General features: G+C 32.1%; 7 protein-coding genes, 3 long non-coding RNA genes and 1 other non-coding gene across 27 annotated transcripts; 6 read left to right on the top strand and 5 right to left on the bottom strand.

The window, feature by feature from the left end:
• Positions 1 to 39,765: 39,765 nt before the first annotated feature.
• On the bottom strand, positions 39,766 to 42,876 carry LOC132750989 (uncharacterized). The gene is made up of 4 exons (XR_009628623.1): positions 42,662 to 42,876; positions 40,482 to 40,529; positions 40,133 to 40,178; positions 39,766 to 39,872 (listed from the first exon to the last, which is right to left on the bottom strand). It is a non-coding gene; the product is annotated as an uncharacterized LOC132750989 (long non-coding RNA).
• Positions 42,877 to 57,954: 15,078 nt separating this feature from the next.
• LOC132750985 (EF-hand calcium-binding domain-containing protein 6-like) lies at positions 57,955 to 96,927 on the top strand. 13 transcript variants are annotated; one of them, XM_060741075.1, is made up of 26 exons: positions 57,955 to 58,521; positions 63,625 to 63,657; positions 67,645 to 67,818; positions 68,991 to 69,064; positions 69,819 to 69,916; positions 70,322 to 70,396; positions 73,185 to 73,251; positions 73,717 to 73,877; positions 75,629 to 75,766; positions 76,838 to 77,228; positions 77,565 to 77,713; positions 78,101 to 78,214; positions 78,701 to 78,811; positions 79,056 to 79,232; positions 79,702 to 79,879; positions 80,806 to 80,829; positions 83,926 to 83,979; positions 84,197 to 84,267; positions 85,246 to 85,394; positions 85,675 to 85,725; positions 88,073 to 88,335; positions 89,206 to 89,292; positions 89,542 to 89,627; positions 89,958 to 90,063; positions 92,166 to 92,231; positions 94,140 to 96,927. In XM_060741075.1, exons 1-26 carry the CDS (start codon positions 58,248 to 58,250, stop codon positions 94,353 to 94,355), a joined length of 3,387 nt encoding a protein of 1,128 aa, XP_060597058.1. In that variant the 5' UTR covers positions 57,955 to 58,247; the 3' UTR covers positions 94,356 to 96,927. The 13 variants fall into 13 exon arrangements, with proteins under 13 accessions (XP_060597058.1, XP_060597060.1, XP_060597069.1 ...); XM_060741077.1 differs by lacking the exon at positions 92,166 to 92,231 and adding an exon at positions 91,204 to 91,248; XM_060741086.1 differs by lacking the exon at positions 92,166 to 92,231 and adding an exon at positions 90,798 to 90,826 and having other exon boundaries at positions 57,956 to 58,521; positions 94,140 to 94,279.
• A 3,159-nt stretch (positions 96,928 to 100,086) lies between these two features.
• Positions 100,087 to 106,265, bottom strand: LOC132750983 (protein DGCR6-like). Of its 2 annotated transcripts, none has more exons than XM_060741073.1 (5): positions 106,041 to 106,265; positions 104,424 to 104,574; positions 103,851 to 104,011; positions 102,377 to 102,483; positions 100,087 to 100,765 (listed from the first exon to the last, which is right to left on the bottom strand). In XM_060741073.1, exons 2-5 carry the CDS (start codon positions 104,558 to 104,560, stop codon positions 100,556 to 100,558), a joined length of 615 nt encoding a protein of 204 aa, XP_060597056.1. In that variant the 5' UTR covers positions 104,561 to 104,574; positions 106,041 to 106,265; the 3' UTR covers positions 100,087 to 100,555. The 2 variants fall into 2 exon arrangements, with proteins under 2 accessions (XP_060597056.1, XP_060597055.1); XM_060741072.1 differs by having other exon boundaries at positions 100,088 to 100,765; positions 104,424 to 104,578.
• A 208-nt stretch (positions 106,266 to 106,473) lies between these two features.
• LOC132750984 (protein unc-80-like) lies at positions 106,474 to 182,619 on the top strand. The gene is given in 52 exon segments (XM_060741074.1): positions 106,474 to 106,633; positions 113,454 to 113,502; positions 114,142 to 114,237; positions 115,109 to 116,998; positions 118,183 to 118,403; positions 119,360 to 119,601; positions 122,040 to 122,096; positions 123,985 to 124,166; positions 125,170 to 125,333; positions 126,471 to 126,606; positions 127,021 to 127,177; positions 127,828 to 128,052; positions 128,870 to 129,054; positions 129,674 to 129,889; positions 130,178 to 130,313; positions 130,874 to 131,119; positions 131,505 to 131,645; positions 131,963 to 132,082; positions 132,439 to 132,641; positions 133,158 to 133,370; positions 134,002 to 134,175; positions 135,838 to 135,928; positions 135,931 to 135,987; positions 136,479 to 136,590; positions 137,179 to 137,251; positions 137,538 to 137,672; positions 138,315 to 138,501; positions 142,119 to 142,250; positions 144,660 to 144,794; positions 145,481 to 145,581; positions 145,829 to 145,915; positions 147,445 to 147,528; positions 147,924 to 147,992; positions 149,003 to 149,101; positions 149,604 to 149,700; positions 150,179 to 150,378; positions 151,653 to 151,760; positions 154,675 to 154,719; positions 155,420 to 155,604; positions 156,284 to 156,413; positions 156,858 to 156,926; positions 157,399 to 157,506; positions 158,092 to 158,202; positions 158,829 to 158,986; positions 159,217 to 159,339; positions 162,606 to 162,822; positions 175,764 to 175,843; positions 176,349 to 176,475; positions 177,738 to 177,777; positions 178,254 to 178,309; positions 178,899 to 179,069; positions 180,893 to 182,619. Coding segments are annotated over 52 exon segments (8,661 nt in total). The 5' UTR covers positions 106,474 to 106,541; the 3' UTR covers positions 181,022 to 182,619.
• Positions 106,809 to 108,251, top strand: LOC132750981 (uncharacterized). The gene is made up of 2 exons (XR_009628622.1): positions 106,809 to 107,001; positions 107,789 to 108,251. It is a non-coding gene; the product is annotated as an uncharacterized LOC132750981 (long non-coding RNA).
• Positions 125,995 to 126,157, top strand: LOC132750990 (U1 spliceosomal RNA). The gene has a single exon (XR_009628625.1). It is a non-coding gene; the product is annotated as a U1 spliceosomal RNA (small nuclear RNA).
• Positions 163,598 to 172,371, bottom strand: LOC132750980 (uncharacterized). 4 transcript variants are annotated; one of them, XR_009628620.1, is made up of 4 exons: positions 172,300 to 172,366; positions 170,234 to 170,271; positions 169,637 to 169,733; positions 163,598 to 164,271 (listed from the first exon to the last, which is right to left on the bottom strand). It is a non-coding gene; the product is annotated as an uncharacterized LOC132750980 (long non-coding RNA). The 4 variants fall into 4 exon arrangements; XR_009628621.1 differs by lacking the exon at positions 172,300 to 172,366 and adding an exon at positions 171,757 to 172,282; XR_009628618.1 differs by lacking the exon at positions 170,234 to 170,271 and having other exon boundaries at positions 172,300 to 172,371.
• A 34,585-nt stretch (positions 182,620 to 217,204) lies between the features above and the next one.
• On the bottom strand, positions 217,205 to 223,883 carry LOC132750979 (zinc finger protein 675-like). The gene is made up of 2 exons (XM_060741071.1): positions 223,324 to 223,883; positions 217,205 to 217,341 (listed from the first exon to the last, which is right to left on the bottom strand). Exons 1-2 carry the CDS (start codon positions 223,860 to 223,862, stop codon positions 217,272 to 217,274), a joined length of 609 nt encoding a protein of 202 aa, XP_060597054.1. The 5' UTR covers positions 223,863 to 223,883; the 3' UTR covers positions 217,205 to 217,271.
• A 271-nt stretch (positions 223,884 to 224,154) lies between these two features.
• Positions 224,155 to 228,296, bottom strand: LOC132750988 (uncharacterized). Its single transcript, XM_060741089.1, has 3 exons — positions 228,187 to 228,296; positions 225,680 to 225,789; positions 224,155 to 224,966 (listed from the first exon to the last, which is right to left on the bottom strand). The coding sequence occupies exons 2-3, from the start codon at positions 225,777 to 225,779 to the stop codon at positions 224,155 to 224,157; spliced, it is 912 nt and encodes a 303-aa protein (XP_060597072.1). The 5' UTR covers positions 225,780 to 225,789; positions 228,187 to 228,296.
• A 165-nt stretch (positions 228,297 to 228,461) lies between these two features.
• Positions 228,462 to 252,806, top strand: LOC132750977 (BLOC-3 complex member HPS1-like). Its single transcript, XM_060741069.1, has 17 exons — positions 228,462 to 228,617; positions 229,802 to 229,954; positions 230,804 to 230,925; positions 233,917 to 234,025; positions 234,508 to 234,659; positions 234,981 to 235,115; positions 236,758 to 236,866; positions 237,350 to 237,440; positions 239,212 to 239,490; positions 245,305 to 245,513; positions 246,879 to 247,043; positions 247,483 to 247,595; positions 248,085 to 248,280; positions 248,785 to 248,919; positions 249,518 to 249,631; positions 250,128 to 250,210; positions 251,207 to 252,806. Exons 1-17 carry the CDS (start codon positions 228,507 to 228,509, stop codon positions 251,388 to 251,390), a joined length of 2,460 nt encoding a protein of 819 aa, XP_060597052.1. The 5' UTR covers positions 228,462 to 228,506; the 3' UTR covers positions 251,391 to 252,806.
• Positions 252,807 to 257,064: 4,258 nt separating this feature from the next.
• LOC132750978 (mini-chromosome maintenance complex-binding protein-like) lies at positions 257,065 to 288,317 on the top strand (the record flags this gene model as incomplete). The annotated part of the gene is given in 13 exon segments (XM_060741070.1): positions 257,065 to 257,221; positions 261,220 to 261,299; positions 262,933 to 263,115; positions 266,181 to 266,282; positions 266,944 to 267,151; positions 267,875 to 267,948; positions 268,188 to 268,282; positions 276,303 to 276,466; positions 280,321 to 280,444; positions 281,293 to 281,410; positions 283,061 to 283,226; positions 284,633 to 284,766; positions 288,282 to 288,317. Coding segments are annotated over 13 exon segments (1,542 nt in total), but the record flags the coding sequence as incomplete, so codon positions are not given.
• Between the last annotated feature and the right edge of the window lie 41 nt (positions 288,318 to 288,358).

Genomic DNA, 288,358 nt, shown 5'->3' with positions numbered 1-288,358 from the left:
AGGTCAATGTGACCTTGATCTTTAACCCCTTGACCTTAAAATCAATAGGGGTCATCTGCTGGTCATGACCAATCACCATACCATGTTTGAAATTCCTAGACCTAAGCATCCTTTAGTTATTGATAGGAAACCGTTTTTACTTACAAGGTCAATGTGACCTTGATCTTTGACCCTTTGACCCCAAAATCATTAGGGGTCATCTGCTGGTCATGACCAATTACCATACTAAGTTTGAAGTTCAAAGGCCTAAGTGTTCTTAAGTTATTGATCGGAAACCGGTTTTACTTATAAGGTCAATGTGACCTTGGCCTTTGACCCCTTGACCCCAAAATCAATAGGGGTCATTTGCTGGTCATGTCCAATCACCATACCAAGTTTGAAGTTCCTAGGCCAATGCGTTCTTTAGTTATTGATCGGAAACCATTTGGTGTATGGACCGACAGACCAACAGACCGACAGACAGATTTATGCGAGCAATATCCCCCTCTTCTTTGAAGTTGGGGAAAAATAATCAATTGTGATATAAATATGTTAAATTTTCTGTATAATTATCAAGAAAACACTCAAATGGTCAATATTTTTGCATCATATTATATGAATGTGGCCATGTCGTTAGAACTTATGATGACTTGAGTGTTCACTGCACTTCTCATGTTAATCTTTTTCACTGTATGAAATAGATAAATACAAAATCCCTAAAGAAAGCCCAACACGGCAAAATTGAAAGTGTTGCAGGCTCGGTTTGATTGAGCCTGTTCATGGACGGTACTGTAAAGTGCAAGTTACCGGCTTTAGCAGAATTCAACATTTACTATGAACTGGTACAATTTTGAATTTTGAAACATCCGCAGATGTATTCATAAGGCGGTTATCATGGAACCTTCAATGTGGCACGTAAGTGCCATTCCATGACAAGTGGCATATGGTCCGAAATTAAAAAACTGTGTGTGCCCTAAACGAGAAAACAATGGGCGGAACTAAATTCAATCAAATTCCTTCAATATTGTAATCCTCTCTCTGAACATTCAAAAACTAAGTAATGTAGAATTTTGGTTATTTGACACAGCACTTCTGCTCACTAGTCTCTACAACTGTATTTAGTTTGAGTGAGATATCATTGAAAAGATTTACTCCAGACAACCAATATTTTAAATGTAGATAAAAGAGATGATTATTGTAAAATTAAGCTAGGAAAAAGTATGGTTCTTTGAAAATGCACTTCCTTTCACTTGAATGTTTTCGCTGTGTAAAATTTTAATCAAATTCCATCAACTCTTTTCCAGTATTTCTCTTGGCAAGCATAATTAAGTAATGTATTTTAAAGGGAGATAATTAAAAAAACTAAGGAATGCAGTTATAGTTCTTTGACACCTTGGCAAAATTCGAGTCTGTACAACTGGGTGTAATTTCAGTGATAGTTGAACTTAAGGGAGATAATTAAACATGAAGCAAGGTAGAGTTATGTTTCTTGAACACTGAATTTCCTCTCAAAAGTCTCTATCACTTCGTGAAGTTTACATAAAATTCCTTCAATACGTATCTAGTTATATTCATATTCATATTCAGAACAAGAGTGTGAAGGACGGATGTCTATCTAAGTTCACAATGTGTTTTTTTCTTTAATCATCTACAATCTCAAAAACACCATAAGAAACATATTTTTTCCTCCCATGACTTCCCACATAGGTACAAGTTCCCCACAAGTACAAGTATATTATAGAATACACACGGCTATTTATCCATAATATCAATTGAGTCCATGCAGACAGATGGTTAAGACCGCAACTGTATTCTCTCCCTTTTGAAGAGCATAAACTTTAATAACATGCTAAATCACTGTATGGTTCTATATCAGATACCAGTACGATGAACCTTGCTTTTGTACCTTTTGAGTAAAAGCAGAATTCAGATTTCAATGACATACAGAAAGCGGTCAGCCTTAGGTCCCCTCTTGGTGATAACAGAAGGGGACTAATAAAAACAATTTATTCTAGTTTCAATTCTCAGGTTTATTACTTTTCATTAAACCAGGCAAGCTAAGATACATGTTATACTAGCTCTGAATGTATTTACACAACATTGCTAAACATTACACAATATATTAATAAATTTTGGAATGTCCAGTCATATGTTACACAAGTCCCAGGAGCTTCAATTCATGGAAACTTTTGGGGAAACAATCAAAATATCACAATTGGTTTAATTTATCACTGCTGGGTAAGTGTCATGGTTTTGTTTGAAGCAAAACAACTAGATTTAACATTTTCCTTCTTCAACACAATGTTCTTGACAGGGGATTCAACTGAAGTGGTAACTCAGACTACCCCTCTAAAATAGTCCAACTATATGTAGTCCCAAGTGTTCATATTGGTGCACTATTTAATTTTTAACTATATTTGAAATACAATTTCTTTAATTAATACTCATATTGATACTGACTTCCTGTTTGTGATATTGTTTCCGTCACATATGTTCAGACAGTATACAATTTATTTGTTTAGACGGCATACAATTAAAGGTATAATTATTTATTGGCTACAAATAAATGTAAATTATGGTTAGTTTAATAACCAATATGAATGTTTCAAAGATTATCCCTTCAAACTGTCAATTAAGCAGATCTTAGCAATATTAAAGGCACACTCATTTCGTTTGTTTCAATCTTGAATAATCAAAATGTAAACAATGTTCATAAGGATGAACTGTATTGTTAATTTTGCATAAATATTGAGGTCTTGTTCAAGGCAACAGTATTGTAATTTTTTCAGTTCCTTGTAATGCCTTGTAGGATTGATTTGTACAACCTTAAAATACCATACTGAGTGATCATTTTCAGCATAGGAAAAAGACTGTCATAGGCAGAATCTTAATGCCAATTGACAGAAAATTTTGAAGTATGTTCTTAACTAACACTATAATAAACTGTGAGCATGCACTGACACTCTTTTATTTTAGGCGGTACTATATATGAACAAGTCTTGGACTATTTCAGTTTGTAGATTAGAAATGCAAACTAAACAATTTCAGTTTCAAGCCTTTTCCTAGACATATTTTAGGAAAAATTTCCTAGCACAGGTTAGGAAATTTTGCATCTTAATTGGGAAAAATATTCAGTACCATGTACAAAGTTGTTAATCCAACAAATTGTATATCATTTAAAGCATAAAAAATACATAAAAAAATGACAATAAAATGTGTTTTTGAACATCCTATGTCTGGTACCATATTGGAAATGGAATGAAGAAAAATTGTCAGCTTTGATAACGGGAGTTTTGCCTCAATTATGATTTTTTCTAAACATGGAAAAAAATAAGCATATTTGGAATTATTTGTCACTGGGAATGGGTCTGGTAATCTGGCCTGTGGTGACACTGGTAAAAAGGCATATGTTTTCATGAATAATTTTTGGAAAACAGTTTGATTTGTGAAATTTACATCAAATATCAATTACAAGTACCTGTTGTTTGTGATCATCTTCTTGCTACATGTACCAGCCTTTCCAAGTGAATATTGGAGTAAATGATCATTTATTTCCCTGAAAATATCAATTTAGAGATTTCATCTTCAAAATTATCTAATACTACTCTCTTAGTGTGTGTATATACAATGTATATTTATATGTATATACAACGTATATATATATATGTGTGTGTGTACACTATAATATGATTGTGTACAGCATGTAATGACATAAAATTTGAAAATTTATGATAATAATATTTCTTCATCCCAATATTACCACTAAAATAGAAAATGTTCTTATCATTTTATTATGATATTTATTTATTACATGTAGATATGTCAATAAATGTGAATATCAGTATTATCAAAAATTGTTAAATGTCTAATTAACACTGATTACATTACTTCAACCATGTAGTGAGAACAGGTATAGATCATTTCCAACAGCCTTGCTGTTGTGTTGACATTTTCGCAACATGGTGGTGTCTGCCTTGTAATCAAGAGGTCTGGGGTTCAAATCCCTTTCAGTGCCTGAAGATTTTTCAGGTTAACAATTATCATGGTGGCAGTGATTTTTTTTTCAATTTTCAAAACAACCTGTGGCCTTCTGAAGGGGAAAATATAGCTTGATAAATCAGAAAAGGGGAAAATCAAATTCCAACCACTGAGAATGGAATTTACCCATACATTTAAAAAGATTCAATTCTAATTCAAATTAAAGGGATTCCACTGAGGTATTTTGACATGATGGCACTGAAAATATTTTTTTCCAGATAAATATACCATTTTATGTAAGTTTAGACCACTAATCTTTGTGTAAACTTTCAAATCATTCATGCACTTCGTTTTTCCAGAACAATTATTCAAATTGTAAAAAAACTATGCAAAATGAAAAGCTTTTAAACGCTTTTCACTCAAATCCGGCTGAAAAAGCATAAAAATATGTTCAATTTATTTCAAAGTATATTTCTTAACTATCTTTGCATAAATTTCTGTTTAAAGTGCCCCAGCTCATTTATGTTTTTAGGCTTTTATAAAGCTCAGTGGAGTTCCTTTAACATGCATGGTAATAGCAGAGGCTATCTTTAGGGACAGCTTTCTGTCTTCTAGCTGATGTTAAGTTATCCTCCTGTAAAGAGTGTGCACAGGGGTTTTAGGGGAAAATATTAGCATCTACCCATTTGGTAGCGACGTTACGGCCGTGACAAGACCAACAAATTGTATGCGTATATGCCAGTTTTCCCTCTAAAGGCAGACATCTGTGTAAAATCAATTTGTAAATTCTGCCGGTTATGCAGTCTAAAAATTTAGACTAGACTACAGTAGGGTCGAAATGTCTTGGGGACGAAAGATTTGAAATCTCCAAAATTACTTCGAAATTATTAACGAAAGTTTTAGTCCTCGGAACGAACTGACATCAATAAATAAACTTACTATTAGTATAAATCAAATTTATAACATATTTTGCTTTAAAACTTACCTTATGAGCTAAACAGGTCGATATGCTTGTCAAGAGGTCATAAAGTAAACCGGAAGTTGTCGAATTTCTGAGCCGTGTCACGACAAAACCAACATAGTGCGTGTGCGACCAGCATGGATCCAGACCAGCCTGCGCGTCCGCGCAGTCTGACCAGGATCCATGCTGTTCGCTATCAGTTTCTCTACTTGAAATAGATTTGGTAAGCGAACAGCCTGGATCCTGATCAGACTGCGCGGAAGCGCAGGCTGGTTTGGATTCATGCTTTATGTTGGTTTTGTCGTGACACGGCTCATATTATGTACCAATTACCATTCCATTCATAGAATTAATCGACCTTTCAAATTATATCTGTTTCAATTCTAATACTGTTATTCAAGCTCAATTGCACATGATTTCAAAAAAAAATAATTTTCTTATCTTTCTCTATTCGCAATAAATCAAAGTTTTCAGAAATACAGAGCACTATTTTTCACTTGCGGCGGTTATGCGTCAGTCATGGTCGGATGAACACTATGAATTCAACTTACCTTGAAAACGTTAGAATACAATATAGCATATAGAATGGTGATGAAACGTCACTGCAGTGGGCGTTACCCTGTATGGTTGGAAATTTCGGGTTTGTAAGTACACTAGTTGGGACTACGTCCCAACTAAAAAGCGACGATGATTTTACAACTTGAATCTTTGAACAGTGTCCGATCTGTGGCAAGGAAAAATAAGAAGGAGGGCGTAAGCTGTAAGTACTTTTGCTGCTTAGTTTATTTACTGCTTTTTATACAGTATAATTATTTTAATTTCATAACACGTTCAATAGGACGTTTCGTCCCAAAACTAAATCGGCCCAAAGATATTTCAGCCTTTTAGCAATACGTGAATTGCCGACCAATTACAATGTTTCGTTTGTATAATATTCGTGTGATTCAATTTGCCTTGTAAGATAAAATATGATCTGTTGGTACACGGATTTATTAAATCCGTGGTTGGTATCATGTTTTGCTTATGTCTTTCAGAGCTCTGGACTGATGAGGCTATAGGAAAAAATGGAAGGAAATATCTAGCCGTACAGCGAGCCAAAAGTTCCAGCTATATGTGAGTCACTTACATGTATCTACTGTATATACCTACACTGGTGACCCTCTATTACATACCATCTAGCCTCGAAATATCTAATTTAAATACCTACCTACACTTCTTGACCACAATTACCTTCTATCTAGTCTTGCAATATATTATTAGTTTTAAAGATTGTTGACAGGTAATATGGCTCTATATAAACGGCTATTTGTAAATATAACCCAACCTGCTAGGCAAAGGTTATATTGCAAACAGCCATTTATATACGGCCATATAACCTTTCAGCAATCTTGATCACAAATTTATAATACTGCAAGCATCATTTTTTAGAGAAAAATGTAAGATTTCTTTATGAATGATTCAATCAACAACAGCCGTGTATATAAAACTATATAAACGTCACAATTATTCAATGAAAAGCGACGTTACAAACATGCAGTATTATAAAATTAAAAATACCTACCTACACTGCTAGCCTACTATATTTAGCCTTAGCATATTTCATTATAGTACCTACCTGCCCTTGTGGGCCACCATTACATGCTATCTAGTCTTGAAATATTTTATCATTAATACCTACCTAGGCTACACTGGTGACTGACCCACTGTTAAAACCTATTTAGCCTTAAAATATCTCATTGACTCATTATAATACCTACCTACACTGGTGTCCCACTATTATAAACCATCTATAGTCCTCAAAAATCTAATCATTAAAAACTATCTACACTGGTAGGCCATTATAACAAACCATTTAGACTTGAAATATTCAATAATTAATACTTACCTACACTGGTGGCCCACTTTTAAATCCTATATATCCTTAACATATCTTATTTTAACACCTACATACACAGGTGGGCAACTTTTATATACCATCTAGTCTTGAAATATCTAATCATTAATACCTACCTACATTGGTGGCACACTATTAAATCTTATTCAACCTTACTATACCTCATTATGAATACCTACCTACACTGGTGGGTCACTATTACAAACTATCAAATCTTAAAATATCTAATCAATAATACCTACCTACAATAGTGGCCCACTATTAAATCCTATATATCCTTAACATATCTTATTATAATACCTACCTAAACTGTTGGGCCACTTTTAAAAATTATCTAGTCTTGAAATATCTAATTAATAATACCTACCTACACTGGTGGCCCACTATTACATCTTATTCAACCTTACTATACCTCATTATAAATACCTAACTACACTGGGTGGCCACTATTACAAACTATCTAGTCTTGAAATATATTATTGTTAATACCTACCTACACTGGTTGGCCACTATTACAAACTATTTAGTCTTGAAATATCTTATCATTAATACCTACTTACACTGGCGGCCCACTATTAAAATCTTATTCAACCTTACTATACATCATTATAAATACCTACCTACACTGGTGGGCCACTATTACAAACAATCTAGTCTTGAAATATGTTAGTATTAATACCTACCTACACTGGTGGGCTTCTATTACAAACTATTTAGTCTTGAAATATCTTATTATAAATACCTACCTTCACTGGTGGGCCTCTATTACAAACTATTTAGTCTTGAAATATCTTATTATTAATACCTACCTACACTGGTGGGCCACTATTAAATCTTATTCAACCTTACTATACCTCATTATAAATACCTACCTACACTGGTGGGCCACTATTACAAACTTTCTAGTCTTGAAATATGTTAGCATTAATACCTACCTACACTGGTGGCCCACTATTAAATCTTATTCAACCTTACTATACATCATTTTAAATACCTACCTACACTGCACTGGTGGGCCACTATTTCAAACTATTTAATCTTTAAATAACTTATTATAAATACCTACCTACACTGGTGGGCCACTATTACAAACTATCTAGTCTTGAAATATCTTATTATTAATACCTACCTACACTGGTGGGCAACTATTACAAACTATTTAATCTTGAAATATCTTATTATTAATACCTACCTACACTGGTGGGCCACTATTACAAACTATCTAGTCTTGAAATATCTTATTATTAAAACCTACCTACACTGGTGGGCCACTATTAAATCTTATTCAACCTTACTATACCTCATTATAAATACCTACCTACACTGGTGGGCCACTATTACAAACTATCTAGTCTTGAAATATGTTAGCATTAATACCTACCTACACTGGTGGCCCACTATTAAATCTTATTGAACCTTACAATTGTTATGTATGCAACATATTACATGTACATAATTTATATCTGACCAGTTGGTATTTCCAATATTATCATTGTTCTATTTTTAGAACATAAACTACATGTATGTACTAGAACTTTCTTGACTGTTGTAGAAAACTCATGCATTATATTTAGATAGAAATTTCCGGAATGATCTTTATTGTTGAAGTTGCTAGATTATGATTACTGTAGTAAATGGAAGACTATTCTAGAAACTTCTTAGTTAATATATATAAGGAGACATTTTTCATTACTCGTATCTTTAAGTCATCAGTTACCTTTTAAGTCATCAGCGATCTTTTAAGTCATCAATATATTTGGAGTATTATTCAACTTGGAAATTAAGTGATTTATTGGAGCTTGGATTATTTTAAAATAGTTAAAATTATTCTAGTGGATTTTATTGTGGGAATTTATTCTAAAGTGTTCTTGGATTTTACTTGGATTTAAGTGTGCTATTAAAAAAAGGATCATTCCAGGATCAGACTAGACATTTAAGATTTCATTTTTATTTGGACTTCAGGTATTTGTAAACATAATTTGTTATTTTATTTTTCTTTAATAATTTTTCTGTAATAAATGTGTTATTGTTACAAGTTTGTTGCTGGCTTTTCTTTCTCGTTACGCCTGGCTCGTAACACAATACATCATTATAAATACCTACCTACACTGGTGAGCCACTATTTCAAACTTTTTAATCTTTAAATAACTTATTATAAATACCTACCTTCACTGGTGGGCCACTATTACAGACTATCTAGTCTTGAAATATCTTATTATTAATACCTACCTACACTGGTGGGTAACTTTTACAAATTATTTAATCTTGAAATATCTTATTATTAATACCTACCTACACTGGTGGGCCACTATTACAAACTATCTATTCTTGAAATATCTTATTATTAATACCTACCTACACTGGTGGGCAACTATTAGAAACTTTCTAGTCTTTAAATATCTTATCATTAAAATCTACCTACACTGGTGGCCCACTATTAAATCTTATTCAACCTTACTATACCTCATTATAAAAACCTACCTACACTGGTGGGCACCTATTACAAACTATTTTATCTTTAAATAACTTATTATAAATACCTACATTCACTGGTGGGCCACTATTACAAAGTATCTAGTCTTGAAATATCTTATTATTAATACCTACCTACACTGGTGGCCCACTATTAAATCTTATTCAACCTTACTATACATCATTATAAATACCTACCTACACTGGTGGGCCACTATTTCAAACTATTTAATCTTTAAATAACTTATTATAAATACCTACCTTCACTGGTGGGCCACTATTACAAACTATCTAGTCTTGAAATATCTTATTATTAATACCTACCTACACTGGTGGCCCACTATTAAATCTTATTCAACCTTACTATACCTCATTATAAATACCTACCTACACTGGTGGGCCACTATTACAAACTATTTAATCTTGAACTATCTTATTATTAATACCTACCTACACTGGTGGGCCACTATTACAAACTATCCAGTACCGTCCATGAACAGGCTCAATTAAACCGAGCCTTTATTTAGTTGTTTTTTTTAGTTTTTATTTAGTTCCGCCCATTGTTTTCTCGTTTAGGGCACACGCTTTTTATTACTTGGGGACCATACGCCGCTTTTCATGGAATGGCACGGAAGTGTCACATTGAAGGTTCCATGATAACCGCCGTATGAACACATTTGCGGATGTTTCTTAATTCAAAATTTTACTATTTCACGTTTAAATGTTGAATTCTGCTTAAGCCGGTGCTAGGGGGCCTGAACGGTAACTTGCACTTTCCAGTACCGTCCATGAACAGGCTCAATCAAACCGAGCCTGCAACATTTTCAGTTTTGCCGTGTTCTTTAGGGATTCTGTATTTATCTATTACTTATTTTACCTTTTTTAACCATGACAACTGTTAGAATTTCACATGGAGGGGATTCATTTTATTTACATTGTCTCGTTTATAGGAACATGGTGAGGCTAAGAGTGAGGTTTGGTGCACCAATAACCGGTTTTAACTCCCCAGCAGTATTTATGCTGCTGACCGTTCCAAGGCGGCGCCCCTCTGTGTTCCTCAGATATTTGTCTATGTTGTTTTATACTGTTTCGGTGACACTTTTGTGTCTCTTGTTGTTTTCTCGTCTTCGGTAAGTATCTTCCCCTTTGCCCCTAGTTTTTATTAATTCCCCCCCTCCCCGGGTCTCATGTCTACTTCCCCTGTGCCTTTTGACTTTATGGGCCTAATATTCATTTATTTATTTGTTACTTTTAGTTCCTTATCAGTTTCTAACTATTTATTCTTAGGTACTGGTTTGCCTGCCCGTACTCTGCCTCATGCCCTTCCCTGCTTTTGTTTGGGGTCCTTCTGGGCTCCTTGCCACTGGCTCTTGTTACTGGGTCGGGTCGGGGCTGCGTTCATTGAACGCCGCCTTTCCTTGATAATCTTGTTTATCATATTTTACAGGAATGATGAGTAACAAGTCTAGTTGTGAATATCGTCAGCATTTTTCGGTTTAATGATTTTTGTCAGATTATGGCCCTTTAATAAGTTTGTCCGGACTACTCTTATTCCACTTATAAAATTTCAATGAATCTCTACAATACTGATCTGTAGCTAAAGTGTTGCGCAAATTGCAAGCTTTTATCCGGTTAAATGATTTTTGGCCGATTTATGGCCCTTTAAAAAAAGGTGTTTTTGTGTGTTGCCACATAGACGTACGCTTGTCCGAGCTACTCATAGATTTCTGGTGCTATATCATCCAACCTTTACAGGAGTGATCAGTACCAAGTTTAGTTGTGCACGTCATCAACATTTTGTTTTTCTTTGTCGGTGTTATGGCCCTTTAATTATTTTCATTTTAAAAGTTGGTCCGGACTTCTCCTCTTATACCATTGCAATTTCAATGAAACGTTTAAGAATTGACAAGTAGGTTAAGAATCAGGAAACAAAGTGATCCCTCGGAAGCAATAATCACAACAAAATTACTAGAGAATTGCAGACTCGGTTTGATTGAGTCTGTAAGAAGTTGCGCATATCACAAAGGTTGTCTGCTTGACGCTTGAATGATTTGCCGAGTTATGGTCCTTAAATGAAAAAGGTGTTAATAAAGAAACAAGAATAAAGTTCAACAAGGCAAAGTCAACGTCACAGGACGCGGCCCTCGACACACTCAAAAAAACCTAGAGCGGACATAAGGGTGAAAGGAGTGAGACATGTAATTTTGAAATTATATCAACTAAACGGGACCATAAAGGAAATTTGTCTCGACTTCTCTTATACCACTTATGCAATTTCATGAAACTTAACAGGATTTATAAGTAGGTCAAGTACTTGTGCATTGTACACAAATTTTGTTTTTCTTTTTTGCTTGAATGATTTTTGACCGAATTATAACCCTTGTATAAAAATGCGCTTTTTGTGTTGCCAGCTACACAGAAGTTTGTCTGACATACTCCTCGGGAACTACTAGGGCAATTTCATCAAAACTTCAGGGGTGAATGATTAATACCATATGTAGTTGTGCATTTCATTCATTGATTTTGGTCAGAGTATTTTCCCTTTAATGATTTTAGTTTAAAAATTTATCAGACACTTACGCAATTTAAATGAAAACATACAGAATTGATAGGTAGCTCAAGTTGTTCTTGTGCATATTACACAGGTTTTATGTTAATGGTTTTTTTTTATCATGAGGCGACACATGTGATCACTGATCGCTCTTGTTTAACAAAAAGTTGGGGAATGTAGTGTTTACTTATTAACCATATAAAAACGGTGCAGGATTTATCGCTTTTTCAGAGGGAAAGAATTGCTTTCTGGGCAGTTGGATTTTAATTATGGTGTCGGTTATCTCTAGGGGTTTCAACCAAAGAATATGTACGTGTATAAAGTTGTTTCGGCCGAATGGATTTTGTCAAACATTTATTGGCCGTTCAAAGTTCACAATAAGATCAATATCATTAATCTACCCTCGTTAAAGCAGTGGTTTAGTTACGGATTATCAATTAATTTCTATGGGAGCGTAGGATAGATAGAGATGGTGATTTATCGAGACAAGGGTTGATATCACGAAGTTAAATACAGTTTTGTCAAAGCTTGATTTATATTCAGATGAAATATTTTTGCTTATTTGTTTAAAATCACTATTTAGTAACTATAGATCTACTGGTTGAGAAATTTTAGTTTATTTTACCAAAGTATATGCTTATTCATTTCTTCGAACTCCTACTTGGCTTATAGTCAAATATAGTTTTGAGTTAGTTTTCAAAATATCATGACATGTTTAAGGAGTTTCTTAATCCTAATGTTATCGAATTTTGATTTTAATTGTTTTTAACACGGAAAGTGAATCTGAAATTACAAACCGCCTCCGTGGTCGAGGGGTTAGAGTCGATGACTTCTAACCCAGTTACCTCTCTGGCGTGGGTTCGATCCCCGGGAGATGCTTTGGTAGTTTAGCGCGGAGGAAGGTAGTCTAGTACTGGTGTAACTCTCCAGGAACGATGGTTAGGAAACTACCCGCCTATGACTGAAATACTGTTGAGAAAAGGCGTAAACTAAAGCAAACAAACAAACAAATTTATTACCATAACGCGGTGAAAAGCATGACAAAGATCAATCCCTTAAACTTCTGCTATATTTGTGGATTCATTATGAGGTAGCCTACTAGACGTCAAGTGACTTTCAAATACGGCTGCAACTTACTGGCAACGATCCTTTGAGCAGTCTGTGTAAAGTTTGATAAAATCTTCATATACTTCTGAAAAATGTTTTTTCAAAGTTTCAGGAGAATTATATGGCTTTGTTAAGAGTAGACAGCACAAAATTAGGTTGTGACCAGACACTAATATACTATAATAAATACAGACCAATTTATGTTCTGTTCTGGGCCTGTTGAAGCTTTATTTCTTTTTAAAGTATGATTGAACGTGACAACAATGTTTGACACGAAGTGATGCAAATATAATCAATCGATAAATACGTTTGTACAAGCTAATTATTTTTATCTTTACAGCATTAACTGTATAAAAAATTCTTTCATTAATTAATAACATTACTTCAATCTTAAAATTATAGCATTACTTCAATCTTAAAATTATAGAGATAATTACAACAACATCTATATTTGCAGAAAGTAAAGCAATGGTATATACAGATCTTAAACACCTTATTTACATCGCGGCTATCTTAATGAAATCGTATCCATCAAAGAAAATATGAAAAATTGAATGAAAAAAAACATTCATAAGCTATCATTTGATAGGATAATTAACTATCTTCGGTGCAACATTTCAATTTGCAATTAACTTAGTGAAAACTAAAAACACTTTACCCAATGGTATAGAATTCCAAATAATCATATTTTTTGATTTTCTGGGGCTTTTTCGATTTTTGTGGGGTATTTTCTTATTCTCTATTGGAGCCTTGTCTGTGAGGCTTTTAAACCTCAGATCCCCTTTCTAAACTCAATTTTATTTAGTTTTGCACATTGTTTTCTCATTCAGGGCAAGCGCATTCTTGTAGTATTGGGGACCATGCGACACTGTAGATGGAATGGCTTTTAATGTCACATTGAAAGTTCCATTTGAATCTATTTTATCAAAAGTGTATTTAACTTCAAATGCAGAAATGTTTTTAACTTTGACTTGTTTTCCATTTGAGTTTATAATCCATCTTATCCTCCAATATTCCAAGTTTGTCGTTTGATAACAAAACTTATTTGACAGTACATTAAATATTTACAAATGTCGGTTCAATTCATTTATAACATACTAAGCATGATCATCAAATGTGGGTCTCGAACAGTGAGCCTTTCTCAGTAAGTTACATAATTCAATGTTGCAATCTTTGATTTCCTTGAAATAAAGTGATTTATTGTATGCCCCCGAAAGAGGTAGCTTTGATGTTTACCAGGCGTGACAGATGACGAAATGATTACGTCACAAGATATCAAAACACCAGGATAATGATGCGCCAAAATGGTCGCAAAAAACCGAAGTAAGTCAAAATTTATTATTATCTCTTTATTAACAATATCTAAAACACATCTAGAGAGTAGAAATTGGGGAATTTTAAACATCAAAGGTAATTGTTTTTATATAGATCTATATGACATTTTAAACATGACAGTATATAATAGGTGTAACATTTGTTCTTGAATTAATAAAATTACTGACAAAAATATATCGCGAATAGATCGTTTAATCTGAAAACAATGCCCTGAAATTCAATTTAGAATGATAACATAAGAAATATAAGCAACATTTTAACAGTAAAGACTGAATTGTATTATTTATTATATTGATAAAAATATCTACGTTCACGACACACTTATCTCGCACATAAAATTGGCTAGGGGAACGGTAGAACAACAATAACTGTTATTCTCACTATCGAAATACACCCATTACATCATAGTTATTTATGCGAACAAAACATAAACATTCAACACAGTTAAACACTATAATTAACATTTTTGTCGTTATACAACTGTAACAACAGTAAAATTGTCTTTTGAAAAGAATTCATTTATAGAACTATGAACAGACCATTTTCTGTAGAATATGACCAGGTTATATGAAGTATCACCAAATTTCAATTTAAGATTTGACAGTAACAGTGAAACTCCAGTTAATAAACCCTGATTAAAGACCATTACGTCAAATAGAACAAGTGCGAACATACCTACTCTGACACCCAAGTAAGACATTTCTTAGAGATTTCTTCTATCATTTAGAAAGCCATCGACTAACAGCGGGGCATATAACGGTTCAAAATGAATTTGTCATTTTTCCAATTCTTTTGGAGCATTGTGGCATCGTTAACCGGAATTAGACCGTAACATGTCCAACGATTATTTGTTTGTTTGGTTGGTTGGTTTTAAGGTATAGATATTCAGTCATACATGTAACATATTGACATCAGTTCATTTCAATCGATATTGATTAAAGTCAGTTAAGAATTTGAAAGCAACATACCCTCATACTTGCTTCAACTGAAATTTTATTTCAAACCCAAAGTTGTTTTGAAAATTATCAAAAGTAAATGAGATACTAGCTTCCCACAGACATAACTATGATTTGTCAAAATATACAAAAAACTAAAATAAAATGAAGACTTAGTATTCATTTTACAGTTAAAGTTCAAATATGCATACTACAATTAAAGTTCATTTAAAAGTAAAGTAAAAAATAACTTCTTTCAACAATTAATATATGATTGTAGTATTTGATGCTATAAGTTGCTGGTCCTTCGGGAGCATTGATTCTATTACTGTTTGTTAGTGTTGAAATTTCCCCATCGCTGTTACTAGTACTTAAAGGTGTGAGGGGTGTGAAATTTTTCATTATTCCTCATGTACAGACTCAATCATACAGAGTCATGTTATTTTTCAAAAAAATTTGAGGCCCCATCTGGGTAACCCCGTTTATTTACCCCGTTATAGTATGAGGGGGTCGGGGTCATCCTCCATCATATCTTACATTGTTAATATTCAATATATATATTGCAAAATAATTATATTAATGTAAATATTGTCAAATACATCTACAGTATATACTCTGTATATAAATATAAACATACATACAATAAACCTACATACATACAATAAACCTAAATCTATTTTCCAAAAATATTTTACCAATAAAAAATACTACTATTATTGAACAATTAAATAATCTGTTACGAGGTAAATTTTTTTTTCACATATTAAGATCAGTTCAAACAATTAAGGATCTTATAATTGACCATCGATTATTTTCATCATCTGTCAAATTTGTATTTTTATAGATATTCCATGCTAATTTCAAACTATTTTTAAAACCAATACATGTAGGTAAAAAGTTTTTTCTCGTAGACAAATAAATATATCTTTTCAATTCTAGAAATAATATGTCATATTTAAAATCTTTAGTTTCTGTACCTAATATGAATGATTTACAACACAAAACATCATCAAAATTATGTAAGTTTTCTCTAAGGTATTGAAATAGGCTTTGAATTTTCTGACATTCCCAAAATAAATGTAGAAGTGTTTCTTCACAGCATTTACAAAAAGTACACATTTTATTGTCAACAATTTTCATTTTAAACAGAAGTGAGTTTGTAGCTAAAGTTCTATGAATAATTCTTGTTTGGAACCACTGAATATATGAATCTTTAGAGCATTTGAAAACATAACTATATATTAACTGCCAATTAATGTTATTGTCTTTAAAACATGTGTTCCACCTTTCTTGACTTTGTAGGTGTGTCTGAATTTTTAGCTATAATTTCATAAACATATTTCTTATTGTTATTCATAGTTAAAATAGGTTTAACATAACAATTTATTATAGGATATTGAACATTAAGCAAATTGTTACTAATAAAAAAATTAAACTTTGCATGTACAATTTTATTGCCTGTTTTAACTATGATACTGTAAAAAGTTCACAGGTTTGCCTGTGACCTGTTCTAAATATATCAAATCTACAAAGTTACCCTGTTCATTTATAATATCTTTTAAAAATCTGATTCCTTTCTTATATAATGTCTGAATGTAAATATATCTATTTCCTGCTAGGGAAAATAGGTTGTGATTGTAAAAAAGTGGCATATGTAATACTTGTTCTATATTATCTAAACAAAGTTTATCTACAAACACAGTATAAGCTTTTAAAACATCAATCCAGAAAGAATTTGTTATTTTACTAATAATCAAATTACAAAACATCTTTCCAGTGTTAAACATTTTATCAATATTAAACAATGTGTTTACTAGCTTAAAACATTTACTTTTGCTATTACTAACATATCTTTTAAACCATTTTATCTTTAAACTATGTATATAACTATAAATATCAACTATGTTTAAACCACCTTCTTTGTATGTTTTAATAAATACTGATTGTTTTATTTTTGCCTTGCTTTCCCAAATAAAATCATAAAATAAGTCATTAAGTGTTTTCAAAAATAAAGTATTTGGTGTAGGTAGGCTTGTGAAACACTGAGTAAATAAAGGAAGCAATATTGACTTAATAACAGCAATTTTTCCTATTGGAGTTAATATTCTCTTTTTCCAGTGAATGATATTTTTTTACTTTTTGAAGTTTTTCATTAAAATTTAAGTCAATCATTTTTTTCTAAATCAACATCAAATATTAAACCTAACAATTGAACTGTGTATCACCCCAAGTTAATTTCCATCTTGTCTTAATTGACCTAGTACTATATTTAAGAGAGCCTATCCAAATAACCTTAGTTTTGTCAAAATTTATCTTTAATCCAGAAATTTCTGTAAACTTACTTAATAACTTTAAAGCAGTATTTAGAGATTTTTCTGAACCATCTAATAGAAGTGATGTATCATCTGCAAATTGATTAATTTTATATTCTTCCCCATCTATAATTATACCTTTCACATCCTTACATTGTCTTATTTTTACTGCTAATATCTCTGCAAATAAAATGAAAATATACGGTGAAATTAAATCGCCTTGCCTACAACCTCGTCTAACTTTAAAAAAATGGATAAAAAACCATTTAATATGACACAAGTTTCAGGATTGTATAAAAACAGAGATATCCATTTCCTAAACATAGGACCAAAACAAAATAACGAGAGACATTTCTCAATAAATGTAAAAGACAGAGTATCAAATTCTTTTTCAAAATCTATCATCATTAATAAACCTGGCATATTATTATCTTCAGTAAATTTCATTATATCATATAATAATCTAGTAATCTCACCAATATATCTATTCTTAACAAATCCAGTTTGATCTTTTGACACTGAAATATCTAAAACAGTTTTTAATCTATTTGCTATACTACCTGAGGCTAATTTATATACTACATTTAATAAGGTAATTGGTCTCCAATTTTTTAAAAATTGTCTTGGCCTGTTTTCTTTTGGGATACATGTTATGGTTCCTAATTTCTGATTTCTAGAAAATGAATTAGCATTATATGCATAATTAATAGCTTTCACAACAAAATGTCCAATTCTATTCCAAAAGGTTTTTAAAAAGTTAACTGTAAATCCATCACATCCAGGATTTTTATCATTTTTCATATTTTTTAATATAAAAGAGACTTCATCGTACGAAAGGAGACCTTCTAGTTTTGCTGATTGATCCTGAGACAACTTAGTAATATCACAATTCTCTTATTCTTTATCAATATCAGAGTCTTCAGTCAAAACAACATTTTTATACAAATTTTCATAATAAGTTTCTGTAAGTATATCTTTTTGATCATATATAAAAGTTCCGTCATCAAGTTCTAGGAAAGGAATTGTTTTAGCTAAACAATGTGATTTTTCTAAATTTAAAAAATAGTTAGTAGGTTTTTCTCCTAATTCAATCCACTGTGACCTAGACCTGATCATAGCACCTTTAATTTTACTGCATCTAAGTTCATTCAATTCATATTGTTAATGTAAAAGTTTGTCTTTATTTTCAATTGTTAAATTTTGTTCAATATGAATAATTTCTTTCATTAATTGTTTTTCATTTGTCATAACATTTCTTTCCTTTACCTTAAATGAGCTATAAGAAATAGTTTTACCTCTAATTTCCATTAAAAGTGTCTCCAAAAAAAGTTCAGCCTTAATAACAAAATCTATTTCCGTATTTTCTATATTTAAAACATAATCTATGTTATAAATTTGTAAACAATATTGTAATTTTATTTCATCTATTTTCTTATTTATTATATCCAGAAACTCAATGTCATCCAGAAACTCAATGTCATGTAAAAGAGCATTATTAAATTTCCATAAACCTTTTCCATGACTAACAGGAACAAAACAAAAATCTAAATATATAATTGAATGATCAGATCTATAACTAACATCTATGTCACATTTACGTACAAACTGATACAGTTTACTTGTTACAAGAAAAAAATCTAATCTACCTTGTTGTATAGGGTTAGTTCGTCTCCATGTATATTTTCTGACATCACCATGTAATTCTCTAAAAAGGGTCTATTAGGTCTTTATCTTCAATAGCTTCTAATAAAAAATTTCTAGCCTTAATATTATGAACCTTTGATTTATAATTATGGTAATCTAAGTCTGGATTCTGAACAAGATTAAAGTCACCACAAAAAATTAATGAATCATTATCACTAAAAGAATCTAAAACATCAAAAAGATTTTTTAAAGAAATTAGAACTATCAATGTTTGGAGCATATACATTAACAAGTATAAATTTTATTGAATCAACTGATACTTGTAAAATTATAAAATTTCCAGAGTCATCAGTTTTTACTGAATTAATTTTAATACCTAAATTTTTCCTACATAAAATGGCTACACCCTTAGCATTAGACCTTCCATGACTAAAAAAACATAATCCATTTCAATCAGAGTAAACTTTTTTTTCAATTTCTTTAATAAAATGTGTTTCTTGTAGACAGAGTATATCAGCTTTTTTGGTATGGAATAAGTTAAAAATATCACGTCTCTTATTGTTATCATTTAAACCTCGGCAATTATAAGAGAAAATTTTAAGATTACTCATTGACAATTGTTATTTTGAAACATTCTTCATTATATAACCATTGTACAAAATAACTACACTTGACTGAAATTAATACATAGTCCCAGTGAAACAACTCTAAATAATCTGGCCTCAATAAAGTAAAATTATATTTTAGCATGAATAAACTAAGAAAAATTAAAGAAAGAAAAAAGGAACTTGCAACAACATCCATTATGCAAGAAATTACATATGGAAAAAAGAATAGAAGACAAGTTCTCATACAAAAAAGGGGAAAAAATAAAGAAAAAATCTTCACATGCAAGAAAATGAAATAAGCTTTATGAAAGTCAATGATAATTTATTTCATGTGTTAATGTTAGTATATATAAGTTGGTTTTTATTTATTTATTTATGACACCTTTAAATTTTTGAACCAAAATTGATATGAACATGACTTTAATTACTAATTAAAAGAAAATTTTAAGATGTCTTTAAAACAATGAATTTAAAACTAAAGAGAAAAAAAAGAAAAAGAAATGTTATATAGTTAATGATGTTGCAACTAGAATTGCGCAGAATTGTCTTCTACAGTATGATATTATGTGAAACATCAAGACGTCTTTTCAATAAATATTATCATATTTTAATTTTGTAGATGAACCATAATATAAGTGTCATAGGCAGATGACTGGTTATAATATACTTGTATACTTTTATCCTGAACCAAGCATTTTTTTGTATACTTAAAAAAAATCACATTTTTTTTATTTGAGATTGTGTGAAAAAAAGTTACTGATTTTATATCACATACATTAATGATTTTATAGTACACATATAAATGATTATAAAACATAAACATAAAATATTATACAGTTCAAAATATACATACATGTTATTTTGTAGTTATGCTTGCGAGGATCACTTTTTGAAGAGTTTTTATTTTTGAGTTTTAAAGCTTGGAATAAATCTGTTTATAATATTATCGTTAGCACGCCTTATGCCTTCTCTCACAAAGTGGGCAAAAAGAATGTGTGATTATCATAATAAGCCCAGTGTTGCTGCAAATCCTAAGACAGAGTGAAAATTACTCCGAGAATATTTTGATATTGCCCCAAGAATGTTTGATCTTAACCCATTTCTGCTCACAAAGGAGTAAGAGACGAAATGTCTGAAATAAAACCCGTACAATTGAACTACAATGACGAGTGGATGTGAGAGGTTGAAAACATGTTTGTATTACAAAGAAAGCTTAAGTTCGAAAATAATTTTCTAACTTGTGGAGGACAAATTATTTAAGTGCTTCAGAAAATTTATATGATTATTGCTACACAGTCTTTTTGCAAACATGGAATGAACATTTGGTGGTAGGTTTTATTTTTAATATTTTTAAACACTATAGGTGGTCACAATATGAATATATACTGTCATTTAAAACAGCTGGCAGTTTTGTTTTAGAAAAGACGAAAAGACCAACTTACTTGATTTGTAAAAGGGACCAAATCTTTCCATATATACTTTTTTCATTCTTATATTGAAATTAGACGGACATATTCGGTTAGAGTTTCAAAGATTTAAATTAATTTCTGTGATTAAAATATTTCACTCAAGTATGAGCATAGTACATCTTTGAACATCTTGCTATATATTTACTTGATGATTCTACAACGGCAGTATGCAGAATATTAAGTGTTTAATCAAGCATATATAACTAAGAGCCAGTTTTATACACGACAACGCCTCCTCATACAACCGAGACATTATAAGGTTTTTCAAGCCTCCAAAAGTTGCCCATCTTATCCGAGTCACTGATTTGTTTTATTTCCAAAGCTTAAAAAGTCTTTATCGACATTAATATATGTTGGCAATATAACGTGTCAGTAGGCAAATGTTTTAAAGTCTGAACAAATGCAGCCTTATCAAATCAAAGCACAATGACATAACCTTTAAGATAACAGGCATCGGTAATAATTGATACGGTTTATTCTCTCATGTATACGCAAACAAACATATACATTGTAAGCATACTGAAAGAAAAACTGCTGTTAGAAATTAGTAGAACGAGTAGCATTCGATTGCACTTCTTTTTGTCCTTTTGTAGACATGCAGTTTTTACATAACAATTTCTTAAATGTTGACCGAAACTTACCACCTGATATGCAATATAGAAAGAAATTAACAGTATTTTGAAATTCAGTAATGAGATAACCACACGATGAATAGAAAATAAACTTAGCAAAAAACTTTGGATCTTCTGAAACAAAATCATTGATGTTTGGGTATATATAGAGAAATGCCATGATTATAGCATAAGGTATATGTAAGACAAGGAAAGATCCGGATATCGACAACAATAACATTGTCATTTTCCTGTTTTCCATTGCCTTTTTCTCAATGGTCTCTTTATTGCTAGACAAATTTATCCGTGCTTTAGTCATAGCAGTGAGTCGACAAAGAATTGCTAGGTTGCAGGAACATACGCAAATCACTGGTACATAAATATAGTATATAGACTCCATGTGAGTCCATAATGAAGTCATAAATTTAGTTGCAAAGCACACATATACTGTTGCTATGCCATTTGAGTAGCTGTAAACATCAAATTCTGTAAGGTATGGTGTCCCCAACAACAAACAAAGTAACGCGAGCAAAACTAAAATTATTTTTGTGTTTTTGGTAGAACACCATGTTGCTAACTTTATTGGAAATATGACAGCAATAAATCTCTCTATTGTCCAAGACATTAAAATCATGTTTGAATATATCAGTGCTATGTGTATGACATATTGAGGAATTTTACAACTAATTGAATTTAGTGTAATAGTTTTCGCCGATATCTGATATATACATCGTGTTAAAACAGTTACTAAATCAGCGCTTCCCAATGCAATCATGTACATTTCAGATGCATGGCGCGGTTTTATGTTTGCTGCTATTATTATTGTGAGGGAATTTGTTATCATCCCCGGAATATTTGCTACATAAGGTGCGACTTTTATAATATTTCTGTAATAGATATATTCTTTAAAATCCCGATAGGAAACGATTTTACTTGTCGCATTGTCTATTGATACTAAATTTGATGATGTTGACATATCAAACGAGCAATTTTTATTTGGCGATACGATGTAGCTTGAGACAGTGCAATTACTTTTGTTTAACAATGTGATATTATCTTCCTTATACACACTAGGTTCCGTATGATTTTCTATCACAATACGTTTATCTGTTACTAGAGGGTAAGCTTCAGTTGTGATTACTTTCATCAACGAAAGTTTCGAGATTGCCTTTGGTTCCGTGATTTGACTGGTTGTTGATGAGATATCTGACCCTACTTTCTTGTTTGCAATTATAGATGCCAGTATAACAACTATAAGGTTACCAACAGATAAAAGTGTACTTCCCATCTTCACCTGTGGATGAAAAAAAAATACATTTGTTTTAATTCTATGAAACGAAAATACAAATATGCAAACAATATCTTATCATTTAATTCCAACATTTTTTCAAGAGAACAAATGTTTCCGTATATACCGGCGTATTCGTCATTTAACAATTTTTAATTTGCGCAGATATCTGACCTGATATGGTTGGCAATTATATTTTTCTTTTGGCTTGTAATGGAACAAATCACTTGAATTATATCAGCCGAATAACAAATATATCAGCCTAACAATTATTCTTAAATTATACTGAACAAAAAGAAATTCTCCTATTATTTTTAGAATTCTCTCTAAATGTTAGCACATATCTATAGTGTATCCCTAAAGGTTTACTTTGCGACATTGGTCAGATAATCTTTAAATAAAAGTCTCGTCGGTTCATTTACCACACAAAACTCGAGTTTCACGGGTAGTAGGGAATCGTCATATTCAGTAATCGTGGATAAAGGTGAATATGTATTAATACGGCGTTTGTCGCGAAACCTTTTATGTGACGTGATGCAGGTTTCATCACCTCTGACCCCCTTTTAAAGTTTTGTTATAGTTTTCCCTTTGTTTCTCACACGCTTTTTACATTTGGACCATACGCCTCCTTTGATGGTATGTCATTAACGTGTCACATTGAAAAACACATGATAACCACAATAAGAACAACTTTGGATTGTTCAAAACTTAAAGAATTAAATTATATATAAAGCGAACTGTCATTAATTGAACATGAATGTCATGGTCAATTAAGAGTAAATGTCATTCCGAATAATGTAACAAGTCGGTCTTGACATATGTGTCGTTTCGTAGTAGAAATTAAATCTATAAATACATTACAATTATGATAATTAAAGCATTTTTGAATAATTTGACATCACGGTCAAGGTCAATTCAAGGTCAAAGTCATATCAGAAAAATTCACCATGTCGGTTTTGTCACATGTTTGTTTGTCTTAATATGATATCAAACCAATAAATAACTTAAATTTATAACAATGTAAGCAAACTTCAATTGTTTGACCTATAAGGACAAAGACACTTGAAAGTCAAAGTATTATCGGAATAATTCAGCATGTCGATTTTGTCATTTGTGATATATTTTAAATGTATTAAACAAATCCCTGATTAAATAACAAAATAAATAATGGTAATTTAAACATTGTTTTGAAAATTTGACCTGGAAGGCAAAGATCAAGGCAAAGATCAATTTAAGGTCATATTTGCAATAGCTGTTACTGATTCATTTCTTTTATATTTCAAAAGCTCAGAGATTCCAATTATTTACCATGAATATAAGAAACCTGTAAGAAATATCATATTTAATTGAAAAATAGACATTTCTTATATACTGATGACTCTGGAATACTTCTTCCTTGAAAAAGTTTATTGGAGGAAGAAATTTCTGTATCTAAAGATTTGTCTTCAGTAAGTCAATGGTTAATTGACAATAAGTTATCGTTGCGCTTACGTAAAACTGAGTCCATTGTGCTTGGGTCTAAACAAAACTCAGGTCACATTCCAAATTTAATATTACTTGTGGCGGCATTGCAATAGAAGCGTCCACATCTATCAAGTACCTTGGGGTAACCATTGATCAGTACCTGTTTTTTGGTTCCATGGCAGACTCTGTTATTCAGAAGACTTACGCCAGGTTAAAGTTCCTTTACCGTAAGAAAGATTTCCTTACACAGCATACCAAAAAACTGCTTGTCAGTTCTTTAATTCAGTGTCACTTTGACTATGCCTGCTGTGTCTGGTATAAGGGTTTACTTAGGTCTTGAAAAATAAATTACAAACATCACAAAATAAAATGTTGAGATTTGTTCTAAACTTTTAAATCCCTTAATTTGTTACCAGTTTGTAAGAGAGTTGAACAAATCATGTTATGTCATGTTTTTAAGGTTAAAAACAAAATGGTCCCAGAGTACTTAAGTAACTGTTTTGTTTCTCATGAATCTATGCATTCTTATTGCACCAGACTGAGTAAAAAGGAGGGTATTGTCTTCCTAACGTTAAAGTTCTGGATCAAAGTCTTTGAGTTTTATTGGTGCCAATCTCTGGAACAGTCTTCAGACTTGTGTGACCAGAATTGACAAATTTCATCATTTTAAGGTAGCCATCAAAAGTTTCTTTTTAAGTAGCATTTAGGTGTTTTTATGCTCCCCGAAAAGTTTCGGGGGAGCATATAGTCGCGGGTTGTCCGTCAATACGTACGTCCCGAATTCGTGTCCGGCCATAACTTCGTTATTTGAAGTATGATTTTACAACTATTTCACGGAAATTATCACCATATTGAGACGACATGTTGCACGCAACATTTGGGTCGCTACCTTGAAGGTCAAGGTTACAGCATGACCTTGCAGTAAAATCATGCCCGGCTCATGACTTCGTTATTTGAAGTCCGATTTTACAACTATTTCACAGAAATGATCACTATATTGAGACGACGTGTCGCGCGCAACATTTGGGTTGTTTTTACACTTTGAACTTTGTCTGTGACATAACTCCGACACATCAAAAAGTATAACTTCCTGTGTCCAAAACCTATTCGGGGAGCATCACCCGGTTCAACCGGCTCTTGTTCTTAAAATTTCTTGTAAGAAAATTGTATATGTTTTCATTGTTTTTATTAAATAATTTTTCGGCTTAGGTTTACTGTTTTTTGTAATTTGTTTCGATTTTTTATTAAGATTTTAGAAACCTTTCTCTTTTTTGAATACATGTAGTGTTCCTTCTCTACATACTCATAACTGTATGATCATATTTTAGTTACTCATAATACACCATGGTCCCTGTGATAATAAATCGCAATAATCCTTTAAACTGTGATAATTTTTTAATGTAATACTTTCTTAATATGCACGTGGTTATTTCTTAATGTGATGCTGACTTTTTAATAAATTACATAACATTGAAATTTTGATAATTTTAAATGATATCCTTCATTAAAGTGATTTTTTAGTGATATTTTTTTTAAGAAATATGCCACCAAATGCTAAAGACCACAATAGAAATAAGCTTGCTCTTTTTTATGTTATCCTTGGTTTTGGGAACATGCTATAATTTACATAATATAATATTTATTTATTTATTTTCTATTTTTTTTTTTTATTTGTTTATTCATTCATTTATTGATTCATTTGTAATTGCTTAAATCTAAATTGTGTTTGTTTATGATGTAACATGTTTCACTTTTGCCAAAATAATTCTATCTATCTATCTAATTACAATTAAGTGGTTTCTGACTTAGATATTCAGTCCAATACACCAACTACTTTAGACTACAATACTTCTGAATTTTGTAATTCATATTTTGGCCATATCATTACTGCTTATTTGATATAATTGCAGACAAAAAAAAATGTTACCTTTTTTAAAAGGGCCATTCTACAGAATTCCGTATGAAATCTATTTTAATGCATGTCGTAGTCAGATTGCTATGTTTTAATTAAATGGTGTCACCGTAAAAAAATGCGGGCAGTAATGTTCTAGCTGCATGGAAACGAAACGTCTTAAAAATTCTTAATTCTATCTACCCAAATGAGCCTCAACTGAATAAACCGAATTCTTGAAATTAAGTGCATCATTTTTGGATTTTTATATAATTATCAACAACACTTTTCACACAAAAATATATTATAATTGAGATGACTTTGATTTTGGTATAGTTAATAACCCACTTTTAGATGGAGAAGTACTCCATGCAACATCTTTGTGGGGTATATGTATCCAGTTAATTAGATTCGCTATAGCTTGTAGCAACGGAAAGGATTTTGATGATTGGAATATTTTCCTTACTAGTAACCTCCTAAACATGGCTACCGCTAACAGAAATTATGGAAATATTAACTAATTTTTTAATCGTAATTTTGATTTGATTTCAAAATTCAATACTGATTTGAAAATACTTCTGCGACTAGGGATTACCAAACCTGATTTTATGGGGATGTGATGTACAAACTTCGTTAGAACTTGGGTCATTGTAATTTTTCTACTGTCCTTACGAAAATCATTAAACGTTTTGTAAAAAAGGTTATGAACCTACTATTTAAAGACATACCGAATGCCTAGTTTTCAACCCTTTTACAGTTTGAAAATAACTTTCCTCTTTTGATTACATCTAACGGACCAAGTGGGAGACTCTATGATAGACAGTTCTTAAAACCCATCAGGCCTGAATTGTCCTAATTTTGTCGTCCTCGTCTTATTCTTTATATTCCTTGTCGGTTACTATAACTTCCTATTTTGAATTATTAAAGTGATGTTCTGTCCTTGCATTGGCTTGTGCCCTGTCCTGTTTTGTTAAATGTCATGCTGGGCTCATTGCCGCTGGTTCTGTGTTGCAAGGTCGTGTGGGGGTTTCTTTGATTGAACACCGCTCTTCCTTGTTGATTTTCTTATTCATATTTGTTTGCCATGTGTACATTTTGAAAATCGATGACCCTCGGGGAGGGACCAATTTTGACCCAGGGCTATGAATTTAACAGTCTTAGTGTAGGTCTCCTACACAATTTTTCATGCCAAAAATTTTACCTCTAGCCTTTCTTACTCTTGAGAAAATGATCTTTTAAGCTATAACTATATAACACAATGCTTCATGCCAAATATCTAACCTTAAGCCTTTATCAATTCAGAGAAGAAGATTTTTAAATTTTTATTATTTAAATGTAAGGAAAATAAGCATTCCCCTGGGGCGAGGCCAATTTGATTCCAGGGCTTTAATTTGAAACACATTTTGTAGAGTTTCATTAGATGATGCTTCATACAAAATATCTACTCTCTAGGCTTTGTACTTTCAAAGAAGAAACTTTCTTAAGTTTATACTATATGTACATAACAAAAATCAATGACTCCCGGGGCTTTAAACCCTGAACTATAATTTGAACAATCTTGGTAGACGTCTTCTTCACAATGTTTCATGCCAAATATCTAACCTCTAGCCTTTGTCAGTTCAGAGAAGATGACTTTTTTAGTTTTTTATATACATTCAAGGAAAATCAATGACACCCTGCGGCGAGGCAAATTTTTACCACAGGGCTATAATTGAACAACTATTGTAGGATTGTAATAGATGATGCTACACGAAAACTATCTAGGCACTAGGCCTTGCTCTTTCAGAGAAGATATATTTTTAAAAAGAACTATTTTAGCCTTCCTTACCCAAAAATATAATGGAGCAGAACCATTTGAACATTTTTTGTAGAGATTGTGCCAGAAACATCCCAGGAAAAATCATCAAATTTGACCCAGTAGTTTACTAGAAAAAGTTGACGACTGAAGCACGGACCTTGGACGCCGGACAGATTGCGATCACAAAAGCTAAACCTGGGCACCTTTTTAAGCAGGTTCAGAAAATGTTTCGTACAAAATATCTAAGATATAGCCCTTGTAGCTTTTAAGAAGAAGAATTTTGAGCTATTTACAATGAATCTGACATTATTTCTATTTAAAAGAAAGATGAATGCATTACAAACTCCGTTATGATAAAGTTGTACTTCTTAGATGTCGACTCGAAACAAATTATTAAAACATTCTCATCCCACCAAAGGATTATTTATATCTTAAAATGAATTATTCACTGTCAAACGTTTGCTTCTTAAATGCTATAGAAAGATAGATTTCTTTATGTATGGAATACATATACATGGACAATTTAAACAACATGTACAGTACATTTTTTTAACATACGTGAGAATAAATTAGCCATGACATGCACACCAACACCAAGGATACACAACATAGAGAGACCCTTATTTTCATTATGGTCCCATTATGGCCCCTTGTGTTGGTTGAATGACATAGAAAACCTGTATCTACGGAGCCCTTAAAGTGACATTTTCTACACTTATTCCAGAGAAATAATTTGTTTATATGAAATATTAATTCGTAATACATAATATTAATTCATTTTTACGAAATAGTAATTCGTTTTTACAAAAAAAATAATTAATTTTTACAATATATTAATTCGTTATTTATCAATATAAATTCGCTCTTACAAAATAATTATTCGTAATTACCAAAGATTCATTCGTTTTTACGAAATATTTTTCGTAATTATAAAATATTTATTCGTTTTTACGAAATATTTATTTGTTTTTATGAAATATTAATTCGTTTTTACGAAATATTAATTCGTAATAGCGAAAAATTAATTCGTAAAAACGCAATATTAATTCTTTAAGACGAAATATTAATTCGTTATCACAAAATAATAATTTGTTTCTACGAAATGATAATTCGTTTCTACGAAATGATAATTCGTTTTTGCGAAATATTAATTCGTTTTTATGAAATTTTAATTCGTTTTTACGAAATATTAATTCGTAAAAACACCATCTTAATTCTTTAAGACGAAATATTTATTCGTGTTACAAAATATTAATTCGTTTTTACGAAATAATAATTTGTTAATACGTAATGATAATTCGTTTTAACGAAACTTTAATTTTTTATTAGGAAATATCAATTCATTTTTTAAGAAATAGTAAATCATTTTAATGAAATAATTCATTCGTTTTTACGAAATAATTATTCGTTTTTACGAAATAATTATTCGTTTTTATGAGAAAAAAATCGTTTTTACGAAATATTAATTCGTTATTACGAAATATTAATTTGTTTTTACAAAATAATAATTCGTTTTCTAGTAAGCAGTCACGATACATTCATTCAGTAATGATGACAACAAGCAAAATCATATACTTAAGTTATTGACCTGACATAGAGTTTGAATTGAAGGTCATTGTGAGTTTGACATACAACCTTGTAACCTCACAATCAAAAGTGGTCATTTGCAAGTCTGAACATTGCTACCAAATATATCAAATTATAAGTCCAATTGCTCTCAAGTTATTATATTTCAGTGAGCAGTGTTTTTGAATGAGAAGTCATTTTCAATCCAAAACATCCTCTTTTACCCTTTTCCTAAAACATATTACAAACAGCTGGTAAAAAAAATCAAAATGTTTAAATTTCTGAGACAATCAATTTTTTCTGACATGTTCCTTTAAAAACAAATGACTATAGAATTACTTTCTATTAATACACATTAGTAAAACTTAAATTTATGAATTGACGCCATGCGATCATAAAACAAATGATATAAATATAGTAAATGTCATTGGTATCAGGTCATTGAGCCGAAAAGAAAGAGGCTATTGTGAATATTTTGATTCCGTTTAAGCACAGGATTTATTTCGTTTATTCGAAATATTAATTCGAAATTATGAAATATTAATTCGTTTGTATGAAATATTATTTCGTAATTACGAAATAATAATTCATTTTTCTGAATTAATATTTCGTAATTACAAAATTAAATTACGTTTTTACGAATTAATATTTCGTAAAAACGAATTATATTTCGTTTTTACGAATGAATATTTCGTAATTACAAAATAATACTTCGTAAAAACGAATTAATATTTAGTAATTACGAATTAATATTTCGTAAAAACTAATTAATATTTGGTACAAACGAATTAATATTTCGTAATAGCGAATTAAAATTTTGTTATTATGAAATACTATTGCGTAAAAATAAATTAATATTTCGCAATAACGAATTAATATTTCGAAAAAAACAATTGACGTATCGTAAAAACGAATTAAGTCTCGGAGAAAAAAGTGTTGAAAATGTCTTCTTAGGGGATCCGTATTTATCAAGTGCAAATAAAAACTTTCAGTTAAATATTATCACAGTTAGATTTCAATTATGTTAACACAGTTTGACCAGAATTACAGCATTGTATCATATTATTTAAGTTAAAAAAATAATAAATTTACTATGATTCAAATGATAAAAGTGATAAGATTTAGATATTTTTCTTAAAATCAACATACAATAAAAGCCAATGATTATTATTTCACAGTCACACAATTAAACTGCTACTTAAACATTTGGCAAAAAAACAAATGCGCAACTTTTAAATGTAGGAATAAGAAATTTTAAAATGAGTATTATTTTAACATCTTTGCATTAAATATGTTAAAATAATGACGAAAAAGTTTATCCAATTCCTTAACGAAAACAATCTGATGTATATTTAAAAATAAAAAAAAAACATTGCAAGCTGTCCATCAGGTTCTTTTTAACAGATATTGTTAAAGAAAGTAACCTACCAAAGCTAGATAATCCAGCTTGCAAACTATTCCACTAACAAACAACCCACAAAGCACTTAATAATTAGACGTTAAACGAGTTGAACAAAATAAATGAGTGAATTAATCAAATCCTGGAACACAAGCTTACCTCTTTTAAGTAATTGATCAAGGTTTTGAATTGAACCTGTAAGTTAATAAATCGATGAAGTCTATCACGAACATTTGCACGATTATGGCAAAACATAGTCAATCTTACATGGGTTTAAACATTTATCAATGTCGCCGTTAAACCAAAACAAACTTAATATATTTGTATTGCATAATTCAGTTACGAATAAGTATTTTATGCTAAAAGAAGTCAACAAATGCCTTTTTTCAAGTTAACTTAAAGATGAATATATTAATCTACAGCTTTCGTTAGTTAGTACGATTAGTATTAAATTGTTTTATGTATTACAGAGAAAATCCCAGTTTCTTAACACGGCGAATGCTTCGAATGTATGGGAAAATATGAAAACAAGGAAAAGTGGATTTCAATGAATGCATTTTTCGACATAAACCAGCAACACATGACCTCAACAAAAGGAGGAGATGGCAAAAGGTCAAAGCACGGACATGTCCAAACAATATAATAAGTCCAGAATCAAGTTACTAAAAATTTATCTAGTCATATAATTTATCGTACTAACTTAACTCATTTTCAGTCACCAGATAATGTTAAATGCGTATTTCTGGGGTTCCCAATCATAATCTTATATGTGAATCATTATTATAATATAACTCAGTATGATCAGTAAGTAAGATAAACTAAACAGATAGTTTTATACCACTTAAAATTCTGGACAGATAAAAGTGTTTACAGTGACATTATTTCCATCTAATAGAAAATTGTAAATGTTCAGGTACAATTGTAATGAAAAATTTACATATTTGGTTTCCATGTAATAGAAAGAGCACCGAAACACGTGGCTATCTGATTTGTACGAGGGGGCGTAGCCCCCGAGTGTAAATTAGATTGCCGAGTGTTTTGGTATTCTTTCTCTTTTGTATCATAGTCAAACATGACAGCACGTTCCCTGTTGTCATAATACGAAACCCCAGAAAAAATGAACCAATGAACGAGCATTTGAATATGACATTTCTGCCCCTTTCCCTTTCTCTGCCGTCACAATATGTAAACCCCAGCAAAAATGAACCAATCAACTGGCATTATCTGGAGTGCGGGTAACTGATACCTGCACTCCAGTTACCGCACTGTGCATGTATATGTATACGATTTAACTCTGACACTTTTTCAACAGAAAGGTCCCCAAACTATGATACAAGGTATGATAAACGTCTTCTAAGTAATAACTAACCCCTGTTACCCGCATAAGAATTGGGCAATTACTTTTTATATTTTAGTCATTTTTTTTATATTTTACCTTAGAATATTTGTAATCATCAATTCCTGATTAATCGAATTGAATTCCAAAGTCGATAATCAGTTTTATATTTATATTTAAATAAAACATATTTAATTGAGAAATACTTACGAAATATTCGCAAACAAAAAAGCGTAACTTTTGTTTCACTTGTAAAAATAAACATCCGATCACGATTATAATATGAGTACAATCGAGTTAAATTTATTTATTTCAGAATGATGATGGTTTAATTTGAACCAACAGAAAGTAAGTTCAGACTCGCAACGTTGTCGGAACCTTTTATATAGAGTGTTTACAGGCTTTAGCGTTTCAAACAAACATAAGCTTTTTTATTGCTACAATTACTACGGCATTTAATAAATCATGTTTCGTGTTTTGGTTATTGATCCTACTTAATGGCCAAGAAAATTTCTAATTGCCAGTAAATTTGCTGATCGCTGATAGAACATTTTGATGGGAAAACATTAACGACAATTCATAGGGAAAACAATAAAATGGAGGAAAACTAAATGAATAACCCTTAGCTTTAACGTCAGCTCTTCTTTAATACATGTACATACAACAATTGAATTATTTAAACATTTAAACGAATTTGATCGGTTATGATTATAATGCATAGTATAAATGTTCATATAAGTTTTCAATTTGTTTTGTTATCAATATCAATACTATTTTATAAAAAAAAAAACACATGAATAAGAATTAATTGAATGTACGCGTGTGGTTGGTCTTATTGGAATCATATAAAAAAACACAAGAATAACAATAAAAAACATAAACCATTTTTAATTATAAAAAAGATCAACAAGACAAATGCAACGTTCACCAGACACAAGTTAAGTCACGTTATGTTTTTCCTTCTTTACTTACCCAATTAAACATTTTACTTAGGTTTTACTTTTTGACAGTTTGATGTTCTTAACTCTCAACATCCATATATCACAATCACAGAGACTGGATTCTGTTAGTTTAAGCCACCCCAAATTAATCTCTCGTTCGGTGGATGCAGCGAACCTGTTTTGTGGCATATTTTGAGGTGTTAGCCGTTTTTAATAAATTTCATGATATAAACCCATCTCTTGATGTGTCACTATCTCTATCTCTGTCAAACTGCCATGATCAAACAGTTCTTCTTTGATGCCGAATTGGACACTCTAAAATTACCCACTCTTATCTCCTCACGAATGACAATGCCCCTTTTTGTGTAGCTTGTAATGAAAATATTACTGTCAAGCATTTTCTTCTCGAATGTCTTGATTTTTCACAGGCCCGTGAAATAGATTTTATCGGGTAAATTCACTCGAAGAACTCTTTAATACAATTCCATCAAAAAAAACATCATTGATTATTTGAAAAAGATAAACTTGTATTCTAAGATCTAATTGACTCATTTTTATTGTCATTTACAAAGTTTTACATAACATTTAAAACTTATTATAGCATTCGGCACGATATGACCAGGTATGTGTTGACGTGCCATAAAAATCCAAACAAACATGGGATTTTATTGGCCCGGTGTGTGGCGAAACCATATATGATAATTATGGAATAATATAACAGAGGAAATTCAAAATTTAAAATGATATCAATATTCATTAATCGGAAAATACAAACATCATCACAATGAAAGTGGATTAATTCGATTAATACGGCATATCACTTCACTATTTTAATCGTTAAATATACTGTGCAACATAGTTTACAAGTTTATGGCATCAATTGGAATTTTCACTGGACAAACATAAATAATAAAATTTCTAAATAGGGGTTGAAATTATACTAAAATGTAGTGTCTGAATTCAAATATACCAGTTGCTTTTCTCAACCTATATTAAAGTATTTTGGAGTTTAAAACTTTTGATATCATCATCATTGTGAGGAATACACATAAACATACAGTATGATATAAACAGTCTCTGATACAAAGGACAAGACGGGTAATTTCTTTTTATGTAAAGCTAGCACATATAATTCCCAATAAACTGCCGTAAGTGTCAAATTAACTCGATACCAGTAGCTACAAATATTGTTTAGGGTAATTGTAGTCACTCCTCGATTCAGTGACTAATGGCTAATCGCTAATGGCAAATCTAAAGACGAATGGAAATAAAATACAAATACACTATATTTTCCATGCGGCGGCATTAGAAGATAAAAGACATTGTTCCATCTGAAAATTGTCAGTCATGTGTCTTGTGTTATTAATTATTTTACAACGCTCATGCAAAAGATAAGTGTAATCATGAGCTAAAAGGAACAGAATAACACATTACGCCGATATCATTTCAATTTCAACGTAAAGAAGAGGGTCATGATGTCCCTTTTATCGCTCCCTGATTATGAAGGCTCAGTCGCAATTTTCAGGATATTTGTTCTGGAACAGTATCCCCAAGTGTGTTAAGGTTTTTTTCATATTGGGTCTGTGTAACCTTGTTTTTGATCCCTGGAAACTCATATTCGAACTTGACTTTGAAATCATAATAACAATCTTTCAGCTTAATTACCAAAAAACCGGACTGAAATATTGCCCCTTAGTGCGTCAACAACCTTTGCCCTTATCTGGTTTGTGTGTCCTTGTATTTGACAACAGATGACACATATTCGAGCTTGACATAGAAAACATCAAAACAACTGTTTCTGACCATCTCCAATATATTTGGATCAAACTAGTAGCCTTATGAGTGTAAACAGGATTATTCTATAAGTGGTCTGTGTGACCTAGTTTTTGACCTAATGTGGCCCATTTTCAACTTGAACTTGAAACTATCATAACAATCTTATGGCCAATGTCCAGAAAATTTGGATCAAGACAGTTGCCACTAGAGTTTTAACAAGGTTTTCTTTTACATTTTTCGGCTGTGTGATCTAGTATCGACCCGAAGTAACCCATATTTGAACTTGATTTAGAAATCAAGTAAAAAAACCTTTCTAACCAATTTCGAGGACTTTTTAACAAAATATATAAAGTGAACAAGGTTTTACAAAATTTTGCCTGTGTGAGCTAGTTTTTGAGCCAATGTGACCAATATTAAAACAAAACGTTGAAATCAGCATTACAGTCTTTCTGACCAATTTTCAGGGAATTTGGTTTGAAACAGTGGCCCTTAATGTGCTTACAAGGTTTTTCTGTTTTTGGGATATGTGACCTAGTTTCTGACCCCAGGTTACCCATATTCAAATTTTACATTAGAAATTCTTAAAGCAACCATTCTGACCAATTTCAAAAATATTTGGAACAAAACAGTAGCCTCTAGAGTGTGAACAAGGGGTTTTCATAGTTTGGTTATGTGACCTATTTTTTGACCCAAAGTAACTCATAATTAAACTTAACTTAAAAATCATCAACTTAGGTGATCCATATTTAACTTGACCTGAAAATCACAAAAAAAAAACCCTTTCTGGACGATTTCAAGAATATTTGAATCAAGACTGCAGCCTATAGAGTATAAACAAGGTTTTTACCATAGTTGGGCTATGTGATCTAGTTTTTGACCCCAGGTGATCTAGATTTTAACTTGACCTATAAATCATCAAAAAATATTTCTGACCCATTTCAAGAATATATGGATCAAAACAGTAGCCTTTAGAGTTTTAACAATGTTTCTCAATATGTAGTTTTTGACTCCAAGTGACCCATATTCAAACTTGACCTTACCAAATTTCTGTGGCAAGTAGAAGATACGTTTTTAATGAAATTAATTGTTTACCATTCAATGTTTCTGTCAGCAAAAAATATAATGTATTTCAAAACATCAAAGTTAAGTTTTCGAAATTAAGAGTTGAAATTTAAAATTTAGCATGTTATAGGACTTTACGACAATTTTTATATAAATAGTTTAGGAGGTTTCCCGTCGCGAATTTGTAGCACAACACACAGGGTCATTGTAAATCTAAACGGTTGAGATTTTCATAACTTCCTAACATTTGAGAGAGAGCCGTCTCTCTGATAGTTGGCGCGGTTTAGACTTTTCAATTTAACGATCCGTATTACGATATTGCATTCTAAGTCTGTTCAGGAGCAGGCTGTTATCTCAGGACTCGGGTTTGAGGATAAGTGATGTAGGCATAACTGGGCATTAATAGAGATATTGTGTAAGTGTAAGTTCAGTACTGAATTTATTGAACGAGTTGACTAGAATTATAATGTTCGAACTTTTGGCAAGCATATAGTATTAATTCATTCAATGAGTTCAAGAAATTCAATATTGAACTTACACGAAAATAATATTCTATTTATCACATACCAAAGGTAAAGACTGTTTGAAGTGTAAAAGTAATAAATGCATGGTTGTGTAATACCATTTTTACGCTTAAAACTAATGTTATAATGTAACTGGTTGAGAAAGATTTCATTTTTTGTCCTAATGGGTGAGTCTGCTAGCACTACCACAACACACATGATGCGCGAGAGTACTATATATTATCCTAAATGTTGAGAAAGAAGTCGTTATTTTGCATAATATGGGTGAGAGTAAAGCACTATAAAACACATAATGAATGAGAGAATTGTTATAAATTATCCTAATGATTGAGAGAGATGTCATTATTTATCGTAAAAGGTGAGAGAAATGACTCATATATAATTTAATGACCGAGAAAACTATTTTATATTATCTTAAGGATTGAAAGAGGTCATTTTTTCCTAATGGGCGAGAGCAAAGCACTAAAAACATGTAACCACACAAACTTTCAGAAACAGGTTGCATGATGCTGGGTTGAGGTCACGGAGGCCAGCAAACGCATTCCTTTAACAAAACGCCATATTCAAGAGCATTTGCAATTGGCGCAGTCACATGGACAGTTAATGATTTTACACCGGTCCTCTTCATATGATGAGTAAAGGTTTTGTGTGGACTTCACGGACAGACGGGCAAGGGTTTGGAGAAGTCCAAATGAACGCTCAACTCCAGCATGCATTGCAGAACACGACAGTTTTTGCGGGGATTCAGTCATTGTGTGGGCGGGAATAGGCGCTCAGGGAAAAACGGACCTATACATCATTAAAAACGGTACACTGACGTCAGTAAGGTACGTCAATGAAATCTTAGACGTGCATGTTCGCACGTACGCTGGCACAGTCGGCCCTGATTTCATTCTTATGGACGTGCACACAGAGCCAACATCACAAACCAATATCTCGAGGAGGTATCTATAGTCCGCATGGGTTGACCAGCGCGGTCACCGGATTTAAATACAATTGGGCATGCTTGGGATATGCTGCAGAACGCCATTTCTTCACGCAACGTCCAACCATCAACAGTTTAGGAGCTAAGACATGCAAAATAGATGAATTGGTCCAGATTCCTCATCACAAGGTCCGCAGGCGATCAGCAGCATGCGGCAGCAATGCAAGGCCATAAATAATGCCCCCGGACATTATACTCGGTAAAAGACACCCTCCTACGCCAACCATTTACTGATTTGCAAGATTGTTTTATTCCACTTTGTGATCTCGAAAATATTGATATTCCGCACACTCTTTCCGCAACAGGCACACGTCAAAGAACACTTCCATTGTCATAATTTCATAAAATTCAATTCCTAACTTGTTATATTTAATTCCTTTTAATTAAGTTTTACAATAATTACAAATACACAAAAGTAACGCACTGTAGAAAAAGTGATCCTTAGCAAATTTTTAGTAGTATAATAGAAATTAGGGAACAGAATATTAGAATATAAATTTGCCATAGCATCCATGTAATGTACATGCAAGAATAAGTCATTTACATGAATGGATTGCAATTTACAATGTAATAAAAAGTCATTCACATAAATGGATTTTAATTTACAAGCGAGAATAAGTAAAGTTCCATAATGGCGGATATCCCCCTCCATACTCTTTCATAAAGGCGGATATCCCTTTCCATACTGTTTCGCATTACTTGGTGCATTATAGCTTATTACGTATTTTGCATTTCGGCAAAACCTCCATTGTTGGAAAATCATTTATTCTGACTTTTTCATTTAATATAAAGCATTTAAACAGTATTTAGCACAAAAATCTATTCTAAGTCGTTGAATAGTCTATTGCACTATGGTAAAGAGAAGGTTTATTATTTGTAACATCTGTAAAGGCTAAAGATCAATCCATGTTCACTCTCAGTACTTTCTTGCTAATTGATTCATTTTGGCGATAATAACTTTTCACATAATCATATGGGGATCTTTTGCTCATGGTAACCGATTGTTTCCAAGTTTGCAGTGATTGCATACATCAATTGAACAAGCCGTTTCGCTGATTTTTGTGAAACAATATCATTTTTGAAACCACGTTATAGTAGCTGACACACACAAGAAAAGGTCTTTTAGACACCGACCATATATCACAATTTGTGATTAGGGTTCATATGGTAGGTTATACTTTCTCCATATTAATATTCGATATTTTCAATAAATATTTATGTGTGTAGCCTCTGTGCTTAAAAATGTTAACAAATAAAACTTTTATCAAACTTTTACTTTAAGAACCAATGTGTCAACAAGTACGGTTAGAAGTGTCCATATTAATTGTATGCAATATAAGTGCGTGTGTGCGGGTTGGTGCGCGCACCCGCGCGCGTTGGCTTTAATGTGTTTTTGTTGCGTTTATTTTATTTTTGTAGTTGTTGCATGTCTTATTGTTGTTGTTTTTTGGGGGTTTATTTGTTGAGAAAGTCTTTGAAATATCAATTACCCTTTTATGTCGTTCATTGTCTTAAAACAGAGTGTTACCATTAGGAACATAATCAGTTTGGATATTTTAGTACATGTATATTTTAGTTCAAATTTTGAACAGTGTAGATATTTTATCTCAACGATAAACTCGTTCTGATTAAAGCTAATGATCGAGCACCCCGCAAATGTAGCTTAACTATGGTAAGACTGGATTCAAAATGTTTAAATGTCATAAGTCACAAACTGTCAGATATTTGATGTAAGATAGTCGCGGTAGCAATTTTGTATCCATTTATATAGAAGTGTTTGATAGAACACCGCTAAGTTTCGAACGTTATCAATCTTTAAAGGTTGCTTCCTGTACTTAATGTTCTTTCAAACAGTGTTAACAAAAGTGACCAAGTCAAGTTATGAGTTGCATTGTTTATTTTCTTAGCTAAATTTTGTTAACATAAAAGTGGCAGAAAAGGTCAGTGTAAGACTTTCATATTCTTCAGCCGTTTCAACATTCTGTTCTGAAAATCAAACAACTTTTTATTAATTCTTTGACGCCGTTGTTTTTACATGTATAGCATTTTCAACAGACTGAATAAAATTAAATAAAAAATTTCTTACTACAATTTATGAAAAAATTGATAACTTTATTTATTATTTTATGTTCAGATCGGACATCGTTTATGTTTTAGGTTACATTGCATTGTTGTCACTTCTTTTAAAAAACGAGTGAAAATGTTTTTTCAAGATACCATGGTGTTGTTTTGAAATAAATATTTACCTTAAATCTTTGTATCACCAATTGGAAGAAAGTGTCCATTGAGATTCTAAACAAAAAACAACAAAATTAATTATATTTCAAAAAGTGTATCTAATGTAAATTTTGAAAATACATAACAGTAGAAATGAGACTGGGTACTATTTGAACCCGATATCACCACTGTCAAACGTTCATCACAGTCATGTATATTGATTTTTTTTTCCAGTCATATATTTTTTCAGAATTAAATGAAATATTCTCATCAATATCAGAGTGATTTTCAAAATAAATAATACAATAAAGTAGATAATTACGCGTAAGCTTCACGTGTAATAATTTCATGTTAGTTTTATATTTAATTCATACTTACTGGCGTCATTCTGCTTGGAATTCTTTTCACCGTTCTTATTTCCTGTGTCTGAAAGCAAATTGTAAAACATATATATATTTCATTGCTATATATTCATAGCTGATGTTTAAAATGTACAAGACATTTCAAAATGAAACAATCAAATGCCAATGCACTTAACTTATAATGTATAGATTTTTTTTTAATTTCCTTTATAAATACAAATATTCAGTTTAATTTAGTTCACGACTTTAAACCACTAGCCCCTTACGACAGGATATTAGGATGCGATCCAGCCAGCTTACGGAACTTCGGTGGTTCTACTCGGGTGCCCGTTCGCGCTTTAAATAATGCACGGAAGGGCACTCGAGGTCTTCCTCCATCAGTAAAGCTGTATATGACTTTTACTTTGTTGGTGCCAAAAAAGGTTCATGAATATTTAATTTAAAGATATTGGTTAGACGTAAGAAAGCAAGGTAGAAATAATATGTGTATTAAGGTTTATTCGAGGGTGAGTCAATATGTAACGCAATATGAACAATATTTCTAATTAAGCTCTATAGTAAACTGCACTATGCTTCGAAACGATGCTTTCAAATGATACCAAAATAGTGAGTGTAGTCAACCGATTGAATATTTTTTTCACATTTAAAAAACACCTTACACAAGTAACTTCATGTAAAAATGGCTTTTAAGCGCTCACATAAAAGAAATACGAACTTAAATAAAAACTAAGAAAATTTGCTATCAATGTTTATAATAATATTTGTAAAATTTATGATAACAATAAAGTTTCCTATCCAGCTGTTTCAAGGTGGATGCATTAATTAGAAATAGGTACGAGTCAATTAAAGGTGCCTTTAAGGTTGTAAGAAAACGTTCCATAGTTACTTACAAAAAAAAGTCAAGCTTATAATTGAAAAAGATTCCAGAATTTCTCTAACCCAGATTGTAGATATCACAGGGATAGCAAAAGAGTCAACTCACACGATTCTGTAGAATCAAAAGAATGTACCCCGTTTGCTAACATCTGACCAGAAGATGGATGGAGTTAAATGCGCTTGAAAATTACTGAAAGGGTTGCCTTAATATGACAGTCACCGTGTTTCTTATATTGTAACTGGTGATTCATGATGGTTTCACTGTTTTTACCAGTAAGCAAGTGGTAAAGTAAGACTTTGGCTGCCAAAAATATTCTTCGACAATGCATTACCAAGGGATTGACTTTTTTAAGTTATGCACGCTATTTATTTCAATATCCTTGAAACTGTTGTCCAAATTCCTGTTTTTAGAGACCGTTCTGTCACATGTTAGTATTATATGGATGTCGTGTTAGGAAAAATTGGATAAAAAATAATAAAATGCTCCAATGAAGTTTGACCTTCGACTAGTATGAAGGGCTAAACTTTTCTGCATGCCAACACTCCTGCACACAACGCAAAGGAGCTAATTGAGTTGGGGGGTTTTTTCGAGGAAATTGAGTGGCTGTCTAGAAACATCCACCTTTTTCTCCCGACTTGGCTATTTATGACCTTTTCCTCTTTCCTATACTTGCAGGTAATTGCTACAAGAGTAGTCGGTCATTTCTCAGTTATTGAAAGGTATACCTAAAGCGGGCTATGTTGAAGCATTTAAAACATTAAATAAAACGTTTGGAACTTTGTAATCATTCGCTTGGGTTGAAATTTAAAACAAAATTAAATATGTGCTCTTTTATTAAAGGGACTCAACTAAAGTTTTTTGACATGACTGTACTGGAAATAATTTTCCTAGATCAATGTTTCATTTTATGCAGGTCTAAACAATGAACTTGTGTGCACAATTTCAGCTCATTTGCTCGCTCCATTTTTTCCAAAACACTTATTCTAATTGTAAAAAAAGAAATGACAAAAAATGAAAAGCACTGCGAAGTTTTTATTTCTTAACTATCTTTAGCATATCTATCTTTTTAGGGGCCTTCAGATGTTCTATATAAGTAATTCCAATTTTACGTTTATTGACACACCCTCGTATAAGACATATATTGTTATCATTTATTTATTAAATTATTTTGGAAAACACTAATTACAGAGAGAGGTTTTTTCACCTTCCCAATAAATTTGCATTTTGTATGTAATTGATTATGCATATGATTTTGGTGATAAACTTATATTTATTACCTTAATATTAGTCTAACTCTTAATCTGATGAATATTTCTTACCTTTTGGTTTGCCTTCATCAGCATCATTGGCCGCAGCTTTAGCACTGACAACCTCTGGTGCAGTAATCACCATAGCAAAAACCAGCATGACCACGAGAAGAGCGCTGACCTTCATAGCTGTGATAGTTCCTTCAACAACAAAATCACTGACTGATATATCCAAGTATAAAACCTCGAGTGTTTATATCTAGAAATTGAAAGGCGTTATAAAATCTCCGGTAGAAAGATACCCTTATATACTTTACGAATCCTTGTTTGAAACCATAAAGATCCTTAACGTTTGTTAAATTCTGTAATAAAATTTGAGTATTTCTTTACTACAATTTTATGGAGGGTAGCAAGTGCTTCCAAAAGCATTTAACATTTTTAGGATTTTAAAAATAAATAAGGATAATATTTCATTGCTCATATCAACTTCACATTATTGACATCTGGTGAATTGAAAATACCGAAAGTACTTTGATTAAACCTTGCACATGTTTCTGCTATTACAATAATAACAAAAAATAACTTGGTGAGACTTTGAAGTTGATTAATTAAATCAAACTAATATTTTATGTTTTAATGATATACAGAAAAAAACAACAACTTGTGTACAAAACAAAATTATATTTGTTATTAACATTCTGGTTGGAGATTAATTTTGTACATCATGAATATGAACTGTATAAACCGGTGTAAGGAATTATCGAATGAGTCCCGTTATCTTTACAGAACGTCCTCTGTTATTATAAATAATCGTAGTATACCATTGATTTTTCCATTGATATGAAAACATAGATTTATCATTTTTGGATATCTGAATTGTTAAAAAAAACTGCATTCATAAAAACGGTTTGTGATACATCAAATCTATAGGACCTTTCCGGTTTTTCGTAGCGGAACATTTAGCCACACATTTTCCATTCATTGCTAGGTCAACTGCTCACAAACAGTATCACAAACATAAGCACGTGTTCTTTTGTGCAAACCAGGTCAACCAGTGACTATGTATTATCTCAGTGTAGCGATTGGATAACAAGTTAGCCAATTAACATTAAACTGTAAACACCGGAAAGGTCCAAGCCTGGGCGCATCAAATATTCATAAAAAATTATATTTTAAATATTTTGTCTTAGTTTTGCTAGGAAATGTCAATGTTATTAGGGTCGAATGACAACGTGTTTTCTTTAATTTGAAATGTGAAGCAGCCCTCTTTGGTATAAGTAATAGCAAACATTTCAGAGGAAAACCGTAAAACTTTCTCACATTTATGGAGGAAAAAGTCATAACAAGTGAGCGACGTTTACTCCTCGAACAAGAAAACTTTAGAACACAGTTCTGATTATTTGACATTGGTATGATATTATTACTTTTTAACGTAAATTATACAGTCGTGTCGGATTCTGCTTGCTGATCATGTTGTTGCTATGTATTCTTAGCAACTGGATACATAGATTAATAAAGGTGAATAAACTAATCTAAAAACTGCCCAATTCCACCTAAAACTGAGTCTTTGTTGTCGTGCAGTAGTTCAGAAGAACCATATTTGTAAAGAGTTATATGTTGTATAGTTTATATCTACGATGGCTACACTACAAAGAGTGGTGTTCTAATTCTAATATGAATGCATCTAAGCACGTACGTGGCCTTTTAAAAATATGTGTACAATGTACCTTCGTAACATTACTATGATCATTTGGATTGAATTCCATAAATTATCTATATCCGTTAAAAAATATATATAGATATGTAAAAGAAAACAAACATGTTTTGCAAGTACCACATTGACAACATTGTTAGTGTATACTCTTTAAATTAAAACTGCTTATTACAAGATATCATCTCTAAAAGGTTGCTATGTCCCTATGTAAATAATCATGTAACGTTTAGTTTTAAAAAAGAAAAACATAAAACGAAAACAAAACGCAAAAGCTATATCTGCCTTCTATCTTTTGATACTTAAATATACTTTGCAATAGAAAAGTGTGTTAAATATAAAGAAAAGTTGATAAAAAACATGTTCTTTTAAAAGAGAAAACCCATATGTAAAGTATATACCATATCATATTTAAACAGTGAACTTACATAATTGTATTGCATGTAAAGAAAGACGCTGAAATAAATCTTTATGAAATACATTATTCCTGCAGTGATATTGTGGACACGATACCCTGCCAGTGGTTGAGATAATGCCTAAACTATAGAAATATGACACAAATTTAGAGACTTATTTTTTTATCCATCTAAATTAAAAAAAATGTTTAATTTTCAAAAACAGCAATACAAGTTATTTCTTTTAAGAGAACAAAAAGATAAGTTATGTATCTATGTGAAAATACTAAAGAAATCTTCAAAACCAAGTACCTCGGTATCAAGTTTAAAAACAAACTTAATTTTATGAAAGTATTTGATTTGAAAAAAAATTACTGCCTAAACTTTCAACAATGTTATTTATTTGGCTTTGTTGAAACGCTTTCTAGATATGTGAACAGGCTTAGTATGGTCTTTTTGTTCACTTTAATACTATTCACATGTTGTTTCTTCCCTCATTTGTTTTCCTATCAGCAAAGAACCTAAAGATTTATTATCTTAATAAATCTTAAAACAACAAGCACTTAAACAAGTTGAGTTGATAATAAATATACCTGATAACCTTAAAGCAGCATGTAAACGCCATTTTCAATCCACGTAAATTACCAAGTAAAGGTCAAAATGTGCAAAATACAGTCTTAAGACACGGAGTAGAAATATGGCTATAAATACTGCAATATAAGTCATAAATTTCAAATAACATGTAACTCATTTCTTGAATTGTAAATACTTTTTTTTATAGAATCTTAGTACCTTTTTTCAAAGTTGATTTTCATCTGGAGCATGAAGCTATAAAGGGACTCCTCTAATGTCTTTTGTAATTCGTCAAGACTAATAACATGTATGCAATATTTCAGGTAATTCGCTCGATCTGTTGTCCAGAATAATCATTTTAATTGCGCAAAATGACCCCAAAATGAAAAGCGTCTAACGCTTTGAACTTTAACGGGCTGTGAATCACACAATAAATCAATTTTAATCTGAGTATATTTCTTTATTTTATTTCATTTATAATTATTTTCATCAAAAGTAGAACAATTAGAATCAAGAAGTAAACAGTTGGCTGATGATTTAACCTATGTGCAATCTCAATCAATGAGAAATAACTTGGTGTTTGGAAATATTGAGGAGGCGCGCCAAGGGGAAAGTGAAGATACAGAGTTAGTATTGCGGGGATTTCTTGTGGAAAAGATGAAAATTGCTAGTGATTTAGTAGCTCAATTGAAATTTGAAAGAGTGCATAGGATGGGCGAAAGGCAAAGAGGAAGGGACAGAAAAATAGTGGCAAAATTCAATTTGTTTAAAGAGAGAGAACTGGTTCGTAAAAGTTGGAAATCAGTAGACAATTCCAAGTATTTTGTTCACAAGCAGTTCCCAAAGGAGGTGATTGATAAGAGAAGAGCGTTAATCCCGAAAATGAAGAAGGCTAGGACAAAGGGACAACGGGCTTGGTTATCTTACGATACATTGTATATTGATGGTAAAGCACAGCGAGACGACCGAAGGTAGGGATTCGATGAGGATAACCTTGGAATTCTCTCCTGGAATGTTAATGGTCTGACTGCTGAGAAAATAGAAGACGATGACTTTATTAACATCTTAAAACAATTTGGTATTATCTTTTTATATGAAACCTGGGCAAATGTGAATTCAAATATTAATCTAAGTGATCATGTATCATATAATTATTTTAGAAACTTTCAACACCGGAACTCTAGAAGGTGTAGTTGTGGGATCGCTTTACTGTATAGAGAATCGTTAAAAAGTGGCATAGAAATAGTGCGTAACCATTTTGATACAATCTTATGGATTAAACTTGATAAACATTTTTTTAGTTTAGAAAGAGATATATACATATGCGGAATTTATTTATGGTGTGAAGATTCACCAGCGTACAATGTATGTGATGTCGATTTGTTTAACGTCATTCAAAACGATGTGTATGAATTTGAAACGGAAGGAGAACTGCATTTTATTGGAGAATGGAATAGTAGAGTTGGTACGAAAAAAGATTACATTGTTTGTGATGCATTAAATATTGATATTGATTATGATATGTATGACCCAGATGTACCCCTGTTTCGGGCCTAACTTGACAATACGTGTAACACTTTTGGTCATCGTTTACTTGAATTTTGTAAAAGTACAGGTTTACGTATTATTAACGGTCGAATAGATCACGATCGTAACGGTAATTTTACGTTTATTTCGAGACAGGGGGCATCTGTTATTGACTATTTACTCACTTTGAATTGTAATTTTTTCAGAATTAGTAATTTTACAGTTCATGATTATACGGTATGGAGTGACCACTGCCCTATTTCTTTTAATTTATTTTGTAATAAATCACAAAATATTGAAATAAACCAATGCAAGGAAAATCTTTGCAAATATGTTTGGTCAAATAACCTAAGGGAGGAATTCAGAGCAAAGTTAATAACTGAACTACCGGTTTTTAATACGTTGTTAAATAATGTAGATATGTGTAGTAAATTATCTATTAATGCGCTAGTTTCTGATTTTACCTGTCTGATACAAGATGTAGCTATGGTCCAGGGGTTAGAGTCGATGACTTCTAATCTAGTTACCTCTCTGGCGTGGGTTCGATCCCCGGGAGATGCTTTGGTAGTTTAGCGCGGAGGAAGGTAGTCTAGTACTGGTGTAACTCTCCAGGAACGATGGTTAGGAAACTACCCGCCTATATGACTGAAATACTGTTGGGAAAAGGCGTAAATGAAACAAACAAACAAACAAAAACAAGATGTAGCTAGCCCTTTGTTTTGTAAATCTTATTGTGTAAATAATAGTGTTGATTTTTGTAATACATTTAATGATAAAAATAAGGTTTGGTTTGACCAAGAATGTGTGCAGGCAAAACATGCATATTTAAATGCTTTACGTAACTTTAACAGAGTAAAATGTTATGAAAATAGGGATGAGCTTTGTCTTTTAAAAAGCAATTATAAACATATTGTTAGATTAAAGCGTCGACGTCATATTGCTTTAAAGGAGCGTGAAATCGAAAAGTTACGTTTTTCCAATCCTAGAGAATTTTGGAAATATTTTAAACATAACACTAGTTCGAAGAATAATATTTCAGTGGATGAATTTTTTGAATACTTTAAACGACATTTTTCAGTCAACAAATGATGAATCTGACAATTTTGAAACAATGTATGATTTTAATAATACTGACAATGGTGATGAAATTTTAGATAGGCATTTTACTATTGAAGAAATTACAGCGGCTGTTAAAACATTGAAAATGAATAAATCTCCTGGGAATGATTTTCTTTTAAATGAGTACTTCATTGAATCTATTGATATATTAGGTTGTCATATTTGCGATATTTTTAATTGTATATTAGATAGTGGTTTTTTCCCCGAATCTTGGACTGAGGGTGTTATTATCCCACTGCATAGAAAGGGAGACGTAAATAATGTTAATAACTATAGAGGTATTACACTAGTAAGTTGCTTGTCTAAATTATTTACAACGATTTTAAATAAAAGGATTATGGATTATTGTGAACAAAATAACTTGTTGTCTGATGCACAGTTTGGTTTTCGGAAAGGGAATTCAACTGTAGATACCCTGTATATTTTATTGTCTGTTATTCAAAAATACCTAAATGAGAAAAAGCGTCTATACTGTGTATTTGTGGATTTCAAAAAGGCCTTTGATAGTATTTACAGAAATGCCCTATGGCTCAAGTTATATAATATTGGTATTAGAGGTAAATTGCTACGTATTGTTAGAGATATGTACGATAAGGTTAAATCTTAAATAAAACATTGTAATTGTTATTCTGATTTTTAGCTCACCTGAGCATGCTCAGGGTGAGCTTTTAGGATCGACGATTGTCCGTCGTCCGTCGTCCGTCCGTCGTCCGTCCGTTCACATTTAGTTGTTAACACTCTAGCGGTCGCATTTTTGCCTCAATCATCATCAAACTTGGTCAGGATGCTTATCTAAATGATAGCTCGGATGAGTTCGAACATGGGTCATCTCGGATGAGAAACTAGGTCACAAAAGCTAAAAATAGAAAAACCTTGTTAACACTCTAGCGGTCACATTTTTGCATCAATCATCATCAAACTTTGTCAGGATGCTTGTCTAGGTGATAGCTCGGATGAGTTCGAACATGGGTCATCTCGAATGAAAAAGTAGGTCACCGGAGCTAAAAATAGAAAAACCTTGTTAACACTCTAGCGGTCACATTTTTGCATCAGTCATCATCAAACTTGGTCAAGATGCTTGTCTAGGTGAAAGCTCGGATGAGTTCGAACATGGGTCATCTCGGATGAAAAACTAGGTCACCGGAGCTAAAAATAGAAAAACCATGTTAACACTCTAGAGGTCACAATTTTGCCTCAATCATCATCAAACTTGATCAGGATGTTTGTCTAGGTGATAGCTCGGATGAGTTCGAACATGGATCATCTCGGATGAAAAAGTAGGTCACAGGAGCTAAAAATAGAAAAACCATGTTAACACTCTAGCGGTCACATTTTTGCATCAATCATCATCAAACTCGGTCAAGATGCTTGTCTAGGTGATAGCTCGGATGAGTTTGAACATGGGTCATCTCGGATGAAGAAGTAGGTCACTGGAGCAAAGAATAGAAAAACCTTGTTAACACTCTAGCGATCACATGTTTGCATTAATCATCATCAAACTTTGTCAGGATGCTTTTCTAGGTGATAGCTCGGATGAGTTCGAACATGGGTCATCTCGAATGAAAAACTAGGTCACCGGAGCTAAAAATAGAAAAACCTTGTTAACACTCTATCGGTCACATTTTTGCATCAGTCATCATCAAACTTGGTCAAGATGCTTGTCTAGGTGAAAGCTCGGATGAGATCGAACATGGGTCATCTCGGATGAAAAACTAGGTCACAGGAGCTAAAAATAGAAAAACCTTGTTAACACTCTAGTGGTCACAATTTTGACTCAATTGTCATCGAACTTGGTCAGGAAACTTGTCTAGGTCATTGCTGGGAATAAATCGAACATGGGTTATCTCGGATTAAAAACTAGGTCACAGGAGCTAAAAATAGAAAATTCTTGTTAACACACTAGTGGCTACTGTTGTGATCCAAATATTCTGTTAATTGGTCTGAAAGTTTGTTTTGATGATTTCTAAGTCAAGTTCGAACATGGGTCATCTCGAAAGAAAAACAAGGTCACACCGCCCAAATATGGAAAAACCTTGTTAACATTCTAGTGGTCACATTTTCGACTCAATTATCATCAAACTTGGTCAGGATGCTTGTCTAGGTAATTGCTTGGATGAGTTCGAAATCGCATGTGAAACTAGGTCACCGGAGCTGAAAATAGAAAAATCTTGTTAACACTCTAGTTGCTACTGTTTTGATCCAAGTATCCTGGAAATTGGTCTGAAAGTTTGTTTTGATGATTTCTAGGTCAAGTTTGAATATGTGTCACCTGGGTAAAAAACTAGGTCGCACTGCTCAAATATGGATAATCCTTGTTAACACTGTAGTGGTCACATTTTTGACTCACCTGTCATGAGACTTGGTCAGAATGCTTGTCTAGGTAATTGTTTGGATGAGTTTGATAAGTCAGGTGAGCGATCTAGGGCCATCATGGCCCTCTTGTTTTGAATATGCTGTAGGCCTCCGTCAAGGGGAGGTAATTTCACCGATAATGTTTTCTCTGTTTATTGATGACGTCGAGTTATTCTTAGAGCAGGATATAAACAGTGGACTTCAATTAAATGATATTATACTTATGCTTCTACTTTTTGCTGATGACATGGTAATTTTGGGTGATTCACCAGAACAGATTAACAAAAGTTTAAATCTTCTCTATTCATATTGTGAAAAATGGAGTCTGAATGTTAATATTGATAAAACTAAAGCAATGGTTTTTAGAAAACGTGGTGGGTTGTTATCTAATGAGGATTTTTTGTATAATGGTGAAAAACTCGAAATTGTTAGTAATTTTAATTACCTTGGAGTTGCTTTTAATTACACGGGTACGTTTGTTTTAAATCAGGAACAAATAATAGGAAAAGCCTTAAAAGCATTAAATGTTCTACTTATAAATTGTAAAAAGCATAAACTTAATCCCAAAATATTATGTCAGTTATTTGATGCGTTTGTCGGATCCATTCTTTGTTAGGCCTCGGAAATTTGGGGAAATAGTAAGTCAAAAGAAATTGAAAGAATTCATCTTAAGTTTTGTAAAAGAATACCTAATGTTAAAATGAATACATGTAATGCAGCAGTTTATGGTGAGCTGGCTCGTTATCCTTTATACATTACAAGATATTTACGGATAGTAAAGTTTTGGCTTAAATTATTACAAACAGACAATATCATTCTTAAAGAAATTTATAATATATCTTATGAAGACTGTGTAAATGGTAAGAAAAATTGGCTTTCAAGTGTTAAAGATTTATTATCGTCGTATGGTTTTATGTATGTATGGCATAATCAAAGGTTTTTATGTAGTAAATTTTTTTTATTGGAATTCAAGCAGCGTTTAATTGATTCCTTTGTACAAAGCTGGCATGCTGATATTGTAAATAGTCCTGTTTTATTGTTATACAAGGATATAAAAAATGTGTTCCAGTATGAAAAATATCTGGATTTATTACCTAGTAGCCTTAGGCATTATATTAGTAGAATAAGATTATCAGCACATCCGTTACTTATACAGTCTGGTCGTTATGGTTCAAATAGGATACCAAGAAATGAACGTTTTTGTATACACTGTAGCTTACATGATATTGAAGATGAGTACCACTTTGTTTTGGTTTGCACTTGTTACAATGACCTTAGAAAGAAATATATTAAGAAAATTTACTACGTTAGACCTAGTATGTATAAATTTTTAGAATTATTAAATAGTGATAATAGATTATTTTACGTAACCTTGCTTGTTATATACGAGAAGCATTGGCTATGAGAATATCAGTTACACATCGTTGAATTCACGGTTAATCCTCTGTGTAACATAGCGTAGATAAATAAGTATTGATTGCATAATGTCTAACTTTAAATATAGATTACATTTTGCTTTGCTAATATTTTGATATGTTTTGTGTTAACGGAATTATAAATTAAGCAATAAAAACATATGCTTTGCTAACATTTGACTATGATATTATTATGTAATGTGACTTATACTTAAATATATTTAATTGATTGTATTGTGTAAGACGATGTATTTTGTACAAGTCTGAAAATAAAGTTTCTGTTCTGTTCTGTTCTATATTTTCTGTTTCAAGCATCCGAGTCGATCTATGTAAGAATTTTAAATTAAAATTGAGTTCCTTAAGGTGTGTATCGGTTGTAATTCTTTTTAAACATATATATTGGCTAGGTTAACTATAGCCCTGTGCCGATGAAAAAAAATAGTTTCTTTGAAAAAAGTTTATTTGTAACCTTATTTTAAATTTAGTTAAATGAGTAATTTATTAAATTAATCTCTTTATCAAACATCACCAATTGTGCCATTATTGAAGATCATAAGGGGTTTTCGTATCGTTAGATAACAGTATTACTTTTATTATAGCTACACTAACCTCGTCTTTTCGATGACTACATCAAGTTTTCCAATTTACTTTAAGTTTCGTCTGCTTTTAGAATCATTTGTTGTGTTCGGCTATGTTAATTTGTCTCGACCTTCTTTAATTAATATTAAAGACATTCCAATGAAAGTGAAAAATGTTTTCTTATATATGACATGTGTTACATGTTGATTATAAAACTCGTGTTTTTTCGAAATGTTCTGTCAGAAAATTGGCGTTAAATAATTCAATTGTATATTAAAAGTAATAGACCTTTATCATTGAATTTAGAGTTTATTATACCTAGTTCGTAGATTTATTCTTTTTAAAAATCTTTTTTTACTACAACTTCTTTATTTCTAAAGGTATCTACTTCAAACTTAAAATATATATTCTTTATCATCAACCTCAAGATGTATAATAAGATTCATAACTTAAGTACACAATCATTTCAGAAATATTCTTCCATGAACTTAGAATTTATGTTAAAAATGTTTTTTTACTAAATCTTCTTCAATTCTTGTGGTATCAAACTTCAAATATTTGTTACTTATTATCACCCACATTATGTTTGAGAAGATTCGTTACTCTACCATGAATATTTTCAGAATTATTCCCCCTTGGACTTGGAATTTCTTTTATAAAAATTGTTATTTTTACTCTAATTTCTTTATTTTTTGAAAGGATTTACTTGAAATTCAAGTTTCATATCAATTCCAATATGATATTAAATAATAATATGACAAGGTTTATAACTAAAATGACAAGGTTCATAACTCTTGTGTCAATAATTTTCGGATTATCTTCTCGTTAAACTTGAAATATTCCTTATTTTTACTATTACTTCTTTATTTCTTCAGGGATTTAAAAATATGTTTGTTATCAACACTTTTGTCATATGTAATGAGATCTATATCTCTTGCTCTAGTTTTTCCAGAATTATCTCCAAACTTGGAATTTATTTGAAATTGTTATATTTTTATTATAAATGGTATCTTATATAGACATAAGATAATTGGTCGTTGTTATTTCTAACAACATGCATAACAAGGATAATGACTCTACCATCTTTATTTCAAAAGAGTTATTTCCTCTTTGAACTTATATTTTAACTTTAAAAACGTTATGTACTTTTTGCTCTTATAATTATCGTTACTGAAGAGATTGACGTCAAATTTCACATTTTTGTCTTTTCTTTTGGAGCATAGAAATGTATTTTTAACTTTTATTGACAATGTTACATGCATATTATGTGGTGCAAAGAAATTGAACATTTTAGTCCTTTCTTGATACTGATACATAAATATATTTTTGTCATAATTGATTTTTTGTTCATAGTTTTGTCTTCCTTTGCTGCGTCCAGTATTTAATTAGTCGAGCGTCGCTGTCTCTTCTGACACCTCTTGTTTAAATATTTATGAAAAAAATATCAAAAAAAATATCAATGCATCATTATTGTCCATATGTCCTTATGTGTCATTGCTGCAAATGTAAGTTAATATTCCTCTCAAATAGATTTATCAGTCAATTTCCAAACTTTTGCTTTCGTTAGATCCATAACAGTAACTAAATACCTATTTATACATTTGTGCATCCATTCACCACTAAACCCTGCGTCTTTGAAAGTCTAAGTGGACAGAACAGAACAGAGTCATTTTTACATTTAAAACCCATTTTAAAAACTTCCTATGAACCCTTTCTATTTGGTCAGACATTGTAAATCCCCATATTTCACAAGAATAATTTAGTGGTAGTCTAGCACTGGTGTAACTCTCCAGAAACGATGGTTAGGAAACTACCCGCCTATATGACTGAAATGTTGGGAAAAGGCGTAAAATGAAACAAACAAACAATAATTAAGTATGGATGCAACATAACTGTCAAAATGATTAGACATAATTTTTGCTGGTATTTCTAATGGTCTAGTTACTGAAAGTAAAGAGCTGATGGCTTTAAGTGCTTTTCCTGATAGGGTCTTTATAGTATTTGTAAATGAGCCACCGCTAGATAATACAAAATAGATAAATACAGAATCCCTAAAGAAAGCCCAACACGGCAAAATTGAAAATGTTGCAGGCTCGGTTTGATTGAGCCTGTTCATGGACGGTACTGGAAAGTGCAAGTTACCGTCCACGCCCCCTAGCACCGACTTAAGCAGAATTCAACATTTAAACATGAAATAGTAAAATTTTGAATTTAGAAACATCCGCAGATGTGTTCATACGGCGGTTATCATGGAACCTTCAATGTGACACTTCCGTGCCATTCCATGAAAAGCGGCGTATGGTCCCCAAGTAATAAAAAGCGTGTGCCCTAAACGAGAAAACAATGGGCGGACCTAAATAAAATGGAATTTTGAAAGGGGATCAGAGGTTATGAAGCCTGCGTATCACAGATAAGACGTCAAAAGACAAATTTAAAAAGCAGGCAACATATCCTAAGGGTGATTCAACATAATTCAAGTAGTAATATTGGAACCACCCAACTAGAAAATGCCGAAAAGTTGAAACTAAAAATAACACAAGCACAACAACAATGTCGTGCTGAACGATCTTCAAGGATCGAAAATATAACATCATTGATTAAATGTACGGGGAGACTTTTTACAGCCGCCACACGGCACAAATAACACGGATGTGATTATAAAATAGATAAATACAGAATCCCTAAAGAAAGCCCAACACGGCAAAATTGAAAATGTTGCAGGCTCGGTTTGATTGAACCTGTACATCGAAAGTCCAAGATAGTTTAAAGAATTAACAATTTAAATAGTTTCTCCATCATTCTTAAATCAATAGTTAGTGTTTCTGCTGTTACTACCTTTCTTGAAAATCATAATTTTTGTTTTAGCAATATTAACTTTTAGTTTCCATTTATCACAATATGTCTTAAAATTATCCAAAGATGTTTGTAAGCCCTTTTCAGTTTCTGGAAAAAAAATCATTGCATCATCTGCAAAAAGTAATAAATAAATTGAAAGTTGATCTAGAGACATACAGGCATTTGGGTCTTGTTGTAAGTGTAGTTCTACATCGTTTATAAACAAAGAAAAGAGCAGAGGAGACATTATCTTCCCTTGTAATAATCTTATATCACAATCGTACACATCGGATAACTGATTCAAATGTTTAACACACAATTTAACATCATTATAAAGTGACCGTACAACATTAAATAATCTACCACTAATCCCCATTTTAATAAGTTTAACCCAAAGGCCATTCCTGTATATTGAATCAAAACACTTTAAATTTGAAGATCAATAAAGCAACAGTACAGTTTTCAATTGTTTTTCGATAAAGGAATTCAATAATATATTGCATCTTCAGTACTATATTTAGCTTTTAAACCAAACTGTGCGTCAGTAACAATATCATTTGCAATAGACCATTTCTTTAATCTTTCATTTATAACAATGGTGAATAATTTAACAAAACAACTAATCAGCGTAATACCTCTATAATTATTTACATCAGCGTTATCTCCCTTTTTAAATACAGGTATAATGACACCTTTAGACCATGCCTTTTGGAAACATTGTATATCAAGATCATATTTAAATAAGATTTCTAACGGTTTATCAAAAATATCAATACCTTCTAAAAAATACTCATATAAAGTAAAATCTAACGAACATGCTTTATCTCTAACAATTTAATAGCACGCATTATTTCATCTAATGTAAACGCTTCATTTTATTCTTCAAACTAACATGAGAATCAAAATTATTTTTAAAAAATCTATACAATCTACATCCTCATCAATTTTTAGTCATCTTTGTATCAAGTTCAGTCATCTACAAGAACCATCAAATCGATTTTTAATGAGATTTTTTTTCAAATTACAGGTTATCTATACGAGGGATGATCAAAAATTAACCGGACTTTGTAAATGATTCTTAACCTGTTAAATGAATTTACATAACAATTCACGGAAAATAAATCGGAATCTATCCCCTAAATGATACAAAAAATACCAACAAGAAATATTAACAAAGAAAAAAGTTTTGCCGTTATTGGCATGCACATGTAAAGCAATGCGGCGCACGGTATAACTTTAAGATTGACGTTAACGACGTCACAAGCATATTGTCCTTAACGGAGCAGATTTTACTCATTCACAGAGTAGGCCAATATGTGTTACAGTCATGTTATTGATGCGGCGGATCCCCTGCCTATATTTATTTCTGTACAAGTGTGTATCATATTGTATTGTAATAGAATGAATGGTGATACAGAGCTCCTGTAATGACGCAAACTTCCGTTATTTCCTTCTGTAACTTGATTGTTGAAAAAATCGCACATGCAATTAACTATATTATGTATTACAAATAATGTAAAATAATGTTGCTGAATGATAATGTATCATACATACATACGAAAAAATAACAGAATAATACAACGTACTATGATCAAAATTGTCATTATTTTAAAATAAATAAAAGGCAAAGCCAATTTGAACAGTGGCTGTTAAATTGTTGACACAATTTCTCCATAAGACTACTGCGTAAACTAATAGAATAATTGATACAATTGTAAACCAAGAATACAATACATGTAATTAATGCATTAAATATTATCATTTTAAAATCCTCAGAGTTGACTGCACCGTCCCGTAGTTACTATCGAACATGGTTGACAATGTCCGCAGTCAATCGACTGTCATTTTTCAACGTCTTGGCGATTGACGTCACCAACGTCCTTGAAAATGTATTTTTTCTGTCCCTCCCTTTCTTGTTTCTATTTCTCAATTATCCTTTCTTAATCTTTTAAGCTAATCAAAAAATATGATGTGGCTTTCTGGAACTTTTCCCTTGATAGCCATAATCTTTTTCTACGTTTTAAACAGTTTCTCATCTTACATTTGACAAATTGTTCCTATTGATCGATTTTCGAGACATTCCGACGACATAGTTTTAACGCGAGTATTTCATTAACATGTGACGTTTGAATTGTGACTGTAAATATAAATATGGTTTAAATGAAGTCATTTTTACTGACAACGTCAAAGATATGGTACATGACGTTTTGGCGTATTTTGAAATCTAAATGTGCCATATTGTAAAATACACGCAGCATAAAGCGCCTCATGTCAAGGCTAATTTACGCACTGCGCCGGGTGTGCGTTACCATGGTTTTTGAATTCGCTGCTACGGACAAGTTATTTGCGTTATCAGATTAGATATAGTATCAGTTTACAGGTATTGTTTTCCGATTAAGTGTGATATATAACAATAAGTGATAGGATGAAAATTCTTCAATTGCCAGTCACAGTCCGGTTTATTTTTGATCATCCCTCGTATTCGCCATATGTATTGTTACATATAGTAACCCACTTTTAAAACATGCTCTTATTTTTCAGTTATGAGAAGCAAGAAAATCTTTCCCCAAAACACAAATATAAGCTATATTTCATTTGTTTTTAAGTACCGGTGCTAACATTCAAAATGAGATATTGAGATTGGGGTATTATAGATCGTGAATGTGTATTTGTTCTATATTTGCTTAAAAATAAATAGATTATCAGACCGGGTACAAACATTTAAGATATGTTCAAGTGGCAATCTTTTACGTACAATAACTAAAATAAATAATATTTCACAAAGCTTTAAATCGTCTGAAAGATAATTGAAGAACTTAAATACACGCCATATTATTTTGAATAGCTACCACGTGATCGATCCGATGGTAGCTAGGCGATTATGTACACTATACATGGTTGTTCCGGTCTTTATGTTTAAGTTCTCTTTAAACAGGTGTCAATTTCCCTATAATTAGCATATTTGTAAGTGGATTAGCATTTAAGACATTTAAAAAACAAAAGGTTTACTTTATACACTCGGATATAATATCAGTAAGGTACAATTTGTATATAAATGAAAAACAAACGAATTGAATAAATGGATGAAAAGCTGCAGTATTCTTGTTTGTGTTTTTATTCTTATTCCAAAAGAGGATTTAACTAAATAGATAATGACAACTGTGCAAATGCAACGGGCCGTTTCGGCCGTCAGCCCTGTTGGAACACCGGGAAGGCTTCCAAACCTCCCGGTGATCGAACATCCAATGTCCCGGCTTGGTGACAGAAATGACTTGGCGGTTCGAGGGTCTTCAACATACGGTGGTCGGAATGGTGAACTCACCCCTCGAGGGCTACAAAGAAGCAACACAGACGTTGGGACTAGAAAACGAGAATTAAATGAAGCAGGCAAAAAATCACCAGATAGAATTCTTAATTGGCCCCCAGGTACATTATTTATATTTCAATTTTCTTTACGTATCTTCACGTACAGTTATTCTCATTATTTAAGAATGATTGATCGAACTATTATGATGACTTCAAAGTAGTCATACATATAATAAGGATTGATAAGTTTTAATAAACGTGAAAATAAACCATATATTCTTAGTATAACAAATCAGATTGATAAATATTACATCTACATTAAGAGTCATAACTTGTTATTATAGTGACAATCCAGTTTCTTTAACAATTAATGGTACACTTTATCTAAACTAATCAATATGTTGTATTTTTACTGTTTAAGTTAACAGTAGCTATTTAGACATTGTCAATATACTATATTATCTTATACAAAAGCATTTAAATCTAAATATAAAAAGTATTTGTGAAAAATTAAATGTATTTCAAATATTTCCTTTACATAAAAACAGGCCTCGGTGTAATTCTACATTATTAAAAAAAAAAAAAAAACGCATGTTAGATTCACAAGCTATCGCCGATCACTAGGATATCTAAGTAGTCGATCAATGAAACACGAGAGCTGTGTAAATATAAAATAGCTACCATATTGTCAATGATTAATCCTTATAGGTGATAAATCGAAAAAAACGGTACATATTTGAAAGATTAATTCCAAACTATATTTACAATCTGCATTGGTAAACCATGTCTTAGATAACAATGTTTATAGTTGTAGTCAGCATTTAATCCTTCGTCTATATGAACAATGGCTATTGATCTTAAAAGAATACAGTAGTATTATTTCGGGATTTTTCTTCATATGTTTTACTTTAATTCTTTAGCAATGTGTCTCCTTTTTTGTGTCTCCTTCTTTGTTTGATACTTTCATTTCATATGTCTTGACATAATATTCCTATTTTTTTATTACTTCAAAATCTTAAAACAGTATCTCATAGATGCTCTAACATAACATACGGAATTTCGGGTTATGCTTTAGAGTGAATTTCATGTTTTTCATGTTTATTATATATTTTTATAAACACTCGGTTTTAGTGGGGATTCCGTGGCCGACCCTCACCGCTTTTGGTTCGAATGCCTCCAGGGAAGATGGATTCTTTCATGATTTCAATCTGGGTTCGAATCTCACAAGGGAATTTTGATGTTTTCATGCAATGAAACTTTCTAGCTGGCTTACGGAACCTCTAGTCTATATATATGCTCATCTGCCTATACAGTTGAGAAACACCTAACCAAAACACACGATGGTTTACGACATGTGTACATGTCATTATTTTTTTCAGTTTATATATTATTTATTATACATGAAGATAATGATAATTAATATTATATATAGTTATATTTTTTTCATATTACTTAATTCTTAATTATATTGTACTTGTATAAGAAATATTTGCTTAGTATATTACGTCGATCATCTCGCATAGCCACTAATTATTTCCACTGTATTTCATTTCATAATTTTAATGACATGATTTTGTTCAATTGAATTGATATGCTCTATGATTTATTTGCAATGTCTTTATCCGTCAATACATCGCCTATTGAACCTATTTGATTATGTTAGAAATATCATAGTGTGTGTTTAGCTATTAACATAATTGTGGCTATGAACCTGAGAGAACGATACTATATCTCTATTGAAGGGCCATTCAGACTTTGTTGTAGATAAATAGTGACATACATCGACTGTATACTGGTTAACATAATCATTGAAAAGACCTTCGATTTTTCCATGATAATATTATTATCCAGCATTGAATGGATTTTTATGTTTTGTGTTGTACTTATTTAAATGGCTGTAAATAAGTAGCCTGTGAGATAATATTGTAAAATACAAGGCTTTATAGCCTTCATACATGTAATAAATAACCGTACGCTTATTTAAAAGATTTTATAAAGACGTTTAAACCCAACTATAGATATTTCTTTTTTGGGACGTTTTAGGTCCTTATTGTCGGAATATTGATTTTCTTTCAAACGAAATTGAATAATCAAATTTGATACCATTCGTTTATAGATAGATGTATCTACACTTTTTAATAAATTATATGTATTAGCGTTATAAAACAAATTTAAAAGATTTATTCAGCCTATGAGTTTCAATCATATATGACATTATTTATACCATTTACCAAATGATGATGAATAATACAATAATACATCGTTTATTTATTTTATTTAATTAATATATCTCTTTATTTGTAAAGTGAATAAAAAGACATATGTTTATTTGTTTAAAGGAAAGTATCAAAAATACCGTTTAAAATATGTGCCATTAAATAAATATTCAATTTTGAAAATGATTTACAGACTTATTCGAAAAATACACGCATTGAACACATGTTCATAAATTAGTACAGGCGCACTGATGTACAAGCGAAACATGTGTGTGGTTTAAATAAATAAATACATGTATTTATAATCATATGTGAAGTCACATTCTCATATTTTATATATATAATATTACATATCTACAAATGACATGTATTAATCTGTTTAAGTGTATTCTAAAAAAATAATATTTATTTTAGACGACACTTTTTTATTAGAAAGTGTTATTTTTTAAGTAGAAAAGCATACAAAACTGAATTTGATATTAAAACCGAACATATTATAAAAGAATTGAAGTTGTCATACAACCAAGTTCAAAGACTTTGTCAGGTGATTGAACTAAATTATACTTATGATATCATAAGGGTTACTTCGTGACGTGACAATCATATGGCTCCATGACCACAAACTTGTTGGAAGTCGCGACCCAGCGTCCAGGCGTTTCAATGAAAAGATCAATTTTTCCAGTAGGGGTAATTTTCCCACGATTAAAACGGATGGGGACGTTCTTGTGTTATTTGTTGTGACTAGCATGTTTCCACTGGTTATTGTCTTTTACATACCAGGTTGCTTTTAAAATGGCAGTATTTCAAAAATTATATAATGCACATAAATTTTGTAGCATATGCTTTATGACTCTATTTGTGATATTTATTACAGGTGTCCTACTGCACATTTACATTTTAACTAGATTAACTCTTTATTTATTTTTATGGTTGATGATATCGAAACTGCCCAATGGTATTTCCATTTACGAACATTGTATGGCGTGGTCATAAAGATTCGGTTAGTAAGAGCATTAAATAAACTAGATACAGTGTGTAACCTAATCTTAATCAAGACAAAAGTGCTTAAAAGTGTGTAAAATACAGCGCCTTTATTATTCAAAAGGATGTTATCTTTTTATAGATAGGAAAAAATGACAAGCAATGCTATCCAGCGATTTTGAATCTTGGTAACAACGTAAAAAGTATTCATTTAATTTCACCACAACCTTCGAGATGAATTATTTTCACACCCGTCAATGCCAGTATTATGTTCTGTTCTTTCATAAGTCAAACATTTTGTTTGGAACAATATCATTTGCTACTCTGTCCGTTTGCATAATAAGACTACCCTGCATTTATGCCAAAATGAGATACAAAATATGTACATAGAGTTACATAGAATAAGGCAAAATTATTCACTGAAAATGCACACTGTCATTACAAGTATGTAAACATTTTATTTATAAATAAATATAAAAGGTAGGTAGGTTTTGCTTGTTAAAAATGTTTAAGTTTTAAGTTTATATTTACCTATCTTGCCTGTTCCAATATTCAAAATCAATTTTAGTAAGGTGTTTAAAAGGAATGAAAACTTGACCTTAACTTTATCAAATATGACTGTTTGTATGAAAGATATACTAAAATAACATTGATACAAATACTTTGAAAAGTCGATTAGCTCCTTATGCTTAAAAAGTGTCAATTCTGAATTGCAAATAACAGCACGTATCGTATATCAAATGTTGACCTTGTTCATGGAAAGGTTGTTTAACGTCGGTAGCACTTTTGATTATACTGTAAATTTGACATGTGTATATATTGCATAAATGGCTACGAATAGTTAATTAGATTGTATCTCTATAATGGTATGTCATTTGAAAAGAAAATGTTACAATTCAAGAAACAAAATTAACAAAGAGCAATTGGTACACAAATTTACTTTCACTTATCTATATGTCATCTTAAAATGTCTGTCAGAAGCGTCAGAAGTCCTTAATTCATGTCAATTCAAATGAAAATTTGTGACGCTTTAAATAAATAAGTTATGTACATCTGAACAATTCATTCTTAAATCATTAGGCGAATCCCAATTGATATGAATATAGAATAAAGTATGGAAGAAGAATGTATAGTTTTCAACATAAAAGTGTTAGATGTTTAAGTTTTAGAATGGAATGAAGAACAACAGGATATCTTGATTATAGTGGAATGATAATTAAAAGTTTAATGGGAAAAATACGAAATATAATACATAATATATCAACTGTTTTTGTTTTGTTTTTACCTTTTTGTATCACTTTATCTGTAGTTATACTTCATTCTGAACCATTCTTAAAATTTATTGTGATATTTAAAACAACACAATTTGATAGGTTATTTTCTATTGTTGATTCGATTTTATCAGAACATCAGACGAAGAATAACAACTCAATAGATCAAACAACACATGGTCTAATAACTTAATTCATTTGGGCTTTATAATATGTAGAATTATGCAGTGTAGAAATCGAATTATCGACTTTAAAGCGAATTAACTTTTGGAAAAATATTTGGTACTACATAAGTATAGATTGACACACTTTCTTTAACCAAATTGTCGACCTAGCTTTTAGATACAAAACTACATGCTAAACCCTCGGTAATATTATCCCTTGTTTTGACAGTTTAGGAGATAATAAATCATTCTTAATACGAAAACACGTTTGTTTTTAGTATTTGTCAACAACAGTAATCTAAAGTTTGTAGAATACACTCAAATGAATGGCTAGGCAGAATGACTTAATCAAACATTTAAATAATGATTTTTATGATGCTATTTATTAATATTAATCATTTCTTCTGCTGAATTATTAGATTAACTTGCTTTGTTTTCAGATAATCTGAATACTATTGCATGTGCTCAATGTGTTTGCACACGTTTAATAGTTTTATGTTAGTATTTGCTTGACCTTGTATCACACATAACATATAATCACATCATATACATGTATTTGTTATTTTGTAATATTGTTAGTTAACTTTTCAGACAAAAAGACATTTAGAACTAGACCCAATCCAGGTTCGTCTACATGTTTCGTTTTAATGTTTCTAACTTAACATTATGAAATAAGCTTTTATCCAGGTGATTTTTCTTATTCTTATCGTTCTATTATTTGAATATTTTTGTACTCATAATGAAAAACTAAGCTCATTGATATTATATGTAAGATAAACATTATTTTGTAAAACTTTGAAGTACATGTCAATATACATTTTATGCTACAACGTACATGAAGTTGAATATCCCTTTGCATTTTTCAGTCCAAAAAATCACATTTTACAAATGATAATGGAAAAGTACGTTCTTGAAATGACGTCTTGCAACTATTTTCGATATGATAAAAGGCATTGATCTGTATTTTAATATGACCTGACATGACTTTGCTTGTTGTCCAAAGTCAGTGCAAATTTGTAGTTTACTTAATGTATTTTTTAAAGATATTGCTTATTACAAAATGTTAAAGCCTGAATACCCAAAGTTTTGCCAGTGTATTATGTAATATAAATGTACTGCACAGTTTTCCCCCATTTTCATGGAAATAGAACAATAATATAATCATTTTTAGTTCTTTTCAGTCGTTTATAATTTTAATATTAATAAATGTATTGTATAAAAGTTGTACATAAGAAAAACTAAATGTTTATTAATATATATTTTGTGTAGTACACATATATTACAAACGTTTAAGGTAAAACATTCATCAATAGATCGTGAATATTCGGCATAAACGTAATAAATGGTCGAAATGGGTATGAAATAAATGTCTGTATGACTAGAAGCAATTAACGACTGATTTTAATATACAATTTCTGTTAGTTCAACCCTATTTTTGTCGTTTAGGTTACTTAAACTTTTTCTGATTTGGTATCTACACTGTTTTTCACGGAATGCATTTTCTTTTTTACAACAAATCAAAATCTAGAAATGTTAATTTTTCTTATTAAAGGTGGTGCCAGGGTAGCGGAATTTAACTATTTCATTCAAATCAAGCCCACACCATTTTTAATGTTAATGTCCAATTGTGTTGGATTGCCTTTTATTGCGTCTCTAGAGCTATTTTAAATATATCTAATTTATTTCACGGAATAAAGCCGCCAGGTTAGCTCAATAAATAACGCGTTGGACTGTGAATCGGGCGACCTTGGTCCGATTCCCAGAGTGTGCAGGTCACTCATTGTGATTGATCATGAAATCCTTTCTATGGTCATTCACACTGTACCTGTGCTCAGTACAGATGTTGTCAGTTCTTTGCGAAAGTGAAGGCAACTAGTACTGGTAAACGGCTTGACAGCCTGCCCAGGAACGATGCGGTGACTGATTTGTGCTCTGGTTAATTCATTGTAGATTACTGCTGTGATCCGGAGAGTAAACCACCACGACAACTCAATGTTATATTAGATATGGTGTTTCACAAAGCTAATAAATATACACGATCTATATGGTCAATGAATTACCTTAATGTCGCAGTTCATTGTAATAAAAAATAACTTGATATGTTTCCATAATATCTGTGTTACCATATATTTTCATCCTATTTAATAATACAGTAGATCTATGTGCCTGTGTATATGTTTGTATAGGTGTAGTTTATAGCATAGATCTATGATCATTGTTTATTTCAGATTACATCATCATTTTATCATTGTCATTGTAATGATTTCAAATCTTAACCTTTTCTAAAGCATTTCATATACTCGTATATTAGCATTCAGTAAATCAATTTAGTATACATTAAACATGCAGAAAAACATATTTGGTATCAATTATGCCCGCGTAAATTGAATAGTAATATTATTGTCGTGCGATTTACTAATGTCATGATGACACTTTGATAGACAGTGACGTCATTTCAGCGCAAGTTTTATTTAATTTGAAGTTGTTCATTATTTACTCCCATTGTGTGTGCTTTTTTAATAACTATCGTAAAAGAATAGAATAGTAAATACCCAAAGTAATTTTTGCAATTATATTGGCTGTGTCATTATGAATAAGAAAATTGACTTGTCGTGTTTTTTTTCTCATTTCAATTCCGTTTATGCTTTTTACTTTTTTACAGTTATTTTCATGCGTAGTTGCCATTTTCATTTATATTCTAGCGGTTACCGCGTAATCGAATAATAATTTTGTTAACAAATATATCTGCGTCTCAAATATTTACTGTAAGGTAAACATTTAATTCATAACATCTAAACTGTAGTTTGAAACCTCGAAAGAAATGTCTCTATAACATTTTACTGTTTGCTTCTCAGATTTAAGTACATTTTCCTCCAATATTGCTTTGTCATGGGAACAAACTTTTACCATGAGATAAAAGTTTGACTTGTTGAACGCAGGCAAATTTTATGGCAGCCAAAAGAATACCCATTGTCAATTAATTGTATGATGATGGTATCTTAATTGGAAATAAAATTGTTCAAAAGTTTAATTGCCAGAGACCAGATATTAACTGTGCGTTATAACGTCCATTAAATCCATAGTGTTACTTAACGTCGCAATTATCGGACAATAAATTCAGTCTCACATGATGTAAATATCCGTTGCGCATGCTCAATTAGGGATTTTATTATAAACATAGTTATAACATGCTTTCTTCACGCACGCGCGTGCTGCCGACCTTATTTAAGATTGGTCGTTGATAAAACGGTGATTTATGTGATTTTGATTATGACTGAGCCAATTAAGACCAATTTAGAAAGATTGTTTTCAGAGTTGGGTCCTGATGGTCTTTGCGTGATGTTCTATATCCAAAATGTCCCTGATCTTTAATGAGTAGAGAAAGTAAACAAGTACTTTTCATTTTGGTTAAAAACAATACTGATTTGCTCTACCATTATATTTATATATAAATGCTTATCTCCAAATTTCATTAGAACTATATGCCTTCAAACTTTATACAAATGACCAAATATAGAGCTTATAGGGATGTGCTTGAACAAATGATTTTAGAACAAATAAAGTAATAGGGCACTTTATGGATAAACTATAACGCAGTATCACACTGACATCCATGCATTGAACTAAATGGAATTAAATAGCCTCGAATGAAATAAAATCAATTGCTGGGCTGATAAAAAAACAACCCTAAATTAAGATGTGGAAAGGTTTTTTTGTACTCTTTACCTTTCCTTCAGATTGTGCTTTAGCTGTTATAGGAACACGTCAATGTCCTCATTAGCCCTATTCCTGATCACATTTAAAGCAAACATCACACATAGATTAGCGTGTTTGTTTACTGTAAATCACGGTTTCATAACCCGATGAAAGTCTCTATATTTATGTTAATATCGTAAACATTTCCTTAAATTACTCCAAGGCAAACCCATTATTCAATATTAAGACTAGATATCGGTTAATTTGAAAGAAATGCTTAATTAAGATGCCTTAATTCGTCACGCGACAACGTAACGCGACGACGTCACGCGAAACTAATAAGAAATCCGTTGTTCCGTTTCCGTCGTTAATGCTAATCGTCGCGTGATTAATAAGTTTTATAACGTTTAATTTCACAAACTATTCTATACATCAAAAGTTGCTAAACGTAAATCCAAATTAGAAGGATATTGGAATCGTGTAGCTAATTTTAGTTTTCTGATATACACTCTAGTTGCACGGGACTATTCTTCGATTTTTGTTGACAAAATATTGTCTCTAAACACAGTAATTGGTTGCGGAAAAATCATTTTGAGCTTTTTGTGATTTCAAAAGCGTGATTGGTTACCCTTAGTACAATGTAGAAAATTACCTAACATTTTAAGAATCTTATGCTGTAACCGTAGTCTTTATGATTAATTCAAATGTTTTACAGATTTTCTTTTTAACTGTAAACGTAGGTTATATTTAACTCTATATATCATAGATCATGCATATTTCATCTTTCAAATAGTAATATACATGTAATACTTAATATGTAAAATAATCTAATGCGTTTTTTAGAATTATCTGTAGTTAAATTTAAGTGAAATACGTATGTAGCAGTTTACAAACAGGTATTTTCTCTATATAAAGCTGTTGAGCTGACCCCTCCTTTCAAATACAAGGAAAAGCCGTATGAAGGTATCTTACCGGACATTAACGAGGCAGCAGCAGACTTCGGAGAAGTCCCGGACAAAGTCGACAAGTTCCCAAGAGTTGGACAAATTCCAAAATTACCGCCTTTACCAAGCATTGTAGAACAAGAAGGTGGAACTTGTGATTGATTGGTTATTCGTGCTTTGTATCACGTGACTTTTGATTGAAGTGTCTAACGACACGTGATTAATACGGCTGCTAAAATATCTAACTACATTATTCGTTTGTTGCTATATATGTTCTTTATTCAGACAGTAATCAATTAAACTGTGTTCACAATACCACGTGATTAATGTTAAGCCGGTCGCTGCAATATACTTGTCAATGTAAGTTGTGTTATGTCTTTAAGACGACGTATATCAACATTGATCAAATTTCAGAAGAATCTTGGTCTTTTTCTTATTATTTCATAATTACAAAACCCATGATATATGATAGGAATTTCTAGACATTTGCTTAGACAAGTCCCCAACAATCAATCTACTATAGATATTGATATTGTATGTTCAAATGTTTTTAATAATTATGTGCTCAAAGTATCAACAGTAGTGATTGGTGATAACCTGGCTTTGTCAGTTATATTCTTTGTACATGTATATATAGTGTGATAAATATTTATATGAAGATGTAGATTGCAAATCGAATGCTTCTTTTCAAGTATTGTTATTGTTTGTACTATTTTGTACTGCTAACCGAAATTTAATCAGTCTACCTATACATTGACATATGTTTGTTTCCATTTTAATACTTCAAATTTGATATGCCATTGTTTTTATAAACAGAACAATATCTATATGTTGATTTTTCATTATCAGACTTCATCAATTGTAGTACAGATTAACCATTTCTGGACCATTTCTGAACTTAGGTCATTTCATGATTTAAATGGAAACAAACGTAGTCGCTAAAAGTGTTTGGTACTTTGGCCCATTGTCGTTACTACAGTTTTCAGTAAGTCCACTTCTCAAATGTCACGTTTGCTTGTTTAGTTTGTTTTGACTTGGTTACGGTTCACAGTGATCACGCTCTATATATCTCACGTTATACTAACATTTTCTTTAAACAAAAACGAAAACGATTAAAGATTAGTTTAGACACCTTTAGATAAGTACGATTCTTAAGCTTATTTAGTTTAGATGATTTCTTTGCATGCTTAATTAGCTTTTCATTTTTTTCTGTTTTAGATTTATTAAATTCCGATTAATACAATAACAACAATAAGACGATCGTGTTCTGTTTTTATACACTTATATATGGTATAGTCAATTGTTAATTTGTTGCAGAGTTTTTGAAGGGGCCTGGAAAACCGTTCATAAAAAGTAAAGAGTATAATTACCAGCCACGAACTACACAAGAGGTATATTTCAACTCATTTACATTTATTTCCTCTGTTTGTATATGTAAATATTAACTAAATATCATTGACCAAAAGGCAATTAAAAGTGTCAGTTACAGTTAACCTAAATATTGAAATAGCATTACTCAATATGTATTGATAAGTATCCAAGGACCTAAATAAGTAAACGCTATTGTACACGTACAATGTGCGCAGACAAGTATTCATGACTTGAAAATGCAAATATCTTTGAACAAAGAGGACAACAATGTATCCTTGGTCATAGCTATGGCCTTTACGATTACATGAAATAAAGTATTTAGTATCATACACTCTAAATGTAAGTGTATACAATGTTCAAACGGGTTTTTGATTTAGTAACTGTAATATATAAGAAATGGAACCAAGAAGGAATTTGTTCTAATGAACTACACCTATAATACAAATGGGCAATTACTTCTAACAAAATTTATAAAGTAACACATAAACGGTGAACCCACATGCCCAAAATTGTTCTATTTTTTTAAGCTGGATTTAACGTTTAATATTCGGAAGTCTCTCTATCCCTTAAAAAGAAAACATTGTCCAGCTAACTAAAAATCTGTATGATATACGAGAACTGCTGTTTAACAGTTTTAGCATATCGATTGCTAATTGCACATCACTGCTTATGAAGTTATGCAAATTGAATAAAATAACAAAGGAGCGGGTGTTTATATCAATAATCTTTAGCAAAGATAATAAAGTTGTTTTTTGTTGTTGTTTTTTTGTGCAGTTAATCGACCTGATACGAGATAAGTTTGGTACCGGATATTATGGAATTCGACACCTGTTTAGAGCCAATGATCCTACAGGGAAAGGAGCCGTATCTAGGTAAATAATGAAAACACGACAATGCTTTCCCATTTCCAGCGTTAGGCTTTTGTTGTTCTTGTCATGGCAAGTACAATAAATGTAAATTTAAAAAGCAATGAGTGAGACTAATGCACGCACAAGATCTTACTGTTTAAAGTAAAATAAAAAACAACTATATGTATAGATTTAGATGTCTCTATGCAGAGTGATAAATGAATAAATGCAACTAAGCGAAAACTGAAGACTCAACTGACGTCCCATAAATCTACTCGTATTATGTAGCTTAGTAATATTTTCTTTATGCTTTCCCATATAAAGAGTGGCTGCGTTTTTTTTTTCCTAGGCTCTAATTTTAGAATTGTTTTAAAATGATATGACGTAATATATTCACGATATTTATTTGTTATATTGCTCCATTTTCAGAGAGGCTTTACAGAAAATATTGTATACGTTGTGTGGTTACATAACACCTGACCAGTATACAAAACTCCTCAGAACGTACGTATTGTATAATATATGAGCCGCGTCACGACAAAACCAACGTTATACGTTTGCGACCAGCATGGATCCACACCAGCCTGCGCATCCGCGCAGTCTGATCAGGATCCATGCTGTTCGCTATCAGTTTCTCTACTTGTAATAGGGTTTGTAATAACATTAGTTTTGTCGTGACGTGGCTCATATTTTGGAACATTTAATTTAAAGAAAAAAGTAGATTATGTATTGAACCTTATATAACAAGTAACAAATATCAAGTACACAATGAAAGATTATTTATATTCTTGCATGTCAGTTTCCTGTTATATATGCTTATATCTATTTAACACATAACACTACAATTGAGTCATGGAATCTTTATAAGAAAATGCATCTTATATAAAGTTGGCTTATATTTCATCAAACTATACTTCATTCAATATAACAGGAAATATTTATGAAGATATCCATAAACAAAGCATTTGTTTTTAGATATACATGTATTACTACCAGCAGGCAGTGCCTCTTGTCAGTTTGTAAAATAAAAGTAAGATAGTGTGTTAGTTCGAATTGTCGAGCACAGCCGTTCTTATTCTGAAAATTAAATTACAATAAGGTATAACTACTTTTATTTAAAAGATGTTTTACTTTAAGTTGCTATTTACATTTTAAATTATGAAAATAGATATTATTAGCATTGTACTTAAAAATGAATACATTTAGTACAGAAGCAAGAACATTCTAGTTCACTTAGATATCCGTGATCATAAACTTGCGCCTATCCCATGTGATGCCTTAAAATGTGATATAGCTAGATATGAGACTGTTTAACATCATAATTATAGTCATATAAGAATATACAATAAATCATGCAGGCATATTTCTTCTTTTTATGTCACAAAAAGCATAATAAAACTATAAAAGTTGCAATGGTCCTGTAGACAAAGCATCATATGTCTGTTTTTAATACCTGCCGTAGGAATTGCAATGTCATTTGAATTACATTGAAATTTTCTTGTGCCGTTAATTTATTCACTTGTACAATCTTGAGCATTTTGTAGCTTCTGATATTATAATATCATATTTTGTAATCTTTTATAAGTGATATGAATTGCAAAATAGAATTTTATTGTCGTCTATGAAGTATGAAAAGGGATACTAAAAATTGTAATTAAATTACATAACAGCTGTTTTCATGTCTATATTCAGAAAAAGTGAAATAAATTGTTGTTTAATTAAAATGTTATATCATTTGATAAAATTTTAATGTTTCCGGATTTTCATGAAAAAGATTATGTTAGTGTGTACTTAAATTTGTATTGATTTCTTCTTGGTGTGAACTCGGTCACTTCTCGTCTACAAAATGAAATTTTGAAGTATTCTTTATGTATGTTACACCAGCTTTTTATAAGGGTTAACTGCGTAGTAATTGTTCGAAAGTACTTATTAGGATTTATTCTACAATTTTTGCGGACATAGTACGATGAAGTGCCGTCATTTGCTTTGATCTAAAAAAGTAAAATTTACGTCAAACACGTGCTTGAAAAAGATTTTAAAATATCTAGAAAGAGTAAAAAAATGTAGGTCGATCGATGAAAGTTACTTTTGTTACATTTATTGAAGGAATGGTCTTAAGCCTTTGCTTTCGCCACAACAATGATTTAAATTTATTATAAAGTGATAATGTTTCGTTGTAAACGTCTTTGGTCCTTTTTGATAACCACTGTTACATATCAAACGAATAAAAAAAAACAAAAACAAAAAACACGTTACGTAACATTCACGTTGTTTCCTATTATTGTTTTTTTTATATATTTTATATAGGAAATACTTGTATTTAATAATCCGTGAATGTTTATATATATTTATTTCATGCTTTCCAGTGTTTTATTGTAATATATCAGATGATTATATTCTGATAAACCACTAGTGAAATTTATAAAATATAATTTTTACTGTAGCCGGACTATATCTGAATGCGGATGAACAGAAAATCATAAATAAATGGAATAACAGGCAACAATAAATGCCGTCATACGTAAATTTTGCTTCTTTAGAAAAAGAAAGTCAATGGCATCATACATCATGTTAGAAATTTAACAAAATTAGAGAAATTTAACGGAACTAGATTTCAAAACTGATGATGTGACGTCATGATATAATAACGTCACAAAGGAGAATGCGCGACGTTACGCGGCAAAATCAGTAAAAAATTACTTAAAATCACTTAAAAAGCATAAAATAAAAAGAAAATTTATTTGTTTTACATATAAGATTGAAATATATTTCATTTGTGAACACCAGCTATTATATTTTCACTCGTGGCTACGCCACTCGTGAAAATATTGCATCTGGTGTTCACTCAGTGAAATTATATTTCAATCTTACATGCAAAACAAACAAATATCCTCTATATATATCGAAATCTTTATTACCTTTATTAATTTTTTAATGAAATTTAATATAACATAACGTAACAATGTATGTTTCCCGCCATCTCGGACGTTGACGTCATGTGACGTCTCTTCCTGTTTATTCACTTCCTGTTTATTCACTGACGAAGAACATATTTGTTCGAAATCGATTTGAATATTAAAAAAATAACTGAATGTACGCGTGTGGTTGTTCTTTTTGGATTCATATATATCAAACGAATGAAACATTTAATCACGTACCCTGGAAGGATGATGTAAGTGAAAACACGGCGAATACATGATTTCTTTGTACCACAATAAGTCGTACTTATCTTATCTTCTATCTATTTTTCAATGATTACAAAATTACAATGTTTTAAATATTTTGATTTCAGAATGCACCTGGAGGGTAAAAGCCTGATACCATTTGAAACATTTGTCCAATACTTTAAAGACACAGAGGTTTGTATACATGATCTAATATGCTATCAGTAATGATCAGAATTAACTAGTAATGATGTAACGCTACATAATAAAATCAAATACAAATGAATGAACATTGCCTAGAACACACATATATACAAGCATTGGTACGCAGTGTTTATCGCGTTTTTCATCAATCGTAGTATCGTACTGTCGCGATTTCATTATCGTACTATTCGTGTTTTCACTATCGTGCTTTCGCGTTTTCACACCATCGTAGTTTCGTGATTTCGCGTTTTCACCATCGTACTATCGACCATCGCGTTTTAGATCAACACATTCATAGGCGATGGCCCTAACGGCATTCCGTAGATTTTAGGGGATACTTATTTTTATCACTCTAATGTAATAAGAAATATAATATCATTTCTGATTCAAATAAGATAATTAGCTACCTCTTAAAGAGAAAGCGTTCTAATCTTTCTTCTTGTTTTTTCCCTAAAGGACAAGAAGAACTGGGTGAGTGCCCTACAGGCAGCTAGTATGCACTCATCAGAGACTAATGTACCCGAGGGTTACCTGAGGCGGACAGATATGAGAGTCCATGATCCTTATACCTCCATGCCATTTTCTGATGCTATATTTAAGGAAAAGTGTAAATCGAGGTAAAGACAAATTATTACTTCTTGATCTACTGATATTGTTAAGTTACTTTTATAATGTTGAGTTGCTTTTGTCTCAATTACTCCTTAAAGTGCTTGAACCGAAAGCATTTTAAGCCTTTGCCGCCAGTACAGTGCCAGGCCAGCCTACAGTCTACCAGGTTCTATACTGTTGGCTGACTTAACTTTAAATATTCAAATTGATATACCCAAAATTGATAATGGACAGTCCCAAAATGGAAGTGGGACAAGTCCATTTAAAATATTCAGCATGTTCATGGTTAATATTCACTATTTTGTCCTCTTGCTGCACTGCATTGATATATATTTTTCCTCGGTACAATGAATCGTGAGCTTTGAAATTTAGTAGTCTTTGGCTAAAATTGACTAAACCTACACCGAGATGTGAATTACCCATACAGTACAGTAAAAGTTTGACTATTCAGAATCATTTGTTATCAAAAACTACAGCTATGAACAAACTACGAAATAAACAAATTATAAGATATAAATTGTAACATCAATTATAAAATAATTGTTAACATCATTTTCAACAAATAAAATCAATAAAATCATTGCAATAGACACGTCTATCAACATTTTGTCATATGTAATTTTTCAATTTCTATCAGATGCGGTGAGAAACTAGTAATAAGATATTTACAAATGAACCTAGACATTCAAGCATTTAACATCCCATGCAAATTATTTAATGGTATTTAGGCAATTTAATCGAAATTTAGACACGAGTATAAATCTCCTATTGACAAATATTTTAAATTTTGCAAGCTTTGTAATCTTCGACGGCTTAATCCTAGATTATTGAAATATAAAACTCGTGAAATCGTGCCGGATCATTATTAGATTTAAAGCGGTAACGTTTAAATGCGTTTATATTGATTTAAATTGCTTGTGTTTTATTAAAATACAACAGAAGACTGTCAAACAATATTACCAAAATAACCCCGATTGTATATTAGCTTTCAGAAGGGGTAAAGTATATTGCCGTTTTACACTGATTATATTTTTTTGCCATCCTCAGTTCTAGCTTATAACTATTTGAACACATTTCTTCTAATAAAAGATATTAAAACACGAACCACATCATTATTTTATCTTTACTTCAAGTTTATTTGCCTTTTCATTTCATTTTCAGTCATGTTTTGTTCCCTTTAGTGAATCGCTTGTTAGGAAATATGCCTGTTTTTACATGCCCTTCTGACACGGACCAAGTCATGATTTGCTTAACCATGAAATTATATATGAACAAACATTGTATGCGGATAGTTTAAATACTGCCCTGAAACCTATTTGTTATTTATTGGGATCTTCATTGTAGATACTTTGATTACTTTTACTGTGCTGAAGACAATATTTTTACAATTTCATGTTAAATAAGGTAAATTGGATTCCTGAAATGTAGTATCGGTAGATAAATATCATTCATCGATAAAATTATCAAATTTGAGACAGTCATTAACAAAAATATGTTGTTTTTTACTTTCTTGCAATTGTACAAATTTAAACATTGACATCATTTATTGCGCATAAAGTCCTAAGACATAATTATTTTGGCTTCTTTTAAAAGTTAAAAAAAAAACTAAACTAAAATAAAGCTAGGTCATGATCAATACATGTTTATGAGGTCTAGATACCGTATGACAAGTTAATTATTTGTGTTTTAAGGTGACACATTTTTTCTTAATTCACTTATTAATTATTTGAATAATTCTATTTTTTATTTTCATTTCTAGAAATTTTGATGCACACAAGGTGTTTCCTGACTCAGTATTTGAGACAAATGGCCTGATACTACCACCTCAGCTAAGAGAAGCTTATGCTACCTTAGGCATTTATATGACAGACGAAGATTTTAACAAACTATGGCAACGGTAAGTGAAAAAAAATAATGTATTGCTTACTTTTATTAAAGGTAAATTAATCGGACAACTTAAATTAACTATTGAATTGACAGGGCGTATTTTCAGACGATTCCCGTCATCTGTTCATAACTTCAGACATAAAGGCCGAGTATCTTTGTAGAAACATCGCTATGATTATGATATCAGATCCTGAAAGCGTCATTGCATGACACTGATAGCCCTTCTGTTTATATTTACACTAGGCCATGTATGAAAGATTATCTTTTTTAAACTCCTGACTCCTAAAAATATACAAAGTATAAAATATAAAAAATATATTTTGACGACACAATGTTAACCGTTTAGGTCAAAGTCACTTTATTTATAACTATATATAAAAAGAAATTGGAGCAATGTGAGGAATATTTTTCGAGTTTTAATTACAACTTTATTGAGACCTATGTTTGGCGCATATTTATCGCCTTTTTACAAAGTATATTTTTCTGAAATAGTTAAGATGCTTGATAGGTCATACTTTTTTTGAATAAACATATGATAATGTTATACATAAAACTGTTTCAGTAGATCATAAAAATATATCTTTACATTATATCAGATATAATAGAAATTGACCGTCTTTCCACTCCCCACAATAACATAACTTAATCATATTAACACAAGTCTAAAACGTTGTTCTGAAAGCATAAAAAACATTTGCCCAAGCCTCTCCCATACATTTGCATATAACGTTATTGTCCTAACAATGTACCTAGAAATTAAAAAAACTTACATGCAGTCATGGTTAGAAATAACGTATCCATTACCATAAGAAACTAGCAAATGCGATACATTTCAACTGAATCTACAAATGCGACCACTGTGCACAGGCTAATATCAGCCGGCACATCAAGCAGTACTTACTTTGAACTTTGCAGTAAAAATGAAGAATCTTTCTTCATCAGACGTCAATTTTAAGATATTTAGCGTGGTAAAAGCAGATACTTGTACAACTTTAGAAATGTTGTAGTAGAAGAATCAGTGCCATTAATGTATTATATGCCTGCTGTGTCTGATGCTAATAGTTTTGTATGAATTATTCAGGTATGATAAAGAAGGCACAGGAGCGCTACATACTGAACAGTTCTTCCGTTCTGTCGGCTTAGATCCTCAAGGGCGACCAAGACAAGCAGCGCCATACACGCCACGTGGTGCCGCTTATCCGAAATCGAGGCAACGGCCTCATTCTGAAATTGGTCACACGGATGGAATTGATACCTCAGCTGAACTGCAGAAAATTTTGAAAAAAGAAGGCGTTGAGGAATTACCAAAGACTGCGAGGGATAAGATTGAAGTGCCAACAGCAAATGAGGAACCTACCACTACCTCGAAAGAAGCAAAGCCTGGAGAAGACCCTGGGCGAAAGATAGAAATCAAAAAGACGCCAAAAGTGGCTCCTAAACTGGACAGTATTATTGATTGCTTACACTATAAGGTAAATATAAATCGAGTTTATTCCCAAGTCATCTCTTAATTGATATACAAATGTATACCGGTACAATAGTTTCATTAATGATGCTTTATCTGTTCTATTGTCGTTGAATTTGTCCGGCAAATAAAAGTAAAATTCTGAAAATTTAAGTATTCGGTCTAAAAATCTGCCTTTTTTGTTTCATGTTATTCAAAGATATAAGCTTTGTAATCATTTAATATTCTAAATACTCAAGAAAAACGGCTGAAAATGGGTCGATGGAAGTATATTATTTCCTGTTGTTAAGATACGACATACAATTATATATAATATGAAGTAAACATATTCCTCTATTTTCAGTTTGAAGAGTCCTATCAGGCCATGTTAACAGCATTCCAACTGTTTGACTTTCTAAATGATAGTTATGTATCAAAGATTGACTTCAGACGAGTTCTTTTAGAATTTGGATTTTTTATTTCACCATCAGAACTTGATCACTTCCTTAAAAAGTAAGCTTGTTTTTATTGTATACTTTCTTATGTTGAATTTGAAAACGACCATCATGGTCATAGAATTTCTCTTAACTGATGTTAGTTATTTGTGAACTGTTAATACAAATGCGACCCTGACTGCATCCGGTATATTCATAATCCTGTTAAATAGGTTCCAAAGGTACATTCTATGCTCTAGGTGATAACTTGCATGTATATCAAAATTCAGTAACGAAAGATAAATTTCTTACATAAGAATCATCAGACTTCACGTTTGAAATTCGAAGTTTTTGACAACCAAAAAGGTAACTAACCATTTGCTGAAAAAGTCACATATGAATGATTAAACTTATTACATTTTCAACAAATGGTAATGAGATAGTAAATGTTATGTTTTTTTTTTAGAAATGGGATGCGGGCCATTAAAGGACAACTTAATTACCGTGATTTCTTGAATAAGTTCCAAAGCAAATCATTAAACAGCATTATGGCACGAGCGGCAGTTGATACAACACATCCGTAAGTTTTCTTTTATTTCATCAAAAAAGATTTTCAGAAATTCAAGGTTTCATGCTTTCACTCTATATTTACTTATCTTTACAATCATAATTGGGATTACACGTTATACCGTGAGCTTATGTTCATTTTTTATTTTGGAATTTAGGATTGATCGACAATTTCTAAAATGTTTCACATAGTTGTTCTCATTTCAAAAATATCAAATATCAAAGATGGATATATCACCGGCCCATATTTAATCTTTTTTTTGTTCATTTATTCAAACTATTGGTTTATTAGATCTAATTCCACACATTTTTAATGTACCTTATTACGACCTCTTTTTTGTATTGTTTGTTATAAACGTCAGTACATACAGCTTTTAATTCACTTGTACATTGTATTTAAATCAAGCATCATGTTGAATGTGCAAATAACCGGATATATGTATATACTAGTGTGAATATTTTTACAACTAAGATTATAAAGAAATATATTTGTTTACAGGTTCCATGGTGAAGGTTCAAAAGATGACCCGACGATGACGGCCGATGCACTTGAGGCCCGCTTGCTCGACCATTTCCATCAAGATTTTATTAAAATACTCGCTCACTTTAGGTATGATAATGAGCAGATATTTGAGATATAATAAATTTAATGCCAAAATATAATCATGGATTAATACATTTGCAATGGTGTTAGTTATTAAGTCAATAAAATGAAATATACGGTACTAATAATATAACAGATATTTTGAAGTATAAGCTGATCGCAAAAACCTTAAAAGTGGTATATTTTGAATATTTTTAACATAACATAAGAGTTTGTACCTGATTCGATAAGTATGTTGAATATATTTCAGACAATGTGATAAATACAACATAGGAGTGGTAACAAAGCACGAGTTCCGATCTGCAATTGAGAAAAGACTGGGTTATGCCATGACAGAAACGCAATGGGAAAACTTGAAAAGCATAGTGGGTGAGGACAAAGACGGTCTGATTCCTTACACCAAGTTTCTCGAGTTCTTTGATATCACGTAAGTTTATGAGTTATCCAGACCCTTAAAACACATAATTATTTATCTACATTTCATCACGTCGCTTATTTGCAGTGCAACATTACTATTACTTATTTCTATATAATGTTACAATTATTAATACTGGTTCAATATAAGCCGTACGGTCCTATTTATATAATGACAACATTTATATTTTTATGCATCTGTGTAAGGTATTGTGGAAACTGAAACATATGTTTGAGCTGCAGACATTTAATATATCTGTTGATTTAATATGATTCTAACAAATTAATTAGTAAATGATTGATTGTGCAAATTATGACCAGGTCTAATAAAATAAAAGCAAACTATTGCAGTTATTTTACAGTCGTATTATTCATAATTGCATAATCACTTTCTAATTAACTTGTTGGAGTTGCATAAAATCAACAGAAAGGTGCACTTAAGAAGACAATTAACTGTAATAAATTTGCTTTTATTTCATTAGACCTGGATCCTGGAATATGAAACAAGAAGGCGGAATACAGGTGGCACAGATTCCCACATGTGACATGCCGGTACCAGCACAAGTAGAAATGTTAAAAGAAAGAGCCAAAACTGAAATGGTTCCTCCTCCACCACCCCCACCAGATAGTGCTGAAAATAAGATACGATCTATAGAAGAGGTAAGTCGTAAAGGTCAAGGATAATGCATGTCCTTGAACCTTCTGAATGTATGTACTTGCTCTGCTTTCAATTGATAACAGTCCTTTCAAAGATTAGGTATTTCAATATCATAATGCAAATATTTTGCAACCAACATTAAAGAGCCAGGGCAGACTGCAAGGATGTCCTCCATGCTGGCGGCCGATAATAACTTTCGGTTCTAGCGGGTAATGGGTTAAAGAGTTCGAGTAAATGTGTAGCTTTATATTCATTAAAGTTCTGCTGGTCATTTTAAAAAACAATATTGAATAAAAACGGCTTTTAATAACATTAAAATAGTCTTTCAACAACATTTAAATGATTTTGTTTTTGCTCTTGTTTTAAGTTAGTAGTTAGCAATTGTACTGTTTTTCAGAAATTTGGCAATTTTCTGCAAAGTAAAGTCAAATTATATGAATCTAAGTACCTCCTTAGTGTTTGTTAAAAAAATGTATTTGTAAAGAAAGAATGCAATTTTGATTGCAAGATGTCTTTATTAGAGAACTGTATTGCCAATATCTTAACTGACAAGTTTATGAAGCAGTGACACGATTGCTTTATACAAAAGTGAATTAGTTCTATTCTTTAAATGACCAAATAAAAGATGAAATGTTTACTATATCGAACTTATGAATAATTTTCTTATTCGTTAACTTCGTTTCATTAAAGAATATAATGCTATACAACATACTATCAAAGTGTTTTGTACTTTTTAGTGTAGATATACATTTACTAATAATACCGGAGGATTATACCATTTAAAAAAAAACCTTACATTAAAAAACAATTTTACAAATAAATAATTTATTAATTTGTCATATATTATCTGCTGATACGAATCCTTGTGACTGGTTTTATTATTAGGATCGTATAAAGCCTTAATGCATAAATAATGTATATATCTTAGGATAACAGACGAAAAGCAAAAGTGGTAAGTTTGTTCAAGTGGTGATTTTCCTCCAACCTATACCGATTCATTAATCTATCCGTATTGTTGAGATAAAACCATTTGATCCTCGTGTGTAAACACTTTGTATTGTGTTCCCCCCCACATTGAAATGGAATTGAATGAAATGTATTTTACATTTTACCTGAAGCATTCAGTGGCCTAATTCATTCAGATATTCACTGCAAGCCTGTTTTTATATGGATTTGATATTATTTACTTTGTATTTCAGAATTGATCAAAATGCATTTTAGAAAGTGCTGTTGCTTCTGTTTATTAATGTAAATATAATAAATGAGCCGCGTCACGACAAAACCAACATAATTGGTTTGCGACCAGCATGGATCCAGACAGGCCTGCGCATCCGCGCAGTCTGATCAGGATCCATGCTGTTCGCTGTCAGTTTCTTTACTTGTAATAGGGTCTGTAAGCGAACAGCATGGATCCTGATCAGACTGCGCGGATGCGCAGGCTGGTCTGGATCCATGCTGGTCGCAAACCAATTATGTTGGTTTTGTCATGACGCGGCTCATATATATTAAATTATTTTGAACATCAAAGAGTAAACCCATGTTCGGCATGAAAACCTGAACAAAAGATATCTTTCGCAGTTTTTTCGACTTAATTTTAATATTTGGTTAAACATACACAATATTTTAGATCATATTGGTATGTAGTCAATAACTATAGAAAATTTTGATATTGGTAGTGAACTTTATCACAAATACAGTCATTTATAGTAAATTTTTTGACTTAGGTTTTTTCGACTTTTCGGCACTTAAAGAAGAAAATGGGACATCAGATTCAACAATTTAGAGTAGATACAATATCTAGAAATACTTTTTCACTAAATACATATGACATGTATTACAGGAAATAATTTTCTTACGATTTCAACTTTAGAGTTAAAAATTATTGAATAGATAAATTGATGTTCCCTATAGGTTAACGTGCCTCATTTTCTATCCAATACGAAAACAAGAAAATGGGGTAGCAATCCTTATCATCTAGATAAGATTGGACATTTGTGAGAACTTTTTCATTAAATAGTTATACCAGACATTACAGAATCTCCTTTTCACCTAAGAAATAGGTCTTTATAGTCAAAATAAATGCGTTTATAAAAAGGTGTACACGCAGTTAAATTTTTCTGAGTTTCATATATGACTGCGCACACCTGTTGGTTAGTAACCAATCAAAACAAAGTATTCAATAAATTGTATAAATGGGACAAAATGATTGGTCACAGTATATTAAAATGATTTTTACGAGTTTAGTTAATGATATTTAGAACTTTTTTCGTTTCTCTAAAATAATAAATGACCTCTCATGTCGTTGTTGGTGCGCTGGTCCGGTTCTGATTTCGGCTTGCCATATAATTAAACAAAAGATCCAGGTCGTTTATCCGGGGGTGGCAGGAGGAATGTAACTTATTTATGTAATTAATTAACCAAAATTGGTACAGGTTGTATTGGATGCACGTATTTGTTTCCAAACTTAACTAAATATTTATATAAGTTGTATTTCGAATTCTCATTTCGTGGACGAACGCGGGCGGTGTTGCAAATCTATACTTAACTTTTTTAGTTTTAAATGTTGTCTAGGCATGTAGACTTATACTTTTAATTGTAAATATGTATATTACATAGTCTTAATATTTATATATTTTTACTTGTGGCCCTAGGAAGTGGCCGTGAAACGGAAGTTCATTGTGATATTATAAATTTAAATCAAATTATCTTAATTGGGTCTACATGCCAGATATTGTTTTAAAATGTAAATCAATTGGTCGAACAAAATTGGGAAGGAAGGCTACTGTTACCCTTAATGTCAAAAAGACTCCATATTGTAAATATCCTTACTCCCCCGCCCTGTGTTTATTTTTACTTCTTCTTTTTGTCCTGTATATAAAGCATAAAAGTGTATGTGTCCCCCCATATGGAGCATAAGCTATACGCATACACTCAAGAATGAAGTGGCCTTATATTTGTTAAAAAAGGTCACTTCATCACATTATGGGTAACAAAGATATTTCTTATAGCCGTATTTTGGGAAATTTCTAATCTAGATTAGACCATTGATTTAAAATAATTGTTATTTTACAAGTTTTTTGTTGTTTTATCTTTATTTGTTAATAGTTGTACAGATACTATACAATGGAGTGTTAAGGGCACCTGCTAAATCTCTATCCCGTTCGCGCGACAAACTTGTCGATATAGGTCAATCCAAAAATTAAGAAAATTTGCAAAATATCACAAAATCGGATTGACCTCCTTATTTTGTAAATAGAGAATTTTCGGCCAATGAGAACAAAGGAGGCAATCACTTTTAGACCAATAAGAACATCTTTAACTAAGCAGGTGTTCGGGTGAAATATACTAAAAATTTAATAAAATCTATCATTTCCATACTAAAACAAACTTGTTTTTAAAATTTTGACACTCCTTTGTGTATGTATCTGATCAAATTAGACTTTTAATGACTAGCCACATTGAATTGGGGAAATGCGTTCCCGACATTGCTTTAAAAAGACTTTCTTTCTCTCATTTTAATCATAGTATATTATAATAGTTGACCTGTTATAAGAGACGGTGCTTTTTATAAACGTCTCGGCCCTTTTAACCTTAAGTAATTTGAATATGCTGTTCATTTCTTAAATACACGTCATTTTAACTTAGTATGGGAGCAATCCCATCTTATTCCTATCATGGGTTACGTACTTTTATACGAACTTGTGGTAGGAATTATGGCACACACGTAAACACATGTACCGATAAAACTATAGATTAATTAAATTAGTTCCCATATAAATAAAGCAAGTTTTAAATGAAGTATGTGCTCGCCCATATGGTTCATTCCGGTGGCGAGGGTAAACAAACCAAACACACACACACATCAAAGAGTAAGTATGCAAATACTGCTAAATGAAATGTGCCGAAGGTATTTCGATTGAATATGTATTAATAAGACCCCCAAATTATATACAATATGACAAGATCCTCATTCCTTCCAATCTATGTGATGATTGTATCAATATACAAACATATGATATGAATTGTTTTTGCTTTTGGTGTATTTCAGATTAAAAAGAGACTTGATGAACTATTTAAAACCAGGTTCCATACATTTGATAAGGTATGTGTAATATTGCGCCATAAAAAGTAAACCCGCGTCGTACTTTAGTCAAGTCATTCTGTCCGCCCGTCGAAACTTGTTAAGTCATTAAAGCTTTGAAAACTGATGAAATGGCGTACCGAAAACAGTCGTTTAATTGTAAGAAAAAAAATGAAAATTAATGAAGATTTTCCCATAGAATCATATCATCCTAACCTGCACAACAATTTTTTTTCAGCACTTCAAAGCAATGGATAGACGAATGACTGGCCGGATGAGCAAGTGGCAATTTGGCGCTCTTTTGAAAATGTAAGATTTAATGGTTGTTTATTAATAAGACGTCCTTTTTCACTCATTTTATTTCATTATCTTCAAATATTTGGTTTTCTTTATGACAACATAGTGTAAGATTTATGAAATAATTGTAAAATTAGGAATGCCTTATATAAAAAGTAATAAATACTGTCATAAAAGGATGAAATTAAATTAAGTTAAATTACCATTTTCGCTTCAATTTGATAGTTATTTGATGACAATACTGAGCAGAAAACATAAAAGAGCGGTTAAAAATATTGAGCAATAAATGTTTTATATCGGAACCATGTAAATAGATATATAGTTAAAGTTTTATTGGTAATGAATACGGAAAATTGAATTCATAGGTCGACTTGACCGATTTATACCACCTGTTGATATAAACATAGACTTGATAAATTAGTAAAGGAGTAACATCTCTGATATAAAATGTAAAATTTATTTGAAAGCAGTATCTTCTTTAAAAAATTAAATATTTAAACGGCATTTAAACATCAAAAGGACGTGCAGCGTATAATTGCGATGTAGCCAACGAACTCTTTTGTAGGTACACTTCAAAGTTGGGTCAAGATAAACAAATTCATACAAAAACTTTTCTGAAAATGAAAAGAAAGCTTTTCATCAAAAAATGTTTAGATATCCCTTGCACTTGCCTTCATGTTTCCTTTTTAGTATGTGTCAATGAATACAATATATTTGATGCTTATTCATAATGTATAATGTATAAATCTTTGAATATGAAAAATTCATTTCACTTATCGTATTAGTTTGCGTTCACCAACATAACGTGCGCTTCATATTAAAAAATTCTATAGGGCTTAAGATATTTTGTTTGAACTAAAATATACCAAGTAATTGAAGTTTGAATAATTGAACTAAAATGTCCTCTCGATTAGTCTGAAAATCTAACTGATAACTAAGGAAATTATTGATAAATACAAGTATTTCCCATACCATTATGTTTAATTTTAGGTGTGGTTTAGCGTTACATCCTTTGGAACTTGACAGAGTCTGGGCAACACTGAATGTATCTACAGATGGCATGTACAGTTATAGCACACTTATACAGCATTTTATCAACTACAAAGTTCCATATGAGCAAAAGGAAACAGTTATATATGGTAATATATTCCATATAGTTTGTATATTGTTTGATTAAAATCACATCAACCGTATTATTTTCGTTGAATATAGCATTCCTATCGGACATTTTTGTTGAAACGCTGAAGAATATTAATCGCTTTTGACAATAAATCCCCTTTCAGAATTCGAACCAACGGCTGTTATAGGCAGTTGATCTGGAAAGCAAAGCGTTCCTATTTTCTGCCTACTGCGCCTGAATACTATGCATGGAACAAGACTTTTTATATTTAATATTTAAGTGAAATAGTCTTATTTCAGAAAATATGTTTAATTTGGACGAGGCTGAGGAGATTTGGTGTGATTCTAAAGGTAACCTTGGCAGCGTGATTGTTTTTCTTGTCACGTGGTTTTGTTGATATGAGTGTGTCTGAGGTTACAGTGCGAGCTTCTTTTATGTTGTTACTGCTTGGTGAAGGACACTTGTGACTTTATGTACAATGATTTCTCTTTTTGTGAATTGTGCAGCTTTGTGTAATTTTCGTTGATTCCGAGTACGCATCTGTTATTCACGACACATGGCATATATAGTATATTTTAACAATACTACAAGCCAACTTAAAATGATATATATGTAAGTCTTAAAATTGAAACCTGCACCAATATTATAATAACCTGCAAAATGTGTTTTCGTTTCAACACAAATAACGCAAAATTAACTTAAGAGAAAACAAAGATTACCGAATACATTTCGTTACATTACTCAAAATCTTAAAATGGTTTCACCATATATTTTCATGCAAGCCATCTTGATGTTGATATTCTTATCGTAGAACAGTCGCTTTGTCGTTTTTAAAAGGTACAATGGCGCAATAAGTTAAAAATTGTATACTGTATGTAGCATATATTTGTCTAGCAACTAATATATTTTTAAGTGTTTCCATATATTAGTTGTTTATAATACATCCTTTATATAAAATTACCAAATTTCAACAAAGAAAAAAAAACAATAAAATGTTTATTTTTAACTTTATTCACAAAACATCTGTCACTTTTATGCTAAGTTTATAAGTTTCGTCCCAAATCTTTTTCAAATCTCTCCTTCAAATATTTCCGGCCTATTCATGCTACGCATTTATGATTCTTTTTTCCCACAACGTAATAACAAAGGCATATTTGGGGTCAAGGAACTTTAGATACCAGAATTTAGAAAACTAGCCATAAAGATTTTGAGTACGATTAGTTTTAAGAGCGAAACATATTATATTTCTATTGTAAGATTATGACATGAGGTATCATTAAATGTCAAAAGATATATCATAATAAACGATAGGGTATCACCATGTTTATGTGGCCGGAAAAGGAATGCAAATCCTTTTCATCTCAATAGCCGGTTATAAGTTCAAAAAGTCCGGTCTTGGATGAACAAATATTTCATCATAAATCTTCTAATAACTGATTTAAGTTGTTCTTATATTATTTCCTTTCTTCAAATTTTGTACTTGAAAGAAAAGGATAACGATAATATAAACGATTATTCTATTGAAATATATTTGAGATTTTTTAATTGAAAAGGTCCTCTCTTCAAACTACCCTGCCCCCCTGTGGCTCTATCATGATAACTGTAGAGAAACAGTAATTAAACATTCATTCTATATTGAGAATTAGATTAATTTTGGCGCACGTCTTATATTTTATAAACAGGAAAGCAGGAGACAGAACATTTGATTTCAGATTGCATGTATAACATGCATTGCACGTAACAGTTACACCAAAAACGTCATGTCATCTCCGCAGTTTAGAGTACGCATTTATAACTGCGCAGTTGTGTCCTGTGAAAATAATCTGAATAGTAAAATTTTCTTATAGTCTTTTAATATCTCATAAAAAGCTTATCTGATACAAGAATTTTAATTGTGTCGGCAAGAAAATAACAAAAATTTAATAATTTCTTATCTAAATAGCATTTTCATCTTTAGTATCATAATATAATAATGTGTTTGGTGAGTAAAATGTGATGTTTATGTGTATTTAAAGCCTAATTCTGAAAGAAAACGATGAATAAAACGCGATATTTAGATAAACACCTTTTATTTTGGACATTTCTCATGGTTGTCTGGCGATAAAATTTATTGCCTTTTATACTTTTTTTACTTTGTTAGGAAAGACATCTAGACCTGTAGTATCTCAGTTTTATCAGTGGTTTGTTTCAAATGAGGTGAACTTTATGAAATAAAATCATTATTTTGTATTACAGAAGAAAATAATTTGATGCCTTCGGCATCATTCAACTGTTGTCTCTTGCAAATCTACGGACATTTTTAACCAGTATATATGAGCTATAAGTAGCATAACAAAACTATCAAATTGTGTTTATGAAATTGCAGCAATATTTAGAGTGATGACGTAATGGCAGTCTAGAACTAAAAAAAAAAGTCATGATGTGTTTCCTTTACAGAACATTGGCAACGCTCATGTAAAAATTTAGCAGGGGTGTATCTATAGAGATCACTTATTGAATTCGTCTTTATGTATTTAAAGAACGATAAAAAGACGAAAAACACTTGCATGACATTACATGTAAAATTAAAGCATAAATGATATAAAACAAACATATACGGTGTGCCTGCATGCTTTTTATCTTATTCTTCAAATGACGTAAAGGTACATAAACATTTTATCATTGAATCTTTAAAGTAGAAAAACTATTTGGTTGCAGAAGACACGAAGGAACTTGTAGAAACTGCCCGCCGTATTCAGAGAGAAAGACGTGAAGAACAGATGAAGCGCGATTACATAGCAAGACAAAAAGCCAGAGAAAACAATGAAGAATGGACGCCGGAAATGCAGACTCCGCGTATTGGTACAGCGTCTACAACAATTTCACGCGCTTCCGTTCCAAGCATACCGGCGTCACGTGCATCATTTGCAAGTGTACAAAGTACCCGGACTAAGTCTCTTCTAGTCAAAATACGTACAGATGTAAGATTTATAAGTACACATTTTACATAAAGACATATGCAGTAGCTTTTTTAAGAATCACGGTCTATTTTGTTATTCAACAATTACTGTTGACAGCTTACATTTTCTAGCGCAAATATTGTCTTTCAATTTACAAATAAAACATGGTCTTGAGGGCAATATGCAAGTTAACGGACTGATTGGTCAGACTGAGGAAGGTATATGGCCCGAAGCGCAGCTGAGGGACATATACCTTCCGAGGTCTGACCAACCAGTCCGTAAACTTGCATTTTGCCCGAAAGGCCATGTTTTATTTGTTATATTATACCGAATCTAAATCCGTTCATCCCTTTTGTTGCTGTCATTTTTACTATATTTTGCTTTCAAATAATAATTTATTTGCTCAGTGTGTGAAATATCTCAAACCCTAGTCGGATTTTTCATTATTATTTTCAAGCGATATATACAGCAAAAAAAAATCATGCTCTCTTTTTGTCATTCAATTTTTGTTAATCAAATTAAACAGTAAAAAACCCGAACTTTAAGATTTTCACAAACTGTATAAATAAAATTAATAATCAATTTAAAGACAAATCATGACTTTTGATCAACATGTAATAAATTTATGTCAACCAAAACAATAAATTCAGTAAAAGAAACATTTAACAACAAAATAAAATATTATACCTCATTTGCATACGCCCTTCTATATTTAATATAACGTCATCCGGTCCATATAAGAATTATGGACCGCCCCCGGTCTGTATGCGGTTTATGGACCGGATGACGTCATATTAAATATAGAAGGGCGTATGCTAAAGAGGTATAATATTTGCTTTTACATATATTGTAATTCAACACTCTTAATTAGAACATGCGCTTATATCTTAGGTTGTCAACAACTGGGAAGGATTGAAGTCCGTGTTCAAATACATTGACAGAAATGGTAGTGCCTCGATTCCAATGAATGAAATGCGGGTAAGAAGACTCGTGCATGCTTAGTAGAAATACATGTAACATACTTAATTTAGCTTGAAAAAAAAAGTTTAATATCATTCGAAAACCCAGTAAATATTTCATCACTTCTCCATTTCTAATATAGAATCTACATTGTAACAGATTTTATCAAAATGAATGTCCACGACTTTGAATTAATTCTCTTATAACATAAATCTTTATTGTTATATATGTGCTTATACCTATGACCTCTGTTTGCATTTGTTACAGGAGATCATGTCAAGTATGCAGTTCAGTTTGGACGAAGAGGAGAAGGCGGAGTTATGTAAAAGATTTGATTCGCAGAAAAACGGAAGGTAACTCTACTTTTTTTACTTAAGTTACCTCCCTTGGAGCTTTTTAGATAAGTAACATCGAATGCAAGACTTCAATGATATATCATCTAATACTATTATATTTGTAATAACTGTCACAAAAGCAAGACAATTAACTATCTGTATAGGTTTAAAAAGACAAATATAAATAATTAACAAATGTTTCATACAAGGCGATAACTGTTTTTCTTTACTTCATTTAACCACTGTTTTCCTCTATAATTATAAATATTTGGTCATGAGTATACTCGGAATCTATTTTCAATTATCCATAAAATATATGTCAATTGATCATACTTTTCTCGTTTTCAGATTTAACTACCTTCAGTTTATGAAATGTTATGCACAACGCCCTAAAAAGGATAATCAGCCAAAAGCACAGGCCTACAGCAAATTTAATCATCAACTTCAAGCACAGGTTAGTCCCCTGATTGTTTATATTATAAATTAGCATTAAACACGGCTTTGGATGCAATTAAAGTCGTGCATTAAAACAGATTCCTTTTCTTACTAGATTAACAAAAATTATATCATGTAAACTAGTCTCAACAGCATTTATTTAATTGGCTGATAACAATTTGAAAATATATGAAATTGACCAATCACAGAGCTTACTTTGAGACTGGTTTCCTATGTTTAATGAGTACCACTCCCAAATTACCAAACATGATATAACACTACTTTTTTAACATTTTTTCAATTGACTAATTTTAATGAGGATTTGACAATTGCATCGTACATTAAACTATTTTCTATTAATTGTTTAATAAATAAAAAACTTTTACACTGAAACACAATTACAATTATAACAACCTGATATGTGTTTTTCCTCATTATTATTCAAAAGCTTGTACATGTATTTTGAAAACAGTTCCCAATTTATGCCATTGTGATTTTGGTCTTTATGAAATTAATGTTATTAACTGACTTATTTAATGAATATTTTACTATTGCATTGTATATTAACCTTTTTCACTATTGTTCAATATAAAAAGGTTTTACTATGAAACAAAACTTTATAATAACCATATTTGTGTTTTTCATAATTATTCAAAAACTTCTGCATGTATTTCAAACGTTTTGTGCCATTAAGATTACCTGCGCCAGCTTAGAGTGTTTTATCATGAAATAATATACATACATATATAACAGGAAGAATAAATGTTCACAAGTAAAAGAGAGTAAGTTTTTATCTGCACAATGATGTTTATGTGTATTGGCATTTGCAAAATAACTATTACTTGTTTTTTCTTGTTGCTATAGTATATTTTAACCGTTGATATGTGTGTGTTTGGTTTTCTGGCTAGTTTGACTGGTATTGGATATATAAAAAAAGTCTGAGAACCTTTCCTGAAGTATGCAATCTGACTGGTTATTTATTAAATCAAATGTTAAAATCAACCATTTGAAATTGGTCTATACGGCTTTTGTAAGGAAAGAAACTTTGTATCCTGGCTATTGTTTGTTATTATACATAATAAGTTTGCACATAAAAATATATCGTATATAGTTTGTTGAGTGATTGGTTTGATTATGTACTCTTCTATATATATTTAAGAAAATTTCAATACGCAACATTTTGACTAGACCACCACAGTTACAGGTATACGTATATGATAAAATTTGGTGAAAGATATTACGTTTTCAGTCCTTCTTTTGGAAGATGGTATAGATGTAATAATTTTAGTATGGTGTGTGATACTCTTATGGCAACGACATAGGAAACAGAATATTATAAAATAAAAACGAATACTGTTTTGTTCTAGCCAATATGTGAGGTGTCGTTACAGGTTAGACTGAATAAAATAAAACAAAAAATAACTATGAGTAAGCCTGCTCCACTTTCAGTTTTATATATTGACATTCGTTCAATGAAACATGCTGTTATTTTTTTTATTTTGGCATACAATTGGTTTTTGAAGTCTTTGAAAATGCGTACAAATTTCAATCGGCCTTTAAATTTTCAGTCCAGTACCTTTAACCATTCTTATCTACACAATTATTCCGCTAAATATCTTAAATGGTCTTGTATATATTTCAATGTGGGCATATTCATGATTCATTTTAGGGAAATTTTCAAAATACGCACTGATTGGATAGCAATGGTACGGCAACGGCCGGCTGATCTTAGATTGAACTGGTCGCAGTCCCCGCTTGAAATAGACATGGGAAATTAAGCGTCAGTAAATCATTGCAATTAACAATTTTAAACACATTCATCTGCTATCAAACTGGTAACATATAGGAACATAAACTTTGAAAACCACCTAACTGAAATCTTATGTTACAATCATACGTAATGATCGATGGAGAAAAGCGGATTGGTTAACTAAAACACAAACTCCGCCCCGTAGATACTGCTGTTGTTCATGAAAGTACATTAGATGCGGAATAAATATTACGCGAATTCTGATTGGCCAATACAATCTACGTTGATAGTTGGATTGACTGCTAATTTGTCACATTGTAAATGCATCTGCTAGCTCTAACATTATTATTTTAACTCTACAATTAACACAGACATTAATCAAAGGGAAGCAAAGGAGACCTACAATTCAAGAAGTTATTGAAATTGTTTGTGAGAAGGTGATTTGTATGTCGTGATCTGTTCTAGATTTATAGATATGGTACATTCAAGCGTACACGCTTTCACAAATTATAAACACATCTTTGCGTTGTTTACTGCCTGAAACGTTTAATTATCTCAACGATGAAACACGCTTCATTTTCTTATCAAGAAGTTAAACACGCAATGCCTTTGAAATTGAATTCATACACGCACAGTAAATAATGATTTACGTTATAATAATTTTGTATCTAGTAATTTTAGAATGTATATTTTCCTGACATTTGTTTTAATACACACGATAAACATAGTTTGCTGTTTATGTATTTTCATAACAATATGAATGTCCAAATTTATTTTCTATTTCTCCGTTTCTAAGGATAATTATTATAAAAATCATATTAATCAGTCTGTAGCACTTATCATTGTTTAAAGCGTAACAGTAACTGCCATCAACATACTGTCACAGAAAGTTAATTAAACAATCTAGTAAGATGGATTATTGTTGTTTTTCTATTTATTTACCCATGCCTTTCAAATAGAATTTCTATTTGAAATACCCTGTTGTTACTGTGTTAATCTTAATTAGCGGGGCATGTGTTTATGTTTACATTAATATACAACATTTGAGCGTTTAAAATGCGGACGCAGACTGAATGTACCATATTTTAGTAAGACTTTTATATTTCATATCTTATAATTATATTATTTTCTACACAGATTTATTGCATGTTGATTCTTGTTTTCACCTGTTGTTTTTTATCTGTTTGTACATCGTTTGACAAAAAAACTTGTTTCTATTCTTCTTTTAATGACTTCGTGAAATTTGAATTTCTTACACTGATTTTCTGCGTCATTTTTGTGTGTTCTTGAAAAATAAGATTTATAAATAAATGTATGAATAAATAACATAATATAAATTAAATTATAAGTTGACAAAATAATACTAGTATATGTAGAGTATAATAGGTTTTATTGTAAGTGGTTGATATTTTGCATGTTGTTTGTTGTTGTTTTTTCTCACAATGATTTATGTTATAATCTTGTTCTCTTACGTTTCAACAATATGCATGTTCATTATAGAATAGATAGAAACCATTTATAATTAGGTAGTCTATATAGATCTATATAAATTATTTTATAGAAAAAAAAGCATGATATTTGTGTTGGTGATTTTCTACTGGTTTGGTATTTTGTGTTTGTTTTATCCCCCTTCTAAACATATATATATATAACTAGTTATATAGCTGTTTGACAGGTTATATGGCCCGGAGTATATGAACGGTTTACAGGTTATATATAATAAACGACCTTTAATATACGACCATATAACATGCCAAAGGTATTTATATAGAATCCAAAATACTGCAAAATTGTTTTTCTTTGTTTCAAATAAAAATAAATACTGAAATTTACAGCTGACGTGTACATTGTATAATAAAAGTCATATATACGTTACGGTAGCCGTAATAATTATTTTATAGTTAATATATATTGACCAATCAAAATCAGCGTAACTACCGTGCAGTATTATCATATTATATTTTATAGTGGTATAATCCTTCTTAACATTATTTAGAAATTGACTGTAAAAATCGATAACATGAAAAGTTAAATTCAAGGTATGATGCTATTTTAAACAAAACAGTTTTAAGAGTTTTAAATGTACGTTTAAAGAAATGCATGAACGGCCTGCCTGGACTATAGTTTATCCAGTTAACTTCATTAAAAGGAAATTGTTACCGTAATAAATAAAATGTATCAAAATAAGTCACAATGTGACCGACAACCAATGTATTCAAATATCTAATAGATGTTTACAGTAAATAGATTAAATATTGATATTTTTTTCATTTTTCAACGACGATAAAAAAATCGCCCGAAGCGTTGGTCTTTTACTTATTATTTTTTTAATATGACTATTTCAGTTGTTCAAGGAACATCGCACATTACGACGAGCGTTCAAGAAATTAGATCAAGGTCATAAAGGTTATCTTAACATGAAGGACTTCCGGAAGGCCCTCAAAGAATGTAATATCAACTTTACCAATGAAGACTTCTACCATTTCCTTACTGAATTCGATCACAACATGGACGGGAAAATACCATACGAGATGTTCTTAAAGACAATGCTTTCAGTTTAGATACAGATTTATCTACAGTCAATCCTTTGTCAAAGGTCATCTGTGATAAGCGACCAGTTATCTTATAAGACTTTACATATATTATATATTTAAAAAAAATGTTGTATATTCTTATTTAGAATTTGCCTGTTATCACATAAAGATTTTTAAACAGGGTTGTAATTACTGACAGGGTTTGACTGTATTTAGAGGCATGTCTTAAGAATGAGACTTGACTGGTTTACTGCCAAATCACCATTATGTATAAAAGAGTAGATGTTCACATACACGTATAGTGTATTACAGTACATGTGATTAAGAGGCGTGTATACGTTTTTTCATTAAGACTTAAAGCAGCATGCCTCCAGATTCATGCTAATTTTCATTTAAAAAATTGAAAATGCATTAAAAGGTAAAATATTGTGAAGTGAACAAAGAAATAGTTTACATATTGCAAACGGCACTTACAACACATGTAAATTACAAAAGAAGAGGTCAAAATTTGCAAAAATAATTAGCCCATACTGCGTAAGTAATGTAAAATATGGTGAAAAATACTGCAGAAAATGTCATTTGGAAAATTCTTACGTTTATCCTGAATCTTTTTTACTTTTTGTAAAATCTCAGTACATTTTTCTCAAGTTTGAATTTCTTCACTAATTGTGGCTCATCTGGAGGCATGCAACTTAAGGAAAGTATGTTAGTTAGTTCTTGTGAATGAGATATGATGTGTGTTTACATGTCACTTTTCTTGTCTCCACAGAAAACATGATCAAATGGAAATATCATTAACAAAGTGGGCACATAGTTTTAAAAACTGTTTATGAATGTTATCCAGTTATTCTAACCGTTTCTAACCGAAGATTTAAATTTGAATATCTGTCAAATGGGTCTTTTTTCCATTACACCTGTTCACGTTTTAAGTATTAATTACTACACATTTAGTAAAAATCAAAATAAGTATGAAAGTCAAATAAAATTACGCAAAACCTTTCAAAAATGGCATTTAATTATTTGTTTGAAATTGAAATGTTCACAAATTGCATTTATTTTGCTGTTAAGTTTGAAAGATACTGTTTCATTGTTTTGTTTCTTTTTGTATAGTAGAGTATGTACATGTATCTGAAAATATGACAGAAAGATGAGCTTCATTTTTATGTTAACTTTTACCACTAAATATCATAAATAGGACTTGTCCATTTTTCAATCTGGGCAAAACCATTTATCATTTCAGGAGAGATTATTAGTAAGAATGAGAAGTGGATTTTTAGCTTTTTATTGTAACAAGTGTAACAGCTAAGAATGTGCCCATAACATTTTCTTTACAATACAGACGATGGGACAATTGCTCACCCTAATACTTTAAGATTATTTCATAACATTTTGTCACATTTTAACTGTTTCAAATGTTAACTTCTTTCTTTTCAACATTAAAAGTGTTAGTTGCAACAAAATTGTTAACTTGCAGTGTATTTAGGTGATTATTTTAAGACTGTGAGAATAAGGAAAATTGATTAGACACATACAGTGACCTTGGACACATACCGTGACCTTGGACACACATATACAGTGACCTTGAAAAACAAATGAGGACAACTCTTATTGTTATGATTTCATAATTATTTATTTTTATTGTTAAACTGTAAATGAGTAGTTTAAGTAGAGAACTTTTTATTACTGTAAAAGATTAAGAATAGATATTTATTTTTATTTGTTTTATTTATTATTTTTTTCATATATTTTGCATAATGTATTAATAATCAGTATTGTTAAAAGTTACCTGGCATATTTGGCCATAATATCTCGTTATTTTTTTTATTTTAACTCTTCATGTGTATTTTAATGACATATAAAGAAACCATGTAATGCTTACTACTGACCATAAATACATGTAGATTAAACCTAATTCTTCCGGATTTTGTAAAAAAAATAATGGACTCGTCTTTTTTTTAGATGAAGAGTTCACTAATAGATTAAAGGATTCCTAATTCTACAAATGAGTAGCCAATATAAGAGTTAATGTGAGTAAACCGACCAATCACAATTCTTATAATTACCGTTGTTGCTTAGCGCTGGGAGGGTTTAGTATGTGGAGAGTTAGAGATTTATTTTATTACATTCAGTATAATAGAATTGCCATTTCAATAAGTATATGTGGGATGCATTTAACTGACCCATATAAGACTTTGTCTTATGAAAACAATCTAAAACAAGAACTGTACAAATTCCTCCATTTTCACTTATTAGCTGCACACATTAAAGCGGAGGAGTTTTATATTTATTTAGCCAAAACGTTTAAGTGTCATCATCACTTTATCAAATTGACCAGCATTACCATATGTTTAGCAGAGAACTCAGCTTTACTCACTTAAAATCAAAATATAGAACATATTGTTCTGTTTATAATTTATTATATATTTATCAATGTACATGAATTTGTTTCTGCAAAAATGCATGTTTATTATTCAAATGTTATTTTTCCTATAAATGATTATATGAGGACATTATACTTTGGTTATACATGAAGCACTTTCATAAATACTGTGATAATATTGTTTTATGTAACAGAATTAAATTATCTCTTACAACTGGAGTAGTTTCCACTGTGTTTTGTTTGTATTCCCAAACAGCTTTTCATGTATTCTGTTTACAAAGCAGAATATGAAGAAGAGTGTCATTATGGTCCTGGATTGCTCACTTAAAGATCCTGTATGTTTTGTGATTGATATTGTTACTGTGTGTAAATTCTTCTTCTTCAATTAAGTTTATTTTAGCTCGGCGCCGGAAATTCCATATGCCCGAGATCTCAGCGTCCATGCCGGTCTACTCTAGAAGTCTCATCGGGGACGTCTTTTTCATGCCGATCTTTCTATGTCCTGTACTTCGTTCGATGGAGGAAAGACAATACTTGAAAAAGCATCAAGTTCCGTGACGGCTGCAAACAGGTGGTTGACATGAAACGGCTCTTGTTAGCGCCACCCTCCAGAGTTAGCCACGACAGGTCAACCAATCACCTCTGGTACTTGAGATGATTTGACCTTAATCTGCCGTGTGCCTTCTCGCGACGTGCACGCCTCTGGAGGGATTTGGAGAAGTTGTGTGTATACCACTCTTGCAAAAAATTATATGCAAATAAAACAATTTTCAAGCATCCAAGAATATGTAAAATGTGTACTGCAAATATGTGCACATTATATTTAATCAATAAATTACATGCATTCATTTCTTATTGGAAAATTTGACTTGGAATTTATAGAAAATGAATTTCTTATTACCTCCCTTTATTCACATGAAATGTTAAATTGGGTAATATCTTTATAAATAATGCTTATAGGAACTTACAATATTGACAAATCTTATTTTGAGCATCATATTTATGAAATAAAACCATGAAAAAATTGTGTTACAGGATCTCATGCTAGGGAAGGGTATAACCAGTAATAAAGTCACATTGAGTTTGTCATTTATTTCTTTGGGCTGCATAATTTTTAAAATATTTGTTTATAATATGTCTGCTACAAAATGCTTCATAACAAATATCTAGGCTCTTGGCATTGTAATTTCACACTGACACAAGAAGAATTTGTTTTCTATATAAGTCTATATAAACCAGGGTGAGCAAGTTTTGACCCCATGGGCATGGTTTATATAACTTTTGTAGAGGACCACAAGATCATGCTTTGTGCAAAATATCTACGCTCTGAGCATCAAACCTTTAGAAAGGAAGATTTTTTAAGGATTTTTTCTTTACAAATCTATTAACTAAGTAACCATAATTAAGGACACAGACAAAGTTCAAAGTGTAAAAACAACCCAAATATTGTGCATGACACATTGTCTTAATATGGTGATCATTTTTGTGAAATAGTTGTAAAATCCGACTTCAAATAACGAAGTTATGCGCCAAACATGATTTTGCTGCAAGGTCATGCTGTGTCATGACCTTCAAGGAAGCGACCCACATTTTGCTCACGACACATCGTCTCAATATGGTGATCATTTCTGTGAAAAAGTTTTAAAATCCGACTTCAAACAACAAAGTTATGGGCAGGACACGAATTTGGGACGTACGTACGTACGGACGGACAACCCGACGACTATATGCTCCCCCGAAATATTTCGGGGAGCATAAAAAAACATGATGGCCCGGAAGTCGCTCACCTGTATATAGGCCCCTGAAGCGGGGCCAGTTTAAACCCCCAGGACTTTTATTTGAACAAACTTGGTAGACACCCATTAGAAGATGTTTCATGCTAAACATCTAAGGTCTAGCTGGTCAAGTTATTTCTTTACACATTTAGTTAAAAACAGTGACACACCTGGGGCGGGGCCAATTTTGACCCCAGGGCTTTTATTTGAACAATCTTTGTAGACACTTACTAGAAAATGTTTCCTGCTTAATATCTAAACTCTAGCTATTCGGGTTTTTTCAAAGAATTTTTAAGTTTTTGCTATACACATATAAGGAAAATCAATTTACCCCGGGGCGGGCCCAATTTTGACCCCCAGGGCTTTTATTTGAACAAACTTTGTAGACACTCACTAGAAGATGCTTCGTGCTTAATATCTAAACTCTAGCTATTTGAGTTTCTTCAAAGAAGATTTTTTAAGTTTTTGTTATACACAAATAAGGAAAATGAATGTCCCCCGGGGCGGGGCCAATTTTGACCCCAGGGCTTTTTTTTTAACAAACTTGGTAGAGACTCACTAGAAGATGTTTCATGCTTAGTATCTAAACTCTAGCTATTTGTTTTTTTTCAAAGAAGATTTTTTAAGTTTTTGCTATACACATATAAGAGAAATCAATGACCCCCGGGGCGGGGCCAATTTTGACCCCAGGGCTTTTATTTGAACAAACTTGGTAGACACCCATCAGAAGATGTTTCATGCTAAATATCTAAGCTCTAGCTCTATGGGTTCTTTAAAAGAAGATTTTATTAAGTTTTTACTATATGCATATAGGGAAAATCAATGACCCCCTGGGGCGGGGCCTATTTTGACCCCAGGGCTTTTATTTGAACAAACTTGATAGACACTCATTAGAAGATGTTTCATGCTAAATATCTTAGCTCTAACTCTTTGGGTTCTTTAAAAGAAGATTTTATAAGTTTTTACTATATGCATATAGGGAAAATCAATGACCCCCTAGGGCGGGGCCAATTTTGACCCCAGGGCTTTTATTTGAACAAACTTGGTAGACACCCATTAGAAGATGTTTCATGCTAAATATCTTAGCTCTAGCTCTTTGGGTTCTTTAAAAGAAGATTTTATAAGTTTTTACTATATGCATATAGGGAAAATCAATGCCCCCCCTAGGGCGGGGCCAATTTTGACTCCAGGGCTTTTATTTGAACAAACTTGATAGACACTCACTAGAAGATGTTTCATGCTGAATATCTAAGCTCTACCTCTTTGGGTTTTTTAAAAGAAGATATTTTAAGTTTTTTCTATCGGTTGCCATGGCAACCAGAGTTCTACATGGAATTAAATTCTTTGAACAATTTTTAAAGGTGACCACCAAAGGAACATTCCTGTGAAGTTTGGATGAAATTGGCTCAGCGGTTTATGAGGAGATGTCATTTAAAGAAAAAGTTTACGGACGACGGACGGACAGACGGACGGATGGACGCCGGACGAAAAGCGATCACAAAAGCTCACCCTGTCACTTTGTGACAGGTGAGCTAAAAACAAAAAACAAAAAAAAAATTAACAAAAAACAAACAAACTTTTCTTCCTTAACATTTTCTTTTAATCTGACTCCACAAACGTTGACAAGTATTATTGCACCAGTCCATTAATAATTCTAGATATTTATCAAATTCATGCAATTCAAATATATCTCAGATTAAAAAAAATTGATTCAAATGCAAGAATTACAGTGTAAATTTATAACATTTGCACATATTGTAATCTATCTGGTAACACATTAAAATTATTTAGGAATAAAAGAATATGATTCATGGTATACATACACAAGTCTCAAATTTGCACCTTAGCATTGCTAAGAAAAGCACTGGTACATTAATAAATAAATATCAGACTTTTAAAATATATATTTCCCCTATCAACTTGGCATTTCTGGCTGAGAGAGTCTGACATTTGATCCATATATTCCCCCAATCAACTTGGATTGTGAAAGTTTGTTTAAACTATACATTTCCCTTATCAACTTGGCATTTTCAGTTGAGAAAAAACGTCTTTCAAACTATATATTCCCCGTATCAACTTGGCATTTCAAGCTGAGAGAGTCTGACTATAAACTCTAATAAATACATCTGTAATCTGATATCCTGTGGTTTGTTGGTGACATAGAAACCTTGAACTCCCGCCTTCTCTAGTGTAGATTGTTGATCCATCACTTTCTGGTCTAACTGCATAATAATCTTCTGATCTTTCTTTCGTATTTCCTCATCACATCTTTTCTTTGTTGTCTGAAGAAATATTGAGATTTTACCAATAGGAATTATGCCTAATACATGTATGTATAGATGTTTGAAATTAAATATTTTAATCTAGCAACATTCTATCTAACAAATTTAAGACTTAATGAAGTTAGTGTTGAAGTTAGTGTTGTCATGAGAATGCCTAGTTTGTTGGATTTTTGTTCGGTTTTACTTGTTAATCAAACCCCCCACGGTTATGGTCATATTTTACTGGTGGAGGAAAACCTCAAATGCCCCTCCAAGCTTTGCTGAAGGCATGTGCATACACCCCAAGTAGTATTGGCCTTCTGTAAGCTTTCTTGATAGCTTCCTCACATAAAGAAGTTACTTATGGAATACAAACCCAAAGCGCTAAAAGGTAAGTGATTTGAAGTCAACAACCTTAACAAATAAGCCACTGAGGAGAATAGGAAGGCCTAACATAAAACAAAACTTCATTGGAACATGCTAATAAATACTACTATTCAAAAAAATGTTAGCATTCCCCAAAAGAATTTAAAGAAAAAATCAAAAGTCTTAAAATCAATCATTACAGTTTTGATCATACAAAATTATTTACCATAAATTGACCTCATTTATGATAAGAGTTACAAGGGCACCTCCCAGTACTAAATACAAAGATTATACAAATATATTTCCACGTACAGGGTTTACAATGCTTTTTATCCTAAAAATAAATGTGATCTGACATGGTGTCATCCAAAAAAAACTTTTCCCATTGGGCTGTTCTATAACTGGGCGTGCCTGTTATTAAGAAGGGATCATCTCCACACTGTTAATCTATGATTGTATATCAAACTATCAAATATAACTTAAATTGTTGAATATAATTGCCAATCTGACAATATAATGAAGGAAGGGAAGCTACTCAATCATAAACATGTGACTTTATTTTCAGATTTACTGATGTAAAGTGAACTTTTAGAAATAGTTTTTTGTTCCTTAAAGAAATATGAAACAACTTAGCTATGTGGTTGCCATTGTCATGCAAAAACTTTAATGTTTCAAAAAGATTTTAAAATCTTTATATAATAGGCTAAATTAAAGATTTTGAATGACCATGACAACGACACAGCGATCACAATAGCTCAACTTTTTCTTTAAAACATTACAAACTAAAAATTGAGCTACCAACAGTTGAGAGCCTGGTCAGACTGCATGGTTATGCTGGCTCACCTCACTCTATACTAGTGACAAATGCTAATCAATTTCAGTTCCAGTAGGTCAAAGGTTAATTCCTACACGACTCGCATTTTTCCCAATTAAATTAGAAGAACCAGAAGTGTGTGTTATTATGCAATAAAGTCACTGTTTGACATTTATATTTAGACATGTGACGTAATCATTATACACGCGACGTAACCACTAAAAATGTGATGCAATGAAAATGAGTAGGGAAACAAATCAGGCACAATTTAGCTTATTATCAGGTACGGCAGCATTTATTTATTTATTTATGTTGTGTTAGATTCAAAATAATATGTCCAAATTGGTGATTTAATCGCTTGATAAAATCACTGTTTGTCGTTCGGATGCACATCATTATGTCAACAGTGACTTTATGAGGGTTTATTGAACATTTATGATAGAGCAGATTACCTCCATTTCTCTGTCTATCTGAGCCTTCACTAACGGTAGATTGTGAGGTTTACTCTGACAGTCCTGTAACAATGCTTTATGTTTCTTCTGAAGCTCATGTTTTTGTGCTGAAAAAAAAAACAACAAAAAAAAACACATAATATTTTCAATAAATAAAGCAAGAGTGTGAACTGATAACTTAGTGTTTAGAGAAGCTCCAATGAGGTAAAAAAACAACCCTAAAATCATATCATTTTAAATTCCTACATGAATTAATTGGTGCATTTTAAATAGAAATTTACCAAAGATAATAAATATACTTGGAATTGAATTTAAATTATTTTTGTGTGTATTTCTTATCCCGGTATGAGTTTTTGGGTTGTTTATTTTGCACAATTTATATGGTTATTCTGAAAAACAGAGTGAACTGAAATCTAACACACAAGTTATTGGACCAGAGCTTTGAGAAACTGGCCCCAGACCTACGCAAAATAGTATAAAAATCTCAACAAATTATCTTAAATTTCTAATCCCTTTAAATCAAGAACCCTCTGTCGAAACCGTTTAATGTGTTTGTCTCTCAACCAAGGGAACATAAGTAAAGGTCACTCGATCCAATCCTTAAGTAACACCAGTACTGGTGAGTATCAGGAAACAAATTTGATAATGTTTCATTAATAAGCTTCAAGCCTTCATCACAATCAAGCTGACATGAAGGTTTACCCTAAATTCTTTAAAATACATAATATCAGTAAGACAGATCTCAGTCCCATTCAAATACAGACTTCAATATTATTTCATCTGTTCATTGCATCTTATCCATAAGAATAATAAAATGTATTACCACGAAACCAAATTAATACAAATCTAGAACTAAGCAAAATTGAAAATATTCACAATATTAAGCTGTCAATATTAAAAATTTTCATCAACTGATGATAACCTTTTTAATTTTATCATGTAAACTGGGTTACTAAGTTTATAAAGACAAAAACTGGTTAATGAACATGCATTTCATTTATATCAAAGTTTTATCATATTGAGCATTGGAAATTCTGTAACTTTATGATGACATAAATTTATCAAAATAAAACATTATATATTTATCTCTTTCCAAGATTCTACATTTATAACCATAACTAAAGCTATATTTATTATTATTATTAATTTTAGGCTGGAACCAGAAGAGATTAGCTTTAGCAATCAGCATAGAGCAAGGACAGCCTACATATCTGTGCAGTCTGATCAGGCTCTAAACTGTTGGCTGACCAACTTGAAATTTTGATCTTAAATATCCTCAAAATTGCAAATGAATAGTTCCAAAAAATGTTGGAAAAGTCTACTTTTAAAGCAAAATGTTCTCTTATTTGTGATTTAGCTTAATTCAAGCTGACGCCAGAGTGGGTAGAATACCTCTGCTATCCTTTCATATTTTGAGCTAAACAAAAAGGTATTTAAGTCTTTAAATAAATATCTCCCTCATTAATATTAATACCTTTATGATCAGATATAAGTTTACTTCTCTGTTGAAACATTGCTTTCTCTTCCCATTCTTGAACTTCCTTCAAACCTAGAACAATCTGGAACACTGTGCCATCTATCAAAGCATTGGCTAGGCTAGACAAGAGGTCATAGGGCAACCGTTGCTGGTATTTTCTAAAAGACAATAATTATGTTTAGAAGTGAAAATCTGAAATGAAATGAATCTCTACATAAATCAAGCTTTTAACAATTAATTTCATAACCAAATGTAATTTATTTCAATCAGAAGTGTGTGTTTCAATTGCTCAAAAGATATTTGAATGTGGTTAAATTTGTTTCTGCTTTAAAACCAGTTTGGTAAAATATTTCTTTGTCTTTGCAAATTAAGGCAACATAATACTACATTTTCTGCTTTAGTTGAAGGTGAGACAGAAATTTTACTGATCATTTTACTTTGCTCTTTGAGCAGATTTTATCCAAAATAGCTTTAGTAAAGCCTTAAGTAATAAAGTATTTCATTCAAGCTTTAGCTTTAAATTTAACATTTGATGTTTGGTAAAGTAAGATGGTAAATACCCTTACATACCCTGGCAGTTCTCTCGCCATATTTTGAAGTTGTGAAAACAAGAAATAATGTCGCCGTTGTTGTAGTTCTCTACGCTCATACTCTTCTTTCATTGATGACCCACCACCTATCTCTGTTGGTATATATTCAGCTGTCATCCTTCTGTCTACCTCTACCTTTCAAAAGTATTAATGTTTAAAGATATATTTTAATCAGGCTAGTCTTAAAAAATATCTTTGTTTCCCCCTCCAATGATTCCATGAAGGAAAACAAAGTGACTTTGATTTTATTGTAGGCCTCACATCTTGTCAATCAGTGTGAACAATACAGTTACATTATGACAGAAAGACTTAATTAGTATGCAATGTACTTGTAAACAATTTGAAATTTGTCTTACTTAACACTCAAATCATAATGAGATTGGTTATCAAACTTGCCTAGTGTGATTGCTTATCAGTTAAACTGTGTTGGCATTGCCAATTGGTTAACACGTCAGGCTAGTTATCTAAGGATTGCTGACCATGTGGGTTCAAACCAAGTCAAGAGCAAGCCATTGTTTCCTTAAGCAAGAAACTTAACACTCATTGCTATAAAGTACTGGTTAGTTCAAGGAACAAATTCAAGAGTGTTTCAATAAGATAATAGCTTCCAACACAGTCAAACTAAAATAAATTTACATGTATACAGTATATAAACTAATCAGTTAAATATTTCATCAACATCTTTTAATCTTAAATTAACATAAACACAGAAATAACTGGGAAAAAGTCATTTTCTATATACCTGTGAAAAACTTTTTTGACAAAAATTATTCTGCCTAAAGACTAAAGTATCCATTACTGCATGAGCATTTTGTGAAAAATGGCTGTTTTCATTGAAAAGTGTCCCGTTACAAGTTCAAATTGCTATAAAACTATAAAAACTGCTTCAATACTAATCAAACTTGGCACAAATGTTGACAGGACCAATACATTTGTAACAACATGCTCAGTCTTATATTTCCTGTTACCACGGCAACAAGGGGACATCTCAAAATTGCCAGAAATCACTATCTTGTGTTAATTTTTTTCATCAAAATTGATTTCAAAGTGCTGCAAGTTCTCAATCAGTCAATGGATTGAGATAGTCAAAGGCTTTTCTGCATTGGTTACACACTACCTTATGATCGACCTGGGGTCATTTTTAGCCTCTCACAAGTCCAAAATTTTCTTTGAGATGAGGAGGGCTACTGCCCCCTTCAACCCCCGCCCCCCCAAATGGAAGGGGGCACAGCCCCCTTCTCAGGCTTCTGGCAACCCCCTGACAACGCTAGATTTTAAGTGCAAGATTTATACACAACCTTAAACAAAGCTTTGTTTCCAGTTTTGATTCTTCAAATGTAAAGAAACTGATTATGAGAACTTTTGTGGTCTAAGTTTATCTTGAAAAAGCACTCACAATTTAAAGTAGCAATACATGACAAGTAGCATCACATGCATGACTAGAAAATTGCAGCACGAATGGCCCCTGGATATTTTTTTTGATCCAGGTCTTATGTATATATTGGTACGTAAGCTGCGTGATTCATAATCTTCTGTTTCTATATCTTTTGCTAAAGTGGTTGTTTAACTAACAATATATTTATTAAACAGTAAATACCTGTCACTTTTGACGAATCACGCCATGAAATATATTAGGAATAATTCAACTTCCGGGTGTAAAAACGGTCTAGAAAATTCAGCAGTAAGTTTTTCTTCGTATGTATACAAAATAACTATTCAGTTTAGTAAAGTAATGACAATCAGAAGACTAAATGAAAGAAAATTATGAGCGACGAGAATCTATGTTACAAATGGTGGTTTCTGTAAAAGGGGCAATAACTTTGTTAAGAGCACAACCAATCGGAATATCCTCGGTTATTATCTACAATCCGGAGACTGACGGAAAGGGCCGAAAAGTTGCGATTGGTACTAAACGTACTTTTTAGAAACAGGCTATAGCAAAATGATTGTCACGTGGTTTTCTTACTGACCAATCAGAAAATGGGATTCAGATACAGATGCTGAGAAAAAATGGCTGCTCATGAGAATCAAAACATTATAGTTAGCGTTTTTTCATCACAATCATGATAAAAATAATGTAAATTAATAAAAATCAAACATGCCGAAGAGGAAGTCCCAGTCTAGTGATGATCTGGACAGCGATTTATCCGTACCACTGCCTATGCAGACATTTTTCTGGAGGCAAACGAGGTAAAACCGTATCTGAATTTAAAGAAAAATAAATGAATAATAATGTGTTGAGCCAGAAGTTGAACACAAATATTTTTTTAGGTATCTTTCATGATTGTTAAATAGAAGGAGTTGAATGATTTTAAGTTTTTATTTAAATGAAAACACAAGAAAACCTAACTATTGAAAGAATATTAGATCAACCTGGAACATACGATACGGGGACGGGAAACACAGAGATTATCGCTCCTTATGTTTTCGTTCAATCAGGAATCAGCGCCGCCATTTTACAATTTTAGTTCAAAGCGGAGGAAATGTTCGGTCAGAAAATCGATCGGTATGTTTACTTAATGGGGTTGAAGTCCCCAGAAAGTAAATGAAATAATTCTGTAAGTATCATGACATTGATCCGATGTATTTTTAACATGGTGTATAAAGTATCTAACGTGAAAAACTGTGTCTGTTGAAAGAATAAAAATTTCAATCGAACTGATGTTTTGTGTTGATCGCCGTAAAAGGGTAATTTTTGTCTGCAAAACTTCGTTTAAATAAGTAAATTACAAGAAAACTGACAGAATATTTTGATAGATCCTTTAAATATCTTTGGTTTAACGTTAAGATTATGGAATTGTAGTGAGATAAAATGAAATTTTACGGGTTCCAATTTTATGAACTGTGACAAAAATCCGAAAAATAAAATGGCGGAATGCAAACGTGATGTACATTTTTTGTCCCGTAAATGAACGTTATATGTTAATTAAATTTGTCCCATGTTAGTATTTTTTAGTAAAACATAAACATATCTATAGCAAGAAAATAAAATTGGATCAATTATCTTGTAGGATTTTTCATTACGCTGTGTCAAATTTCAACAATTTTTTGGTGAAATCTGAGACCAAACCATAAATTGACGAATTTGCAGTTAAGTCGTTTGATATTTAAAAAGTAGAAAAATAATGTTTTAGAAATAGGTAGGGTTTCTTTTAATTTTTGAAAACCATAATTTGTTATCTGAATGAAAAAAAAAACAACATCTTTATTAAAAATGATAGATTCCTTAGCTGTGTCATTGGATATCATGAATGATATCCTGCCATGGTGTCAATTGTTATTTGCACTTTTAAAGTCTTTTATTTCCTTATTTTTTGTATAATATTATTTCAATCTCAATTGCAGGTTTATCGAAGATTGAAAACTTTCCATCAGATGCTTTCTTCACAAATTTCTTTTTGCTTGAGAATACCAGTAATGATGAACAAGATCCTGAGTGTAAGGTCACAAAAGATACCATGAATTTGTCGATTCAGATTGAAGGATTAAAATATGTATTCGTGTCACAGAGAAAATGAAGTTGGACCTACTTGTGCATTCATATATCTGATGAAACATTTTTTCAAAGCCGCATGCCTCCAGATAACCCAAAATATTTCAAAGAAATTACACTTGGAAAAAAACATACTAAAACTTAAAGAAAAAGTAAACAGATCAAAGATTCAAGTGATAATTTATATCTTATGTGCAATTAATGACTGTATATTGCAGTATTTATCACCATATTTATACTGCGTTACTAACGCAGTAGGGGCCATTCATGCACATTTTGACTTCTTTTTGGTAATTTATGTAGATTATAAGTGCCGATTTCAATGTGTCAAGTATTTCTTTGTTCATTTCACAATATTTTTTGTATTTGTATTCCAATTATGTTTACATTTGTACAGCTAATATTCATAAGATGAAATAAATATTTAAAAAAAAATTGTAATGTGTAATATATTGATAAAGTGTTTTTTTATCAACTAGGTAGTCCTTCATGCTGCCTAGCCTTTTAATAAACGAGTAAAAGAATTTTAATAAGTCAGTGGTTCAGTATAAAAAATCACAGATATATTGTCCACTGGTCTGATGCATATATATACATACAGAAATGTCACATGACAAATGGGTCGAAGCTGGAACTCTAACAATGGGTATGCAGGTTGATGACCAGTATGACGTGGCCATTGCAAATATGAATCTTAGTTGTTATACTATTTACAATTGAAAAAGACCACAGTAAGAAACATTGCATAAAAAAAGTTTTTCTAACCATTAACATTCTTAACTCCATGTTTATTCCTTAAATGTCCTCTTATACCCGATACAGAATTGTATGACTTATCACACTGATCACATACATAAGTTTTTCTTTTATCCTCTTTAGATTTTACACTTATCTTATCCTCATCCTCAGAATTTTCATATTCACTAGCTGTAAATTCACCAAGAAAAAAAATCTAAATCAATATCCTCAAAGAGAACAAAATCCGATTTTCCATATGCCATATTGCAGTGTATCAGTATGTATAAATTTCATTTTTTTTTTTTAATGCGTTTATTTAAGGTCGCCGCCGGAAAGCCCATATGGGCGACCGTACACTCAAGTCGGGCCATCCTAGAGCGTCCCGCCGAGATTTTTTCGTCGATTTTGTCCAGCTTTATTGGTGGAGGAAGACCCCAGGTGCCCCTTCAGGCATTATTTCTGGCACGAGCGGGCACCTGGGTAGAACCACCGACCTTCCGTAAGCCAGCTGGATGGCTTCCTCACATGAAAGATTTCGACCCGAGTGAGGATCGAACCTACAGCGGTGAGGGACTTGTGATCTTAAGTCAGCGACCTTAACCACTCGGCCACGGAGGCCCCATATATTTCATATATGAACATTGCATCTTAAATATTATCTTTTTATGAAAAATTTGAGTTATAATTTATAATTAAAACTGTCATTCAATAGCATATTTTAAAAGGGCATTATTGTGTGAAGTAAGAAAACAATCTATTCAAAAATGAAGATTAAAGCTAAATAAGAACATAATTACAAATATATGTGAAAAATATGTTTAAACATCAAAGATTATCAAAGGCCATGTTGAAAACAAACATGAATAAAACAAAAGTCAGACATTTTATTAGACCAAAAATTATTACATGTTATAAACATGTTTATAGCAGCTGTACACTTTAATTACATAAATAATAAGTCCCAATACAAAATAATTTCTATGTTTATTGACACATTTGACATAATTATATTCTATAATTAATATAAACCATGTAATTAAAGCTATAATTGAAATTTAATGATTAAGTTATTTCTGAACGTATTTTAATTACAAAACGTAAATTTTCTATCATAATTAAATATGGTAAATTACTTTTCTGTATCTGTTTCATATTAATTAATATTAATATTTTTAAAATTGATCCAATGAAAAAAGTATTTAAGAAACCAACAATCTTTTTTTCCTACTATTTTGATTGCCCACCTCCCAAAATCACCGGAAAATTTATGCACGAAATATATCCGATCAACCGGCATGTACCGTGATTACGGCGTTTAAACACGGCGCTTATCGATCGATCGATTCCAATTGGACACCAACATTGGCACTGATAAGAAAGCGCGAGTGACATATCCCGTTATAGTACATCCCAGGATCAACTTAATAATTCAATTGTAGGCTAGATCTACCTATAAAAGAAACTTGAAGCACAGGGGTTTTGGATGGTATATACTGCTTAATGGTGACCTTAAAATGAGATTTTAGTCATAACCTTATAATATGTATATAAATATAGACAAGGCATTACTCGGTAAATACAAAATTTTCGATCACCCACAAATTCATGCGAGATTTTCCACTATTAAATAAAAAATTTCCACACACTATACTGTGTTGCATAGCCCACTTTAAGAAATTTATTCAAAATCCTTCACTTCTGTCACAAAATTGCTTAGTCGTACGAGATGTCGCAACACCAAATTCTACGGGTAAAATATCATTTTTAAAAGGGGGAGGATAGGCTAAAATAAATGCATGCCAACAATAACACAACATAGTTTCTATAACCTACCTGCACAAATAGTCGTGAAGCGCTCTACATGTACATTCGTCTGTTTCAAACAAATTCTGGTCACGGTGTACCAAGACCTTTCATCGGCTCTCGTTATAGACAACCGAACCAATGAAAGGTCTCGATAAACCGTGATCAGAGTTTCCCAAATATCTTCGCCGAAGCAGATTTCTGCACTGATTTGAAGAATTCGTTCAAAACAGACAAATGTAGAGCACTTCACGACTATTTGCGCAGGTAGGTAATAAAAACTATGTTCTGTTATTGTTTGTATGCATTTATTTGTACCTCCCCTTTTTAAAATTGATATTTTACCTGTAGAATTTGGTGTTGCAACATCTCGTACGACTAAGCAATTTTGTGACAGAAGTGAATGGTTTTGAATAAATTTCTTAAAGTGGGCTAAGGGAATCAGAATAGAGTTAGTGTTTATCAATTGTGGATTGAATAAGCTATGCAACGCAGTACAGTTAGTAAAATTTTTTATTTAATTAGTGAAAAATCTCGCATGAGTTTGTGGGTAATCGAAAATTCTCTATTTACCGAGTAATGCCCCTTGTATATATTTATATACATATTATAAGGTTATGACTAAAATCTCATTTTAAGGTCACCATCAAGCAGTATATACCATCCAAACACTGTGTGGGCCCCCTGTGACTTGAAGCAGAATTATCCTGAAACATCTTGATAAATTCGATCACATTGTTATTTCTGTGGCGCTGATGTTGTGCCAGACTAAATTGCATAAAGTCACATGTTGTCTTAACATCAACACCTGCAGAAATGCCAGATTTGATTAAATGTCAACGGCATATATTGAAATAGTTATGAAATTTTTTCCAAGCAAGTCCAATTTTTTAAAAAAGCATTGGTGTACAGAGTTTTACCATTAACCTCAGTCTAATTAACTCTTAGGTATATTTAGAATAACTATATTTATATGGTGTATGTAGAAAAGATATTTTGTAAGTTACACCAAGTGACAGATCTAGACAAGATTCCATATTTGGTAAATATTATATTTTATTTCATGCTTTCCAGTGTTTTATTGTAAAATATCAGATAATGATATTCTGATAAACCACTAGTGAAATTTATAAAATATAATTTTCACTGTATCCGAACTATATCTGAATGCGAATGAAAAGAAAATCATAACTAAATGGAATATCAGGCAGAAATAAATGCCTTCATACGTAAATTTTGTCTCTTTAGGAAAAGAAAGACGATGTCACCATACATCATGTTATAAATGTAACAAAATTAGAGAAATTTAACAGAACTATATTTCAAAATTGATGATGTGACGTCATGATGTGATGACGTCACAAAGGAGAATGCGTGACGTTACACGGCAAAATCAGTAAAAAAAATACTTAAAAAGCATGAAATAATAACAAAATTTATTTGTTTTGCATAATAAAATAATTATAAGATTGAAATATATTTCATTCGTGAACACCAGCTATTATATTTTCACTCGTGGCTACGCCACTCGTGAAAATATTGCATCTGGTGTTCACTCAGTGAAATAATATTTCAATCTTACATGCAAAACAAACAAATATCTTCTATATATGCGGACTGGGCAGGTAAAATGGCTGTCATTGTTGGATGCATTTATCATTTTGCACCCCAATTAGAGTACAAAGAAACTTGTGACACCTTCAACTATTCTTTGTGTACACATTAACAGTAGCTATACCAATGCATTGTACAACATATGAATATATTGTCACTTTAGTGCAGTAACTGGTTAACTCATTAATATTAGATTTAAAAGGACATAACCCATTACTGTACTAAGGTGACAATATGTAGTAATCACTATAACATTCAGTGAGTTCTTTTAAAATTTTGAAAAAACAAAACAAAAACTGTTGTAAATCGTTGAATAGTGGATTATAGCCTGTTGTGAAATTTTCTACAATTTATAGTAGCCCTGACTATCTTGAACAAATTCTTCAGTGGTGTTTACCTTACTGTTTAAATTTAGTTAAAAATATTCCTGGGAATGACCTGAGTGTGTCATATCATTTTTATTGTTTTTCTGAGAAAGATCAAGACTTGTTGAAATTGTACCAACCTTAAAATGAACAAATACTGATAGATACATTAATAGCTAAAAATAAATTTAAAGCATCATTTCCCCTTCCATCTATTATTAGCTAAAAACAGCTTAACTGATTGATTACTGGTTGCGCGGGATACTATTTTAGGCAACTTTGAATGTTTAAGATATGCATTTTTATTTAATTTTACCCATGAAATATGGTGCTATATCAGTCAAATATATTTCATATTAATTTTAAAAGTAAATATGAAAGTGGGCAGAGTCAAATCTCATATTAATTTTAAGGGACTTCTTTCGCCATTTTGTTTGAAAAATCTGACAAATACAAAACAACTTTTTGTTGAGTTCTGAATACTATCTAGAATGATAGAAAATGGTCTAACTAAGAAAATAAATCGGAACACCAATATCTTAAATTCAGTCATTAAAGCTGTAGAGACGTTTAAAGAGTTGTTTACTTGACGTCACAATGTAGCGCCAAATATCGCGTGCAATACAAGACACATCTATAAATAATATATTACTGCCTGCTGTACAATTGCAGTTGCGTAGCATGCTAGGGGTTTGTAACCATTTTTTCTTGATAATGAAATTAAATGAAAAGGTTATTTTTTCGTTTTTCGTTAAATATGGTACATGTATAATTATTTTCACTCAACATGATAAAATGCCAGAAATTTTCACTCGCCTTCCCGGCATGTGACAATATGCGGCATTTTATCATGTTTTATGAAAATATATTCCATATTTCACTCAAACAAAATATCCTCTTAATATAATTACATAATGATAAATTTTAGGTTTGATAAGTTGTTAGCTATTATATGATATTGTAATAAATAAATTAATTTGTATGAACTTTTTTTCAGTCCATTTATCCGTCCTAAGCTGGGAAAGCTTTGTGATGCATCATGCATTGTAAGTATTTTCATTTTCTCCAGAAGTGTATTTTTATGCCCCTGCCATAAAATGCCAGGGGCATATAGTGTTACCCTGTTTCATCATTCGGTCATCACAGTTTCCATTCATTATCTTGGCAACAGTTGCGAAAATGATCTAAAAATCTGTTAGAAGTATAACAGTGTAATGAAATGAAATTTGTTTGGTTAATCAACATACAGCTTTTATTATAAAGCTATAAGCCCGCTGTTGGCAACTGATTCCATGTAACCAGTGCAGGCCAGGATCAACTAGCACATGTGTGTTGTCTGATCATTATCTGTACTATAGGCTATTCAGTCAGTACTTGTATTGATTTTTTTTTCTAAAATAGATGAACGATTTTGTCCAGATTGAAAGATGGACAATTGCAATTTAAATTATAGATATTTATCACTGTAAGGGTTAAGATGGTCAGCCAAAGAATGAATTATTAAGATTTAAATAATTTATCATTCTATTTTTGTTTTATTACTGTTTTTGGCATGTAGAAAAGTTGTAGACATGTCTTTATCTTCGGCCTAATTTTCATTAAGACAGAGCATTAAACAACACAAACTGCATTAGACTTCTAAAAAAACCTCACTAGTACTGTGCAGTATGTTAACTTTATTCCAGTCATTTGAAAGAGTTGTTGTGCAGAACATTCTTCATGGACAATCCCTGAACTTATGTGAGGCTATACAGAGTGTGTCAAGATGGAAAGTTATACAGGTTAGTATAGGAATATTCAGATATATTGAATCATGTACTGTTTCCTCTTTGTCATATTATTTCAGTAATTTCCAAATCTGTAATTGAAGTATAGACTTTAAATATCATATTAAGTATGTCATTTTAAATGTTCTTAATGGAAACAGTGGTCTAGTGGTTAAAGTGTCTATCTCTCAACCCATGGATCCTGGGTTTGAGCTCTACCTGCATTGCAGCAGTGTTTTGGCATATGTAGAAACACATACGGCACAACCACTTATAAGTTTCAGAAAGCGGAATGAAGCTTAGAAAGATAATGTTTAAACACACAGGGCCTCCAGTAATTGAAGTTCGGGAGTCATTAAATTACTCCTTGATTTTGGCTTGTGACTTCCATTTTGAAATGTAATGCTTCTCCTTTTTCACCTATATAATGTGATTTCCAATGTAAGACATTTTTCAGTCTCTGACTTTCAAATTTTGGAATTGAGTGGAAGTCTTATACTAAATGTTTTTAAACTTCTTTGGGATTTGTGTGTTTGAAGTCATCATTTCTTTTTGGGCATAGTAGAGACAAGCATTAAAACTTTATTTTCTGTAACTGAAATTCTTTGTAACATTGTACAGTATAACATTCAACAAGAGTGTTAAAATAATAAAGCAAGTTGTTTAATTTTTCATTTATTTTAAGTATTATTCCTGTCATATATATATATATATATATATATATATATATATATAGCAGCAAAAATGGGATTGTTGTATAACCTAAAACAAAACTCTCATGATAAAGTTTATATTAAAAATGAAAATGCTTTATTTGAAAAAAAAATAACACCAAAAACAACAACAACTGAACAATCTGTGCCAGATATATATATACTTCTTTCAGATTGCCTTCCCTCATGTGATGCATGCATGTGCGGCGCTGCTGGAAAACCGTAAACAGATGCACCCTGGGGCCAAATTTTCCAACAGTGAGACCAAGTTACTATACACCCTACACTGGATAATCCTAGATGCTGCTTCTGAATGTGAAGACAACGCAACTATCTCCGATACCAAGCCCTTGATCCCAGCTGTGTTGTTACATCCATTGAAGACCATTCAGTTATTTGTGTATTTGTTTGCCCCATTGGTTAGCACCCTAGAAGACTCGGATTTTCAATCGCTGAAGTTAGAGAATGGATTAAGGCTATGGCAGCCACTATGGGATTACCATCAGCCTGATGTCCCATGCTTTTCTACTCCAGTCAAACCACAGAGAAATGTTTTAAAGGCACAGAGGAATTTATTGAAAGTGAACACAAATGCTGCAAATATTTACATAGGAAAAGGAACGTCGACGGAGAATTTGCGATTCGTATCCCCATTTGATACAGAAAGTGTACAGTCTACTGAAAGTGAAGTATCACCAACTAGACTGGCACCTCTTGCCAGAATGAGTGATAGTGACTTCTGTTTTATGTCACAGTCTGAATGCCAGTCTATATTTTCAGTGTGCGAGTTCTGTAGTAATGTGAAGACAAGCCGGGCCAATGAAGGTCCAAGTACATGCAGATGTGGCAGGAAGAACAGTTATGTTGATGTCGGGCCAGAGAACAGGCAGAGCATTTTAGAGAAGCTAGGATCTTTAGACAGGGATTTTCAGAAGAATAGACTGGCAAGTGCTGCAATGAGTGGTATTAAAGGTGTAACTGATGTCGACATTCTTAGTGCGAGCTATTTTGATGTCGCTGTTTTACAGTGTTTGTTTTGCCTTCAATGGTCGGTTGATGGTGTTCACTGGGCATTAAAGTACATTCATCAGCGTCTACTGGAAATATCAGATGAACTTTTGCATAGGGATATACAAGACCGGGAAAGAAGTCGATCATTGCCTTTTGCAGAACCAATATTACTTCGCTGTAACAGTATCCCCTCACAATCTTCCAGATCAAAAGAATCGTATGTCATGGGAATACCAAAGTCTGCTAGTAGTGCTTCACAGAAATTTGCCTCCATGTCCCCAGATTTATCAACCATACATTCTGACTCAGAACCAGCCTCTCCGGCTATAAAACCATTTTTAACAGAACTACGCAGGGAACCACCATTCAAGAAAGTGTGTATGGTGGAACTTAGACAATATCCGGACAGCTCAAAAGCTTATGTAACACGTAAATCATCCCCTTCAAGATCTGAAACCTCTCCAACCAGGATTGCTTTTAAGACCAAATTAGATCAGTACCCTCTCCCTAGGACACATAGAGAATATTCTAGTATGTACAACTGGAATACAAACAGGGGTAGAGCATCTGTAGATATTTCTGCTAAACAGTCTACCGGCAAGGACAAACCTGTGAAAACCAGTCAAAGTTGGGACACTGACTTGGTAGCTTCTAACAACAAATTTGCTGCTACACCTTCCCCGGATCAGGACTCCGAGGCCAGCAGTCAGCACAGTAGCAATGATTCATCCAGTTTGTCTCATGCAGGAGACACTGCTTTTGGGGGAACGACAAGTACAAGATTTGGGCCTGCAGGGAAACCAATTATAACTATAACTGCTGATACACCACAGAGAACAAAACCAACATGGCCGCAAGTGTTTGATTTCTCCAAACAAGACATTGCTGAAGTAGAGGGAGCCGAGGGTGGAGAGGAACAAGGGGCAGGACTTTCTCGAAGTATGACAGATTCTAACATTTGTTACCAGCAAGAGGAAGAAGTCCATGAAGTACCAGGCTCTGTTCACTATATTCAAAAAAATGGTCACCTGAACTATAAAGTTATTCTACAGGTGTGTATGAAAAAACATTTTTTTGGATACTTAATATTCTCAACACATTTAAATTTATTTTTAGAACATTTTGAAAATTATTGAGAATTTTCACGCAATTTTGACTGTATCTCACAAAGGCCAGTTTTGAGTTAGCAAGATATTGTTCCACAAAAGTATGAAACTAGCTGACATTGGCAAAAATTTGTTTGAAATGACTACCAGTAGTTAAGAATTTAAAGTTATTACAGTCGACTCTCGTTACCTCAAAGTCATTGGGACCGTCCAAAAAATATCCAGATAACGAAATGCCGTTATAAACATATTAGGGTTTGAATAAGGCAGAAACTGATTTTTACAAAAGACATGTGCATACTTTAAGTCAAATAAACTATGATATCCCCATGTCTTGTTTTCATAGGCCTAGTCGATATTTAACAAAGTAACATTAGCGGATGTTTACCAGCAGAAATACGGGTGTCTGTGATCAAAACACATAGTGAGGTTTACTCAGTAATACACCAATATAGTGAAAACATTGTTTTCAGGGTGGTTGATCCCAGGTTATTTATCGGGTCTTTCTCGAGATTGTTCAACCTCTGATTGATTTGGTGGTGATGTTGTGAAACAATATTGCAACGATAGCGTTTCTATACCACTATTTCATTTACATTTAAACTCATAATGAATTGATACAGTGGTCGAATATTTATAAAGAACGTAAAATTCACTCATTTTGGACATAAGTCAATCAACATTCTCAATAGATTAACTTTTATAAAAACAGCTAAACTTGTTACAAACATAATCATCATTATAAAACACGCTATTAAGCAATCATCGTCTAGTTTGTGTTTTTCACATGTCTGAAGGGAACAGACGAAAGAAAACTATTAGTCGAGACAAAACAAAGGATAATAGTGTGAAAATAACTGTTGGGGCTGAAATTTTACATCGAGATACTGAAAATATCGAAATAAAAATATCGAGATAAACAAATATTTCCAATATAGATAAAGAAGGAGGAAAATTGGGACTTTCAAAATTTCATCGAGATAACGAAATATCGAGAAAAGCGATGTCGAGATAACGATAGTTGACTGTATTTATAGTACATATGAAAATTTTCATTTTCTTTTAACTTTACTAAAGTAAACAGGCCTGTACATATATTGTTATCATTAAAAAAGCATTTTATCTTTCAGGCAATACATTTTGTCTCGAAAAACCAGAATGGAGAAAGAATCTGTGAAGTGTCCCTTAATTTATTGAGCTGTCTGTTTGACTTGGATATAATAGAAAGGAAACGTGACATGGACAAGCTCTCTGAAATGGAGAAGAAATCAGAAGATGAGCAATCAACGACTACTGACAGTGGGAAACCTGAGATAACAGCCTTTGATCTAGCCATGGACAGTGTTATCAGGTCAGTTTTGTCTTATATTGTTTAAACTTTTAACCTGGCTCCAATGTTATTTAGGAATTATCTATGTTCAAACTCAGATCTCTGGTATTTGATTGGTCAAAACCCAACAAAAAATGTGCACTGACCTATGAAAATCATGAGATCCAAGACTGATCTCAGAAAAAGTTAACTCAGATCCTAGGTATTTGATTGGTCAGAACTCAACAAAAAATGTACACTGACCAATGAAAATCATGAGATCAGAGACTGATATCAGAAAAAGTTTTATAACCCTGATGCTTGTTAAATTTGTGCAATGGATTTTCCCTGGTTTGAATTTCGAGCAGTCCATTTTAAAATTAATGGATTTCAAGATTAAAATACAAAAAATGAGCTACTAACAGTATAAAGCTTTATAATACATGCAGTCTGACCAGGCACCATACTAGTGGGAAAAGGCTAAAAAAAATAGAATATTAAGGGTTAAAGGTACCAGACTCGCTATAAATATATAGAAAACACATAATACACACTATTTTAAAAAGATACATTGGAGAGATTGTGTAAAAGACTGAAGAAAAACAATAACTTTATGATTTTTAAATTTTCTCATACATTATGAATACACATATTGATATCTCTAAAAAAATAAAGATAAGTTTCAAATTGTCCTGTTAAAATCTACTTACTAATTCAGTTCATATTAGATCGCATACATCTTTAACAATGATTATTTACACTTTTAAGAACAAACTTAAGATAAGACAATATAAATTGACATTAAATTTTAGTCTTACTGAAATCAATCAGCTTATAATGATTATTTATTTTTTTTTCTTTTTCATCATAAGTAATCATATTTTATAAATGTCTGAATTTACTGAATGTGCAGCAATACATCATATGACCATATTGTCTTGGATAACTTATAAAAAAAAGCACACTTCATCCACTCAGAACACTTGTAACTATTTCAGTATATATAAGTCACTTGGATGCCCTCACGGTTGTGGTGATGGATTAAGAGGTCGCCATGGAGATCTACTCCGACAGAAAGGTCACAACTGCTTACAGCGACTACAGAAGTTAAATCCTCCATTATTTAGTAGTTATATGAAGGAAACCGTGAAATCCAGGCCAATACAAGAGGTGGTGGATTTCTTCCATGCTTTCCTTGGATTTTGTGTTGATCCAGCATACCTTTTACAACCTCAACAAAGTAAGTTTTACATGTCTGATATGTTACCAGTCTTACCTGAATGATTACAAAAAGATCTGAAAGAATTTTTTAGATAAGTTCAAATCATATGTAATCAAAGAAGTTCAAATTATATGTAATCAAAGAAGTTCAAATTGTATGTAATTAAAGAAGTTCAAATTATATGTAATCAAAGAAGTTCAAATTGTATGTAATCAAAGAAGTTCAAATTATATGTAATCAAAGAAGTTCAAATTGTATGTAATCAAAGAAGTTCAAATTATATGTAATCAAAGAAGTTCAAATTGTATGTAATCAAAGAAGTTCAAATTATATGTAATCAAAGAAGTTCAAATTATATGTAATCAAAGAAGTTCAAATTATATGTAATCAAAGAAGATCAAATTGTATGTAATCAAAGTTCAAATTATATGTAATCAAAGAAGTTCAAATTGTATGTAATCAAAGAAGTTCAAATTGTATGTAATCAAAGAAGTTCAAATTGTATGTAATCAAAGAAGTTCAAATTATATGTAATCAAAGAAGTTCAAATTGTATGTAATCAAAGAAGTTCATATTATACTGTAACAGTGCATCAAATTGGTATTTCAAAAAGTTCTAAAAATTATAAGATAAGTTCAAATTATATGCAATAAAAAAGTTAAAATTTTGCTTTATACGTAGTCCAAAGTAAGACATCTGTTTGAAATTTTCCCTGTAGGATTTATATTTATAAACATTTGCTTTGGTTTTGTTGAGAACAAGTGAAGATATGTGGTGAAAATAATCATACTTAATAAAATAAAGGTTCATTTAAGGAAATCAGTAGTTAAGTATTGCCCAGGCAAATGACTTAGACATTTTTCTCAGGTCTCACAAGTTAAGTCATCAATGCAGTATGTCTTTTCAGGGAAATTACAAACTGATGTGACTAGTTTTGTCAAAATTTTCTTTTGATCATTTGCCTTAATTTTCTTCTACTTTTAAAAATGGCAAGTCTTGAATGTGTGCTTGATTGGGAAGTGTTAAAAGGACTTAATTCCATGTGACACTGTGCCATTATTGAAAATAACTTTTATTTGTTGGTATCAGTCTGATCAAGTATGATCAAGTGCATAAAACATAGCTATCTATAACAAATAAGACAGAAATTGTAAAATCTTGGCAGCATAATTATACATGTATGTAGACAGTAAATTGTAGAAACTTGAGACTCTCAAACATCAGCATCTTGTTATACCGGCAGTAAACCTTCAGAGAAAATCAATATCAAGAAAACCATTTCCAATATCTGTGACTTTATGTACAAGTTGTACAACTTCTCTAGATATTCAGGAATTACTGCTGTGACAGTGGTGTTTTACATGAAGTCAACAAAATTATAGGGTTAAATGTTCAATCAATGAATAAAGTTGAAAGTGTGGTGATTTTATTTAAGAGAATTATCTGGCCATATGTTACATCTAGTGTGAGCTGTTTACAGTGTTATCTCATAAAATATACCTTTAAAGCAGCATGCCTCATGTTAATTTTCATAAAAATTTTGAAAATGTATTTAAAAGTAAAATAATGTGAGGTGAACAAATAAAGTAATTTACACATTGCAATCGGCACTTACAGTCCATGAAAATTACAAAAAAAAAGGTCAACACATGTAAAAACAGCCCTTACTGCATTAGTAACAAAGTAGAAATATGTTGAAAGCAGTCTTTAACCACATATAACAGTCATGTAAAATATCACTTGGATCTTGAATGTTTTTACCTTTCTTAAAAATTTTTTAATGCATTTTTCACTATATTGATTTTCTTGAAATATTTTGGCTCATCTGGAGGCGTGCAGCTTTAACATTTATACAATTTGACTAGACCCTTTACTGTTGCCTGCCTTATTTAATATAAGTATCCATTAGTTTACCTTGGGATGGATGGTTCAAAATTCAAAGTAGGACATTTCACTTATGCAAATTCAGTGATAAAAGGTTTAGAACTTGCATTTAAGAAATACCAGTATTTACTTCCCTTTGGTTGCTTGCTAAAGTTAAAAATCAGTGTTGTAAAAAATGGCAAACTAACGTCAATCGAAAAAAATATAAAAACATAGATGTTAAAATGCCCTGTGTTTTAAGACATGAAAATGCTTTTTTAAGACAGATATACTTTATTTCCTTCAATGTACATGAAAAGCTGAGATATTATTACTTAAAGATGCTTTATAAAGACTTGTAGATGCTATTTTAAGACAATTATGGTGAAGCTATTTTAAGACATGAAGATGCTATTTTAAGGCATTAAGATGCTATTTTAAAACATGAAGAATTTATTTTAAGACAGTCATGGTGATGCTATTTTAAGACTTGAAGATACTTTTTTAAGACATAAAGATGCTATTTTAAGACATGAAGATGCTATGTTAAGACATGAAGATGCTATTTTAAGACATGAAGATGCTATTTTCAGCTTCAAAGAAAACTAGCACAGTATCTGGAACAGCTAGCCCCACTTCACAAGCTTCAGGTTACTGGAATTTCAAGCTTTTCTAAAATATTCAACCATTTTCAGTTTATTCTTGTTATAGCATGTAAACTGTATATTCATCATTTGTTACAGATTTGGTTTCATTTGTTACATAAATGTTACCTCTGTTATTAATTATTCTCAACCATAATACCAGAAAAAAATGTTTCCCTTGTTATCCCCCACCCCAATGTTACAGAAACCATTTATCACTAAAATTGCCCATCCCTGAAATCACAAGGACAGTTTTAAATTCCACAAAGCATCCTGGAAATTTTAGTGTACGTCAAAACATCAGATCAAATTTCATACAAATGAAATATTGCTATCCATTAGTCAAAATCTATAGATCCTGAATATTTCATTTTGAATTTGAAGTAACAGTAATTACAAGTACCGTTTCAGTAATGAACATTAGTTTCAACAAAAATGTTGAAAATATAAATCTGTACCTTCTTGTTTGGTTGATATCTGTTTTTTACTTATATCTTTCCTTTAAGATTGTGCTCACTTTATTTAAATGATATATGTGTAAGGATATAGTATAAAGTGCAAACGACTTTCCCAGCTATTGTTACCTTATGAAAGATATGTTGAAGGTCTCTCCTTTGTTTATGGGTTAAAAATTATTATGTCTTTTTTCCCCCAATCTTTCTTCAGCATGCAGCTAGTGATTTAATTCTGTCTCACTTCTTTTTTCTCCTATCACCCACAATGGTTTTATTTGTGTTAATTTTTACATTTATTGAAGGGAAACTGCTCATTAATTGGAGTTGTATAAAAAGTTATCATTGATGTTAACAAATATGAAATAGAGAAAAACAGAATCCCTAAAATATGTCAAAAATGACAAAATTGAAAATGTTGCTGGCTCGGTTTGATTGAGCCTAAAATTTAACCTAGAATTAAAGATAGGAGTGGCCCAGTGGACAACGTGTCTGGCTCTTAACCAAGGTGTATTAGGTTTGAGCCCTTCAGAGGTTACAAACATATTTCCTCATAGGTCATCTGTAATGGTTCCAGGAGACTACCCTTAAAGTTGTTCAAGGAAGCTTTTAGTTTTCACTATAAGCAAGCTATGATTGTTTCATGGCCACCTTTGTGATGCAGCAACGACTTTAAAATTTTTTAATAGTGGCAATGACCCTTGTGACTGGCTGCCCAACGCAGTACTGTCTGTAATTTGTTTGTTTCTGTTATATTAATTTCATTAGCATGGAATTAATTTATTCATTTGCAAAATAAGAATACAAAATAATGTAGCTATTAAGTATGAATGGCTGTTCTATGTTTACATGTTGAACTAATCAAGTGTTAGCTGTGTTGCACGATACAAAATAGCTCTCTGTTCTATAGAGTTCCATATTTATATTTCATATTTATGTGTTGTTCTTATTTGTAGGAAATTTCTAAACGGGTTATGGCTGGTGATAGTATTATAACTTACATTAGTTTCTTAAATTGTTTTAAATCAATTTTGGATTTTGTAAATTTATGATTAAATTTATGATTAAATAACTTGATGGCAATTCGGCACTTGCATTTCTAGAATTTTTTTTACTGAAAATCATTTACTCTAAACTTAATTATGATAAAAATGATAGATAAATGACAAAAATAACAGATATATGACAATTGTGTATTTTTGAGTATATCAGGATTGATTTATATGGTAGAATTTTCTTTCAACAATTCCTTCTTCTTATTTAGCTTAATATCTAAATGAAAAATTGAAACCAATGAAATAGCATTGCTTAATGTATGAACATTGTATGCTTCAAATGAGTTATAGGTCTCTTGTTTTCTTTAAGTAGGTGACAGACAAGTATTTTTTCTACATGGCTACAAATGAACTTAGTTCATGTATCTAGCATTTTCTGATATTTAGGTCACAGAAAGTCGGCATCACAAGAAGCTCTGGTCAACAGTGGTTTTGCCAACAACTTTGGTCACAGTATTGGAGGGGTGGGGTATAGGGGCGTGGAGGGTGTGCTCATGTCTAACAGTATGAAGACTTTCATCTCTAGATGTGTAGAAAGTACTAAGGAATTATACAACAGTGATAATATTGTAAGTATACATCATTGTATAACTCTTCTTGTGCTGGCAACAACTAATATTACCATTGTGACAAATGTAGACCAAGACAAACCAGCACATCCATGCCATCTGATCATGGTCTGCACTGTTTACTGTTTGCTATTAATTAATACGGTTCAGAACTGTTCACTATTTATTGGAGAAGATATTTAAGCAGCTGGATAGCTCAGTCAGTAGAGCCGCGTTACGGTATTTCGAGGGTCCCGAGTTCGAGTCCTGTTTAGGCTGCACATTTTTCTCCCCCTGTGACACTTATTAAAACATTTCTCTGTTTTTAAATTTCTGTAAAAGTGATGAATGGTTTAGTCCAGATTGAAAACTGGACAAGCCCATTTAAGGTATTTAATGTGGTAAGGATAAAATAAAGATAATAAGTACTTTGCCTTTTGTATGCCTATCATCAGTTTGCAGTTTTCTTGTTATAATACTGTATCTGCCTGGGGACAACTTTAATCTGCCTTAACAATATTAAACACCTTTATTTAAGCTAGAGTTGGAACATGCATTTCAATTTAAATAATATTTTCAACTTTAATATCAAATATTTGTTACTAAAGAAGATTTTTAGTGTCATCTTTAAAAAGGTGGGAAAATTACTAGATTCCAGATTTCATGTTTCACTTATTTGAATGTATTACTGGAATGCATTCCTAAATAAAAGATTCCTTCAAACCTTTCCTTAGATGTAGATGTTTGGAAATTATTATATTTATTGCTTCTGTATGTCATATTTTGTCTTTGCTCTGCACTCTGATATTATATTGGTGAGCTGTGGCCTTGGTGTCTAACTTAAAACCAAGAGATCAAGGGTTTGACCTCTACTGAGGTCATATTATAGCACTTCAGGAAGCAGACTAGAGAGTGGTTAAAATAAATCCTGCAGTTTTCATTACAATTGGGCTGATATAGATATATCTAATCTATACTAGTATGGGAATTGTATGTAAAACATTATTATACTGTCTATTTATAGAGTATGTTCTGCGATGTCCGCCAGTTGATTACATATTTCAAAGAGATCCATGGTGGGACATTCAGAAGAGTTGCACTCAGTGGCCTTCTAGACTCGTACTTTGATGTGAAAAATAGAGCAGAACAGGTGAAGGAGGTGGCCACTCCCATGTCTCATCCTATAAGGTGAGTTTTTATAGGTGCTCCAGCTAAAAATTTCAGGCATTTTCTTTGCTTGTAGTGTTATACTGTCATCAATTGAAATTCTTGCTATCAAAGTATAAAGTTTTAATGTTTTCCTGAAATATTTATATTGTTTTCATAATTTTTCTTAATTAACAAGGCCTATACTTATCTTAATTTAAGATTACTGCATACTTTTTTTAAATGGATCATTGGTTACAGGGCAAAAGGCATTATAAACAAGTTAATTGGTCTGCTAAACCATCTGTTTTCAATTTGATCAATATCTCCTTTGTTGATAAAGGTAAATTGTGGTTAACAGTGAAAGGATTTATCAGATTTTCTTTTATTGTTGAACTGCTGTAAGTTTCATCAAGAGTTGCTGGCCTTTGCTTCAATCTATTTTTAGACTTTTACACCTTTTATCCATTTTAGTGTAATTTCTTTAAATGTATGTTTTCATGGTTTATTTATAGTTAACAGTTTAATTTCTTATATTGATAATTTTTTTCTTAATTCGTTTTATAAATTATTATGAAGACTTCAGTTAGTGTTTAATTATCCTTTATGAAGAAAGGAACAACTTAAAGTTATTGTAATATTTGAGCAAATGAAAAGCTATTTTGATTTTGATATAAAACCCAGAATTTAGGCTGTAATAAGCATACTTACCTGGTACAGGGAAAACCATGATCACCAAGGTGGTTTCCCCAGAAAGAGGCCCTTCCATTGCACTTCGGTTGGGCTGACGTCTGCGATAGCCCCAAATGTGGGTTACTCGGGTACGCAATTTATTTGTGTGGGGACTGCGTTCGCGCTATCCCTGAACTGTAAACTCATCTCTTAATTAATTTTGAATGCCTTTATGAAGTTGCATTGCAAGCATTAATCTTTACAGATTTAGAAATTCATCATTGACTAATCATGCTTTGACTCTGAAACTCCTGGTAAATGACATTGAATTTAAGTATATCAAAATAGTTAATACTTAAACTGAGCAGCCAGACTTGCAGAGTCTGGTCAAACTGTGTGGATGGACAAGTTGGCCCTGCTCTAACTAGTGACATAGGCCTGTCGTAATTTTTGATATTAGCCAACAAATTATTCAAAGTGTGTGTGTTTTTTTTATACATTTTATAGTCGGACAACATCCGTGACATCAGAAAGTGGGGATGAAAGAGATGCTCAGAAAGCAGCCACTCTCAGTAGCATAGCAACAGAACTGAAGGATCATGGGAAATCTAGAAAATCTATATTCAGAAAGAAACTGAAAAAGGTATGCCGGCAAAAGTTTAAAATGAATTAAATAGTAGAAAAAGGTTACAACTTGAAGTTTAAAAAACTAATTACCAGAAGATAATATTTTCTGTTATGAATTTATAGGTAAGGTTTTTCTAGGTTTTGTTGGGGTTTTTTGTTGCTTTTTTTTTACAATATTTTATGAATAAATTACAAAGTGTATTAATTTCTTTATGTCATATTGTTTGGAAAAAACAAGAGTATTTGTTCATAAAATATCTTAATATTCATTTTAAAAGAAATTGAGCATTCTTACACTGATTAAATATTATTTTAGTTACAAAAAAATAATAACATTTTTGACCAGTTCTGTATCAAAAACAGAGTTTTAAGTAATTTTATTTTTATGTTCTACTTTCGTTAAAAAATAATGGTTAAAATATTGTTCCAGCAACTGATGTTACAACAGCAGTACGCTGCCAGTGACTCGGAGATCATAGATGACCTTGTATTTAAAGGGAGCCCAAGGGCTAGTTTGTCAGCTACAGAGGATGAGACTCCCTCTGGCACTGTCACACCTCGAAGAAAATTCAGCAAATTTCATATTGGTATGTAGCTATTATATGTCAGTTTGTTTTTATCTCCTATCATTGATACATTATCATTTATTATCAGCATTTGAGAAAGAAAAATCCTTATTTAATTTAGAAACATAAATATATAATTCTGATTTTGTTCTTCAATTTGTGGCTGAGTGGTTAAAGGATTGCTGACTGTGTGGGTTCAAACCCTGTCAGGGTCAGGTTGTTGTGTCCATGAGCAAGAAACTTTACATTCATTGCTTAGTACTGGCTGGTTCCAGCAACAGATTAGAGAGTGTTTCAATCATCTCATAGCTTCCAACACAATCAAAATAGAATAGATTTGTATAAACTAACTAATTTTCTATAAAGGTCGTTTCAAGCAAGTCCTTTGTATTTGATCTAGATTTGTGAAATATGTGTAGAACTTTAATTCCAGAAATCAACTTGATTGCATTTTGAATTGATATGAATTTAGTATGATAATAAAGTTGTGACTTTTGTCACTCACCAAAATATTTTAAAGACATCCCTTTTCAAACTTCATGTTTTCAGTCAGTCTATTTGATTAGTAGTAGAATTTTTCAGTATCTTATAAATAAAGTAATATGATTTAATAAACATTGATATGCAGATGAAGAAGAGTTTGAATGTTTGGTATATATATTCACATGAAGGTTGGAGGAAACCAAAATCTGACCATGAAGAGGACAGCCCTAGTGACCAGAGTCCTGCAGATGTCAGTAAAAGTGACAGTAGTTTCCAGCGACATGCTAGGCGAGGAAAGATGTCATTTAAAACAGCTAGCCAGGCAACTCTCACCTTCCTCAGTGCCAGGAGAAGAATTGAAGGTGGACTGAAGAGCCTTGGGAAGAAAGCTCACAAAGCAGATCAAGCTAAAGGTAATAGTTACACATACTGAAGTATTTAACATTTTACAATTTATTCACTTCTCAATTTGTATATTTAGTATAATAATTAACTTGGGTTGGGTTTGATGATGAAAATGTTAATTATGATAAATTTAGATAATGTTTTCACCTAATAAGACAACTTCATTGATTATACTTGTTATGAAGGACTTGCATGTTTCTTAGACTTTAAACTGACTAGTTAGATAATTTCAAGTAAGAACCAGAGCTATGCTTGCATTTTTGTTTACAGTTATCCTGTACCTTACTAACTTACCTGTATATTTTGGAAATATAATTGCCATACTGATTAAGGCTGTTTGTCAAGTATTGTTTATGCTTTGTATAAGTCACTGGCCAGAGTATTTAGATATACTTTAGGTAAAAAATGTGATCTTTTGCTAATTGTAATCTTACATATATTAGAAGATTTTGATTATTTCAAATAAATCACAAAGCCATACTTCAGGTAAAATAACATGATCTGTTTGCTGATAGTATTCTTGCATCTATATCTGACCATCATGATTATTTCAGAAATAAGAAATATTTCCATACTATAAGTGAAACAACATGATTTGTCAGGGCTGGCAAAATCTGATTTTGACTTGTCTGTTTTTATCTGAAACTTGTCCATATAAAATTTATATAGTAAATTATTGAAGATTTCCACTTGTCTGTACAAACTGTCGGACAACCTGGGCAATATGGACAATTGATTTTGCCATCCATGATTGTAATCTTGTGTATGTCAGACCAGCGTGATGATTTTATTTCTGTGTATGTCTGACCAGTGTGATTATTTCAGATATAAAACAGAGTCACACTGATCTTACTGAAGATACAGATGATGTTGGTCTAGTTATGAGAGAAAAGAGATTGGTAGATAGATTTATCATCAAATCTGGAATGTTACGCTTCAATTTTCTCCTAGAATGTTGTCATCCTGGCACTGTGCCAGATCCCCAGCTAGTTGCTGCCATGATACAACTTGTAAGTAATATAATTATGGTCTATTTTCCACTAATTGATTATTTGTGAGGTATGACCGTGGTCATGTGTTTACATAATGTAAGGTTTATAAATCTGCAATGCTATAATATAATATACTTTGGGAGCAGTAGTCCAGTGGTAGGACGCGCGCTTAGGGTTCAAGAGGTCCCGGGTTCGAACCCCACCAGGGGCACTGCTAATTTCCTTGAGCAAGAAATTTACCTGTGATTGCTTCACTTCACCCAGGTGTAAATGGGTACCTGCGAGGGTGGTATAATTCCGTTGCGCCAATGTGTCGGCTGCACTAAGCGGAGTTAAAAGACTCCCCAGGGAGATTGATAGATAGATACCAGTAGCCCGATGACCAGGGGTAATAGCTGTTAAGTCGGTGAACGTGCGTAAGCATGAAACTTAGACTATAAAATGCAATTACTTTTATAAGAAATTTTAACTGTATGTCCCATTTTATTGGAACACTATTCTTGTGTAGTCTTATTTCTAATTGATACTTAATAAAGTTTGAGAAATGGCAGAAATAATTTTAAAAAATGTAGAGCATGAAAATAATTTGATAAATATGTATATTTATTTAAACTTGTTCCTGACAATTTCAATATAGGATGCCCCAGTGTCTGCTCGAGCTACACTATTGTTAGAATGTGCCCACTTTGTACATCGGTGTAACCATGGTGACTGGCCTAACTGGATGCGTCTTAACCTACCAAGTTTCCGACACTCCTCATCTGCCCTCCATTCCCGAGGCCAACCCTCGGGATACAGGAGGACACTGAATCTACAGAAGGCTGCAGGAAGACTCTTCTATGCTTGGGCAGAGGTAAAAATCATACATAATAATTTTGTTTCTGTGGTTAATTTTTCCTGACAGTGTAACACATACATGCTGCAAACTCAATATCTATATCAGATTTAGATTAAGTCTTTTTTGCAGAGTATTTATTGTCCACAACCATTTTGTGTAGTTCAAATAAAGAACTTGGCAAGAGCTTTTCTAAGATTTCATTTTAACAGGTACAATATTTAGGTACTCTTTGTCATGAATAGGGCAACATCACCTATGAAATTGTATGAATGACTACGTGATAATATGATTTGTGTATTCCAGAACTTGGGTTATCAGTTAGAGTATATAATGGCGAAGGAACAGCAGTCTCAGCTTAGTCATGTAGAGGTAGTCCATGATGAAAAAAAGAGAAGACAACTCCGTATTGAAGATGATATTGAAGATTTTCTGGATGAAAGTATGTTTTGTTTTGATAATTTTCATACTGATTGAAACTGCTTTCTGGTGACATATTTTAAACTATAGTTGCTAAGAAGATCTGGAGCTATTACAAGAAAATGTAATAAATTATGTAGTTTATGTATACTTTGACTTTCTAATGGAAAAAAAAATGTTTGTTTTCCATGATTTGTGTAAAAATTTATACATAATGGAGAGATTGCCAAGTGGTTAATATGTTTGCCCCTCAACCATGGGGATCATGGGTTTGAGACCTACTGAGGTCACATCATGATTCTTTATAAATTATCATATGGTACCATTACTGGTTAGTTCCAGGAAGTGGACTTAAGAGTGATTTCACCTAAGATCTGTAAGCTTTCGAAACATTCTAACGTATATAAATGTTTTTTCCAACTAAATTATACTATTATCAGAGATAATTACTTGCCGGAAAAGAAAAATTGAAAGAAAAGTTTGTTTGAATATTAATCAAGCAAAGTTTCACTGTAAATCAATTCTAGCAAATGTGAAATGATAGATAAGAGACATTACCCTACATTATTTATGTTTTTACAGATACAGTTAATGCCAATGGTAACAATTGCCCATACGCTTTGAAGATGTTAGCCTGCCTTGTACTTGAAGAGATCACAACATTCTTGCGTGAGACATTTCAGTACCTACCACGTAAGAAGCACAAGCTGGAGCCTGGCTGGGACAAACATCTGACATCTCGTAGATACAGCAGTATTATCTCTAGTCCAGGTCACTCTGATAAAAGTTCAGAGTCTAATGTTGGTGATGTTCCTCAACCTTCTCCTGGTAAGTGCAACTGGATTTTATTTTTGTATAATATTTTTAGGAGGAAAGGCATCATGGGATAAGCAGGAAACCGCTGTTACATAATTCATTAAATGAACAAGTAACCGATGCTGTGATGAAACAAGGATTATGTTACCAATATAAATAAATTATAATTTATGTCATATTTTATAGAAAAAGAATGATTCTGTAGAAAGAACAGTGATGAGATATTTCTGATCTAGGAGCCTTAATGCCTTACTATGTTATATTATTCCATATGAGACAGTAATTAATCTTCCTTACCAACGGTTAGTAGTTTTACCAAAGTACCCATTTCAGCCCAATAAACAAGGCCTAGTGTGCCCGCATTAAACAAATTTTATTTGAAAAAATCCACTTCCAGGTGGAGCTATGGGTAGCCCTGGGGACAGAAAAATCAGTTTTGCAGTACAGATGGAGAGGTCTGACTCCCTGAATAGCAGTCAAACATCACTGTCCATAGATCCTATGGCATCTCCACATACACCAGTGGAGGAAAGAAAAGGTATTTACGAGTTATAGAGTAAGATTTAATACTTAATTAGCATAGAACTTGCAAAGTTGAGAGGCGGGATTGATTCAGAAATCATGTAGGATTAAAGAAGTTAGCCACTTGCAGAGAAATTGGTAATTACTGGTTTGTTATCCAGGAAAACTTATATGTATAAACCTACAAGATATGACCAAAAGTGTTTAAATTTGCATAAAAACCTGAAAAAATTCATTTGACATAAATTTGAATAGATTTAGAACATGCTCCACTGTTATATTTTATATTGTGTAGACTTAATCTAAAGCAAATAATTTTTGTATTTTTTGTAGGTCGAAGGCTTGCACAAGGCCGCCAAAAATTGTTGAAGCATATACGGCGTGGGTCAACACATAACACTAGTTTCAGCAACAAAAACAGAAGTTTTCGTCTCCGCAGACAGGAAGGTGGAAGTAAGTTTATGTTCAACTTTAATTTTCAGTTATAAAATAGAATACTTAAAATCAGTATATAATATTAGTAAATCAAATCAACTAAAATTAAAGCTGTAACATTAAGTGAGACAATGTCATGTTTAGTTGGGTTCAAGCTTTATTTGATTTTTGCTACTAAACTTATATGGAACTAAAGATTTTCGAATAGTTTTATGTACATACCTTGGAGTAAATCATTTCAAAGGGTTGAAGGTAAGTAATATCAATTTTAAGATAAATAGGTAAGGATCAGGAAAGGATGTATCTGATTGTATGAAGTTGAAAGATTTAATAGTTGCTGTGCTTTCATAGGACTGATTTTGCAATATTTTCAGGTATTAAACTCTATGGTAGTATAAAGTCACGTAAAGTAAGTAGTCAGTCAATACACTCTGACAGTAAGTTTATGGATGGTGAGCCGAGTTGTGAGGATCTGGAATCAATGACAATATTTAATGAGGAGGCACAAGAGGCCGCCACTGAAGACCAGCAAGAGATCGAGGATGAACGCATGTTTCAAAATATGCCCTGGATCAAGGTAAGATATCATTTTTATAAAAACCAGCACTTTTAAGTTCTTGTGCCCCTAAATATTGCACAAATGCATATGAGGCCGGCAAGTATCACCACCAATAAATATAACCTTCTCAGTATTAAATATAAATTGATGTGTTGATATGAAAGGATATACTTTTGTTTATTATCACTGGTGGTTTATAACTAAACAATTTGATTAGACTCCTCAATTGCTTCAACTTTGTATTGGAAATGAAAATTTTTGAATCAATCGTAAATTTTCAAAATCTTCATAGATGTAATTTCAGAAACTATTTTTTGGCAATTAGAAACTTCATGGACTTCAATACATTTATTGTTATTCTTAGTTCATTGAGGTACACTTTTCACTGAGTTCAGCATTTTTGCTTTGAACTCTTAAAGCAGATTTCTTATCAAATGATCCGAGGCTGAAAGTATTAACTAAATTTCATTAAAAATAAAATCATTATATCAATGTTTTCTCAAATATCACTGTTATGTATTCATTTCCCTTCAGGTTGTGATACAGTTGTCAAATATGTCCAACTTTATATGTCCCCACCAAGGATATTGTCACCCAGACTGCTATGAAAGACAGAGAAGAAGTTGTTCCCGGCTTGTGACAGCTGTGAAGAAAATATATGAGTCAACAGAAGAGGAACCGGTCAAAGAATCTGAGAAGAAACTTGACCAGAGGAGAGATATGATGAAAGAAAAATTTAAAAGAAGGGTAACAGTTTGTTTTAATAGCAGAATTCATCTCTCATAAGGGACAAGGGATGATGGATCTCGTTGAGAAGAAGTGCAGTGCAAAAGAATTTGTACTCTGCACTTCATGATTTTTGAGTTATTGCCCTTTGTAAATTTTCATACTTAATAGGCTTGTCCAGAACATAACTTGGTCACTGTAAGTTTGATTGACTCTAAATTTGGTATGCAAGCTTTTTTCATTGACCTGAAGTGCAGTGCACAGGAATACATCATAGAGTCCTCCATTTGATCTGTCGGTGTAAAACTTCCATGGTATTTTTATATTTGATAATATAACAGTTTTATTAATCCTGATGTAACATTGTTACAATCAGTTGAAATGCCAGTAAAGTAAAGGTAAATGTACATAGAGCAGTGCTTATAAATAACCTATATTTTAGAAGAAAATGCCTAACCTACAGCTATACTGTTGACAAGGCGACACATCCGACTTGCGGAGTTCTAGTTTTAACATGTGTCTTATAATTAATGATTTTACTGATTAGAATAAAAATCAAATGGTAAATGATGTGTTTGCATTTGTTGACAGTAATATCTAGTAATATGTATATTTACAAATGTTCATTAGCCAAGTTTTCTTCTTTTTTCAGGAGTCAATATTCCAGCAAGCATCACCAATCAAAAGAAGGGAGAGCACTCCACTGCTTGAGAAGATAAAGACAGATGTTTCCATAGTGAAACAGAAATTGACTAACTGGAAGAAACCAGAAAAGCCCAAGGAGAAGAAAGAAGACTCGCCCATGGTTAAATATATCATATCACAGGTAACACAATATTTCTATTTTTAAATGTCATTGTTATTTCTATGGTTACAATTTGTATCTGGGGGAAATTTCAGAAGTTCATCCTTATTTTTAGCTCACCTGTCACAAAGTGACAGGGTGAGCTTTTGTGGTCGCTTTTCGTCCGGCGTCCGGCCGTCTGTCCGTAAACTTTTACTTTAAATGACATCTCCTCATAAACCACTAAGCCAATTTCATCCAAACTTCACAGGAATGTTCCTTTGGTGGTCACCTTTAAAAATTGTTCAAAGAATTTAATTCCATGCAGAACTCTGGTTGCCATGGCAACCGAAAGAAAAAACTTTAAATATCTTCTTTTAAAAAACCCTAAGAGCTAGAGCTTAGATATTTGGCATGAAACATCTTCTAGTGAGTGTCTACAAAGATGGTCAAATAAAATCCCTTGGGTCAAAATTGGCCCCGCTCCAGGGGGTCATTGATTTTCCTATATGCATATAGTAAAAACTTAAAAAATCTTCTTTTAAAGAACCCAAAGAGCTAGAGCTAAGATATTTAGCATGAAACATCTTCTAATGAGTGTCTACCAAGTTTGTTCAAATAAAAGCCCTGGGGTCAAAATTGCCCCCCCCCCCCAGGGGGTCATTGATTTTCCCTATATGCATATAGTAAAAAATTTAAAAAATCTTCTTTTGTAAAAGAACTCCAAAAGACGTAGAGCTAAGATTTTAGCATGAAACATTTTAATGGGTGCTTACCAAGTTTGTTCAATAAAACCCCGGGGTCAAAATTGACCCCGCCCCAGGGGGTCATTGATTTTCCCCTATATGCATATAGTAAAACCTTAAAAAATCTTCTTTTAAAGAAGTTCAAAGCAGCTAGAGCTAAGATTTTCAGCATTGAAACATCTTCTAATTTGGTGTTTACAAGTTTACGTTCAATGAAAAAAGCCCTAGGGTCAAAATATAGGCCCCGCCCCAGGGGGTCATTGATTTTATAACTTATATGTGTTTTGCAAAAACTTAAAAAATCTTCTTTGAAAAAAACCAAATGCTAGATTTTTAGTTTTAAGCATAAACATTTTCTAGGAGGTCTACAAAGTTTGTTCAAATAAAAGCCCGGGGGTCAAAACTGGCCCCCCCCAGGGGTGTCTTTTTTTTTAACTATATGTTATAGTAAAAACTTTAAAAAATCTTTTTTAAAAAAACCCCAATGAGTAGATTAGAGTTTACATGAAACATCTTCTTAGGGGTATTTTTTCCCAAAAGTTTTTTTTCAAAAAAAACCCCTTTGGGGGTTAAAAATTTGGGCCCCCTGGCGGGGGGGGGGAAAGAAGGGGGTGGGGGCGGGGGCCTTATAAAGGAGCGCCCTCGGGGCCCCACATGGCCCTTTTTAATTTTTTTAAAGGGTTTTTAAAATACAATTTGGGTTTTTTTCATGCAAAAAATGTTGTCAACATTTGATTATGATAAATTTGTCTATTTCAAATGTTTCAAAAAAGAGTGTGCATGTGCATAATATTTAAACTAGTTTCTCACAATAATAATACTAAAGTTTCTTTAATGTATTTGTGAGACTGAGTCAACGTTTTGATACAAAGTATAATTTGAAGATAAGATGTCTTATAATTATAAACTGGTTATGGTATGTATCTTTCTGTTTTAAAAAGTCCGCTTTTTGTAAAAGTTTTTATATTTTCTAGGCAAAAATTGACAATGTCCATTGATTTTTCTAACTAAAGCTGCCCCAAATATTAGCTGGGGATAATTTTCCCTTGACATATCCCTTTTGCCTGGGAACTGATATGGGAGATGACCAGGAAGGTCTCTGCTGCGGGAAAAGACATTTTATTGTTACTAATGAATTAAATTTGTTACTAAAAGGAAAAGATGTTTAATTTGAAAAGTTAAAATTTTATTTTGGATTAATAGTTTGTAAAACCAGCAAATGAACATATTAGATAATAATTCCTTCAGATGTAATTATGGGTAAGAAATGGAATTAGTAATTAATTGATTTTTTTTCTTGAATCATATTACGCACAGACAAGCCCTTAAGACTTCATTTTAAAATTCCTATCTTGATTGGGTATTATATTTGTTTTAATACCTATCTTGTCGCTTGATTGGGTATTATATTTGTCTAAATAGGTTACTATACTATGGATTTTGTAAAAATATTTGCTCTTTTGTAATCTATGGCAGAAGTTTAATTTTTGCTGAGACTTTCAATCTTTGTGTATTAAGATCTGTTGTATTTACACATTTTTTAGAAGATAGTTTAGTTTTGATTATGATATGTATTAATTGTTAAATCGTTAACATTTACAGCCACAATGTTCCTGATAGCATCAGTAAAGGCATCAGAGAAAGCCCAGACTATGGTGTTTAAAGAGCTGCAACATGAAGATCCAGTTATCAGAACAAATGCTGTACTGAGGTATGTTATCTCTGTGTACAGAACTGGTCACCAATTTTCTCTTAAATGTTGTATTATTATTTTCTGTAATATTATTTTCAGTCTTCAAATTTATAAAGATATTTTCTTTGCGTTCATGATGCAATAGAATCTTTGGTAAAAATTGGGGTAAATACTCTTTATTTTAAGCACAGGAATCTGATTTTGTTTCAATGATTTTTCTTCAATTACAATTATAATCACATACCACATGATCCCATACAACATACCTATTTGCAATTTCTTTTATGCATATAAGAATGTGACATGTGTGACAATACCAGGTTTCTGTGATGTGAGCAGAGTTATTTTTGCCCTGATCAATTTAAATTTACCAGTAATAAGACCAGAGGCATCCAGTCAAATGATCATGTTTTTCAAAAGACAACCTTTGAATTGTGTCAATTTTTATTCTCCTTGTTTTGTAAACAAGTTTTCTATATGTAAGAAATGCAGGAAATATGTTTTTTTGTTAATTTTTCAATTAAATCAACTATAAATGTTAAGTATTCCTTGAAGTGTAATTGGACAATAATTTTGTATATATTTATGTGCAATATATTTGTTTAGATTTGGTATACTATGGAAGTTCAGGCATCAAGTCTGGCCAAGAATGGAGGAAGGAGCCCAGCTTCATTTTAAGGTATGAACATTAGGTTTCTCCCTCATGTTCAGACTCTGTCAAACCGAGTCTGCAATTTTTATTTATAACAACCATCTAAACTCAATTGTTCATTACAACAAGAGCATAACCTGTAAATAAAAACAAGAAAAAAGTCTGTAGACCTAGACTTACACATTGTGGTCACACTATTACTTGTTATGATGTAGACTTTTTGATTATATTTAAACACTGTGAGATACGTAGCACGAGTTAAATGCAGGATTTTTCATTTTTTTAGAATATTTAATGACTTTCTATCTTTCAGGTTCTACCACCAGGAATAGATTTCACCTTGCCATCTCCAACTATAGGTCTGCCAAACCAGGTACCAGTAGATCCGCCCTGGATACCACACTTTAAGGCTAAGATAGAGGAGGTTACTGTAAACCAAGACCAAACAGTAAGTGGATACATTTATATGTATCAGTATCTGTTTTTATTTAGAATGTCTGTAAATGATAATGTTATCATTTTTTGTCAAAATTTAATGACAATTTAAGGTATCGTTATTATCAGTTTTTCCTTTGATTTTTTTTGTCAAACTTATTGAGCATAAAATAAATAGTTGTTCATATCATTGACATTTGATTGTATGATGTTTTACCACCAGTCAAATTTATGTTCATTTAGATATGAAATCCTTAACTGAGTAGTAAAGGTTGCTGACTTCAAATCTTTTGCCCCTTATTGCTGTCTGTTTGAATCTTATCTTGGACTTTGGATTCCTTCATGTTAGGAAGTTATCCAGCTAGCTAGTAGAAAGTCAGTGGTTCTACTCAAGTGCCAGCTTGTGCCTGAAATAATGTATGAAGGGGCACCTGAGGTTTTCTCCACAAGTAAATCTAGAAAGTCACCATATGACATTTATTGTTGGTGTCCGTATAAAAAAAAACACATAAAAAATAAAAAACTGTTATTTTACATTGCTTTTTTTAAAGACTGTATCTACATGTACATGTATATGAGATTTTGAAATAGTTTTTTGAGATATCATATTTCTAGTACAATATTTTAAAAAATATGTTATTTTTATAATTTCTAGAAATCCCTTGTAACTGCCACTACGACCAGACGTAAACAGCAACAGGAAATGATAAGGAGAGCTCTTCAGCGTGAGGAGGAGAGAAAGAGGATTGGACGAGAGACGTTTCCAATGACAACAGTATCTGTTACACAGCTAGCAGCTCTAGAGCCGTCTTTACATCATGTAGGGGAAGACCATGAGGAAGGTAAAAAACACAACTTGGAAATGGTTGAAAAAATAAAACAAATAAAATTTGAAAATTAGATGATTATGATGTAACCTTAAAATTATCAGGCAAATGGGAAGTTTTTCCTTTTCGTAGATTTGTTGGATTTAAAAAAAAAAACAATTGAAATGTGATTTCTGTAAGTCTAAATAATATTTTAGTAAAGGAAATCTATATACATTCCATGGAAAATTTGCCAATATTTGTTAATATTTCAGGTAAATAAATGTTCAAGTGTTAATTTTAATTTTTTCTCTATTTGTACCACACTGAAATTTTTTCTAATGAAATAATGTCAAGAGATAGGTTGTTGGGTTAGTTATTCAAACTGTGTGTAGAAATAATCTAGTTTAAATGACTTGTGAACATTTCAGTAGGACAGTATTTAATTGAACATTTACTACTCAAGACAGGAAGAAAATGAAATGAGCCACGTCACGACAAAACCAACATATTTGGGTTTGCAACCAGCATGGATCCAGACCAGCCTGCGCATCCGCACAGTCTGATCAGGATCCATGCTGTTCGCTATCAGTTTCACTACTTGTTATAGAGTTTGTAAGCAAACAGCATGGATCCTGATTAGACTGCGCGGATGCGCAGGCTGGTCTTGATCCATGCTGGTCGCAAACCCATTATGTTGGTTTTGTCGTGACACGGCTCAAATGTTGCTTGAAAAATAAGTTGACTTGCATTTAGTTACATTGTAACTTTTATGCAGATATTTTGTTGATACAATTGTATGTTTATTTGGTGTTGCTAATATCTGTTTCTTTCTGTATATAGCATTTTGGTGACCTGTAGTCTATTTATAGCATATTGATGACCTTGACATTGTCATGACCCTTTGACCTTTGATTTTAGCTGCATGCCTAGAAGCTGAGTGCTTGCATGGATCCCTGTAATAAAAAAATGGTATTTAGTTTAGCATTATCTTTACTTGAAATTTTCTATTCATTTGCTTTGCTTAATAGTTTTATTCATTTATATAATAATTACTAAATACATTGTTTTCATGTTAAAAAATAAAAGTGATTGAATTGTAAGGCTTTCACTTAGGAAATAGAGTGAATTTAGTTTAAATGCTTAATCTTTTTTTTTGTATCAAAAAGAATTTAAATAATTCACATTTTAAGTGAATTTCAAGTGCATTTTTCCCCCACACTTAGATGATAAAGCATGCTTTGGTATTTCATTTCAAGTTAAGGAATTGGTGGTGGTTTTCTGCTTTTTATTTCCCGAAAAAAAAATCGGGGAAGGAAAATATTGTTACTGAAAGAAGCAAACACATGTTATGAAATTTATTTCTAAGTTGCATATAACTTATTTTTCATATGTAATGTTTATTTTCTGTTTAATATTTAAAGGCGTTAGTTATTAAAAATTATTTTGAAAAATGGAACCAGTAAAAGTAAAAATGTACCAGTATTATAAAGCCAGAACTGGCTCTTTACTGCGAGTGCTCAATATATATCAAACTGATACTGAGGTTCCTGAGCACAAACACAAAAAAATGAATTATGTAAAGTTCTGTAATCAAAGCAGGACATGAACATTACACAAATTCAATTAGGTAATTGTACAACCAAGGGATGAAAAAATTTCTAACGCACAAAAATTGAAATATTATTTGATGTAGGTTAATTGAAGCTTTTATACTTGTTTTGATAGTATGCTTTGTACTGCAGATGGATTTTGTTTAATTTTTTGTTCATTTTCTTTTTCATATTGAAGCAAGTGTTTTATTAAGTTGCACCTGAGTTTATTGCGAAAATGGCACCCTATCTAATGTATATTTAAAAATACTTGTTTTTATCATAGCATATGTGCCTTCTGTATATGTTCTTGTCTTGTTACATCAATGTGTCTATATGTTGATGGAGTTAAGTTTTTATTCTTGAAGGACAATGATTTAAAGTTAGTTAAAGCAGTGTAACATTTTAGAAGTTGTTTGAAAAATTTCGTTAGTTTAAGCTGAACACAAATGGTTAGTAACATTTACAGCAACTCCAGATGAGTTGGAAACTTTACCGATATTCAAAAATAAGAAAAACAAATTAAACACATGTGCAGTACAATTTTATGAAAGGCACATTTTTTTACACTGAATTTCATCAAGTGCTCATTTAATCATTTTTGGGAGAATAATAGTCCTATTTTATAATATATAATATTTATTTTTTTACATAAGTAATATTGAGGTCAAACTTTTTTTTTCTTTTATTTTTTTTGACGAAATCCCGTCACTTGTTATACCCTTCATCATATGATTTTTGGGTTAAGACACATAAATTCTCACTTATCTGTCTGTCCATCTGCAAGTTATCTAAATTTTAATATGTAATATGGTCATATTTCATAGAAATGTTTGAGCAAGTGTGTTGTTATGATGCTGTATGAGGTTATATTTTAAACTCAACACAGCTGCAACTGTTGACTTAACTTCAATTTTTTGCTTGAGTTGGGAAGAGTCACTTTAATTAAGAGTTATAGCCCTTGTCTATTACACCCATCACAGTATATGATCCTGTTTTTGTTTTATTAAGGTTTTTTTTGTTGAGCTTTATAACTAAATATTAGAATGTTTCTGGTCAAAGTTTATTATATTATACTCTATGTTAACTTATTATAGTCAGAAAATATTTTCATAGTATTTTATTCTTAACCCACATATTTATTTAAAGGTTAATACATTGTTCAGTTCCAGTTATGTAGATTTGTTTGATTTACATAGATTTATATAGAACTTTCTTTCACTGTTTGATAAGAACTCCTGAAGAATTGCTGTGATCAGAAAGATGGTTTTAGGATATTAAAATACCATTCTTGATAAACCATGTTAACATTTTAAGTTTAAATAAGTCTTGAATCTACCATTCAAATAATATCGCAATAGATTTACCATATTAGTAATTCTTAAAATAGTTAATATAATTTTGATATATGAAAATAGATAATGATGTTGATTCAAGTCCTGAACAGTGTTCCATGTTTAAACATTTACAAATATATAAAGAATTTTTAGATAAAATTCTTTGCTGGAAAATGGAAAAGTGTAGGTTTACTGTTGGAATATTGTTTTGATAGAACAGATGTGCAAAATGATTTTAATAGGACATCATGTTAAGCCCTTAATCTGCTGGAACCAAAAGTGATTAGTTGCCACCAGTATAAAGCCAGACCAGCCTGAACATCTATGAAGTGTGACAAGGCTCTATACTATTGGTTTGCATGATATGAATTTTCATCTTGATACTCCCAGCATTGATAATGGACAGTCCTGAATATGAAAGTTGGACAAGTCCATTTAAGAAATTCATCAGGTTTAGGGGCCAAAATCAATTGTTGGACAGTGTTTTAAATCATGCATTACTATTGACTACTGTCACTACTGTCATATTTGTAGGCCATTAATGATATATCATCAACAAGCCTCTTCTGGTGGAATGAATTTTTTTAGAAATAAAAAGGAAATAAAGTTTGTTTAAATATCATTTTCAAGGATAAACATTTTTGCATGGTATCATATGTATATTGATATATGTATATAACATTATATGTAGACACACAAGCATGCATGTGTACTTCTACTCTAGCTTTGCAAGAGGAGATAAATTTGGCAGCACGTCGCGTGTCTTTCGCCCCCATGAATCGTAACAATGTGACTAGCCGAAGCATGTCGTGGAGGACAAGCAGTATGCATTGGGCACGACTAACAACCTTGCAAGGTACTCCAGTGTATCAAACACATATTTCAGATATATATACATTTTTTTTTTCAAAACAAAAATGTTTGTGGCACAGAGATTTGGTTTCGCCTTAATGTTTATGGATTTCCAGAAAAAGCAGCAGTGTTTTATAATCAACTTCTGTATGTGGCAGTTTTCAATGAAGATTTATTTTGTATCATGTTGTTTGAACTAAACATTAAACAATATTGTTCTATATTTGATATATTTTGTATTCTATGTTAATATAACATTAAGTTTAGGGATATAGCAGGGTGCTAAGCCTTGCAGTCATATTGTAAAAGGGTATGAAAATATTAAAAATGCTAGTTTTAAGCACTCTTTTTTAATTTAGTAGTGTTAATTTTTTTTCTGATCAATAAAATAGACAATTTTTTATACCCATTCAGGAAGGTGTAGAAAAATTACATTTTTAATCAGGTGTTCAATTTGTGTGTTGGTTTGTGTTTGCATCTGTATGTCCATTTGAATTTTTGTTTGTGTTCCAAATGCATATGTCCATTCCAGAACTTCCATTTAAAATTTATTTTGAAAACTATTTTGGATGCCCTCATCACAGAATTCTGAGGCCCACATGAAGGGTCAGGAAACTGAATGTGACAGCCTCGTTAAATAAAGGCGTAACTTACATACTTACTATAGCCTTTTCATATAATGTGTATTTCAGGTTTGAAAATTCAATATACATTGTCGGCTTGTAGAAAGTGTTATTACAATTTTTTCCATTATTGTCATTTTTTTGTAACTTATTAAGAGGTAGATGCCTCTATGTGCTTAAAGCTAGCATTTTTTGTTTTCCATCAACATCCATTCAAAGATATTAAGATTGATGAGGTAACAAATATTGAAACAATAACTTATTTACCAATATTAAATGTACAATCTGCTCGCAGGTTGTTTTTCTTTTTTGATCTATCAGATAACAATTAAAACATCAATGTGGTATGTTCAACGTATTTGTCCTTGTTTTCATACTGTCAGAATGTCCTGTCTAGTTCTTACATAGAACCTGTGTCATTTGCCTTGTATATTATAGGTAAATTATTGTAAACTTTTTCAATATTTTTTTTTTTTGCAGCTTGTCGACGATGGCTTGTACAAGTACTGCTTGAAATTTCTCGTGCAACTTTTTCCATCTTTTTTCCTTTTTTCCCATGATCCTCATATACCTGAACCTATTTTACCATATGTACATGCATTCTTTTAGCACCCTGCTATATTGGACTAACCTATACATTGTAACTGCATCTGTAAATAAAACCATTTTTTTATCTGTACCTTTTTAATCTTATCTGTATATATGGAGTGTGACTATATTTTTCCGGAAAAACAAAAATATTGATAATCCCCTCCTATGTTATCCTTCTTTAACAAATCTCTATCAAAGTACCATAAGAAAAAATGTGAAAGAGAAAAAGGTTTTGTATTCACATTATATTGTACTGAACTTTTCTTTAACACTGTGTACATGTAAACCAAAAATAACATGATCTTTGGTCACATTATTATGCAAAGTTATGTTGCAGCGTAATGTGTGGGAAATGACTGAAACAGTTTTATGTATTTGAAGGGAATGTTTTTATTGAAAATACAAAATGGTCAAAGTAAATCTGTGTGATTTATGTGAATACATTGTCTTAAATCTACTGTTAGGGCATCCTATATTATCTTTGTGTATGACCGAATTAGATGATATGTAATATAAACGTCTAATTTGCATTTAGTATATAGTATATATGATGTACATGTGTCATTAGGATAATCCAGTGACTGTTTTACTATAGTGCTTATTAACTAACTCATTTTAACGTATGTCCTTCATATCACCATGGTTACTCGAGTTCTATCTCAGGACTGATGTGAATTTTTAAAGATATGTCAAATCTTGGGAACTGTTAAATCTTTGCTTAAAGAGCAGTCTCTAAGAAAGGGAAACATGATTCTTTAATTGCAGATGGCCTCTGAGAAATGGGTAGATTGTTGTATTTTGATTTACAACTGCTTAGATGTAAGAAGAAAATGTTGGATTTTAGTGAAATATTTTTCATTGGGAAGGTGGACTTGAATACATGTGTGATTGTAGTCTAGAAGGATTTCTCACAATTTGTCCAGTCCAACTGAATTTTCTTTTTTGTTGTTGTTGATTTGGGTCTGTTGAAAATTATTTTCATTAGGTTTACTTGGTGTCAATGACATTAATCTCCTTGCATATACTTAATCTACCATTGTAATGTACCATTATTCATAAAGGTTTAAAGACTTTTCGATTTGATGGGGAGGGGCTTACATTGAAGTAACTGAATCAAAACTTGTATATGAAATATATTTATTGATTTTATATGCACTGTATTGTGTACAAATGTTTATATTTGAGTACTATGTGTTCAGGTGATGAGGAGAGACAAGAACACGGTCATCATGTATTGCTGGCTCAGACATTTTTCCCATCATCCATCTGTGCTGTTGTGTTACCCATAATACATCTGCTAGAAGATGGAGAAGTCAGTGACGATGGTGTAGCTGGTGAGTGTGAATCGTTAATGCACACCTGGCAACCTGATTAAAGTGACAGGAAAAATCTGATTTTGTTTTATTTTAACAATTTCTTAACTTGTATGATATCTATAAATTCTGTAAAAATGTCAGTTGCCCATACAGCCTCTGGGATAACCTTGGCAATAATGTCAATTTATTTTGCCGCTCTTGACACATAATTCATGGTCAAATTTTTAGTGACCTTTTTAGATAGGAAAGTGTCAAGCCATTATCTATGGAAGTGGTCAATAGATGACCACTAAATACGAGATCAAAATCATTACTACTTTGTCTTGTGCTTTTGCCAACTTTCAACTTCTGGGTTTTACATCACCATGAAAGATAAACTCAATTTTATTGCACATTGGTTACCTAGGTCACCATCTTGGAGTCATGTATTGATAAGCAATTTAAATTAAATTGGAAATGATAACTAGAATGAATCCTGGAAATATGAAATAGTTCTACATTCAACAAATTATCTGGTCTGAAATGTATTGATTAATACCGACAGACAAATTAATGATATGTTTGCTTAGTTACAGAGTTAACAAAATGTAGGTGAGAAGTTTTGTACACCAAATCTATGTTAAGATATATTTTAACAAGTAAATTTACAAAGAATTAGAAGAGATTTAATGGACACATGGTGAAGGAAGATTGAATATTTTCAGTATGTGAGGTGGCAGAGAAGATTATCTGGAATTGCCTGGTGGAAGACCCTGTCTTATTTATGAGACATTTCCTTGAGAAACTTACACACAAAGATAAACATGTAAGATAGTTCACTTCACAATTTTATTGTTTTTGTTGGGACTAATAAAGGTTACATGTAGTGGTATACTACTAATTTTATCATACTGCTAGGATGTTTTATTTTATTTTAAAGTTAATGCAATTACAAAGTCATCTAATGTTAATGTATTATATCATGTAAAAGATAACTGAGCAACAGAAAATTGTGGAGAATAAATCATGCAAAAATACGAAAAAGCCTGATTTGAAAGATATATATTTTATAGGAGGAGTTACTGTTCCTGTTACGTAAATTGGTGATGTTTTACAGAGAATTACCCTCACAGATGGCACACTCTCTGTTCAATTACTTGGTAAGATTTGATCTTATTCTATTATTAGAAGAATGGCAGCATAATATTAGGGTATAAAGCTATATCTCGTGAAATATTTTGTATAAAATTTATGAACAGTAATATCCTAAATGATAGATTCTCAAAAGATTTGTTTTATACAGAATTTATTTTACTTTGATTGTGTAGGAAGCTATTGGCTTATAGACACACTTTCGAATCCGTTACTGGAACCAACCAGTACTGAGCAAAGAGTAAAGTTTCCTGCTCAAGGAATCAAAGACTTTACCCTGACAGGGTTTGAACCCATACGGCTAGGGATCATTAGATTACTAGTCCGATGCATTAACCACTTGGCCATGCCGCCACAAAAGATTTGTTACGTAGAATGTCTCTGTTATTTAACACACAAGTATTGTAGAGAATTAAATTTTCTGGGACAAAAGATTATGCTGCTATTTTAAGTAGGGTTTATACCAAAACATCTGCAGTTGTTTCTTTATTCAAAATTTTACCATTTCATGCTTAATGTTGAATTCTGTTTAAGCTGGTGCTAGAGGCTGTGAACAGTAGTTTACACTTTCTAGTACCTTTCATGAACAGACTCAAACTAAGCCTGTATCATTTTTAATTTGCCGTTTTGGATATTATTTAGGAATAATAGCATATTCTTTGCGAAAAGTAAAACAAAAATTTTGTTTACTGTATACAGCAGATATATAGCTTTAAACACTTTAATAATAATAATATTGAACAGACTTTTCAAGCATTTAAAGCTGTATTTGGTTGTCTGCTTTATGCTACAAATGATATCAATGTACAGTTACTTTAAAGAATAATGTTTGTAACTTCACATGAATGCATGTTACATACACACTTGACAATTGCTAAAACTGACATTAATAAATGAAAATAGAATATTTTGTAAGGAACGTTTTATCTTTTTAATTTAGAATATCCATTTTTATTACTCAAACACCAACACTCCTTGTTTTCTTGGGGAAAGAGACCATGAGAATGTGAATCAATGTGATAGTATTCGTTTGAACTTACTGCAACCGAGTGTATTTGACAAGTTAAAGATTTACATCCCTAAAGTAACAGATGTAACTGACATATAAAATTAAAACATTTGAATTCAAAATTTTACTCAAAGATACATAACAACATTGAAATTTCAGATTATATTTATATTTGAATTCATAATTTTACTCTCTAAAACATTATGATTATTAAATTTCAGGTTAGAGATGTGTTTGAATTAATACTTTAACTCTTAAAAACATATCTACAGATGAGCCACGTCACGACAAAACCAACATAATGGGTTTGCGACCAGCATGGATCCAGACCAGCCTGCGCATCCACACAGTCTGATCAGGATCCATACTGTCCGCTATCAGTTTCTCTTCTTGTTATAGGGTTTGTAAGCGAACAGCATGGTTCCTGATCAGACTGCGTGGATGCGCAGGCTGGTCTGGGTCCATGCTGGTCGCAAACGCATTATGTTGGTTTTGTCATGACGCGGCTCATATTTATTTAATTTTCAGATTGGGTATGTGATGTTTTATGTAAGAACACCACAGACATATGGACAGGAAGCTATTGCTGGTGCTCTGGCATTACTGTGGCAGGTTTGTTTGGCTGTGATTATATCATCATGTATAATTTTCACAACTATACAATTCATTTTTATAAATATGAATTTAAAGTTTGAGCGATAGAGTGATTGTTGTTTTGTCCTCAAGTCTTATTTGTTCTGTTAACAGTATTGCTCTGCTTAAACAAGGGAGTATTTGACAACTTTAAAAAGTGTTTGATATTTTTGTAGTATTATGTAAATGGTGAAAAACAGACATCAATGAATGTATACAGAAAATACATTATTTTTGAGTTTTTGTTTTAATGTTCATTTCATTTGATGTAAAATTTAAATTAAGATGTGTGAAATTAGGGAAAGCTTTTGTTTATTGTTAACAAACATTAGAATTTTATATGTTATTGTAAATGAATTTATTGTGTTCAACAGATAGTTCCAAGTGTTGAGGGCATTTACTTCAAAGATCTTAAACAGACATTGAAGAAGGAACAGTGTGATGTATGTGTTGGTTTGTTGTTAACATTTCTTTGAACATAGTATTGTGTATCTTTGCTTATTATCTGGTGATTTTAAACACATAATATGTATCATGGAAAAACAAAATCTCTTCTGTGATATAGTTGACAAACATGTTTATAAATTGGTGTTCAAAGACAGATATAAGTAAAATTGTTTATCAGTTTGTTGACCAATATCTGAAGAAATGTTCCATCATAAAATGATGGAAATTTTATAAATCTTTTTGACATTATTATTAAAGCCAGTTGTAAGTCGGCAATAACATTTGAGATAAAGCAGCTATTTCTTTAGTTTTGACTTCATAACCATAAAAATCATTTTGAAAATTGTGTATAAATGTTTAAGAATGAAAAATATTATAAACACATACTCTAAGAGGAAGATGAACTTAACACTTGCAGTATACACAAAATAACTATGTATTAAACTTAATGTTGACGGTCTGTTGTCACTTGTGTATTTTTTGGCTTGACAATTTAAAGAATAGGGAAAGCTGTTTTAGTCATCCAGGCATCTGCCTTGCTGTCACACTTTGGTTAAGTTTTTGCATGCAGGTTGTTTTCTTCAAAACCACTGTGTGGAATAGATTAAACATCAATTTTGACATAATTATGGCCATTTTTGAACTTAAAAAATTCTGTTTTATCCAAGCTAAACATGGAGAATAGTGTCACATGTTGCTCTAATGACCGATCGTTTTATTTACATTTCAGACTTACGACCTTTATCAAAATAATACATTTCTAGTAAAGTTTTATTGTTCTAGTAGAAATGATTATTAGTAGAATGACATGATGAAAAAACTTCACTAGATCTAGCATTGTTATATTTTGATACAGGTTGTAATGGTTGTAAGGCCAATATATAAATAGAAAAAAGACATAAAAAAAAACTAGTGACAATATAGTTTGTATTTAACAATTTATAATCCTGACAGATTACATCAGTTATAAATATGGACAGTTATGATATATATTTATTCATTACAGCCAAACATTATGATATCAGCTAATGTTCCTAGTGCCAAGAAGATAATTGTACATGGACCAGATCTTACCAGTATACCTTCACAATTCCCTGTTCATGAGGTAACTTGTAGTTCATGTCTTATTATAGGTAGTAGAAGTCTTAGGTGATACATGTATACAATTTCCATGTAGTCGCCATGTTGTCAAGTACAGGTATAATATTTAGTACCCTTTTTTCTGGCTCTTTGTTCGAATTTGTTTCAATTAGAGAATGTTTCATTCAAAGGTAGACATTAGAAGGGCCTCGTTTCCAGCAAGTGTCCATTATTAGATTACATGAATAATAATATAGTTATAGCCCTTTTATACTTATATCCACAAACACTTGTCATGCAATATTGTATGACACATTTGTTTTGTTTGTCTTTGTTTACCTTATTCAGTGTTTTAATCTGGCTGTATTTTGCCCATACATTTTTTTCAGCATTAACGCTTAGACTTTCTCATGAAAAGTTATCGGGCTTATTTTTTGGGCAGGTGTCACTGTTAATTCATCTCTTTGTTAAATAATGCTATCAATATTTTATGAAAGTTGGTATAATTTTATGATTTTAAACTACAGGATACACAGTTCAATGTAATTCATCAGGACAGTTTAGATTTCTTCAACATACCAGAGGATGAACAGAATTCTTACTTTCTTGTTGATACCAAGTCTAGTAAGTTAAATCATTCAAAGGAGAAAATTGTTTAAAGTTTTAAAAAAAAATCTGTCATACAGTGACTTGAAGAAAACTCATTTTATTGCAAATCTATGATAAAATCCTATCTTATTTTAAGGAATTATAAAATTATTCGAAACATCTTAGACTCAGGTAAAGATTGACTATTGGTTAGTTTCAAAAGACAAGTCACAGTTCTAGGGCAAGGGGCATTATCCTGAAAGAAACATTTTTAGTCATGCCCCTTTTTAACTTGGACTATTTGTAAAAATATGGATATTGCTAGAAAAATTGGAAAACTATCAAATATTTACTCATTCTTTCCATATTTGCTGATAGGTAAGATTTGTAGGACAAGGGACATAACTAAGTGATCAGTACTTTTAGAGTTATGCCCATTTTCATATGCATAATTGCAAGAAATATATATTGCATGAATGTTTTTGTGAAAGTGATATATTTTCTTATTTTTCAGATCAAATCCACAACATGAACTCCTATGTGCGAGACTTTTACTTCTTCCGACGTAACTTTTATCCCCAGCTAAGCCTTGTACACATGGACCCTGAAGAGGCTCAGGAGAATCTACAGAAACAAGCTCTGCTTCTGAAGTTTGGGGAGATAGGGAAAGTCTTGTTTACAGTATCAGTGTTACAGAGTACAAGCTCTCACCAGGTTAGTAATAAGGATTTGGAGTTTGTTAACCTTAAAGTCACGAAGAAGGTGTATATTATTTAATTTGTTAGTACCTAAGAAAATTATCCTATTTAAAGAGATGGTTCATAGAGAGAAATTAAGATTTTGTAAACAAATTTTAAAAAAAGTTGACAAAGGTTGCTTCTATAAAAGGACAGTATAGTAGTGATCCAGTGATTGATGATCATTAGTAATGTCTTAAAAATTTATAATCTACACCATGAATACAATGACTGTTATTTTGAAACATTATTGACTTTGTGCATAGATATTTGAACAAATACTGTTTTATCTCTGTGGAAACAGTGTGTAACATGTACTGGTACATGTATTACTTAAGAATATACTCATTGCTTGAGTTTGAGAGTCATATATGTTAAGATCTTCATCTCTGTTAAAGAGGGAAATTATACTGACCATGAAGGATTCTGAGACAGGTAGTATATGTGTGACAAGTTTATTTACAATAAAAACTAGCCACTTTCAACTGTGATAGTGGTTTTTTCCCACCACATCAGCACATAAGATAATTCTCTATATTAGGCACATAATGTTGTTGGTGTATTTAACTGTGGTGTTGTGACTTTGAACACATGGATTTACTTAGCTGGATTCTGTTTACTACCTATACACTATAGCACACACATCTTTATTTCTCACAATGAATCATTTTCTGGAATGATATACAAAACCTCTGTGATTCCAAATTTATAGTGAAGAGTCGTACCAGCAAATTAAAAAAATTAAAACAGCACTTTAACATTTCACTTTGATTGTCCACTTCCTGCTATGTCCTCTTATTTTATAATTCTACCTTGCTTTGCTTGGAACCTCTTAATTGACAGTTTATGCCAAAAACTGAATTTCAAGTTATGTAAAAAAAAATTGTCCTGCGTATGGAATTATATGTATTGATGAATATTACTGTATTATTAAAATAACTAGGTGATAAATAGAGACAAATTGACCTTAGGAAAATAGACTGCATATGGAAATCCTGGAGTTGCAGGCCAGTCATATGATCTCCAATTAGAAAAACTAAACGTGCAAAAATTGTTTTTATTTGTGAGACCATTTGTCAAAAGAGCTTATGTATTTGTAAATGCAGGTTCGAGTTTCATATATAACATAATTATATCATATATACTCTTTTATTTACAAGTTTAAAAGTTGTACTTACTGCGCATTGAATATATACATGTACAGAATTTGAATAATTGTATTGATAACCTTTTTTTTCTGTGTTGATATAGCTTCAGAACCACATAAGTTTTCTACATGAAGAGTTAAACAAGTTGCCATCATTCCCCAGGAAGGCTCTAGATGCCGAGTTCAGTCTTTATGATGGTAGTCTGGGAAAGGTATCTTTTTATTTATGCATACATTTTCAGCACTAGTATAATATGCCCTTGGAAATTGTTCAGTTAACTAGTACAATATTTTATACTTAAGACTAATGTATATAATCTATACAAAGCAGGGCTCGAATTTAACACTCGCAAACTCGTAAAATGCTAGTTGAAAAATGATTTTGCGAGTTAGATTTATGACTACTCGCAATTTTTTGCGAGTTGGAGAAAAAAAGGAATACGCTCGTCAGGAAAATTTGAAATATAAATGGGGCGTAATATTCGCAGGTAGCCGAGTTATAAACTATGCGCGCACTTGCTGTCTGGTTTACATTTTCTATACCTTAACCTCGCTTAAAAAAGTACCCAAATTTAAACCAGTCCAAATGTCATTTTGTCCATGTAAATCAAGCGTGATCGGAATAAAATGTCTAAACTTAAAATAACAAACTTCTTCCCACTTACTGAAGCAAATGTGTCTTCCGATAACAACACTCTGAGTACAGAAGATGATTCACAGTCTATCAAAAGAAAGACAATCAGACCTTCAGTTAAAACGGTTAAAAAAGGGGAGAAAGAACTGCACGTCAGTCTTACTTACGAACTTGATGACGATGGAAATGTTGCCAAAATATTTTGTGCCGATTTTTGTTCGCATAATCCAGACCAGACATCGGCGGTATGGCGACAATATTGCATTATTGTTTTTACATGTAGATTGACATTTGATAAGAATCCCTGTCCCCTAAATCAAGTTTTTGAGTAGAAAGTTACGTTGCTGATTCGTACCCCGGGCAGTTTGAACTCGTCCAAATAAATTACAATTTTAATTTTGTTATTCTATATATCCAGCAACAACTTTGTCTTCAAGCACATCAAATAATTAAATTTACACGAAAGTTTAAACAATTTTGGAATTAAAAAATCATTGTCGTAAAAAGTGCTAGTTGAATTCAGTTTTGCTAGTTAAAAATTTGTTCACTAGCAAAAAATTGCTAGTGGCCAAAAAAGTTAAATTCGAGCCCTGCAAAGATAAGACTAATGTATATAATCTATACAAAGATAAGACTAATGTATATAATCTATACAAAGATAAGACTAATGTATATAATCTATACAAAGATAAGACTAATGTATATAATCTATACAAAGATAAGACTAATGTATATAATCTATACAAAGATAAGACTAATGTATATAATCTATACAAAGATAAGACTAATGTATATAATCTATACAAAGATAAGACTCATGTATATAATCTATACAAAGATAAGACTCATGTATATAATCTATACAAAGATAAGACTCATGTATATAATCTATACAAAGATAAGACTAATGTATATAATCTATACAAAGATAAGACTCATGTATATAATCTATACAAAGATAAGACTCATGTATATAATCTATACAAAGATAAGACTCATGTATATAATCTATACAAAGATAAGACTCATGTATATAATCTATACAAAGATAAGACAAATAATATACAAAGATAAGACTAATGTATATAATCTATACAAAGATAAGACTCATGTATATAATCTATACAAAGATAAGACTCATGTATATAATCTATACAAAGATAAGACTCATGTATATAATCTATACAAAGATAAGACTCATGTATATAATCTATACAAAGATAAGACTCATGTATATAATCTATACAAAGATAAGACTCATGTATATAATCTATACAAAGATAAGACTCATGTATATAATCTATACAAAGATAAGACTCATGTATATAATCTATACAAAGATAAGACTCATGTATATAATCTATACAAAGATAAGACTCATGTATATAATCTAAACAAAGATAAGACTCATGTATATAATCTATACAAAGATAAGACTCATGTATATAATCTATACAAAGATAAGACTCATGTATATAATCTATACAAAGATAAGACTCATGTATATAATCTATACAAAGATAAGACTCATGTATATAATCTATACAAAGATAAGACTCATGTATATAATCTATACAAAGATAAGACTCATGTATATAATCTATACAAAGATAAGACTAATGTATATAATCTATACAAAGATAAGACTAATGTATATAATCTATACAAAGATAAGACTAATGTATATAATCTATACAAAGATAAGACTAATGTATATAATCTATACAAAGATAAGACTCATGTATATAATCTATACAAAGATAAGACTAATGTATATAATCTATACAAAGATAAGACTCATGTATATAATCTATACAAAGATAAGACTCATGTATATAATCTATACAAAGATAAGACTCATGTATATAATCTATACAAAGATAAGACTAATGTATATAATCTATACAAAGATAAGACTAATGTATATAATCTATACAAAGATAAGACTCATGTATATAATCTATACAAAGATAAGACTAATGTATATAATCTATACAAAGATAAGACTAATGTATATAATCTATACAAAGATAAGACTCATGTATATAATCTATACAAAGATAAGACTAATGTATATAATCTATACAACGATTAATATAGCTTGTACTAAACACTATAAAGTGATGGTTATTATTTGTAGCATCTGACATTGAAATTGAATATTAGCAGAAATAATGATGAACTTTGTTGATCAAAGTTTTAAAGTTGTATTGTGGCCTTTTCATATGATTTACTTATGGCAAACATTTAATTAAAACTGAAATGCTTATTTGCTAATGATAATATGTTTCTGAAAAATATTGTACAATTTTCTTGATGGTTACTTCAACATACTTTATATATTTACACGATCTTTTATAGGTAGTAAATATAATTATAGAATGAAGAGATTGAGATTTCTTACATGTTTATAATTTAAGTTTTTGTTCATTTAAGTTGGAAAAAATATGTCTTTAAATATAAGTGACATTGAAGCATTATTTTGTTTGCAGGAACTGTTTGGATTAGATACTCTTCACAAATTCTCTTGGGTGAAGGTAGGTAACACAGTAAAACATAAAACACAATTATCTGTTTGAAAATTTCCACTTTCTTTGTAATGTAGCTTATAGAGCAGAATGGGAATTGCAAAGGAAATTAATACTACATATAGTAACATCTAAACTGTCATCTGACGTAGTAAAAGCAATCACAAATATTTGTGAAATAGTATTTGCAGAAATACCGGGATGTAGGGCTAGGAATTTTAGAAAGTCTGGCGCATCTGTGTCTGAGTGGTTAATGTCGTTGACTTCAAAATGATTACCCGTCACTAATGTGAGTTCTCTAGATATTTTCATATAAGAAAGCTACCCAGTTAGCTTACAGAGCATTTGCGGTTTTATTCTGGTGCCCATTCGTGCCTGAAATCATGCATGGAAGAGCACCCTAGGTCTTCATTAATCAGTAAAGCTTTTTTGATTGGTAATTCCATGTTTTGTTATTTATTTTTTTGTACAAGGAAACGAGTTTCATAATGCTTTCTTTATGTAAGTATGATGTTATTATACAGTTATGTTTTGACTATAATATTACCAGGGTTGTCATTGTAGTAGGGCATAATGTAAAATGTGCAATAACAGCTCATGCCTTGCATGACTTTATCTGTTAGTTCATGATTTCTTTTTTGTTAATATATCCATGCAAGTGTAGATTGTGTGCAAGAATAAAGAATTCTTCACCAATTTTATATTTCAGTTGATGGATAAAATGTTCTCATTAATGAATAGCACATTCAACTGGTCGCAGGATCTATGTTTGTTCCTGAATGTGATTAATGGATGTATAATATTACATTGTGAAGACTCGGCCCTGCTCAGATACAGTCTAGCCACACTTCTCAACACATGTATACACTTCAAACAAATATTCTCAATGAATGGGTAAATATTTTCATTTTCTTGCATATTTTAATGTAGATTTTTAAAAATGTAAACATTGTGTGATATTTTATCTGTAGTAGGAGAGAAAAGATAATGATGTGAAGGTATATGTTGACCTCTAATTATATGTTGTCATGATAACTATTTGTGGTGTGCACTTGTTGTCGGACAGGTTTCATGTTTAGAACCACATATACATGTTCAGACAATATTGAGTGTTAAGATTATCAATGTGATATTCAGAATGTTATCTCTCCAATTAAAATATAATATTTTATTAGATATGAAAAGCATAATCAGTATTATCATATTTTTTGAAATTTTAGATGGGGGAATATAGTTTCCATTTAGTTATACAGGTACTTCTTAATAATTCCCACAGCTACCTTTATTTATTGACTGGTATCTTAGAAATTTGGTGTATTAGTATCTTCCATGGACATCTACAGTCAGATAGGGATTTATGGTGATTGGCTCAAGGTCACTGAACCTAATAATAGATGTTCCTACTTTCCTAATTGGTAGTGCCATGCTTTAAATTTATCAAGTTAAACTGACAAAAAAAAATCACAATTGATACCAATTTTCTTGTCTATATTTATGTGGCCATTAATGAGAGGTGGTATTTACTCATCACAGATTTGACTGTATTTACATTGCTGATGTTTGATATTTACAGATTCCTGAATGTGGTTCCTACTTTACTGAGGACATATAGTAACCACCAACCAAACCCTGTCATCTGTAAGGCTATACAGTTTGTGTGTAAACAATTCTACATACTACATAGGAAACCATTTATGTTACAGGTATTGTTTATATAAGACTTTGTTCGGAAATGAGACTTACAGTCTGCAACCTTTTCAGTTTTACTGTTTTGGATGTTCTTTAGGAATTTCATTATTCTCTATATTGAAAAAAGTAAACTAAGATTATATTTGTTGACCAAGATCTACCCATGTGCCCATGTGTTTATGGTTGTTTCTTAATAATTTTATTTTTGGATTATATTCATTTGACAAAGATAAGGATTTCATTTATATATCTTCTTTTTAAAAAAAAAAATGAAAAACTTAAGCCTTTTCTTATTTTAACTAAGTTAAATTAGATTTGATACCACATGTTTTCCTGGCAGCATATCTACTTAAATACATACATAGATTTTGAACAAATTTTCATAAAAATTATACATTATAATAGTAATATGATTTGTATATTTAATCAGTGTATGAAAGTTTAACTTTGTTTTGCAGTTGTTTGGCAGTACTGCACCAATATTGGATTTCCAGTCTTCATCAACTGGTTTAAAAGACACAACCAAGGTTTGTTATGTCTTGTTATATTCTTCTGATCTGAATAGGGACTTTATTGAAAGTCAAAAGAACTTTGTAAAGTATAAATGATTCTCAAATTTTGATATTTTATTTAGGCAGAACCAGTGCCATCCTTTTATGTTAAAATGAATGTCAGTGGCTTAATACATTAAGGACTGCATTTCAGGACATTTTTGTGTAGCTTCTACAGAGTAGTGGAATCGGATCACTTCTCCATGGTCTGTCCAACATCTGTCTGTCCATAAGTCACATAACTTTTAGCTGCAATATGCACTTCACTATCATCAGGCCACACATGTGATCACTGATCACTAATGTATGAATATATGGATATGACATAAAATAAGCTGATATTTCAAGAAATCAGAATATTTTCAAATGTATTTCATTCATGCTTTGAGTGGAAGCCTACAACAGATGTGATGTGTAGACTGGTAGTTCTGACTTTTTAATTTTTCAGGTACAACCAGATTGCTTGTTTGATTTACTGTTGTCTCTAGAAAAAGATGTTCCGGACATGCTGTCTATATTGGATATAGTTAATTGGGAGAAACGGTTCAAAGCTTTGGTATGTACATGTATATATCTGTATTGTTGATACTTGACATATCATATTTCTTTAAACTTTACAAGTATTGTCTCAGAACTGTTAAGCCTATTTTATCTATTTGCCATTAAATTTAAAGTGATTTTCTTTTACGTAGTTTTGAATGTTGCCAGATGGTATTAAAATTGTTTGGTTTCAGATCTTGTTGTCTGCAAAAATTCATCTGAACGTATTCTAATTCATTTATGTTAATGGTAATCTGAACAAACTTGCATATGCCCAATGTGAATTTTGATTATCTCATTGTCAAGTTACCAGGTTATTTTACACCTAGTATATTTAAGTTTGATTGTGTAGGAAGCTATTATCTTAATTGGCACCCTTTCCAGTACCAGAACTAAGCACTGAGTGAAAGGTTTTTTGCTTAAGATAACAAAGGCATGGGCCTGATTGATTTTGAACCTGAAATTGTCAGGTTATCATGTATAGTTCTTTATAGAGTTTAGAACCCTTTGTCTAGTTTAACCCTGTTGTTATATTAGTGGCAAAAGGTTGAGCAATTTTGTTTCCAGCATTTTATAGGATAAACATTTTTATTTTTTGTAGGATTTTTGTTATGAGAATGAGCCCGACACTTTCAATTTGATAGATGTTATAGACATGTGTGTAACAGTGGTCGTGTATTCCCCAGACTCCTTCAGGAGTGTACAGATGCTGGTATGTATAACAAAACTTGCTTAATAGTAATGTTTGTAGATATTCAAACATTTTCTTTATAATCTATTAAATATACTGCCAAAAAAAAAAGATTATGTTTGTCAAAAATGATGTACATAATATTATATTGCTAAGGTTAGATTGGATAAATTTTCAAAAATTAGGGTATTTCTAAGTTACATCATGTTACATTGTCAAAAATACCAACATCAATTTTAGGTGAAGAAATATAAATAATGTTGATATATTGCCAATTAAAAGTCAATTATATGTTGAGAAAAGTGCCAAAATAGACTGCACAATGTTAAAGCAATGGCATAGCCATATTTTAAATAAAAAATTATCATACATTTAGTTTATTGAAATATTCTGTTAATAATGAATAAACTTAATTGAATCATTTACTTAATTAATCTTGCACATGAATATTTTCTTAACAATAATCAGTCAATGAATGCAGAAAAAGTATATGCATAGAAGAAAAGTAATGTGGACAGTGTTTTTAAAAAATGCCTGGATATAATTTTATCCTAGATTCCTTAAATAGAGAAAAATATAAAAGAAAAGATCATTTGCACACCTTCACAGTACTCATATATTATCATTGTAAATTACATGATTTATAGACAACTTTGGAGACAGTACTGCCACGATATTTAGAGCATATGAAGAATGAGACAAACAAGAAAGATAACCCACCAGCTGCCAGGGCCGAGATAAACATGATCAGTAATATAGGATCATCAATCAGGGCTCTCATCACGTCATGTGATTTCTTCTCCAGGTAAATATCAAACATAAAAATTTAACTGAAGCTTGTATGGAGAAATAGGAAACAACCATATTATCAGATTGATAACGGAGCTTTATTAAATGTATATCATGAACAAGACTATGGTAAATTTTCCACATATCTGGCAGGGAAAAACTGCCGCCATAAGTAATATATGAACAATATTATGTGATTGTGTTGGGAAGATATGTCAATAAAAATTGGTCCTTATTTACTTGTAGAAGTATGAGTTTACCTCTACGTCAACTTGAAGCAGAGAAATCCAGTACGAAAGACAAAGGTCGAGGTGGGTCCCCTGTAGAGACAAGTGTATTTTATGATGAAAGAGAGGACTCTACATGCGGGTAAGATTTGTTAATGTTTTCAATATTCAACACAACACTAAAATCACAAATTTTAAAATAGATGTGACAGTTATTACCATCTTTGTACCAAGTTATTACCACCCCTTGCTACCAAGTTATTACCACCCTTGCCACCAAGTTATTACCTCACTTGCTATCAAGTTATTACCACCCTTGCTATCAAGTTATTACCACCCTTGCTACCAAGTTATTACCACCCTTGCTACCAAGTTATTACCACCCTTGCTACCAAGATATTACCACCCTTGCTACCAAGTTATTACCACCCTTGCTACCAAGTTATTACCACCCTTGCTACCAAGTTATTACCACCCTTGCTACCAAGTTATTACCACCCTTTGCTACCAAGATATTACCACCCTTGCTACACAGTTATTACCACCTTGCTACCAAGTTATTACCACCCTTGCTACCAAGTTATTACCACCCTTGCTACCAAGTTATTACCACCCTTGCTACCAAGTTATTACCACCCCTTGCTACCAAGTTATTACCACCTTGCTACCAAGTTATTACCACCCTTGCTACCAAGTTATTACCACCCTTGCTACCAAGTTATTACCTCACTTGCTACCAAGTTATTACCACCCTTGCTACCAAGATATTACCACCCTTGCTACCAAGATATTACCACCCTTGCTTCCAAGTTATTACCACCCTTGCTACCAAGATATTACCACCTTGCTACCAAGTTATTACCAACCTTTGCTACCAAGTTATTACCACCCTTGCTACAAGTTATTACCACCCTTGCTACCAAGTTATTACCACCCCTTGCTACCAAGTTATTACCAACCCTTGCTACCAAGATATTACCACCCTTGCTACCAAGATATTACCACCCTTGCTACCAAGTTATTACCACCCTTGCTACCAGTAAAGAGGCAAACTGGCTTGAACTTTATTATACTCTAATCAGACACTTTTCATTTTTTTTTTTTTTTTCGCAGCCTACTTTTAGCATCTTAATAGTGTAATACCTAAAATTTAACAATGAATTCCTTACATTTACATTAGAGCAAAATATGAAAAACAGAATGGTACTTGAAAGCCAGTCTATAAGCATATGTGTGCATCTCATGAAAAGTGTTGACCAAACACTTTTAAAAATCATGTTATGACTTTTTGCTGCTCAAATCTTATTGAAAAATGAGCATAACATAATTTTTGTTATATTCATATTTCATTTTCTGATAATTTTGCATATGTATTGATGTGAATAAATCATATATTGAGCAATTTTCTTTAAGTACACACTGCAAAATTTATCATAGTGTAAACAGTGTTATTGTTTCTGTCTTTGTGTTCATATAGATCACAGTCAATTTATTGTCCCCCGCCTTTTCGAAGAAAAAAGGGGGATATAGTAATAGGCTCCGTCTGTCTGTCCATCCGTCCGAGCAAACATTTTGGGTTTAGGGGCTATGTAACAGTAAAGAGAACAAAAGAGAACAATAGGTTCATTCCGTGATCAAAGGGTTTATGGGCTAGTAGCCCTTAAGAAAACAAAGAAAATAGCCCCTAAACCCAAAATGTTGGAACCTCCATCCGTCCGTGTGTCACACTTTCGTGTCCGGTCCATAACTTTTTTCATTTATCAAAGGAATCTGAAATAACTTGGCACAAATGTTTGTTATAATAAGACGATGTGTCATGGGCATCAACCAGACCCCTACCTCCAGGGTCAAGGTCGCACTTGCTCATTCAAGGTCAACATTGTCTATTTGATGGTATATGTCGTGTCCGGTCCATAACTTTCTTATCTTTGAAGGGATTTTGTAAATACTTGCCACAATTGTTCACAATAATGAGATGATGTGTCATGCACAACAACCTGTCACCTACCTCCAAGGACAAGGTCACACTTGGAGGTCAAAGATTAACATAGTCTATTACGGGGTATATTTTGTGTCCGGTCCATAACTTTTTCATTTATCAAAGGAATCTGAAATTACTTGGCACAAATGTTTGTTATAATAAGACGATGTGTCATGCGCAACAACCAGACCCCTACCTCCAGGGTCAAGGTCGCACTTGCTCATTCAAGGTCAACATTGTCTATTTGATGGTATATCGTGTCCGGTCCATAACTTTCTTATCTTTGAAGGGATTTTGTAAATACTTGCCACAATTGTTCACAATAATGAGACGATGTGTCATGAGCAACAACCGGTCACCTACCTCCAAGGTCAAGGTCACACTTGAAGGTCAAAGATTAACATAGTCTTTTACAGGGTATTTTTTGTGTCCAGTCCCTAACTTTTTCATAGATCAAAGGATTTTGTAAATACTTGCCACAAATAGTCTATATAATAAGACAATGTGTCTTCCGCAACACCTGCATCCCTACCTCCAAGTTCAAGGTCACACTTAGGGGTCAAAAGTTAACATAGTCTGTTTTAGGGTATAATTTGTGTCTGATCTAGAACTTCTTCAGGATTTTGAAATAACTAGGCACAAATAGTCACAATAATAAGATGATATGTCATGCATAACACATGTGTCCCTACCTCCAAGGTCAAGGTCACACATAGAGGTCAAAGATTTACATAGTCTGTTATAGGGTATATTTTGTGTCCAGTCCATAACCTGGGATTTTAAAAATACTTTGCACAAATAATCACAATAATAAGATGATATGTCAGGTGCAAAACATGGGTCCCTACCTCCAAGGTCACACTTAAAAGTCAAAGATTGACATAGTCTGTTATCTAAAGGGTATATTTTGTGTCTAATCTATAACTTCTACATAGTTAAAGGGATTTTGAAAATACTTGGCACAAATTGTAATATTAATAAGACGATATGTCATGCACAACACCTGCACCCCTACCTCCAAGGTCAAGGTCACACTTAGAGGTCAAAGGTTAACATGATAGAATTTTAAATTCCATGTTTCATTTTACTAGTATTTCTTTAATAAATTTATTGTTGCATTTGCAGATCTAGCATTGATCATAATTTTGGACTGAAAGTCCTGAAATCCATACCTCAATCTTTTGAAATAGCACTATTTTATGCTTCATATGAAACTTCCCCGAGGTGGGGGACGTTGGTAACTCTGTTACAAATTCTTGTTAAACTTAAATTTATGTTTCAGATTATAGTTTTCAATGAATATTTCTAGATTTAAGTATTTATTTTTCTGAGAATATTTTTAGAGGTGATAATTGATGATATAATCTTGTTGTATACAAAATTTTATTGTTGGAAAGAGTATTTCTGTATGATAATTATTGAACCAGGCATATGGAGGAAGGCAGAAGTAGAAAAGGGACACACTACGACCAGGACGACGAGGATCTTCAGATGAGAAACGATTTCCGTAAACCTCGAGACAGTCTACTCAATGTAATAGCAGAGTTCTATTCTACCTGTCAGCCAAGACTGCGGGAGCTGAGGAAAATACTGGCAGATCCTTCTTTCAGACCACCAGAACTGCTGGATCATAAGTCTCATAATGTTAGTATAACTAAATCAAACAATATTTTTATTATCTGGTCAAAATGAAACAAGATACATGTATTTATTATCTTTTAGTTCTCTTTTGTTATGTTTACACGTTTCTTGTGTCCTCTCTTATTTTTTTATACTTTTTACCTGTTTGATTTTGATACTTGTTTATGCTTAAGTTTCTTTTTGGTTTTTATGATATATTTAAAGTGGATTAGTCTACAATGGTGTCATTTTCCATAAGTTTTTCAAATATTGATAAAAACAATAGAAATCTATCATTTGGATATTCTTATAAGGTGTCTCTTGAAAAATAAATAAGTGATTTAAGTATGAACATTTATATGATGAAAAATTTTAATTAATTTTCACTATATATACATGTAGATACACTGCGAAAAATATACTGATATACGGGAATATACGGTCCCGTATTTTTGACAAATACGGGCGTGTACAGGATGTATTTGTCGAATATACGGACCAAGTATACGAGTCCGTATAGGGAACACCGGTATACGGGAAGGGATGGGATATACGGAATTGCATTTTCTAGTTTTATACAGGGTATACAGAACTGTATTTTCGAGATAAAAGAAGGTACAGATAATATCAAAAGCATGTATTTACATATAAGTGACACCTATACATGACCGAAATGCAGGCTTGTACAATAGAACATGTTTGATTACACATTGTGAATGGGAACTGTAAAGTCATATGCTTAAGAACTTTATCTTCACAATTGGAGTATTTCAAATAATAAAGTAAAAACCAAATCGAGTCACTCTTAAATATTTATTATTTCTTAAACATATATTCAATATGTATACATATATTAAACAAAATAAACATGTCTTCGCTTCAACAGTCATATATTGTTGTAAGCCTTATTCTAGAGGGACACATTAATGTAGCGTTGCAACGGAATAGCGATATACCGGTATGTTGCGATACAGAGTCATGTAATACGTATCACAGTGCAGAACATCCTCATCGCGATATTTTCTTCAAAGATCGAATTATACATGTACATGTTTCGATATTTTCAAGCCGTAACCTTTATGAATTGCATGTTGTTTAAATCTAGAACAAACTATACCAACTTGACTTTCTTTTCTGATTATCTTAACAATGATTTTTATGAGCCACTTATATTACAGCCATAAAACATTTTAAAGATATTAATATCATTTTTTTCGTGTTAACATTCACATATTATTTTAGGAAAATGAGTCCATAGCACAAATTGATTATAACAGAAAGTTTTAATAATAACCATTAAAACTAAAAATCCGTATTCACAGAAATTCGACATTCAAACACTGTTCTTAAAAGCACTTAAATATATCAATCATCTATAATAGGAATGTTACGTAGACCAGTGTAACGGTGTCTATTTCTTGACGAAGGAAATGTTTTCTCCAGATATTACAATCTTCTTCGGCATGTGTGTATCTGAAAATAGAGAGTTTAAAATCCTGTTTAAACAGTGTCATGAAATAGTTATCACAACTTTCAAAAAGACTATACACAAGCATTTTATTTAAGCGTATACATATATTATTTACATTTTTTTTCTTACGCAAATTTCATTTTTTTTTTATATTATTAGGATAAAGATGTCATATATAAGCAACAATTTACACAGGATTTAAATGAAATGATTAATCTATGACGGATGATAAGTTATATTTTTTGTTATAAAACCTTTTCGAATATATATATTTCACACATGTAATATATAGAGGATATTGAATGAGTGTAGGTTTAATACTAAATTTATTGAACGAGTTGAATAAAATCATATTATGCGAGCCTCTGGCGAGCATAATATTGTTTTATTCAACGAGTTCAATAAATTTAGTATTGAATCTACACGAATATAATATTCTATTTATCACATATATAAAATAAGAACGGTAAACTGTTAACAAAAGACATATTTCTTTGACGAGCCTATAGTGTAACGCTAATATTAGCGCGCTTTAACGCTATGTTTATAGTGCAAATGACGTGACGTCAAAGTGTTATTACACTAGTGTAATATTGTCTAGTGTAATATCGTTTTTATTAAATGGCTTTAATACACTCCTGCGCCGCGGTCTATGTGATAAACCATTATATTACATGTGTGAAATATATATATTCGAAAAGGTTTTATAACAAAAAATAATAACACCAGAGGCTCGCATAATATGATTTTATTCAACTCGTTCAATAAATTTAGTATTAAACCTACACTCATTCAATATCCTCTATATCTTTGTTCTATGTAAAGAGTATTTTATTGATTAAAAATATATTAAACTAAGTAATCAAGGAGAGGATGGAAAACAACACGTCAGGAACACCAGAGTGAGTTTAAGTGAATTTATTTATCTACTGGTTTCGGTCATATAATGACCTTCATCAGGATAATACAGAAATATTTTAAAATTTAGGCCCTGAAGTATACTAAATGTGTAAACTTAAAAGTCACGTGACAATACTATATTTGGTTATGTTCTGGAAATGTGCCAAGAATTTTTTGGAATTTTGCCAATATGTTGTTAATAAATATAAAATGAAAATGTTGTTATTATAAGTCCTACTTAGTTTCACGAAAAATACCATAAATGGATCCAATAGAAATTATCTGTTCATTGGTTTGACTAAACTGTCCGAATTCATCTTCGCACAAGGTTTCAGAGCTGTTGTTCTTACTTGGATTTAATGGAGATATAGGTTCTGGTATTTGAAAGTTCATAGTTTCAATGTCCATGTTGATCTTCTGTGTTTTGTTGATGTTCTTAGTTTTTTTGTTCTGTTTCTTGTTGATTAGTTGTGGTGTTCCTCTATTGTTAATGATTCGAAATGTAGGCATCTTTTTTAGTATCCTATATTTGTTTTCAGTTGGTTTGGGTGTTGTTCTTGGTTTATCAATTTTGATATTTTCAAACTTTGTTTCATTGAATCCATGTACGTTTATGGAGTGTCTTTTAAGTGAATCCCGTCTAGCATAGTGCTTATTGCACCAGGAGCAAATGAACTTGGTTATGTATTCAGCATGAGTTTTTTGGTGTTGGTACCATCTGTTTTATCAGTGTAAACGATATCGCAAGTTTCACATAATTTGGTATATCTGGGTTTAGGCCATTCTTCTTCAGTTATTTTTCGTGCATAATATATTTCTTCCGATTTTACATAAGATTTAAGCCGCTTGGAGTTCTTGTTTTTAATTTCCTGATCCATACCTCTTCCGTTCTTAATCTAATATTGATGTTTCTTTCAGTTGTTTGTATTATTGTGACGTCGAATTCACTATGTCCGTTGATATTAAAATGGCGCGAAACGGGCTTGACGTTGTTTTTACTTCGAATGTCGGCTAAATGGCCGTAGAATCGATCTCTTAGTGAATTGCCAGTTTGTCCTACATACTGTAATTTGCATTGTTTACATGTTATTAAATAAATTAAGCTTACAGTTTTACATGTATGATGTCCAAAGATTTTAAATGTTTCATTTGTAGCGGTACTTTTAAATTCTATAGTATTAGACATGAATTTACATGTAAGACAATTTTGTCTGCACGGGTAACTGCCATTCGAGAATTTATCGCTAGAAATGTCTGATTTAACTAAGATTCGCCTTATGTTATTTGATCGACGATATACTGCTACAATTTTAGAGCTCCTAATGAAAGTAGTGAAATCATTGTCACTTAATATGTTAAGGTACGAGTTCAAAATTTTTTGAGCTGGTGGTATGTATGGATTGAAAGTAGTTATAAACGGAATGATTTTCTTCTCTTGTGGTTCGTTTTTATTAACAGAGAAGAGAATAGATCTATTAAGTTCTGATGCTTTCTTTATGGCATTTCTTACAAGTTTTGTAGGATACCCTCTGGCACGTAGATTGTTGAATAATTGATCAGTGCATGCTTTATAGTATGTATCATTGCTGCATATACGACATATGCGGACAGCCTGACTGTAGGGAATGCTATTTTTCTGGTGTGTAGGGTGGAACGACGTGTAGTGGAGGTACATATGAGCGTCCGTAGGTTTGGTATACAGAGTTGTTTGAAGATTTCCATTGTCGTCTTTTATTATATGAACATCTAGAAAATTGGCCGATTCTAAGTTAATGTCATAGGTAAATTTAATTGTATCATGATAACTGTTTAAGGCCTCCATGAAGGAATGCAATTCCCTAAGAGTATGAGGCCAGATTATAAAAATGTCATCTATAAATCTCCACCAGACTGATGGGGTAAGTCTTTGGGTATTAAGAAAATTAGACTCCAATTCAGACATAAAGATAATGGCATAACTGGGTGCACATTTAGTACCCATAGTGGTCCCTGAAACTTGTTTGTAGTATTTATTGTTGAACTTGAAACTTGTTTTTTGTAGTACAAACAGCATTAGTACAAAATAACATTGTATTGGGGAAAAGTGCTGACATAATCTGTTTGATCGTTTTAAAATGTATATTAGCATCGTTAGGAGGAATCAATTCGTTTAAAATGTACAGATATGCGAAAGTACAACTCTATTTGCTACTCAGATGTAGATCCGTGTTTGCACAATGATATCAAGTTAAATAAAATGCGGAATACCCAGTTATACCCTTCATTAATATAAAAACGTAAATCTTAACAAATTTGGATTATTGTTTGTTTCAGTTTCAATTATTTCAAAAACTATCTCATCACAACTTCACAGCAACGAATGAATACCTTCAATATACAATAGTGTAGATTAATATGTTTTATTGTTAAGACTGTTTAACTAGGTAAGTTGACAATAGAATCTCTTACAGTGTGCCATCACTAAAAATAAAGTGATAATTCTCACAAAAATTATCAAAATATCCTCCCTTGCCTGTAGCATTAATCTGATAGTATGAAATCAAATTCAGATAATAAAATATACGTATCATATGTGACAATCGCATAAAATAACATAGGAAATATTTTGATTAATACATGCGAATGCGACAGTATTAGTGCGCACGTGAAACATTTACGTATCAACGCAATATGTTTCACGTGCGCACAAATAATGTGCGTTTAGTATAATAATTTAGTGACGAGGTGGTCAAGTCCACTATACAGGTGTAAAACAGCTATCATATTGTGTTTATTATATTCAAACAGGCTAGCTATATAAATTAAATTATCAACAAATTTACCAACTCTCAGCGTAATGCAGGTAAAGGTTGTGGTAAATATCAATACAAGACAGCTAGATTCGGATTGCACATTTTTCCCAAAAATATTGCTTTATAATTATCAATCAAGTAAGAAAATTTTGTATTATTTATTGTAAAGATTATAAATACTGTGCTATTTTCTATTATCTTCTCATTTTGTTTTAAATGTAGCTATATTTAGCCCTATTTAATAATTTGGTGCAAACTTATACGGAATGCATGATACTGTGCACAGACTGTTCCAACTATACTGCAAAAGTACTATGACTACTTCATACTACACAGTTTGAAATTTCGCTGTTTCACTCTGTAGCGATATTAATCTCAATCTTTGTTTTTTTATTTTTTTCTATTGTCTTGATATTAAATTTATGTATGCATGCGTAAATTATTACATGAATTGAACGATCAGTATTAACGCATTTAACTTTCAATAAGCTAACATTCTATGCGACCTGCATATTTTTATCCCCCATTTATGTCACATCCGGTCAGGGAAGAAACTCTTCCCTGACTGTTATCGCTTAAATGAAAGGGTCTATACAGGGTAAAAATCACTATCATCTGTACATGTATATCTAAATTATTAAATACCGTAACAAAACTGCCTTTATATCCCAATTCATTTTTCTAATGTAAAAAAATAAAAAAAATATATGGAAAGAAAATCGTGAGATCGAACTTGTGATAAAATTTAATGTGTATGACATTCTAGTGACTTTACTAACTTTGCCATCAAGACATTTCAAATTCTGTTTCTAATCTTACATTATATTCGCTTCTGAAAACCCTGTTTTACATATTCAGACAAAGGTTGTTAACTTTAGTGTACATGTACAAAAAAAAATGTAACGTCACTCTCACATTATCAAAGCGGCGTACTTATCGCTTATGCACGAAGTAAATAAAAAACATATATGAGCCGCGTCACGACAAAACCAACATAATGGATTTGCGACCAACATGGATCCAGACCAGCCTGCGCATCCGCGCAGTCTGATCAGGATCCATGCTGTTCGCTTACAGACCCTATAACAAGTAAGACAAGTAAATAAACTGATAGCGAACAGCATGGATCCTGACTGGTCGCAAACCCATTATGTTGGTTTTGTCATGACGCGGCTCATATAAAAGTGATTAAACAGTAAAGAAATACGTATCTTTTTGATACAGTAATATGTTTTAGAAAAGAAAACAGTGCATCTATATTAAACCATTGTGTGCGTTGGAATTGTTTCTTATATTTTATATACTTGATTTTTGCATATTAAAAGTATGGATGTTTTAGCATTTTCAAATGCGCAGCAAAATGCTTAAATGCCTTAATTGACGTCATTGGTGAAGTGTGACATCATTCTACATTAGAATTGATTCTAATAAGATATAAAAGAGAACCAATGTAAGTTTTATATTTAACCCCATTTATTCATGTCAAAATAAATTCGTGTAATTAAGGAAATTTGACTTTGCCTTTGTCTGGAGAAAGAAATTTTGAATAAAACACATGCTGTCAGTACGGATGGGAATATATGAGTCTGGGTAACTCTTCTTTACAGACAGTACCTCCGTGTTATTGTCTTATTTTATTCACAAAGTACAACAATGAATATATACGTGAACTTACATCTATATAACTTGCTTCCATACTTTGCTTCATCTATAATTGCTGTAAAGAGGGCACAGTTGCATTTCTGGAAGATTAAAACACGCTTTCCACTGTCCTGAAAAAATCATAATATTACTTATATATAATAATTATAAAGAGCACATTGAAAATATTTCATAAGTGATCACATGTGCGAAAGTGTTAATACTGTAGAAACGTGTTCACTTTTTTTATGCATGTGTTTATGCAATTTAAAATCTGGGTAATCCTGAACATCGTAGATAAATAACCAAGAATATCGAATGAAAACCAAGAGTTGTCTTTCCTGAATTGCGAGTAAACTCGATCTTGCTAATGCTAAAACAATACAAACAAACCCGTTTTAAAACTTCTAGTTCGTTGCGATATTTTATATTCACGAGTTTTAAAATTCTTACACCGACAACAGGCTCGTGATCTAAGCTTAGTATCAATGTAAAAATAAACATATCTTTTGTACGGAAACGTATAGCGACCACCCCTATATGTTACTTAAACATATTTTTTGACAATTTATTTAATACATATTATATACCTGACCAAATTTAACAAACTTACTTGATCTGAAATATTTACCTTTATTATTTAGTAATATCTACAGCCCCTGCATGTTGCTAAAAACAGAATTTAAGACAGTTTATTTAACACACGATATATATATTTGACCAATATTTACATTGTTATTATATCATTTACTCAATCTGCTGTTAATATTGCTGGATTCAAATTTATGTGACATTTTTCTGTTCATTTATATGTATTAGTTATTTATAGTGAGGTTTTTTATTCGCATACCTCTATCGTTATAAAATATAATATAACATATTTTTTCCATTTATATTTGATAATGAGGACAAAAAAATCTCGCACAGTAGTAAGCCTTTTTAAAGATTATATATGAAACATTTGATTGAGCTTTTTGTATTCCAAAGATGAAGGAATGTTTAAATAATTGTGCTTCAGATAGTGTTACAAGATAAAGATTATATAAAAAGGACAAACTCCGTTAGTTGTTGATAAGCATGAAGTAATACCTGATGTAAATTAGTTATCATAGAAACCATTATATTCTTGTAAGATATATATAATATATATATATAGCTTAAAACGACAATTTCTGACAAATTTACCATTTTAAATGTATGTACAGAGGATGGTACATGATAAATATTAAAAAAAGGTATATTCGACCACTTGATGTTATCATAGGAACATAGATCCCAAAGCTTAAGCGATATTTGTCTTATATGATGTGTGACACGAGAAAAGTCAAGACATTTGTATTTGATAAAGGAAGCAATTGAAAAATCATATATAATACGTATTTTTTGTAATCAATAGTACGTTTTTATCTTGTAATGCAAGATAAACTACTTTTAACTTTTTGACAAAATGGAACTGTTACAATAAAACACTTACATCTTTTTAAATATGTAATTCTTTCCTCAAATCATATTTGCATATAACAAACATACTATAAAAAAAGTCATAAAATTTGATATACATCATATAGGGATGGTCGCTATACGTGTCCGTACTTTTGACACCAAGGGTAAGTGAATTAACAGTTAACTGATAAACTTACCACCTGTCGGCCACATTACATGCAATTATACAGATATATATCTGACATTCTTTGTATTAATGTAAATAACACATTCTGACAAATATTTTCAAGTTTTTTATTCATCCTATTGTATAATGATTTAAATGGAAAAAAAATATTTGTTTGCTATTTTTGTTTCAGATTTTTATTCATTTAAGAGTAGGTTAATATAAATAAGAAATATATAACAACATGTGTACAGAAACTTGTGAATAAAAATGAAAAGACCGGCGTCTTTAAATTGACCTATGTTTGCATCAAATAATGGGGATTTGTATATTTGCGAATATAAAACAAGTATTCTGAACGTTAAATTATCAAGACAGAGAAAGACAATTTTATCTAAAAATTTATAAACATATTTTTTAGAAGTACTAAGTAATTTAATTTTAAATATCTTTTAGAATATGTTAATCTGTTAAATCTGATAATTTTTGTTATTATAATTGTTATTATTATAAAATAAATTAAAAAAATAACCTATTTTTCATACATAAAATAGTGTGTCTTGTCGATATGATCTTTCGCACCCCTGATTTTAAGTGATAATTGAGATCGCTCAAGATTATAAAGTCCAATCAGTTGACCAATCAAGCATACATAGGTCGTGTCACACACACTGATTAATCCTTTAGTACGACCATGTCCAGGGGCTGTAATAGTAATACATTGACATCTTCGATGTTTAAATGTCGTTATTTTAACGCGGTGTCTTTTTTACCCTAAAGGGAAGTTATATATGATTAACAAATTTAAGAAATGCCCTTTTCATTTTTTTGCATTTTTCAAACAAATTATTAATTAAAAAAAATATACAGTTTAGAAATCAAAATCAAACTCGTAACCTCCCAGTCTAAATCCCTGCTTTAATTATCTAATCCGGTGGCCATATTGGATAGCGAAACAGATTAAACAGTGGTCAAATTTTCTAAAAACAAATCAGTTTAACCCTGAAATAAGCTGTTGTTCACAAAATTCAACTATTCTATTGATCGCATTTTGATATTAAAACGATAAAAAAAACCTTTTAACCTACCTTGTTTTGCAATATTCTATATTTTATTCATCATCCATTTCCAATCGTGTTTTTTTCTTTTTTCATTTCGCCCACGCTATATCTGATTGGTTGATATGATTCACGTGATACCAAACCAACGCTTTAATCTCATTGGTTGTTTTAAAAATGCGTGATATGCCTAGATACCGTTTGTGTAATAAAGCATTTAGCATTAATAATGCCACGGATTTATATTAATGGCTAATGCGGAAGAAACTAGCATACTAAGACCTTAATTTGATTAAAAATAATACAATATTTAATTGAAAATATTATGTATCTATAAACGATAACTTTGCATACATGTATAATATAAACATTGATACTTTTTCATAGGCAAAACTTTGATTCTAATGCTTAATCGGTTATTTATTATTATTAATAATGATAATACTTACGATGATGATGATGATAATAATAATAATAATAATAATAATAATAATAATAATAATAAAGACGTTTAAGAAGCATTAAGAAATATTCATAAATTACACAAATTTTTGTAACTACAACAATAAGCGGGTAAAACATGAAAATAAAAAATAACTTCTCTAGAGAATGTACTTCTTATATATTTCTTTATTTTTTTAGTTGAATTGTCAAAATTTTAAAATATTAAATTGTTTTAATAAAGGATTGATAATTAATAGTAAAATTTATCATATAGTTTAGTTTGACAACTGTAATTAAATAAATGTGTGTGTGTTGAAAGCTCAATACTTATATTAGAAAAAACTTTTTATTCATTATCTGCTCTTATGGAATAACTGTTCTGTTTGGGACTTTATTCATATTATGTCCCAGTTTCTATTATGCAGAAGACACTTCATTTCATTCAAATAGGCTTTAAAGCCAATGAGGACACTTATTACTTTATGTAAATATTTTATGTTTATTGGAGGTGACTTATAGGCCCATTGGGCCGTGTGTATTTTTTGGGCCGGGTGTATTTAATATGTTGTAAAATTAGATTTGTAAAATATGTTTACACACGTCACTAAAATAAATAAATTACTTACTAACTTACTTATACACAGAATAAAAAAAAAATTAAAGATCCCTTCACATTATCTGCGGATTTCAAAATTGAAATAAATTTTTACCAGTATAAGAATATGAGGAGTATCGGTTACAATTCAAAAGTCCAATTTGAAAAATGATTTTACTTTCAATATATAATTTATTATGTTCTAAACTTGATTTTTTTACAACAAATTGCGACAATTTTTATTTTTTAAACAAAGAATTACTTATACAAAAACTGTTACCAAGATACATAGTTTATTATAACCAGGGTACACATGTTTAATTTACATAGTACGGCCATGTTCCCCTGTCCTGAACAATGTTCAAGTCACCGAATTATGCAGAAACAAGGCTGATGGGAGACGAGGAAACTCGGAAGATGATGATGATATTTTCCAAGAAATGCTATTTCGAATAATTTGACATCATCTATCAACAATACACGTACATACACCGCAGTGATATTCATCTGATTCTAGCTTTTTAACTTAGATATAATTGGACCTGGCGGCAGTGTACTTCAGAATTTACTTTAAGATATAACTTAATTGTGTCTTGTTTAAATGACGAAATCGGCAAGATAAAAGGATAACAACAACACTACGCTGCAAAAACATTCGCTATATCTGTTTCATTTTAATATGTCAGGTTAGAGTCTTTATAATATCTGGAATAAAATGACATAGAGACTCTGTTATAAGATCCCAAACTAATTCCATTTTTTCTTACAAGAAATTAACAGTGAAAATTACCGTTAAGACATTCAACGCCAATTGCGCGAACTTACATAATCGGAGAAAACCGACACTCGTGATACCCTGCTGCGTTTATGATCAATATCCGGATCAATATCCGGCTTTATCAGTATTGGCTTCGATTATCGCAATACAGCACGTGGCTGTTACGCAATATATTATGTCAGAAATGAGACAGCGTGAAAATAATTAAAATTGGGGAATTCGGAACTTCATAAGATTTCTATTCCAAACTTGTGTATAAAAATGCAAGTCTTTATGTTTCCTGAAATAAATGATTAAATAAATAAATGATAAATAAATAAATAAATAAATAAATAAATAAAATAATAAATGAGTGGTGATGAATGAATGAATGATTGATTGTTTTATCGGTGATTGATTGATTGATTGATTGATTGATTGATTGACTGACTGACTGACTGACTGGCTGACTGATTGATTGATTGATTGATTGATTGATTGATTGAATGAATGTGAATTAATGAATTAATGAGATACCATTCACATTGTTGTAACAGTTGTTTTTTACATATGCAAGTACATGTATTAAATTATTTATAGGATATATATAAACTGTGTGTGGACAATCCCGATTTCATCTTCTTTATTTCATAATTTTACCTTTCACGATTTCAACTTCACGGATCCACGATTTTAATATATTTAATTTATGTTTTGAACATCACAATTTTAACTTTATCATTTTCTCATGTTTGGCTTATCATTTTAAATTATTATAATGATAATGATAAAGAAGTTACAAATACAAAAAGTACTATCTAATCGTCAATCGCAATTGTAAAGTATTCGCTATTTATCTGCGGCTGTATGCTAAAAAGCAAACCAAGCGGTATTGAGCTAGAATACCACGTTGCCTTGTATACAAAAGAAGATATTTCAATATACGTTGTCGTTCTTTGTCTGCATGCTACAGATGGATTTTTTACACGTTCTGTGCACTGACGATATTATTAGTATGCAATTAACGTGTTAATACTTCCAGAAAATATTACATCGTGTAAAAGCGTTCCTGTTTTATGTTAGTTTGTCAAATGTCTGACAAATATTAGATAAGACTATTTCTTTCCTCTTATAGGTAATAGGCGATTTAGAAGTAAATCTTCATTTGCTATTTCTATATACAGAATCCGTATTTGCACGAATACGGAATTTCGTATTTTAGTAATATACGGACTTGATATAAAAATTCCGTATATCATTAAAATACGGACTTCGTATATCAAAGTTCCCGTATATTACGAGTGTACGGATTTACCGTATATTGGTCATTTACGGACTGACCTAATATACGGTCCCGTACATCTCCGTATTTCCAGTTTCCCGTATTCTTACCCGTATATTAATGATATACGGAATTCCGTACACTTCCGTATATCCATACCTTTTTCGCAGTGATATGCCATATCAGATCATGTATCTCACATTTACCAATAAATTCATGTATAATTTGTTCATGGTTAGTTGTCTCTCGTGATATATACATGTAATACATATATCAATTTAATTATTTGTGGTATAACAGACCAATTCATTGATTCATTTACTATATTTATAAGTACCATACACATGAGATATAGCAATGAAAATATGTTAAATAATGATGTTTGTGTTATATGTATTGACATTGTTATTTTACAGAGATTAGCTGAGATAGCGCATACATTTTTGAAGTTGGCACCTTATGATTCAGAAACCATGGGCTGTGCTGGCATGCAAAGGTAGGCAGATATTTAAAAAGTCAATTTTTCTCTATCACTTAATTGTGACTGGGTTGTTTTCTTTGCAGGTTTTTTTGGCAGACATTTTAGCCATGTGTTGGCAACTGATTAACAAATCATTCATTTAGATTCCAAATGAAACCTGATCTTGATGAGTAAATTTTATCAGTTGTACATATACCTTTTGGCCTGGGAGACCCCTTAGTTTTGAAGAAAGTTTGATATGTTATGTTGCAATTTTTAACATATATGCATTCAATAATAGACTGAACACGTGCCTCACAAGTTAGTAATGATAAATCCCGAAATGTAAACATTTTGTTATTTACAGTCAAGATGTCTTGTGATATATTTGTTTATCAAAATATAAATAGTTGTTAATTATTGTCTCTTTTCTTCATGTATTCCTCCGTTAGGTCAGGAAGTATATTTGCTTTGTAAATTACTAATTTGCTATTATTGCATTAATTAAAAACATAATTTACTTCTTTATAATCATGTACAGGTATATGACAGAGATTTTACCAATCACAGACTGGTCCCAGGAGCCTGTCAGACCTGCTCTCAATCTTATACTGAGACGTCTGGATAGACTCTTCAGTAAACTCTCCAAGAACAAGAACAATCTCAAGGTATTTCATTTCTATACTATATAGTCACACACCTATAGATTCTCTCTCTGTAAATACCATACTATATATTCTGATTCTATGATTCCCAGTTTAAACCTCTGAATTAATGCCAGTCTTTACAAAACACTTTCATGGCTATTGTATGTGACTTTTTAAGGGTATGTTTGTAGACAAGTTTTTGTTCGAAGAAGTTTTTATAATCTAATATTGTTACAATTATCTAGTCTTTATTATAAAATTTGTGCCATGTCAATTAAGCATCTGTCAATTAAAATAAGCATGATCATTTTTAGCTCACCTGTCACAAAGTGACAGGGTAAGCTTTTGTGATCGCTTTTCGTCCGGCGTCCGTCCGTCCGGCGTCCGTCCGTCGTCCGTAAACTTTTACTTTAAATGACATCTCCTCATAAACCACTAAGCCAATTTCATCCAAACTTCACAGGAATGTTCCTTTGGTGGTCGCCTTTGAAAATTGTTCAAAGAATTTAATTCCATGCAGAACTCCTGTTGCCATAGCAACCAAAAGAAAAAACTTTAAATATCTTCTTCTAAAAAACCCAAAGAGCTAGAGTTTAGATATTAAGCACGAAGCATCTTCTAGTGAGTGTCTACCAAGTTTGTTCAAATAAAAGCCCTGGGGTCAAAATTGACCCCGCCCAAGGGGGTCATTGATTTTCCCTATATGCATATAGTAAAAACTTAAAAAATCTTCTTTTAAAGAACCCAAAGAGCTAGAGCTAAGAAATTTAGCATGAAACATCTTCTAATGGGTGTCTACAAAGTTTGTTCAAATAAAAGCCCTGGGGTCAAAATTGGCCCCACCCCGGGGGTCATTGATTTTCCTTATATGTGTATAGCAAAAACTTAAAAATCTTCTTCGTAAAATCGGAATAGCTAGAGTTCAGATATTAAGCATGAAACATTTTCTAGTAAGTGTCTACAAAGATTGTTCAAATGAAAGCCCTGGGGTCCAAACTGGCCCTGCCCCAGGTGTGTCATTGTTTGTAACTATATGTGTAAAGAAAAAACTTGACCAGCTAGACCTTAGATGTTTAGCATGAAACATCTTCTAATGGGTGTCTACCAAGTTTGTTCAAATAAAAGCCCTGGGGTTAAAACTGGCCCGCTACGGGGGCCTATATACAGGTGAGAGATTTCAGGGCCATCATGGCCCTCTTGTTTTATTTTTATCTTTCATGTAAGAAAAATTATTGTATTTACATTATATAAGATTTTTTTACCTGTTCTTTCTATCTTTACAGAGAAAATGTGACTGGGAAGCTGCTGCTAATCTGCTTAAAGGTGAGCTAATATATATATGGTCAAAAAAGGGGCTTCATTTCAGCAGAGTTGGTACGTCCTTGGCTGAGTAGTTGAAGTCGTTGACTTCAAACCACTTGCTCATCACTGTGACAGGGACTTTGGATTCTTTCATATGTCTGTGGTTCTGCTTAGGTGCAAGTTTGTGCTTGAAATAATGTACAGAAGGGCACCGAGGTCTCCCTCCACTAGTAAAGCTGTAAATTCGCCATATGACCTTATACTATTTTGGTGTGGCGTAAAACCTTATGAAGCAGAGTTAGATATTATTATATGAATGTTGTTAAGTGCGGAACCTTTAATGTTTTTGTTGTAGTTGTGGCCTGCTGAAGTTGCAATACATTTCTTTTTAGTCTCACTGTTTTACTATTGCAAGGCTCTTGCACACTAGTGACTTATATGATAAGATTAGAAATTTACAATGTGATAAAATATTTATACTTTTATGAATATTTCAGGTGTATTCATGACATTGAGGAAATTCCCTTACATTGCACATTTACCACATTTAAAGGTAAGTTTACTTCATGTATTATTGAAGTATAATTTGAATTAGATGTCACCTTGATCGGGTAGTAATGGTTTCTTACAATGAAATAGTTGTTAATTACTTTCCTTGGTAACATCCCTGCAATATTATGATATGAAATTATATTTCTTACAGTTTTTTTTTTTCATATCCTTAGCCAAAAACAATTTGTGCTTAAAAAAATCCTAAATCTTTGATGGAATTATATGAATGACATGTCTTTATTCTTATCAGTGTCTAGGGCAATTTATTGGAGGAAAAAATCAATTATTAACTTGATTTCTTTTTTACTGGTAATGTCTGCTTATTTGATTATTTATCTACATTTAAAGCTCATTGTATAATATTTTGAAGGGTGTATTTGGGCAAATGGTAAAGGCTACTGAACCACTGGCTCCTCACTGCTGCAGGTACACATTATTCATGTGACTTGTGAAAATGCATGAAGAGGTTCATCATATCTTATATAAGCTGTAACACTGAGTCTGTGAATGACCTTTACATTGTATGACTTGAAGAAAATCTGAATTCATTCAAGTAGTATAATTTTATTTGTCATTGTTCTTTCTTTCAGACTCTGATCAACATTTTGATAACTATAGTCTTGTCAAGTGGCTCTCAGACCGTGATGGAGAGTTTACCAGGAATGGGCGTGTTTAGGGCGGAGAATAGTAGCTCTATAATCCCACCCATTTTCTGCTCGGAGGTTGTCAAGCTGGTTGCTATGCAGATGCAAGCACTAGGGGTATGACATTTTTATATTTTACTTTTCAATTTGTTTTGATGCCTATTTTTTATAATGGTGAAAATAGTTCTGATTGTTATGTTGCTTTTGTTATTTATTCAAAACAATATACTTTTTTTTCTTAATTTCTTTTTTCACGCTTTTTATTATCTTTTTAAACTATTTTTTTTACACTGGTTTTTGTATTGTTCATTTTCTTAAGAAACATGTCAGTATTTTAGATACTTAATATGTTCTTTTGTATTTTGAATATTAATGTGCTAGTAATATGTTGAAATTACCTGGTAAATATCTTTTAACAGTATACTTTGAGCATTTCAAAATGGACGTTATGATAAAAAAAATTCAGTTGCACATTTTAGAAAAGTTGTAGATTCAGGGTTTGTTGAAAAGTTGTTTTTGTCTATGATGATGAAAACAATTTTTCAGTAAATTCAAGAAATGTGATGTTTTCTACAGCTATATATAGGTAAATATGCACCACATGTTAAGCGTATGTGACACACATGTTTTACATATGGTAAAACATATGATTTTTCCAAGAAAAGTACCCAATATGTTTTACATATGGTACAAACACATGTTTTCCATATGTTTTTCATATGGTTACACATGAATAACATATGTTTTTCACATGGTAGGAAACAGTGTTTCTCCAAGAAAAGGACACCTTTTTTTATCTAATTTTATGTTTATATTTTTGTGTGGCTGACAAATTCACCAATTGATTCATGTTTTGTGTTGACTTTGTTTTGTCCGGATATGTTTGTTACCCAGTGTTCTCATGATGGTAGATCAGTAATGTACTGTGGCTTTCACTATAATTTTTTTCATACCACCTAATAGTCTAGCTTATACATTGTAATTGATTAATTTGTGAATGGAATGAAATTTTTTTTCGATACAGCCATTTCTTAAAGCATAAGTAGCAGTGCTCATATACAGGATGAAAACTGCTTAACAAAATTTATTTTAACATTGCATGATCTTAGAATGTGATTAATAAAATGTTTTTAGGAAAATGAATATTAAGAGTAACCAAAGTCGTCATAGAGTTATCAAATTATATGACTTGGAGAATTTTTGAAAGTTTATTGAGATACAATAATGTTATAATGAATGCTCAGTCTGAAACCAGAAGGTAAGTAGTTCTCCTTTGGTGCCTATTTATACCTAAAAAATGCACAAAGTCACCTTAACTTGCCTTCCACCTGTGAAGTTGAAAATTCGCAGTATGACTGTAACAATGTTGTTGCGATGTTAGGGATTTCATTTTTCTTTACTTTAAACCTTAAAGCAAATAGTATGAAACCTGAATGCTGGCAATTAAAAGTAAGCTTGAACTATTTTATTTATCAGTTACATTCGCATTCACATTTTTCGAAAATCACACTTTTGAGACTGAAACCTAGGGATGAATTCTGGATCTAATAGAAAATTTAACTTATTCTGATCAAAAATATGTCAAAATCACATAAAAAACACACACACAGAAAAATAAACCTAAAAAAGTCAGGGATATACATAGACAAGAATGCCAAGTTTTTAACATGCTCAAAAGTTTACCTAAGATATTTTACTTGTGAGTAGTCTGGAAACCCATCCATAAGGTCAGATGGGAAATTGTGATTCTTATCCATGAGGAGTTTTATATCAAATATTAAACATTCATTTAAACTAGAGCTTTTGTGTCAGTGTTTTTCTTTCATTTTCTTTGTGTTACACTGTTTTTGTCCTGTGTTTTGTAGTGTGTTCTACTATTGTTTTCTTTTTGAACGTAATTTTTCTTAGAATAAACATTTTGTTCTCTTGTGTTGTGCCAGTATACAGGCTACTACGGGTGGATCCGAGCTGAACTCATGCTACAAACCAATAATGTAAGAGCACGCACATATGTATATGCTGCAGTTTATATATATATATATTTTCTCCAGAATGTATATGTTGTGTAAATATTGTACTTTGACTGCTGCCCTGTACCAAATATATATATCTATATAATTATGTATTATAATGTTCCTATGTATATAGACATAATCCACTCCTGTGATAATTAAAGTGAATGCTGTATATTAGTTTTTAGATGATGTGAATATTGAAAATAAAATTATGTATACATTAACTCACTATCCCAAGTCCAACTTCTCCTTTACATCAATTGCCCATTTCCTGTCAGTAAATTGCCCATATGATATGTTTGAAAATTTACCATATCCATGTGTAAAATCCAATAACTTCTCTACCAAAACAACCATTCGTTGAACCTGAGTGTAACTCTTCTGTCTACCTTAGTGTAACTCCTCTTCAGTCCTTATGTTTCCCCCTTACAGAAGGAATTATGAAATATCTTGGTATTTTTTTACCCAGTCAATCTGCCTCTGTCTCAATTGATATCTATTCATTAGTTTAAGTACCATATGACCAAGAGCCATCAAAGTTCGTTTCAGGTTTATTTATCTATAGACACATCAGTGTCACATGACTTTTAGTATGAGAAATGTTCATCTCATTAATTGGGGTCCATAGCCTTGTTTACCTTTACTTAAAAGAGTGTCCATATTGCTTTGGTGTTGCTTATTGGTAATTTGTGCAAGGTAACAGTTCTTGCTGTTGTGAAAAGATGTTTTCACTCAATAGCATAAAGTATCATTGACCTATAACCTTCAAACTTCATAGACAGTCAATCTATGTTGAGCAGAAGATGACATTGGATCGGGGACATTATGGCAAATTCAAGGTCACATCGTATTTGAAATTTGATTCTAAACTTGATATAATCCACCTTCTTCTAGATATGTATTATATTATCTCTGAACATTTGCAGGGGTGGGGATATATATTGTATTTTATAGTATTTCTTTAACTAAAGATTTCTCATCAAATCTCTTGGAAATAAAATTCTCTTCCTTATTTTTTACAGTTTAATAAGATAATTGATAAGGATCTGTTATTGACAGCTACAAACATCTGTTCCTGTAGGCAGAATGAACAAAATTAAATCTTTGCTCCAATCCTTAAATTTTTAGTAATCTCCTGTGGGATAGGGGAAGGAGATTATAGGAATGACCTCAGCAACATCCAATTCCTACCACCAAGGTCAAGGTCACTCCAAAAGGTCAAATGTAAAAAAAAGTCATCCTTGAGACTGCTTTTTTGCATGCTGAAAAGTTACTGATCATAATGAATATTGCTGCATATTTAATGAATAAAAAAAGAAAAAAGAAAAACCTGTGTTTGTGACCAGATCCATTGATTTTGTTTAATGCCAGAAATTTACATTTTGCTGCCTAATAATTGGAATTCTATGGAGTAATATTCAGGATAAATAAAAAACCAAACAAATTATGATGTGACTCAAATGTTTCTATGAACCAATGAAAACTGTATTATGTTAAATATGCTTAAAAATGCTATAGCCTAAGTTAATTGCAATAGAAAAAGCTTGGTTATTGATAATTTATTTCTCGTTTTTTTGTACATTTTCAATTGAAAAATTTATGTATATTCAGTTGCCATTCATTATGTGAAGCTAATTGATTATGTTGTTTGTAATATGCCTGTTATGCCCCATATTTTACATCAAATTCTTTAGAGTTAAGATTTCTAAAGAATTTATTATTGTAAAAATAGCTTGTATGTATATAGTTGATTATATTTGTATTTTCATTTTTTTTGTATGTTTTTAAATGGTTTTATGTATATTTTTTTGTTAAATGAAAACTGTTAAATGACAATTAATATTTCTTTTCAAAAACCCTAAACTTTGGAAGCCATTTAGGAAATTATTAATCTTAAGGATATTAATTAAATAAACATCCCATACTCTAGTAAAAACTGTCATAATCTCAAGTCTGCCTAGAGTAATAAATTTATAATATCTTTTTGAAAAACTTGTTAACCTATCATCACTTTCTGTGTTAAATAATGATGATATTTCCTCTATATGTATAAAATGTGTGAAACTTATCAAAAAGTCGATTTATCTATAATCCTTTGGCTTCCAGCTTGTTTGTCACCTGGAATCAGTATTTTCCTATTTAAGCAACTGAAATCCATCCAACTTCATCATTCGAAGTTCGGAATTGGATATTAATAAAATAAAAAGTTAAATTTATTTTCAACTCTTGATTCCAGGTATGTTTAATTACTTACATATACTTCTTTATTGTTGCATTATATGATATTGATTGTAACATTATAAATATTGTGTTTTTCATATTCATATAGAATTTGTACTTTTGTAAATATAGTTTAAAACTTGTTAACATTTTTAATAGCAAGTATCATAACAAAATATTGTTATACTGATGTAAGAGTCAAACATGAACCTTTAATTATAAGTATTATTTTACTTAATTTGTTTTAATATTTCATGTCTTGAACATATAATATAGAATTACAGTATGTTGTACATAATTTCATTTACTGTACATTTTGATTTACAAAGTAAATTTTTCATAAACAAAGTCTTGTAAAAAGTAAGCTTTGTTACAATTATAATACAAATAGTTTAAGTAAAAAAGTAAAAATAAAAGCTTTTTGAAATCATAGTAAAATGTTATTGTAAAGTTCTTTTTAATATTTCGGTGTCGACAGGTACTTCTTACTAAGTCAATAAGCGAGTTATTTCCCTTGTATTATTAATTCCCTATTTTTATAAAATAAAGTATTCTTTGTAAATTTTTGTACACTATTTTGAATGCTTAAATGATCTGCTGTACATGTTTAATGATCATGTAAATGATTGTGTACTTTGTAGTTTCATTTCATTCTATAGTTATTCCCCTTTAATGTGTTAATTCCCTGTTCTTTAATTAAAGTAATTTTAAGGTATTGTCTTATACTATTTTGAATGTTTAAATGATTTTACTGTACATGTTTAATAATCATGTAAATGATTGTGTACCTTGTAGTCATTTCATTCTATAGTTATTTTATTTTATTCTTCTTGTATTTGTAAATCATTCGAAGTTCGGAATTGGATATTAATAAAATAAAAAGTTAAATTTATTTTCAACTCTTGATTCCAGCCCGGCACCTTCCATATCCTTAGTCCCATAGGTACTCCTCGTATCATAGTGTAATATCAACAACAGAGAATTCTTGCGCGTATCAACCAAGAATATTCAGCGCATATCAACTGGTGGGGAATAAAGTGGTGAAATCTCATGTCGACACCTTTAAATAAGCACTACAATCTACGAAGTATCCCTCTTGTGGAAACTGAAGCTGAGGTTACATATGCAGATGGTGACGGCTCACTGAACTTAAGTGACGCTAGTGATACAGAGTACAATAGTGAACAAGAAACCGTGGACTCACAGGTAAACACTTATAATATGGCACTTCATCTTACGATGCCCCTCTTCCGTGGGAGGCCAGGTGACCGTGCAGAGGAATGGTTGGACACTTTTAATAATTATTGCAAAGCATTAAAAGTGAGTGATGAACAGAAAGCAAGCATTTTTGAATTCCAGCTTGCAGATCATGCCTTAGGTTGGTACAAAGCTCTTTCTCATGAGCAGAAAACAAATTTTAATTCAGTTTTAAATGACTTTAAGACAAGATTCAATGGCTCAGATGGATTGTTGCCAGACATGGCTATACTCTCACTCCAACAAAAACCAAATGAAAGAGTTTGTGACTTCATGACAAGGGTTACAACACAAACAGCCAGACAAGGACTTGGAGATGCCATGATAGCTTCACTAGCTATAAAGGGTCTGAGACCAGAGTTACAAGAAAAGGTGATGCCACAAAATCTAGGAACTCTCGAGGAAGTAAGACGTGCTGCAACTCTTGCAGAAAGAACTGTTGAGACATTAAAAATGGAAAGTGTTGCAGCAGTACAAACTGTTGATATTCGAAACCTTACAAACACTGTCAGTGATCATGTGATTACAGCGCTAACCTCAAAGTTTGGTGACATGTTCCGGAAATCATCCCAGCCTGAACCGCACCAGCAATCAAGTTATGGACAAGAGAGGCAGCCATATCAGAGGCCACCAGCTAGGAATGACAAACCCTGCAGAAGATGTGGAGGTAAGGCTTGTTCCTCTCTTGAAACTTGTGTTGCTAAGGGCATACAATGTGCATTTTGTAATAGGTGGAATCATTTTACTGAAACTTGTTTAATAAAAAAACGTCAAGAGTCAAATAATAGGAGATAGGAAATTGCGCCTATCCGTGTGAACAAAGCTCATACGGATGGGCACAGCAAGGGCAAAACTTCACATCAGGGTAAACCACCTTTTGTAGAAACAGAATTTTACTATCAGACTTCAAAAAAACCTAATACTACATCAACCTGTAACACTTTTAATGACAAAAATCAATGTGCTCAAACTAACAAATGCCAAAATGGTGCTACAAAAACAAATGCTGGTACACAAAGTGCTAATTTTGGAAACCTTAATCCAAGTGCTAAAATAGTAGGTTCTAAAACAAGGCAATGTAAAACTGATTCAGTTCCTCAATCCCTGAATGCTAGGATAGATGCTTCTACTCAAACCCCTTATGAGGAGATTTTTGTTGCTACTTCACTTGATAGAAATACTATTGTGATAAATCTAAATGGCAAAACCTGTCGGGCACTTGTCGACTCAGGGGCTAGCGTCAGTTGTATTGAAAAGTCTTTATTTGATAAATATGCCAACCATGTTACACTAGAACCTTCTCAATTGTTTGGTATCATAGGAGTAGGTGGTGAAAGGCATCCCGTACTAGGACAAGCCAAATTTACTCTCAATTTCTCTGGCTTAAAAGTTGAACATACTTTTATTGTTCTTCAAAAATTGCAAAATTCAGCACAAGTAATCATAGGGTTAGATTTCATGAAAAATAACAATGTAAATATTGACTTTCAAAGAAAATTGTTCACTGTAGGTGACATTGCATCAGTAAATCTTGTTTGTGAAAGTAAATATGGTTATGCAAAATGTGTTAAGTCTGAAATCATACCTGCAGAAAGTGAAGTTGTCTTACCAGTTAAGTTAGTAAATTGTAATTTTGAAGGCACTGTCCTGCTGGAACCATCAAATTGGCTGCCTAATTCATTGCTTATGGGGGCAAAATGTTTAGTTGATGTTAAGAAAAATAAATGTGCTATGAGATTAATAAATCCAACCAAGAATGACATTAAAATATCCCCAAAAAGAGTTATCGCAAATGTAAACTTAATTGACTTACAACAAATTCATGAGTTTGAAAATGAGAATGACTTAAAAAGTACTCTTTCAAATGATGACAATATGGCACATGTTTTCAATACTGAAAGCAGTACAAACACAAATTTCTCTGACGAAAGTTCATTGCAATTTGAAATTGATAATGCAAACTTATCACAAGATGAAAAACAAAAACTTCAAAATTTCTTAGCTAAAAATAGGGATATATTTTCAACATCTTTGGATGATATAGGCAAAACAGGTCTTTTCAAACATACAATTGAAACTATTCCCGATGCCAAACCGGTGCATTCAAACTTCTATAGACAAGATCCAATTAAAAAGGCTGAAACAGAGCGACAAGTTAATGACTTTTTGAATTCAGGTATATGTAAACCTTCTGATTCAGTTTGGAACTCACCCGTAGTTTTGGTTAAAAAGTCAGATGGTTCATGGAGATTTGCCGTGGACTATCGTAAGCTAAACAAAATTACAATCCCAATTTCTCACCCTCTACCCCGTGTGGAGGATGTCTTTGATGCTTTAGGAGAAAACAAACCAACTATATTCTCTACTCTAGATTTGAATTCAGCTTACTTTCAAATGGAATTAGACCCAGAGACTAGGCACAAAGCAAGTTTCATAACACATGAAGGTGTATATGAATGGGTTAGAATGCCATTCGGGCTTCGCAATGCTCCAATGAGTTTCCAAATGCTTATGTCAAAAATACTTAAAGGTTTGCACTGGAAATTTGTATTGTGTTACATTGATGACATATTGTGCTTCAGTCCTGATTTCGAAACTCACTTACTTCACCTTGATCAAGTTTTCCAAAGGTTACGAAAAGCAAATTTAACCTTAAAACCCTCTAAATGTCATTTTGGTGTAAATAAGGTTACTTTTCTTGGTCATATTTTAAGTGAAAAAGGTGTAGAGGTTGATCCTGCAAAAACTGAGAAAATTGAAAACTTCCCAATTCCAAAATCACAGCGTGAACTTAGAGGCTTCTTAGGTTTATGTAATTACTATCGCAAGTTTGTAAAAGGCTATTCAAAAATCAGTGCTCCATTAAATTCTTTGTTAAAAAAAGATATAGGGAAAACTTTCAATAAATCTGACTGGACAAGTGACTGTCAAAAGGCCTTTGAAACACTGAAAAATGCTTTGGTAACAACCCCAATTCTTAGGTTTCCTGATATGAACAAGCCTTTTGTCTTATCAACGGATGCGAGTGGCACAGCTCTTGGTTATGTACTAGGTCAAAAAGATGAAAATGGTAGAGAATTTGTTGTCTCGTATGGTGGTCGTGCCTTGCGACCTGATGAAAAGAAATGGAATATCACTGAACTTGAATGTCTCGCAGTAATTGAAGGGATAGACTCTTTTAAGCATTATCTCACCCTTAACAAATTTGATTTATATACTGACCATGCAGCTCTGACTGCACTCAAAAATAAGAAAGAACCTAGTGGTCGCCTGGCAAGGTGGTGTGTAAAAATACAGCAATATGATTTTAATATCTACCATAGAAAAGGTGTACTAAACCAAAATGCAGATGCCTTATCAAGACTAGACTATTCTAGAATGCCTCAACAAAATGATTCTAAACAAAATGATTCTATCTCACAAAGAGAAACAAAAGTTATAGAAAATATGACAAAAGATAGTACTGGTTTTAAACCAGGAAGCAATAACCAATCAGAATTAAACCAAAGTGTTAATGCTATTCATACTGATGAAAAATATCCAATATTTGGTCCAGCTAGGCAATATGAATATGTTGAAGCTTCTCTAGAATATGACCACATCTCCGTAAATCAAATAACAAGTGTAGGTGATAATGATATAAAAGACATGCAGAATAAAGATGAATTCTGTAAGGAACTTATTGATGTCATTATAAATCAAGTTTATCCAAATGATGCAAAAAGAGCTCAAAATTTACAATACTTTTCAAATGAATTTGTTGTTTTGGATGGAGTGTTATATCATTGGTACACACCCAGAGTGAAAATGCCAAAAGATGTTAAAATGCTAGATCCAGATAAAATGTTGCTTCAGCTAGTGGTACCAAAACAACTAAGACATGATGTTCTCAAAAGTTACCATGATTGTTTAGCAGGTGGGGGCCATTCTGGTATAAAACGAACTTGGGCAGCTTTAAAGGTGAAATACTATTGGCCTCAAATGTACCAAGAAATGAACAATTACATCAGGTCTTGCATAAATTGTCAGATTAATAAAACTGATAGGAGAAGGTCTCCAGCTCCATTAACTTCCTTGCCTGTTTCAGATACATTTGATAGGCTTCACATAGATATTCTCTGTTCACTTCCTAAAACTAAGGAGGGTTACCAATACGTCTTATTAGTAGTTGACAGTTTCAGTAAATGGGTCGAAGGGTTCCCTTTAAAAACTCAAGAAGCTACAGAGATTGCAGAAATCTTATTTAAGGAAGTTTTCTGTCGCTACGGCTGTCCGAGAACAATTGTTTCAGACCGAGGACGTAATTTTATGTCAAAATTAATCAGTGCACTCTGTGAAATGTTCAAAATTACACGACATCATACAAGTAGCTACCACCCGCAGACCAATTCAACTGTGGAAAGGACAAATAGTACCTTAGCTCAAATTCTAAGAACATATATAGGCTCAGATCAGAAAGACTGGGTAAATTTACTACCATGTGCACTTATGTCACTAAGGTCGAAACCTTGTACTGAAAGTACTGGCTTCAGTCCGTATCAGCTGCTTTTTGGTAAAGAAATGGAAATGCCAATTGATACAGCCCTAGTACCAAAAACTACCCTGCCACAGTCTGCTCAAGATTATTTATCACATTTAATCTCAAGATTAAAAAAAGTTAAATCTCAGGCCACCCAAAAACAACTTGAACAGCAAGAAAAATCTAAAACTAGATATGACTTAAAGGCAAAAATTCCAAATTTTAAAGTAGGAGATAAGGTATTGCTAAAAAGGGAGAAAATCGATACTGGGATGTCATCAAAATTGTCACCTAAATGGATAGGCCCGTATGAAATTATTGAATTAGGACCATCCTTTACTTACAAAATAAAACATGTAGAAACAAATAAGGTTCATAAGTCTCTTGTTAATACAGTAAGATTGAAATTGTTTACTGATAGAAATGATGACTATGAAAATGATGAGAGTGATTCTGATGATGAAATGCAAAATGTTTCACAAAACAGTCAAAATTCTGACCCACAAACATCAGATACTGCTCCAAATAATGAGCCAAATGTAGAAAGCTCTACATCAAATACAATACAACAGAATATATTACCAAATGAAAATGTACAGAAACCTAATCAGAATAACAAAAACAACTCTACCACAGAACCTAAAGTTTTGGACCCTACTGAATTTGATAAAGTTGTCTGGGCAAAACGTAGTGGTAGGACACAGTGGTTCCAAATTAAACTGAAAAACGGAAAAAAGCTTTGGATAAAGGAAAACTTTGTTCCCAAAGAGATGATAAATAAATATCTAAAAACCCATACAAGAATGGGTAAATCTAGGAAGAAAAAGCAGCCCAAATATTTTATAGCTTCTCAGTCAAATTAAACAGTGAAAGTTGATTATTCATTCATGCAGTTAAGTTTATTTATGTAGCTGGGTTTATAGCTTCTTAGCTGGTGTTCAAGGAATTCCACCCTCATTATCTTTACTTATCTATCTAATATTGAATATCAGTAGTGAGCCCACAACTCTTCGTTGTTCTCATAGTGCTAAATATCTCTTTCTTTGGCTCACTACCGACATTTAATCCATTTCCTCACTTTCAGAGCACCCTGGCTATGGAAAGTTCACACTCTTGCTCATGATGCTGCTTGCTGTTCTTACTGATGTATCAGCTTCTTCTACTGTACTCAGGACAAACTTTGGTGTTGTATTTGAAAAATCATCTAGTGTTGTTTTTGCTCAGGACATTTGGTATCATACATATCAGATAGAATTTCCTGAATCAATTGATGTTCCAAGTTTACCAGGATGTCAGACTGGAAATAATTCCTGTATTCTCATCTCCCATATTTTGACCCAACTTAATTCAGTGCGTGCAGAAACAGCTTCAAAGCTGAACACCACTATAAATACAATTATGGATCTAATACCTGAAAGTAAAGTTCATAAATCTAGAAGCAAAAGGTCATTATTTCCTTTTCTGGGTAAAATAAGCAAAAGTCTCTTTGGAACTGCAACAACTGATGATATTAATATGCTTGCGAAACATATGAATAAATTGACAAAAATGAATGTTAACCTTGCAAAGGCCTTAAGCCAACATGAAGATCATCTTGGATCATACATACAAACAGCAAATCATAGAATGGACAATCTTATGACAGGTATAAAAGAAAACATGGAAGCCATCAAATATGTTCACAGTCAAATATACACCACTGAGAAAAATCTTGAACAAGCCATAGACTATATAATGAGTATCCTAATTGATCAAATTCATAGTACTAACAACCTTGTGCAGGAACTGGAAGAATTCAAAATAGGTGTACATAATTTAGTCAATGAAAAATTGACTCCATTTTTAATTCCTGAAGACATAGTGTATAATACACTAGTTCAAATTCAATCTATTCTCTTAACAAAGTTTAATGGATTCCATTTATCTATCAAAGATGTGAAAAATGTTTATTCAGACTGTAAGTTTTTATATGCTAGAAATGGATCAAACTTTTTATTACACTTAAACTACCTGTTTCATATTTTGACAAACCATTGCAAACTTTTAAAGTCGTTTCATTCCCAGTACCGGTTAATGCTTCATCAAATCATGCCACACAATTACTTGATTTACCCGACTTATTTTTAATAACTCATTCTAAACAACACTATGTTACTCTACAGAATAAACATTTGTCTGCTTGCACTGGTACCCAGATCAAATACTGCTCTAAAAACTTCCCATTAAATCCTGTTACATCAACTTCATGTGTACTAGCACTTTTTGCAAATGATAAAGCACTAATTAAATCTATATGTAATTTTAGATTTGTTCAAAATGTAATGAAACCTACAATCATTGAAATTTCAACAAATATGTTACTATTGTATCGTACTCCCATGTTATCACTTGAATGTTTTCATGACCATAAAATGATACATGGTTGTGATTTTTGTATTTTTAATCTTCCATGTAAATGTTCTATTTCCACAAATGACCATTTTGTAGCACCAAGGTTAGGATCATGCCATAAAAACAATGACAATATCTCTATTGTGCACCCTGTAAATCTAGCTCTTTTACAACATTTTTTCGATAATACATTTGTCAAAAACATTTTAGCAGACACAATATTTCAAACTGCTGTTAATGTTACAGTACCAAATATTAAGTTATTTGAACATGATATGACTAGTGTTATAGCTAATGACCATAAAGCTCATTTGAGTTTGTCAAAAATGGCTGATATTGTAAAACATGACAAAATAGTATTCCAATCTTTAGCAGAACCCCTGCTTGATGGACAAATACAGTTGCCATCAAACTGGCCAAGCTCAACTGATATTATTGTATACTGTCTAATAAGTGTTACAATCATTTTAGTTTTTTTGTTAACCTGGACAATCTTACGCCTTAGAAAACTAATTATATTGGTAGGTGTTTTGCAAAAAGCACAACCTGCCAAAGCCTTGGTAACAAATGTACCATCTTTTATATATAAGTCTGCTCCTACAGACAAGACAGTTAACCAAAATTTCAATTTGTCTCTTGATTTAACTTGGGAACATGCAAACTTCATTGTCTTACTTACAATTGTCCTTTCCCTAGTAATTATTTTGTATAAATATTTGAAAAATAGGCATAGAGCAATGCTATGTTTAGAAATAGCATCTGGTAAAAACTCTGTTCTACTTGATGTGATGCATTTGCCACTGTGCCCATCCAACTTAAACATCCAGACACCAAATCAAATTGATGATTTACAATTGAAAGATTCTATTTGCTCTTCAACATTAATGGTGTCTTGGCCAAATTTCATAATCAAAAACAAAATGAATGAAACCATATTGCAGGTAGAAAACGAAATCCCTGTTCCAATTTATAAGGTTCGCATGCTAAAACACGTTCTAAAGAAAACATTTTTAGTAAATCTATATACCAAGTTTCAAGGACAAATGATTCCACTTCATAATTGGCTAAATTAAGAGGAACAGCCTTACATAAAAGACTTTATAATCTATGTACATTTTTGTATATATGTTTGTTGTTTGTTTCCATATGTTGCATACAAGTTTATTTAGTTTTTGAAATACTTTTGTTCTACTTTTCCAAACAATTTAGTCCATCCAATATTATATATCAATACCCCTAAACTTTGGGGACCAAAGCTAAAAAGCCAGGGGAAGTTGTTATGCCCCAAAATTTAGATCAAATTCTTTATAGTTAAGATTTCTAAAGAATTTATTATTGTAAAAATAGCTTGTATGTATATAGTTGATTATATTTGTATTTTCATTTTTTTTGTATGTTTATAAATGGTTTTATGTATATTTTTTTGTTAAATGAAAACTGTTAAATGACAATTAATATTTCTTTTCAAAAACCCTAAACTTTGGAAGCCATTTAGGAAATTATTAATCTTAAGGATATTAATTAAATAAACATCCCATACTCTAGTAAAAACTGTCATAATCTCAAGTCTGCCTAGAGTAATAAATTTATAATATCTTTTTGAAAAAACTTGTTAACCTATCATCACTTTCTGTGTTAAATAATGATGATATTTCCTCTATATGTATAAAATGTGTGAACTTTATCAAAAAGTCGATTTATCTATAATCCTTTGGCTTCCAGCTTGTTTGTCACCTGGAATCAGTATTTTCCTATTTAAGCAACTGAAATCCATCCAACTTCATCATTCGAAGTTCGGAATTGGATATTAATAAAATAAAAAGTTAAATTTATTTTCAACTCTTGATTCCAGGTATGTTTAATTACTTACATATACTTTCTTTATTGTTGCATTATATGATATTGATTGTAACATTATAAATATTGTGTTTTTCATATTCATATAGAATTTGTACTTTTGTAAATATAGTTTAAAACTTGTTAACATTTTTAATAGCAAGTATCATAACAAAATATTATTATATTATTATACTGATGTAAGAGTCAAACATGAACCTTTAATTATAAGTATTATTTTACTTAATTTGTTTTAATATTTCATGTCTTGAACATATAATATAGAATTACAGTATGTTGTACATAATTTCATTTACTGTACATTTTGATTTACAAAGTAAATTTTTCATAAACAAAGTCTTGTAAAAAGTAAGCTTTGTTACAATTATAATACAAATAGTTTAAGTAAAAGTAAAAGCTTTTTGAAATCATAGTAAAATGTTATTGTAAAGTTCTTTTTAATATTTCGGTGTCGACAGGTACTTCTCACTAAGTCAATAAGCGAGTTATTTCCCTTGTATTATTAATTCCCTATTTTTATAAAATAAAGTATTCTTTGTAAATTTTTGTACACTATTTTGAATGCTTAAATGATCTGCTGTACATGTTTAATGATCATGTAAATGATTGTGTACTTTGTAGTTTCATTTCATTCTATAGTTATTCCCCTTTAATGTGTTAATTCCCTGTTCTTTAATTAAAGTAATTTTAAGGTATTGTCTTATACTATTTTGAATGTTTAAATGATTTTACTGTACATGTTTAATAATCATGTAAATGATTGTGTACCTTGTAGTCATTTCATTCTATAGTTATTTTGTTTTATTCTTCTTGTATTTGTAATCATCATTCGAAGTTCGGAATTGGATATTAATAAGATAAAAAGTTAAATTTATTTTCAACTCTTGATTCCAGCCCGGCACCTTCCATATCCTTAGTCCCATAGGTACTCCTCGTATCATAGTGTAATATCAACAACAGAGAATTCTCGCCCATATCAACCAAGAATTTCAGCGCATATTCAACGGTCTTTTCAAAAACCCTAAAAATGGTTTATGTATATTTTTTTGTTAATGAAACTTTAAATGGAAGCCATTTAGGAAATTATTAATCTTAAGGATATTAATTAAATAAACATCCCATACTCTAGTAAAAAACTGTCATAATCTCAAGTCTGCCTAGAGTAATAAATTTATAATATCTTTTTGAAAAAACTTGTTAACCTATCATCACTTTCTGTGTTAAATAATGATGATATTTCCTCTATATGTATAAAATGTGTGAACTTTATCAAAAATCGATTTATCTATAATCCTTTGCTTCCAGCTTGTTTGTCACCTGGAATCAGTATTTTTCTATTTAAGCAACTGAAATCCATCCACTTCATCATTCGAAGTTCGGAATTGGATATTAATAAAATAAAAAGTTAAATTTATTTTCAACTCTTGATTCCAGCCCGGCACCTTCCATATCCTTAGTCCCAAACCCGTTAATTTTAATACCTTCGCAGAGTACCTTAAAAGTACCCCAAAACGGGGAATTCTCTGGTAAATTCAGTGTGGTACATCATAATTTTGGGGGTTTTAAAATCAAAATTTTATTGTTGCTTGTATAATCAATGGTTTCTTTTCCGTTCTGATAAAAAAAACCCTTTTTTTTAACAGAATTTTTGAAAAATTTTAAAATTGTTTGGTTTTAAAATTTTAAAAAAAAGAGTTTTTCCCCTAAAACATAACAATTTTTTGGTTTTTTTGCCATACCCCGATTTTTAAAATTCAAATTTTTTATTCTACTCAAGGTTTTTTTTTTAATTTTGAGAAATTTATACAAATTTCTTTAAAATACATTTTTAAAAAAAACCAAAACCAAAAAATTTTGGGGTTTTTAACCTTTAAAAAAAAAGAAAATTTTTTTAAGCATGTTATCTTCTATTTTTTTAAAACCAACCCTTGGGGGTTTTATAAAATATTTTACATATTTGTCACAATATTTTCACTTTACCACAACACTGCTATTACCCATCAAAATGTTGACAAACAGTGTGCACCTTACAAGTGGTTTTCCTTTCTTTGATCAATAAAACTGATAATAAAAAATATACAATCTGACTCAAAAAGTTCAGATCTACTTATTTCTTACATGTAGATCTGATTACCACAGTATATTGTTTTGCTTTCATTCGTGAATCGGATTTCACAAGAAAGCTATTTTTAGCCATAAAATTGAACCGTTCTTTACAGATAGACATTAGAAGAAGTATCAAAATATTGTTGTCTGTGGAAGAAAACAAATTGTTGATTTTTGTTAGAAAAAAAATGTTTGAAGTAATTTGAAACAAATAAACTGGAAATAATAGAATAAATTTTTAATCGGCAAGATTGTTTTGCCAGTTTACTTGCTGGCTTATATAATATGGATAACGCCATGTTTTTCTCAAAATCATGAAAACTTTTTATCTGGCAGGATAGGGACAATAATTTTTATGCTCTTTCAGATATTATCAATTTACCAAACAAAATTTGAATGAGAAGAATATCTTTTATAATAAAATTTTATTTTTATCTTCTCTTTTTTTCAAAATTTTATCAAATTTTTGCATTTAAAAATAAAGTACTTGACATGAAGTAAGGCAAGCTACATTTTTATATCAAAACAATTTTTTTCCTCCTGTCTAGATTTTTGCATATGGTCTTTGTCATGGAACATCTTTTATGAAAAACACTTAACTTTTAAAGGTTTTTTCGGTCATGTTCTTCTGCTGTTGTTTGCAAAAAAATAATGTTTTTAACAAAGAGTGTTATGTCTGTAGAACGAGTATCATTCAAGTCAGTTGTTCATATTGCATCACAAATATAACTTTATATCTAAGTTTATCTGAAGTTCTGGTAACGTTTCTTATATTACCTGTAATCCATGTAAAAGCAATTATAATGTCACTAATTCAGAGCCGGACCGGTGGGCCGGTTCGGCCGGTGGGCCGGTTGTTAAATCTAGGCAGTCTATAACATGTATACTCACCAGACCTTAAAACTGTTGACAGCTCATTTTAATAATAAAATCTCAACACAGGAGCAGCAAAATCAATTTGCCCAGGTTGTCCCACAGCCTTTATAGACAAGTGAAAATTTTCAAGAATTTAATATAAATTTTGTATGGATAAGTTAAGAAATTCTTTGGATAAAAACGAAACAAGCAAGTCAAAATAAGATTTTGCGGGCACTGCTACCAAAAGAAAAACATAACAAAGCTATGGACAGTTTGAATATCAGTTCAAAGCATAGAAATGTTTATTTTATCATTCAATGGAAGTGTAAAATAGAGTGAAGAGAACAACAGATTTTTCTGCATTCAATTTTGGTTTTTGTTAATTTTTTATCTCAAATGAAAAGAATAAAAAATCATTAATGTGAACTTTTGCAGTTTCACAATGAAGTTTTTGTAATCTGAGAAAAAATGTATATATTTAATTGGAAAGGTAGGAGAAAATTACAGTTTGCTACTATGGTATTATCTTTATCTATTGTAAAGCAAAAAGCTAAAAAAATCAGATTTTTTTTTTCAAGGTATGTGGCATTTTTTGTTGATAGAAAATTAAGATGTAATCACCTGGTGATTAATTGTCAGAAAATCAGCTACTAATAGGCCTTCCTTATGATTCATATAAATCACTGTGTTTACTTGGTAATAGGAAAGAAATGAGCTGCAACAAAACGGAGAGTTTTTACACCCAAAGTCAAATTCCGATGTAGCAAAAACGAGGCAAGATTGCCTATAAATTATCTAGATAAGGTTTATTATAGATCGAACAGAGGTGTTAATTGGAATTTGCCTTGCTATTAATTGTTTGTATTATCAGTCTCACCAATCATTCTTCTTTATTATGCTCCCCGAAAAAATTTCGGGGGAGCATATAGTCGCCGCCTTGTCCGTCCGTCCGTCCGGCCGTCCGTCCGTCTTTCCGTCCGTCCGTCCGTCCGTCCGTCCGTCCGTCCGTCCCCTTTTCTTGTCCGGGACATAACTTTGAAACAACAAGAGGTATCAACATGAAACTTTGTAGGTAGATAGATCTCATTAAGTAGGTGTGCAGTGCACAAGAACCGTAACTCTGCCTTGCCTAATTTTTGAATTATTCCCCTTTGTTTATTTTTACACTTTGAACTTTGTCCGGGACATAACTCTAAAAGTATAAGAGGTATCAACATGAAACTTTGTAGGTAGATAGATCTCATTGAGTAGAAGTGCAGTGCACAAGAACCGTAACTCTGCCTTGCCTAATTTTTGAATTATCCCCCTTTGTTTATTTTACACTTTGAACTTTGTCCGGGACATAACTCTAAAAGTATAAGAGGTATCAACATGAAACTTTGTAGGTAGATAGATCTCATTGAGTAGAAGTGCAGTGCACAAGAACCGTAACTCTGCCTTGCCTAATTTTTGAATTACCCCCCTTTGTTTATTTTACACTTTGAAATTTGTCCGGGACATAACTCTAAAAGTATAAGAGGTATTAACATGAAACTTTGTAGGTAGATAGATCTCATTGAGTAGAAGTGCAGTGCACAAGAACCGTAACTCTGCCTTGCCTAATTTTTTAATTATCCCCCTTTGTTTATTTTACACTTTGAACTTTGTCCGTATCATAACTCTAAAAGTACAAGAGGTATCAACATGAAACTTTGTAGGTAGATATATCTCATTGAGTAGGTGTGCAGTGCACAAGAACCGTAACTCTGCCTTGCCTAATTTTTGAATTATCCCCCTTTGTTTATTTTACACTTTGAAATTTGTCCGGGACATAACTCTAAAAGTATAAGAGGTATCAACATGAAACTTTGTAGGTAGATATATCTCATTGAGTAGGTGTGCAGTGCACAAGAACCGTAACTCTGCCTTGCCTAATTTTTGAATTATCCCCCTTTGTTTATTTTACGCTTTGAACATTGTCCGGGACATAACTTTAAAAGTATAAGAGGTATCAACATGAAACTTTGTAGGTAGATAGATCTCATTGAGTAGGTGTGCAGTGAACAAGAACCTTAACTCTGCCTTGCCTAATTTTGAATTATCCCCCTTTGTTTATTTTTACACTTTGAACTTTGTCTGGGACATATTTCTTAATGTATAAGAGATATCAACATGAAACTTTGTAGGTAGATAGATCTCATTGAGTAAGTTTGCAGTGCACAAGAACTGTAACACTGTCTTGCCTACTTTTGGAGTTATTGCCCTTTGTTCATTTTGACACTTTGAACTTTGTCTGGGACATTACTCTAAAATTATAAGAGATATTAACATGAAACTTTGTAGATAGATAGGTCTCATTGGGTGGAAGTGCAGTGCTTAAGAATCATTACTCTGCCTTGCCTTATTTTGAAGTAATTGCCCTTTGTTTATTTTTACTTTTTGACTTTTGTCCTGGACATTACTTTAAAACTATTAGAGATATCAACATGAAACTTTGTAGGTAGCTAGATGTAATTGGATAGAACTGCAACGCTTCAAGAACCTAAACAAAGCCTGGTCTAATTTTGGAGTTATTGCCCTTTGTTCATTTTTTTTATACTTTCCTGTGTCCAGAACCTTCTCGGGGAGCATCACCCGGTTCAACCGGTTCTTGTTTTTTATGTTTACGAAAATTACTTTGGTATAAGAAAAAGAGATTTTTGTTTGCCTTGTTGATTGATTTGATAGATTTGAATTGTGATGTTTTAATTAGGTTATTGCCAAGTTAGTAATGAGGTGTATGATTTGTTTTAAGTCTGATACATTCGTTCAAGCACAAATTATAAGATAAAATGATAATGCCACACTTGTATTCTTGTAGACAATCTTACTTCGGTCTTGATGATGTCTTCCTTCATTATGGAATTTTGAAATTTTAAAGTGTGTTGTCCAATACTTTGTTGTTGTATTTTAACCTAACACCGTTCCTTAGGATGAAGTTTTCCTGCTTTGAATTAAGAACAGTCATAGCTGAGGAGTTTCCTTTACAGATTGAGGGAATCAGATCCCAGCTGCATGATCGAAAGTGGGGACTATATGGGTTCAAATTATAATTGGATCTATGCATCTCTTAGCTCCAGCAAGTGAGATGGTTTAAGTTTATAACACCCAAGGTTAGCCAATATCATCTTTCCTGTGCGCCATATGACCATTACTGTGTACTGTGAGTGTGTTGATGCGCTGTAAAACCAAAAAAAAAAAAAAAAAGAACAGTCTAAGTATTTCATAATCAAAATAATAAAACTGAACAGAATTTAGAGATGAGCCCTGTCAGACTGATCATTATCATTGCCAGTTAGGATTAACAAACTTAACTAACTTCAAGCATTAATGTATTTATCTGACAAGTTTGGAGTGACTTAAACTCAGGCTGTCATGATATTACTCATCTTGAAATAGAATTATTTCTGTATGTAGCCAATTGTTGAATGAAAATAAAAAAGTGTTTTAGAAAAGTGTAACCACATTAAAGAAAGATGTATGTATCACTAAATAATTAATATACATTACTAAAATCAACTGTAATATTGATTATAAACCTACTGTTTGACTAAAAGCCATTAAGTAACTGCTTTCCTGTACTGTTACTGGTTTTCACTGAATATTTTTATATTTCACATTTTGAGTGACAGGCAATATATTTATAGTATATGAGATAGGGTGTACAGATTGTGCAGGTTACATGTAATAGTGCTGTACCTGTCTAATGTTTGTACATTCTCATATATTATATTAACCAGGGTCGAGGTAAGCATGTTACAGGTTAATGGTGAACATTATATATTAAAAAAAGAAACATTACAAGTGTCTGCAGACGCTCATTTATCAGTGTTACTTACTGTAATTGATATATACCAACATTTGACAATCTTGTGTGTATATTTTTTTTAAAAGCAAAAGTATCATTTTACTGCATGAAACTATGAGGCAGGTAGACCAAGTTTTTATCAAAAAAAAAAGAAAATTGAGATAGTAAAATTGAAATGTAAAACATTCAATTAAAATTGAAATGTAAAACATTCAATTAAAAATTTGAAGGAAGAAAAAAATCATAAATTTTGGCAGAAGATGAAAAATAGCAGAAACAGAAAAATGTTCTGTTAATTGAAAAATAGTTTATAGAATGTAAATTAAACCTTGTTCTACAAAAATAAAAAAAAAAAGAAGAAAAAAATTGTGCCGGTGAAGTTGATGCATTAAAATGTCGAATTATAAGTTAAAAAAGAAAAAAAAATTATATATAATTTTGTTCATTAGGCATGTATAGATTAGATACCTTCTATTACTATTGAAATAAAAGTAAACCATTTCAGCACTTAAATCAGACTTTGCCTGTTATTTCAGAGTCAGGATGTAGTTTGCAGGCAGATGATGGCGGATTTCCGGACTCTCGAATTGCAGCATGTAAAGGAAAATGGTTTGGGCATGTGAAATATGCTAGTGACTTGTGTGCCCCTGGCTGGAATGTATGTGATTGGAATGCTGATGGGCATACGCTTAGTAAAATACCATGGACAGTAGCTTTATCAGTCGACGGTTGCTATGCCTACAATGCCGCACAAGATGGGGGTCGCTGCCGTGAATGCAGGGATAAACTGGATCAAGTATGTTTTTTTGCTTGTAAAACCGATAAAACCAAAATATGATGTAAATCAAAACTTGAATCATTTTCATACCACTGTTGGTTTCAATCTCATTAGGAAGGTTGAATTTTCTCACATATGAAACCAATATTGCTGGTCTGTGCAAGATGGATGGTTCTACTCAGGTTTATGCTTTGGGGGTCTTGACCCCCACTAATTACATCTGGAAAACAACCATATGATTATAACACCGTCATTTGCTATGGATGGAAAACATGAAAAAAATCTTCTAAAAGAAGTTTGTTTAAATTCAATTTTTTTTTCTTTGCAGTAACAATTTTCATCAAATACTGTCTGTTGATAAACCCCTCAAATTAACATGCTAATATTTTCTTAAGCCTTAATACAAAGTATTAGGGTTTAAAACTAAAGTTTTTATTGTTGATCAGCTTTATTTTCAAAATATAAAAAAATTTCCACCTGTATGAAAATTTGGATAAATAAATATCCAAAAGGGGCACCAGGGAGAGCTTAGTATCTTTTTGAAACTGTTTTTAAACCAGACCCCATTTAAAATCATAAAAATTTTCCCGTTTAATCCCAAAATTTTGATGGGGTTAAGCTGCAGTTAATAACCTGGTACAGACTGACTGTACCATTGGTAATTAACGGGTTTTAGCATTTTCGACCTAAGCCAATAATGCCCCTTGTAATGAAATACAATCATTTGTCTCAATTTGTCAGCCATTATTGCAGCTATTTTCCCCATTTGTAAACACAAAAAAATTTAAAAAAGGTTTTTAATTTCATTTTTAGGAAAATTTTCAACCGGGGATAAAAAAGGGCCAAATTTGGGGGTTTGCCACCCGAAAAGAAAAAAATCTGATTATAATCGCAGTATACATTTTATCACAGTTTAGCATCCGAAATCAATTTTTAGTTTGTGTGTTTTTTTTCTGTAAAAATTCATTTATCGGCGTCATGCTGTAATTTTTGTTAAGATATTAAACAAACCCTTTGTATAATCATAAGTATAAATCTTTTGCGGCATGGTTTGTGATTTGTAAAAGATATTTTTTAAAGATACATATCATAAACTGTTTAATAGACTCTCCTTTGACCTCTGTATTAATTTTTTTTTTTATATTCCGGGATGGAAAATTTGCATTTCATAATGATTAAAGAGTTGTTTATACATTTTAAACATTTTGGCGAATTTTGTTCGCACAAAGGAAGAAAGAAAACCCGCCTCATTATATCATTAAGGTATAAATAAATCTGTTTAACATATAAATGTACGCTGATTCTGATTTATTGCCCATTTTATTAATAATAATGCTACCCTATCACTAAATGTATTTATAAAGTTTGTAAGAAATGGCGTAATTTTATGGTCTTAAGAATTGTAAATAGTACTGTTGCGCTGTTATGATAAGCAAAAAACATCCAGTCAGTTGACCTTTCTTTTTTGAAACAGCATCATTTATTCAATTTTGATGATAATTGAACACAACATAATTGGAGTACAGATTTTTATGGGGTTTAGTTCTTATATTTCTTGATGAAGATTAACGCCAAAAATTAGCAAATTTGAAAACATGGTTTTCTTTGGTGTTTTTTGTTTGTTTGTTTTTTTTCATTGTAAATTTCTTTGTTTAGATTGAATGTAGAAAAATTATTTTTAAGTATCAACATCAAATTTTTAAATGGATTATTTATCATTTTCTATTCAAACCAGCAATTTCAAATTGCAAATGATAAGAAATGTTCACATTAAATTTGTATATGATTTAAAAACTATAGAATCAAAAAGAAATTCAATGCCTTAATTTTAAGTTAATTAGCAGATATACTATCATCAGGTCTTGTCCATTCAATACATTAAATGTGTTAAAGTTTTGTATCAAAGTCATATGTACTTTGTTCTTAAACTGTTGAATTATACCAATATACTATCACTTTTTTATGTTGAGAATATTAGATAATAAACTTTCTTAACTTAATAAGAAATTTCCTCTGAAACAAAGGGAGACAATTTGATAAAATCTTGAAAGGTCACAAGAGTTATGTTCCCTTTTGCTCATACACAGTTATAAAGAATGGAATAAAACAATAAAATTCAACTGGGATAATAAGTGAATGCTTTATAATTAGCAAAGGAATATTGCTGACACTATTATAAATTCCTGGGAGGGAAAAATTCATTAGTTTGCTGAAGATGGCCACCTAAATGGGATGCTCTCATTAGTTTAATGCTAATAACACCATAAAATTTGGCTTTCACTGTAGAACTAACATCCTTTCAGTGTTAATTAAGTCTGCTTCTTTTATGATTTCAGTGTTTGAAAACTAAAGCATATTTTCGTTCTTCTCCCTGTTTGTTTGTTTTTGTGTCTGATGCGGGTCGAAAAAAAGTTTGCCTAAAAATTCATCTTTTTAAACCATTTTTTTATTGTTTATAAAAATTCTTTTAAAATTAAAATGAACTGGGTTACTTCCCCTTAGGGAAAAGGGGCCGGATTTTCTTTTTGTTTGGGATTTATTTTTTATGTTATCATAAAAAAAGAATAAAGGCTAATTGGTGGTATCTATAAAAAAACAACATAACAATTTAATGATTACTTATATCTATTACATTGTTTTAATTGATAGTTATTCAAGACAAATTAAACAATCATTATTTATGGGAATGATCAAAACATATGTGTATTGTACAGTATAAATTGTACCAAGTTAACCATTTGTTATCTATCAGATGGTCTTTCCTTTCTTATATAATACTTGTATTCATTTCAATGGTAATAAAGAGATTAAAAAAACTACTGATAAAAACTGAGAAAAAAATAACATTGCATTGTTAGTATACATGTACTTGTAAATGTATTTTTTTTTACCTATCTACCGATAAATGTACCAGCTTATTTAATGAATAATTATCATTTATTAACCATTTTTAAATTTCATCCCCAAAATAGACTAAAATTACAAGATTTTATGGATACTTTTTCCAAAAATGATATAAAAATGACATTTTTTAAAAATTATTCTCAATATTTTACCATATATTCAATTAATTTTGAAAATAAAAAAATGAGTAAACAGGCATCTGATAACCAGTTAAGACAGGCATCTGGTAACCAGTTAAGACAGGCATCTGGTAACCAGTTAAGACAGGCTTCTGGTTAACAGTTAAGACAGGCATCTAGTTAAAAGTTAAGACAGGCTTCTGGTTAACTGTTAAGACAGGCTTCTGGTTAACTCTTTTGAATGTTTTTCTGATCAAACGTCAGTGATGATCTGAACCTGACTGTAAGTACAAAGGTACTGGTCAGAATTATTTCAAATTTGCTGAAGTAAATCCTTATACTGTGTAGTCCTTACTGCCCAGTTGGTCATATTCTACCACTTGTTGTATCTGGGAATGAACAATAATAATTTTTATTATTTTCATGTACCAAAACCCTTGTTTTTCTGCATCACCAATCAAGGTTTAAAACTTTGCCACTATGATAAAGAGAGAACCCAAACAAACCATTTAACTGACTGTTTACCATTTTATTATTTGAATATATAGCAGTTTACGGCATATTAATTTTGTATTGTGTGGTTATCCATAAAGCGAGCATGAATTCTTTTGTACTTTAATATCAAGTGAATGAAAATTATTGCATGTACTTGTTTAATGGTGAAAATTAATTTTTCCCTCAATAACAGCAGGTACAGATTTTATGTCCCGTTTCTGAAATTTTGTAAAGAACATTAACTTAACCTAAGACACTGTAACATATTTGTCAAAATAAGTAGGTAACCATTAAAACAACCCTATCCTCGTAAAGAACCTAAAATAACCGTGTCTGCCAAATTTTATGTTAAAGTGTTTGTATGAATTACTTAAAAACATTTTAACTAGGGATATAAATGAGTATAATATTCCTGGTAGTAATGTGTTCACGATGTATTAACTGAACAATATCCTGAAATGTTCGTTACAAGTTTCATCTATTTCTTGTGTTTTGCTTTATTATTAAGTTAAAAATAGATTTATAAATTCCTTATTCATTGATGATTAATTCCAGAAAGATTGTTCTTACCCTTTTGAATTGAAACTCACATGATGTTAACTAAACTATTATTTGTTCTTCTCGCTCTATATTTTAAATTATTCTTTTTCATAAATAAATGTCCAAATATGTGATATAAAAATAACAAACCTAAATGCAGACCTCTACTGCCTGTATATAATCAAGCAAACCTGCAGGGAACCAAGCAAGACTGTATAGAACTGGGCAAGCTTGTTGTATAGAACTGGGCAAGCTTGAATAGAACCAGGCAAGTCTGTATAGAACGGGCAAACCTGTATAGAACTGGGCAAGCTTGTATAGAACTGGGCAAGCTTGTATAGAACTGGGCAAGCTTGTATAGAACTGGGCAAGCTTGTATAGAACCAGGCAAACCTGTATAGAACGGGCAAACCTGTATAGAACTGGGCAAGCTTGTATAGAACTGGGAAGCTTGTATAGAACTGGGCAAGCTTGTATAGAACTGGGCAAGCTTGTATAGAACTGGGCAAGCTTGTTGTATAGAACTGGGCAAGCTTGTTGTATAGAACTGGGCAAGCTTGTTGTATAGAACTGGGCAAGCTTGAATAGAACCAGGCAAGTCTGTATAGAACGGGCAAACCTATATACAACTGGCAAGCTTGTATAGAACTGGCAAGCTTGTATAGAACCAGGCAAACCTGTATAGAACGGGCAAACCTGTATAGAACTGGGCAAGCTTGTATAGAACTGGGCAAGCTTGTATAGAACTGGGCAAGCTTGTATAGAACTGGGCAAGCTTGTATAGAACCAGGCAAGTCTGTATAGAACCAGGCAAACCTATATACAACTGGCAAGCTTGTATACAACTGGCAAGCTTGTATAGAACTGGGCAAGCTTGTATAGAACCAGGCAAACCTGTATAGAACTGGCAAGCTTGTATAGAACTGGGCAAGCTTGAATAGAACCAGGCAAACCTATATACAACTGGCAAGCTTGTATACAACTGGCAAACTGTATAGAACTGGGCAAGCTTGTATAGAACTGGGCAAGCTTGTATAGAACTGGGCAAGCTTGTATAGAACTGGGCAAGCTTGAATAGAACCAGGCAAACCTATATACAACTGGCAAGCTTGTATACAACTGGCAAACCTATATACAACTGGCAAGCTTGTATACAACTGGCAAGCTTGTATAGAACCAGGCAAACCTGTATAGAACCAGGCAAACCTGTATAGAACTGGGCAAGCTTGTATAGAACTGGGCAAGCTTGTATAGAACCAGGCAAACCTGTATAGAACCAGGCAAACCTGTATAGTAACTGGCAAGCTTGTATAAAACCAGGCAAACCTGTATAGAACCAGGCAAACCTGTATAGAACTGGGCAAGCTTGTATAGAACCAGGCAAACCTGTATAGAACCAGGCAAACCTGTATAGAACCAGGCAAACCTATATACAACTGGGCAAGCTTGTATAGAACTGGCAAGCTTGTATAGAACCAGGCAAACCTGTATAGAACCAGGCAAACCTGTATAGAACTGGGCAAGCTTGTATAGAACCAGGCAAACCTGTATAGAACCAGGCAAACCTGTATAGAACTGGGCAAGCTTGTATAGAACCAGGCAAACCTGTATAGAACCAGGCAAACCTGTATAGAACTGGGCAAGCTTGTATAGAACTGGGCAAACTTGTTTAGAACTGGGCAAGCTTGTATAGAACTGGGCAAGCCTGTATAGAACTGGGCAAGCTTGTATATAGAACTGGGCAAGCTTGTATAGAACCAGGCAAACCTGTATAGAACAGGCAAACCTGTATAGAACTGGCAAGCTTGTATAGAACCAGGCAAACCTGTATAGAACCAGGCAAACCTGTATAGAACTGGGCAAGCTTGTATAGAACCAGGCAAACCTGTATAGAACCAGGCAAACCTGTATAGAACTGGGCAAGCTTGTATAGAACCAGGCAAACCTGTATAGAACCAGGCAAACCTGTATAGAACTGGGCAAGCTTGTATAGAACCAGGCAAACCTGTATAGAACCAGGCAAACCTGTATAGAACTGGCAAGCTTGTATAGAACCAGGCAAGCTTGTATAGAACCAGGCAAACCTGTATAGAACTGGGCAAGCTTGTATAGAACCAGGCAAACCTGTATAGAACCAGGCAAACCTGTATAGAACTGGCAAGCTTGTATAGAACCAGGCAAACCTGTATAGAACCAGGCAAACCTGTATAGAACTGGGCAAGCTTGTATAGAACCAGGCAAACCTGTATAGAACTGGGCAAGCTTGTATAGAACCAGGCAAACCTGTATAGAAATGGGCAAGCTTGTATAGAACCAGGCAAACCTGTATAGAACCAGGCAAACCTGTATAGAACTGGGCAAGCTTGTATAGAACTGGGCAAACCTGTATAGAACCAGGCAAACCTGTATAGAACCAGGCAAACCTGTATAGAACCAGGCAAACCTATATAGAACTGGGCAAGCTTGTATAGAACTGGGCAAGCTTGTATAGAACCAGGCAAAACCTGTATAGAACTGGGCAAGCTTGTATAGAACCAGGCAAAACTTATATACAACTGGCAAGCTTTGTATAGAACTGGGCAAGCTTGTATAGAACCAGGCAAACCTGTATAGAACTGGGCAAACCTATATAGAACCAGGCAAACCTATATAGAACCAGGCAAACCTATATACAACTGGCAAGCTTGTATAGAACTGGGCAAGCTTGTATAGAACCAGGCAAACCTGTATAGAACTGGGCAAACCTATATAGAACCAGGCAAACCTATATAGAACCAGGCAAACCTATATACAACTGGCAAGCTTGTATAGAACTGGGCAAGCTTGTATAGAAACCAGGCAAACCTGTATAGAAACTGGGCAAGCTTGTATAGAACCAGGCAAACCTGTATAGAACTGGGCAAGCTTGTATAGAACTGGGCAAGCTTGAATAGAACCAGGCAAACCTATATACAACTGGCAAGCTTGTATACAACTGGCAAGCTTGTATAGAACTGGGCAAGCTTGTACAGAACCAGGCAAACCTGTATAGAACTGGGCAAGCTTGTATAGAACTGGGCAAGCTTGAATAGAACCAGGCAAACCTATATACAACTGGCAAGCTTGTATACAACTGGCAAGCTTGTATAGAACTGGGCAAGCTTGTATAGAAACCAGGCAAACCTATATACAACTGGCAAGCTTGTATAGAACTGGGCAAGCTTGTATAGAACCAGGCAAGTCTGTATAGAACGGGCAAACCTATATACAACTGGGCAAGCTTGTATAGAACTGGGCAAGCTTGTATAGAACCAGGCAAACCTGTTTAGAACTGGGCAAGCTTGTATAGAACCAGGCAAGCTTGTATAGAACCAGGCAAGTCTGTATAGAACCAGGCAAACCTGTATAGAACTGGGCAAGCTTGTATAGAACTGGGCAAGCTTGTATAGAACCAGGCAAACCTGTATAGAACTGGGCAAGCTTGTATAGAACCAGGCAAGCTTGTATAGAACCAGGCAAGTCTGTATAGAACCAGGCAAACCTGTATAGAACTGGCAAGCTTGTATAGAACTGGGCAAGCTTGTATAGAACCAGGCAAACCTGTATAGAACTGGGCAAGCTTGTATAGAACTGGCAAGCTTGTATAGAACTGGCAAGCTTGTATAGAACCAGGCAAGCTTGTATAGAAACCAGGCAAGCCTGTATAGAACTGGGCAAGCTTGTATAGAACCAGGCAAACCTGTATAGAACCAGGCAAACCTGTATAGAACTGGCAAGCTTGTATAGAACCAGGCAAACCTGTATAGAACTGGGCAAGCTTGTATACAGCTGGCAAGCTTGTATAGAACTGGGCAAGCTTGTATAGAACTGGGCAAGCTTGTATAGAACTGGGCAAGCTTGTATAGAACCAGGCAAGTCTGTATAGAACGGGCAAACCTGTATAGAACCAGGCAAACCTGTATAGAACTGGGCAAGCTTGTATAAAACCAGGTAAGCCTGTACCTCCATGCACTCGGACTAGAATTCATGCCATTGACAGCTTGATTTAATATTGAAATCTACTATTTTCAAATTCAAATGCAGATGAGTGTTAAATGTATTTAATGTATATTTTCAGGATGATTTAGCTGGTATGGGACGAGGCTGTCCACATCAGCATAAAGGTCAAACATCATGTATAAATGGTGGACGTATTGATGCCAGTTGTTGTGTGGACTCTCACATTAGTCTTAACAGAGGCTGTCAACAGCAGTCCTGGATTGATGGTGTAATGTGCTGTCGACAGTCAGGTAAGTGAGAAGTTATATATAGAATTATTTTTTTTCCTTTTTTTGTTTTGTTTTGTTATTTAAACAATATGTAAAATTGCAGAAAAACATGTGCATGAATTACCAATATTGAAAGTGGTGACATTGAGCTTGCGTACAAGGTATCACTTTATTGATAGTCTGTTTAAATGTTGTGGCATTTATAAGACATTTCTATTTTAAAACTTCCTGATGAAGACATAAGGTCTGAAATAATTCCTCGACTGCTGTTTTCATGGATTCATCTAGAAAAGATTATTTACTCTCGACTGGTTAAAAAAAATCCAGGTCAGTACTGATACATGGTCCAGAAACACTTGCTAGCAAAATCAGCCGACCTGTAAATAACTGGAACACTGTTTAACACAGTTGCTTAAATATTACTCAAACATACTAATCCTTAAATACCTTATGACACAGCATTTTTGTTGAGATTTTGAAAAAGGCCTTGAATATATTTAATGAATTCTGTTTTTTGTGAAATTAGAACAAAGACTCACTGACGTATAAATCCCCATGCATAAAATTGCCATTTGATTTACGTTCTTTAAATAGAATAGTGCTGAATAATTTAAAACTGTTTTTATTCAGTCCGTATTGTAGACAGTATATATTTGAACAAAGGTTTCTTCTATGAATAGATCGTTATATATTGACTTAACACAGGGGGTTACATAATTTGAGAAATGGTACACATTTCCACCTACCAATGTTTACACAAACAATTAAATACAGCTGCTTCTTTGCACTTACAAATTCTTTACCCATTCATTCCTGTATGTAAATGAGAAATAGAGAAAAATGAATGCTTAATATACCTTATTTGTGAATACATGTTATTAAACAGAAATTTAAGAGGGATTGAAGTAAAAAGGAAAAGCCCACACCTGTTGATATTCAGATACAGAAATAGTTATGTTTATAATTATTCTTGTAGATGGAATATCTTTAACATTTTCTCACAGATACATATCTACAAATGAATAAATTCATAATATTTAAGAAATAACAAACACCATATTTTCAATATTTTCAGTAGCGCTTTCAATGCTTTCTTAGCATATCTTCAGCAGAAATTTTAAAAAACAATAATAAACCAATAACAAATGATGTAACATCATGAAAATGCAGGAACATTGAATGATAACGTTTGTTGGGACAAAACACAATAGTTTATACCGTAAATAAAATATTATGGACATTAATTTTAGCATTTTTGTTGTACCGTCTATAAATATCAACAAATGTATATATTGATATGTGTGAAACGTGCTTCGTTATTAAATTTGTATGTGTCTAGTTCTGTTTGTTCTAGAGATACTGTTATAGAAACAGATTAGTTCTACATATAGAAACAGATTAGTTCTACATAAGTCCTAATTCTGCTTTATAGAAACAGATTAGTTCTACATAAGTCCTAATTCTGCTTTATAGAAACAGATTAGTTCTACATAAGTCCTAATTCTGCCATCATTTACAGCACAAAATTTACAATAGATATACAATATTTAAATATTTGATTAGATAATATGATATTTTTTATTATAGCAAAGAGGCCTCATATACTTGCCCCGCCCCCTGAGAGAATTGATGTGAATGTAGGGAGGATATTTATGCTGTCATGCCAAGCTGAAGGAATTCCTACGCCAAGAACTCAATGGTACAAAGATGGCTCAAAGATTGGAGGGTCTCGTAACTCGAGGATATCCGTTCTTACTAACGGGGACTTGTTGGTCACACTGACAAGAAAGTCGGACTCGGGACAGTACAGTTGTGAGGTGATAAATGAAGAGGGTATAGATATTGCTCATACACAAGTCTTCATCAAAGGTCAGTTTCTAGTGCTCTGAAATACAATGTCTTTTTATAAAACGGGTTACATTCATTGCAAATATTAAATAAGTTATTATAAGAGGCAATCAATAAATAAAAAGTGGAAATTTGAAAGGGGCAGTGACTGTGTCTTGATGACAGGTTTTTCGTATGTTATTGTACTCATCAAATCAGTGACCTACATTTCTACAACTGGTACATTTTTACTTAGTTACTCTAGGTTTCACACAACAAATTATTATAAGGTTACTTTGATAAGCAAAACTGAAGTCACAGAATTAATAATTTGCTAATTCCTTCATTTGGTTGGAAATGCAAGAGTTTTTGAGACTGTAATGGAAGAAAGATATCCTGGCTACGTTCAAGATGTTGATTTTCTGTATTAGTTTTCAGGTACCTAGGTATGTGTTTAATAAATGCATAATTTAAAAAAAAAGAGAAATGATAATTACAAAAATCAGGCCATGAATTGAATTTACTTCGAAACTGGAATCCAAATGTTTTTATGAAGTAATAATCTATTACTTTTAGCAAAATGTTATAAAATGTATATTTTATTTAATAGATCATGAATCAGGGTGTGAAGACGGGACGACAGAGGGACTTTCCATTCATCCTGATATTCATGCTTGTTCAGGTAAAGGCGACACTAAAAAACTAATCTTTAATATCAGTCTTTTTTTCATTACTTTAATATTATTTTAAAGCAGCATCCCTCCAGATTCATGCTTACTTTCATGTAAAATTTGAAAATTAATTTAAAAGTAAAATATTGTGAAGTAAACAAAGAAAGTAATTTAAACAAAAACGGCACTAACAAGGCACATAAATTTTAATACCATAAAGAGGTCAAAATGTGCAAAAATAGCTGATAATTACTGCATTATTTATGTGGTAGAATATGGTGATATACATTGCAAAGTCAGTCATTAATCACACATAACATACCAATTATTACTTTACTCTTTTTATTTTTCTTGAAATCTCAGTACTTTCTCAAGTTGGATTTTCTTGAAATATTTTGGCTCGTCTGAAAGCATGCCGCTTTAATATTTAAAATATACTTAGTCATTTCCATATGTGCAATCTAATGTAGTGAAATCGGTATCTTCCTGCTCTTAAATTCTGCTGAAATGCAATGCATTTCTATTTACTTTGACATTAAAGTCTTTTTTTTAAAAAAATGCATGTTTACTTTAATTAAAGTACACTGCAGTCTGAATCAACATACAGATCATGTCAATTAAATTTTGAAATGATTTTTCAATACTTATGCATATACAAGGTTAAAAAAAAATAGAACCTTTTTAAATATTAGTTTAGAAAAATCTATCATTATTAAAATTTCGTTAAAAAAATTTATGCAAGAATAATTTCATGCTGTTAAAAAGTACTGAAGAAATTCTAATATTGCTATAAGTGTGTTTTCTTTGTAGTTTAATGATACAACAAACTCCACAAATTAGTCTTTATGAACCTCTCATAACACAAACTCCACAAATTAGTCTTTATGAACCTCTCATAACACAAACTCCACAAATTAGTCTTTATGAACCTCTCATAACACTTACTTCACAAATTAGTCTTTATGAACCTCTCATAACACAAACTCCACAAATTAGTCTTTATGAACCTCTCATAACACAAACTCCACAAATTAGTCTTTATGAACCTCTCATAACACAAACTCCACAAATTAGTCTTTATGAACCTCTCATAACACAAACTCCACAAATTAGTCTTTATGAACCTCTCATAACACAAACTCCACAAATTATTCTTTATGAACCTCTCATAACACAAACTCCACAAATTATTCTTTATGAACCTCTCATAACCACTTAGCCAGCTGGTAGCAACTGAATCTACCCATACAGACCAAGATCAGACTGTAGATATGTGCCGTCTGATCATGGTCTGCAATGTTTGCTATTCAGTCGGTACTTATTTTGAAAATTTCCCTTATACTGATAAATAGTATTGTCCATATTCCAGAAATCTATTAATACTTTGAATATTTGTGATACTAATGTGATGCCTTTACCACTTGTCCAATTTCAATTACTGGTTACTCAATTTTAACTTAAGGAAGAGATGACCTGGTGGTTAATGTGTCTGTCTGTTAGCCCAGCTAGGGGTAATGGGTTTGAACCCTAAGTCACTGGGGTCATGACCATGTTTCCTCAAAAGACACCAGCACTGGGTGGTAAATCTAGGAAGTGTTGTTGCCAGTGGTTTAAAAAAGCTTCAAGCTTTCATAACGAGCTAAAAAAAATTATATATAGAATCTAAACTAATTTTTAGCCTTTTGATACTGAAACCCCTTTAAGAAATAATAGAGGGTAAGTCTATTTCATATATTTGGCATGGTAGTGTTAAAATACGACTGCTGAAATTCTAGTTTTAGAATGATTTTTTTTGTTATAATTCAGGTCGTTGGAAAGGTCATGTTAAGCATGGAAGCACATTATGTGGACGTGGCTGGAGGGTGTGTAGTAGCCATGACTCCCATAGACTGGAGGACCTCAGCTGGCTGGATATTCTTGACATAAAAGGATGTTATGCATATAATGTTGCAAATGATAAAAGTGGGAAATGCAGAAGGTAGTTGTTAATGATCTTGCATTCAACTACCACCAAAATAATTACAATTGCTTCACATAATTTAATGTTTTGACTATCCTTAAAAATCTTTGATTGAAGTTATATGACCCCAAGCTTTTGACAAGTATGTTTATAGGGTTGGTTTGTTTGAAATGAATTGAAGGGTGAAAAAACAACAAACTTTTCTACAAATCAATGTAAATTGAAGTTTCTTTTATTTTAATCAGAGGAATAAAAAGTATTCTTGTGTGATGACTAGGACAAATGAAATGGAGTGGCCTTTAACAATGTAGCTTCACTAAATATAAATTAATCCAATATTGACAACAAATATTTCATATGTTCTAAAGCAGTGATAACTTATAAAATAAATTTCTTAAATTTCAGGTGTCATTCTGGGAAAGGACGTCTTGCTGGTATTGGTCGTGATTGTAGAAAGGTTGTATATACTAGACCATCGTGTTTATCTCATGGTCGTATTGACGTGTACCGGTCGAGGGATAAAGTTCCTAGAGACAAGAGCTGCGCATATCAAGAGGGCATTACATCTGGCGTTCTGTGCTGTAAAAAACATAAGAGGAGGCGTAAAATGAAAAATGGTAATCTACAGGAATTTTGATCTATAAATAGCTTGATGAATCAATCTATAATGTATAAGGCTTGTATCATTTATGGCATACATGCATGTATTTACAAGTTTATAGATATGGACTTGAAAGAGAAATTACCTTTAAAAAAGGATGTAATCAAATCTGTTTCACATTTAAATATGAATAGAAAAGATTATTTTAAATTATTCAAATTACGATACTAGGCAAGTCATATTTTGGTAATTTTCAGATAATTTTTACAGATCGTAATCATTATCATAAGAGGAAAAGTTAATTGAAAAGGAAAACACTTTATATGTATAATAGAACTTGTTTATTCATAATGTTGTCATAAAATCTTTAACTTCAAAAACCAGCAGAACAATAGTACCTCTTTGTGGTTTAATGAGAACTACTTTTTTGGCGTAGGATGATTATATAGAGATTAGTTGTAGCAGTAATCAGTCACCTGCAAGGGTGTCTGAAACAACATTAAAATTTTGATTTATCATGCAGTGATTTTCAATTTATTGACATATTCTTTTCGCTTTAGATGTGCATGAAGATATATTTGTTCTGTTTAGTAGGTTCTCTCATTATATAACCATAAGAGTAATTGTTCCTTTTGTAAATATTTAACTTGAAACACTCCTGAATAAATAACAAATTCATACTCAATAAGCTTTATAATTCATAAGAAATTTTTGGTTAACTTAACTCATCAATTAGATAATTAAATCAATCTGATGGTCTTTTGAAGTTTAGTTTAAATATTATTAAAAAATACATTCAACCTGAAAAGGGATTGCCTTGACGTGATTATGAAAGAAAATGTTTCTATATTTGTATATTAGTGGATATTTATGTTACATTTTGTAGAAAAGCAAAACAGACTCAAAATAATATTTATTGATCAGTTGAAAAGTAAAATTGAAAAGACGTATAATGGATCTAAATAATACTTAGATACTTCTATTACTTCTAAAGGTGAACCGAAGCAGACAGGAAGTTGCAAGAACTTGTTTGTGTATTCAGTCCTAAATAGATATTTATAAACTAACTTTCTTTTACTAAATTTCTTATTTACATTTTCAATAAAAATTGAATATATATTTCATGCCAGTATTTTTTTCTATTTTCATTTCAGAAATATCAAGATCTGGTAAACCTCATTGCTCTTTGGGCTGTGAAAATGGGGGCCAGTGTGTGGGTTATAATGTCTGTATGTGTCCGGTAGGCTATAAAGGGGCCATGTGTCAAAATGGTAAGTTTGTTTCAGTCTTTTATAATTTATGGTATATTCCATTGTTTATACATCCAAAACTTTTATGGTTCAGAATTTAAAGTTTTTCAATGAAACAATGCTCTACGGTGATGAGGCATTGTCATTTATACAAATTTAATTGTAGCCCTGAAAGTTTAAGGTAAAAATAATAATAAAAATGATAATAATAACAACTTTATTTAAAGAGGCAACACAGTTAGGCAGGCCCTGTCTTCCCTATGAGCCTCTAGTTTACTTGGTATATGTGTTTGATTGCTTATTGGTATTATTTTATTTCAGCTGTTTGTCCCGATGGATGTGGGTCTCGTGCAAAATGTGTTAGTCCTGGACAGTGTGAATGTATACACCCATACACTGGTAAAAATTGTTCAGAGAAGAAGCACAGAGTACAGTGTAAATCTTCATGTTTAAATGGTGGACAATGTCGTAAAGGCAAATGTAAATGTCCCCCAACACATTATGGCTCTTCATGCCAGCATTGTAAGTATACTAAGTATTCTTTATTAAAGGCATAACTAGTCAATTATAAACATGTCGCAATGTTATTCTTTATTAAAGTCATAAATAGTCAATTATATATGTCATATTGTTATACATTATCATCTTAGTGGAATACCTGGCTAACTCTTATTAAATTATATAAGTCCGAGTTAACCAGTTACTTCACTAAGATGACAACTTATGGTATGATGTATGAAACAAGTTCAAATTTTATCAAATGGAACTGATTGTCTTCTAAAATAAGTCAAAATTTTATTTATTTAATTTATTTTTTGGCAATAAACAATGGTATTTGAATAACGTTTAGCTTATCAGTTTTAAAGAAAAAGTCAAGCAACTACTTAGAAGTAACCCATTGTGTCAATGTTCTGATAGGTATCAACACCCAACTTGGAATACTTTCTTTTCATAGTGTGGTGCAGTGTTCTAAGACAAGGGACATTATTCTGAAAGTTATATTGTCTGGAGTTATGCCCCTTTTTAACTTGTATTTAAATTGTGTCTAAATTTGTTATTGAGTGTCACTGCCCTTAAAAGATGAATGTTCCCAGACAATAATAAGTGAATCACACAGGACACAACAATTTGCCCTTGGATAAAAGATGAAAATAGTTTTGTGAGGGTTTGATTAAAATCCTCTGAGAAATGTAGGAGAAAAAAAGGGGCCCAGGATTTTGCCAAAAATGATCCTTACAATTATTTGCCAGGGCACTTAATGTCAGTAGTTCTTTCACAGTTTATTTTAAATGCCGTGCAAAATTTAGGACACATGAAATTTGTTGTTCCTGCCCGTCTGCCAACATGCACCAATCTTACACCTAGATTTATCCTTAGGAAAATTTGGATAAAAAACGAATATGATATGTAGTGTAACTATAAAACAATTCACCTATTCTTTGTTTCTTTTCAGTATACAAGCACTTATTTTTGTCCCATTTGAATCGCACAGAGAGATGAAGAATTCCATGTGTTCATATCGTATCACTGCCATCAATACAGTCCCGTCTGCTTCACACATGATGCCAATCCATTGTACAGAAACGATATGACAGTGTCATCTGCAACATCCAAATTTGTTGTTGTCACTTGATGTGACAGAGTTATCGCATATGCTGAAAACGTTTTGACATTTTGCTGACCGAAATTGTTGGTGTTGGCTGAAAAACCAAATCACTTTTATTGTCTGCTTAACGAATAATGTTGTTTGTACCTTCCGGGCTTTTGACGTCTGCTGACTGTAATAGTGTTGTAATGCATCAACCAATAGTGTTGTAATGCATCAACCAAACATTTGTGATCTACTGACTAGAAAGTGGGATGTTGTTGTTGTTTTTTTTAAAAGAGTAAACCATTTGTTGTCTGCTGATAGTAAATTGTTGTTTCCTGTCTTAATGCTGATTTAGATCTGCAAACAAAGTGAAAATGGCATACAGTAAATCACGATCTTCAACAAACGGTTTCAACTATACTACACATTTTGAGTTATATCAGAATATTACAGTTTAGCTGTGGTAATGTTTTTTTTTATATTTTGAAGCATAATGTTTACTGTCAAGGTCCTAAATTTTAGACAAGAGTTTGATATGCGGTCTTAATAGCTCTTGAAACTTTTTTTTTTTTTTCGGTTAAAATTTACTTCTTGTTTTTTACCCAATGGCCAAATATGGCTAATTTCTGCAATAGGTCTTCTTAATGAGTGGAATCATGTGTTGAAACTTTAAAGATATCTTGTGCTGTGTTGTTCATATTTTCATGTGTATATAAAAATCATCAATCTCTGTGTCCACATGAACATTTATTTTACCTCTTGTTTCAATTTTACCTTTCTAGTGTTCACTAAGTGTCTGTGAAGTGTGAAGAGTTTTTATATCGGTTTAAATTTTATATATGAGGCGGGGAAAAAATGGCAGAAATAAATAACAATGTTATGAGATATCAACCATGAGTTGCTTTAAAGAAAGATTACAATGTGTTTTAGGGCACTTTTTCATTCATATTTCTTCCCACAAAAAAAACTATACATGTAACTACATTACATTTTTTTTGTCACAGATATCTTTCAATGTAATAAGCTAAATTGCTAAAACACAATGGTATGGAAACTATTTTTTGTGGGTTTCTTTTACATAATAATGTTTTTGTTCATTTTATTTTGGATCCACAAAATATTATTTCATGTTTTTTTTCCGTATTAGCAATAACATAATCTTGAAAGCTTTGTTGTAATTCTCATATTTCATGAACATTGTTTTTTTATATTGTTTAGTATATTACTAATAATTGTTGTTTTATGAAGTATTTATTTATTACTATATCAGTGCATTTACTTTCATTTGTATGTATATATACATGTATGTGTAATTTTTTTATGGTATATCGTAACAGCTTTTCCGATACATTAAGAATGTAAAGCCGTCTTTGTATAAATTAGAGATTTCAATGTTATTTGTTTATGCCTGTACATAATTGTGTAAATATTTTGTACATATTGCATTATTTATATTCTTTATATATGTAAGGTATCAATGTTATGTTGTTGTGTTGTTTTTATGTGATTTTTTTCGTCTAATGCACCATTCAATCTTCAGCAGAATCGGTGAAGATCTGGTGTAAAAGAGGAATAGTGGGTTCATTATATATAACTTTCAAAACATTTTCCATAAGGTTTGGAAAATTAAAAATTATTTCGCACTGAGCCCCCTCCCCACTATAAGATGATGTTATATTGGTGATATTATTGGATGTTTGTCTTCTATTAGTGAAATATGGCATTTAATGTTATGGTTATTAACACAGCACTGGTCTGAATTATCAGTAATGTATGCTTTAAAAATATACATAAGCTTTTCGCCTTTTTTTCCTACTGTATCTTACTATGTTGCAATATCAGGTTATGTCCAAACTCCTTACAGTGATAACCTCCCTTGGCAGACCGTAATTACTGCCTTCACAAATGTCACATAATGATGAAAGTCACATGATATCACATCGAAACTCAAATGTAAATATCGACTGTTACATAGAAAATCTAACATTATTTTTCTCTTTCTGTTTTATTTTTAATTTTCAGTACCTATGTTTATAATAGTTTATCAAAATATTATCAAATGTATACAAAATGATGAAAAATAAATTCAAAAGCTAACAAATATTCTTAACAAAATATTGTTAAACATGTGTGTGGTGGCAGAGATCTCTGTACTGATAAGGGGAGATCACTGTGTAGGAGATTGGGTTATGTCATGCTTAGATTTGTAATAAATACAAGCCTCGCTCTGCTTCTATAGAATAGATTTTTCTTTTATTTTTGATTAGATTTTGGATTGTTTTAGATCCAGTTGATAAACAAGGGATTTTCTTCATTGTTTTTTTTACCAGAATGGTATTTAATGGTGAATCCAAGTTATCAGAACTAAAGATGCATATATTTTGCTTTTTTGTTTTTGGCAGGCAGAGTTATAGCCCTTTGATATTTAGTTTAAAGTAAATCAGAATTTGGGCAACTTGCAAACTTTTTGGCGCATTTTTTACAAGTTTGATTTGAGTAGGATCTTTGCTTCATTTATCTTTTATCTATTTTCTCTTGAGAAGTTAAGAGATGTAATGTTCAGTGGTATAAATGGAGGCTGGTTATTTTCTTGATTATAAGAAGAGTCTGGTCTACTAATATTGTGTTAAAATGGTGTAAATTTTTATATGCAAAGCTTAAATACTACCTCATGTAATCACAGGGCTAAATTAACAGTTTTTGTTGTTTATATGTGATTTTTTTGTAGAATGGTGTATAGATATAAAGTGGTAACTTGGCATTTTGTATCTTTAAAAATCTTTGGTTAAACCACCTGCTGAATTTCTTTCACGGACTTCCCCCTCTTCGAATATGGAACAATCTGTTTGATGTTTCAGGAATTTCAGTATCAAATTACAAAGAAAATTGTAATACCAACAGTATAGAGCCTGTTCAGACTGCATTGATCATTTGATGTACAGGCTGACCTGGCTTCCTACTGATGACAAAGGCTAATTAATCATTTTTGTTACCAGAAGATTTAGGGTATTTAAACAGTTCTCAGTTGGAAATTGTTAAATTTTTCTTCTTGGTTTGCTAAAAATGATATTTTTGGTTTGGATATATTTATAAAATGAGCAGAAAGAAATAGGTCACACAAATAAAGAAGTTAATTTCCATATTGTACCGCTACTACAGTTCATGATAACAGGCTTAAACAACCTTTTCATATTTTAGAACATCACTCTATGCCAATCAATTTGATTTGCAAGATCTATTTGTATATCAGATTTTTAAATTCCTCAACAAAGAATTGTCAAGTTGCTGTTTTATCTCTATAACAAATGGACTGAAAGTGTCAGATATAAATTATATAGTTTTATGTGTAGTTATATTTTTGCTTGTTCCTTTGAGAAAATACCCTGTTCTAAGAATGTTTATATTTCACATTTACATTTTACTCTTTGGGTTTAATAATTAACTTTTGGACAGTTTAGGTATGATTAAAATCATTGTATTGAAGAATACTTACTTTAGAGCATGACATTTTAGTTTAGTACTCTTTCTGCTTTTTTTGTCAAAGTTGTTGTTATTAACTGTTTTCGAAAAAAAGTAATGAAATAATGATAGCTGGAGATCTAAGCTGAAGTTCAGATGTAGGATGATTTGATTTACAATTATTAATTACAATATTACAATTATTTTTTAACTAGAAAAATTGGGATTTTTTTTTCTTTCATTTTTTGTAATCATGTTTCATTAGTAATGAGATAGAAAATATACAACATTAAGCAATTGGTTTTATACTAACAGAATTTTTTTTTACTTTTGTCTGTTTTTAATTTCATAAATGAGTATGACATAGCGATGTTTTATTGACAAACTAGTACATGTAAAAACTTTGAGATTTCAAAACTTTCAGCAATTTTATAACTTCGTGCAATTTTCATTTATGATTTTTTCCCCGTTATTTTCTTTAGCAATTAGCATAGGACATTTTGTAATTCATTCACCAAGTCATAGGATACTGCTGTAAGTAATATATCACTTTATCTTTATTTTCATGTGAAGAATATACGCATTTGGATTATTTCCCTTTATTTTTATTTGCTCAGGTTAGTTTCATCAATTTATGGACATGATTGAAATTTTACTGATCTTTAAAGAAACATCTTAACTAAATTTCATTTTGAAACAGAACAATTTTAGTATTACAACAATGAATATTTGTAAGCCCTATTAGGTGAATTTAATGGTTGCTTTATAAGGGAAAATTAATGGTTTCTTTATTAACGAAAATTAATGGTTACTTTATAAATGAAAATTATTGGAATTTCATTGTTACTGTAATAATAAAAATTAATGGTTACTTTATAAATAAAAGTTACTAGTTTCTTTATTAATGAAAGGAATAGAATCTTTATTAATGAATTTAATGGTTACTTTATTAATGAAATTAATGAATTCTTAAATAATGAAATTAGGAGATGATAACTACATATTAAGGAAGGATAACTCTGACTAGAGACTAAGGAAGGATAACTGGTTTGAGATTGTTCGATGTTTTTCAACATGTTAATTCAGATGGCATAAAAGCTTGATCCTACTTCTCTATATTGCTTTTTATTCTGTAACTGGTATACCTTGTACATGTAACATTTATTTTTTGTTTAAATGTAGCTTAACGATTATTGTTTTATTTGATGAAATATTTTTAAGATACAGAAATCCTTTGTTGTTATCATGTATATTTAAAGATTAAAGAAAAATGTTGCCTGTGACAGTTTTGTTTGTTTTTTCTCATGTCATTTAGCCTGGGCCTTTCTAAAGGACAAGTGGTAAAGAATGGGCACCCAAGTAGAGCCAAGGCTGTTTCTTAGGCTACATGTAGATGGATAGCTACCTCACATAAAAGAATCCAAAGTCTCTATCAGGATTTGAACCCAGAACAGTGAAGGACAAGTTGTTTGAAGTCAATGACCGTAATCACTCAGCCACAAACACCCAACAATTTTAAATCCAAAAAGGGCCACATGGCTTTCAATCACTAATCCATTGCTTAAATTTCATGATTTTACTTACATAAATTGCAGAGTTGTAAATTAGCTATCAAACCACTATATTGTCAACATGGCCAAATGTTATAAGAACGCTAGCATAACACTACAAAGAACAGAGTGATCAGTGATCACATGTGTCGCCTCATGATAGGCAATTACATGCTGCAGCTACCAAGTAGCAGGAGACACAAAAATCATTTACAGGGCAAAACACATTTTTTTACTCAAGGGCAATAACTCTGCCAAAAATCATTCAACCCAGAAACTTGTGTAATATGCGCAAGTACTTCAGCTACCGATCAAGAAATTGCATTAGTGTTAAAAGAAGAGAAATTTTAAAAGTAACAAGAGCTGTCACAGTCGAAACTCGACTAATTAAATACTGGATGCAGTAAGGAAGACAAAACTATGAAAGAAAACTCAATTATGATATAAATATATATCTTCTTATGACAAGAAGTTATAGTTGTTAACATAAATTCCAAGTTCAAGGGAGAATAATTCTGGGAAAAAATCACACTGAAGTTATGGACCTTGTCACACAAAATGTGTGTAATGAAAAGATATAATATATAAGTTTAAAGTAGATACCTTAAAAAGTAAAGAAGTTATAACATTTCTTAAAGAAAATTCTAAGTTCAAAGGGAGATATATCTAAAAATATTGCTTCAAGAGTTATGAACCTTGTCACATAAGATGTGGTTGATGATAGGAATATGTATTTGAAGTTTGAGGTAGATACCTTTAAAACTAAAAAAAAAATAGTAACAAATAACATTTTTAGGTAAAAAAAAATGTAAGTGAATGGGAGATAATTCTTGCAATATTGGTGCTAGCATTATGAACCTTGTAACATAAGATGTGGTTAATAATAAGGAACATATATTTCAAGTATTAAGTTGATCCTTTAAAAATAAAGAAGCAACAGTAAAAAATATTTTAAGTTCAAGGGGAGATAAATCTGAAAATATTGGTGCTTGAGTTATGAGCCTTGTCACATAAGATGTGGTTGATAGGAACATATATTGAAGTTTGAAGTTGATGCTTTAAGAAATGAAAAAATTATAGTGAAAATCTTTTACTGCACCAAAACTTTAATCTGAAATCAGGACGTGGACACCGGGGCTAGTAGGACAGCTCTCCATATACTTTGTATAGTCAAGCTAAAAATCATTTACTGACAAAATTGTCCATTAATATGTACTTCAACATTTATTATGTATTTAAAGTGCCAATCAAGAAAAACTTTTAAGTTTAATTGACTGAGATAATGATGATAAGTAAAATGAAAGATTGTGTAATAAATTTATTTATTTACTGAGAATGGGTTTTCATGTGTTTACGAAGGTTTCCTGCAAGTGCACATTTATAATCACATAACTGACACATATAAGGTTTTTCTCCTGTGTGTGTTCTTGTATGCAACGTTAACTCTTTATTGGAATAAAATCCTTTGCCACATTTTTCACAGAAATGGTTTCTATCATTATTATGTCTCCTCATATGATCCGCTAAACCTTCTGAACGTTTAAACATTTTCCCACATTCTGTAAATTCACATTTATACGGGAAATCCTCTGAATGAACCTTGGCATGAACTTGCTCTAGGGATTTCTGTGTTTTAAAAGATTTACCGCATATTTCACAAGTAAATGGTCTTTCAACAGCATGGACTATTTTTTTGTGTACCCTTAAATTACCCAAAGTGCTTAGTCTCGCATCACATATATCACATTTGTGAAATTCACGGAAATCACTGTGAGCACTGTTCCTATGACTTAAAAGATTTGATGAGGAATAAAACTGAAGTCCACAGTGATGACAGACGTACGGACGGTCACCCGAATGTTTCCTCATGTGAATCTTCAATGTCTGCGCTTCTATTAAGTTTACCACAACAGTTTCACTTTTGGTTTTCCTTAAAAATGATATTTCCAAAAATGAGACCCCGATAATTGGGGTAATACCCCGACGTGGGAAAGTTTTTTCCCCAAAAACTCACAAATTTAAAAAAACATTTCCCCTCTTTTCTGGTATTTTATTTTAACTCCAAGAAACCTAAAATGTTTAATTTGCATTCCTTACAATGAAAAAACCCACCCCTTTAAATTTTTCTTCTTTTTTTGGGTACTGTTTTCTGAAAAAAATGTCATTTTTTTCTTGTATCCAGTTTTTTCTCCTTTAATCTCATCCTACCTTTCATTTGACTTCTTGTCATACAAATATTCATATCTGCAGCTCTCTTTCTTTTACTTTTGTAGTCATTCTTGACATTATTTTCTACAGGAAGAGAATCTAGACTCGCGCTAGGTTTGCTATTACCATACATGACTGACTTTGAATCAACGTTTTCTAGTAAATCTGCATCATTTAAATTGCTTAAGTCAGAGGAAGTCTTGTTTTCATTGGTTAACATATTGTTGCTTCTTGTATCAGATTTTATGTTAGTTATCATTAAATCACCGCCTTCGACTACTCCATTCTCCCCTTTAATTTCATTTCTGGTTTTAAACCTAGAACTATCAAGATCAACAACATTGCTGCCGGTTTCCAAATCACTGACTGATCCAGTTCTCACCCCATCTTCATCATAGACATTAACAGAACCAGTGCTGGTACCATTTTCCTCTACAGCTATACTTTCAGAAGAGCATGGCTGGTTCCTAGCTAAAATGTCTGGACTATTACTACTATCACTTAAATCGGGTTCAATACCACACTGATCAGTTTTATCACAATCAGAACTTACTGCAATCAATGTTGCTTCCACAAAATGCTGAAGATCAGAGAATATTTCCTTTTGACTATCTGAAACAAGATCACCATTTTTTATGCTGGATCTTTCACTATCAATTAATTTAGCTTGTGGTGAATCCGTCACATCTAAAACATTAATATCATCTTTCCTCTGCAAACTTGGGCTTGAGTTTGGTTTTGAACTGTAGCCTTCATATTCAGAAACTGAAAATACACATAAACATAATCAACTCAACTATAAAGCAATAATAAAACATCAAGATAAATGCATGCAACTTTACAAGCTTAAAGAGAATAATAAAGCTATATCTTATAAAATATTTTCATAATTTTTTTCTACAGTAAAAATATATTGGTTCCATAACCTTATGGTTGATGTTTTAAGAGTTGTTACATAGAATGTCTGTTATTCAACACACATGAAAATTGTACGTAAACAGAATAAAGTGATCCAGAACAAAATATTCTCCTAGTTTAAGTAGGGTTTCATCCATTTAGCAAATGTTTCATGCATTTGCTTTTAAGGCAATTTACTCTCATATTTGTTTCATACAAACATTTTGGAAAATATTCTTTTTCAAAATTCAAACAATAATTTTTGCAGCAGATAAACGGCTCTTTAAAACTACAATTGAATTAGGAAGTGTTTTACTAGAAAATGACTATTTCACAGCACCTGCAATAAAAATTTAAGAACAAAGCTGTTACTTTTTTTGAAGTTCATAGCACTACAACTCTGACATATTTATCAAAGTTTTATTTCTTTTGTATCTAATTTAAAACTGTAAGAACATCTATAGGATATGCTTGGTGCTTCTATTAGAGCCTTGAGTAAGCTGAAAGAATTCTTTGAGAGTAAATACTATGAAATCTTTTTATAATCCCAGTAAAATACATTGATAACACATTGACTGTACCTTGATATTTATTGAAGTTCCATCCATTGTAAACAAACAATTCTCTGATTGCCAGTTCCTGCTCTAGTGATACATAAAGTGTCAGCAAGTAACAATCCATTGTTCTTAAACTGAAATTAATAAAATCATATGTACATGTAATAAACTATAGACAGAGCATAAATACCACTTTTTTAATCAGTATACAACAGGTAATTGATTGTTTACTATTTAAAAAGAAGCTATCCGTTTTATTCTTGGACAAAACAAGACAGGATTATCTACATTTGCTAGAAAAACCTGTCACACAATCCCCATGTACGACAAGACACCTGCTTTAAATGACCTCTTTCTTGCGCACCTATTGTGAATGCTGTTCTCAAGATTTATTTGCTCTTATGAATGATTAGTTCTAAACTCACATGCTTCTATGAGAAAAAAATGCTAAATGACCATATTAGTTTTAGTTATTTCATTCTGAAATATGATTTATTAGTAATATGAAAGAAAAAGAATAAAACACAAACTATGGTCACAGACAGGAATAGTCTTACTAACTAGACTTGTCAAAGAGACATTGTTTTTGAACGAGTGATGTCTTTTTCCAAGTCCAACCACTAACTGCATTTTTTTAAACTGACACTGCCCAATTAGTTGTTGGGAGTGATAACTAAGCAATGCAAGTTACCAGTGTCTATTCTAGGAGGGGGGATTCACTCATATTTTTGAGAATTCCCCCCTATTTTTTCTGAGGAAGGGGGAAAATTTTACATAGAGAAAGAAGGAAAAAGATAAAAAAATGTAATAAATTCTCTCTTGTCAATAAAAATCCTCCCTGTTTTTCGAATCCTAGAATAGACACTGGTTACACTTGATCTTGATATTCCTGTCTGTACCATCAGCCAGTATAAGATGCATATACTCTAAAATCCGCTACTGTCTAAACAACTGTATCACAACACAAAGTCTTATTAATCAGTTTATATGACCTGGGACAAAAGTCATACATATGGTGGCTGATTTGGTACACTTTGGGTGTTGCGTTGTTGATAGCGACAACACAACTTATATCGATATAGCCTTTTCCTCTTGACGCTAGCAAAAGATGTCAAACAGTGCGTTGTCGCACTGTTGTCTTGTAGCCCTGCAGACTTCCCGAAATACGTCGGTCCTGCTTTTATCCGCAAATGTGACAAACCAGGGAAAAAACGAAAATCTACGTCAGAGGAGCGCGCAGAACAGCAGTAAAAGGATGAAGAGAATAGACCTGAGACAAAATTTAATGAAAAATGGAAGCAGGACCGTGAATCGTTGGTGTACGACAGAGAGGAGGTGAAAATGCGCTGTATGGATTGTACAGATTTTTACAGCAAAAAAATTAAACTCAAGTGTCTTAAAAATACAAACACAAGATTTCCTTTGATTTTGATTTATTTTATTCGGTCTGACAGATTTCGTGTCGGTCTGACAGATTTTCATGGTTTGTCAGACCGAATGTCTGACACTTTTTGTAACTTTTGGGAAGTCTGGTCCTGTCACTAGCAAAGCATGCTAAACAGCGCTTTGTCATGTGGTGTGTTGTCGCCATGGCACCCTGTTGCTTGGCTTATATTTATACAAATAGCCACTGTCCTTCTATTTGAGCCAAGCAACAATGTGACATCACGACAACACACCGCATGACAATGTGCCGTTTGGTATGCTATGTTAGCAACAAGACGACAACGCGGCTGTCACCTAGCAAAACATGATACACAAAAGTGTTCCAAATCAGCCACAATACATATGCCTTATTCTCATCGATTCGTGCCTTCTCATCGATTCGTGACCTAAATAATTGTCTGGTATAAATACTTCTGCAAGGACATTCACCATCCGAAAACTACACAAGTTTTATTAGACACTCGATTTGACAATTCTATCCAATCAAAATGCGTAATTGAACAGGTGTAAATGACCTTACCCTACAATCAGCTGGCGACCTAATTACTTTAAAATATTCGATATTAATGTTTTAATTTATCAAACACACTTACACTTAAGCCAAAAAAATATTCATTATGCTGTAAGAATTTACTTAAGACTTTGAAACATATATTGATCAGATCGGGCTGAAAATAACCATGCGAACATTTAGTGGTGTGAGCACCTATATTTTGATGACGTCACAGGGTGAATCGGATTTCACGAATCGATGGGTAAGCGTCCAGCTGAGCAAGACAGTCATGGTTGACATGTTCAGTTGCTCTAATCTTTGAGCGGTTGTTTTTAGAAGTAATTTAAAGTTTGTGAACTTTTAGATAATGAATTTATTTAACAAATGCACTAATTGAACTGTATGTATGTCTGATATTTGTTGTGCAAGTGCAATTTTTCCAAATAAGAGTCACGAATCGACGAGAGAAAAGCATACATGTACATGTATTATTTAACTCCGGAGAATAAGTGTCCAAAAGTTCAAACATTTGATAACTGAAAATATTTGACCCATGAATATGTTGCACACTTTAGTATAAACAAACACTCACACCTTTTCCTTGAATGACAAACTCACATAACGCAGGTAAATAACAAATTTATCTGGATTTTCTAGTAGAAAATTAAAACAATGTTCTTGTTATTTACTTCCGGTTTTGAAGCCGATTTGACGTATTATTAAACATTCTTATTTTTACTGATATTTGTTTTAGAAATTAAGAATAGAATTCGATATATTCAATTATGGACTAAATGTTATACGTCTATATCACAAACATTATTAATGACTTTCTTTCTGCATTCGAATGTCATATTTAGCGACACAACCTACTTCCTACTTTCAGTTTCGTTTTATTTTTAGAAACAAAATATGAAAGGGTTTTTAGTGGTTGATAGGTTGAATGACATACATTTTATTGAAACAGACAAAGAATTTGCAAGGCACATAAATGAACAAGCTAAAGAATTGGGTCTTATAACAGTTAGTAACTAAATAAATTCACAAAATCTTTTTAAGCTACTTAGTACTCGGACTGACGCTTTTCGGATTTTGAATATATACAAGTTCACATACATTTATACCTCAAGGAGTCCTGTCTAGCTCCACTGTGTTTTGAGAAAATGCTGATTTTTATGTTAATAAACTTTGCTATTTCGCCTGGCCCACTTTCCTTCAGGTATCGTACAGGTATTTTGTATGTTAATATTATAGAAATTTTGACCTTTTACACCCATAATCTGATAATGAAATTAATGTTAAGACACTCGATCCACAAACAGAACTATGCTCTTCCTCTCTTTTGTATATAACAGGATAGATTAATAACTACAACTCCTGGCATAGGTTTGTTAAATTTAATGGATATGTCTGGGTATAGAACTGTTCACTTATTCGGGTAGGTAATGTGTATGCAGCCAGAAAGCTCAGTGGTAGAGTCATGATACAGTATTTTACAGTAATAGTTCCTAGTCATGCTACACATTTTTCTCATCCTGTGACATTTGGTGCTTAACATGGTGCCGTTATGGTAAAATGTATATAGCTCTTGGTCCAATATTACATTGTTCTCTATATAAACCCATTAGAAATGTGAGGACAAATTTCAATATATGGGAGTATGCCCAGGTTTACTTTTCCCAACAATTAGGGTTGTTTAAGTGGATGAATAGCTCAGAGGTAACCCGAAGAAATTTTTTCCCTAGGTCCCGGTTTACTCCCGGTTTCAGGCTGCACATTTTTCTCACCCTGTGACAGATAAACATAATTAAAAATACATACTAGTAATTATAATAGAAGTTGATTGATAATACATAAAATATAACATTACAAAAATTGAGCGATGCAAATAAAAATTATTTCAAGAAAATGAATTAAATGATAAGAATCTTACCACAGCATCTCTATTAATAATGAAAACATCTTAATAATAAAAAACTTAATAATAAGTTATATTTCTTATCTAATATTCTCTCAAGTAAATGTATATAAATTTATGTAACTATTTGATATCTATACTCGTGAGAGAATAAAGACTAGGTGATCTGGAAAAGGTTAGTTTGCATGAATTTGGAAGAAAGGAAATGTTGATCTATATCTATATATAGATCTAGTTAATATATTTTGTTTCTATAATTACATGTTTTTAATCTGAATATCTATTTCAGGATGATGACGCTGATATATACACAGTTGATCCGAATATTGTAATGCAACAGTTTTCACCTTTATTTATGTCACAGTGGTTTATGATAGATCATGCCAAGAATCCGTGTTCATCAATTATATGTGAAAATGATTTTCTTTTTGTATTCAGAAATGTAAGTTAACGTCAGTTTATGTGTTTTCTGTATCTGAACTTTTATATTTCCTAGCACATATTATGTTTTTTAGTTATAAAAAGTTTTGTCAGTTTATATGACCATATAAAATAATGTGAAAATCGTATTTTTTAAAGGCCTGCTCACAAAAAGATAAAGAAGGGACACATTTATGTACACAAAGTAAAATATTTTAGTATGGAACAGAACAGATTTTACATTCATTCATCTTCTATACAAGTGAAGTTAAAAACATGTTTTAATGATGTCAATAGTATTGTGGTAAAGTTACTACAAAGATTCTGTGGAAAATCTAGTCGAAAATATATATCAAACTATTTGTTCATAAATAAATGCTTATAATTAGCTATGTCAGTAACATTTTGTACTTTTTAAAAGTGCATAAAACAATTATATACATGTCCATTTGAATTATAATGATAAAATACTAATCTCTGATGGTAATTTATGCATCTTAGATGGATATTTGATTTTCGACTTAACTTATTAGACAAAAAAAATGTTGAATTTATATCACATGTTTTTTGCTTTTGCTATTATGATCATCGTGGCTTTTTCATGCAAAAACTTTAATGTAGCCCATTATTCAAACATTTTAAACATTATCAACATAAAACTTGGATTACTTGCTTATCTTGACAAGGTGAAGTTGAAAGACGAGCAGCAGACATGTATATTTCTGAAAGCTATATTTTTGGAGTTATGCCCCTTTTTAACATTGTCTTTTTGTAAAAAGTGTTTATTTTAACAGAGGAGCATTAACATCTTATGCAGTGCTCTTGTTTAAATTGTAATTAAGTAAATGATTTAGAAAATGTTTGTTTTCAGTTTGAAGACTATCTCATTGTTGCTATAAATGGAGATAACTCCGAGTCTGAAGATTTTCTGACTAGAAAGACGTTGGTTTTCATTCGGCTGATTGGTTTTACAATGGGTCCTGTTAGTGAAGAGTAAGTTATTGTCAGTATATTTTTTAACCCTTTCCCAGACACAATTGTGTAATGGACCTTTGAAACTGACCTTCCCAATTTTCTAAGATTGTTAGTGAACAATATAAAACTAAATAACCAAGATTATCGAGTCTGGTTATTGGTGATTCGCATACATGTAATAGCTAGCCTGGCTAATAACGAGAGGTTAATACATGGCAGAGAAGACAATAATCAACCTGGTTCAAAAATAATGACCTGTAGTGCTTTGGTCTTAGTTATTCATTAAAGCAGCTTGCCTCCAGATTCCTGCTGATTTTCATGAAAATTTTGAAAATGTATGAAAAACTAAAATTTTGTTAAGCTGACAAAGAAAATAATATGCACATTGCAAACGACAGTAACAACCCATGTAAATTACCAAAAAGAGGTCAAAATATGCAAAATTTGCCCTTACTGCATAAGTATTGCAGTAGAAATATGGTGAAAATTACTGAAAAATCGGCCATTTATCGCAAATAACATTGAAGTTATTACTTTTATCTTCAGTTTTTTAGCTCACCTGTCACAAAGTGACAGGGTGAGCTTTTGTGATCGCTTTTCGTCCGGCGTCCGTCCGGCGTCCGTCCATCCGTCGTCCGTCCGTCCGTAAACTTTTACTTTAAATGACATCTCCTCATAAACCACTAAGCCAATTTCATCCAAACTTCACAGGAATGTTCCTTTGGTGGTCACCTTTAAAAATTGTTCAAAGAATTTAATTCCATGCAGAACTCTGGTTGCCATGGCAACCGAAAGAAAAAACTTTAAATATCTTCTTTTAAAAAATCATAAGAGCTAGAGCTTAGATATTTGGCATGAAACATCTTCTAGTAAGTGTCTACCAAGTTTGTTTAAATAAAAACCCTGGGGTCAAAATTGGCCCCGCCGGGGGGGGGGGGGTCATTGATTTTCCCTATATACATATAGTAAAAACTTAAAAAATCTTCTTTTAAAGAACCAAAAGAGCTACAGCTAAGATATTTAGCATGAAACATGTTCTAATGGGTGTCTACCAAGTTTGTTCAAATAATAGCCCTGGGGTCAAAATTGGCCCCGCCCCGGGGGGTCATTGATTTTCCCTATATGCATATAGTAAAAACTTAAAAAATCTTCTTTTAAAGAATTCAAAGAGCTATGGCTAAGATATTTAGCATGAAACATGTTCTAATGGGTGTCTACCAAGTTTGTTCAAATAAAAGCCCTGGGGTCAAAATTGGCCCCGCCCCGGGGGGTCATTGATTTTCCCTATATGCATATAGTATAAAAACTTAAAAAATCTTCTTTTAAAGAACTCAAAGAGCTATGGCTAAGATATTTAGCATCAAACATGTTCTAATAGGTGTCTACCAAGTTTGTTCAAATAAAAGCCCTGGGGTCAAAATTGGCCCGCCCCGGGGGGTCATTGATTTTCCCTATATGCATATAGTAAAAACTTAAAATATCTTCTTTTAAAGAACCAAAAGAGCTAGAGCTAAGATTTTTAGCATGAAACATGTTCTAATAGGTGTTTACCAAGTTTGTTTAAATAAAAGCCCTGGGGTCAAAATTGGCCCCGCCCCGGGGGGTCATTGATTTTCCCTATATGCATATAGTAAAAACTTAAGAAATCTTCTTTTAAAGAACCAAAAGAGCTAGAGCTAAGATATTTAGCATGAAACATGTTCTAATGGGTGTCTACCAAGTTTGTTCAAATAAAAGCCCTGGGGGTCAAAATTGGCCCCGCCCCGGGGGGTCAAAATTGGCCCCGCCCCGGGGGGTCAAAATTGGCCCCGCCCCGGGGGGTCATTGATTTTCCCTATATGCATATAATAAAAACTTTAAAAATCTTCTTTTAAAGAACTCAAAGAGCTATGGCTAAGATATTGAGCATCAAACATGTTCTAATAGGTGTCTACCAAGTTTGTTTAAATAAAAGCCCTGGGGTCAAAATTGGCCCCACCCCAGGGGGTCATTGATTTTCCCTATATGCAAATAGTAAAAACTTAAAAAATCTTCTTTTAAAGAACCAAAAGAGTTAAATCTAAGATATTTAGCATGAAACATGTTCTAATAAGTGTCTACTAAGTTTGTTCAAATAAAAGCCCTGGGGTCAAAATTGGCCCCGCCCCGGGGGATCATTGATTTTCCCTATATGCATATAGTAAAAACTTAAAAAATCTTCTTTTAAAGAACTCAAAGAGCTATGGCTAAGATATTTAGCATCAAACATGTTCTAATAGGTGTCTACCAAGTTTGTTCAAATAAAAGCCCTGGGGTCAAAATTGGCCCCGCCCCGGGGGTCATTGATTTTCCTTATATGTGTATAGCAAAAACTTAAAAAATCCTCTTTGAAAAACCCAAATAGCTAGAGTTAAGATATTAAGCATGAAACATCTTTTAGTGAGTGTCTACAAAGTTTGTTCAAATAAAAGACCTGGGGTCAAAATTGGCCCTGCCCCGGGGGTCATTGATTTTCTTTATATGTGTATAGCAAAAACTTAAAAATCTTCTTTGAAAAAACCCAAATAGCTAAAGTTTAGATATTAAGCATGAAACATCTCCTAGTAAGTGTCTACAAAGTTTGTTCAAATAAAAGCCCTGGGGTCAAAACTGGCCCGGCCCCAGGGGTGTCATTGTTTTTAACTATATGTGTATAGTAAAAACTTTAAAAAAATCTTCTTTCAATAAAGCCCAATGAGCTATAGAGCTTAGATGTTTAGCGTGAAACATCTTCTTATGGGTGTCTACAGAGTTTGTGCAAATAAAAGCCCTTGGGTTAAATTGGCCCTGCAACGTTGGGTGGGGGTTGGGGGCCTATATACAGGTGAGCGACCTCAGGGCCATCATGGCCCTCTTGTTTTTATTTTTTCATAAAACCTTAATACATTTTTCTCAAGTTTGATTTTCTTGAAATATTTTGGCTCATCTGGGAGGCATGCAGCTTTAAGGGCTGGTCTGTCTATGAATGATATGTGTTTTGCTTGTGTTTAGGATTGGGAAGCCTCAGTTTACAAGTAAAATGGAAAGGTGGAGTTTTCTACGACATCTACTGTCCACATGGACTTACCTGGCAAAGCATGAGCAATCCTTTCTTGTTGAGGTAAATATTCCATGCAAACATGTCTCTCTCAATTCAGATAATTATACAGTATGTATTAATCAGAATTCCACTGAATCAGTGTCATGGACTAATGTTATTGTCACTAAGTTATTTAAGGTGTTTCATGCAGTTCCTGAATTTTTACATTGAGTAGGTAACAGTATAAAGTATGGTCAGACCACAAGGATAATGCTGGTTGGCTTGGTTATATATAATACTGGTGGCGCAACTCTGTCATTTTAATCATTTGCTGTGTTTTTTATATTCTTTATTATTTATCAAAACATCTTGAACTTTAGGTTAAAACATAGTGAAATACATATTTGATAACAGAAACTTTGGACAGATATGAAGATATCAATCATGATTTTTGTTTGCTCATTATTATCATAAATAGATGCTAAATAAATAAATAAATAGATAAAGTAAAATGGTCTGATTGCAACATGTAGCGTTATTTACACAAACTCTTTAATTGACAGGCTGTGGAAAAATTACATATGAACCAGGTTGTGAGCGAGCAGTGTGTTGAAATTCTCCAGGCTGCAGTGAATAAATTCCAGGAGGCAGGAGAAAAATATACCCAGCATGCATTACTTCTTGTCAACAGCAAGCTGCTGTCTCTCTATTCTAAGTATGGAATATTTTATGTTATTCTTATTGATTGTATGTACATTTGTAGTTAATATTTTAAATTGATACATGTACTTTTGGTCAGGTTATTTAATTATTTAATCTAAATATTTGTCCCTTTCTTACCACTTAATGAATAAATGCATGTTTTTTAAATAAAAATATAGAAAGATTATACATGTGCACTCTGAATAGTCAGAATTTGCATACAACAAAGTCATGTGATCAGTTGTACATTACAGGTTTAACATATTGATTAAAGTTCAGTAAGTGATTTTTGAAAAAAGATTTTATTTTACAATTGATCTGCCGTTATTTGTAGCCGCAATGCTCCGGAACTGCAGTCGTCGGACATTTTGTGTATCATACTACTGGTTCGATGTCTGTTCCCAACATATGATAAACTTGAAGACCTGTTTGCTCAGTCGTATAGAGATACTAGTAAAGGACCATTAAGGTATTATAATTTACTATGTATGATTAATCTAATATACAGTCAACTCTCGTTATCTCGAAGTCATCTGGACCGTCCAAAAAATATCGAGATAACGAAATGTCGAGATAAACATATTTGGGTTTGAATAAGGCAGAAACTGATTTTTACAAAAGACATGTGCATACCTTATGTCAAATAAACTATGATATCCCCATGTTTTGTTTTCATAGGCCCAGTCAATATTTAACAAAGTAACATTAGTGGAAAGTTTACCAGTGGAAATACGGGTTTCTGTGATAAAAACACATAGTGAGGTTTACTCAGTAATACACCAATATAGTGAAAACATTGTTTTCAGGGTGGTTGATCCAGATATCCTCCCGGGTTAGTTATCGGGTCTTTCTCGATGTTGTTCGACCACTGATTGATTTGCTGGTGATGTTGTGAAACAATATTGCAACGATAGCGTTTCTATACTTTCACTATTTCATTTACATTTAAAGTCATATTGAATTGATACAGTGTTCGAATATTTATAAAGAACGTAAAATTTACTCATTTTGGACATAAGTCAATCAACACCCTAAATAGATTAACTTTTATTAAAACAGCTAAACATGTTACAAACATAATCATCATTATGACACGCGCTATTGAGCAATTATCGTCTAGTTTGTGTTTTTCACACGTCTGAAGGGAACAGACTAGAGAAAACTATTAGTTGAGATAAACAAAGGATAATAGTGTGAAAATAACTGTTGGGGCTGAAATTGTACATCGAGATACTGAAAATATGGAAATAAAAAATATCGCGATAAACAAATATTTCCAATAAAGATTAAGAAGGAAGAAAATCGGGACTTTCAAAATTTCATCGAGATAACGAAATATCGAGAAAAGAGATGTCGAGATAACGATAGTTGACTGTATTATGTTTCTTCTTAGCTTTACTTTGGCCTTGGATGGAAGACAGGTACCTGCTCATGCCTGAAAAAAATGCATGTAAGGGGACCTGAAGACTTTCCCTACAAATAAATCTGAAAAGTGGCAATAAATATGACCTTAACTATGTTGGTGTGATTTAAAACTCAAATAATATCTAGCTTTACTTATTGATAGAGATCTCAGGTGTTTCTCTGTCAGTTATGTTAGTCTAATAAATTCTAGCTGGATAACTTACCACATGAAAGAATTGAATGTCATTGAAGGAATTTAAACTGCAGTATACAGAAAGCTGTTTTAAAGTCAGCATCCTTGACTACTCTGCCTTAGACAGTCCGTCATTTCTTAGTTTATACAGACATTATTTTAGTTTGATAGTGTAGGAAAATATCAGCTTATAGACATACTCTCAAATGGGTTCCTGGAGCCAACCAGTAATGAGAAATGAGTGTAATGTAAAGTTTCTTGTTCAAGGAAACAACGACTTGCCTCTGATGGAGTTTGATCTTACATTGCTAGTGATCCTTAGATTATTAGTCTGATGCATATTAACAACTACCTAAAACTCTAAAAGCATTGGACGTAAATGCTATATTTTGATACATTTATAACAATTTAAACTCTAATAAAAAGCACTTGAAGTACATGCTATATTTTGATACATTTATAACAATTTAAACTCTAATAAAAAGCACTTGAAGTACATGTTATATTTTGATAGGTACGAGGCTCGTTCACCGGCCACAGTGCCAGTAAGGCAGCTACAGAGAGAAAGATACGAGAGTGCCGTAGAGGGTTTCACTACTGGAGATGAAACAGAAAATGATGAAGTAACACTTATAATGATCCTTTCGTATCTAAACTAAACAAAGGTTAAAAATAATGTCCACATTAAAAGTAGAGTGTTACCCTTGTTTCCATTGCATTTTACTCTTAAGTCAGATATATTTAATGCAAGGGATAGTTGGTGCAAGCCATGCTAGGTTCATCACCATATTTCTTCAGTTAACTGTTAAAGCTTATAAAAATTCTGAATTGAAGTGATTACTTAGTTATAGAATTGTCATAGAATACTTATTTCGAGTTATTTCATATATGTGTTAAATAGAATGTTAAATATGTGTAGATGCAATACTAAAATTATGATACTTGTTGAATAAAACAAAATTATGCTTGCCAGAGGCTTGCATAATATTATTTTATTTAACTTGTTCAATAAATTTATTATTAAACCTACACTCATTCAGTATCCTCTATTTTCCTAATAATTTTCATAGTGGATTCTAGTTAAAAGATGGGAATATTTTTTACAGTATTTCAGTGCAAGAGAAAACAAATATCAAGATGACAATAGCTCGTCTCCACTAGAGGGAATATCACCGGTCGACCGTTCTTCTGATTCCAGTATGTAAAAAACTTAGTTTGTCAAATATCTTGGGAGGCTTGTCGAGCCCTTTCTGCCCATATCAGCCGAGCCTGATAAAATTGATATCAAAAGACAGAAGCATGTTTTTCTATTTATCATTTAACACATAAAACTGTCAAAATAACAAAATAGTCTACTTTTAAATAGCGAATTTCGTAAAAAAGGGGATTTTTGTTCAAAGAAATAATTCTTGAATACGAATTCATCCACCCCTGAAACTTAGAATTTGTAAATGGTGGCCACTTTTTCTTTCGACTCGGATAAAATTAAAAGATACAACAGAATGTAGCATTATGTAGGCCTAACACGATAAAATTCTTACCTTTAATTTAAACATCGATCCAAAAAATCCCTTAGAATCACATAAACTTTACTGCACTTTTTGTCTTGAATTCTCAAATTCAAAAGTTCACGATTATTTCAATATTTAACAAAAGTCAAATCGGCAATCAAACACAAGCTACACAAACATGCGTCTTATTTTTAAAACGAAACAATTTGTTCACTTCATCTTATTAAATAATAATCTGGCAAAATAAAGTAAACATTTACAAGTTCTCAAAGAAAATCGTCTAGCCTGTTTGTTATGATTACATGTATTGTATGACGTGAACATTGATGATGTCATTTGCAATATAAATTATGATGTCACTTCATTTAGTTGGTGTTAAAACTATTCGCTACATGTATCTAATTTATTCGTAATTGAAATCGCAATTGAAATAATAAATAAATAAATGTAGCATCTTGATTCAAGACTTGTAAGGGTATGAGATTACATTGTAGAATTCACATGCTGATGAAAATGAGAATATAAGCAATTGAAAAAAGTCTGTTAAAAATGGGCGGGGCTTATTTTTGATATCAGGTTACTGACCTTATATCAAAAATAATTATCAGGCAAGTGTTATTGGGCAGTTACCATAGCAGTTGCATGATAAATAGCTATATCATAAATGACAAATGGTAATTTTGTAGCATTATTGACGTTAGAGATAAATACAAGTCTTGTATCTTTGTTTCTTGTATTTTGCAAGCATATTGTTATAGTTATACAGTGAGAATACAAGCATGAAAAATATAGACATGTACAAAGTTTAGCTGAACATGAATTAATTCATATGAATCTGATGGCAATACTGTCAAACAAGCAATCACATCTTACAGGTTACTTAAAAAAAAATCAGCATATTTTCCTATATCTTTATCACAACTGTAAGTTAAAAAAATGCTGACCTTTACACCAAGCACAAGTTTCATTTTGACCAACACTATTAAAATATCAAATTAATGTGCTATATCAATAACTTCATGAGAAGATGCGGGTCTTTGCAAAAATCTGTTAGGATGATTTAAACATATCTCAAGGTTTAAACAACAATGAAGATATTATAACAATGTCACACTTAAAATTCAGATTTAGTTTTTTAAGCATAAACTTACCAGTATGTTAAGAGATTCTTTATATTATGGACTTGGTTTATTAAACTCTATAAGAATGATTTGTTACATAATTATAACAACTTGAGCCGCGTCATGACAATACCAACATAATGGGTTTGCGACCAGCATGGATCCAGACCAGCCTGCAGATCCGTGCAGTCTGATCAGGATCCATGCTGTTCGCTTACCATCTCTATTACAAGTAGAGAAACTGATAGCGAACAGCATGGATCCTGATCAGACTGCGCAGATCGCAGACCCACTATGTTGGTTTTGTTGTGACGCGGCTCAACTTTTTTTGAACAGATGGAGGTAAAACACCATACCCTGAGGTGTCGGAGAATTATGTTACACCTACAACATCACCTACAACCTTACATGCCATGAACATTACAACCCAGAAATCACAAGATTTGAAGAAGACCCTAGACCTGTTTAAGTCGGTAAACAGTATTAAAGGGGAACGTTCAGTAAGGTCAAGAAGTCATACCCTGGGTGAGGTGGAAGAACAATTAGGAAAAAAGGCAACCCAGATGACAGCTGGGAGAGGTCGGAGCTCAAGTCTATGTGATGATTTAAGAAAAGGTTTGTATTGCAGCTTCAATGATCTGTATTGAAATATATAATCGAGATTTCGTTCTCCAATTCCACATTCTAATAAAGTGACTTTTGTTATTTTTAAATAAAGACATAATATCAGTTTCAGCAGTGTTTGTTGCCTATTTTAACACTGGTTTGGACATTTGATGGAAAGGAATTGACAATAAGGGCCGGAGGGCTGAGTGGTTAATTTTTTTCCTATCAAAACAACAAAATTGGTGTTAAATAGCCGATAAAAACACTGCTCAGATCGATATTTTGGTTATAACAAAACAAAATAATGGAAATTACTTCTGCTTTTTCTTCTAGCAGAGATTACTTCTGTTGCTGATTTCGCACCCTACTGTTGCCAAAGTATAAAAACTGTTAAACAATAGAAATAATAAGAAAAATGTTTCACCTTATTATTCAAGAATTATTTTATCAAGTTTTCAACAATTTAAACATATGTGTCAGACTGATTGTGTTTACATCAGTGCTTGATTAATCATTCTTCAAACCCTACCAATGTCATTTTGAAATGATGTCATTCTGGTGCCTTTATAAATGAGTTACATACTTAGGATGATGACATTATGCTGCTTACAAATTGGCGCCGCTTTGTCTTATATTAATTGGATCAAACCTGTTGGCATCATATGAAAAGAAAAAATAATAAGAATGGAAAATATCAATGAAAATGCATTATTATTGTTATCTTAAATAGGCTTTGTAAACTACCTTATCAAGGGAAAAACATAACAGCTTCTTTGTGTGTAGTGACAAAATCAAGAGGAGTGTTAGAATTAAAGATATACTATGCTCATCTTAGGGTAAAATACCTTTATTGCAGAATTTTATTGAAATCTATGCAATTATTTATGCCAAATTTGAATAAGTTATTTGAATAAGAGAATGCAAAACTATGTTTTGGAAACTACATTCCCTTTTAATCGTCAGGTTAATGTGTTTTTTTTCCTTCTTAAAATAACTGTCAGTTTTTTTAATGACACCATGTATTCAAATGTGTAAAGTTGAAAATTTCACATACTTTTGAAAAAGACTGTTTTTTCTGTTGTTATAAAGTGACTGATAAATGGACAACCAATGAACAAAGAAAAATATTTTAATTAAGCATTTTCGGGGCCGACCGTGTTTGATGGTTGTCCGGTTTTGGTGGCCCCCAACCAGTATCTTTAACATTTTATTGCAAAATATACACTTTAACATTTTACTGCAAAATATACATGTTTATTTGATCATATACCGGTATACTAGTATATTTGATCTATCAGATCAACCTGATATTTTCTTTTTGACATTTGATTTTGTTTTAAATGTAGATTTCAGAAACTCTTAATATTTGATCATCCAAAATAATATTCAATAATTCTTTTCTTTAATGAATTGATATTGTTTAACCCTTACAATACTAAATATCTTAAATGGACAAAACTGTGAAAATTTTAAAATAATCCCTGCTTGAATAACATACAGTGCATACCATGATCAGATGGCATGAAAAACAGCTTTACAATAACACATTTAGAGGCGTTTACATGTTATACGTGTATATACTAACAAATTGCAAGTGATACAGAATATTTACATAGCAAATTTTAAATCATACACACTAATATGATCACTGGTGTCTACACTTGTAACATAAAGCTTGCTTTGCTCCTTGTCAGTGGCTATTGACCAAGGATGTTTAATTCCATCAGCCTTTTTCAGCAAAACTCGATCTTCTTGCAAATTTGGTGATACAAGATGGATGCTATGGCTACTGCTATTACAAACCAAGAGAGAACCATCATCAAGGGCAACAACTCCACATGGTCTTATCAGATGTTTATCATTGTACTCTCCCTTTAGTTTACCATTCTTGTCAAAACATTTCACATTTTTGAAGAACCTATCAGAAATAAAGAAATGACTGTTATCAGTGCTAGTTGTAACTCTAGAATCGTCATATAAACTTGCTCCATGCGTATTCTGTTGTATTAATCTGAAAATGTGCCCTTCTAGATCCATGATCTCCACTTTGCCTGGGTTTTGGTAAGTGACAACAAGTTTTCCATCCAAGTAAGACAGATCTGTACATCTTCCTTCAACTTTTAAGTGGTACATTTCCGATAACCTGTCAGGTATTGATAAAAACAAGATTTTACTCTCCTCTGGTAGAGCTACAGCAAGAAGTTGATCTGGTACAATAGTCACACCATTTGGCCTCGAAGATACCTCTCTGTCATAAATTGCTTTCTCTTGTTTTGTGTCTATTAGTTTAATAGCAAGATTTTCCGAGTCGGCCACAGCTATTTGATCCCTGTCAACTATTGCAATAGCCTTGTTTCTACATCTGATTTTATCGGTAGGTATTCTTACATATAAATCACCTGCTGGTATAGCTTCAAGCCTCTCATAAGCATAAGCCCCTCCTGTATGTTTCTCAACCTCCTCAGATTGAGTTTTCACTGCACTACTTACACACACAGTTTCTTGAATTGTTGGTTCTATCTTATCTTCACTGCTATCTTCTGTAAGAATTTGTTCCAAGTCAACTACATCTATTATGTCATTAGCATTATTATCTTCATTAATTTCTTCTGCGATAGGTTGAAGTCTTCTCCTTTTGTTTTTGAATAACCGGTTGTGAAGTTTTTTAAGGTAGTCTTTATGCAAGGAACTTTGAGACTGAGACCCAGACTTAGTTTGAATGTTAATCTTGCCAAAGTTTGTCACCAGCTTCAACATCTTCTGTATTGCTAGATTTGGTTCAAATGTATAGTGATTGTCAGTTGTCTTTTCTTGCATTTGCTTGATGATTGCCTTATACTGTTTCACAAGTCCTGTTTTTGTTTTTATTTGAACATGTATAGCATTGTTTTTCTTTTCTTTTTCCAGTGTTTTAAAGTTATCTATCAATTCTTGGATATCTTTTAGAAGTTTGTTTGAAGCACTTACTACAGAATCTGTTTTTGCATTCTCTTCTGCAAAAATACTGTCAGATTGCAGACTAATGTCAGTTTCCCACTTGTCTAACATCATATTTATTTCATGTCTGAATTTTCTAACTCCATTTTGAAGAGCTGTTTGATTTTTCTGCAGCTTGATCTTTTGTGTGTTGGAGTCTTCACTCATTCTCTTACAGTTGTCTTTTAAGTTGATTAATGACTGTTTGAAATAAATGTAATCAGGATTTGTTTTGTAGTTCTTGAAAACCTCGGGAATATAGTTCACATTACAGTATCTGTGATTTATCATGATGCATGGTCCACAACCGAGGAACTTATGATCACAACAGAAGTACTCTACTAGTTTTCCTTGATGCAGATGACATTTTTCTGCTTGATCATTCTGGGTCGGAGCCACTTTTTGCGTTTTATTACGTAGTGTAAATATACTGTCGGACAGAGCAAGCTTTTTGCTTGGTGTCTGAGGCATATCATTTTTACCTAGGAGAACATGCTTCCTACATGGGGTTGGTTTTTTGTGAACTTTGTAGCATGTTTCACACAAATGTTCGTCACAGTCTTTGCAGTAACCATATGCTGTGACACGAGGACCGTCTCTGTCACATGGTACACAGAACAGTTGAAGATCTTCTTCAGAACCAAGAAAAAAGTATTTTGACAAGTTCCCAGCAACCTTCCTTCCTGATACCTCCATGATACATGCATCACACTCTCTGCAAGGAAAAAAATTAAAACATAGCATTATTTTATAACCATTATTATTTATGCAATACCAATGGATAAATTCTTACTGATTGAAAATTTAAATAATCAATTAATCATTTATTTATTGTTGAAATATTCTACATGAACTTTCAATTTATACCATAAACACAGCTAGCAGCATTAATAAGATCAATTTTTGTATTTTGATATTGACATTATGTCAACTTATGTTCCAAATTCAAAGCTAGACATGTCCATTTAAGAAAGATAGGTTAAATTTCAAAATTTCAGCAAAACCTTATTATGTTAATAAGTGATATGTCTTTCCTGACTGATCTTGCTTTAGAAGAATTTTACTATTTCAGAATAGTGCATTGTTAGTTTAGTTAAGAGATTTAGAAATTGAAATACTGAGATATTTTTGTGATACTGTATGAATGGTTTAATGTGATTTGTAGAACTTTCAATTGTTACAGTTTAATTGTATTTAATATCAGAATACTGAAACTGGATTGAAAACTATATACATAGATACTAGCTAGACTGAAAAGATAAGCTGTTCCGGCTACATATCAATAACTCTAATTCATGTGTAAGGATAATAACTAACGTAACTAGTTAGATGATAGGAAATTTATGATTCTACATGAATATCATTCTATGTATGAAAAATTGCATATAAGGAACGTCCGTGGCCAAGTGGTTAAGGTCATTGACTTCAAATCACTGGCACTTGATGTGAGGTAAAACCCAACAAACAAACAAAAAATCAACAAACTTTACCAGAGCCAGTATAACATGTTGTTGGGTTTTACATTGAACCAACACAGTAAAGGTCATATGGTGACTTCCCAGCTTTACTGGTAGAGGAAGACCTTAGTTGCCCCTCCGTGCTTTATTTCAGGCACAAACAGGCATGTGAGTAGAACCACCCATGTTTCATAAACAAGCTGGATAGCTTCCTCGCATGAAAAAAAAATCAAAGTCCCTATTGGGATTCAAACTCCCATCAGTGAGGGGCAAGTGATTTGAAGTCAACAACCTTAACCACTCAGCCATGGATGCCCCTTAAATAAAATTTTAAAAAATCTGACAGAAATTGCATCATATTATCATGAAATTAATAGCAAAAATCCTGGTTATTCTTTGCCGACTAATGAAGAAAAATATGCAGAAACAATTACTTATTATTATTATCATTTATCATTTATTTATATTGATTTCAGTAAGAATGATGATAGTGTATCTATTTTTAACTTGTATAATAATTTGCAAGCATGCTTAAACATTATCTTCATGATCTTGTTTCTCATTAATTACATACCATATTTTTTATTAATTTTGAAGAATTTTATAGTAAACAAGTCTAGATGTCAAATATAGTAACCTTGAGCCTGATTGTAAATTCATTAATTATACATATTGGCACCAGCTCAACCAAGAAAATTAATAAAATTACCTTAAATAATTATCTATATGTACTACTAAATATAAATTTATTTATCAAAGAATAACAGAGTTTAAAAAAGCTGAAAATTAATGTAAATATTGAATGTTTACCTGATTACACTGTCATGGTCACGTCTCCAAATGTCAAATGATTTTGCAATTCCTGATTTTAGAAAGGGAGGTAAGTCACTCATGTAAAAGCATGATATTCCAGTAGGAGTTGTAAGAATTGTAGAAAGTTTTGTCAATAATCAGAGCTATCAGATATTGCAGTATTGTATTTTGCGAATACTTAGAAGCAATAAGGAGCTTTCCTATGTTACCAGTACATGTATAATCTCTGACCTTGCTGTTCAACATTTTGACTATGAAACCCCCGTATAAAACAATGGATAAATCCAAATTCAAAGCTGGACAAGTCCATTATGCAAATTAAGTGGTAACAGGATTAACATTCTTCTGTAGAGAGAGAGAAAAAGCTATAAATATATTGTATATACATAACAAAACAGGATATCTTTTGGAAGTTTAATGGTTTGATTGCGGTGCCTGTTTGTTCCTTAAGCAATGAATTAGGGCAAGTTTTTTCCCCCTTTGAAAGCTGGAAAAGTATCAATATGATAAAAGCAGTGTAATGTTAAATTCTTATAACTTAGAAAATAGATAAAAATAAATTTATCTGTTTTAACAGAAAGTCACTTGTGCAGTGAAAGAAGTTCATCTGATGTACGGTTGAATAAAGAGGAGCTTGAAGAAGATGGCTTGTTTCCGGACACAGAAGAGGACAGGGACTGTGTTAAACAGGCAGTGTTCTTATCAACATCAATCTGTAAATTCTCCCCATATCAGATACACTGTCGTAGAATATTTCCTGGAATTATCCTTGTTGTATTGACTGAGGTATATATTCTAATATTACAGTTAAACTTGTCATTCAATTACGCCTTTCCTGAGGATTGAACCAGCAACCTATGCATCCGATTACTAATATAGGGGTTACCTGTTTCGGTCCTCCGGGGAAGCATTAGTTGTCATTGACAATAATTGATCTTGGACATTGATTGAGTCAAATGGTCATTTTGTCTGTCACCACAGATTCAGAAATTGTGAGGGATTACTAGTCACCGGTGGAGAAATTGGTAATTACTGGTTAGTTTTCCAGGAAAGCCAGTTCAGTAGATAGACTGCTGAGATATAACTAAAAGCGTGTTAAAATCGGATTGAAAAACAAACAAACATAAAAAATATCAGTCTGTTTAACAAATATGTAATTAAATATATTTTGATCTGCATTATCTTATTATTAGGACAAATAGATGGAAAACCAACACAAATTTAGATATCAATACATGTTTCGCTTTATTAGGTTTGTCAGTTTTCTTATTTTTCACATTCAGAGCTACTTTTTTCCAGGTGATAAACATGTAATATGCTCTTAAAAACTATTATTTAAACATTATAAAACCTCATGTTTCCACTTTTTAAAGAAGTCAAACAAATAGTTGTTTATGAGGCATAATTTGCCTTTAAAAGAAAAGAAAAAACCAACTTTGGATTAATGATATTTGAACAATTTTGTGAAATGTGCAGTATTATACATGGTGAAGTTATGCTGCAGATAAACATTTTTGTTTAAGACCTAGCCTATTATGTTCGTAAGAATTCTATTAGAATTTTTAGACTAGTTGTGTGAGTATGACAGGATACCAAAAGTCTTCAAGTAAACAAATTTTTGGAAATTGTCCAAGAATCAGTGTAGTAATATAAAAGATAAAAACTTTCGGTTTAAGTTTTGCTTGCAACATTAATCTTTCAAAAACTATTAATGGTATTCACTTGAAATTTGATACATGCTTTTTGAATTACAATAAAAGGTTACTTTCCAAGACCTATAAATTTGGCATGGATTTTTGATGAAATGAGGCCCTTTTTGAAGATTTTTTTGTTCCTCTCCCAAGACTCATAACTATGTCATGTACCTAATTTGTATGTTTGTGAATAAATCTTCTTCTTTATTGATTTTTACATTATCCAGTCTCTTATTTTACTGACAAGCACTGAAAATAGTTGAACATGCTGTCCTACTGACAGCTTTTGTTAAACTTTGATATCTAATTATTTCTTATAATTATACAAAACTATAGACTATTTCACATGGAAAAAAGTTCTTACTTAATGCATAAAAATCCTTACTTAAAAATTCAGCAGGAAAAAGGTCAGTTTGTTTTATGTATATAGAAGTAAAGATATTTGAATTATTTTTAGATGCCCAAGCTGTCACAGGCCCCAAGACTTGTTCAGCTTTTACAGTTACTGAAGGACCTGATTAATGGACACAAGGATACAATTGGCCGTATACAAGGGCAGATAATCTATGATGCTATTAACTCTCAACTTTCCAAGGTTCTCTTTTCACTACGTAAAGCTAAGGTAATGTTTGACTTTTTTCTATAGACCAAGGTGGTGAAAGTGTTGATATGAATTCAAACACCATCTTTAATTAATTTGATATAAACAGTGAAAATTTGTAGTTTAAGTAAAATTCAAATGTAAATGCTTGTAATTTTTTCAGCATTGTTTACCTTTCGTGTAATTTTTTAACATTGTTTACCTTTTGTTTTATATAGCTTTGTATATATTTTCATTTCCTGTCAGTTATAAAATAAACTTTTTTCAGCCAAGATTAATCAGTTTTAAGTTCACATACTGGATTTACCTCAGTAACTGTTCAGGTAAAAAAGGTAACAAGTCACAACTTTACTATAATCAACTAAATCTACCCTGGTGTTGGTCGTTTTGCACCTCCTATATCCCGCTTTTTCTGTGTTATAATCAACTGATGTTAAGAATATGTTACATTTTGTTTCAGAATCCACTAGACAAGATATGTACAGAGATAAGAAAGAAATGGGAAAGTGATGATGTGCATGGAGGAATATTAGCTTACCTAGAGCAGAATTCAAGAGCAGAAATATCCCAAAGGTAACAAAATTCAACCTTATTATACAGAGTTATTTAAGAGCAGAATTCCTGTGTTAAGAAATGATGGGGAGGGGTGGGAAAAAGAGGGCTGTAGTAAGTACATGTTTTAGTACTGGCAACATATATATAGGGCAAAAGGCTGAAATCAACAAACCCTTGATTATTAGGCAGACACTTTGATCACATGGCCATCACTCCCCTTTTTACTTAGAACAGAAAGGTAATTTATTAAAGAGTGTATAATTCTACTCAGGTGCCCGTTCGTGCCTGAAATAATGCACGGAAGGGCACCTGAGGTCTTCTCCACCAGTAAAGCTGAAACATCGCGATATGACCTATATACTGTGTCAATGTGATGTAAAACCAAAAAAAAAAGAATAAAAAAGAGTGTATAAATATATATTAAGACAGAAATGCAGCCTATTCTATCTAAAACAAGTAAACCAGTGTTATATGCAAATGAAAAGATGTGTTTTTGATATTTTTCAGTTTGGAAAGATCATTGAAGTACCTTTATAATAGACTAACAGAGGTTTTCCTATTTCTCTACCTGTCACCACGACCTTTGACCCCACAAATTACTACTGCCTTGACCTCAGCAACAGAGCTATTTATCAGACACTTGGGTGATTATAAGAACTACCTTATAGTGAAAGCTCAGAGAAACTTCACTATGACAACATATCCTTTTAAAACTATTCTAGAATACTGGTATAAAATAGTGACATGTCATAGGATATAAGCTATATATACATTAATTAACTTTTTTAATTGGTTGATTTTATGTATTTGAGCCATTTAAGCCTTCATTGGGATCGTCTCTCAATTTTATAAACCATACATAGTTTTTCATTATATAAGAATGTTGTCATTATTAATGTCAACTTTAACATCAAAGAAAAATAGAAAAATGTAAATACATGTAATAAATTTCACTCCTTAAAGCTTATTTTATTCCCCCTTTTAACAAACAACCACTTTTTCTATCACTCCGCCAGAGGCAAGCCATTGTTGCTGTGACAAAGAAACTTTATACTCATTGCTACATTTGAAATAAATTTGTCGTATAAACTAATCAGTTGTTCTCTGTCAAACTTACAATATGAAGAGGGTTTGTCATTATTTAATTTGTTTATTTCATCTATACTAACTGTTATGTAATAATGATTCTTTAACCTACCATACATATATAGAGGATTTCCCAGGGCTTGTACATTTCATCTATGTTAACAGACGGACCAATCAGATCATGGCCCCATCTCTTAATATAACTCAGGAAGATGTCCACACGCCCCATGATGCAACACAACTCCTCAAAGAAAAGGTTTTTGATTTTCTATGGTGGTTATCTGAATTAGCTGAACATTGATTAATTTAATTAATTATCGAATTAAACTTATAATAATTTTTGAGGTCATATTGTTATCATATAGGTCATGTGACAATGATTTTTCAGCTTAGATAATGTTTTGATGGTGAAACCATAAATAAACTTGCTAAACTTTACCTTAGATTATTTGCTGTGTTCAGTATAGCAACTATAACACTGTGAGGTTGTGCATACGCAAGATGATTCTAGTCTTCATTTGCATGTTAAAATTCGTATACGAACTTTGGTGTTGCCATGGGATTTTCTGTTTAAAATCGTAATTTATCAACAATATTTGATGAGAATTACAATACTGTTAAAATGGTTCATGAATCTGTAGAATGCTTGGTTTTTAGGCCGACAGCAAAATATTTTTACATATTTATTTAAAGCAGCTTTAATAGATGGTGTTTAAATTATTTTCACACTATGGTGTTTAAAAAAATTAATGTAAATCGTCTGTAATATGGTGGCATCGTAACATTTTATCTTATTCTCAAAACAAATATGAAATAACTATATAACTGTATTTCTTTTATTTTCATGAGCACAGATCTGGAGTATGACCAGTTGGATACAGAAAAAGTTACACGAGGGTCATGTGACCATTACGGCTCGAGAAGGAGATTATCATTTCTCCTATTTCCTCTGGTTTGAAAATTCCTCAGTAAGTCCCTAACTTAAGTCACACAATGCTGATCCGAAAATAATATATAGTTGCTGTGGTAACATTTTTGTTTAAAGTTCACTAGAAATTAGGTATTAGTAAAGGTTACGGTTTATATTACGGTACACTGTACAGTACCCTAACCACACTAAATATCATAAATGGACTTCTCCATTTTTCAATCTGGTCAAAACCATTCATAATATTTGGGGAAAATTACAAAATATGTACATGTACAGTGCAGACCATGATCAGAAGGCACAGATATACTGGCTGATACTGTTCTTCACTGGTCTCATTGGTAGAATCTGTTGTCAACTGGCAGGCAGCGAATTAAATCTTTACATTGAATTTTAATAATTGAATTCTCTCACCCTCACCTTTTTTTTTACAAAGACTTAAATGTAACCTCAAAAGAAAATAATTCAAACATTTAAACAAAAACAAAATTTTTTTTTATATATTTCTGTTTTATGATTTATTGTTAATTTATTAGGGTGTACCAGAGGTGATTCAGAAACCATACAGGGCAGATTGTACAGCTCCACCCCCTGGCATTCTCACTGGTAATTTCTACAAGTAAGTCATTCTCACACTCTTAATAGCTCTCAAATTATGATTTTAAACTCATATATGAGATTCTTGTATTTTTTCATGATTTCTTAGTTTATACATTGTAATTTATTATTTAAGTTTGATTATGTTTGAAGCTTTAATCTTACTGAAACACTCTCCAATCCGTCCCTGGAGTCAATTAATACTAAACAATGAGTGTAAAGTTCCTTGCTCACAGAAACAATACCTTGCCCCTGATGGGGTTTTAACTCAAGTGGTCAGCAATCCTTAGATTAATTGTCTGAATGCGTTGACCACTTGGCCATGTTGATTTCTTGTGAACCAAAACAACATCTGTAGATATATTGATCAACTTTTTGGAGTGAGTTCAGAATGTAACAAGATGTATCCATAGATACCTCATTATTTTAGATAATATATATTCAATACAAAGTTAGAATTTGTGTGACACATCTTTGCTTTGGTATTTTGTAGATTTAGGCAATTTTTCTGTATATGTTGTAATGAAACCTCAATATTTGTCTGATTTAATTAGCCGATATCAACCTTCTGTTGATTTAAATCCTACCGGGCCATTCATTTTAAGCTTGAAAGTAAACCTTTATAGTGTTAGTATTGCATAAATGCATAAAATTCAGGCTTTACCTCCACACTGAGAACTAAGGGTGTAATGGTTAGAAAAAAGGCTAACCTTACAGTAACCTGTTAATCGTGTTAATCGTTTAACCGACTGTACTAATAAAATCCTGAGATTTTCAACATTAACTTTGCTTCTTTAAGACAAGATGACATTTTGCTGTACTCGAAATGAATACAATACATATCCGAATATGGAGTAACTATTTTTCACTAGGGTCGTACTGTACTTGATCAGATCGGAAAAAATACATTGTTGAGTACAACTAAAATACTAAATCTTGTTACAAAAAACTAAGGTAATATTTAGAATCAATCTCAAACTATTATTTTAAAGCACATTTTTATTTATATATATTTCAGATACCTTACCCACAAGTGCTTCCCAAATACTGTGATAAACAACATTCACTGTATAGAACTATTCATGATGCATGTAGGCTTGGCAAATGCACAGTTTATTGCCAATCACTGTAGAGAACTTGCTGCAAGACTTTACGAAACTTCTGGAGAAATGGTCGGCAACATTGGACTGTTTGGCACCTGAGAATATTTCTTAACATAATTCTGATTTTCAAAATAAGTTTTACAATGCATGTAATACAATGGCCAGTATTGAGAATAAGAAAGTAATTCCTAATATTCTGAAATACTTCGAGGCTTGGATAAATAAGGTGTCCATACAGGAATACAGTTGCCTTTACTTATGTTGTACATTGTCCATGCTGTGATAAGACTGATTACAATCTTTTTCTTCTTTTTTTTAAGTTTAATTTTTTTTTAGTTTTAAGTACATGTACAAAACTTTAAATCTTGCTTCTTGTTTATGTCTATGTATATTGATGTATATTATGGGTATTGATGTATATTTATGTTTATTATGTGTATTTATATGTATTTTAGTGTATTAATATATATTTCATCCAAAAATTTAGTTACCTATCATGTTTGTAAATATGTAACTGTGGGAGCAAAATTAATGAAGTGGGGACATAAGTTTTCTATGGTCACACTAACTTCAAGTTTTCTGAAAAAACACAGTCATATATCATTTATGCAATAACAATGTCTTCGTACAGTTATAGAAATATAGGATCTCACATAAGTTGCCATAAATATTATATAAAATGTTACTAAACTTTTAAACAAAGTGTTGCATTGAAAACAAGCAATGTCATGTGGCAAAAAATTATGTGATATTCCCATTGAGTTGTGCAATGTATGGTCATGGACGTATACTTGTATAACAGTATAATGTATCAAAATTTTTGATAATGTTGTATTCAGTCATTTGCTAATTTTAATTTATCTTTATATGTTATGATTAATGTGATTTTGTCTTCTGCTCTTCAATTATACAGTGTACATATGTGCAGAGACATAGATAACAGAGATAAGCAGCTCCTATATACTCCATTGAAATATCACTCATGCCTATCAAAAAGTGAAAAATTAGGCATTTTGTAGCAAATAAAACTTAATGGATGTACATTTGATCCTTTAATATTATATAGCATTTCAAAGGTAAATCTTTTATCTATTGCTGCATGTTAAAATATTGGTAACTTTCCATACCTTTCACTTAGAAAAATATAGCAGAACTGAGCCAGTTTTTTGGTCATATGAATAGTTTTGTAACAAAAATTATTCAGTAGTTCTCTTTAAAAATTGATGTATCATTTATTTAAATGGGAACTGTAAAAATTTTTTCCTGCAGCCATAGACAAATGCATAAGCTTTAAGAAAATATATCATTTTACTGATTTTGATATCTGGTTAATAAGTTTTATTGGCTACACTTATTTTTAAGTTAAGCAGGCACGCGTGATATTTTAACTGGCTAGGAAGTTGCCTATCTCTGTTATCTATGTCTCTGATATGTGTAATCATATAGTTATATATATATATTATTTTATCTGTTCTTGATTTTTATTGCAATACAATAAATTTTTAAAAATCTTAAGCACGTTTGCTTCTTTTTTTTTTAATGTTATACAGTGCAATATTGTAACTTGTCTTTGGTGGTTATACTATAATGATGATTAATTTGGAAGGAAGGAAGAAAGGAAGAAAGAAAATGAGGTATAAATTAAACTTTAAAAAGTGAATAATAAGCAATAAGAACATCGAGTCACAGACCTAGAAATTGCACTTACTTGTAAGCAGATTAGTGTCCAACTTTATTTGTCATCCAATGAAAACGCTGTATTTTTTAAAATATTTTGTGCGTTAATTTTCATAGAAGAACAAAAGTCGATATGATATCGAATTACGTTCATAGTCGACTTCTATTTTTTCATACTACTTCATAGAACGGCATAGTGACGTGATATTAAAAGTGAGTGATTATGAGGCCAAATAAAGTTTGACACTAAATATGTTAGTATTCATCCTTGGCTGTTCTACAGAAATTAGAAACATTCTCCTGTCGCTATCGCTCCCGTCGAAGTTTCTAATTTCTTTAGAACAGCACGGATGAACACTAACATATACATAGAATCCCTATGAACTTCGAAATAGATCTTTATAAACATCACGACAAATTCGCATTCTGAAGATTCCTTAATTCTATCCAGTTCTTTGACTCCTACACTTATATGATGGTCCAGGTTTTTTTTAAACTGTTCATCCGTCTCATTATTAAAACATTGTTACATTTGTGCAGATATGAAACGACCCTGAGAAAATAATGTACAAACACAATTAACAACAGTGGCAGATTCAGGCCCGGGCTTCAGGGCTGCAGCCCCCCCCCCCCCCCCCCCCAGCTTGGCCCTAAGATATGTTTACCAGCTGGGCTGGAACATATTTTTTGTCAGTTTCAAACTTTATTGGCTGTAGTGTACTCCCTTATCAAAACATTTATTGCTGTCATCCAGTTGTTAATCTCCTGCCTGGGGGCTTGGCAGAGATCTTTATCTATCAACATGCTTGATTGGTTAATTACTTTCCAAAGGTCTAATGAAATTAATAGTCACAGATAGTGGCAAATAGATATGTTTAAAAGTACACCATATTAAACTATCTTTTTTTTCCATTTTCTTAAGGAAAGCCCTATAATTAATAAATTGAAAATTATTATTTGTAAATTAAAAAGATGCGAGTTTTATAAAGATAATATTAATGGAATCGCATTTTATAATAACTAAGAAATTAACTAACTTAGATTTTTATCAAGAAGAAAATATTGGTCATTTGCTTTTAGTAACTTTTTATGACAGTTATATTTTTTTAAATAAAATTTAAACTGTACTGACCTCTGGATTCAATGATGGAAAAAAAAATCTTATTGAATATTAGTGTTTGAAATTATGTTTTTGCACAATAGAAAGGCAATATTTTAATACCACTTTACTTTGGAAAATCGTCTATTCTTCAGATGAGTAAATTGATCAAGTGTTTGAAATTATTTTTATCAATGGTCGCGCATACAATGCTACACCAGGGGAATTCTATTTGAAAGACCTTGCATACAAAATACAGTGTGATGTAAAATCATCCAAAAGGTACCATAAACAGCACTAGAAAGTCAAGGAAATAACACCATTTTCAACCTCATATTTCAAAATTTTCTCAGTCTGTGGGAGGGGACACCCCTCCCAGGCCCACCCCAGTTACATATATATTTTCTTAATTCCATACTATATCATATACACATACACATATGCATTGCCACTCATAAGATGACCTATAAAACACATCAAATTGCAATTTTTATTACATGAACAAGATGCTGACCCAATCTTCAAACAAAAGTGCACAATTTTTCGCCTGTTGCGTTATTTTTATCAAAATCTTCCACCTATTTGTCAGCCCCCCCCAGGAAACCATGTTCTATATCCGCCCCTGAACAAAAAAGTTTTAATTTTTATTCAACGTCGTTTTGTTAATTCATACCAGGCAAAAGTTCATTTCCATTTTTAATGAGACAGACTATAATACATCTAGTTGTTTTCTTTCTGGTTTCAAAGCGTTAAGTACCGTGAACATATAATTGATAAAAATAGTCAACATAAATAGCTCCGCGCAGAGCAATAAAAGAAATGATTTTTAAATATCTATTGTTGTTTATGTTATAAGTTCAATCAGGGTCAGCTCGGCCCTAAAACGTACTCGACCCTCGTACTCGGCCCTCGAGTCAGCTCGGCCCTATTCCAACTCGGCACGGGTCAACGGTAATGTAACGATTCGCCACACTAACGATTCGCCACATAACGATTCGACACAGAGTAATAACGATTCGCCACAGTTAAATAACGATTCGCCACGTGTTCAAATACAAACTTTTTCACACCTGTTTTCAAATTGTTGATGGAAAACTTTTTTCCATTTTATATTTCATTCGTTAATTACATTAATTAATTACACTGAATAAAGCTTTTATTGAATAAAAAACACACGAAAACCAAATATTTAATTAACAAAATTACATAACACATTTTATAATTTCGTTATTGATATAAACTGGAAAAATATACTAATATACAAATATGGCCTTTTTAGCTGGTGAATATCATATTCACCAGCTAAAAAGCTAAAAAGTACATAACTGTTTTATTATATAAAAATAGCTTTTATATGGCTTATTAAATCTGCCATTGCCTACATACGACGGAAATCGACATTTTTCAGCTTGTCTAAATTTTCCACAAATTTGCCCTATCTTTTAAATGAGCGCATTATAGCAAGCTTATTGTTAGTGTGTTTTAAAATGTAATGACTGTAACTATATTTTATTGCCAAAATTACATTACTGTACACATTTTAGATAAGTTTTTTTATATAACTAACATATTTTATTACAAAATTTACATACATAAGCTTAATTGCCGCATTGTTTTGAAATCTGCTTACATTGTCAGATAATTAAAGGATTATTTTTGGCGTCAATTAAATATTTATACAATTTAAGGTGATTGGCTTGTTAAAATAAAAGGTGTGACAAATGTTTTAGATATGCGTTCTTTAATCAATTATCGTAAATCAATTTTCGTTTTTGCAATATTTTTTTTTAATTATTTGACATATATATAATATATGAAATATATTTTTATTTCTATGAATGATAATGATATTGTGATGTTCTTTGTTCCTTTATTTGCAGCTGTCTGTTCTCCGTAAGAATGTCATCAGTTAAAACTTTTTATGTTCTTCTTATTATTTTTTCTTTGCTTTTGTCATACATGTGACCACAGAATTATTCTATTTGTAAATATTGTATGTAACGAGATACTGTAAATGTATAAGTTACCGAAATAAACTATTTCTTCTCTTCTTCTTATATTAATTGACATTTATGTTTATGATTAATCAACATATATAATTACTTTCTTGTAAATGTACTCCCGTAATAATGTTACTTTGATAAATTGAAAATCCGCGATGGGGGCTTTAAGTTCATGTTACTTGTATTAAGAAACATTATTAAATTATTGTCATTGTCAAATTATTAAAACAAAAGGAAAAAATTTTGTTGATAACTAAAAAAAATCATTGTTAGATCTATAATCATACTGTGGCGAATCGTTATTTAACTGTGGCGAATCGTTATTACTCTGTTGCGAATCGTTATGTGGCGAATCGTTAGTGTGGCGAATCGTTACTAATTCGGGTCAACTCGGCCCATAATTATATATTAGGGCCTACTGGTAATGATTACTTTTGATATGTTTTCATCATAATTAACTTTCATGGTTTAACATTTTCACGCTAACAGACCCCTACTCAAGGATATTGAAAAGTTTTATTGATGAAAGTACCAATTTGTATGTGAATTTGTAGAGAAAGAAAGAATTTACAATTTATACGCATGTTTTGCTACTCCAGATTTTTTGTAAAAAATATCGTTAAAAAAGCATTGGTCGTATTAAAGAACAAACAGTATTAAATACAATTACATTTATTGTCACAAAAATTCAATCTAAAAACTCTATTTATTGATCAATATTTAACATATATTGTCTTGATATCTCTTCTTAACAAAGATAATTTCAAACAATACTTAAAGGTATAGGTATACTTTTTCAATCTCTGTTTGTAAGTGATCATATTTCTGAAAAACTTTATAGTAATTTTCTCCTTAAAATTTTTGTTAACTACTGTAAACAATTTAAACAATCTATATCCTAATATATGTTTTTAATAGAGGGCCGAGTTGACCTGTGCCGAGTTGGTATAGGGCCGAGTTGACCCTTTACCGTCCTAAACGTCCTTGGCCCGAATTGTCCGTAATTCTTTCATTTGACCCAAATTTCCACGTGACATTTTCCCGCCATACTTCCTATTAACATCTATTGTTTGGTCGAAATCCTCGTTTCATTATGCCAAGCATTGAAGATTGGATCAATAACCCTCTCGGAATTATTCAAACACTTTCTGGTAACCTTATCAAGATTACTGTTGTTAACATAATTTCAATTTGATCACATAAACACGTTTTTCACATAATTTCGCGACACTGCCTAATTTGATGCACAATCGCTGTAGCCTTAGCCACAGATATACATACACGCGACATATGATAACTACGAGAACGCGCTTTGCATTTATACTGAATTTAACTGTGTGACGTCACAAGTTGCTTCTCCAGTCTATTAAACTCCATGCCTTAGCATTTCCAAAAATGCTTGGAATCGCCGTTCAGCCATGGCCATGAATATAGAAATAATATTTCTCTGCCTTATCATTTTTTGTATGTGGTCAAAACATAAAACCAGCAAAAAATTTGATTTACTCTCGTCTCTACTATACCGTTCTTGTCAAAATATTTTGACGGCTCAGTTAGATTCTGCTGGGTCAGAATGTAGTACTCAGTATTGCCCATGAGAAAATATCACAATAACTTGACTCGTAGTACTATAAGTTAGACTACATGTGCTACTTAATAAGTATGTGCATTGATCAATCGACAAAAAAAATCAGCTTCTTCAGTTCTTGCATAATTATTTAACAACATATTTCGCAACTTGCTACTCATTAAAATTGAAGTCTGTGAATGGAATTTACGTTATATACTCCGTCGACTGCTTTGCGAAGTTTTTTTTCTGAAACAGACTATAATTGACCAGTGCTTTATGCAATAATAATGCAATAACAACACTCATAGTATTAAACTCGCCTGGAAAAAAGCATTTATAAAGTTTTTTTCTTTAAACTTAATTAGAAAACAAAATATTTTCTTTTTTACACTACATTAATCAGAAATGACATGTAGCAAAAAATATTGCAATTTGCTGTGTTTATCCTGCAAGAGACTAAAGAGTAAAGACTGGTTACAGTACTGAGTTTGTACATCGATAATGCCTTAATGGTATTTTTCAATTGAACGACAAAACATGGCGGTTGGGCGAGTCCATTTAAGCATCCCTCATTGCGTCCATTATGTTATCATTGAATTATTCGCATTGATTGGCTAAACGCAGGCGGTGTACAGGTAGAACTGATCAAATCTTGTCAGTTGTATATATTGCCGTCCCGGAACAGCGATAATTATCTCGATTAAGCATTTAAAATTTTAACTTACTAAACTAATGAATAGGCCAACATTTCATTGCATAAAAGTACACGTTATTTAAACATTATTTTGTTTGAATATTTTTATTTGGATTGAATTTGCTTGTAAAGCCACGAATGACATACTGCTGAAACATCTAAAATCTACTTTACATGTCATGTTTGATTTTAAAGATAAAATGCAAAGTTGTAAATGTCATTACATATTAATTGAAAAAGAAATAAGAAATGTTCTTATTTTCTTATATCTGGGTAAGTGAAAGACTGTTTGAATAAACATACAGTTATACAATAGACATAGTATTCCCCGCAGGTCCTTGCCCATTCCGGTGTAATCAGAAAATGTGTTTACACATTGAACACCACCGATAGACTGTTTTCACCATTTAAGTGAAAGTGGTAGTGCTTCTTTTTTGAAATCGGATGAAAAACTGTTAGAAATATTTTCATTTTACAGGGCATTTTTTGTCAAAATTGTGAAGGGGCCTGGGCCTGTGAAAAAAATCTCAATATGTCCTAAAATTGTGAAAAAAAAAGAAAACATATTACTTTGCATTTCACGACATTTTGAAACTGGAAATGGTTGATTATAATTTCTGACCAGTGTAAAATCTGCTTCAAGTCGGTACTTTAACCCAGTTAACATGCCCAAAAACCATTTTACTTGCTTAAAACTACTAACTTCTATGTTATTGCAATTGGTGTAAATCAAGTTTTACCGGAAGGTTAACAATGTCTTTCGAGGACAAAGTCCCAATATTTTGTGAAATCACTTTTGAAATTGTGAATTTCCCCCCCCCCCCCAGCTTTGTGAAAAAAAGTGCAATTTTGAATTGTGAAGGGGCCTTATATCGGCCCCTGTTATAGAAGGAAAAAAAGCCCTGTTTCAAATAAATTTCTGTCATTGATATGAAAGTCCAAAGTACAATGTACTTCTTCTTTATTGTACCCCATATTTACCAGCTGATTACTTCATGTTCTGACAAGTGAAGGTCGTCTGCTGATACTGTAGTGACGTCATATTCTGTTGGAAAAAATTCTAGTGAAGCCAAAAAAGGCCACCAATTTACATACCACAGTATCATAGTGCTCTCCGTTTAAGCTCCCATTCAAAATATTGCTGACTGATCATAGATGTTTCTAATTTAAATCATTGATTGAATGACATGTGTATATTGAAGTCAAGATGCAACAGTAAAACACAATTTAATAAAATAGTTAATGTAAGATCTTTTTATAGTAAAATTTATGGAATTTCGGGAAATAATAAGTACAATGGTACCATAGGGGACCATCCTACATGAATTTTTGTAAATTTGTTTATTCATATACCGTAGATCGACATGTAGTTCTGGCTCAATAAATGACTACGAGCGTGTTGCAGCGTGTCAGATTCCTGGCACAATTATTGGTAGACTTTCCCTACGGGTCTATCTTAAGCAGTTAAAGAGTTCACACATGTCATAGTGTAGACCTTTGTAAACCTGTTTATATTAAAAGGCAAAATCAGACAAGTAACCAATATATTACATTATGTTTTATTTGCAAGCTGTTTATTAAGTGTGCGTTTTCTCAGGGACACTGTCATAGGATAAGCTACCAGATATAAGCACAGGGTCATTGATCTACCAAATCTGCTGCTAGATATCAGCCGCAATCCCCCACAAAAATAATATTATGTTCCCCCCCCCCCCCCACCCCCACAAAATAATAGTATGTTTCCCCCCCCCCCCCCCCCCCCCCCCCCCTTAACAGACTTACAGAACATAAAACCTCCAATGGAAAAAATGCTGATTTTGACAAGTAAAATCAATCTGTCATGGTGTTTTTGTCAGCGTATTATTGTAAAACTTTTATGTCTGCACCGTTTCCGTTTCACATGGTTCCACCATTGTATGGATGCACTAGGAAGCCTTTCGTCCCCAAAATGTTTCACAATAGCAAGTCATATTGAAAACTCACTGATATTTAAGTGGTAGTTTATTGATATTTGATCAAAACAGAAATGAAAAAAATTCCCCCATACACTGAAATTCCTCCTGCTGAGGGTAGCAACTAGTGTTGTCCCGATTGTCTCTGAAAATCGATAACTAATCGGACCACCCCAAAATCGGCAACAATCGATAGTCCTTTTTAAAAATGGATTATCTTAATGTTCTACCACCGCGCTGAATTGCCTAGGGCTTAACTTTTTACATGCAGTCAAAAAGAAGTTTCCCGACCGAGTAGTGTGTAATAACATAGCATTATAAAGTTATATATCTACAGAAGTTAAATTAGTGATCTAGAATACTACTCATTAATATTTTGACATGTTGACTAGTACTAATATTGACTGCCAAAAAGTTGTATTTTACAAAAATTGACTGTCACAAAAAAGTATTAGTATTTGTGTTGTTTGTTTTGAATTCAAAGAGCAAATCATACTTTAACCTTGGAGACAAGAGTTTATTTATTCTCAAAATGTGGTCACTGCTGTATAAAAATACATACAAGGATTAGTACCTTAAAAGAAAAAGGGCCATAATAAATGCGAAACTCGATTATACTATCGGAAGACAATCGATTGTGGTGGTCCGATTATCGATAGTGATTTTTGAGTCCGATACCCAACACTAGTAGCAACCCCCTTCCACTATATTGGATTGAGGGCCCTGAAGCACCTGACATTTCCTTTTTGTTTAGTTAGGCAAGTCAAAAGGCTGTAAAATATGGAGAAAAAAATCACCTGTAAATCAATGCAGTTTCACAGTAGTGTAGTTTTTGCACTCAAATATTATTTTTCTTACCTTTTCTGCCATGCTATTAAAAAAAATAAAATATTTTAGGTAATATTTAAACAACTACATGTATGTTTATTTCAGATAAGGCACAAGATGGTGACAGCCTGCCAGTCAGAAAGTATTTCAATGAAAAACTTGCTAACAAAAGTGCATTAACATGGGTTTGTATTTATTTTATAATGATTATTTTTGAGAAAATATAATTTATGAAATGGATGTATAATGAAACATTTTCGTTGTTGAAATTTGCTTTTTCTGTACGAAATCTGCTGTGGTCATAGTATTATTTTTACAATAGCTTTAGCTCTTACATTTGGTTTGCTATTGCTGATCACGGTCATGCAACTACATAGTTAGGTAAACAAGCAGACGCTTGTTTTGGTTGAGTCTATTATGTTTTGTTTAGGGGGCGAGTTGTCATACACAAATTTACAATTTATATGCATTTAATTTTTTTCCAATGATTGTTATTATCTTAAATGCTTCTGGGATTGTTGTTTTATCAATTCATTTGTAAATAAGATTGTTATATGTGATTGTCTATTAACGGAATAATTTTAATGAACACGAAATTAGTTCACACCTTTATGTGTATTGATAACTTGATGGTTTAAGCCAATGAAAACACATCAATATTATTACAATCAGGCAGAAAAAAAGTTTGCAAAGAGTAAATCAATAATCTTTATGTAGCAAACAAACTTTGAATTGCAAGTATTTTTTCATATCTTTTCGGCAGGATAAACTGTCCGAGGAGGGCCAGGCATTTTCGTATCGTAAAATGGCTGCCATTTACAGTATCAAGAGATTATCCCAAGCACCACCGCAACTTAGCGGGGGAATTATAAATATAGCTAACCTCGGCGTGTCGCGTATGATGGAAAATACCTTTTTCATATTTTATTGTAATGAATATTTACAAACTGTGTCTTTCGTTTTTTTTTATCAATACATAACCAATCATGATGTTAATATGAATAAATAATCATATCTCAAATCTGTGACTATGACTTACAATGAAATTCTACCTTTAGTGTATTAAAAAGGTTTTTAATTTCCTGTAATTTTATTCTGTGATTATGCTTCAAGGCAGTCAATTGACCGTGAATTTTCTTTTTCATATTTTGATTTCCTTGAAATCATTTTTCTCATCTCAGGGCATTTTTTGTCAAAATTGTGAAGGGGCCTGGACCTGTTCATTTTGTGAAAAAAGCGCGATTTGTCATAAAATTACATGTGCTTAAATCATTTCACTTGATTAAAACTATTTCTGTGTTCTTGAAATTGGCGTAAATCATGTTTAACTGGAAGGTAAACAATGTATTTCAAAGACAAATTCCCAATATTTTGTGAAATTTCTTTTGAAATTGTGAATTTTTTTTCCCGCCACTTTGTGAAAAAAAAGTGCAATTTTGAATTGTGAAGGGGCCTTATATCGGCCCCTGTTATAGAAGGAAAAAAAGCCCTGCATCTGAAGGCATGCATCTTTAATATGATGATACATTAATTACATTCCATGAAAATGTTTAAAGATATAAAATATCTCATGACATGTTTGTTCATTTTCATTACACCTTTAATGCAGCAAACATTAAAAGTAGACACAAAAAGTAGTATGCAATCGTACCTATATTACATACGAATGTATGTAATATTTTTCTTGTTTATATAATACTTAACAATGTGAGAATTTTCAATTTGACACTGTTATTAAAATCATTAAAACTTTGGACTGTTCTAAATTCAAAGCTGAGAACAAATTACGCAAATTTAATATGTATTTGAATGTTTCAGGTACCAAGCTTGAATGATACCAGTATGCACGATCTGAAAGCAAACTCGCTGGTGCGATATCGTTGTCTGATACAAGATATGTATGATCCTGAATTTTACCTTGGCAAGTATGAGGTGAAAGATACTGTCACGGGCAACACATTTCTGAGGAGTGGTAAATACAAGGATGTGGCTGAATGTGGGGTAAGACTTTTATTATCCCCCGCCGATGGAATCGGGAGGGGGATATAGTTTTGGCGTTGTCCGTCCGTCCTTCCGTCCGTCCGTCCGAATTTCGTTTCCGGAGTATTTCTCTGCAACTTATGGCTGGAATTCAACGAAACTTTATGGGAATGTTGATCAGCATGTGAAGTTGTGCACCTGGGTATTTTCGTCTGGATATTTTTAGTATTTTTAGAGTTATTGCCCTTGACTCAGTAAAATTTTGTCTGAATTTCGTTTCCGGAGTAGTTCTCTGCAACTAATGGCTGGAATTCAACGAAACTTTATGGGAATGTTGATCAGCATGTGAAGTTGTGCATCTGGGTATTTTCGTCTGGATATTTTTAGTATTTTTAGAGTTATTGCCCTTGACTTAGTAAAATTTTGTAATTTTCAACTTGTGTCGCATGTAACTCAAAAAGTATTTGACCTAGAGTCATGAAACTTTACAGGAATGTTGATCAGTATGTGTAGTTGTGCACCTGGGTATTTTCGTCTGGATATTTTTAGTATTTTTAGAGTTATTGCCCTTGACTAAGTAAAATTTTGTAATTTTCAATCACAATCATCAGTCACACGGTGCCAGAAAAGGAGTTTCAAAAATGCAAAATTAAAAAATCTTGTCTGACAGTACAAGGCCTAGAGCTTTGTAATTTGTTATATGATATCACCTAAAGGTCCTCCACCAAAGTTTTTCAAATTTTAGCCCTGGGGTCAAAATTGGCCCCACTCCAGGGGGTCATAGATTTTCCTTCTTCTTGTTTGAAGGTACAAGGCTTCAAGGTCAAAGAATATTACAGTTTATGCCATGATTAATATATAAATAAAGCCTTATGTCTTCAGTTGTTGTGTTAATAATAACCAGTGCTCGGCGGGGGATATAAATTCAACGAATTTGCTTGTTTATAATTATATTATTTAAAATATTTTCATTTAATCAGAAATGTATCAAACAGGTTATATAGACTGGCACTTTTTTCATCCTTATTTACTAGAGTGAAAAACTTTGTTTTTTGGAAAAGATTCAATGAAAATTGTTATGTCAAATGTTTTACATTTTCTCGACATGTTTTTCTAAGCATGAAAGATATAAATGTAGAAAATTGCATGTTTTTTTGGTGATTGATAGAGAAAAATAAAGCTATCCAGAAAGAAACAAGAAGAAAATTTTTACTTTTACAATAAAGAAATATAATTATACTCTATTTGATTTTTAAGATCTTGACTGGTTGTAAAAATTATGTAGGAAATAAGGTCTGCCATATGAATGTCATTATTTTATGTACTAACATAAAAAAACTTATCTTTGAAGCAGTAATGGACTTTATTCAGTGTATAAATATTTTATAATTTTGCTAGCATGTTGATTAATCATCATGGACATCACTTGAGGAATAGTAAGGGTTTGTTGTCTCCAACCCACTAACTTGCCTCTAACTACTGTAGGTTTGTGCCACGCTAGTGTCTTCCTTAGATTTTTATTCCCCGCCAAAAAATTTCGGCGGAGGATATAGAAATAGTCTCCGTCCGTCCGACCTTCCGTCCGTCTGTCCGTCCTTCCGTCCGACATTTTTGTCCGGAGCATATCTCTAAAAGTGTTTGAGTTATCAACTTGAAACTTCATAGGTGGATAGACCTCATTGAGGAGGAGTGCAGTGCACAAGAATGATAACTCTACCTTGCATGATTTTTGAGTTATTGCCCTTTGTTATTTTTCAAAATTGATTTTTGTCCAGAGCATAACTCCAAAAGCCTATGAGATATTAACATGAAACTTCATAGGTGCATAGATCTCACTCAGGAGATGTGCAGTGCACAAGAATGATAACTCTACCTTTCATAATTTTTGAGTTATTGCCCTTTGTTATTTTTCATACCTAATTTTTCACCTGAGTGGAGCATAACTCAAAAAGTGTTTGAGATATCAACATGAAATGTCATAGGTGGATAGATCTTATTGAGGAGGAATGTTGTGCGCAAGAATGATAACTCTTCCCTATACAATTTTTGAGTTATTGCCCTTTGTTTTTTTTCATGCTATTTTGTCCAGAGCTTATCTGAAAAAGTATTTGAGGTATCAACTTGAAACTTCAAAAGGTGGATGGATCTCATTGAGGAGGAGTGCAGTGCTTAAGAATGATAACTCTACCCTGCATTATTTTTGAGTTATTGCCCTTTTTTTTTTTCAAAATTAATTTTTGTCCAGAGCATAACTCAAAAAGCCTTTGAGATATCAAAATGAAACTTCATAGGTGCATAGATCTCACTCAGGAGGTGTGCACTGCACAAAAATGATAACTCTACCTTTTATAATTGTTGTGTTATTGCCCTTTGTTCTTTTTCATACTTAATTTTTCAATTCAATTTTTTTCTCAAAAAGTATTTGAGGTATCAACTTGAAACCTCATAGGTGGATAGATTTTACTGAGGAGGGATGCAGCACACAAGAATGATAACCTACCCTGCATTATTTTTCAGTAATTGCCCTTTGTTATTTTCAGCCGTCAGTATTCACATAGGTTTCAAAGCTGTAATCACTATAGCCATCAGTTTTCATTACCAAAAGACCTCTTAAAATGGAATTATTCCGCTCTACTACATATACATTCTTCCAATGAGCAAACACATTCGGCGGGGGATGGGCATGTTGACATGGCTCTTGTACATGTTAGAAAACTATCCAGCTAGCTTATGGAACGTCAGTGGTTCTACTCAGGTACCTGTTTGTGCCTAAAATAATGTACAGAGGGGCACCTGAGGTCTTCCTCCACCAGAAAAGCTGGAAAGTCACCATATGACCTATACTGTATTGGTGTGACATTAAACACGATTTAAAAAGAAAGAAAAAGAAATCAATCTTCATTGCTTGTGATTTTGTCAAAGTGTTTTAGAAAACTCAATTTTTAAGATGCTTGATAAAAATCCAAGTATCCTTGTTTCTGTTATTATCAGTACAGTTAGTTCTTTTCTTTTGTTATAACATATATAACTTTAAATTATAAAGTTTTTACAGATGATTAAAATTAATTTCTTAGTTTTTCTTTCAGCCCAATCAGACAATAGATGTGGACTCTAGAAACAATGTTACTATGGATAGAATGACACTGTATTGTGTACCAGTGCCTGGTGAATCTGAATGGGTTAAAAAAGTATCCTTTTATTTTAGTACAGTACAATGTACATGTTACACACTCGTGACCTGCACATGTTACCTGTATAGAGTCAGACTAGTCTGTATAACCAGTCTTTACTATATATATTTATATAATACTGTTGTTGAAATCCATAAAAACTGCTCTTAAACTTTTTCAATTTCAAAGCAGGGCTTGTCCATTTTACAAATTTTGAAGTAGTAGGACTGCATAAGAAAAGCTTGATAAACCATTAAAACCTTAACAGTACATGATAAGATTTTACAGTCGTTTACCTATGCTTCTATATTTCAGTATTAATCAGTATTTTTCCTTTCCTTTTGACTATTTGTAATTTAAGTGTGTGTGCAGTATACATAAAAGTTCCAACAGGTGCGAACAGACCATAGAAATAGGAAAACTTTGGCCATTAGATTAGGCATGGTAGTAATTATAGGAACAAATATAAACTGCTTCTTACTGTTTGTCCTTTAAATTGAGAATGGTTGTAAATGAAATTTAACATTTGTTAAATGTTAAATCATAATTTCTTTATTAAAATAATAGAGTGCTATTAAACTAGTACTGTTGTTAGTTAAGGAAGATATAAATGGAAATTTCTTTCAGTTACAGTATGGTAAACAAATAGATACACTTATAATCCTTCACTGCCGAAAAGTCATTCGCAGATATGAGTAAGGTTAAAACACAATGTTATCCCTCAACGTCTTCAACCAGGGCAAGGGGTAAAAGAAATCTCGAGGATGAATCTGAGGTGACAGACGAACCTATGGAAAGTCAGAGTGTGGAGACCGGAAATAAAAGTGGAGATGTTACCATGGAAACTGATGATGCAAAATCTAAACGTCAACAAACTACAAAAAGAGGTGGTGAATCTTTGTACAAAGAACTTTAATTACTAGAAATAAATTGGCAGCCTGTCTGTTTCGAAAGAAAAAGTAGAGCTATTATGGTACTGCTTCATCATCGTTTAGCAAAAACTTTAATGTAGCCTATTACCCCAGTATTCAAACATTTTAAAAGTTCTCAATGCCTACTTATCATGACAAGGTACAGTTGTAAGACAAAGAACATTATTCTAAAAGCAATATTTTTGGAGTTATAATGCCCCTTTTAAACTTAGTATTTTTAACAGATGAGCATTAAGACCGCATGCAGTGCTCTTGTTATCAAAGCTGGTCTATTCCACAAGGATAAAGTAAGGCTACTTTACATGTCTTTGCAGTTTTACAAAACATATTTGCTGACAATTTGAAGTTCCTTTCAATGGCAATATACAGTTTGAAATCAAAGCAGAACTAGTCCATTTTGTAAACTTAAGTTAAAGCATGATTTATGTTAACTTGATTGTGGAAAAGATTTTGATCTTGTTTGATCCAGTTAAGTCCACTTCCTGGACAACTGGTAGTGATACCATGTTCAGTAAAACATGATTATGACCTTAAGTTATCTTGGTTGAAAGGCAAGCATAGTTACTTGAGAAATTCCTGTTCATAGTTTACCTTTTCAGTCAATTGTTGTGATAAATCACTTCATTTTCAGTCGTTTTGAATCTTGTAAGATTTTCAATTTTTTTTTTTTTATAACAGTTGAAGGTGCAAATGATAAACCGGATCTCAACTTTCCACTTCCTGGAGAAAAAGGACCAGCATGTTTAGTAAAGGTAACTTCAGGGCAGTTTCTTTATGATCTATGAACTGTATATCTGTATTTCTTTGCCAATACTTATACATTTTTACAGAGAATATAAACCAGTCAAATCATCATTTTGCTATTGTTAACTCCTACAGGATCAGCTCTTTTTTGAACGTTTTACCTTGTCTGTATGTGTTTTTTTAATTGATTGACTAACTGATAGATTGACTGAATGTTTGATTGCAAAGATTTATATCATATTTCCAGGTATACGATGATATTGACAAGTTTAAAGTAAATGACGTGGTCGAATTTGTTGGTGTGCTGTCGGTCGACCCTTCCTTGGCAAGATTTGATAACACGTAAGTCTGTAAAGGTTTGCAGAAAGAGAGTGATGATGAGATCATATGTTGCCACCTTAGTGCAGTAATTGGTAAACTCCTGTTAGATTATATAAGAGGTTAACTCATTACTGCGCTAAGATGACGGATTCTCTCAAAAACTATTGGTTTTTTTTAGCTCACCTGTCACAAAGTGACAGGGTGAGCTTTTGTGATCGCTTTTCGTCCGGCGTCCGTCCGTCCGTAAACTTTTACTTTAAATGACATCTCCTCATAAACCACTAAGCCAATTTCATCCAAACTTCACAGGAATGTTCCTTTGGTGGTCACCTTTAAAAATTGTTCAAAGAATTTAATTCCATGCAGAACTCTGGTTGCCATGGCAACCGAAAGAAAAACTTTAAATATCTTCTTTAAAAAAACCATAAGAGCTAGAGCTAAGATATTTGGCATGAAACATCTTCTAGTGAGTGTCTACCAAGTTTGTTCAAATAAAAGCCCTGGGGTCAAAATTGGCCCCTCCCTGGGGGGTCATTGATTTTCCCTATATGCATATAGTAAAAACTTAAAAAATCTTCTTTTAAAGAACTCAAAGAGCTATGGCTAAGATATTGAGCATCAAACATGTTCTTATAGGTGTCTACCAAGTTTGTTCAAATAAAAGCCCTGGGGGTTAAAATTGGCCCCGCCCCAGGGGGGGTCATTGATTTTCCCTATATGCATATAGTAAAAACTTAAAAAAGCTTCTTTTAAGGTATTAGGACCCTAATGGGCACTATCAGGAACTAAAAAATTGACATCATAGGTCAGATGTATACCTTAAAGTACACCTGTATGCAAAATTTAAACAAAGTTTACCGTACGGAAATCAAGTTATGGCCACTTTTCTGAACTCAAGCTAGGATGTTATGAGGGCCCTTTTTTAGAAATGAGGAACCTTTAAATAATCTGCAATAACATTCTAATGAAAAATGTTTTCCCATGAATTTTTGGTAAGAAACAAATAGTACCATTCAGCTAACAATCCACATAAGCAAAATTATGGTTTCTACTTAAAATTTATGAAATCTGTATAAAAATGTTACCCTACCCCACCCATTTTTACCACATGTCTGACCATTTTTCTACTTAGGGAGCCTAATTAAAAAAAATCTTAAAATTTACCCAAATGAGTGCCTGTTTTCAAAGTTTCCCTAAATTTTTAAAAAAGTATATTGGTTGATCTTGTAAAATATGAAATACTTTTACCGTCTAGTTTTGATTATATTACACTTTGAAAATATCAGGTACCATATTTATTACTAGATTTAGCATAATTTAGCCAATAAATACCTATATAAATTAAAAATTAAAAATTAAACACTTTTTTCTTTCCATATGGGACATGAGAGATACATAAATAATGTTAAAAGAAAAAAAGAAAGAAAAAAAAAGTTGACCCTTCTGGGGATTGAACCCATGGCCCTCATTTTCAATGTAGTTAACAGTAATTCTAGCCTATTTGAATACTCTTCAAAGCGGAGGTAATGCATTAGGGTGCTAATACCTTAAAGAACTCAAAGAGCTATGGCTAAGATATTTAGCATGAAACCTGTTCTAATAGGTGTCTACCAAGTTTGTTCAAATAAAAGCCCTGGGGTCAAAATTGGCACCGCCCCAGGGGGGGGGTCATTGATTTTCCTTATGTGTGTATAGCAAAAACTTAAAAATTCTTCTTTGAAAAAACCAAAATAGCTTGAGTTAAGATATTAAGCATGAAACATCTTTAAGTGAGTGTCTACAAAGTTTGTTCAAATAAAAGACCTGGGGTCAAAATTGGGCCCGCCCCGGGGGTCATTGATTTTAACTATACAGTCGAAACTGTACTAACGGTCACCTCTTATCGGCGGTCACCTGACCTTAACGGCCATTTTGTGACGCTCCCGACGAAAACCACTCTATTTTATACATCTGTTCAAAGGTCACCTGCTGTCCGCGGTCAACGGTCACCTAAAATGCTTCCCAAATCTTAAAGTCGGTCATCTTAAGCGGTCAGCCAGGTGAAACGGCCAGGCAATCTTCTGTGGTCAGCCAGGTGAAACGGCCAGGCAATCTTCTGCCATTTATTTTTAAAGATGACACGTGTCACGGATTAACAAAAGCTACTTGTCAGGTGCTAGATATTAACACAAACCACAACATTTCAAGAAGTTTGCATAATTGCTCATCCGTGTCGTAATTACAAACGTTTGGAACGTCTCAACGCACTTGCAATTCGTTCTTTTGAGTGACTGTACGCTAGTTTTTTAGCTCACCTTGCACAAAGTGCAGGTGAGCTTTTAGGATGGCCAACCAAATGGCGTCCGTCATCAGTCGTCCGTCCACATTTTAAATATTCTAAGGACATCTTCTATGATACTGCAAGGCCAATGTTAATGAAACTTGGCAGGAATACTCTTTGTATGAAGCTCTATCAAGATTGTTCAAAGAATTCCATTTCATGCAGAACTCTGGTTGCCATGGCAACCAAAAGAAAAATCTTTAAATATCTTCTTTTAAAGAACCATAAGAGCTAGAGCTTAGATATTTGGCATGAAACATCTTCTAATGAGTGTCTACCAAGTTTGTTCAAATAAAAGCCCTAGGGTCAAAATTGGCCCCGCCCCAGGGGGTCATTGATTTTCCCTATATGCATATAGTAAAAACTTAAAAAATCTTCTTTTAAAGAACCCAAAGGGCTAGAGCTAAGATATTTGGCATGAAACATCTTCTAGTGAGTGTCTACCAAGTTTGTTCAAATAAAAGCCCTGGGGTCAAAATTGGCCCCGGCCCGGGGGGTCATTTATTTTCCCTATATGCATATAGTAAAAACTTAAAAAATCTTCTTTTACAGAACTGTAAAAGCTAGAGCTTAGATATTTGGCATGAAACATCTTCTAGTGAATGTCTGCCAAGTTTGTTCAAATAAAAGCCCTGGGGTCAAAATTGGCCCGGCCCCAGGGGGTCATTGATTTTCCCTATATGCATATAGTAAAAACTTAAAAAAATCTTCTTTTAAAGAACCCAAAGAGCTAGAGCTAAGATATTTAGCATGAAACATCTTCTAATGAGTGTTTACCAAGTTTGTTCAAATAAAAGCCCTGAGGTTAAAATTGGCCCTGCCCCAGGGGGTCATTGATTTTCCCTATATGCATATAGTAAAAACTTAAAAAATATTCTTTTAAAGAACCCAAAGAGCTAGAGCTTAGATATTTGACAGGAAAATATCTTCTAGTGAGTGTCTACCAAGTTTGTTCAAATAAAAGCCCTGGAGTCAAAATTGGCCCCGTCCCAGGGGGTCATAGATTTTCCCTATATGCATATAGTAAAAACTTAAAAAATCTTCTTTTAAAGAACCCAAAGAGCTAGAGCTAAGATATTTAGCATGAAACATCTTCTAATGAGTGTCTACCAAGTTTGTTCAAATAAAAGCCCTGGGGTCAAAATTGGCCCCGCCCCAGGGGGTCATTGATTTTCCCTTTATGCATATAGTAAAAACTTAAAAAATCTTCTTTTAAAGAACTCAAAGAGCTAGAGCTAAGATATTTAGCATGAAACATGTTCTAATGGGTGTCTACCAAGTATGTTCAAATAAAAGCCCTGGGGTCAAAACTGGCCCCGCCCCGGGGGTCATTGATTTTCCTTATATGTGTATAGCAAAAACTTAAAAATTTAAAAATCTTCTTTGAAAAAACCCAAATAGCTTGAGTTTAGATATTATACATGAAACATCTTTAAGTAAATATCTACAAAGTTTGTTCAAATAAAAGCCCGGGGGTCAAAACTGGCCCTGCCCCAGGGGTGTCATTGTTTTTAACTATATGTGTATAGTAAAAACTTAAAAATCTTCTTTTAAAAAACCCAATGAGCTAGAACTTAGATGTTTAGCATGAAACATCTTCTTATGGGTGTCTACCAAGTCTGTTCAAATAAAAGCCCTTGGGTAAAAATTGGCGCCGGGGGGGGGGGGGGGCTATATACAGGTGAGCGACCTCAGGGCCATCATGGCCCTCTTGTTTTATTTTTCAATTTACCGATTTTAAGAAAAAAATGCATTGTCAATGGCAGAAAGAAATTTCAGTTTATCCCGATTCAGATAAATTTTGTGCGTACATGGTACCTACCAAAGAAATGAAAATGAATTACATCGCCGATTGTCTAAATTCCTCAGTAATAAATTCATAAAATCACTTGCTCCATGTGTGAAAATAAAATTGCATAAATATAATGAGGTCACTGTTAAATCACACCCATTAAGTTTACACACTAGATGACCTCTAAGAGGTAACTAGCGGTCTCTTCAAAGGAATCTTTGATGTTTACAAACCTGTAGCCCTGCTGTTCAATCCGAAACATCAAAGGAAGTGCCGACACTTAGATGACATGTACACAATATTCTATTGATCAAAAGTTAGAAAAAGAAACTGTCATACTTTTTTTGTGAAAAAAATATTACGCATTTTAAATTATTGTGCAAGAAGATATTTTTATGGGATAAATAGTTTCAATTATTGACATAATAAATCGTGAGTGCATTTGTTTATGTGTTACATTCATGTAAAGCTTTATATGTTGGAAGGATTGTGTACATGTTAAACCATTAAAAGCATACGTTTGTAAATGGTTAAAAACTGATTATGATGATGATGAATCAGACTGGTTTATTTATACTTAAATCAGATTTATTTTACAAAGAAATGAATAATTATACCCCCGCACAACAAAGTTGTAAGGGGGGTATACTGGAATCAGCTTGTTCGTCCGGCTGTCCGGCCGTCCGTCGGTTTTTTCTTGTCCGCCCAATAACTTAAGATTCCTTTGACCCACAGTTTTCATATTTGGAATGGAGGTTAGTCATGATTAGTAGATGACCCCTATTGATTTTGAGGTCACCAGGTCAAAGGTCAAGGTCACAGTGGCCTTGACTTTAAAAAGCTTGTCCGCCCAATAACTTAAGATTCCTTTGACCTACAGTCGTCATATTTGGCGTGGAGGTTAGTCATGATTAGTAAATGACCCCTATTGATTTTGAGGTCACCAGGTCAAAGGTCACAGGGGCCTTGACTTCAAAAAGCTTGTCCTCCCAATAACACAAGATTCCTTTGACCCACAGTCTTCATATTTGGCATGGAGATAAGTCATGATTAGTAGATGACCCCTATTGATTTTGAGGTCACCAGGTCAAAGGTCAAGGTCACAGGGGCCTTGACTTTAAAAAGCTTGTCCGCCCAATAACTTAAGATTCCTTTGACCTACAGTCGTCATATTTGGCGTGGAGGTTAGTCATGATTAGTAAATGACCCCTATTGATTTTGAGGTCACCAGGTCAAAGGTCAAGGTCACAGGGGCCTTGACTTCAAAAAGCTTGTCCTCCCAATAACACAAGATTCCTTTGACCCACAGTCTTCATATTTGGCATGGAGATAAGTCATGATTAGTAGATGACCCCTATTGATTTTGAGGTCACCAGGTCAAAGGTCAAGGTCACAGGGGCCTTGACTTCAAAAAGCTTGTCTGCCCAATAACTTAAGATTCCTTTGACCCATAGTCTTCATATTTGGCATTGAGGTTAGTCATGATTAGTAGATGACCCCTATTGATTTTGAGGTCACCAGGTCAAAGGTCAAGGTCACAGGGGCCTTGACTTCAAAAAGCTTGTCCGACCAATTACTTAAGATTCCTTTGACCCACAGTCTTCATATTTGGCATTGAGGTTAGTCATGATTAGTAGATGACCCCAATTGATTTTGAGGTCAAAGGTCAAGGTCACAGGGGCCTTGACTTCAAAAAGCTTGTCTGCCCAATAACTTAAGATTCCTTTGACCGACAGTCTTCATATTTGGCATGGAGGCTAGTCATGATAAGTAGATGACCCCTATTGATTTTGAGGTCACCAGGTCAAAGGTCAAGGTCACAGGGGCCTTGACTTCAAAAAGCTTGTCCGGCCAATAACTTAAGATTCCTTTGACCCATAGTCTTCATATTTGGTATTGAGGTTAGTCATGATTAGTAGATGACCCCTATTGACTTTTAGGTCACCAGGTCAAAGGTCAAGATCACAGGGGCCTTTACTTCAAAATGCTTGTCCGCCCTATAACTTAAAGATTCCTTTGACCGACAGTCTTCATATTTGGCATGGAGGCTAGTCATGATAAGTAGATGACCCCTATTGACTTTGAGGTCACCAGGTCAAAGGTCAAGGTCACAGGGGCCTTGACTTCAAAAAGCTTGTCCGCCTAATAACTAAAGATTCGTTTGACCCACAGTTTTCATATTTGGCATTGAGGTTAGTCATGACTAGAAGATGACCCCTATTGAATTTGAGGTCACTAGGTCAAATGTCAAGGTCAGAGGGGCCTTGACTTAAAAAAGCCTTTCTGCCCAATAACTTGATAAACCTTTGACTCACAGTCTTCATATTTGGTATTTAGATTAGCCATGATTAACAGATGACCCCAATTAATTTTGAGGTCACCAGGTCAAAGGTCAAGGTCACAGGGGCCTTGACTTCAAAAAGCTTGTCTGCCCAATAACTTAAGATTCCTTTGACCGACAGTCTTCATATTTGGCATGGAGGCTAGTCATGATAAGTAGATGACCCCTATTGACTTTGAGGTCACCAGGTCAAAGGTCAAGGTCACAGGGGCCTTGACTTCAAAAAGCTTGTCCGCCCAATAACTTAAGATTCCTTTGACCCACAGTTTTCATATTTGGAATGGAGGTTAGTCATGATTAGTAAATGACCCCTATTGATTTTGAGGTCACCATGTCAAAGGTCAAGGTCACAGGGACTTTGACTTCAAAAGTTTGTCTGCCCAATAACTTTAGATTCCTTTGACCCACAGTCTTCATATTTGGCATGGATGTTGATCATGATTAGTAGATGACCCCTTTTGATTTTGATGTCACTGGATCAAAGTTCAAGGTCATAGGGACTTTGACTTCAAAAAGTTTGTCCACCCATTAACTTAAGATTCCTTTGACCCACAGTCTTCATATTTGGCATGGATGTTGATCATGACTATAAGGTGACCCCTATTGATTTTGAGGTCACTGGGTCAAAGGTCAAGGTCACAGGGACCTTGACAAAAAAAAGCTTTTCTTCTCAATTGCTAAAGAATGTCCTGTCTGCAATGTATTGATTTTGACATTTTCACATTTGAAGCATGTAGAATACATAACTTAGCAATGCACTGGCTTAGTTACCTCAGATTTGGCAGGGAGGTTGTCCTTGAGCTCTAAATGGCCACTGTTGATTCTGACAAAGTGGTATGCGGGGGTATTCAGGCCATGATAGTGGCAGTTCTAGTTTATTTGGATAAAAACTGGATCCTCCATTCAGCAGCCACCTGTCTTAAGCAGCCAAAATGACTGCATCCCTTGGCTGGCTGCTTAAGACAGTTTCGACTGTATTTTTATAGTAAAAACTTTAAAAAAATCTTCTTTTAAAAAGCCCAATGAGCTAGAGCTTAGATGTTTAGCATGAAACATCTTATGGGTGTCTACCAAGTTTGTGCAAATAAAAGCCCTTGGGTTAAATTGGCCCTGCAACGTTGGGGTGGGGGGGCCTATATACAGGTGAGCGACCTCAGGGCCATCATGGCCCTCTTGTTTGTTTTTTTTTTTTCATCACGAAAATCTATAGTACTTTATATTGTCACCTTAGTGCAGTAATGGGTTAAGTCCTAAATTTGATAGGAGTTAACCTGTTATTGCACTAAGGTGACAATATATTTCAATAATTATGTCTACTATAAATTGATATTTCTTAGGTTAGTAGTTAGAACAGGTGTTAAAAGTTATAGTAAGAAAATTGAAATAACAGATTTGTTTCTAATGGTTATCAGTATAGTACGGTAAGAAATTTAGGAAATTTTAACATGTTAACTATGATTATAATATATAAATATGCTTGCTTAATTAAAAAATAGGTTCCCTCAGTTAAACTTTTTACCTCCGGAGTTTCTGTTTTCTTGCATTTTCACTTTGGTTTTACTAACACTGAGTGGAACTCTTTTTTCAGTGAGGAAGATAATTCGATGATAACTGTACATGAAGAACCACAGGAGGAGGTGAACGCTCATTCCCCGCCCCCATCACTTGTGCCACGCCTTCATGCAGTTGTGTGCAAGCCACTCAAGCATGTAAACCCTTTGGTACCTGAATTAGTTGAAGATAAGATACAAGGTACATGGTGATAAAATGTTTTTATGCCACCACAGCATCTGCGATGCGGTGGCATATAGCGATTCACCTCTGTGTGTGTGTGTGTGTGTGTTTGTTTGTTTGTTTGCGTGTGTGTGTGTGTGTTCTATAGATTATATTGTGAATTTAAAAAAATTTCTTGTGAAAAACCACTTGTCGAATTTCAACCAAACTTGGCAGGATTGATCCTTGAGTGAAGGGCTTCCAAAGTTGTTCAAAAAATTTCATTCCACGCAGAAATCTGGTTGCCATGGCAACCAAAAGGAATTATAAGAATAATTCGAAAAATCTTCTTGTAAAGACCCAAAAGGCTTAGAGCTTAGATATTTCGCATTAGGCATTGTCTGGTAGACCTCTACCAAGGTTGTTCAAATTATAGCCCTGGGGTCAAAATCGGCCCTGCCCCGGGGGTCATTGATTTTCACTTTATGTACATATAGTAAAAACTTAAAATAACTTCTTGTAAAGACCCAAAAGGCCTAAAGCTTAGATATTTTGCATAAGGCATTGTCTGATAGACCATTACCAAGATTGTTCAAATTATAGCCCTGGGGTCAAAATCGGCCCCGCCCCGGGGGTCATTGATTTTCACTATATGTACATATAGTAAAAACTTAAAATACCTTCTTTTCAAGACCCAAAAGGCCTAGAGCTTAGATATTTTGCATAAGGCATTGTCTGGTAGACCTCTATTCAGATTGTTCAAATTATAGCCCTGGGGTCAAAATCGGCCCTGCCCCGGGGGTCATTGGTTTTCCTTATATGTATATATTTAAAAAATTTAAAGTAAAAAAATTTCTTCTAGCAATTGACAAATGCTAGAGGTTAGATATTTTGCATGAAACATTGTGAAGTGAACTTCTAGCAAGATTGTTCAAATTATAGCCCTGGGGTCAAAATTGCCCCTGCCCCGGGGGTCATTGATTTTCAATATATACATACATGTATAGTAAAAAATCAAAAAATCTTATTGTCTGAAGGTACAAGGCTTAGAGCTTGAATATTTGTTAAATGATATCATCTATAGGTACTCTACCAAAGTTGTTCAAATTTTGCCTCTTGTGTCAAAATTAGCCCCGCTCCGTGGGCCATAGGTTTTCCTTATATGTATATAGTAAAAACTTAAAAAATCATCTTCTCTAAATTTACAAAGGCTAGAGTTAAGACATTTTGCATGAAACATTATGTAGTGAACCTCTAGCAAGATTGTACACATTATAGCCCAGGGGTCAAAATTGGCCCCACCCCCAGGAGTCATTGATTTTCACTATGTACATATAGTAAAAAAAAAAAAAATTTGTCTGAAGGTACAAGGCATAGAGCTTTGATGTTTGCTATATGATATCATCTATGGGTTCTCTACTAAAGTTGTTTTAATTATGCCCCTAGTGTTAAAATTGGCCCTGTCCAGGGGCCGTGATTCTCATTATGTTCACATAGTAAAAACAGAAAATAAAACAAATCTTTTCTGAATGGGAGAAAGCTACAGCTTAGATATTTGACTTGAAATGTTGTTTGGTGGACCTGTATCAAGATTGTTTTGAATTAAACCCTTGGGTCCAAAATTTTGCCTTGCCCAAGGGGACAGTGACCTACTTTCTTGTCCTTTGATGTACAGCAATGAAATTTTGACCATGTGCACAGTTTTAGATGTAAAATTGAACTTTGATATCAGGTGACCTAGATTTTGATGATGTGACCTACTTTCTTGTCCTTTTATGTACAGCTATATAATTTGAACCATGTGTACAGATTAAGATGTTAAGTGAACTTTGATTTCAGCTTACCTAGATTTTGACAAAGTGTCTTACTGTGTTGTCCTTTGATGGAGTCATGAAATTTAGGCTGTGTGAAATATGACCATCAAATTCACTAGACTCAAGTGCATTGATATATTCCTACTCTGATCTTTTATTGAGTTAACAACAGATTTAACCACTAATCTGATAATAAGAATTAGATAGGCCAGGGATCTATGCATTATGACAATCTTCAAAATTGTATAGAAACAAAAAAAAATCTGTTTCTACACTACTATTTAGTGTTGTATTAATGCGGTGGCATAGCATTTTTCTCAAATGCAATCTTGTTTTGTTTTGCAGTCAAAGATTGAATAAATTGGGGGTCCATGGTCGAGTGATTAAGGTTGTTGACTTCAAACAATTTTCCCCCAACTGTTAGAATCCTGACAGGGATTTTAAATTCTTTATTGAGGAAGCCATTCAGTGTGCTTATGGAATATTGGTTCTACTCCTGTGCCCATTCATACCTGAAATATTGCACGGAAGAGCAGCTGAGGTCTTCTTCAATCAGTTGAGCTAGAAAGTTGCCATGTGACCTATACTGTGTTGATGTGTCATAAAACCCAACCAAAGTTAGAGAAAGCAGAACATAAACATACAGTAAAATACCATCTTACGACTTTAAAGCTATTAAGGCCATTTATCAATTATACAAAGTATTTGCCTTCTTTATTCATTGAGAAAAATGATCAATCTAATACATCATAGCCAGCACTTCTCTCGTCAGACCATTGTGTGTTTATGCCCCCATTGTCATAATCTTGTCTGTGGCGTAAACAAACACACAGTGTCAAATTAGGTCTTTATCTGTGTAAGTCTATCATACTCTTGATTTACAATATAGTAATAGTATTTAAGCGTCAGCATGATTGAGACTGAATTTCTTCAGGTTTGGTGTTAGAAACAGTTTTGTCGGTAATCGACTGGTCAATAGCATTTAATTGAGCAGCGCTATGACAAAACCAACATAATGTGTTTGCGACCAGCAGTCTGATCACGATCCATGCTGTTCCCTATCAGTTTCTCTACTTGTATTACAGTTTGTAAGCGATCAGCATGAATCCTGATCAGACTGCTCGGATGCTCAGGCTGGTCTGGATCAATGCTGGTCGCAAATGCATTATGTTGGTTTTGTCATGACGCTGCTCAATTGTTTTGTTGAAGACAAGTATGGTAAAAGATGCTAATTGCACCAAACTATCAATTTAAAAAAGTGCTTTATTTAGATATGCAATTAATGTTTAAATCATTATGAGAAGTGTAAGTTTCTTAAGATCAAAAGTTTTAATTTACATGTGAATGAAATTGAGTAAATGTGGTTATGCTCCAAAAAATGTGCATTATTACAGCTAAACCTCATTCTTTAGTTTGTAATAACACTTAAAATAATTGTTACCTTGGTCTGTCATAAAAATTTTTATGAAATAAGAAAATGTACCAATTAAAAAAAAATCGAAAGTTTAACATCTGCAGAAAGAGATAAAACCTAACTTAAAGTTTGAGACATGGGTACTTATAAGTTGGACTGCATAAGTTGTTAAGGTTGCTTATTCACTATTAAGACCAGTTTACTTTAAAGATCACTTCGAGTTAGTCCTATTTGTGGTCTTAATAGAGAGAATTTACTGTACATAGTTATTCCAGTTGAACAAGTTTGTCGTTTCATTCTAATGAATTTATTTTCATGTTATCTTGTAAGGTGCGCTAGATATCTTAAAGGACTTGTAAATGAAATCCATCTATCTTAAAATTTAGAGTCCATGACTGGTCTCCACACCAAATCTAATTATTTGTACATTTATTCAAATCACTGATGCAAAAAACATACTTTACACAACTTTGAATTCCATTAAATTTTCAAATAAATAACACTTAATTGGCAAATGCTAAGGTATGAAGAAATGTTAAAATAAATAATTTATATTGTTGATCTGGCATTACATTAAAATGCAATAATGTAATGTAAACTTAGTGAAAAATCTGGAAGTTAAGTTGTTTCACTATATGATAATTGTGATATTTGATATTTTACAGTATTGGAGAATATTCAGGGTGTTTTGACAGCTTTGAAACAGGAATTGTTGTCTGTACTGGAGCATGCTTTACTTGGAGATAAAATGGCTGCCAAATACCTACTGTGTCATCTTATTGCCAATGTGTAAGTTTTACTGAACATTGACATTTATTAGGAAACTTACAGAGTGAACATTTTGTGCCCACAGGCATTTTTGCCATAATCTGAATCTTCCGCAATGGGGAAAAATGTATGTGTTAAGCATAGGGAAAAAATGTATGATAAATTATAAGTATAGAAATTTTTAGAATATCACAAAAGTACAAACAATTATTGGAAAGGAAATATTGTTATGCTTTACTCTTTAAGTAAGAGACGATTAACAATAACCACTCTAAATACACATATATTTAATGGACTTGTCCACCTTACAATCTGGAGTTAACCGGGAAAATTTCAAAATGTTATACTTACTAAACAGCATACAAAGTAGATCATGATCAAATGGCAGGGGTGTGCCAGTTGATGTTGGTCTAATGGCAAAGGGTTGTGAAAAAAGTTTTTCTGCAAGAGATTTTAAAATGCTATCAGATGCTGAAGAGTCTGCTAAGAATCCCTATACATGGGACATTATAGGAAAATCTTTATTTGCCACAACAATTGAAAAAGATACATAGGGAATATTATGTTGTAGTAACTTTCTGAGGCTTTGTATTTTGCTACGAGCAGCGGTTTGAAAAATGATATCACGCGAGACGGAATAATTTTGGTTCCCGTTTCCAAATGCAACGTTATACACAGCTTAGATCGGAACCAACGTCAAAAATAGTCTGGCACTTCCATATTTGGTACCGTATTTGTCACTTACATAATACGGAATTTTCTATCCATTGAAGCGTATTTGCGCTTCAAGATTTGCGTGTATTTAGGGAGAAAATTTATAGGTATATAAGAAAATTAATTATATGTTCTTATTATGACTAAAACTTCAGATATGGTAGAGCTGATGCTATGGCACTGGGAAAGTTTTCCGTGAATTTCAGCAACTGTCCCAACTCTTCATTATACTCTGAATTGTTACACCATTTACTGTCCAATCTCGTCACACAGGTATCTTATTTGATTTCCTTATTTGACAATCAAATTATGATATAACTGCCTATATTTATCAACAATTTATACAATTTTGTATATATGCATCTTATAATGATAAAAATATTTTTCTATAATTACACATCTTATAATGATAAAAATATTTTTCTATAATTATTCATTTTACCTTGAAAATTTACTCTCTTTTGCCTAGAAAGTTTTTTTATATGAAAGTCAGAAGTTTGGTTAGTGTATCTTTTGTGTGAAGTGTCATTTTAATAAAAAATAGAATTACCAGAGTTTCAAGCTTCTTTATATTTTTGTGGACATATAGGGATCACTTCTCCATCGTCTGTCCGTCCGTTTGTCTCAATACCTGCCCAGACTACTGCTTAAAAACTGCTGGTGTAATTTATTCCAACTTTATTTAAAAATGTTTTTATGCCCCCACAGAGTGGGAGCATATAGCGTTGCACTTGTCCGTCCGAGTGTCCGTACGTCTGTCCGTCCGTCTGTCCGTACGTCCCGAAATCTTGTGAACGAAACTCCTCTTAAACCGGATGGCAGATTTTGCTTAAACTTCCAGGGATGAACAACCTTAATGTGTAGATGGTAGTAAAGGAAGGAATTTTTGCTGCAACCAAATTTAACAGAATTATGGCCCTTTGTTGATTTTTTCACTATATACTATGTAGAAATTTTGTGAACGCAACTCCTCTTAAACCGGATGGCAGATTTTGCTTAAACTTCCAGGGATGAACAACCTTAATGTGTAGATGGCAGTAAAGGAAGGAATTTTTGCTGCGACCAAATTTAACAGAATTATGGCCCTTTGTTGATTTTTTCACTATATACTAATATGTAGAAATTTTGTGAACGCAACTCCTCTTTAACCGGATGGCAGATTTTGCTTAAACTTCCAGGGATGAACAACCTTAATGTGTAGATGGTAGTAAAGGAAGGAATTTTTGCTGCGACCAAATTTAACAGAATTATGGCCCTTTGTTGATTTTTTCACTATATACTATGTAGAAATTTTGTGAACGCAACTCCTCTTAAACTGGATGGCAGATTTTGCTTAAACTTCCAGGGATGAACAACCTTAATGTGTAGATGGTAGTAAAGGAAGGAATTTTTGCTGCGACCAAATTTAACAGAATTATGGCCCTTTGTTGATTTTTAGTTTTCAACTTGTGGCACATGTAGTCCAAAAAATATTTGACCTAGAGTCATAAGATTGACAGAACAGTGGCGTGTGGGGGCATCCGTGTCCTATGGACACATTTCTAGTTTTCCCTGTTTATGATATTTGTGTGTCTTGCTTCACAGTAGCTACAAAATATCTGTGACACATACAGGGAACAAACTGGTCAATCACCCCTCAATACAACTGCTAAATTGGCTATTATTATCAACACATGAGATCATTCTTTGTGTTACTCATCTTATTTTTTGGAATCACTTGTGCCATTTGAAAAAACGGGGTATTGACTTGTGCGTGTAGTGCATGCGTGATTTAACTACTGGTAAATCACCGACTTGCGGGATATTCTCAAAGTTAACAAACAAACAAACAAATAAAATAATCCATTACTCCCATTCAGATATTGTCACATTTTGGATGTATTGGTAACTGCCCATAACTTACAATTATTATTTATTTTACAGTCTCATTTACTGCACATGTCTCTGGACAACATGAACAAACTTCCATTCTCACCAAAGAAAGATTACACTGCAAACAGGCTGCGCTCTGGTATTTTACAGCTAGCAGAACATACCAATATGACTGTAAATGAAATTGCTCTTGAACCAGGACAGCTCGATGTAAATGGTAATTTTTTATTTTCACTTTTTGGAAAAATAATGGGACTATTGTATCTTCCCATGTTTCAGTGTCTGTGACATATTCAGTGATCTGTGAAATATTTAATGTTATTTTAAATGTCATTAACCACTGTTTTGTTTCTTGTTGATCATCATTGGATTTCAACTTCACATGTGTCTGTGAGATTATAGTTGAAGATTATTATCCAAAGCCTATGAATGAAGAACTGATTTTTACCGACTTGAAACCCTATGTTAAGTTTTGTCTGCAAGATGAATCTCTGGATCTACTGAATGTATTCTCTTGAAATATTTTACATTTCTCCAATACTTTATTAGGTCACAGTCCTAAGGCCTTAGTTTATACATGGCTTTTGGCTGAATTTTAATAATTTCTGACTGTTTTTTGTTTAGTTTTTTTTTTTTTTTTTTAAATCTCATTTTGCATGCAAATCATGTTTTTTCCATGACCCAGAACTGTTGCATGAATTTTGACTGAATAATAGCTATTCTGAACTTAAAAGAAGGTTTCTGGTAAAGTTTTGAAAACAAGATAAATAATGTTTCTGATAAAGTTTTGAGAACAGTATAAATAATGTTTCTGATAAAGTTTTGAGAACAAGATAAATAATGTTTCTGATAAAGTTTTGAGAACAGTATAAATAATGTTTCTGATAAAGTTTTGAGAACAAGATAAATAATGTTTCTGATAAAGTTTTGAGAACAGTATAAATAATGTTTCTGATAAAGTTTTGAGAACAGTATAAATGATGTTTCTGATAAAGTTTTGAAAACAAGATAAATAATGTTTCTGATAAAGTTTTGAGAACAAGATAAATAATGTTTCTGATAAAGTTTTGAGAACAGTATAAATAATGTTTCTGATAAAGTTTTGAGAACAAGATAAATAATGTTTCTGATAAAGTTTGAGAACAGTATAAATAATGTTTCTGATAAAGTTTGAGAACAGTATAAATGATGTTTCTGATAAAGTTTTGAGAACAGTATAAATAATGTTTCTGATAAGTTTGAGAACAGTATAAATGATGTTTCTGATAAAGTTTTGAAAACAAGATAAATAATGTTTCTGATAAAGTTTTGAGAACAAGATAAATAATGTTTCTGATAAAGTTTTGAGAACAGTATAAATAATGTTTCTGATAAAGTTTTGAGAACAAGATAAATAATGTTTCTGATAAAGTTTTGAGAACAAGATAATAATGTTTCTGATCAAGTTTTGAGAACAAGATAAATAATGTTTCTGATAAAGTTTTGAGAACAAGATAAATAATGTTTCTTAAAAAGTTTTGAGAACAAAATAAACCATGTTTCTGGTAAGTTTTGAGAACAAGTTTAAGGTATCACTTGAAGTTTCATCTTTATGGGTCAAAATTGTATTTTATTAATTTTCAGGTGTGAAAAATATACAATCACTTGGAAATGTTATAAACTGGCAAAAAGTGGAATATGATTTTGAATTTCACAGACAAGACTTTCCATCCAACATCTCGGCCCTCATTATTTCAGAAGGAAGATCTATATTGCCTGTAAGAATAACTTTATTTTTAACAGATTATGTTAGCTTACGGAACGTCGGTGGTTCTACTCAGGTGCCTGTTTGTGCCTGAAATAATGCACGGAAGGGCACCTGAGGTCTTCCTCCACCAGTAAAGCTGGAACGTCGCGATATGACCTATACTGTGTCAATGTGACGTAAAACCCAAAACAAAAACAAAAAACAGATTACAGTCGACTCTCGTTATCTCGAAGTCATTGGGACCGTCAAAAAAATATCGAGATAACGAAATGTCGAGATAAACATATTAGGGTTAGTACAAGGCGAAACTGATTTTTACAAAAGACATGTGCATACCTTATGTCAAATAAACTATAATGTCCCCATGTCTTGTTTTCATAGGCCTAGTCAATATTTAACAAAGTGACATAAGCGGATGTTTACCAGCGGAAATACGAGTGTCTGTGATAAAAACACATCGTGAGGTTTACTCAGTAATACACCAATATAGTGAATCGGATATGGTTGATCCGGATATCCTTCCGGGTTATTTATCGGGTTTTTCTCGAGATTGTTCCACCGCTGATTGATTTGGTGGTGATGTTGTGAAACAATATTGCAATGATAGCGTTTCTATACTTTCACTTTTTCATTTACATTTAAAGTCATAATGAATTGATACAGTGTTCGAATATTAAAAAAGAATGTAAAATTCACTCATTGTGGACATAAGTCAATCAACACGCTAAATAGATTAACTTTTATAAAAACAGCTAAACTTGTTACAAACATAATCGTCATTATGACACGCGCTATTAATTGAGCAATTATCGTCTAGATTGTGTTTTTCACACGTCTGAAGGGAACAGACGAAGTCGAGATAAACAAAGGATAATAGTGTGAAAATAACTGTTGGGGCTGAAATTTTACATCGAGATACTGAAAATATCGAAATAGAAATATCGAGATAAACAAATATTTCCAATATAGATAAAGAAGGAAGAAAATCGGGACTTTAAAAATTTCATCGAGATAACGAAATATCGAGAAAAGCGATGTCGAGATAACGATAGTTGACTGTATGTAAATGTTCACTTGAACTGTGCACTATAGTTGAATTATGCACAAGAAGCAGAGAGAGTTGTGTCCAAGCTTTTTGGTTTTAAATTGACTTTTTAGCTCTCCTGAGCTAGTTCAGGAAGAGCTTTTAGGATCGTTGAATGTCCGTTGGCCGTCCACACTTGTTGGTTAACACTAAAGCGGTCACATTTTTTACTCAATCATCATCAAACTTGGTCAGGAAGCTTGCCTAGGTAATAGCTCGGATGAGTTCGAACATGGGTCATCTTGGATGAAAAACTAGGTCACAGGAGCTAAAAATAGAAAAACCTTGTTGACACTAGTGGTCACATTTTTGACTCAATCATCATCAAACTTGGTCAGGATGCTTGTCTAGGTAATTGCTCGGATGAGTTCCAACATGGGTCATCTTGGATGAACAGGAGCTAAAAATAGAAAAACCTTAATACTCTAGTGGCTTACTGTTTTAAATCCAAATATCATGGAAATTAGTCTGAAAGTTTGTTTTGATGATTTTTAGGTCAAGTTCCAGTATGGGTCACCTCGGGTTAAAAACTAGGTCACACTGCTCAAATATTGATAATCCTTGTTAACACTCTTGTGGTCACATTTTTTGACTCACCTGTCATTAATTTGGTCAGAATGCTTGTCTAGGTAATTGTTCAGATGAGTTCGATGGTCAGGTGAGCAATGTAGGGCCATCTTGCCTTCTTGTTTGTTATGCAGTTGAATGCAATACAAGAACTGCAGCTTTTTGTTTCAAAAAGTTTGAGATAATTTTGCAATGAAAACAGGCAAGAACTGGATAAGGAAAAAGATACCTTTGCAATTGAACAGGTGAAATTTTGTTTAAAAAAGAAAATGTCCTGAACGTCTTCAATACAGAGACACATTCTCAGTAATTCCAAAATGTAGAGTTGGACATTTCATTAACTTGTGCACTGTTCATTAAAAAAATCTGCTGGTAGACTAATTAGTCCCCTACCGGTTTACCGGAGGGGACTTTAGGTTTACCCTCTGTCTGTCCGTCTGTCAGTCCGTCCGTCCACAAAACTGGATCCCGCGATAACTTGAAAAGTACTGAAAATATTTTTATGAAACTTGGTATATGGATAGATGGCAGTATGGAGATTATGCATGTCTTTTTCTTTTCTTCCTATGTTGAAAATTCTGGTTGCTATGGCAACAAATAGGCTGAAAATATAGCAAATTTTACACATAAACTGGATCCAGTGATAACGCAAAAAGTACTGGAAATATTTTTATGAAACTTGACATATGGGTAGATGACAGTCTTGCGATTATGCATGTTTTTTTCTTTTCTTCCTATGTTGAAAATTCTGGTTGCTATGGCAATAAATAGGCTGAAAATATGGCAAATTTTACACATAAACTGGATCCAGTGATAAAGCAAAAAGTACTGGAAATATTTTTATGAAACTTGACATATGGGTAGATGGCAGTCTTGAGATTATGCACGTTTTTTTCTTTTCTTCCTATGTTGAAAATTCTGGTTGCTATGGCAACACATACATAAACTGGATCCAGTGATAAAGCAAAAAGTACTGGAAATATTTTTATGAAACTTGACATATGGGTAGATGGCAGTCTTGAGATTATGCACATCTTTTTCTTTTCTTCCTATGTTGAAAATTCTGGTTGCTATGGCAACACATAGACTGAAAATATGGCAAATTTTACACATAAACTGAATCCAGTGATAACTCAAAAAGTACTGGAAATATTTTTATGAAACTTGACATATGGGTAGATGACAGTCTTGAGATTACGCATGTCTTATCTGTTCTTCCTATTTTGAAAAAATATCAGTTGCCTTGGCAACAAATAGGCTTAAAACATGGCAAATATAACAATATTTGTGATTTGTCAAAAAGAGCTGAAAATTTTTATGAAATTGCATCTTTAATTCAAGAGTTATCTCCTGTTTAAGAATTTTTCTTTTAAAATGTTATATTTTGGTAAACAGGGATGTTTCAAATATTAACTTAGAGTGTCCTTCAGTCCGTCTGTCTGTCTTGTTCATAAAAACTGTTTCCTGTGATCACTTTTAAAGAACTTTTCCAACAAATTTACTTAAAATAGAGAAAAATTGAAACATTAATGAATGGCCCTTCAGAATGTTGATGGGGTTCTAACCCTGGTAGGGGGACTTATGGATTGCTTGCAATAAACTAATGATAATTGCTTGTTTATATATAATCCTTATTCTCAATTCAAATTTTCAAAAATTCTTAAAAGTTTTTAAGGAAATATGATATAAAGCCATTTGTTTGACACTTACAGACACTAGTGATGGTTTTTATATCACACTTTGATTAGGTATGAAAGTTAAACCTTGAGGACATGTGTTAGAAAGGTCAGTTGTTTAAATAATCCTGCTTCATCACTATATATTTTAGAGGCTTGTAAGCTGTCTTAAACTTAATGTTCTGTTTTCTTTTTCAGAGTGATTGTTTTGTTCCTTTGCAGTGTAAGGAGCAAAACCAAGTGACCTAAGAAATTACTTTCAACAGTTAGATAAA

This window comes from Ruditapes philippinarum, unplaced genomic scaffold (assembly GCF_026571515.1).
Source record: "Ruditapes philippinarum isolate M1 unplaced genomic scaffold, ASM2657151v2 ctg997_1_1_1_1, whole genome shotgun sequence".
Taxonomy (NCBI): Eukaryota; Metazoa; Mollusca; class Bivalvia; order Venerida; family Veneridae; genus Ruditapes; species Ruditapes philippinarum.
The sequence above is the reverse complement of the archived record's forward strand: the minus strand, read 5'-3'. Positions and strand labels throughout refer to the sequence as shown.

Coding starts and splice junctions, on each gene's coding strand:
- LOC132750985 (XM_060741075.1), top strand. CDS start 58,248: ATGACAACTGTGCAAATGCAACGGGCCGTTTCGGCCGTCAGCCCTGTT. Junction 69,917..70,321: donor GGGAAAGGAGCCGTATCTAG/GTAAATAATGAA, acceptor CTCCATTTTCAG/AGAGGCTTTACAGAAAATAT. Junction 85,395..85,674: donor AAAGGAAACAGTTATATATG/GTAATATATTCC, acceptor GTCTTATTTCAG/AAAATATGTTTAATTTGGAC.
- LOC132750983 (XM_060741073.1), bottom strand. CDS start 104,560: ATGACAGCTGAATATATACCAACAGAGATAGGTGGTGGGTCATCAATG. Junction 102,484..103,850: donor ACTTATATCTGATCATAAAG/GTATTAATATTA, acceptor TTTTTTTTTCAG/CACAAAAACATGAGCTTCAG. Junction 100,766..102,376: donor AGATAGACAGAGAAATGGAG/GTAATCTGCTCT, acceptor ATATTTCTTCAG/ACAACAAAGAAAAGATGTGA.
- LOC132750979 (XM_060741071.1), bottom strand. CDS start 223,862: ATGAGGAAACATTCGGGTGACCGTCCGTACGTCTGTCATCACTGTGGA. Junction 217,342..223,323: donor CACATGAAAACCCATTCTCA/GTAAATAAATAA, acceptor CTTTGTTTGCAG/ATCTAAATCAGCATTAAGAC.
- LOC132750977 (XM_060741069.1), top strand. CDS start 228,507: ATGAAAGGGTTTTTAGTGGTTGATAGGTTGAATGACATACATTTTATT. Junction 234,026..234,507: donor AGCAATCCTTTCTTGTTGAG/GTAAATATTCCA, acceptor TTTAATTGACAG/GCTGTGGAAAAATTACATAT. Junction 234,660..234,980: donor CTGCTGTCTCTCTATTCTAA/GTATGGAATATT, acceptor CGTTATTTGTAG/CCGCAATGCTCCGGAACTGC.
- LOC132750988 (XM_060741089.1), bottom strand. CDS start 225,779: ATGGATTGTTACTTGCTGACACTTTATGTATCACTAGAGCAGGAACTG. Junction 224,967..225,679: donor GAACTTCAATAAATATCAAG/GTACAGTCAATG, acceptor GTGTATTTTCAG/TTTCTGAATATGAAGGCTAC.